The sequence below is a fragment of the Colossoma macropomum genome, unplaced genomic scaffold (genome assembly GCF_904425465.1).
Source record: "Colossoma macropomum unplaced genomic scaffold, Colossoma_macropomum, whole genome shotgun sequence".
In the NCBI taxonomy this organism is placed as follows: domain Eukaryota; kingdom Metazoa; phylum Chordata; class Actinopteri; order Characiformes; family Serrasalmidae; genus Colossoma; species Colossoma macropomum.
The window spans coordinates 18,405,124-18,670,069 of record NW_023494798.1 but is presented as its reverse complement, the minus strand read 5'-3'; the positions used below and the strand labels follow the sequence as shown (position 1 = coordinate 18,670,069).

Below are 264,946 nucleotides of genomic sequence, written 5' to 3'. Positions count from 1 at the left end.
AATTTATGCAGAATTATAGAAAGTTCTAAAGCGTTCACTTTCAAACTTTCAAGCACCACTGTAAGTAGAAACACTATATTTGAGATGCGATTGAGTTTGCAGGTTATTGTATTATTTATTGCATTCTATAGCATATTACATCCCTCAGTATTGTCGGTTTGACAGAATTCACAATTTTATATTGTTTTATATTGTTTATGGAAAAAAAATTAAACCAGCCTGTCCCCAAAAATCCACTTGTAGTTTTTCAAAAGTTTGTCCCACGTTTTTCCTACCTTCAAGAACAACAGCAGGGGGTTTTCTAGACTCTAAACTGGAAATTCTTACTCTAGAAACTATTGCGGCGCTGCTGTAGCATGCAAGTAAGCATATTTACAACAGATATAGCATTGGTTCAGTTTTTGCTTTTGGTCAAATTGTCCCATTAATGTAGCAAGATTTTAATTCCAAATAATTTTGGACCATTTTATTAGGGCATTTGTCACAAAATATTCATGCAATGTTAAAAGCAAATTATGTTTAAAAGTGTAGTTATGAGGTTTAGATGTGACAGGGATGACATAGAAGTATCATATGTTATATAATTACATATTTTATTACAATCTGACATGCTCTGTATTCATTCAATTGAACACTGTAAAAAATATGAAGAGAAATATAAAAAGAATTATGAGCTCATGATACACTACAGTCATGCATATGCCTTACTATTTACTTTTGCTGCTATTTTTACTGTTGCTGCTACTCCACTGTGTGTGTGTGCATGTGTATGCGTGTGTGCGTAGGGTTAAAATCTCATCTCAAGAAGATAGAAAATCCATTTTGAGATATTTGATTTTGGTTTGTGTTGGCAGCTTGGGGAGGCAAGTGCTGATCATAAGATGTTCTGCAAATCCTAAGCAATTTTAGACTTTCATACCCCTCTTTCCGTCCTAACCAGCTCCACATGTTTTAATAACAACCTCAAGTTGTTCGTCTTTTCTCCATAAGGATCTGAGCAAAGCAGTTGGTTAAATCGGCAAAGAAACGTCTTATTACTAAATATATACATTGCCTTTATTGGCTATGCTACGTTTCATCTGCTTAGTATGGGTATGAGTAAGAGGAAAAAGTGACTGTGTTGGTAAAAATGTTTTTTTTAATGTTCTTTAAATTTTAAAGTGGTTTAAACTGCCTTTGGAATCCATGCTCAAGACATCAAGTTCCAACCATATGCAGCCAGTCAAAGAGATATGCGTGGGCTGTAGAAGAGGTGTGTGGACAGCGTTTGTCCTTCATTTGACATCTGCAAAGCAGGAAGGCTTTCTAAATCCAGTAAAGTGGTATTAGCTCAGTAGGTGAGAATTGTGAAATGAAGCCTTGCTCCATCTGCTCTACACCTCTCCACGTCCTCACATGTTGGCTGAGATGACTCCATTGTCCTTTTCACAACCTCTCCATGTGCGCTATCCAAAACACTCTCTCCACTTGTTGTGCCTTTAAGGAAAATCAGATCATCAGAAGATTTGCTGTCTGGACAGAAAAGATAGAGTCCCCATATATTAAATATTAGAGAACAAGGAACATCACAATGAGAGCCAGACTGCTATTCCTTGAAGCCATTGTAACTAAGGCAATAGAGCACTGATGCAGAACTATTCAATTTTTCTCTTACTTTAACTGGAATCCAGTTTCCTTGCACAGAGAAACCTCTGTGTTACGTTTGTGGTTATGATACTGTGTGTTATGGCTACAAAAACAAAGTCTAATTTTAGCTCACAGACTGTCTGAGAAAGAGGCAGCATTTCTGTTTAATGGGGAGCAAACCTTCATACTGTTGAGTATGGCATGTGATGAAATGAAAAGTGAAAAATTAATGGGAAAATAGAGTTTTCGTCACTTTAGATAGAAAAAGTGGCTAGCTACCACCTTTTTCTGGAAATTGAGCTTCTCCTGTGATTCATAGTGCAAGCTGGTTTTTGTTTTTCTAACAAAAGTGTTTACATTCTCATTAAGTACCGATTTTTTTACAGAAAAAATGACCAAAACAATATGTAACTTAACAAAGAATGCACAAATGCATGTATGCAGGTCCAAAGTGTGTTTAGGCATATCCTACTCAAGAATGTTTTGTTACAGCACTCGACAGACAGCTAGCACGCTAATCCTCTGGTAATATTAGGCTTAGGTCAAATACTTAATGATTCACTGAAAACAGCATCAAACAAAGTAAATAACATGTTACATGCATGTCTTACAAGCCTCAAATGCCAGTGTTAAGCTACAAGTAGCCTTAAACCAGGCATTCTCCACCATTAGCTTAGCACTAACATAAAGGTTGTCAGAAATTAGCATTATTATAGCAGTGGTACTCTACATCTATATTTCTACATTGAATACTGCTATATAATGAAATGAACAGCAGCTGTGTGTTTATGTGAAATATGCAAGGTCTGTGAATTTACTGGAATATCTCATGCTTAATTTTATGTTGGAGCTTGTTGTGTAAGGTTGAGGTGACTACAGACAAAACAGCACTGGGGTAATGTTTTGAGTCACCTGACTTCTAATGTTTATAAAGTAATTTCAACAGGTGATTTATGAGCTAGTGACCTGTGATGGAAATATTAGTAACATATAAGCTACTCAGGATTCTTACTCTTATTATTACTTATTCTTTTATTCTTTAGCACTATGCTAGCAGACATACCTGTCAACCCTGAACACTTATTTTCTCTATTAGGTATATTTCTCATTTCTCAACAGCAAGCAAACAGTAAGAAGAACTTGAATGTTTTGAGCGGACGCAGGGCATGGTCATTATTAATGAAGCTGCTGATGATCAAGCAATCCAGATATTTCAATGTTTTGGAGTTTCTGTGGTATCCAATGACAGCACAGGTCAAATCTGAGCCAATAAAATTAGTTAGTTAATTAGTTAATACTGTATTATGTTGAAAATGTTCTGTATGTTAATTTTAGAGTATTAGTTCTGCAGCATTTATTTGCTAGGTTATGCCACAAGGACTCTTATTGTGACAGGCTAGTTTACTGGCTATGTTCTGTTAGATTAGGAAGCATTAGTCAGTGTAACTGACAGCAAGACAAAGCGAGGCTTAGAGCGAATTGTTAGACAAAACTCTCTTTGTGTACGGAGTGGCTGTGGCCCTCTGCAGCTTTTTGATAAAGCACAATGACTTGTGCATTGGCTGTGCCTTCTTTAGTAGTGGTGATTGTTACAATATTTTCTTGCTTTTACTGCTCATGCTAGTTAAATTATCGTGGGTACATAACAGATAACCTGCAAAAGTAAATAGTCAGATGTCATGGCAAAACCTATTGGAATTTCAAGAACCTCGTAGATTGTTGTGTCATGTCTGAACATGAAAAAGTTCTTTGGCACCCTTATGTATAAGAGGGTTCAGTAAGAGAAAAGGTAGCTTTATGTAAAAAACAGTAGTGGATGCAACACAGGTTAAAGAGTCAAAAATGTGCTGGCTTTGTTAATTGGAAAAAAGCTTTGACTTGTCTTGGGGAAATAAAATACACTGATGTTTCAGATTTTATTTATTTTGATTTATTCTGATCAAACACTAGATTTATGCTAGATCCAAGCACTAAATGCATGATTTACATGATACTCTTTTAACTTTTATTCAGAATTACTCATTGTACTTGTTTTCTGCGGGATGGAAAATGAGCGTCCAGCAGTGAAGGGAGTGAACATCTGTTGGAGGCTCGCCTCCCGTTGGGGATGTCTCGTTTTGCTGTGAGAGGAGGTGGTTGATCTCAGAAAATTATAGCTTCCATGGGACAGAGCAAATACCATCCAATTTCTCTCAAAGCCACAAGCCAACAAGCGAAAGAGAGCAAACACTGTCAATTTATAACTTTTTAATGAGAGCCTTCTAGTCCATATGCAGGCTGGATTAGCCAAGTATGAATTCTCTATCAGAACAGCAGGCTTGGACAAGTATGGTGATCTATAAGTCTTTGATATTCCTAATGCTACATATTAGGGAGATGTAAACAGCTATTTGGAGTGGTTTGATGCAAAATGGTGTATCTTCGAGAAGTATATCGACATTTTATGGTCTATGCAAAGTGAACTTGATAATTGTAAAATAGTGGCAAATGTGTAAAACATAAGTTTTCTTTGAGTACTATTTTGCCTTAAAACACCTGGCATGTACCTCTCCACCCTGCATGTATTTTAAAAAATACATCTTTTCTAAACTATCAAAGCGATGTCTCAGGCATTAGGCAACATATTTTGGGTAAAATTTTTCTGCAAGCTTTTAGAGTCATTAAACATTTTGGGCATTGAACATAAAAACACTTTGTGAATGACTTTACATCTTAAAGCTGCACTATGTAAGATGCTTCTGTTATAATTGAAAGAAGTAGGATTTTTGGGGCAGGAGTAAAGAAAAGTGCAAAATATTTGGTATTCGTGTGCTCCTCTGAGTCAGTCTGTAAAGCTTGAGGTAATCATTTTAAAGTCAGAGGTATCAGATCGGATTTTGCAGGAGTTTTTCAGACCATGTTATGCATCTTTATATATTAACATCACACACAGGCTAAAAAAGATGGTCCAGCTTGATTATTAGTTCTTTAATATGCAAAATCTACATATATATATATATATATATATATATATATATATATATATATATATATATATATATATACGATGAAAATAGTAGATAATTCACTTACATCCTTCACCAAGTTTTGACTGAGTTACAAGATGTTCTTCTGCAGAATACATGCAATTACACATTTTCACCAGAGAGGTCTCCAAATCCCCAAATCTTACATAGTGTATATTTAACAAGCTGAATCATGCAGAGATTTGGGAGAAAATGGTACAATTCACTTTATGTCATATGATGCATGATAAAGGTTTTTTTGTACCATCTTTTACCGTAGTCTTTAAGTGTATTTTGAAATAGGATTATGTGTGAAAAGCACCATGTAAGGCTAACAACAAGCAGTAATGTAAGCACAGCTCAAAACACAAAAAAGATAGGACTAGGTCTACCAGTCTTGAGTTGTGACTGCTTGCATTGATTAGCTGCTGTTTTTTTGTACAAAGGAGAGTTAATTGTTCATTCACACTGCTTTATATTGGAGATTATGCCAGCAGGGGTGGTTGGCATTTTAAAAAAATCGTTTGCTGCAAGCAATTCAAAGATTTAGATGGAAGTTGTTGTTTTAAGTAGAGAAGAAATCTACTCTGGGATAATGCAAACAACTTTAATTACAGTCCTATTAAACTCTCCTGTGGTGTGTTTTACTGAGACTATCCAGTGGAATAAAGGAATAACTCCCTGGGGCTCTGGCCAGCCTGGCACAGAGCGGCTCACTCACTCACAGGGGCTTTGTCTCTTACTTATTTGACATATTTTAACACAGTCTATTCCGGTAGTGTGGAGTAATGTTAGTCCAGGCCATTGCCGCTGTGATAAATCTGATGAAAGAGCCCTTGTTATCGAATAGGATGTGGTCTATCCGAAAGGGGAAACTGTTTCTTTTTGCCATCCTGTTTCCTCCCTCAAACTGACCATAGGGGTCATGCTGGCAAGAAAGAGTGCGTACTTCAGATTTCTAAAACTGTTCAAAGTGGGCACAACTCCCACCCCAGCATACAGAGCGACCTCGGAATTTCTGCCATCTCTGAGCTAATCTGCCCTTGCGCTCACTTTTCTCCTAATCCTTTCCCTTCTCTCTGTGTGTTGTTATGGAAACTGGACATTGCAGCTGTAAATATGTTTCTGACAGTGATTCATGGCAAAGGAAAATGAGAATGACACTTTGCCACAAAAATCCCAAGACTCGCGATCAAATCAAAAGGCCGGTGTTACGTCCGTTTTTTCTCCGCAATGAACACTATTATAGGTTTACACAGAATACCAAATATATGGTATTTATTACATTGTGGTTTACAGTCTGTTTCCCAAAAGCCATTAGGACCTGTACTATGTTTCTTATAAGATTTTAATGACCATATCTCACTCGCCATGATAGCTCAATATGGGTAGCAAGTACTGAGTGGTTATGTTCTTATTTCAGAAACTTTCCCACATTTGAAATACCCCTTTTTAATGTTCTATAATTTGTATTTAGAGTTAGCTTGATGCAGTCTGCCACCCTGTTTTGGTGACCTTTGTAGGATATTATAACACTCTGAGATATTTTTCTTCAGCAGTTCAGAAGATATGCATAGTATTAGTTATAAGACAACTTGCAGACAAAAACATGGGAATATAGCCTTTCTCAATAAGCGGTTCACCTCTGTGATAGAACTTGCAGCATATGAAAGTCTTGCAACTATCAGATGCTAAGCTGGGCCTGGTTTCTTTGAAGCTGAATGTAAGAAGTAGGAGTGTTAAATTATGGATTAAAAATTATGGATTTGTCTCTATATGGAATACTCCCTCAATGTCAGAGAGAGAGAGAGAGAGAGAGAGAGAGAGAGAGAGAGAGAGAGAGAGAGAGAGAGAGAGATTCTGTTGGTAGTCATGGAAATTATTCATACAGATCTGGGGCCCAAAAAGCCCAAGAGGTGACATGAGGTTTAACTTTGGAGGAATAGTTCAGGGTTTAAAGGAAGCTAGCATTCAAGATCTAAGAAACCCAAGGCTCTCTGTTACACTGTAGTGCAATGTTAGTCCACATGTCCATCATCAGCGGAATACGTTCATATCAAAATGCAATATTAGTATTGCTCCATTGCATGAGAGAGCGCTGCGAAATTTCAAACTGATAAAGGGACAGGAAGTCATGCAAGCGTACATATTCAGATCAAGATCAGTTCTTTCTGAGCTTTCTCTCATTAAAATATAATTTAAGGACAATTTTTTCCCCAAAACAGGCCGCAGGCTAATACATCATGAGACTGGAAGACGATTTTAAGATGCTGTAAGAAGGATGTATAGAAGGCATAGAAGAACACTAAAAGCTCTGATGTTATATGTATGTAAGTAATCAAGTTATAATTGCTTAATTTCTTGCTACTTAGCATGTGTTAGCACTTAATCCAGGCAAACTATTTGTACTATCTGGATCAAAATTCAAGTATGCTTATTTTTGGAGAAGAATAAACTGAATAAAGTAATTAGACAGTATGGAGCAGGGTAACCCAGAAGGTTTGTTGATTTGATTTGTTGGTTTATTAACTCTTATTTTTCTTTCTGAGCTTTTCTTTCTCACATAAACAACATTTTCCACACTTATATAGGTTATATAAAAGTCAGACACCACACTTCATTTATTCAAAGTTATTAATTTATCGGTGCAAGGGAAAAACACATTCATGAGAAAATCACCCAGAAGCCACAACAACTATATGGGACCATTTTTTCTGTATTTAGTGTTTCCACTTGGCCTTTATCACAGCTTTCATTCTTTTCAGGAGACGTGCTTTCAGATTTTCAAAGAAATCTGCAGGGATATTTTTCCCTGTTATCCCAAACACATTGAGTGATGTTGAGGTCTGGACTCTGTAGGTCAGTCTATTGTTCTGTGAACACCAGCAGCTTCTTTGCTTGATTTGCAAACTTTTTTTTTGTCTGTTTCCTTTTCTCAGTAACGGCTTCTTGACAGCTACACATCCTTTCAGACTCATAGTGTTGAGTTGTCTTCTCACAGTGCAAGGATGGACAGAAACACCTGTGAAGAGTGGAGCTTGATTTTTTCCTGCCTCTTAAAGATGAAAGCTTATCTGATAGTGAGGTTTGGTGGTCTACCCGGTCTTATATGGTTTTTAGAAGTCCCATTTTCTCTATATCTTTTAATAATTTTTGGAGCTCCAGTTATGGACTCTCATGTTTTTTTTATTTATTTTCTTTCGACTTTACCCTCACTTATAAAAGTGGATCATTTTATATTTAATATCCTCAGAAATATCTACTGATGAATGAATAACCTGTACTTAATGCCAATTTTAACTTGTAATTAAATTAATGACGGGTGGTCTCTGACTTTTACATAATAATGTCAACAGTCAAATTTGAGGCATATAGTAGTTACTCAGTAACACTTCATTTGGATGGTCCACTGTAGATGCTTTGTAGATGCTCAGTATACCTTTAAGTAACATTCAACTAAATATGTATTAAATGCAACTGAATTTGAAGTTGAATGTGTAAGATATTATGAAATCTATCTCTAACACTAAACCTAACCCTAACCTCAAGGCAAAACCTACACCTACTCCTAAACCTAACCCTAACCATAATGTTGTTGATAATCAACTGAATATAACCAGAAATGTTGTTAATGGTTTAAGTACCTATTGATCATCTATGGGGGACCATCTAAATAAAGTGTGACCAGTTACTCTAACTTGAAAATGAGTTTGAGTTATAACTACTTACACCTTGTCTGTTAAATTCAAAGGCTTGAAGTTATTGAATGTTAAATTTAAACAACTGAAAACTGACTTTCAAAATCATCAAAATAGTTTGAGTAAACTGAACTTAACATTTATACTGACCAAAAGAGAAGGAAAACATAGTGTAGTACCTTTCTCAAATGGCTTTTACTTGGCACACATTCAAAGTACAAACGTGTAAATGATCATCACACGTGTCAGTGAACTTCATGTGGTGTTTTGTTCTGCTTACATTGGACAAAGGTCTGAATATCAGACTGACAGACATGCACTCTTCCTTAACCTCACTCTGCAAGTGAAAGTCTTGTATTTGGAAATAAATACTCTCATACATCTAAGGTGTCTGAACCAAAAGACATTAGGGTAGCTTTAAGGTTTAAAGAAGGAATAGAACATAATGTTATGCAGTTTTCCCAAGAAATGGAAAAAGTAAAGCAAAGAACATTGTTACGAATGAGTGTTTTCAATATTGAAAGAACATACTTTCAGCAGTTGAGTACAGTGACTGTTGTTACTTAGCAACAGCTGGTCAGCAGAATGATACAGTTATGGTGAAAAAAGTTATATTATCAGATGTAACAATGCAACCAATTAGTTTGTGTATTGTATAAATAAGGTATTTATATTCACTTTTGTACAATTCTATGATATACATTTTCACCATACTTGACTAAATGAAGCACAAATCATCCTGGAAACCACTGAGCAGAAATTGCATGACGTGCAAAGCCATCAGAGAGCACGTACTGCACAGTGGTTCTTTCAGAATCATCTATATTTATCTCCACTCTCCAGTAACATGCACATTTCCCATTACTTTTCCACCACACTGACCAGGAACACAGTGCTGGAGTTTTCCACATTCTTGTTACCATCCCAGCTTCTTTGGTTGAAACCCACAAATATTCTCATTTCGCTCGGTTTCCTATTTCCGCTTGAAGTTCTAACTTGATCTTATAGTTTGATGGCTGCATTTTACCCTAGAGGAGATTGTGGCAGGAGACACAGTATTTGGTCATGTTTGATTTCTCAAATTAAATCCTTTGTGACTGCGTGTATATTGAGATGACGTGATGGTGATTTGTCAGGATGAAGTGTCATGTATTTGGTAGAAAAGGCAATGAAATGAAGAGCTTTATGATTGGGTGGGCTTTACATAATTGAAAACATATCACTCTGGCACACTTGAGGTTTAAGGCCCTTTTCAACAGTCATGTCTCTTTCCTTCTGTCCAGCTTAATGGTGAGGAATTCACCATTATCCTATATGTAGTATCTGCTAACCCTGCTCGCAACAAACTCAGTGCATAAGTATGGTTAGATGTCTCAGATAATACCTAATGCAGAACATTCAAATGTCAAATATTGTAAATAAAAGTGTCATATCATACGCATTTATGTCATATAAAACAGGGCTGTCGGGCACAGGGGCTGATTGACACAGTGTTAATCTCTGGGTCACTTTCACAAAAGTATAACAAAATGATTGTCCTCTTGACCAACTTTCATCAAAGTTCTGAACGTAACAATTTTTAAGGTGGAAATAACTTTTTGAAAAGTCTCCCTGAGTATAAACATCACAAAAAGTGTTTAAAGAGAGATGGTGAAAAAATTTTAGTGTGCAGCTACAGCAATCGGCTATTTTTTGATATATGCATTAAAAGCCAAGGATAAGTAACGCTAGATACATAACATGAAGAAAGTACTGATGCGGGTGGGGTTGGTTGGCACATTGATTTTGGGGTTGCTTGGCACATGTGTCAGCTTTCACACTTGTAGGGTTATTGTCACAAGCATATTTTATATATGGACACATACTACATAGCGTTCTAAACAACAGAACTAGAATGCTGTGTTTATATTAAATTTACATTAAATTTGTAACAAGTTGTTTTACTTCTAAGCTGTGGGCCATTGAATATAAGTGAGTCTGTCTCATGATGAAAATACCAGAACTTTAAACCCAAACTCTTTACGTATTGTTTCTGAATTTTTATACATGAAATATTAACAGCAGACTACTACTTTCACTCTTATAATATTTTGGTGTAGTGTTTTAGAAGGGTACTACTCATTCAAGCACAGGAGTTTTTTGTTCACCATTGTTCAGTTCAAGCCTGTGATAAAACATCTAATTTGACGCACCAGCATGTTTGTTGAACCCAGAGGGTTAACTGACACAAAAAACATTATTGGGTTGCCATTTAAGGAAGTTAAGAAATAGTCCTATGTCAGTCCTTTAACAGGCATAAGAAGAAGGGCTCCAGCCTTCTAGCTCCAAGCAGAATCCCCCCAGAACTCCATCCCAAGTACTCAAACTTCTCACCTCTCCTTCCATCATTCTTCCTTCATGCTTCCACCATAGGTAGAAGGAATGGTCTGAATTCACAAAATGTTTGGTTGTGGTTTGGTTTAAATTAAAAGCTCTGTTTATTTCTATTTGTTGTTTAATTGAAATAATATATTTTCAACATAATGCCAACCATCCCCATAACACAGTGTTAGTTGGCACAAGTGTACAACATGAATTTAGTCATGAATTCACAGGAAATTCCAGGAAATATTTTATGACATTGAATGTGTCTGTTTTTTAGCTAAGATATTTAGCTTTCATTTCCTGTTAGTCAGGCTATTTTAATGTGTGGTATTCCTGGGATATATAGCAGAGAGTGAAAACTATGCCAACCAATCCTGCTCTTCCCTACTGAACCCTCACAAATGCTGCAAAACTTAAATGCCAGTAAACCACACTCAATGGCATTTCATTTTATATACATACACTATATGAGCATTAATATGGAGTGTGGTCCATCACTCCAGAGACAAGAGACCAGTGGCAGCATGCTTTACACAACTCCAGCCAAAGCTTGGTATTGTATATAATGATCCTAGGCTTGTATGCAGCTGGTCATGGTCAAACCCACTTCATGAAGCTACTGTTCTCTTCAGCACTCAGTGGCCTCGCTCTGTGAGTTTGCATGGTCTTCTACTTTGTGGCTGAGCTGTTGTGGCTCCTATAGTAATTTCACAGTAATAGCAGGCCATAGATTTCACAAACTGACACATGACAAAGGTGGTTTTCTATGACAGTGCCACATTTTAAGCCACTGAGCTCTTCAGCACGACCCATTCTACTGCCAGTGTTTGTCTATGGAGACTACATGGCTATGCGCTTGATTTCATACATGTGTTAGTGTTAAGTGAGGCTGAAATGCCTAAATTTAAGAATTAGCAAAGGTGTCCCTATGCAGTGGCCATATAGTGTACTTTCCAATAGTTTTCAACAATACATGTCAAACAAGACCTCCAATATTATACTTACATTCTGATATATTTCATATTTTTAAATGCAGAATCTCTCTAAAATTGTTAAGCTGAATATACGCTGTTGGAAGACTGCTAACACTCTAATCCTCATTGCTAAGTAAATTGGCTAATTTGCTTTTCTTCACCACCACCATTCACTCTGAGACTCTCTCTCTCGTTGTATTGCCCATGTGGTTTCATTAGGAATTGTTTTCATGTATCCCCTTTAAGATGTTTAACCTTCAGCATCTTTTGATTAAAGTTATTTTTTAGGGTTCCTAATGTGTTAGCTTGTTTTTTTTAAATTGATAGCTATCTAAAATCATAATCCAGACAGCCATTTCATAGAGGTGTATAGTTGTAATAGCAACCTTATAGGCCAAACTCATCTAAACTTTTAAAGTTTGCAGGACTGTAGAAATAAACAGCCCTATCCTTAACTTACACAATACCCAACACTACTGAACCAAAACTATCTAGCTAATTTTTTCCTCTGTTGAACTGCTTAAAAAGCTTTCTACAAATATGAATGTATGCTAGACAGTTTCACAGTTTCAATATTTAATAATCATGTGAATGTTAGCTGGGTATAGCAGAGCACCAGAGCTGGAAAACACAGGCTTCACATATTCTTGTACTGCATGGCCTTGTCATATTCATGCACCTTAACTAACGATACATAGAGTTTCAAGGCTCAACCAAATCTATAGGAAATAAAAGCGGCAAAAGAAAAGATATGCCTGGATTGTTTCAGCCTATTTATTGCAGAGAGAAAATGTTTGGCTTCAGCTTAAAGGACATATTGAGCAGCTGTAGACTGCTCAAAACTGCTCAATGTCTCAGTCAAGGTCAAAAGTAAGGTTTTTGTGAAATTTATTTCAACAGTAAAACATGTATTTCAAAATACAAGCCACATCACCCAGCAGCATCTGCCTTTATAAAGCTCACAGATTCTTGGCTTTGTGCATCAAAAAGAACCTACTGCTTCAACTTGTGTGACCTTGGTTCTGTAATTCTACATTTGGTGTTGAACTTTTGTAACTGAGTGTGCTATGCGACTTTGACTTAAACAATAATTTCAAATCTTTCTCAGTTTTTGTAAAATTGAATTGTTGCTGCTGTTTTTGTTATTGTTTAGTTGTTGTTGTTGTTGTGGAAAGGGTGGTTTATAATAATTCCACACAGTGAACCGCCAGTCTCAGCACAGTCAGCATAATACACTCAAGTTTGACTACTACTCTCTTGCCGAATTAACCACATTACGCTCCCTCTTTGATTCCTATATTTTTCTCTTTAATGCAAAGTGAACTCAAACCAAGCCCATGTGTTATGAGTTAAGATGCCGTCCACATCTTGAGCACAGTAACCAAAAGATGAGAGGCTTTCGCATGGCTGAATTACCCACTCTGAAGTGTCTGTCTGCTGTGATAGATATACCTGGCACCAAACACTGCTTTGGATTAAGGGTTCAAAAGGCTCTCAGGCCGTTTTCAGAATTAAGGCCAGTGTAAATTTGTCAAATAGCAGCCTTGCATGGGGATTGGGCACAGTCAAAACACATTGTTTCCATGACAAGGTAACTGACAGAAAGCTTAGGCATGATAAATCTGAGCTGTGGAAACCTGGCTTGTGCCTTTCGACATGGCCTACTGTGCTGCCCTATTCAGTAAAGTCTGGTTCTAATATGATACAGTTGCAGCTTTGCATCACATGACATCTCAGAGCAGAGGAAGAATGTGAACTTGGATAAATAAATAGTACAGGTTCATTTTTCTTCAACTTGCATTCAACTAAATGGTGTATTCAGTGAAGCAGTAAACAAAATAATCTTCATATCATTATTTTTTATTATTACGGGCCCATAATCTAACAACCTTGGCTTTTGCTAAACTTCTTTTTTAATTTTGACCAAGATTCATCATTTTATGCAGGCAGCCTACACATCTGGTACGAATGGGAACGTAAAGGACCTGTTTACATCTTGCATCAACATGGGTTTCTGGTCACCAGTTCACATTTGGATTTCACTTGACCACACAAAAAGTCAGATGTAGGACATGTTGTGAGCGGATCATGATTGGATCGCTCAAATGGCTCACTGGTGGCGATCAGAGATGGATCTTGACCACATTTAACACAAGTGAATGAACTTTTATCATCCATATACAATGACTTGAATGGAAATCCATCTACCCAGCACTAACTAGCAGGTAAACAATGAAAAAGGAAGATTTAGGAAAGACGAAAGATACACGAGGCTGCAGTTCTTCTCAATCCAGTGATGAAAGTGTCAAAGCCATACATGTCAACTTGAATTGTAACAGGGAAAATAGTAAACAAAAGTAAGACAGAAACAGTGTACATGTTAGTATGCGTATATGAAAAAGTGAAATTGGATCTCATTTGGCCACATTCAGAATGCTTTTTAGTAAATAGTGTAAGTGGAATCTGGTCTAAGTATATCCAAATACAATCCTGCCATGAAATGTATGTTAATGCAAGGTGTAAACAGGCTCGAAGTTTGTTTTGAGCTTCTACCGTTTTTGAACATTTCAGTTGAAAGAGGCATGAATGGAATCTATAGCAGGCTGAGGATATAACTGGAACATTTGAAGACACAATTCATTTAAAACAGTTCTGTTTGGTTGGAGGCAAATGAGCTTTCCTTAAGGATAACTTAACTACAGAAAAATTTATATGACTTGTGAAAAGAGGCTGTATCCAATGCTGGCAAATGTATCTTTGACCACAAAGTAGAACAGCAAGTATAAGTACAATAAAATTGAAATATATTTCATTTATATGGGATCTATAGTCAGTGGTCAAATTGTAAAAAATGTTTAAAGGGGGTGGTGGGTTCAAACAAATGGGTCAGTAGGGAAGTACTCCCAGTACATCTAAGGCAATTTGGTATGTAACCCTCAAACATGGATGGAATTAAAATAAATAGAATAGTCTACTTAGGCAATGTCTCACAACGACCATCATCCAAAGGGAAATAGAAAGAGGGAAAAGTTTACAGTAATACAAGGTGACCAAAGCATGTTCTACTTGATACCATCAGCTGTGTCATATTTAACAGTGTTACATATGCAACATATAACAGTGTCACATTTTACCCTGTGTTACGTCGTGTGTTCCAATTATTTTTAGAAGCTCATTCGCAAATTATAAACACATAGAGCAGCAGTTCTTAAGCGTGGTCCTTAAGTAACAGTGTCCTGCATATGTAATGTTTTCTTCCTGAGTTGAAGTGGGTCTGTTAGGGCAGGGAACACATTAACATGCGCAGGACAGAGCTACCACTGTTTCAGTCAGAATCAAGTTGGTATTTTGTGGTTGTAAACGGTTAACTTATGAGTTTAAATATGCTATGCAACATGAAAGCTTTGTAGAATAAAGAAAGCCATATATATTTGCTGTGTCTAATGGAATGCAGGGGTAATGAGGCAGCTAGGACTCGGACTCTTTAAAGTTATCTGTGTGCTTATAGAGGACAGATGCTCCTGGAAAATTCATATTCTTCGGTGTTGTTCATGTTTAGATGTTTTAGAAGTTCCAAACAATGAAAATACCACATGGACTCTCTGTTTAGAGAAGCGTATTTCACAGACATTCACATAAACAGTACGCTAACCACAATTAGGTAAAATTATCTGATTGATTTATCCTATTAGCCAGCACTTATGTACTTAACCAGCAGAGGGATCTTTCCCTTGTTCGGAAAAAGGCCAACTGTTTGGTGCAACACTAGTCACCCTACATCCCACTGGTATGGCTGCTATATTTAAAAAGGTTTTATTTGAGTCCAACGTGCTGTGTGCAATGTCAGTGCTAAATGATTAGGACTTGATTGCATCTGGTGCGTCCAGCGGCTTTATGGTCACTGTGGCCATATGAGATTGATGATGTAGCCAGCATGTTCTGGGGTTTGAGGGGGACCATAAACGTGGATGGAACTTCCTCTTTCCCTTTCCTCCTTTAATTGAGACAGCTGGATTAAATTATCCATATGAAAGGCAGAGCTTTTTCAGCTGGACTATGTTTTGATTGTGACCTCACCGTGTGGAGTTCAGCGCACAATATAAAAGAAAGAAAATGTCTGCCAAACAGGTAACTTTGCTCGATTCCAGGGCATTGTTTGATCAGTGTAATTCTGATCCGTGCATAGAAGGTTTTAGATTAGTCCAGGAAACAAGTGATTGGAACAAAGGAAAAGATTTTGTCCAGTTAGTTGCCCTATGAAAACATTGTAATCAGTCACTGAAACTTGAAAATATAATTGGATGTTTTCCCTGTGACCCAGTGTGCATGTGGGTTTAAAGATGAGAATTCCACTAAAGAGTGCTAAAGAGCGGTGGTTCTGTTCCCCGTCTGTAGAAGGAGGAATGCAGTCTGACAAATGGCTCTGTTTCATTAATTTCCCTTCCTTCATCCCCATGTTTGCCCATCACACCCCCACTGTTTTCATCTTAACCCTCTTATAGTGGGCAATAAGAGAGCCAGGCCTCTGTTCATTGGAACGGTTGGCTTACAGCTGCTTCTAGGACAGACCACCAAGGAGCAATTACTAGGCCAAAAAAAAAGAAAGCCCCTCACACAACTAGTTTCCCATCCGTCTGTGCTACCCAGACATCAAACAATGCTATTAAGAGTCTCATGAAAGTTAGGATTCATGTGCCATTGGTAAGTATATATCTGCTGCTCTTTCCCATGAAAAGTTTTCTCAACTCCCGTGGGGAGTCTCGCGCGGGATATCCTGGGAGTTGGGCTCCAGAAATAGCACATGGTTCCCCTTTCTGAAAATGAGTGGGTTATACCAGCACAAGCCATTAGGATGAATAATGAGGCAGATATGACAGCTAGAGAGTTTGCCTCACCTACATTCATCTGGCCATTGCGGCCCAGACCTGAATCCCACTGGTTTCCTTACTCAGAAGCATATCTTAACTCCGGAACTGCATACACACATACCAGGGTTTCTCCATTACACAGAAGCTGCACAGTGTGTTACAAATATACAGTCTGAAAAATGATTAGAGTGTTAAGTCAATTATGGTGAGAATTACAAACTTCTCATTGCCGTCATATCAAAACCATTTTACCATAGATTTTACATTATTTCAGCACACCAGCTGTCCTTTATATTATGTGAATATTTAATGATCAATGGACCAATAGAAGTAGAAGTAGTAAGTTTTTATCACTTGGAATAAAATATTATATTATTATGTTAAATTAAGGTTTTGCCTTGTCGTAAAGTTGCGTTTTTGGTCATACATAGTTTTGTTTGCACAGCAACATAATGTTAATTTAGCAATAACAGCAATCTAGTTTCACAAACTCACTTAATGATATCACTGATTTTTTTTAAATGTCTGAATAAGTAAATAATTAAGCTGTAAAAATAGACATTCTGGGTGGTTTGATGTGAACAGAGTCGGAATTGTTCACAGTGGTGGTGATAGGCCAGTCATCCAAACAGTTTAATGCCTCTAAAAGATACTTCATAGAAGATTATTAAATAAAATGGTGAATAATTTGCTGCCTGATGCCTGAGACATTGTTTAACGATAGATTTGAGATATGATTTTGGTCCAAAACGAATCTATTCATGCAGGAGAGGAACATGCAGGGCATTTTAAGGCAAACATTTTTCTTAGATTTACCACTGTTTACAATTACATCTTACATATAAGAACTCCGTAAGAAGAAGATATATGTAGGTTCACATGTTGTTTGGAGACTAAATAAAATGGTAATATTTGTGTTGCAGAAACAATTGAATTATCTGACTTCCCCTTTAACCCCCACAGCAGTCAAGAGATACTTTTCTTTTTGCTAAACTATTCAAATGGAATTTTGCAATTACAGGTTTAATTGCATATTTAGTTACATAGCAGGTTATTCACTGAATTTTATTAACATTCACTATACATTCTGTATCAACAGGTTGGAGTAAAAAATGTAAAAGATGTTTTTTCTTTCCACAAACCAAGAAGGTGAACAAAACAATAACATTTCAGCAAATTGAAATCATAATGAAATGTGGTGTGAAATGCGATGTGATGTCAAATTGGACTTTTTTTCATTCAATGCGCTGAGTGAAAATCAAGTTGACTTACACCATGCTTTTGTTATCATGGGCTATAACTGTGACTTCTATACCACACGTTGGGAAACTTTGCTTCAACTGTTCTCATGTCCGAGTGTTACTGTGCAGCATGGTTAGACCACAATGGAATCACCTTCAGCAGTCCTACCGGCATTCCCTAAAGGTCTCTGTAGGGCTGGCCTGACTGTGCTCCCAGTGCCAGTCAGGCAAGAACACTCTTCCCCCAGACTATTGCCACAGCTGTTCCCTATTTCCTCCCTCTGGGCCCTGCCAGGCCTGCACTGCTTCATTCCCTGGTACCTCTGCTACCGGATTAGCCAACATGCTAATGCTTTCCAAAGTGATGGTGTTTGGCCATGCATACAAAATTCTAATCCATTTCAAACACCCGGTGGGGCTGCTGGAAAGCTAAGAAAGAAGGTGCTGCTGTTGGAGCGTCTCTGTTCTTCAGTGCTTCACACAGGAGCTGTAAATGTATTTAACACAAATTCACAGTCTTTTAAAAATGCTCACACAGCTAGAGGTGAATATTAAAGTACTCCAGCAAAACGCTCCAACATAGTCCTGCTACTTTATTTGACCATGTCGTTCTGCTCTCTCATTGGACTGTACTGTTATTGCCACAGAACCTCAGGCCTTTGTGCGTAGGTTGAACAGCTCATTAATCACTGGTGCATTCTGTGTGCCCTCTCTGATGACACATGCTGAGTAGATGGCCTTAGGTTGATGGACATTTGCCAGAAAATCAATTTGAGACTTTCTGATTCCTCAGTGAGGGAGAATAACTTTTCTTCAAGGTGTTTAACCCTCTGCTGGCTCTGTTTCCATTGGTGGCACTGAGGTGTAGTTGAGGGCTTCTCATGGTGAACCCTGAATGAAACAGATGGCCATTATTCAGTGAACATCTGTGTGTGCCAGGTCCTTCTGTAGAACACATCTCCTGGAGTGCTACAAGAGATGGCATTGTCTGCACCAAGTTTATACTGTGCTCACAGATCTGTAAAGGCCATCATGACATTGAATAGTTGTGAGGTTTTTAATTGGATGAGGAGGGGGAAGGGCTACATTTGAAGAAGAAGTTTTATTTTATCCTGGATTTAGGCATCTCACAATGTTTGATGATGATATATAAGTGTTTGAAGGTGTAAAGCTGATGTGGAAAGAAAAAATGAATACAAAATGCACAACAAATGTATAAAGTGTGTTTTTTTGAAACACTGTTTTGCGCTCTATTGCTCTTTAAAACCCTTATTAGGAAGCATTGATCAATTTCTAGTAAAGCAAGAATGGAGGCTTTTTTAATGTCCTAATATTATGACTGTTTACTATATGCTGAAATCATGACACACTTCCAGAAAGTTTATCTACTTTCATCTAATTTGACCTTGTTTGTCATGACTTTTGACAGTTACAGAAACAAACAGCAGAGCTGGGATGGAGCCATATTTGTAACTGAAGACACATTTGTTATTGTAATTTGTAATTTCTCCATCTGTATCCATCTTTGTATGTCAAACACCTCTAGAAGTCTAAATCAGAGATGACCAATCCAGAGCCCCCAGCTGCTGACAACTCTTTGGACACTGTGTGCCCAATGTAGTCTCGTAGTCCACATCTCCTCTGCTCTCAATGGTAGACTTTCTTATGAGTGTTTAGGATGAAGGTAATCAGATCCGCTCACTCTAGACACAGGTGTAAAATAAGGGAAGGACAAGGGGATATGTCTCCTTCACTTTTTGAAAACAAGCAAGATAAATTTTGGGGGATCAAGGATGATTATTACTGAAAGTATACAGCCTGTATTGTTGATGACATATTTTTCAGGCGTGACTTTTCCATAAAATCTGCCACACCAGTTTTGTCCCTCTGCAAAAACAGAGCAGCAGCAGGAATGGAGCAGAATGGAATTTGGAGCATTGGTTTGTCAGAAAAGGTTGCCACCTGAAGCAGAACATGTATTACTACATTATTGCCTTTAAAATAGACACTTTGCTTTGTTCAGAATGGTGTTGTCAAACAGCAGTCAGATTTTTAAAATGCTCCTAACAAAACTCAAAGTTAAACACAGATAGTTGTTTGTTTCTTCATAGTCATGTGCACTTGGAAGCTGCTGTATGTAATCATTGTTTTTCCAATGGAGTTTAGGGTTTTGCAAACCCCAAATTAGTCTTTTGGAGGGTCGAGACTCAAAATGTTTGAGAGCTGTGCAGCTCTACTGTCTACGGTTTCAATATCTACGTCAGCTGCTTTCTCTGAAGAATTCGAGTCTTGCCCGCAGTCATGAAGTTCATCAAATTTGCATTAAATATTTTCTGTAAACATGTAAATGCAACAGGATACAGAACTGAAGCACTGACCTGTCCTCCCTTTATAAATTAATGTTTGCAGAATTTATTTTCTATATTTTAATCAGTGGTTGACTGTACATTCATTTATCATCCTTTTTTCCTCTTGTTACATTTATCATTATAAACGTATTTTTCTAAAATATTTATCACAACATACAAATCAGACAAAGAACTGTAATTTAGTAATCTGTAATCACAAACAACAGAACAAAACCTTCCACTGTAAAGGGCAGGAAACTGATATAAAGTCATTTGCAAAAGTTGGAGCGCATTGGTAAAATCACATTTTGTAATTTTCTAAAGTGAAAATAAGTTACGCATCCTCTACAGAGAACACTATTCTCCACATTTTAATGCACAACTACTCTTTACCTGCTGAATTTAACATATTGGGAAGAAATAAAACATACACTGTAGCCTGTGTAAATGTTATAGCACGTCTTATATATTAAGTTTACTTTTTCCCAATATGTTAAAACTAGCAAATAAATAGAGACAGTGCACTATAATGTGCAGACAAATGCCATTTAAGTGTGTTGTCTGTAGAGGATGTGTTAACTTATTCTAAACAAAACTCTAATTTGACGAGGATGTCCAAACTTTTGCCTGTACTGATTCTGTGTCTTGAAATACATGCCATTATTCTTTTAATACCATGCCATAATATCATTAGATATATGAAAATATGGTAACTCTAACTGCAGGTGTACTGTTTTACTTACTTTTATGTTTGAACTGCTATCTATATTAAAAACATAAATACATTGGTTATCTGTATGGTTGTTTCACTTATATAGTGCATCGGTGGTGAATCATCATAGGAAAACTAGTAATAGTTTAAGACTAGACTTAATCTTCAAAACTATTGATTTATAATGTTTATAATGTTCTTAATGTTATATAAGCTTTATCAAGTTGAAAAATATCTTATGATTCGAAACAACAAAAAGAGCCAAATAAAAATATCTAATCACTTATAAACATGTTCATTAAGGAAACTCACAGCTAACAGTTTTAAAGAGGTCATCATCATGCACTGTGCAGCTCTTTCTCTTGGCCGCAAGCCAAAAAGCTAGCTTGAATTTACCTCTTAAAAGCCTCTGCTGAGGTCTTAATCCTACTCTGCACTTAAAGTTCTTATGACACAAACTGCAGTGTTTCTCTAATGGGCCTTGAAAGAGCTGAGAACCCATAGTCCATCCAGCTTCCCTTGAAATTCATCAAATTAAAGCAGTGTCCAGGAGGTCTCTGTACACAGGGATTACACACTATCCACAGCAATGTCGACCACCACTTATGAGATATCAAGTATGAAATGTAGATAGGAATCATACAAATGAGCATTGTTCATCACCCAAAGGGAATACAGGGCTCAAAGGAAACTGAGATGTTAGTTGGCCTAAAACTCTTCAGGAAGTGAAGGACACTTTTGTGATCTGTCTTCTGACACGCCTCCCACAAATCACGAGGAGAGCCGTTACACAGAGTATAAATCACACTGCACTATGAGACACTTTGCGAGCCTTTAACAAAAATACCCATAATTCATTTTAATTCACTTACGGAGATTGATGTGGCATGATAAAACATCCAGGTCCAGCCTGCAAGGGCCAATTAAAACCTGGGTGTCATGTGATATTTATGAAGTGGGCAACCAGGAGAGCAATAGCAGAAGGGCTCCTGGTCATAAGTCAGCCAAGATGAGAGGGTTTTGATCGAGGCAACACAGACCTGATACATCCCACGTGAGCTGTAGCTACAGCTTTAAGAATGAACTACAGAATTCCACATATATCAAGAGGGTAAGAAGGAGTCTAATGTTTCTGATGACAGACATGAGTATGAGAAAGTTTGTTGAGCATTTTTCACTGTGTTCTATCAAAATCAGTTACTGTACTCTCTACACTCTTAAAAATAAAGGTTCCTAAATGGTTCTTGGCTTGGATGTACCTTCCCGAGAATTATGTGGAAGTTCTTTAAAGTTTAAAGAGGCTCTTCAGAGCTAACTTATCACTTTACAGATATAAATCCTTAACCCTTTTCACAGTAGCCATACAAGTAATGCTGTTTCTACCTCTTTTAAAGCCCTTCAGTTGAACTGTGCATTTTTTTTCTTCAGTGACATTGAATATATTTGGATGGGAATATGTATATTCGCTGTTGTCGGAAGAAAACCTCGTATCTCCAAAATGATAACTTTATAGGAAAAGGAAAAAACATACTTCACTTTCAGTGTAAGTCAATGGAACCAGATGTTTTTTGAAGTCATTTTGTGTCATTTGTTTTCATCCATTCTTTATGAAATTTACAAACAATGTAAAGAGCAACATGCATTTTCAAATTATGTTAAACAACTGAAAAACGACAAAAATGGAGATACAAGGTTGTGTTTAAATGCTATTTTTTATGCAGCAGTTGTACAGCATTGTTTAACATGAAGAAAGCAGCAGTTGTGCTGTCCATTTTATCTTGCCATGGTTGTGTTTGTGGAGAGGTGTGAGCTGCTCCCACAGCAGAATTTTCACCCCTCATTGCTCGCTAGCAGCTCAACATTTCACACACAGAGAGACAACAGTGTCCTAGTTAGTCTGATAACAGAGTTACAGGAAAAAAAACATTGAATTTTATCATGATAATCAAAAATATGTGAGTCAGTTTCTGTTCCACCAGAGGAATGGCCACTAGGAGACATGCGAAAAGGAGTTAAAGAGCCATCCGTTCTTTAATGAATCTAGAGGTTCTTCTATGACACTGCTCCAAATAACTTTTGGCCGCTATATTTTTAAGAGTGTAGGATTTTTTCCTGAGTTACAATATTTTTTCCTTATATATTTTTTTGAGATTTTGTTTAATGCTTGAACCTTTGATCAGTTCAGCTTTTTGGGTTTTGGATCAACTTGGTTTCTTCTTCTTTATTAAATGAAAAGATGGCTGAAACCGTCTTCACCATCATAAGAAGGCTGAAACCACACTGAGAGATTTTAAAACAATGACCAGCTTTATGATGGTGCTGAGTAGAGTGCAATCTGAATCCCATGGAGGCCCCTGGAGAAAAAACTTGTTTTGAGAGAAGCCTGAATTCTGAACACCGCTTATTCATCACCTCATCACAACATCTAAAGCAGGCTTATTGACTAAATATATGCCTGTCAATCACCCAGTCAGTTTTACTATGGTTAAACTTTAAGTGACATCAGTTTTGAATCATAATACATCCCTGACAAGATTCAAAACCATCTCCTGAATATACAGTTTACCATATATTATATCAGATGACATTTAAAGAATAACTCTTGAAGTTAATATCAGTATGACAGTCCTTAGGGTAAATTAGATTTACTACAGCAAAGCTACAGTGTAGTATATCATCAATGGCATGTCATGAACATACAGATTTTCTTTGTTGAAGTATGAACAGAGTGGAGCTCTGTGGCTGCAGATCAGTGCCTCTGCTGCAGATGAGCAGGGAACGTAACTTATTTAGGCCATGCAGCAAGAATAAGCAGTAAGTGCCTGGGAAAGCATAACTCTCTAAGGAAGATGATTAATTGAACTTACATAGATGTGAACTTCTCTTCATTTTGCTTCCAAGTATAAATGGGCAGTGGAGCATGCGAGTTGCCATAAATGAAGTCTATGCTGACTCATTGAAGAGTAGATTTATGTTTGGATTAAGTGGGTAGGGCACATATATATCAAAAATAAAGTTATGCTTAAACAATTGAGTTCAGACAATATAAATGAGATGCAAAAAGAAAAACTGTATTTTTCCTTGCCAGTTTACATATAAGGTACTTGTAAACATCTACCATTCAAAAACAGTGAAATGTGAGAAAAACCTGTGATTCCACAGGTTGTCAGGATTTGCGTCTCGATGCTGCATAATATCAGACAATGACGCTTTCTTACTTTCACCATCGCTGCTGCTGTTTTCCATACAGTTGTCTTTGATGGACAGTACTGTGTAAAACAGCCATGTAATGTCACATATTGTAAACAATAGATTCTGTGTTAGTGACCATAATCTGTCCTCATATTCAGACAGAATTTGTGTTTAAATCTTTACTGAAGGGGTCAACATCTAAACTGTAACATCCAAAGTAAACATGTTTTACCTGAATGTGTGCTACTACCTTCAAATACACAAAGGCTGAGCTCTCCAACATGGCACAGTGACCCCACACCCTCTGTCCCACCTCCTTCTCTGAGACAGCCAATGCAAATAATGATGCAAAATCATCACCTAGAAAATGACCTTTTCTTAAAAAATTAAGGAGTTATTTCATGTTTTCTGTTTACAGTTGTGTTTTATAATGATAAATAAACTTTAAAAAATAAAAAATTAAATTTCTTTTAATCAAACTCATATGAATAGAAATATTACTATTGTGTCAGTTCTATGCTGTAGTTTTAAGTAAATATACATTGTCTATATATTATATTATCTATGTATGTGTGTGTACTGTATACTTACACTGGCATTTGTTCTTATGTCAAAGAAATAATTTCGCAGAGTGAGCACTGACCCCTGACCTGTCCACTGAGAGGAGATGGCACTGAAGCGTTTTGAAGGAGGAAATGAGCTCATAAGGGAAATGAATTCATGGTAGAGTAGAAGCCGGTCATGGGCTCCTGATTTTAATGGATATAGAGGCTGTGCTGGTCCTTTTGATAATTTGGACCAAGTGTTAGGCTCTAGCGTAAGATGTCACATAAAAGATGGTTGTTGATGGGATTAACAATGCAATGTATTATATTGTGTCATTATAGTGTGACTAGAATGTTAGCTTGTGGTCAATGGGGCTAACATATTAATTTGGGCTACAGTGTTAGATTGCAACATTATAAAGCATGGCTTTTGTTTCAAATACTCAACTTTATTATAATGCTGAATACTCTAATAAACTGAAAATGGAAACACTAACAAATGAACATAGGACACTTTGTTAGCCATAACTCACTTTTGCTTTATTTAAAAATGTGAGTGAGAGACCACTGTATCATGTCGAACTGAATCTGAATCATTGCCCCATTAATCAGGCTCTAGGATCACACTTTTAGTGAGGTGCATTTTGCAGAAAGTGGTGTGTATCACATTTTTGTATTGCACTAATTTCTCTTTTTTTTTTAAATAATACTTCCTTGGTTTACCTATTCGTAGTTGTTATGTACATTTTCTTTCCATTTGTTCATTTCTTGTCCCTCTATTCTTCCATAAACTGATTTGACTCCTGTTACCCTGCTTCATTTTAGTTTATTATTTTAATATTTATATTTACTTTTGTATTATCAGCCAAAATGTATTTTGAAGTCTATATATCATCGCTGCCAGGATAAAACCTTGTGTCTCTATTTTTATAGGTTTTTACTTTTTTTTAACATAAGTTGAAAATGACACCTAGACTTAACATTGTGCAAAAAAATGATGATGAATGGACCAATAGAAATGCTCTAAAGTCCTTGGAATAAAATGTTTTACACTAACTTCCATTAAAGGTAAAAAAAAAATGATTTTTCTTCTTGAGTAAAGTTGCCATTTTGGAGATACAAGGTCTTGTCCTGACAGTGGTGATGTACATAATCAGTTGATGGTTTTACATGTATTTTATTTCTCTCTCTCTCTCTCTCTCTCTCTCTCTCTCTCTCTCCCCTTGATGTCTTAATTATCATACATGATAATTTGCCATTAATATGCTATGTAACAGAACAACTTTCTCAGGCTCTTTGTAGTATGTTATGAGTAGTCAGCACAATACAACAACATTCAAATACCATTCATTTCTCATTTGATTACTAATGTAACCAACTAAGGAGCTTGTAATCTAAAATGAGTAGCTACTGGCACTAGGCCAAAGCATGCTGATTTAGCTAGCAATGTTACGAGTGGCCCCCCAAAACCAATTTGGGATTTGTATTTTACAAGCATAACCTGTTAATTACACTCTCTCTAATTAACGTCTCAGATTTATATAATAGCTATGTTGTAAGCCTGTAGTATGTGTGCTGCATACCTGCACATCTTAAGAAGTCAGTCACTCTGTGTAGCGTAGCTCCTATAGAGATAAACATAGTGAGCAGTTAAGTCTACGGTCAAACAACAGCTGTTCTGAGCTCTGCTGCAGGTTAATCTCATCACTGTTTTCACACTGAATCTATAAAACTCTTCCAAAGTTCTGTATCCTCATGTTAGTCACAGCCATGCTCCCAATGATCTCATATGTACTGATGTATTGATGAACCTTGTCATTAAATGCATAAATTAATGAATAGACTGCTTATGAAAAATGCTGAGTGTATGGATGTTGGTGATGATGTGACCTGCAGCTTCGGCATAGACTCTCAAATTAGCATTGACCTTCTCAGGTCTCCAAACCTAAAGAAGCCTAGAGCCACTGTCTGAGCCCAAATTAACATAGTTATTAAAGATTTCCTCTCGGGAAATAGTGAGATTAAAGGCAGGTATGTCATTCTTTTTAGCTCCTTGTAATTACTGTTCTAGTTTAATTATACCTCAAATCCCAGGAGTATCTTTTCTTCATTAAAATGCTAATTCATACAAACAAGTTTAAAGTAATTGTAGCAGTTAAAAAGGAACATGCTAGAGGGACGAGCATGTGACTTTCCTGTTTCTTGAGCATTTATATTTTGCAGTATAAACCGTAAATTACAGTGCGAAAGTGAGGCAGCACATGCCTGTTGGGAATATGTAAATGCAGTCTAAGCAAAGAAAGCCTCGTGGGTAAATATTGTCTTTTCAGCATGCTAAGAGGGCTTTTAAACTCACATAAATTATTCTTCACATTTACAATGGTAGATCTGGAATCTCTCGGAAATGACCGCACTAAATGTGCCATAGGACTTAAACCAACAGCCAATAACATCAGTGAATTCATCAAAGGGCACATTAACTGAGAGCACCCAAAACCCACAAATTTTGTTGGCAAAAGTGAAAGAGCAAAAACTCCAGATCAGGTTAGCACAGAAACGATGTTTGCATTCAAGGTCAGACCTACTGTTAGATTTGGCATTGAGGTCTGGAGCATCCATGAATACACGTCTTCTTACAGTGTAGAAGAGGCTTGTTATAACTGGCATTTGATGTGCTGAGCTAATGTATTTAGTTCACGGTCCAAATTAGGAAACATAAACAACGTGAAGAATAAAATGGAGCCCATTCACTGCTGAAGGGACTCTAACCACTGTAGACAGAGCCAATCATAGCATGTATCTCTATCTCAGCTTGACTGTTTGACCAATGTTATGGCAACTGGAAGCAATGGTTTTACTAACATAATTACTGTATAGACGGTTTATTGAATGGTGATTTTTCACCAGGGAGCTGAGTACTTTGTGCCGCACAAAGACACGGTAAGTGAAATCTGTCAGTGAGTCATTTGAATGTTTGATGACTTAAATCTGTCAGATAGAGTACATATACTGTATTGCATAGTAGCAAGTAAAATGCTAAAAGGAGTGTTAATTGTAATAGACATGAAGCTACAGATCAAAGATGGATGGATGGATGGATGGATGGATGGATGGATGGATGGGTGGATGGGTGGATGGATGGATGGATATTAACTCTTAATTAACTTTCATATGATGCATGAAATCACATATAGCTGTTTTGCACCATATAGCTCTATTGATTACATTGATTACATTGAGACCTGTTGTCCATTACAGTGGAAGTCACATTTGTCAAAATCCTTTGTTGAAAATGTAACATTTTGTGATATTGTGATGTGTCTAGCTAATATTCTCTGTCTTGTCCCATATATTCTCTCTACGAGTTATTAATTTTTCAGCATAAGGAGAAAAGTACAAAATAATACATACATATGAAGAGTTTTCTTCTAAAACCGCTTTAGGATTTTCTTTTTTTCCACAAGATACGTTGTTCCGAGAGATTTTCACATACAAGAAATATTGCTCCATTAAGATTAATACTATCTTTAGTAGAGGAATTAAAATGTGTTTTCCACTAAACATCAGCTGTTATTTTTTTTAAAACATATCAACCTTATATATTTAACACATATTTAGTATCTGCATATGTTTAAAACACATATTTAACAGAAATTTTCACAGAAGCCTTAACAACTAAATATACTTTTTTAAGTATTTAGTGTGTCCACTCTTTGCCTTTATTATAGCTTCCGTTCTTTTTGGAAGACTTGCTTTCAGTTTTTCAAAGAGAAATACCCTGCAGGATTATTTTTACACACATCTAAAGTTCAGTCTTAGAAGTTTGTTGCTTCTCATGATACAATTAATCCCAAACATGTTCAGTGATATTGAGGAACACCAACAGTTTCTTTGTCTGGTTTGATTTTCTTATTATTTATAAGGTTCCTTTTTTCAGAAACAGCCTACTTAGAAGTTATAATTGCAAAGATGCCTTCTATGGAGTCAAAAGAGGTCGAAAAGATTTTGAGCTTGTAAAATGATATTCACAAATGTACTGAAATTAATTTGCAGTTGTATTTGAGCAACTACATACATGTAAAATCCAGATTTACAAATAATTTAGAATCTGCAAATATGTAACAAAAAAAATGCATAAAAATATGTTTAATATATAGAAAGGATTTTTGAATGTGTAAAAAGATTGGCATTTGTAAATGGAATGTTGTGAATGTGTGAATTAATACCACTCAAATGATTTACATTGTGCCAGACCATAAAATCACATGAAAAGTTTGAAGTTCCAAGTGTGACAGTACAAATCCACAAACATGTCTGCCTGTGATGGCAAATTGATGGACCAATAGGAAAGCTTGAACTGGTCCAATCAGAAAGCAAGCTTGACTTATCCAATCACAACCCTGATTGGTTGCTGTCACTCAAAGCTTTGGTAAGCTGTTGGTACCCGCCTCTAATGGTGCTTTGACCGAGGGCATATGTGGACATATCAGTGTCTGATTCTAGCAGTACGTGTACATGTTAGACAAAAACTATGAACATTTGACTTTGCAGTCCGCTCCCGCAATGAGGCCACTTTAATTTGCCTCTCGTTCGACCCAGACGGCCGAGCTCGGGAGTTGCTTCCCGCCTTCGTGCCTCCAGGGCCTGGAGGATGGGTGCATGACAATATTATTATATTAACATAACTGACTGCAAAGTCAAATGTCCATAGTTTTTTGTTCTATTACCTAACGTATACATACTGCTAGAATCAGATACCGATATGTCAGTCAAACTCGCTTTCTGATTGGACAAGTTCAAGCTTTCCTATTGGTCCATCAATTTGCTGTCAAAACAGGGTCAAAAATCTATAGTTGTAAAAAGAATTTCACACAAACAGAAAGGAAGAGGCATGTTCACGGGTTTGTACTACCACACAGAAAAAGGCCAGCTGTCACACTTGGAACTTTTAATGTAATTTTATGGTCTGGCACAATGTAAATCGTTCGAGTAGTACTGATTCACACGTTCACCACATTTTATTTACAAATGCCAATCTTTTTTACACATTCAAAAAACCTTTCTATATATTCAAAATACTTTTACACATTTGTGAATTTGATTTATTATTATTATTTTTCACATATTTGCAGATTCCAAATTATTTGTGAATCTGGATTCTACATGTATGTAGTTGCTCAAACACAACTGCACATTTCAGTACATTTGTGAATATCGTTTTACAAGCTCAAAATCTTTTTGACCCTTTTTTGACTCCATAGCCTTTGTCTTCTTTCATTTAACTTCAAAGAAGAATTGCTTTAAAACAACTATGAGGGGTATAACACTTATGAACATCCAATCAAATACATTTTGCTCTTGTGTGGTGTTAAATGATGAAAATCTTAGAAAACAACACTCTTAAAAAGATGGTGCTTGAAGGGTTCTTAAGTAAAGAAAATGGTTCTATATAGAACTATGAACACTCAAACAACTCGTTGCATCATGAAAGTCTCCTCAGATTGGTGGTCAATTTGCTGTTGATGGTTCTATATAGAAACTTTTTGAAAATAGATAGATTCCCTTTTCAAAAAGTTCTATAAAGAACCATCTGTAGCACATTTATGCACATTTTCCATCAATCCAAAGAACTCTTCCATGATGTAAAGAACACTTTAATTATATAAAGGGTACTTTGAGTGTTCACAGTTCTCTATAGAACCATTTTCTTTACTAAAGAACACTTGAAGAACCATCTTTTTTGAGAGTGAACACACATGCATAGTGATGTCCATTGGAATGGACACAGGGTCAAAAAGACTTAATGATATTGTAAGATTACAGCAGTAACAAAAAAAGGACTGTACAAATCACAGGAATACTATATTCTTCAGAAACTGCTAAAGGTTTACAAGACACTAGACAAACACTAGAGTAAAAGCACTGGGTGTGAGTGTACAAATGTGTGCTCAAACTCAGGTGAAGATCTACACATCATATAACCTGAAGTGGTCCTTAAGGAGATTTAAAAATGTGCATATGAACACATGTATGAATTCTTCTAGCAGACGTAATGGCAGAATATGAACAGTAGAACTGTACAGTGTTCATAAAATGATCAGCTTTATGCATGATGGCAAAAGGATACAGCATATGTCTTCTTAACATGCACCCTACTGGCTAAGCTTGATGAATGAAGGCATTGTGTTGTGAATCTTGGGCTCATTCTGTGTTCTCTTATGCCACCCTGAATATAGAACACGCTCCCAGCACTGTCTGAGCAAACTCATTTGGAGTTTAAGGTGACAGTGACTGCTCTTGTAAGCATCCCTCATCTTAATAGGTGCTCCAGAGCAAGAGAAAGTAAACAAGCTACAGTGCGCCAGCACTGCATAACTGTGCCATTAATTGTAAGCTGCTGTGTGTACTTTGAGAAATAGCTGTAGGACAGAAACACACCATTCAGTGTGGGGAACTTAAAGGGGAATGTAACCTATTTCCATCTCTAAACATGGCATTACTCTACTTCTGGGCTTCTTAAAGGGCATTGCAGTCATTGTCCTCTTGTGTTTTGGTCTCATTCCTGTGCTTGTGCCTATAGGACATCTTTGTTCATGAAAAAAATGTCATTAAATATTCATAAAAGTACTAACTCATTCCTAGGATGCATACCAAAAAGGAGGACCTTTATGTCAGGCACCAGGAGAGTGATGCCTTTATCAAAGGCAGCAAAAACAAAGCACAAAGTACAATGCAATGGTGATGATAATTACAATGATCTCCAGTCATAAGAAGTGTTTGGTTGCAGTTGTTGTTCCTTCTGGCACAACCAGTTATGCTTGAGGGATCAATTACTTTTTCACATGGGTGATATAGGTGTCACAACACATTTTTCATTTAATGAATGAAATTATTATTGAAAAACTTTTTCCCTCATTTTCTTTTTATCTTATATTTTGTATGAGGATCTGAAACCACTGAGTGTGACAAATGCAAAAACAAAGGCAATCAGGAGGGGGCAAATAGTTTTACACCGCACTGTTAGATACAAAAAAAGGTTCAACCATAGAAAACTGGAATTATTGTTTTTGTTCTGCAATACTATTTAAATGCTATTATATAATTACATGATTAATCACAAAGCTAATTCTGTAACAAATTACATTTACATTCTATGTACATTGTGTATTAACAGGTTTATGTGATTTTCTGTCAGAAAAACAAAAATGTAAAACACATTTTTTAATTCTGCGAAACAAGGCTGTACACACAACAATAACCTTTCTTTATATTCATATTCCTGTATCTTGATGAAATGTCTCCTCTTCTACTTGTAAACTCAAATTTAATTATCAATTAGAAGTTCAGAATGCAAACTTTCCACCAGGGTTGGAGTGGGACTTGCTTTCAGACCTGAAGCCCACTCCAAACTTTCTTCTGCTACACACACACACACACACACACACACACACACACACACACACATACAGCAAAATAACCTTTTCTAAAATCTACATATTTTCATCTTCATTTCTTACTCTTATTTATTATTCATATGCCACACTGAGATAACTGACATGCCAAGCTAATGATTAAATGACAACTGGCAAAAGCGTTTATATGGAATGTGACATAATCATGACAGCCAACATGCTACAAACTAATGTAAGTTAAGGTCAGCATTTCTCTCTGCCCACTTGCTCGGATATGTCCTCATCCTCTTTAAGTAGCTTTTTCATTCTTGTCTTCTCAGTGCCATCTTGTTTTTTTGCTGTTTGCTATCCATCTTTACATGACTCATGTATTAAACTCCTATATTAGTAAAGAAAAGAACATCATGAACTTGTGTCAGCCAGTACCAGATTCTTACTGTCACACTGAATTTGATAATCTCTCAGGCTAATGTTAGTTTATTATTTGAATTCCAGGTCCACTTTAAAAGTGCAGCATTTGAACACTGGCACCCATACCTGTGACTGAATGTAACGGTCACGTCATTTAAGGTGGAATGGAAAATAAGAATAAGACGCTAACTTTAGCTATGTGCTCTGAATGAGACTCATATACACTTAGCAAAAGGCTGCTGGTTTGACCCCTAAAAAACAGATATACACTTAAATGTAACATTTACCGTTCATCTGAGCATTATCTGAGTTTATACATTAGCTTATACTAACCTGACCAAAACGCCCACTAGGAATTCACCTACTTGCTCTAAGTCTCCCAGTTACCCTAGTTTCTCTACTTTCTGCTTTCCACTTCTCCACTTTTCAGTTAGCTATGAGCAAAAAATACTATCAAATTACACCACTCATTTTATCACTGGCAATAAGTGCATGTTCTAAGGGTTACGGGGCACACCTCAAAAAAGCATGAGTGATTTTAGAGCAGTAACATTCTAGCAGCTGGTACCTTTATGCCATTACGTTTGTTGAAGGTTTTAGATGAATGACACTTTAGATGAAAGCCTCACCCAGATGTGGCACAAGAAAATGACTTCTGCACAATCCCAGACCACCATAAGTAAAAGGCTTGATTTTAAGGGCTATAATGCTGCGCATGGCTAAATCCACTAGGGATTGTTAGGCTTAGAGTTATGGAAAGCTAAACACTCTAAAAGGTCTTGGCTCTGCTTGTTTTGGACGGCATATGCTTTAATGAATGGTACTGATGTTTCACTGGTCTTTAACCACCCATGTACACTTACACATATTTGCCAAACCTTTCACACAGGGCACTTTCCAACATGATTAATTTAACATAATTTCCTGTATTTTCATTTCGTTTTTTATGTATAAAGTGGTAATTAACAGTGACACACGTTGCAGAAGTATGAGTTTCTTGTGCGTTTGCCTACCTGCAGGTTTTAAGAGTTTATTTACTCATTTCTGAATAGGAAACATTTCAAAATATGTTGTATTATAAGTTACAGAAGACGTTTTTGTAAAATCTGATGGTTTTGCTGATTCGTAACGAGTGGGACCCTTTCTGGTGCTATATTTAAAAGGATCTTTAAAAATCATATAAAACAGGTTTTCCATCATAAAGAACAACGATTTGACCATGAAAGAACAATTTATGCATTCAAATGGTTCTTTAACTGTTTATTGCTCTGTATAGAACCACTGCCTTTAGTAAAGAACCCTTTAAGAACCATTTGTCTATTTGAAAGAGTGTAACCTTTTTTGAAAAGAAGAACTTTTTTAAAGTGTAAAGAATCCCCACATAATTTAAAGGTATAAAGACGACCCCTTAAATTGTTAAAGGACCATTATGTAACATCGAGATTCAACAAGCTTTTAAAGGGTTATTCACTCTCATAAATTTCTTTATAGAACCAAAAGTGGTTCTTCAATGGCATCGCTCAAATAACCTTTATTTTTCAGAGTGTAGGGGAACTATTTTTGGGAGCCATTTCACCAAGGAATGGCATGATAATGCAATTAAAAACACTCATTGCAGAAAAATAACAACCTCGCAATAGAGCATTGCAGTTTGGTATTTTATCAGCTTTAGCACACATTGGTAAGCTAATTTTAAAGTCCTTCATGAATATACAAAGTTTTACAACTTATTTTAGAGTGAATGGAGGATGCAGAACTGCCTGGGGAAGCGCAGGGAGTAATTTAAAAAATAAAACAAAAACAACAGTGAAGAGGAACATTAAAATTGGTTCAAAGGTCCTTGTTTGTTGCACCACTGTGAGAAAAATACAGTGCTGCAGTTTTGTGGTATGTTGTTTTTCTTGTGTTTTCGAATCATGCCACGTACAGATTTCACAGTGTTAGTAATTATGAGTCAGTGTCCTTCGAGAGTCTTTATTGTGGGCTGCATTAATTATCTCACCACTGTGACTGAGGACAGCAGCTACATCTATAGTTTCATGGTCCATTCACCCAGCCAAGAGCCGCATTTGCTTTTCTGAGCTGAATTCTAATTTTGTATAGAGCATTTCTAAAAAGCAACACTGAACTTCAGTTCTTTAAGGGTATGCTTTAAAAACAAATATGAATGTTAGACATTCTTTTACAGTATATATTGACTTACTGCTGAGTTTGATTGCATAAGCGATTGAATTGCATATGTTAAATGAATGGATGAATGAATTAACGAACAAATGAATAAACAAGTCTTCCAGAAAGAAAAGGTCAGAGAGTGAACATAGAATAGATGTGGATATGAAAGTGATGCATTTAGTGATAGAACTATTAAAGTGAATGAAACCAGTCCATCATTTACTGTAACATTACACTTTTCATTTGATTTTGACTGTGAACGTATTTCTGTTTACATAAAGCAATAAGAAATGTTCAGCAAAATCCTCCCGGCTGATAAAGCTATCTCTTTTGGTGTTATAGCAGGAAAACATGTCTAAATGTTTGATCTGGCAGGGAACCATGGCAACACGGAGAGCGCTCTCCTGTGTGGGCTAAAAAGAGATTTCAACCTGCCACGTAACTTTAACTTTATGAAGGCCAAGAACTGCGTGGAAAAATCAGTGAAGTCTGACTACTGATCTGTTCTTACACTTGTTTAGGAACTCAAAAGAGTCCGTGCACCCATTCTAATTAGTGAATTCAGCTATTTTAAGGTGCACCCATTACTGACACAGGCATTCAGTTGCACACACATTGTATAATGTCTACAGAAAAGCATTGGCAATAGAATGGGACACTCTGGAGCAGCCGCAAATATGGCTCATCATGCCATGCCTAATGCCAAGAGCCAACTAGAGGGGTATAAAGGCCCCCAGCATGGAGCAACAGAACTGCTACGTAATGCTAGAGCTAAAGCTATAGCATTACGCAGAAGCAGATAGGAGCACACCAACTATGTGATGAAGGTGTTTTAGTGTTTCTGTAATAACTCTTTAGAGCACTTTAGCACTCAAGCATTTAACTTACACAGCAAGGTGAGTGAGTCTACTGGTGTCAGAGCTTTGACCAGCCATTGTGTCTTCTTTCCTCTGCTGACAGTAAATTTGCACAAAAGCTAATCTGCCAGCACATAGCTCTTAATGATTTAAATGTAGAAAGAATATGACAAAACAATGACATGCAAAAAGTAATTTTATTCAACTCACATTTGTCTACAATATTAAGCTTATCAGAAAAAAAAACAAAAAACAAAACAAAACAAAAAAAAGACAAAAAATAAGATAAAAATACTTGGTGTCCTCTTGTCTTAATAACAGCGTCAATCCTATCAGGTAGGGATTATTTCAGTCTGTTGAGAGCCACTCTAGTCCACTAACTAGGTGCACATTTTAGCCACAATTTATGTGTTCCTGTTTCACTGGCTGTTCCAAACTGAAAAGTGGGATTGAGATCTGGTGATTTTGCTGGTCAGTCAAACTGTCTCTTTGTTCCCTTATGTTTATTGAACCAGTCATTTACAGACATCCTTTAGTTGTCATCCTGGGATGTGGGAGTATCAGTGTTATATTCTGCTCAGACATGATGTATGTGAGTACTTTTTTTTCTGGGGAGCTTTCACTGAAAAAAACATGGAAAGGTTAAATTATGGCATTAAACCAGTGAAGAGACAGTAACTTGGTGTGGCGATTTACTCATGTAGTATTATGGGAAAGACTTAAGCATAATTGTGCCTTTGTAAATAAATAGGCCTATCTGTATTCTCTTCTGCTTCACATTATTATCCTTTATTTTCACTTAGATTTTACAGTACTTTACAGTATTTATTCTGATTTTATTTTAATATTTCTGTAAAGCATTTTGTAAACAGTTGTTCTATAAATAAATGGTAACACTTTATTTAAAGGCTACTTATATAGGGACTTCATAACATGTGCATAAGCATTAAATAACATATTTATAAATACTTGAATATTTATAAACAGTTTATACTAGTAATTGCAAGAAAACATGTTTTAAGAAGTAAATGACATGCATTTATATTTGAAAGTACTTACGTAAGGGGCTCCAAACTAAAGTGACAGATATATTCATTCCACATATCAAATTAAGACCATCAACAACTCTGTACATTTCTACTTGAGTTAAAGCACAAAAGTACTAAATTTCTATTTGTTATGAATGTATATTGTTGTACAGACCTTCTGTACTTTTGTTGTTTTTGTTGTTTAACACAAAAACAACAATAATAACAACAAAAGCATCCTTACTATTATTACTGCTGCCACTATTACTACTATTACTACTAATAATAATAACAGTTAAATTACATTACATGTTAAAGTACATGTCTTCTACAAAATTGCAGTGAACATTTTCTGTTTAGTTGCTGAGTTATATTGGAAACATATTGGAAAAAATAAAATAGAAAACAGAAAATGTGCCACAACTTTTGCTCAGGCCTCATTTTGTGTTTTTTTTTCTCCAGTATATCAAATTAATTAAAAACAGTAATTGTTCATTAAAATGTATGAAACTGTGACTGGGGCAGTACCCCTCTTGCCAGTGGGATGGTGCCCTCAAGGATACATCTCAGTACCTTTAGTCAGGGAACATAGTTGTACCATAATCCACACCCGGTCTCGTCTCCAGGCTTTTTATTTTATTGTTCTGCTTTAAAACATTAGATAATGAAAAGGCACAAATATGTACTTTTCCATTAGGAAAAACTTATACATAATTAGACCTTAAAACCACTGTTGTATCTTTGATGGTACATGTTCATTGTTTGTATCCTGATGAACGGAAAATGTACCTGCGCAGAACCTTTATTTCTAACAGTGTAAAGGGACTCAGAAATCAACAAAACGTGATTTGACCAGGGGTGCCCAAACTTTTGCAAATGACTATACATAGGGGCATCATAACTTTATAAATCCATAACTTAAAAGTACAAAATTACAATTTCTATTAAGGAGGTCTATGAAAGGATATAGTAGCAAATGCTGGGAGAGTTTTAGCTGACTGGATAGTTAACTAGAATTTTCTCATGAAAACAGACAAATACTGAAGTTAAGTGAGGAGAGTGTTTGTCTGGTTCATGTTAGGTATGGTTGTTCTCTAAAGTTCTAGCCGAATGATGAATGTATTTTTACACCAGACATTACTCCTGCTTTTCAGTGTTTTGAGAAACTGTGCTGGGCTTCTCTGCCACTTGAGGGTTTTAAATGATAAGCTGCATTAATTTCCAAACACTCCGCTCTGCTTGTGGTCTTTGTATCCTGTGCAGCTGTGCAGACAGGATGGTAAAAGCAGGCCTTTGTTTATGTAGGCATCCACAGCGTCTCCGCGTCTTTTTAATCCAAGGAATTATGACTCGTGAAAGTATCTGTCCAGAGACGGAAGGCAGTAAAAACAAAAAGCAGCCAGTGTTTTCACTTAAGCGACTAAAGGGGATCATTTCTGAAAACCAAGAGGACATTCCGTGTGAAGAGCGCACTCTTCTCAAGCTTTCATTTCAAACATATTTCAAGTCTATACTCTCACATGGTCCATCATTCATTCCTGAGAGGGGTAGACAAAACGTTTGATTGCATGTGAGATATTTTTTTACTGTGAGTATAATTACAGCTGGAATTTGAGACCCATTCATAGAGAACTACTCTATAATTAAGCAAGAACAAGAAGTTTAAGCCTTTCAATTCCCATCATTCTTCATTAGACTTTTTTCAGGCTGGTCACCCTTAAGTGGTAGAAGTGAGGAATGGAGGCCTGGACTTACTGGTGGGTTCTTCAAAGAAAAAGAATTCAAAGAATTTGTAAAAAGCAGTAAAAACTAAAGAAATGCATCCAGAACAATAAGCAGAGCCTCAGATGATTGAGAACATTGAGAATGAAGTTATAATAAAATTAACATCCAAAGTGGTAAATCACAAGTTACATACATTATATGCCAAAAGTATCTCACACCTATGAGCTTGTTGTACATGCCATTCCAAAACCACAAGAATTAATATGGAGTTGACCCCCCTTTGCAGTTATAATAGCCTCAATTCTTCTAGGAGGGACTTCTACAAGATTTTGGAAAGTGTCTGTGGGAATTTGTGCCCATGCACTCAACAAAGCATTTATGAGGTCAGGCACTGATTTTGGACAGGAAGTCCTGACTCACAATCAACATCCTGACTCACAACAAATTCATCTCAAAGGTGTTCAGTGGGGTTGAGGGCTCTGTGTGGGCCACTGGAGTTCCTTCACACCAAACTCATCACACCATGTCTTTATGGATCTCACTTTGTGCACAGGGGCACAGTCATGCTGGAACAGAAAAGGGTCTTCCCAAACTGTTGCCATTATGTTGGAAGCACGGTTGTCTAAAATGTCTTTGTATGCTGTAGCATTAACATTACCCTTCACTGGAACTAAGCCCAGACCATTAACCCTCCTCCACCAACTCCTCCACTCAAGCTGATGCTTGACATTGTGCTTAGTGATCTTAGACTCGGCCATGGAAACCCACTTCATGAAGCCCCTGGCACATAGTTGATGTTGCTCCCAAAGGCAGTTTGGAACTGATTTTTACATGCTACACACGTCAGCATTCAGTGGCCCCGACTTTGCGAGTGAGTTTGCCTGGTCTACCACTTTGTGGCAGAGCTGTTGTTGCTTCTAGACGCTTCCATTTCACAATAATAGCACTTACAGTTGACCTGGGCAGATCTAGCAGGGCAGAAACTTCTCCAGCTGACTTGTATTAAAGATGGCATTGCCACATTTAAAGAAACCGAGTTCTTCAGTACGACCCACTCTACTGCTAACGTTTGTCAATGGAGATTGCATGGCTATGTGCTTCATTTTATACATCTGTTAGCAATGACTGTGGCTGAAACACCCGAACTCAATAAAAAGGAGGGGTGTCCACATACTTTTGCCATACTGAGTATCAAGAAATGACTACAAATAGATAATAACATTACATTATTTATCATTTAATAACTTTTTATGTCATCAAGCTTGATATATTGAATAAAAATACATTTTGATTTCTACTTTATAGCATTTCAATCCACAATGTATGAGTTATTATCAAATAAAATAACAATAGTTCTTATAGTGAGTGATTCCACAGTTTTTAAATGTAGTGCAGTTCCATAGAACATGACACAAGCACTGTAGAACACGATTTAAGGCTGACGAATCTATCTGAATCCCAGCAGCAGCATCTTGATTTATTAGTCAAATATAACAAGTATTTGCAACAGGCAGAGTTTACGTCCTCTTGAGCTCAAACCAACAGAACATCACTCTGTTCTCAGTGCCCTACTTAAGATCATGCAGTTTCCGAAGCAGAACCCACTGCTTGGTTTATTTGCTGCTCAGACCACCAGCATGGCTGAAAATTACTCACAGTGAGTAAGAAACCTCAGGAGTCTGTACATTCACACCCTTCCTTCCTGTGGAATCATGCATACAGACTAGAAGCTACTCATGCCTTGAGGTTAGCTGTCGATTAATAAGAGATTCAGCATGCTAGGAGCTGCACATGTACTCATAAACATTTGACTCACCCCAAAGGTGAATCAAAGTCATTTGCAAATTAAACTGTTTTGTTTCTAAGACCCTGGGCATCTATCATGTGTGAATTATATACACAGTCTTACAAATACAGGACTTCCGGACCCTCCGTTTGACTTTCAGGCCATTGTCTGAAACAAATGGTACACACATGTTGGAGTGTGTTGACATTGTTGAATAAGCAAGGTGTCTCACACATGTGAGCTGCAGTTCTTTGGTCTAATGTGGAAGAACAGCCATTATAGGCCACAGATGTCCTTCTCATGGTTCATTTGGTGTTGATGTAGTATTAACTCCAGTGTTTAAGCTAACTCAATGATGATTTATGGTCAGTGCACATGATTGAGGGAAGCTTTTTTTTCTTCCTTAAACAAGCGCCCCCCCCCCAACACACACACACAAACACACACACACACACACACACACACACACACACACACACTCACACACATTAATGCTGCAAACTAGTATCTAGGTCAGTACACCCTTTAAAAAGAAGGTTCTTCAAAGGTTCTGTAGTGAATGCAATGATTACATACTGAACCATGTTTATGAACCATTTGGATGGTTAAACCTAATGAGAACCTGATGTACATTGTTTTAAAAATAGTTTTATAAAGCACCACAAAGGGTTCTATTATTGGGTAACTTCCAGTAGGGGACACTATAATGCCCTTTCAAAGCATTAATTAAGCCATAACAAACCAGCAGTTGGTAATCAGCATGCGGTTCATTGTGACATTATTAAGCAGTAACAATAGTGTGAAATAAGCATTTTTTTTATTAAGCTTTATCAAGCAAGGGAAAAAATATCTAAATAAAAATAAAGGTGGTCTTGCACTTGACTGGTCTCAAGAAAAAGTCTTCCTCATCCTTAGACCAAGACAAGGGCGAGACCATTAATTTGCAATAGTGAGACTCAAGTACTACAGTGTTATTTGTTACACTAAATAAAAGTGCTTCCATTCATTCTTCTAAAAATGCTACATTCTTTTTAGTAAATGCTTAATAAAGTAGTAATGTCAAGTCAAGTCAAGTCACCTTTACCGCTATAGCACATGTAAAAGACAAGTGTTGGCCAAAGTGCTGCATGATAAAATGAGTTAAAAATAACCACTAATGACTAGTCAAAACTTCACAACAAACTCAATAAGGAAAATAGTATGCATGTAAAATTCTTTTCTCTACTCACTCTGTATATATGTATATTATATTTATACCTGCAACATCTATATTATTTTACCACTTTACCTTGCTTAATTGTACATATTGTAACTGACAATTGTCCATTACTTTCTTGCACTTTGTATGTAAATAATACTGTATTTTACACTTCTGGTTAGATGCTAACTGCATTTCATTGACTCTGCACAATGACAGTAAGGTTTAATGGAATCTTATCAAATCTAATAAAAACAAATAAAAAACAGTATGAAAAAAAAACAATAAAACAAAGTAGAAGAGCTACTGATGGCAAGACAGAACAAACCAAGACAGAACAGACTACTGACTACATAATCTTTAAACAGACTCAAAGGCCTGACAGAATAAATAGGTTTTTGAATGTGACTTAAATATCTATGGTAAGGGGTTCCTATATGAATAGTGCAGGACTGTTCCAAAATCTTGGGGCAGCTACAGAAAAGGCCCGCACACTTTTGAAGCTCATCTGAGAGGGTGGAAAAGGCTAAGAGCAACTGGTTGGAAGATCATAGAACTTGTGAAGCGGAATGAAAGCAGAGGAGGTCAGAGATATGGCTCTGAGCCAAGCCATGCAAAGCTTTAAAAACAAATAATAAAACTTAAAATTCAACTCTATTTTACTGATAACCAGCGCAGTGATGCGAGTACAGAGGTAATGCTCTACTTTTCTTGGTACCAGTCAGGAGCCTTATGGCTGTCAAAGAACCTTTCTTACACTGTATATTGTATGAACCCATTTTGCTAAGAATTCACCTATTATGGCATTTTAATGAGTGAAAATAGACATATTTGTGTGTTTCTGTCCATTAGTATTTCATATCACATTTTTTCACTAAATATTCAATGCAGTGTGAAAGAGAGAGAAAGAGAAGATGTTTCAAATGTTAAATGTGAAACCGCATATCAAGGCGATGGCAGATTTGATTACTTACAGTGGTATAAGGGTTTATGTGTAGGTAAAGTTGTTCCTGCACTGACCTTTGAAGTCTTTGTACTTCACCTCTATGCAAGTTCACAGAAGGCAGAGGTCTTTGATGTAAAGATCAAACCTGTCTTTCATGTTCGTTTAATACTTCCTTCAGGTGTTGGAACTGTTGCTGCACAACACAAATCAAACAAACGATTTCCTTATGAAACAATAAATGATGATCAAGGCTAATGAACTGCTGTAATTATTGCTCTGAAATATGACCAGAGTAGGCATGAATAGAGTTTTATTTTTTAAATCATCAGTGCATTCCTGGTTTCAGCCAGGAGTCCTCATTAAATAAAATTGCATGGTTAGTTTGTGTTTCTCCACGGTAGAGAACCTGATGTATATTGTCACTGTCGGAACAAAACCTTATATCTCCACTTTTGTCATTTTTTATGTTTTCAAATAATCAGAAAATTCCAACTGTACTTTACTATGTTTCAAAATTAAACTACTACAATAGAAGGTAGAAAATGATACAAATTTGCTCTAAAGTACATTAACTTACATGAAAAGTTAAGATTTTTTTTTTCAGTTTCCTGTAAAATTACAATTTTGGAGACATAAGGTTATGTTCTGATGGCGATGATTTAAATATAGATAATGCCCCCAAAAGGGCATTATTGCTATTGTTACAGGTCATTTAATCTCTATTTGCTAAGAATGTAGTCTGTCACCAATGTAGTTCTAGCAAAACCTTATATTGGTTATTCATTTAAAAGTTAATTAGAAAAACCAAAAGTGGTTATACTGTGGTTCTATTACTCCAAAGAACCCTTTTTACACCTTTATTTTAAAAGTGTACTCTCCTTAGATTATTAAGAGGGCATGTGTCTGAATCCCAGTCTTCAGTTCAGGTCGAATGTCTAGACAGAGCATTTTCAGAGGACCATCTGCTTTGATTAAAACATGGTGCTGTGTCTCTGATGCTCGGTCACTGCACTGAATAAAATGAGTCCTGCTGTGCAGCTACACAAGAGCAAACTCTTAAACCCACAAGTGACTGAAACCTGTACAGAATTTATATGTACTGTAATTCAATTGTAGACATAAAACACAGCATACGATTTGCAGTTATTGAACTTTCAATGTCTTGTCTGTCTTGACTTTTGATACAGCTGCCAAGTAAAGTTAGAGAAGTTTCATAAGGCCACATGGTGTCTTGACAAGTCTGAGAGCACTAAAGCAGGACTGACCAGGAGAGGGGGTGGGGGGTGGAACATGACAACCACTTTATTTCCCCTTTCGTCCAATATATTAAGAATTCCAAATATGACCTTAGACCACTGTGAGAGTGTGACAGATTAAGCAGAAACCAATTTCACCAAAATATTTTGCATAAGTCAACAGGGACAGTCATTTTCCTTGTTTCTTCTTTTTTTATTCATTTTTTTATTTATTTTTTATTCATCCTGCTGCTTTTGTCAGCAGTCGCATCATCAATACATAAAAAGGAGCCTGTTTTCTTGGTAGTCATACATGCCTATGCCGTAATACTACCACCACCATGCTTTACAGATGAGATGGCTTTGGATCATGAGCAGTTCCTTCCCTCCTTCATACTCTTCTTACCCCATCATTCTGGTAGAAGTTGATTTTAGTCTCATCTGTTCATAAGATGTTGCTCCAGAACTTTACAAGTTTTTTCCTGCAATCTCTTCTTTTGGCATCCAATACAGTAGTATTCTGTGGTCTTCTGGGCCTTTAGGTGTTTCTGAGCTCACCAGTGCATACTTTCTTTTTAAGAATGTACCAGATAATTAATTTGTAAGTGAAATAATGAGGGAATAACACACACCTGGCCACTGAACAGCTGAACAGCCAACTATCCAACTACTTCTGAGCCCCTAAAAATGGGTGGGCCATGTATAAAAATGTGGATGTAAATGCCCTCAAATTAAAGCTGAAAGTCTGCACTTAAGTGCATATTCATTTTATATTCGTGTTCAACTCCAGTATGCTGTGGTAAGCAGCTAGAATAACAATAACTTTGTCAACATCCAAATATTTACAGGCCTGACTGTACATGGTATAAATATGGTTAAATATTTCTCCTATGAGGTGCATAGACTTTATACTAAATGACAAGAATGTCTGGTCTGGTGTATAGCAAAACTGTTGCATCCAGTTTCCATGACTCAGAGTATAAACTGATTTCAGAATGACAAAACAATAACCAGTTTTACTGTCTGCATAAAGAATACATTTTGCCTATAAAAAGGCGTTTTGGTATGCAATGTAACTTCACGTCAGACTTTTATGCCTTTCACAAATTTCACAGTATGATCGTATTGTCCTTTGAGTGGAGCCATTTATCTCAGCTGTTCATCCAAGCAGAGGCCTTCTCAATGCCAGCTAGCAAACATAGCTCTGATCTGAAGCAGCTCTGCACTTCTTCAGAGCTGCTGATGTTTTGAAACCTAAATGTTTTGCACATGCTCAGATCTCAATAGAAACTCAACCCGAGGGGCCTTAAAAGTTGGCTGTGCCAGCTGGAAAAATGTTAAGCCGAACTTTGATGAAAGCAGACTTGAGTTCACATCCAAATGGTACATTTGCCAAGCTTTGACTCAAATATAGTGGACATGACTGAGCACCTATCTATGGATACTTCAGCAGGATTAAGGATGTCAACAGGACGGGTGGCTCGTCCCAGCACACAGCAATCATCTCTATTATCCTTATTCCTCAAACTCAATGGGCTCTATGGCACGACTCAGGGAAAATATTACATTTCGCATGAATCTGAAATGCTCTGGACCATTTGGCTTCTCCAAATGATTGGTAGAGTTCCAAACCACAACTGCGGGTGAGTTTTATCAGAGTTCTTATCAAAGCATCGAAGGCCTCATAAGTATGCTGGTCCCAGACCCACTGAAACTTATTTTCAGATTAGCCCCCTTAAGAGAGTAACGGGTTGAATAACAGTGCTGGCCTGGCAGGCTGGAGACTACCTAGGTCAGCTACTGCTGAGGGCCAGGGTCTGCTGAGCCAAGCCACCACTGTCAAAAGCAGGTAAGAAAATCCTTTCTGATATAAGCTCTGTCGCACCAATGAACCCACCCATTGGTGTCACATTTCTAACACGTGTGTTTTTTCCCCAGCTCTGAGTGTCCATATCTATTAGTAACATTTTACGATCCCTTTCGACGTGACGGTGTGGTGCAGAAGCCAGAGGTCTTGCCGAAGGTGCAGGCTGCTTGACAGCGCCTCAGATTTGCATGATGGATGAATGCGGCGGCTGGCTGCGATGGCTCGTCTGGTCTAATGGTTCCCTCAGGACCCCAATCAGGCTCTACTGGAACTGCGTGCATGAATAACAAGCTGCATGGACACACTCTGGCGGTCCAATGGGGGAACCCGCAGCACCCTGTGCAAGTCACACACTGGGCCCCTTTCAGAAAGATAATATACATAATGGGCACTGAAAGGAAGAAAGAGCCAGGTGAGTATACATTGAGTTGGAGCTCTAAATTTGAAGTAGAGGCCAACCTGTCACTGTATATGCACCGAACAGGTAGCTAAATCCATAGTGAAGGGCAGCGTAAGGTGTGCTGGCTTTGGCTCAGGCTACACTTTTGAAACCATTGTGGTTTATCCAGAAATAGTTCCAGAAATACCTTCATACAGTACATACAGAAGCAGGCTTGTATACAGTGGGAAGAATATTTCTGTGGCTTGAAAAAATCTGTGCTCTAAAAGCTTGGCTGGATGGAGGTGCATAAAACAAGCATGGTGAGATTTTGATGGGTCTACAGTACAGCTGCAGAGTTGGAGATGATAAATTATGAACATTTGGAGTGAGCAGATTTTTGCGGTCATTTAGGTAAAGGGTCTGATCTTTTGCTTCCTGGCGGAGGACCCGCCGATTACACTTAACAGATGGCTGAGAAAACACAGGACCAACAAAGCAGACGATGATGCCAGCATCCACATGCCAGTATTCCTCTGAGCAGCATTTCTGAAATGGAGCATGAAAATCAACAGTATTTAGTATGAAAGTATGAAAAAACACCTAGCTTAGTAACTGACTTGGTGACATACAGAGAGGAGATAATTGCTAAGTGCTGAAAAGGAGATACTCTAATTTCATTATGTGCCATTATAACTTTGCAGATTCCAAAATAGAAAAGTTATGGGAGATGATTTTTTGTGTGGAGTCAAATGTTTTTATAATCTGTTAATTAGCAGGGATACATAATGGTGTTTCTGTCCACAGTTCATTCATTTGTCTCTTGAGAAGCAACATTAGCGAAAATATGCCCTACTGAATAAACGATTCACACATGATAATGAAATTCATAGTCATCAAGTTATCAGTCAGAGCAGTGGCTCACAAATTGCTCTTCTGGGTCCCTCAGACAGTCCATATTTCTGCTCTAATCTAACTCACAATGCATAGGTATAGAGCCAAAAGGTGGACGTTCTGGGGGACCCTGAGGACCAGCTGAGTTAAGGGCATATCTTTGTTTTACTGATAGTATCTTTGTCTCAAATATGATCAGCTGCTTATTCTGACAGTCAACTTCTGTTTCAGGAGGCACAGAAGTTCAGCATGTAATTCGAGCGGTTTTCAGTCCTTATTGAAGCTTTCAGTGGAGTAATTGCCACTCTGAGGCGTGCTGTCTAACATAATTAGAGGTAGGCGCTCATTTGGAAAAGGAAATATTTCATGGAAACATGTAACAACACAGTTCCTTTGACATCCAAAAACACAGACAAGCTGCCCTCTTAATAGGACACTGGGTACTAAAAGTGTAAGGGGCAGAAAGGGTTCCTCAGGGCAGTGCCATAGAATACCCACTGCTGCTTTCCTTAAAGAACCTTTCATATGAGAATTCTTTAAACAACCATTTTTGTAAATGAGATGAGATGAGTTCAAAATTTATAGAACCTCCACACAATGTGAAGATTCTATACCAATCCCAGAACCGTATGTACAAGCCCAGGACAACTCTGATCACCTGAATGATCACAAGTCAAGATTTTTTTAATTAAGCACATTAGGGTACTGAATGATTCTTCATGGTGGATAGATCAATAGGTACTGTAGTATTAATGTGCACTGGAGGGCACATGATCAGTCTATGGCCTAGCACTGACTGCATTATAATATAGCTTCTGAGAATGAGCTGTGTGTGTGAGAGAAAGAGAAAATATAACTGAAAAAAGATACATTTACAGTAACTGCAGCATGTTACGAGAAATGTTTACATTGACAGTGCTTTGTTATGAAACCAAAGCAGGGGGGTAAACATACAGTTATACAGTTTACGTACATTTTCCAGATTCAAGCCTCAATTACTGCAGTAACATCATGGGATTAAGCTTGAAGCACTTTAATTTAAAGACAAAGGCCCTGTTAAAGTAGGATTAGTTGTTTTTCTGGGAAGATACTGAAACTGAGGTCATTAAGATGAGATTTCAATCTGCAATGTCTGTAATATGTTTGACAAACTGAACATTTATTCTTAAACAAATGACCTATAATTTGCTGAAATCTCAGCTCGTTAATTTTTGGATTGATTTTAGAGTGATAACAATAACAGTACAGAAAAACAGACTAATATAATAACATAACAATAACAGTAGGCTACACGAAACAAAGTAATGTAATAACATAGTAATAGTACACAAAAAACAAAATAATGTACTAGCATGATAATAATAGTACACAAAAACACAGTAATGTAATGACATAATAACAGTAGGCTACACAAACCAAAGTAATGTAATAACATAAAAATAGTACACAAAAATCACAATAATATAATAACATGATATAAATAGAACCCAAAAAGCACAGTAGTGTAATAACAAAATAATAGGTGACACAAAACAAAGTAATGTAATGACATAATAATAGTATACAAAAAGACACAATAATGTAATAACATAACAATAATAGCACAAAAAGCACAGTAACATAATAACAACAATATTAGAACTCAGTAATGTAATAGCAACAAAAACAGCAATGCAAGAGCACAACCATGCGCCATGTTTTCATTGTTATTGAGAGTACCTGTCAACACTATATCTGGGCTATCTGTAGTGATTTAGGCAATTTTTATCCCAAATTAAATCCAGTCAAATCTTTTACAAATCATATTTCAGAACCTCCCCTGGTAAAACTAATCCAGCTCCAGTAGTGTTAAGCCCATCCTAAATTTCTAACAGAGTTAAAAGTTCATTTAGGAGTGAAATTACATTTTAACACATCAACAAAATTCATTTTGATCCATTTGATCTAGGATATATTTTAGCATTTCACTTGTGGTGCTATAATTGACTCCTATGATCGCATGTTCACGCACTATTGTGCATATTCCTCCATTATTATGTTTATGCGCTGGGAAAGCTCAGCCTCATCCCTCTCTGAGTGACCACAACTGTCCCCAGGGAGAGGAACAGGTGGTCAACCTCTCTGAAATCGTCCCCATCACTTAACATCAGCACAAATGCAGTTCAAAACACTCATTTTGAGCAGCTGAGTTTTTTTATGGGTAATAACAGCCACAAACTCAGGGGTGTGTCCCCTCTGGTCCTTTCTCCAGAATCCATTCAATCTCTCTCTGAATTGATGTCCAGCTGTCGGAGCAGCCAGAAGAGTGCAGCTTGTTTGGATGCCCGCCACCAATCAATCTCGACGCCTTACACTACACACGCGCGTCCAGAGCTCAGCAGCCCAGCTGCGACTGGAAGAGGGAGCAGAGAGAGAGAGAGAGAGAGAGAGAAAGAGAGCAGGCAGATTGCCGCTGGTGTTTTGTTCCAGTCAGAGTGGTGACGCAATAGGAGTGTGTGTGTGGAAGGAGGACAGAGATCTGGCTGAACAGCACACAAGTACTATGCAAAAGTCAGAAACCACGCATCATTTATTTCCAGTCAAAATGGCCATTAAGTACTAGTTATTCATTTTTCAGGAGATATTTTTAGAAGGTATTTTTATACAATAATACTTGCATAAGCAAGGGAAAAGTCAGGGAAAATAAGTGAAGAAAATGGAGTTTAAAAATGATTAAAAAAAAGACCCTTAACAACTGTGCAAGACCTGATAGACCATCAAAACCATCAGATAAACATACTTAAAGCTTTATTTCATTTGAGAGAGAGGAGAAAATCAAGCTCTACTCTTGCTTCAGATCTGAAAATCCACAAGTATTTCTGTCCATCCTTCCACTATGAGAGGACAACTCAATACTATGAGTCTGAAAGGATGTGTAGCTGTAAAGTAGCCATTACTCAGAAAAGAAAACAGACAAAAAAAAAAGAAAAGAAAAAAAAACACAAATGAAACAAAGATGCTGCTGGTGTTCTCGGAGCAACAGACTGACCACCCAAGAGCCCAGACCTGAATGTGTTTGGGATTACTTAGATTGTGAAAAGCAGAAAAGAAAACTCTACGACTGAACTTTGGATGCGTGTAAAATATCCCAGCAGATTTCTTTAAAAATATCTGAAAACAAGTCTCCTGAAAAGAATAGAAGCTGTAATAAAGGAAAAGAGTTGACACACTAAATACTGAAAATGTTTCTACTATAATTGTTATTATATTGACCATCTCTATGGAGAGAGAGAGAGAAACAGAGACAGAGAGAGAAGAAATTAAAGGGTAAGGGCTAGAATGAGGGGGAAGAGTGTCTGTGAGGAGAGAGAGAGTGATTTGGGGTGACAGGCCTGTCATTGCCATAGGTTTTGTTTTAGCATGGTATGTTCTCTGATTATACTATGTTTAGGACGCACTCTACACTTGGCAGGACCACTGTTCCCTATAATTCAGAGGAGACAAGCATTTTGGGACGACTTTTGTCTGGATTGTGTTTGTCACTTCTCATTTCGCACCCAGTCTGATTATACCCTGCAAAGGCACGCATGCAGCCAGACAGTGTGTGGCATTAAAAAAGGTGATTTAAGGTCATTTTGCCCTGCAGGATTATCTTTTGTTTCTTTAACAAGGTGATGTGTAGAGCAGATGGTAGAGCTTTGACATGGGTTAAACACTGCCTGTTCCTTTTATCTCTTTAACAGGGCACTTTTTGCCATAGTATTTATGTGTTCACCGCCATAAATCTACCACTTATTAGAGTTTAGAGTTCATGGACAAATATTAGGGTAGCGCAAGATTATCTCTGGTACTCAGTGTTTTAATCCTATGAGACAGTGTTAGGTAAGCCATCAAACAGCAGCTTTTAGGCCAGAGAATAGACTAACTACACTTAATGCGTAGAGTGGTCCCATGATGAGACATTCCCCTGCTTCTCATTCCCCAGTGCACAATGCACACAGACACAGTTTTCATCAGAATAATCAAACTCAGCTCCCCCTTATTACACTGTCACTTGGCACCACAAATTCTGTCCAAATTCCTGTCACAGCTGTGGCTTATGCGCTTTCCGCCTCAGATCCGTGGAAGAGTGGAGGGAATCATCAGTTCATCCAGCAAGGCATTTAGAGACTAAATGTTCTCTTTGAAAGGATAAGCATGCAATAAAAACAATTTTGCAGAAGCAGAAAGAATAGGATGCATTCCTTCACTCCTAAAAATAAAGCTTCCTAAATAGGCTTTGGCTTGAACATATGGCTCTAGGAAAAATCTCAAACTGGTACACAGACTTTACATTATATGGAGGTTCTTTAAACTTTAAAAAGGTTCCTCACACTTGCACATCTCATTGGATTATCCATTTATGGTACTTTATTGATCCAAAAGTGGTTCTTCTAGGTTCTCTGGACTGTAAAAATGTTCCTCACACTTGCACGTCATTGAATTATTCATTTTTGGCTCTTTATTGATCCAAATGTGGTTCTGCTACGTTCTTTAAACTTTAAAAAGGTTCCTCACATGTGAACATCTCATTGAATTATCCACTGATGGTACTTTATTGATCCAAAAGTGGTTCTACTATGACATCTCTCGAAAAGAACCCTCCAGAGAAGGGTAAAAATAAAACTTCCTAAATGGTCCTTGGCTTGAACATATGGGAAAATGGAAGTTCTTTAAATATAATAAAGGTTCCTCACAACATCTTATTTACAAAAAGTTTTTTTTAAGAATCATCCATTTAAAAGTTCTTTAGGAAACCAAAATGGTACTTCTAAGGGTACTTCTATGGCATCACTCCAAAGAACCCTCCAGAGAAGGGCATACACACTTAATAAATAAAAATAATAATTCCTAATTAGTTCTTGTCTTGAATGGCAGTTCTAGGAAAAATGTTTGATTGCTATAGAACATTTACATCATGTGGAGGTTCTTTACACTTGCACATCTAATTGAATTATGCCTTGATGTTTCTTTAGGGATCCACAAGTGGTTCATCTATGAGATTACTCCAAAAAAGCCTTCAGAGAAGGGGATATACTACTAAAAATATGGTTCTTGACTTGGATGTCAGTCCTTTCATTGGTATAGAACCTATACCTTATGTTGAGGGTCTTTAAATTTGAAGAGGGTTCCTTATAATCATACATCTCATTTACAAAAACAAATCTTTAAAGATCCATCCATTGAAACGTTCCTTAGGGCCGTTGTCCTCATGTCCCATGAAGGTCCACATTTTTCCTTTAATCCTATGTGTTGCGAATTGCAATCAAGCAAAAATGTGAACCGTCTGCAGTTCTCCAAGGAACGGTCCAAAAAACATTGCTTTGGGGAACCAAAAGTGGTTGTTCAATGGCATCACATCAAAGAACTGCCTTTGGTTCCATTTGGCACCTTTATTTATAAGAGTGTATATAATAATAGTGTTTGCTGTATCTGCTGTCCATATTGAACCCTGAGAAGTCTTTGTACTGTGAGTGGAGCTGATGGTTTCTCTTGGGGCTGAAGTGGCCCTAAGCTGCATTCTCATTATGACGTTCTTTCAGCAAATTGGGCCCAGGACACAATCTGTGTTTGATGCTCTCCTACATGTGCATGGCCACAACTTTAAACTCCAGGAAATGGTGGTGTCGTTCAGTAGTTTTTAATGAGGAAAGAGTGTGAAACATTTTGTAGTCCATTTTATGAAAACATAAATCATCACATAACAATGCCTGGGTAATACACTTCTCATGCATTTTAGCACTGAGACAGCATAATGGAATTCTTGCATGAATAATATTGTGAAGCGTTCATTATGTAGAGGCAGGGATATGGAACAAGGTGATAAAGTACAGAGGTGAGGTTTCATTACTGAAGTCATCTGAGAATATTGCACATTGCTAAGGAAAAAGCACTTGAACCAACTGTATCTGCTGTTTGAAACTGAGTTTTAAGCTTACGGCAGGTATTTCTAAGTAAGTTTAATTAAATTTTACATGATGAACCCCCTCTATGTTTAAGCATTGAATTATTTAGCACAACACAGGGCACACATAAATGTGATGGTGTGTTTAGGCAAATTATGCAAATATTCAAACATGTGGTCTTAGAGTCATATTTAGGTTGCCTACATGATTCATTCAAACCCACATTTCAGTGTATAAAAGCAAAACCTTGTAACTGCATTATTTTTTTTATTTAAATGCATCATTTTTACATAATTTGAAAACCTGCCCTTCACATTGTGTGAATATTTCATGATAAACAGACCACTAGACATGCTCCAATATTACTGGAATCAAAGCTTATTACATCAATATACATTAAGAAAATTTTTCCTTCTCTTATGAAGCTACAACAAAGGCTGCAATAGAATGTATTCCTTCACTCTTAAATATAAAGATTTCTAAATGGTCTTTGGATTGGATGTAACGTTCTAAGAAAAACTTCTTACTGTTATGGAACCTTTACATTATGTGGAGGCTCTTTTCATATTTGCACATCTCATTTACAAAAATAGTCTTTTAAAGAACCTCCACTGAAAGGTTCTTTAGGGACATGAAAGTAGTTTTTCTATGGCATCACCTCAGAGAACCCTATAGAAAAGGTATACATCCTTAAAAGTAAAAGTTTCTAAATAGTTCTTGGTTTGGATGTTGGTTCTAGTAAAAACGTTTACTTTTTTAAGATAATGTACACTCTCTGAAGGTTCTTTAAAACTTTAAAAATGTTTCTCAGTTTACATTATGTGGTGGCTCTTTTCAAACTTGCACATCTTTACAAACAAACAAAGAGTAAATAAATAAATAAATAAATAAATAAATAAATAGACAAACAAGCAAACATCCACTGATCTTTAGGAATCTTTAGGAAACCAAAATGTCATCACTATGGCATCACTCCAAAGTATGCTCCAGAGAAGGGTATACATTTTTAAAAGTAAAAGTTCCTAAATGGTTCTTGGTTTGGATGTTGTTTCTGAAAAGAACCTTCACCTTGTTTGGTGGTTGTTTAAACTTTGAAAGGTTCCTCACACACACAGACGTCTTATTTACAAGAATGGCTCTTGACGGAATCATACATTGAGAAGTTCTTTAGGAAACCAATATGGTACTTCTATGGTATCATTCCAATGGCCCTCCAGAGAAGGGTGCACAATTTTAAAAATAAAGGTTCCTAAATGGTTCTCAGCTTGGATGTTGGTTGTGAGAAAAAAATGTAAATTGGTATGGAATCTTTACATTGTTTGGAAGTTTTTTTAAACCTTTATAAGGTTCCTCACAGACACTCACAGACACTCACACACACATTTGTTTCTGTGAACTGTGGGGACAGTACCCAGATTTTCATTCATTTCCTGGAGAGATACCCAAACCTTAACTACTAGCCTAACCCTAACCCTTACCCTAAAACATGTCTTTACCTTAACATTTTATGATTTATATTGTGGGGACACACACATACACACATCTTAAAAATGGTACTTCAAATTACTATCCACTTTTCAAAAAAGCACAATGCAGGACAGCCAATCGGAACATAGATCGTTTACATCTGTCAGTCTTAAAGCCAAAGTTACAAAAACAGCCTGTGTAATTATAAGAGATGAACGGAGGGGAAAGTGGACTTTTGGAGAAAAATTAAATGTAAAATGTAGAATATGAGCCCTTAAATAACATTTTTTTCTTCTCACATAAAGCTGCAATTTCAAACATAAAAGACACAGTGATGATTAGTAAGAGCATGTTTTAGAAGCCATAATCCATGTTATTCAGTCACATCACACTTTCCATATCAGTCACATATTGAGGCTCTTCTAGCAGGTTCAGTCAGTCAGAACAGACACCGCTGGAGAAAGAAAACTCTATAATAGGAAGTAGCGGCTGAAAGAGGCTGATGCTTCATTGTTGGGTTAAGCATTCTGCATCCAATCCCTCTCCTAATACTACTTCTGTCATGCTATAACAACGGCTATTGGGTCCAGAGGGGAAGACTTCCAACAGTCACGCACCCAGCTTCCCTCAAAAGAGCCCGCATGGGTGCCTCGAGCTGCTGGACCTCGCTGGCCAGATCAAAGGCCCGATAGGTCCTTAGCACATTCCTAACAATATTTGCTTGATAACAGCAGGCAGATTTGCCATATAACAACATAATAAGAAAAAGACGCTCATAAGGAAATGGTAAGCTCCTCTCCTCCACTATAGAGTCCCCCTGAATGCAAAAGGCAATATTGGAATGATGAAGTGGGTCATGAAAATGCGAGACAGATGTGCTCGATTTCCTCCAGTGCTGGACACAGAGAATCCATGACTTAATGGCTAATGCCCAGATCACAATGTGCGTTTATTGATAGAGGTGCAGGAAATCAGATCGCCTCTGATGGAGGCTTTAATATCAAAAAATACTGAAAGACTGAAAACAAGGTAGCGTGATCTGATAACTCTCAGGTATACATGGGCTTTACTGCCTTGAACTGATGATTTCAATGTATACATCTGTTCCATTTAAATTAAACGGAAAACAGTAAATGAAAGACAATAACTGTGTTGGTGTGATATATTTAACTCGTATAGAACTGATGTATACATTTGAATTAAACAAATTCAAAGGTGTTTTTTTCTGTGATGAGCCCTTAGCACTGATGAGCAGCTGTTGCTGGTATGACTCCATCCATATTGCTCTAACCTATTGAAGATATTAGAAACAGCTTTGCCTAAACAGTAAAATAATCTGCAAGAGATACACAATATGACCAAAGGTATGTGGTCAGCAAAAGTATCTCTCCCAATGATTGAGTTTAGGCATTTCAGCCACACTCATTGCTAACAGGTGTATAAAATCAAGCAGATAGCCATGAATTCTCCATTGAGAAACACTGGCAGTAGAATGGGCCGTATGGAAGAGCTCAGTAAAACCATGCAAACTCAGAATCGCCTATCTTCTGTTGCATCACTCACTACGGAGCTCCAAACTACCTCTGGAAGCAACTTCAGCACAAGAACTGTGCATTGGATGTTCCATGAAATAAGTTACCAGGGCTGAGCAGCTGCACACAAGCCCAAGTTTACTATGAGCAACCTCATGCATGTCATGTCAATGAAACTTTTACCACTGTAAGTCATGTACAACATGATAATGTGTAGTTAAATTGGATCATCAAGAAGGCCCAACTGCAGAACAGATGAACGGCAGTTACAAAACCAGCTCTCCAGTTTCCAGGCCATTAATATTGGCATTTAATTTCCTACTTGCACCAACCTCATTTCATATAGGATGAAGGTTACAAGACAGTTGAGAAACTTAAGTCACCCAATGTACACACCACAGCAAATGCCACGGTGTAGATTGCAACGGTAACTTTATAGGAGGAACAAAATACACTCTTAACTTTAATGTATGTTAATGTAAGATTTTATTCCAAGTAATTTTGGACCATTTTTATTGGTCCATTGCATCATGAAATGTTCATTTCAGCTTTTAATAGTCAACTGGCATTTTCAAATGGTGTATAAAAAATCTTTTATTTACATTACATTTCTAGCATTTGGCAGACACTCTTATCCAGAGTGATTTAGAATTTGATCATTTTTAACATAGGAAGGTGAAGGCAGTGTTTGGAGTCTTGCCCAAGGACTCTTATTTGTATAGTGTAGGGTATTGGTATAGCTCTCAGACTGAGAATTACACCTTTTTAATTATGTTTTAAACTTGTTTTCAGATGAGCTTGACTGTCATCTGTAAAGCGCCTAGACTGTGTTTTGAAAACTAGATGAAACACATGCAGCAGATCAACAGACAAATGCCTCACACATTTTAAATCAACATGACCTCGTAGCATGATCAGTCATGAGAAAGAACAGAGAAGAACATGTGAGGAACATCACACGGCTCAGCCTCCAGCACTCAGAGAGGAGGGCTTCTGCTTTTCAGCAGGGTAGAGTGTGTACGTGTGTGTCGAGGAGGGGTGCAGCACATGTCCCAGATGTAGATGTTGAAAGCTATCCTTACATCTGGGAATATTTACATGACATACTTTGCAGCAAGACAAAAGCAGCAGATATCACTTTGAGCACAGTTTATGACACAATTTAACAAATTTGCAAGAAGGACTTTGACATCTAATAAAGACTGCTACTCTGAAAACACTGATACTATCACAGGGCTGACAAACGGAATCTTGGATAGTATATATTTTATACAATACTGTGCTAAAGTCAGAGAGCACCCTTCATTTATTTCATTTCTAATCAAAACAGCTATTTATGAGTATCTATTCATTTCGCAGTGTCAGGAAAAAATCAGGAAAGAGAAAATGGCACAGAAGCCTCAACAAGTAAATATAGTTTGTTTCAGTATTTAGTGTCTCCACACTTTGCCTTTACTGCAGCATCCATTCTTTTCTGGAGGTTTCCTTTAGTTTTTCAAAGAATACTGCAGGGATATTTTTCCACACCTCCGAAGTTCAGTCTTAGAAGTTGGTTGTATTTTCTGTTTCTCACAATCCAAGTGCTCCCAAACAAATTCAGTGAAGTTGAACTTGTTTCCAAAAGCTTCTTTGGTTGATTTGCAAATGTTCTTTCCTTTTCTTAGTAACAGCTTCTTAACAGCTACACATCCTTTCAGACTCATGGTGTTGAGTGTCTTCTCACAGTGGAAGGATGGACAGAAACTCCTGTGGATTTTTTCAGTTTTAAAGTAAGAGTGGAGCTTGATCTCAAAGACAAAAGTACTCTTTATCTGATGGTGACAGTTCTGGTGGTCTACCAGGTATATCTTCCTCTATATCTCTGAATAACTCCACTTTTAGAAACTTTTTCACTTGTTTTTCTTTGCTTTTCCCTTCCTTATGCAAGTGGATTGTGAAGGGTGGTCTCTGACTTTTGCACAGCACTGTATTTTGCTGCATGTTTCTGATAATATCTTGAATATTTCTGGCACACCCATTTCAAACGCACTGCACAGGAGACACTCCAGTTTCCATAGAAACCTTAAGGCAAACTCCCAAAGTTGTTTTAATGATTTATAGCTGTAAAAGCTGTTTGAAAGCTGTTTTTTTTTTTGGTACGATTCACATGACCCCAGCTAGTAATGTCTCAAACATTACTGATGCAATAGATTTCCTCGCCAATAACATAAAAACAAGGCACTGAATAAAAAGTAAAAGGCAACAGGGACCCTTCTAGAATTTTGTAGCTGAAATGATCAGTCTGGAGAAAGAAAAGCAAGACACCAGTACTTTATTATGGAAAAGCGTGACATCAGGAAAAGTCCAATCTGGCACATACTTCATTTGAATATTACAAAAAGGGAAGAAAGAAAGGTTACAAATCGATAATTTATACAAATACAACACCGTTTCAAAAAAATAAAACTTTCTTAATTTAGTAAACTCTCAGCGCTCAGCTCAGAGCACTGTTCTGCAATGACCCCACCGCTTGAAATCCCTGAGGAAAGACAAAACACGCAACACTCATGTCTAATGGTGCTCGCTTTGTGTCTGTCATTCTGCGCGGGTAAGGAGACATGCTAACAGAGGGGTGAGGGTTGGGGATGCACTGAATATTTCACACGGACACGCATGGTGAGTACAGCTACGCACGGCACGGTCTGGACACAGTCACAGCAATTAAACCTATCAAACTCACCTGGACACAACAGAGTGAGCACTGTGCTTTGTGGAGAAGAGCCATGGTCAGCAGAACTACAGGGACATCCATAAAGCTCTTAGTGAAGGAACTGTAGTTGTGCAGTAATATATATCTTACTCTGCTAAGTTTAAAACATGGACAAGTCAATTTTTTTCATTCAGAGATCCTGATATTTCTTCAAATCAATGCTTGATTTATAACAATATACCAATGTCAATATGACCTGTTTCATTACTCTAGAATATTTTTACTAAAACTTAGGTGTAGAATCTATGGAGGCATGATAAGAGCAGTTAGAATAGCCTATTCTGACACCTCTTTAGCAAAGAATTCACTGTGAAAAGTATGTTTCTCTCTCTTCAGTATTCCTCATCATAGCAACTGTAAGCTCTGATACAAAGAATGGATGAAATAGTCCGAAGTGCATGGTTGACATACAACACAGTGCCAGCTGGTTTATTTTTTTTTTTTTCCAAGACAACACAAACAGAAATAAATTAAGGAATTAAAATCAGCTAAACATCCAACAATAGGCCCTTCATATGTGAGAAATACTTCTCAAGAAAAAAAAAATATATATCAAAAAAAGAAAATAAAAAAAATCATCTAAATGTTCTTCATGACTTGAAATAATATAACGAATGTGAGTGGTAGGCTTGACTACAGTACATAAAAGTTAATTACATGTAATATATTCTCGCACAATATGTACAAATATGAAAACCTGAATCAAAAACCAAATAAAGACAAAAGATGAACAGATAGGAAGAGAAGACTGAACAAACGATGCCTTAGTACAGTTAAAATGTTGTGATTTCTGGCTCAACTTGTTTTGCAAATTTGCATTTGAGCAATACAACTAGTCTTTTGTACTATACGATACATCCCGTTTTATATATTAGGTTTCATTTATACACTTAAATTCTGTATAAGCAATACAAAAAACTGCTGTGAAAAAAACCCAAAATGACATTTAAACAATTCTTTACAAAACCTATGGCTGCGCATTGTTAGATGAGTGCAACGTGTTTTATTTTTGGTTAGGAGACTGTCAAAGCTTTGCATTTAAAGTGATAATTTACTAGTCATGATTCCAAAGTTGTCTAGATCAGCTACGGTTGTGCTATGGAACTTGGTGGAGGGCGTCAGGAAAAGCTGCAAATGTTCAGCAGAACAGACAGAGGAGAACAGTCACTGGGCATTTCATACAGTTCTCCCCAAAAGAGAACAGACGATGTCAGCTTTGTTATGCATGGGTTTTAGATGACGCCAGGGGTTTAAAACTCAAGACTTCTTCAAACTCTTAATCTCTCTAAACATCTTTACCCAATACAACATAAAAGCAGTGAAACTGTTGTACTGTAATAGTCTATTTTCTTTATTTTATTCTTTCAATTGAGGAAACTTCCTGGAATATTTAGACCTATTAATTCCCTAAAATCCACAAACTTCCTTGAATTCAGGAATACTGGAGTTTATCTCCACAAAGCACCAAAGACTGAATCATTCAGAAATCACTAAATAACAATAACATAAACAAAATACCAAATAACCTTTTAAAATCATGTCTAAGTCTTAGTAAGCAAATCAAAAGTTTCCACGTATTCCGAAATCCTTGATCACCCTAAACTGAGGTCATACCTCATGTTAATTACAGGGCACAGAAAAGCAGACTGCAAGCTTCAGTACATGTGTGGGTTCTATAAACCTTTGAGCTGAAATAGTAAAGTACCACTTTAATAACTTTCAAGGCCCATAAATAACAACTGGGTCTAAATCCGAACTATGAGCACAACATCCAGGTCATAAACAAATCAACAGATTTGTTAACATCCCTTCTATACCACTTCTACACAGTATGTGCAACTGCTAATACCTTCCTAAACAAAGAGATGTGAGAATGCTTTAGCTCTGGGTCAGTCACAGACCATATTCCTTAAATAAGCAAAGAAACCGTCTGAGTGTTTTTTTTTTTTTTTTTCCCCTTGTGCTACAGTACAAGTTTTGCATTTTGAGAAAGTAAGGCAAAAACAAATCTTACAAGTCATTCACCAAATTTCCTTCAAGCTACCTGTAGCTTATTGGACTTTCAAGATTTACATCTTTTTTTTTTGGCAAAATACTTCAACCACATCTGTTTTCAAGCTGAATACCATCCAAATAGTGAAAGCTACATTGGATCTAATATTGTGCCTTAGTTACATAGGTTGAGCATAAAATTGACTTGACTAAAATGCTATAAAAACAGCTTAACTTCATTATAAGAACTTTATTTAGCATAGTCTAGAAACCAATCCTTATCTGTTGACTTCAGAGCTAAGTCTTATACGTCATGAATTGAAAACAAAAAAAAACACTTTAAAAGTGATTAATCATTGTGTGAAATGACATCTGATGAATTTATGTGCTCTGTTAAAACTTGATCGGACATAAAAAAATGGCACATCTTTAGAGATGGCAATTTTTTCTTTTGTTCATTAGGTGAATGGAATCAAATGGACATGATTTCCTATATGTAAAGAAATCAAGAAGGCTTCCTTAAAGATCAATGAATCTAATCATGAAACAATTCACTGATGCTCCCATTCAGCTCTAGAACACAACTTTGCGGTATTCCTTGATACTTTCATTTCCTTCTAATTTCAGGACAAATATTGCCCTGCAAAGACCATTAAGCATCAATTGACTAATTAATATCTAAGGTATCAAGAGACTTCAAGTATGTACCGATGGTCCACTTCAAGTTGAGACCTTTGCGCAGGGCAAGTTCTTGAAGTTCTAAAGTTCTCAAAAAAGTTCTTAAATGTACCAAATGTGACTCCACACATGAGGTAAAAAGTCTCAAATTGTGACTATGGTGACATTAGCTCTTGGCGACCTGTCCAGCTATGGACTACCTCAGTGGTGAGGGCACTGCTTACTGTGAGCTCCATGTCCAGAAGCTCATCAGTGAGTTAGAGTGTGTTTGAGTCAGGGGGCCATGGTCCTCAGGCCCTGCTTCTCCATGATGTTCCACAGCTTGCGCAGGTTGGACTGGGTGATGGTGTCATCAGGTTTGAGTTGCAGAGCTCGCAGGTAATTGGCCTCAGCCTCCTGGAGCTTTCCATTCAGGTGAAGGATGGCTCCAAGGTTCATCAAGGCTGCAGGGTACTGAAGGAGAAACAAAAAAATAGAACTGTCTTAAAACCGACAGTGGATTGGTTCTAGGCCTTAGAAAGGACATCTGAGGACTAACTTCAAAGTTATCCTATTATTCTCTCGTTTATTGTTAAACACAACCACAGGCTTCCCACTGAGGTGGCTAATGTCATAAACATTTTGGTACATAAATTCTGCCTGAGACGCTCTGTTATTCCAGAGTCCATCTATGCGGACAAGCATGATCTGTTTTTCTTGTGTCAAGGTCCGATGAATGATGTCCACTGCGTGAAGATTTCAATGGGAACAATATGTTGAATGCAGTGATTCTTCCAGCAGAAAGGGATTTCAATAGATAAATAAATCAAATGTGGGTGACACAATCTCTGTGTACTGTAGAGGGCCTCTCAGGTCCCTATACGTACATAAGCAAGCACATTTGCAATGGTGGCTGAAGCCAAAGTAAAGGCAAGCCTGGCATGAGCAAAACTCCCCACTAACGGTGATTCCAATATGTTAAAAACATTTAATTGCAAACGTGTGATTGTGATTTAATTCTTAACTCCTTTCTGGAACCACTTCATACATCACTTAGTGACTCTGAGGGGAAAAAAACGGCTGTATATTCTCCAACACTCAGTAGAGTTAGACCTCAAAGCTTAGTCTAACGGACAATTTTAGGCCAGCTGCCAGGCCTCTGACATGGAAATACTGAGGAAGGTGGTCATTTTGGTGGTGCATTAAGTAATAAATTACACCGGTATGTGACCCTACACTAAGAGGTCAAACCTCAAAATGAGATCTAGGGACCAACTAACTGAAGCTGTGGCATTAACTACTCACAGGCCAAAGCAGCTCATATTAGAGCATATTCACAGAGAATGTGTATGACTGAGCAGTAGAATCAACAACTTGGGTGAAAATAGCCTTCCTGCTTCTCTCTCTGTGTGGGAGCAAATATCTCACCAAAAGCAGCGTGAGATGAAGTTATATCTGTTAATATAATCACAATTACCACTTCTGCAGTTACAGTACAGCCAGTACAGTACAGTGGAGTTGGCTATCAACGCTTAACTGACATACTTATGCTCCACCAACAAATGCATTCTTTTGTATCAAACTATTGTGAGGCTGGATAAGGTTTACAAAAAGCTGGCAAATCCCCCTTCAACCTAAGAGGACACTGAGATGTACTTTGTTTAGAGTCACATAATAATGAACCTCCAGTTTAAAATGCAAATGCTACCAAGTTGGGTATGTTGTTGTAGCTAATTTTGCCACTGTGCTGAGGCATGATTGCTTCGTTGCTACAAAGAAAACCTACATCCAATCTGTCCATACACTGTGACCTTTCACACGCATACACAATAAGTATGATTGGAAGCTGAAGCCAGACTTTAAATTTAAGTAATTTGAGTTCTGCACAGAAGTTTATATAAAGTGTAATGGGTTTAATGCCAAAATACTGAAAAAAGCTTGTCCAACATTGCAACAGTTGCTGTGAAATACGGATAGGTTAACTGTGCAAGATCATTTCTGTGTCAACTGAACCTTCAAGCTAAATTTTTTTGCTTTAAGTATCCCCTGAGACAAAGATTAATGTGAAATGAAACATTTTTTCATGAAATGGTCAAGTTTGCAGGTCTTTTCAAGAAAGCTGACTTTATGCTTTGATAAGAAAGCTGATTCAAACATAAACTGTCACACACAGGACGATTAAAAAGTTTTAGCCACAAAGAAAGATTTAGCGAGCTAGCTATTTATGATAATCTACATTAAATGGACACATGTTCACAGCGTTTACCATGTCATTATCCATTCAGCAAGTCAATTTTATACAGGAATAATCTCACTTTTTGTATTTATGAGGTCACAATATAGTGTTACATTTTGATGTTTTACTTGTAAATTAAATATATTTTAAATTATATTTGACAAGGACATTTTCATCATAGTCTCACACACATTTGCAATGCCATCACGCACATCTGTGGGTTGGGAAATCATGGTGCAAGGCTAGTTGCTTCTTCAGTCCAAACACAAGAATAAACTATGGTCTATAAAAATGGTACAATCCAGCCAACAGAGATGTAAACTGAAAGTAAGCTGGAGAAGATGTTAGAGAAGCGCTTAGATTTGTGCGGAGGAGGCAGTGACTTCAACAGCACAGCACCATAAAATATCATTAGCACAATTCTGGCCCATTCATCTACAGACAAGATACTGTCAGAAACAGAGAGATGGAGTGTACGACTGCACAGCAACATTTGAAAGAAAGAACCTCTGCCACAGCTTCAAACAGCCCTACTTTCTCCTCCTCCATCCCCCTCTCCACCCCTACTGCTCTCCCCGCCATTCTCCGTTCCTCCCTCCCTCTAGGCATGCAGCGGCAACAGCAGCTCCAGATGTGGTGAGGATCAGATGACCTCTGCAGAAACAGCTGCCGAAGAGACAAACTCAGCTGGAGAGTGGAGACGAGCAGGTAACCCAAGGCTATGAGATTCAACCGCTTAAATGGTATTCCATCTCTAACAAAAAGCCATGTATCCGCTGCTTGTGCAGGATTCATATAAAACAAATGCACATAAGCTGTGAGGAGATTTGTTTACAATCTTTGGATGTTTCTTTTTTCCCCACTTTCGTCTCCAAATCACATCATACAACATAAATCCTAAGGATTGACATTGAAGTTTCCTGAGATGACAAAACAGACACTTCAGAGTATCAACACACATAAGAACTCTTGGAAAAGACACATCAACTCAGCGAATGCAAACAATAAAGAACCTTGAGCGAGTCTGTATATTTCAAACAAATCAAACGGCCGTACATTCTGTACACCGCACTGCTCTTTCCATTGCTTTAACGTTTGTGAATGATGTCGAACAAACAGACTCTGAATTCAGCAAGACTGCCATCATTGTGACCACAGCTGGTCATTGATTAAGCTAATGGGGAGCAGTTGAGTCTCACAAATCACTTTAAAGTCAACCACCATATGTGTGAATGTGCAATGTCTCATATGTAGAACAGTAGGGAGCTATGTTTTGGTACTCACATTAGGTCTCAGGCTAGCTGCTTGCTCATAGTACTTCTCTGCAGCATCGTTCAGGCTGGCTTGTCTGAAAGAGCAAGAAAAACACCAATCGGTAGTTCAGTAAACATGAAACAAATGTATTACCCAGTTGTCATCATTAAACAGAGGGTCTTGGCTTCTGTTTGTGTACCAGGGCTTCGCATCACACTATCAGTAGCACTGTATTCACAATTGTTACAAGAACTTCAGTTGAAGAGAAAGGCAGGGGACAAAAACAAGTAACTCCAAAATGGTAACTTTATAGGTGAAGACAAAACTTTCTTCATGTTTAATGTGAGATAAAATAAATAGATTTTATTCCAAGTAATTTTGGAACATTTCTATTGGCCTGTTCATCAAAAAATGGTCACACAGTGTAAAAGGGCAGGTGCTGTGCACAGATGATGTAGAAAAACGAAAATCGAAATGGAGATGCATTGTTTTTTTGGACAACGACAAAATGTACCCTCAGCCATTTTTTAGGTTGTGCCTTATAATCTACCGCTAAGCTGGTGAGATCTTCTAGAACTAGCACTGAAACCTCACTCTACACTGTGATTTGCTAAGAGAAAAACAGTTCCGCTCGTCCCAGAAGACCTGCGCCTACAGATGCTACAATAAAAAGCCCAGCTGAGGCTGCAGTCTTTTCCATATGTTCACCACATATAAAACCTACTCCTCTCAGATCACCTTTCTCTTAGCTTGTGACCATCTTCGCTTTATCTGACATTTTCTTGCATGTATTAATTTTCAAATAAATCAGAACTAGTGTTATAGCTAACATCTGCATGTCCCCGCAGGTTATAACTGTCTCAAACTCACTGCAAACAGTTTATATCTGGCAGAGATATGACTAACACGGACTGGTGGCTGCAGCTGACCAAGGTATTATAATAAAAAAGAAATAAGTAGAAGGCCTGTAACTGCATTTTGGCTGCTTGGCCTTTTGCAAAATCAAAAGGTCTCTGACATTCCTGAAGTAATGCTTCACAAAGGAATACATGTAATAAATGTCTTTTTTGTGAGGGGAAAGCATGAAATTCTTGGCAAAAATAGAAAGAGACAAGCAGAAAATAGCAGACTTTAACATGACAAACACAAAAAGTTCACTTACAGTTTCTAAACACCTGTGAAAGCATTAAACATTAGTTAAATTAAGAGATGCCTGATACGGAACTGACTCATGTTCGGAGCTGATAGAACTCAGTAGACAATGTTTCAAAAGTTTCATAAAGTTAGGGCAAAAAAGTGCTTGGCAGCGCTTTATTTACGGGATGACACGTCACCTTTGCGTGCTAACTTTGGACCCTGTATTGTCCTTCATTCTCCCTCCGGCCAGTGAAGAGCTGCAAATATAGGTCACTATGTTTCAGCAGTTTACTTTGTGAAGAATCATCTGCAGTGTCCTCAAATTGGAACTTTACAAAACAATGAAATGTCCTGAAAATAACTGTCAATTTTCAAAAATTACAAAGCTGCATAATCTTAAAGACGTGAACAACCCTATAGTCTTGTGTCTCCATTATTACAGTGCTGTCCACTGCAATGGAATGACCGAAATGAGTGTCTGTGCTTACAAATCTGAACTGGTCTGACCTTTTCATATAATAGAGAAGTTAAGTCATAGCCTAAATTTTCTGTCAATTATAAGAGCTAAACAAACTTGAAATCTTCTGTGATTGCTAACGTGGGCTTAGTGTTTAACCATAACCATGTGTGTAATCCACAAAGCGCTTTTACAATTCCTTCAGCCTACATGATGAGTCTAATTCCATGTAATTTTCACATTTACATGCACACAATAAAATGTGGCTTTGGTCCTTTGCCACGCCATTGTTTGTGGGGACCCAGAGACCCCATTTTACCAACAGTGGGAAAGTGGTCTCTCTTGAAAGTGGGAACCATGTGAGTAAATATTTCTGACTGGGGACCAGGTTTATTCTCAAAACCACATAATTGGGATAAACATTACACTGAGAGCGATTAGAGGCAGAAGGACAGGAAAATGAAGACAGTGTGTGTGTACTTGCAGACCTCCATGAATTGGAATTAGCATGTGTAGATAAGTGGACCTCCGTGAATTGGGATTGTCATATTTACTCTCAGTCATAGCCAGAGGGGGCAGGGTTTGGCTGGATGCGTGTGCCTGGCTGGCCCTAGTGGTCAAACAGTATAAACCTTGCCTGGTGCTGGAAAGCATGTTTCTCCATAGACTTTGATTCAAAATTGCCTTCTATTCCTGACCAAATCAATTTTTTTCCAAATGACATTTCAGTCTCTATTTCTTTGTTTTTTATACAAATTCCTTTTCCAGTAATCACTTGTTTTGGGGAGAACTTAAAACATTAAAAAAGCAGCTTTTTTTCCTTCTCTCTTAGATTCTACAAGTGTAGAATGCAGCTTGGCTGGTGCAATGTCCACCAAGCTGAATGGTGCCATCAACATTGGCAACATTGTTCTCTGAATATTTAACATGGTGAGTCACTTACAACTTACAACACTGGCTCAAATTTTGGTGCTGGAGGAAATTCCCCATCATGCAAAGCTAGTGCTATCAAAGACACATACTTGTGGGAATCTGAGCAAATTCCATTTTAATGAGTAGCCACTAATGTTAATGGCTCCAAGTCCTGTACTACAGTATAATGCAATATACTATAACAGTGGTTTTCAACAGGTGGTCTGCTAGGGGGCATTGTTTTTTTTTTATTTATTTATTTTTTTTAAACCGCAAGACATCATTACAATATAGACATTTAACCAAACCAATGTTTTTAATGTGTAATTTTTTTTAATATGTAAATATGTAGGTTGAGCTTCACTTCATGGATAAAGAGCTACAAACTCTTTTTTTTAGGGTTTTTATGGATACATTTTTTAGGGTGTGTATTATGTTGCGTGATTATACAGTCCAGTGAAATTCTCTAGGCTGTATTATTACGGTCTTATATTTTGCATTTGAAACGATCGGGCTGGTTAAATCATGTGGGCTGCAGCTTTTGTGGTCACTTGTATGAGCAATGAGTTGTGAAAGGTTGGGAATCCCTGTACTATAACATAACACATTGTTGCTGTTGGAGCAAAAACGTATATTTCCATTTTTTTTCATTTTATCACGATTTAAAAATCCCAGTTGGCCTTTACACTGTGTCAAAATTTCAATATGAATGGGCCAATAGAAATTGACTTGGAATAAGATATTGTTCCACTGGAAGTTAAAGATGGTTTTTCCTTTTCCTGTAAAGCCATCTTTTAGGAGATATGAGGTTGTGTTCCAACAGTGACCATCTATACTACACAGGTACAACGTCATGGTCACAGCCTTTATTCTGCCACAATCCAGTGTAGAACTGCGCAATATATAATTCTTAATTGTTTTTATTGCAATACTGATATCACAAAATACTGCAATATGCAAATGAGACTCAGAAATCATTCATTTTTGTGCTTTGAACATCCTGACCAACATCAGATGGTTCTGTATTACTTTCTATGGTTGACTGGATCAATCACGGTATTTGTAATGTAGCAAACCAACAAGTCTGCTGAAAAATATGCAGTCTAATGCATTATCTATGTTACATCATGGGTTTGCCAAGGTGTTTTAACATAATGCAAGGTATGCTAATTTCTAGCAATAAGATGGCACTATGGAGGCCTAATATGCATCACATGATGTACTGCAAAAATCTGTAAATCACTGACCGAGCACACTGGGGCACCATATGGATTTTGGACTCATTAGCATAATTCAAAATAAAAAGAAAGCACACCCAGCACAGCATAAGGAAAAAAAACACAATCCTGTGCGATTCGACAGTCCAGCGTCTTTCCCTTAGCGTGCCACTAACGCCGCCTGGCAGAGGTCTCAAAATCTAGCCGTTGTTTGAAGAGGGCTAAGGAAACGGATAGTGAGGAAGCAAACTTGTCAGAAAAGGAGGGCCCCAGAGAGCAATAAGAAAAAGCTGCACATTTGAAGCCTCTTCCCTAGCTCCCCACCCCTCTCCTCTCCCAGACTCACCCCCCAGCTGAGATCCTTCCATGCGGCCTTCCAAGACAAACATCTAAAGAACATGAGCTCCAAATGAGCACGACCACATGCCAGCATGTCGGCGGGAGGCAGAGCCTGAGACTGCAATTAACAGCCCAGGGTCCAAAGCCGTGTACAGTACACCATTAACTGACAACCTACCACAGCACTTTATGATGGATGAAAAAGTTAAGTCAGAATGTATTTGGAGAAGAAAATGGAGTGACTAAAGGGTTGAGTGTACTCTGAAGTCAGTATTTTTGGAGACATATTGTTGTCATCATATCAAAACCATGAAACATTTTTCTGCTTTTTTCACCATTTGACCTTAAACCAGTCTTTAGAGAGACCATTAAGCTCACACTTACCCCTTGTTCACCTCCAGCACAAAATCATGGTAAAAATAAAAATATTTGAGAGAAAAAAAAACAAAAAAAACCCAAAAAACTTTATATTAACCCCTTAACCATTCAAGGGCTCCCACGTAGGTCATACCGGTAATTACAAACATGTACGCACTTCTACAACTTAAGAAAAAGTCAGTCATCTTGCATTGTAGTCCATGTAGATTTTAAGGGATTAAATTATATCTATACTATCGTTCATGAGAATTTTTAGCTTCTTAAAATTCATCAACATTGCTGACAAACTGTTCACATCAGTAGGACTCTACCGTATGACAGCTTTCTGTTCAGGAAACCGTTTTTGTGCTTGTGCAGCAGTGAAGAGATTATTATTACAGCAGAGCAGCAGGGGTACTGGTGCTGTTAGAGCACTAATGAGGGTCTTTGAGATGGCGTGTGTGTGATCTTCCAGGTAGGGGACAACACAGGATGCTGAGTTTTGCCTTGTGAACTGGTTCTCTGATGCCCAATATGTTATTCAGCTGCTTTGGATAGACAGATGAATAGATCACTATATTAGTCCCGGAGGGAAAGTCATCTATTACAGCAGCACAAAGTACAGTAAAGAGCAAAACAAGAGCAAAAGTATTGCTGTACGTTATTATACGGATGCATAAACAGAAAAGGTAAAGATATATAATATACTAAAACAATCATAAAAATATAACGTGTAGTACAAATAAGTAAGTAAAATCGCATAAATATTATGCAGGTGACAGTGCAGTGGTGCATGTCATATCCAGTGAATCATCAAGCAGAAGCACCTAAACCGAGTGACTATGCACTGTAAATGATAGCGCTTAAGAATGCTGGGGTTCCCTTGCTTATGTTTATGATTTCCACACATTCCCCCAGTACTGTGAGAGCCAGTCTGAGCTGAGGGTCTTACCGGAGCATATGAGCTGCACTGAAGACCACATCAAACTCCTCACTGTCCAACTGAGCGGCCTTCTCCGCCATCTCGGCGGCCTCCAACAGCCTGGACTCCTCCAGCAAAAACTGACCTGTGACAGACAGAGCATGAGAGAGACAGGGAGAGCATTAGAGAGAGCACATGAGACAGAGTGGGGGAGATGGTGAGAGAAAAACAGAAGAGAGAGAAGAGAAAGAGGGGGAGACAGTAGGAGGAAAAATGACAAAGTGAGGGAAAGAGAGAGAAGAGGAACGAAGGAGCAAGAGACAGCAAGAGAAAAAGAGATGCGAGTGTAAAAAAGAAAAAGAGCGAGCAAGCAAGAGAAAGCAAAAAGACCGAGAAAAAGAAAAAGCAAAAAAGAGCGAGAGACAGTGTGAGAAAAAGTGAAAAGTGAGAGAAATAAAGCATGAAAACGAGAGCTCGAGAAAAAGAGAAAGAGGGAGAGAGAGAGATTGAGAGAAAGAAAGATGAGCCAGAGCGAGACAGAGAGGGAGAGGGAGAGGGAGAGAGAGAAAAAGAGAAGAAGAAAATGAGACCGTGAGAGAAGGAGAAAACCAGAGAGAGAGAGAGGAAACAAAAGAGGAAGAGACAGTAAGAGGAAAAAAGTGAGGGTAAGGAGAGAAAGAGTAAGCAAGAAAATGAGAGAGGAGGAAAAGAAAGAAAAAGAGGAAGCAAAAGAGGAAGAGAGTGTGAGAAAACGAAAAGTGAGAGAAATAGAAGAGATATTGAGGAAGAATGGGAGAAAGAAAGCGAGAGAGCCACGAGAAAAAAAGGGAGCAGGTGAAAGTGAAAATTGAAAGACGGAGAAATAGAGAGGAAGAGATCAGTAAAGAGAGAGGAGAGAGATGGAAAATGTTGACAGTGATGTGATAAATTTATGCGTAATTCTAAAAATAGTGTGATCTTTAATGTGTATTCAAACAGCACACTGAGAATGTGTATTCAGTCGACTGAGAGCAGAATCTCTCTACTGAGTGTAAAACAAAGCTTCGTCATATAGGCCTACTGTATAGAGGGAGAGTTACATTCTACTTCATTCCTGTAAAACATTTCCTTTTGGCTCAGAGGGACGGGCAGTCTAGACTGGTCTGGCCGCTCCCTGGTGGTTACATGTAATATAAGACATTGTACTGCACTGGCCATCTGACAGTTGATTTGTCTGATTAAGATTTCCTGATAGGACTGATCGTCTGATGTGTGCTGGTTAGTACCGTAGAGCTGTGGGGAGTTAAGTGACTTGGCTCTGGAGAGACCGCAGCAACACTGCTGGGGGGGCAGCTGATCTGGGAAGCGCCCCACATGCTGAGAGCCAGGTTTGCACTGGAATAAATACTCTGTTGCTTTTGGTAAGCACCACACTCCCACACTGTCTCGCCAAACCAGGCATATTTTCCCCAAATAGTTAGGAATGAAACATGAACCTCTAGGAGTGCGAATGCAACAAGTCTATCTTCACTGTTTCTAGGATACCTCAAGGACAAACATGGCTTGAGACAGACGCCAATCTCTCAGATTCTATTCAGTTTTTTTGAATGTTGGCAAACATTGGTCAAATTGGTCAAGTTGAATTAACTTCCAAATGGAATGTCTCACTCAGCATGACATTCACATAAAATACCAGCAAGTTCTCTCAGCATAAAGTGCACCAGCAGAGGGAGAAACATGAGTCATGTTCTCTAGCGTGGTATACGCATTTTCAGAGAACAATGCAAGGAAATGCGTGATGTTCATTTATTGGTCTTTTGTTCGCTCCAAGTGATCCCTGATCGGACACGTACGAAGCTGCACTGTGCAGATGCTTTGGCAGCTAGAGAGTGGGAAAGCATGTCAGCGGGGTTAGCCAACAGTGCTGTGATAATAGTCTGGTCTATACCCAGAAAATGCTCCGTCTGGAGGCCAACCAGCTATGGAAAATGTGGGATTTGAAAGGAATCTGTGGAAAACGATGCACAGGTGTTGGCAAGAAAAGTACACTAGGAGCCTACTGATGAAAACTTGTGTTAGTTGTTAATATTGTATATTCTAATATATTTTTAACAGATGTTTAAACATACATTCAGGCTACACCCAAAGCTATCCCACCAGAATTGTGGTTCCAACATAAAAGCAATGCGAAGCAGATGATGCATTAAAGTTTCACGCAAATCTTCAGTCTATTGCCTTGATGATATCAGTGACATTCCTTCATTTAACCCTTAGCTTAGAGGGCATACGGTGAAGGGAATCATTGTAAATCCAAGCTAAGAGAGCCTTAAACTCCAACTGAGACAAAAAAATTTAAATGGCTACTGGGCATCATTTGGTTGACTCATGTTCATGCTACACACATGAGCACACAGTTGTCATTCCCCCTTAGAGAAACAAACCCTCATTATTCCCGTCTCTGTCTTCTCATGCATGGATTGTTTGGTTTTGCTAGAGAAATATTTAAACCCAGGTAATCTTTAGATATGGTGGAATATGGATGTACTACAGAGCACCATTCAACTACAGGACAGTCTACAAATCCGGCCTCAATTAGTAGAATTTTTACTTCAGACAAAGAGCTAAAGGCAAAGAATTACCATAATGTGGTGCTTTAAAGAGCAGCATGACATATTCAACAGTATTTCAGCTCTTCTATTAAGAAAATGAGCCTAAAGCGACAGAAAGATTATTCATTCTGCAAGAAACCAGTGGCTCTGTATGATCTCGCTATGCTATATTAACATTTTCAACTACCTACAAGACAGAGGAACAGAACGTAGTGTCGTGATAAAGTCAGAGACCACTGTTCATTTCTTTAAATTCCAGTCAAAGCAGCCATTAACTACATGCTATTCATTTTTTTCAGTTTTTTCATTGTTCCAGTATTTAGTTTGTCCACACTTTTGCCTTTATGACTTGCCGTCAGTCTTTTTTAAAGAAATCTGCAGGGATATTTTTCCACACCTCCAAAGTTCAGTCTAAGAAGTTGTTTGCATTTTCTGCTTCTCATGATCCCAGTAATCCCAAACATATTCAGTGATGCTGCGGTCTGGACTCTGGGGTGGTCAGTGCATTGTTTGAAGAATTCCAGCAACTTCTTTGTTTGATTTGTAAATGCTCTTTTTGTCCATTTCCTTTTCTCAGTAACAGCTTCCTGACAGCTACACATCCTTTCAGACTCATAGTGTTGGGCTGTCTTCTCACAGTGGAAAGACGGACAGAAACACCTGTGGATTTCTTTCAGGTCTGAATGAAGAGTGGAGCTTGATTTTCTCCTCTCTCTCAAAGATGAATGTACTGTTTATCTGAAAGGTTTGGTGGTCTACCAGGTCTTGCACAGTTGGTAAGAATCCCATTTTCTCTGTATCTTTAACTAATTTTTTTGAACTTCAGTTTTCACTGAAAACTTTTCCACTTGTTTTTCTTTGACTTTCCTCTTCCTTAAACAAGTGGATTTTGTATTTAATTTCCTGCAAAAACTGAATAACTTTTATTTAACCGCTATTTTGACTGGAAATTAAACAAAGAGCGGTCTCTGACTTTTGTACAGTTCTGTATCTAAAACAGAACTTTTTAGAATGAATCTTAAAGATAGACAGTTATGCTTACCATAATGCATGTAGCAGTTTCCTTTAGTGGGATCGAGCTGAATGGCCTTCAGGAAGTACTTTTCTGCTTCCGTTTTTTGACCCTGAAATATAAATAAATAAATAAATAAATAAATAAATACATACAAATATACATAATAGGATAATAATATAGAAATCTTACATTATTACTGGGGCCATGTGTTTCCACATTTGCCAAATGTTTGGATAAAATTGTACACATTTTGCACTTTACAATGTGTGAATGCAGTTCAAATGGTAATGGACTGATACTGCACTCCACATATCTACTGAAAAACTCTATCAGACAGTGGTATATTCATTTCACTACGAATATACTGCTATCTGATGGAGCTCCTCAGCACTATGACTATGAAAAATAAATATTGCAGTGAACTTTAGCTTTAGCTCATGCCGCATGTTCATGATCAACTAACTATCCAGATCTAAGAGCTTTGTTATGAATGGAAGTGTGAAATGGAATTTTTGACTTGAAGTGAGTGAATGTTTAATGCCCCTTTAGGCGTGAAAGAGATACTGGTTCCAGTCTCAGGGGCATTATCATAACATGCTTTCACGCTTTGGTTGATAAATAGAGCAAGGGTTCAGCTGTAGATCGGCTGCAAACGTGTGATATATTCATATTTATATTGTATGCACTATTTAAAATCCCCAAAACCAGCAATGTACAACACTAAATCAGTTTAATGCATTTCCATTATGTCCAAGCGGTACTGTTTATCGTTAGACATGGATGCTTGCCTCCTTACACCATGGTAAAATGAGGTGCAAATGAATGTAGTGTACATGGTGACCTCTGCTTTGCATTACAGCATTACATTTTTTCAGCGTCACAACCTTTAAATCAATGCTAGGTGATAATGTCTACACCAGTATACCGGCATCAGTGTTGCACAATGGTGTTCTTAGTTTTATCTATATTGAAAAATAACAAGCATTATATCTAGAACAACATTCTACTAAAGGGTCCATATCTTTTTTTTTTAAACAGGAGTGTTTTATGCAGTATAGAAATATTGCTAAAGTTTCAAAACATTGTTCACTCCCCAGTCCATTCAGTCAATATAAGAAACATAGCTGCAAAAATAGCCTTTTTTGTTTTTCTTGTTGCTGTGATGCCACAAAACAACAACACGTTTACACAGATCCACCTATTCAACCTAAAGCAGTTTATAAGTGTTTCTTCTGAAATCAAGGGTATTAATAGGAAGTTTGTCCCCAGTTGCTGCAGTAACGGTGTCTAATCTTCTGGGAAGGCTTTACACTAGATGTTGAAACACTGCTGTGAGGATCTGATTGCTTTCAGCCACAAGAGCATCAGTGAGATCAGCTATGTTGGATGATTAGTTCTGGGACAAAAACTTTTCTCCAACTCATCCCAAAGGTGTTGGATGGAGTTTCAAGAAAACAGTTTCTCTGCTCCATAGCTCAATTGTGGGATCTTTATAAACCCTCTAGCCGATGCTCGGCATTGGACATGGTGACCTTAGGCTCTTGTGCGGCTGCTCCAGAGCATCCCATTCTATTGGCAATGCTTTTTTATGGAGATTATACAAGCTGAGTGTGCCTATGTGGCAATGGGAGCACTATATAGGACATATATAATGATATATATATATAATGTGTATAATCAGAGTTTCAGGCCAGACTGCTTTTTGAATGAGGAACAGTACAGGGCAGCAAATCAGAATGGAGCTCATTTACATATATCAGTCACAACAACATAAATCAGCATGTTTCATTCTAAAGGATGAAGAGATGTCAGAAAATGGTCAAATTCATTTTAACTGTCTGATGCATCAACCCACACAAACATAAGCTGAAAAAAGTCAAAATGCAACAACAATGTAGAACAGGGGCGCTGAAGACTTGAAGAGAAGAAAAAAGGACAAAACAGACCAATCAAGTAATACTGTTCTAGATCTGTAAAACCTTCTTTTAACATATAGTAATGCAATGACAACGGGATATGAACACTGCCTAGTACAACTTAAACCCCATCAAACTGAGCATTTTGCCAGCAATCCACTCTACTAATCTGCAGACCCATTACCTTCATTGAGATCTGCCACCAGACAAGTTATTGCATGAGAATGTTCATGTTTGGCCACAGTAAAATACAACAGCATGAAGAATATGTACTTTCAGTGTGTTACTGTTCTTCTATCACTGTATAAAAGATCCATTAGTCTTCCTTAATTATTGGAAGCGCTCAGTTTTTCAAGCGAACAGGTGAGCTCATTTACCGGACAGTTCAGATCGGTAATCTTGTGTTACTGTTTTGTTTAATCAGAGTGGTGATAAAATGCAACTAAAGTGTGACACTTCTATTCATGCGCTTTCTTGTTCTAAGATGTAGTTTGTGAGACAAACAAAAAAAATCTCTTTTCATATTAAATAAATGCAACAACAGCACTGAGAAGTTGCATTACTGAAAGAGAAGAGCAAATTAAACGTCAGAAAGAGACACATTTTGGTATTTCACCTTTAAAGATTAAATGAAATCGCAGCCTTTACAAGCAAAAAAATAGTTTCATGTCATTCAATATGATGTCTTGACGCCAAGTGCTCATATTCATGTTATCACTCTAAAGCAATATCCTGCCCCACCTCCTCAATGCATACTCTGCTGACCCCCTAATCTGAGCGTGACATCAGACCACTAACAGACACACTGCTGTTCTGGCCTCTCTGAGGTGTTTATGAATAGAGTCTGAGTCTGATTAGCTGCGGAAATGACAGAATTCAATAACGTGCTCGAGAAGCTCTCTCACACCCCTGGGGCTGGGCTCCGTGACCCCCAGGGGTGGGTGTGCACAGGTCGAGGAGGGTCAGCTCAGCAGGGGAAAAGGCTGATTTTCATCCCGTCACCCTGCATCGCCCCCTGACCGCCCACATCTCCCCCTACCCCCCGCTTCCAGCTCAACCCTGGACACAAAGACACTGACAGAACAAACGCTTCCTCATCACTCAGCGGGTTTGCACGTGTGTGCATATTACAGGCTGGGGGGGCTTTTTGCTTCTCTAGTTCAAATAGTGAATGACAGTTAATATCGCTTGTGCACAGATGACCTGAAACACTGTTGTTTTAGCAGCCTTGATGTGCAATGTAGAAAATAATTAAAAAAAACATGGTCAGTCTCAGAAGACAACCTTCTGCTAAAGGCCCTCATAGCAGAATTATAAGCTTTCGAAGTGTTCAGTAATGGTTTCCATGCCTTATCCACTGTTTTACATGAAAACATATTGTAACAAGTAATATGTTTATTTTGGCCGTCATATTCACATTTGACAGTTTTCACCCAATAACTCAGTGTATGAGGAATGAAAATGAATACACAATTGCTTCAACCACGCTCAAGACAAACAATGAGCTTTGCCACTTTGATGCATGCCTCTCAATTATGAAAATACATCCATTTCCAATTATGGGAAAACAATAGTAAGCAAAAACGGATGGGAATTATGGAAAAACAATGGTAAGCAGAAATTACATCTAAAGACTCTCTCAAACAAAAAATGCTTCTCTAAGCTGAAACTGACTACACTTGCAAAAATATCGGTTCTGAAATGGTTCCCGACCTGGACATTTGGTTCAAGGAAAAACCTTCAACCTTTACAAGTGTTTGAAGGTTCTTCACACTTCTCACTTACCAAACTTACTGAAAAGTTCTTTAGCGAACCAAAAGTAGTTCTCCTATGGCGTCACCCCAAAGAACTCTTTATTTTTTCAGTGTAGAATCCACAATGCCCGAGCCGTGATCATTACACACCTGAACACACTTTCCAAAAACACATTAAACTTTTCTCTGTATCTTCTTGAGAGTTTTCAAGGTCAGTGAACACAGCTTGTTCAGATTGTTTCTCAGGTCTTTCCCTGGCTCTGAGGTGGCTTTGTTTACACCCAGAGGACAGTGGGCTTCAAGGTTGCCCCTCTCCACACTATTTCTGCAACAAACAGCCAACAGCAAATGGCTGAAGCTGCAAGCTTTGAACTCCATGCTTTCTTTCAAATCAATACTGAGCTTTGAAGCCGAGACAATGTCTCCTCACTTCACTGGATTTGTGCGGAACGGGAGGGAAATCGTCCTCTGAAGGAAGGAGCTGGTCTCGCTTTTGTATTCCCCAAAAGGCATCATTCAGAGAACTTGGTCACTATCTTTCATTAGCTCTGATATGCTGTATGTCTGAGAAATGTTATTTTGGGGACTGCTGCATCAGTCAACAAAAGACCTACATCTAGTATCAAATGGGAAAACATACACAGCTCAATGCAAAAGTGTTAGCCATCTAAAAAAACTCTTATCTGGCAGTAAGCATTATTTGGTCAGAAAAATATTAATATTAAACACAAACAAACAGTAACACATAAAACCACAACTTATTATATGGTAATGTGTTCACTTAATTTTCAATGGCTTCTTTGTGGAAGACCACTGTTAACTGTAATTATCATCTAATACTTGGTTTAGCCCAATCAATGCTTCATTAAATTAGGTGTGCTGGTGATGGAATTCAACAATCTATGTGATGGCAGTGGGCATCCTAAAGAAATCTGGAATGATATCTATATGCTTGTAATCAGCACACTTAATCTAAGCTACTTTTTTGAAAATGAGTTACTTTTAACTGCATTACGGTTTGTTTGCATTTATTCTGACGATGTATGTTATTTTACAGCAAAAATACACCTTTTCCCCCACACAAACGTTTTTAAAAAGGTTTGCTTAGGTGCTTAATTTTTGTACAGTACTTGACATGACCATAACCGACACTGACCTGACTACTGTTACAACCTTGTATAACTTTGTATTTATTAAACCGATGCTTTTATCCAAAGCATCTTACAGTAGAAGGAAGGCATATTTTTTTCCATTCTGTATATATGCTCCTTGAGAATCAAACCCATGACCTTAATCTACCAGTTGAGCTACAGAAAGGAAAAAAAGAACAAACATTTGAAGCAAAAATGTATGGCTTTTGTTTGGCTTTGAGCTGAAATGAAGGCTGGAGCAGTGTTACATGCAGATTGTCAATCATTTCTTCATCTCTGACTAAACCATATATCTTGTTTCCTTTTTAAGATGACTATTGTTTTGGAATCTGTTTCTCTTAAATTACTCAGTGCTAATGCTGCCCAGTTCAGAACAAAACCCTATTCAGAAAGCTCACTGCTCTTCTTGCACTGCTTGCTCCACTCTGGGAGATGGTAAACGAAGGTGACCATGATTTTCTTTCATTTACTGAAGGGGACAGCGGGACGGAGGGAGAGGCAGCTCAGAACAGGGCCACATGATTAAGTTAGAAATGAGAGGAGACAGGGGGCAGGAAAGCTAGAATATATCCTCCTCATGCCAGAGCAAGAACTTCCAGAATGAAAGATTCAGAGCCTCATCCTGTCTGAACACGTCTCCTATCATAACTGTCCACTCTGCTTTCTCTGAGGGATTTCAGACCTGCTGGCATGGCAGGCATACTTGTCACTTTTTCAGTAACTTCAGGAAAAAAAAATGTTACTCTTTCTGTCCTTAAGGAACCTGAGTGTGCACCTTCCACAGAGGTCACTCGGCCAAAAACAAAAGTTTCTGTCAGGGAGGTTGCTCTTACCGTCATAGCCAGAAGCTTGCCGTAGGTAAGGTGTGCTGGAATATGGTCTGGTTTGGCTCGGAGCGACTCCCTGTACCAGTGCTCGGCCTCCGACAGCTTGTTCAGCCTCATGTAGGCCTCTCCTGTGAGGGGCGAAGACAGAGGTCAGGTCAGCAGGTTAGAGGTTATGGAAGCACACATCCCCCCTTTGTTTTATTGTGAGATCCTATAACATGAGGGAGGCAGTCATCCGAAAGTGACCCTCAACAAGTCAGGATGACCGGGAAATGTGATCCAGCAGCATTCCGACCACTTAAACTGAATAGTCTTTGGAGTACAATCAGAATTCAGTCTAGTCACAGCCTTTTTTTTTTACTTACCAGTGTACATACAAAATCAACTCACATCAATCAACAGCACAATATTAAGAGAACTGGCCCATCTGGCTTCTCACGTCACCAACACTGACCCAGTTAGGTAATTTTCAATATTTAATCAGTACTTAACATGCAATTTGATTAGTATTTGAATAGTCGAACATTGTTTCAGTACAGTTAAAAGGCCACTAATGGCACATGAACACCATTAAAATTAAAAATGCACCGATACGGGAATCATATGTCGATGCTGAAAGCCAATATTATCAATCTACATTCAGTACTATGCAAAAGTGAGAGATCACATCATTTACTGAATTTACAGACAAAACATACAAAGAATAACTCCACTTTTGCTTCAGGTCTGAAAAAATGCACAGGTGCTTCTGTCCATCCCTCCCTCCATTCTGAGACGACAACTCAACACTTCTTTAAGAAAGTAAAAAAAGAAAAAGAAAAAAAAGAAACTGTGTGGTGTTCAGGTCTGTGGGATGCATTTTCAATGCTTAACAAAAGAAAAAATATGCAATTTATTATTATTGCAACCTCAGATTCCTTGGCCTTTGCTCATTTTCTGTGAGGAACATATAAAATAACACATTTTCAGTGACTTCACACTGTTCACCCCTACACCAAATGTGATACTTTAAACATTTTTTTTTTACATAAATTGTTCTGGCTGTACTGATTTAAAAAAAAAACAAAACAATAATGCGGTGGGTTCACCAGACCCACTAAGTAACAAAAACCTGAACACCACACAAGAGTTAATGGCCAGTCTCTCAAGGCTAAAGGGTGGTCTCTGACTTCTACAGATGATATAGCATAGTAGCCAAATGTCATGTAAACATTCTACATTTTCTGGAGTACAAACAGGTATTTAATCAATAAGTCAACAAACACTGATCTGAAATATTGGCCAAATCCTTACTCATCTCCAACGCTTATATGATTGCTCAACGATATCATCGCTTGTCCCAAATGTATACATAGCAAGATTATTTTTGGTTGTCAGTGTTTAAAATCAGCAAATAAATTAACTTTCTTGAGAACGCGTTCCTTTAGCATTCTCTTTTACACTAAATCCACTGTGACATTCTTCTCCAATCAAAATTCACTGCAACGTCACAACAGACAGCAATTATTATGCCGCGAAAATAACATCAAACAGCAACACTATTAAAACTCAAATATCTTTGACATCAACTCCACAACACTCGACTCACATGTCCGTTTTGACTTTCATGTCTACTGCTATAAATTAATTTAATCAACACATTCAAAACCAAAGACCACCACCTCTGCAAAACCTAAACCATCAATCAGCGAAAGAGAGTAGGAGAAAAAAAAGAACAGGAATTGAGCTGATGGGTGATTTCCATTGCAGCTTGATTTACAGTGACCTCAGTGTAACTGTCCACTGTGGGGCTGGAATGGAGGCAGGCCTGGCCCAGGGCTAACCCTGCTCTTAGAACACCAGACTTAAAGGCTTCTCTTTATGACATGACGAAAAACACGCGCTCTGATCCTTCACATATCATCTGACACCGGCCTCAAAGCTGGCCCAGCACCTGCAATAATAATACCCTGCTCTCACTTTCTGGATTATTATGGAGAACCTGATGGCACAGCTACTAAACTAGGACAACATGGCCAAAACAATGTTTTTAATGTAATTACTGCAAAAATAATAAAACGATAGGGTCTGCGACTAAGCTAAAGTTTCACTTAACCTTGTACCCTGGATCACAAGCCAATCCGCACCCCATGTTCCATTGAGCAGTACGAAAACGTGTAACCCAGACAAACAGACTGACGCTAAAATAACCAAGGGATTATTGTCTATTATTGCAAAGGGAAGAAACTAGAGATGCTGCAGATGGCTTGTTGATTACATCTTAACCTTCTTAGTCTTGACGTAATAAGACATTTCATCCAATTAAGATGAATTAATTTGCTCTGCAATACCCAAAGGTGAAGATTATATGTGCATGAATCACGCACTTACAAAAACATTAACAGCTGCATTCGATAACAGTTAAGCACATCATTTCCCCAAATAACGATGGATTTTTAATGATTTAATGGTCACTCATCTATCAAACCGTTCAAGAACTAGTCCTTTTCATTTTAAAAATGAGAACACTTATTATCACAGAAGAATGGCTGGCAATGTAATATGCTGAGAAATCTTTATATGTCCTATTTACTGAAATTACTGGAATCTACTGCAAGGACTAGTTAAACCTTACAGGAAAATGAAGTGACGGTACGATACTTATCCATCGTGTTTGGTCATCCGCACACACAGATATATTTTTTAATATGTGCACACAACATAAATGTGTATACACATCATATTTAAAGTGTTTAAAACTATTTAAGTTTTTTGCCACAAAAAATGTAATAGCATTAGATACACACAAATATATACACACATCAATGCAAATAAGCATAAACACAGTCATAAGTCACAAAACTTTCTTATTTTTAAAAGAGTTATTAATAAATTGGTTAGAACAATACACGTAAAAGAACACAGGTTTGGTTTCTCTCCAGCCATTGCATGGATTTGTTAAATTCTCATTTGGTGTTTAATTCTGATTTACATGTGCATGCACATTTATGGCATTTAGTGGACACTTATCAGGACTGACTTACAGTTTAATCATTTTACAGTGTTAGGTGAATGTAGTATTAGGAGTATTGCCCAAAATCACTTACTGGTATAATGTGGTTTGCTTGCCCAGGCAGGGAATTAAATCTGAGGAAACTCCTATTAATTTAATAAAGCTTTGATTAGCTGAACTATGTACTGGACGGTTTGCAGAGGTTTCAAAATGGTTAAGCTAATAGATACTGGCGGACATAAAATCGTAATGCTTGTTTATTTGTATTCATCCTAATGTTAGTATTTTTTCAAACAAATAATTGCTTACTGCCCAGCTTTGCACATCTTCAGAGATGGCCTTAAACTTTTATTATGTATTTTTTATTTATTTTATTATAAGATTATAAGACTCTTAATGCAACTTTCTCAATCATTCATAAATCATCCATTACTCTATTTATCATTATGGATCTACTGTCTATACGACCATCACATTATATACACATTCTGTAATTTTTTTTCTAAACCCTGATTTAACCTGAGCACTGATTGACAGCTCATTATTTTACACACTTTTTTCCTTATTACATTGTATGCAGTCACAATAGCAAATACTTTCTGTAAATTGTTTAACTGTAATCATATTTAACACCTCACAGTCACACATGAGTGTAGTTGGGTGGTTGCAAGGCAGCAGTTATTGGGGTGAGAGTAGAAATTCACCTCAGTGTGCTAACCTGAGCTCAGCCTTACAGCAGGAGAGTTATAACTCAGATTCAATTATTCAAATTCTATAGTGCTGAAAGGCACGTTTGCATGCAGTCAGAACTCATTCCCCTGCACAGCTCAGAGAGTGAAATTTTAAAAACAAACCTGAGTAACACTGAAATTCCACCCAGACCACTTGTGTGCACCCACAAGAACAATGCAATCAGGGAGTGGTTTGGACAGGAGAGGTAAAAGGATGAAAAATAATAGCATTTACTGGAAGACATATTTATCAAGTGAAGTAAGAGGACATCCATACAGAACCTCTTCAGTGAATTAGACCTTTTCAAATAAACAGAGAAGAATCATGTCTAAACACTAGACAGAGGAGTACAGAAGTGTGGTGGAAAATTTAAAGGCCTGATAAGCAGAATAGTCAACACTTTGGCATATTCTCAACAACATGTACTCTTTTCAGTGATATTTGGCGTAGAGTGTGTTGTTCTGGGTCTTTTGGGAATTCTGCCCAAGGAAGAGCGGAAAAAAGCATGAGGAGAAGAGCCAAAAGAACAGAGGGATCACACAGGAGAAAACACACACATAGATTGGAAAGAGGGGACGACTGATAGAAAGACAAAATAAAGACAAAACGGGCTCGCATCTGAACTAGAAGGAGATATTCCATATTTTGGAAGAAGTAATCAATAAAAGACCTACACAGGCTACTGCAGCGGACTGCAAAAGTGATTGCCAAAGTAAAAAAATCTAAAAGGAAAAAAGTTCTAATGAACTGCACTATCTGAAACTTTGAATCGAAATGCTCACACTAAGACCTGCTCTACACACATGCTAGTTTGGACAAGTCAATAATATAGATCCAGGAAAGTTCTCCAAACTCACTCTGTAAGGCAAACTTACCAGGTAACGATTTTATCACACGCAGACCTCAAGATAAAATGCCAAATACAAAACAATACCTCACCCTGACACAATATCCATATTCCTGGCAGACAGTACTCACCCATCATGTTGTAGAGGCTCTGAGGAGCAAACTGCCTGGGCATTTTCTGTATTGCTTCTTTATACACAGACAGGGCCTCCTGCAACAGCAACATGGAACAGTTCATTAACAGTACACACAACAAGAAGCCTCTATAAGCCAAGATCACTTATAACCCACTGTCTCTATGGAGAAAGACAGTGTATTGAATATTGGGTCCTTAGGGCATTTTCCACCACAGGAACCTTTCCAGGAACAAGGAACTTTTTTAGGAATTCCAGTTTCCATGGGAGTAACAAGGGCCCAGGACATATCGGACTGGAGCTCGCCAGACTGAATGCTTCTGATTCTCAAATACAAGCTCCACAAGCTGCTTTTCCTCCATTTTAATATGCATGAACCAGTTGTTGCAGATACCAGCAGAGCAAATGAGAGGATGTCCACATTAAAAATGTGATTAAAAAGAAAACACAGATTAATAAAGATGATTATTGAGAAGCATCTACTGCTGAAAGACATTCAAAAAGAGTGGGAATGGGGCTCATGAGTGTCACAAGTGCTGGCCCTATCGTCAGATCACAAGCTTGTTCGCTTGTGATGCCACAGCCAAGAGTCTAAGAGACCATCATTAGCCTTGCTCTCCTTGGGTAAATAAGGCCCCCCCATTACTCAGCACAATGCGAGCCAATGTGGACATCTGTTAGCTGGCATAATTTGGCAGTTAGTCTTCTCCTCCAAGCATGCTGAGCTGACCAAAGTTGCGTTAGCGGTAGTTTGAAAACATGCCGGCTGATTTTGTGTGTCTCAGAGGATGCATGCGCTAGCCTTCACCCTCCCAGCTTGGTAGTACCACAACCCAAAGACTACCTGAACAAAAGTGGCTCAAATAGGTGAACAAACAGGTGGTGATGTTACATAATGGCCATGGCTCTTGCACTGCAATTGCAAAGCAAGAACCCTTTCAATAACTATGTCGTTCTTGTTCAGAATAGATCCTTTAGTTTAGTGGAAATGCACCTGTTGTGATGATGACCTGGCTCTCAGCTCACCTCTTGATGGCCCTGTTCATGTAGCAGCTTGCCCAGGTTGTAGAGGCAGCTGGTGACTGAGCTCTTGTGTGCATGAGGATCTTTCAGGTTCTCGTCTGGGATGTCTGCACAGGTGAGGAAGGTGCGCTTAGCCTCGTCCAGACGGCCCTGGTTCATCAGGATGATCCCTGTGTTCAAGTAGGCAGCTGAGGGTGCGAGAGGGCGTGATGCAGAGGGAGAGAAACAGAGAGGGAGAGGAGCAAGGAGAGAGAGAATGAAGTGTAAAAGTCCATTAGCATACAGGGTTAGGGTAATTAGTCTCTTTGGGGCTCGGGGAAGGTCCCCTGCTGATTGCTGCAGATGAATTGGCAGCTTGGTCTGTGGGGCGCCAATACATATTCACCACTCAAGGGGCTGGAATCAAATGTGAAACCGCCGAGAAGTATTGACTCCACTGGCAGGATAGTATCTGACAGCCATGATGGACCACACAACCGCAATCCTGATTTACTATATTTGTTATTGGTCTCCTTCTGCAGAGGATTGGATAAATTAGTCACAGCCTATGCTCCTCGAGGCTACTCATCAATTCTGATCCCTCTTTACTTCTCTAATTCTCATGAGAGTGGAGTTTGGGAACTTTCAGTAGCACTGTTTGCAGTGTGGAAGGAGTGCTAAGCGTGTTTATATTCAGAGGTTTTTAAATGGACTGCATTTAAAATTATGGTACAGCAGGACTACAAGCACAAAAAAGAATTAAATAGAACACAGTATTAACCATAGCGTTGAAAATAAAATATACACTTCTTTTAAAGTTTTTTTTTCCCCCCCAATCTACGTTTACTTAGTTCCGAAAAAGTTTGGATAGTATGTGAAACGTTGATAAAATCAGAAAGCAGTGATCAGTAAATGCAGTTTGACCTGTATGAAACTGAAAACAGTACAGAAACACTATTTGTTGTTTTACCTCATGAATTTATGTATTTATTAATTTTTGTAAATATATGTTCATTCCACACATTCCAAACAACTTGAGACAGAAGAATGTTAAGTCTTCTTTCCTTTTAACAAAACTTAATAATCATTTGGAGACTGAAGACACCAATTGATCCAGTTCTGAAAGCTGAATTTTTTTTTTTGCTGTTCTTCTTGTATACAAGTCTTCAAGCTGGGCAACCATATAGAGTCTTCATTTTTATGTCTTGCGCTTCATAATGCACCATACGTTTTCAATGTGAGATAGGTCTGCTCTGATTACACAGCCTTACTGTTGTAACACATGCAGAATGTGGCTTGCTGTTGTCAGGTTGAGCGTATGTAGCTTCAAATTGTGTTATCTCTCATTCAGTGGTAATGGTGCCTTCACAGATGTGCAAGTTACCCATGCTATGGCCACTAATACACTCCCATAACATGACAACACCTGGCTTTGGAACTTGGTAACGCTGGTAACACTCTGGATGACACTTTTCTTCTTTGGTCTAGAGAACACAACATCCATTATTTCCATAAACACTCTGAAAGGTTGACCACAATACATGTTTCCACTGTGCATCAGTATTTCAGATGAGTTTAAGCCCAGAGAAGTCAGCAGTGTTTCTGGATGTTGTTGACATATGGCCTCTACTGTAAATAGTACAGTCTTAACTTGCATTCATGGATGCAGCAATGAGCCCATGTGAAGATATCACAATAGCATGCTAGATTTTAATGCAGTACCATCTGAGGGATTGCCAAACAGAAATTGCTCTAGATTCCACGCTTCTTTTGATGATGTTATGTACATGTTTTTTGGCAAAATGGCAAGCCTTGAAACATCCTTACTCATAAAGGATTAGGTCTTACCTAGATACTCCTTTTACACCCTTGTATAAAGCATGATTGTATTACCTTTTTAAGATGTTTTTGAACATAGTCCTTATTGGCCCTGTCTCAAGCTTCTTGGAACATGCTGCAGACATCAACACTTAAAATTGTTTTAAAAATGTTTATTAACAAATAACAATGAAGTTCATAAGGTAAAACAATAAATAACTTGTATTTTTACTATGTTTGTTTAAATTTAGGTCAACGTGGATTTACAAATCACTGCTTTCTGGTTTTATACGCATTTCATATACTGTTCCATCTTTTTGGAATCAAGATTTGTAACTTAGAATAATCTTTTTATAAGCCATACTGATAGTTCCCTCCTAATGCAGAGAACTTTAGGAGAACATTTGTGAGAATCCTATAATTGTCCTAAAATAGTACAAGGGTACTTTGTTTTAACACAGGCCTGCATGATGGCAACAGCATGTACAGCAAGCCAAACTAGTTAGACTTTTTGACCTGGATTCAACTGGAATCAAACATAATTTGTTTAAGTGTTGACATTGTGGGATTTGAGAGAGTATCCAGAAATCCAGGCAGAGTCATTTATTCAATAATGCTGGAATAGTGCCAAGCACACACACAAACTTTCACTTACTCACACACACACAAACACACGGTGCAATCTACAGTTGCCTGGACACAGTCACGATTGTGGGAGCTTGAAATTGTCAATAAAAAGAGACAGTGCACTTACAAGCGAGAGTTGGCCTGCTCCCAATGGCCAGCTTATAGTAGTGGAGAGCTTCAGAGAACTTGTTGTTCTCCTGTAGCAGCAGACCCCTGAGACAGAAAAGAATAATAACAGAAAGAAGCAACAGCTCAGAGCTAATCAAGTTGGCAGCATTCACATACATTGCAGGTCTTTTTACTGATCTAAAAATGGGGCTTTTTCAGTGCTGACAGATGTAGCAAGCCTGAGTTTGCTGGCTCTGTGCCATAAAACACACGTGCCTAATTCCAACGTTAATTAATAACCTACAGAGAGACTGTTTATTTATCCAACTTCCTTCATTCAAAATACAGGTGACCCAGGACTTTCTCAGCAGACGGCACAAAGAAATACTTGGGCCGAGGTACAAGCCAAACTACTAATTTATATCAAACTTAACAGCTGTAATTAGGTTCACGTTTATTATACACGTTACAGCCAAAAGTATGTGGATACTTAACCACCACACCTATATAAGCTTGCTGGACATCGTATTTCAAAACCATGTGCATTAATATGAACTTGGCTCCTCTTTGGCTATAACAGCCTCCCTTCCTCTAGAAAGGCTTTCCACAAGAATTTGAAGTGTGTCTGTGGGAATTTCTGCCCATTCAGCTGAAAAAGAATTTGTAAGGCCAGGCACTGATGTTAGACAAGATGGCCTGGCTTGCAATTAACGTTCCAATTAATCCCAAAGGTGTTCAATGAGGATGATGTGTGGGTTCTGTGCAGGCTGCTGCAGTTTCTCCACACCAAACACGTTGAATCATGTCTTTATGGACCTTGCTTCGTGCACAGGGGCACAGCCATGCTGGAACAGGAGAGGACCTTCTCTAAACTGTTGCCACAAAGTTTGATGCATATAATTGTCTAAAATGTCTCAGTATGTTGTAATGCATTAACATTACCCCTCACTGGAAGAAAGGGGCCTAGGCCAAACTCTGAAAAACAGCCCTAGATCATCAGCCCCTCTCCACCAAATCTGCCAAACACCAGATTGCCAGATAGGGATGCATGATTCATCACGCCAGAGAACACATTGCTCCAGAGTACAGGTGCTTTACACCACTTCAGCCGATGCCTGGCACTGTGTCTAGTGACCTCAGGTTTGTGTGCAGCTGTTCAGCCACAAAAACCCATTTTATGAAGCTCCTGATGCAGTTTTTGTGTTGATCTTGCTTCCAAAAGCAGTTTAGAACTCTGTAGAGAGTGATGCAATGGAGGATGGGCAATTTTTATGGGCCAAGTGTGTCAGCGGCTCCTGACTCTGAGTTTGCATGGTCTACCGCGTCATGGCTGAGCTGCTGTTGATCACAGATGCTTCCATTTCACAATAATAGCACTTACAGTTGACCAGGGCAGATAGCAATAGCTTTGACCACACATCTGACTGTTAGAAAAGAATTTCGCCAGTGTTGTTATTTCAGACAACAACTCATATTTTTAAAACTATATCTGTATTATTCTGATGACCACTATCTGCTGGTTAACAGAATCAAAAATGGGACTCTTTACTCAAAGCCACCTACGCTACTTCTTTGGAGAAGGAAACTACCAATATCAAAAAAATAATGTTATTTGCTTTACTTTTAGCATCGTGGATATGATTTGGTCACAAGGATGCATCAAAGGCTGAGGCCGTTATTTGCGGAAATACACCAACTCTCATGCTATATTGCTTAAATTCACAATCCACTGTATTTGGAATATCATGTATTTGGAAGAGGGGATTTGTCACCATTATCTCATGTGGTATAAAATCCTTACTACCTAGTTTCATTACAGCCCTGCAAATCAACACACAGAGCACGTTATGAATTCCGGGTATCGGTTCACTGACACTTGGGGTTAATGTGAATGCTGGAGGTCTCTGTAGTCCCCCTGCAGGAGACAGACAAATGATTAATGAGGGTACAGTTAGAGAGGGGCTTTCTCTGAGGATTTCTCTACAGTGCAGGGTTGCCTCTGCGGGACTGACCAACAGTGTCTGCTGCGTAAAGGATGTGTGCACTTACAGATTATACAGCATGTCAGCCATGTTCCTCCGGTAGTACAGAGCATTCCTGTAGGCTCTCTCAGCCTCCGCCATCTTCCCCTGGTTCTTCAAGACGTTTCCCAGGTTTCCCCAGGCTTTGGAAGGGGGAGAGAGAAAGTGTTTGAAATCTTCATGAAGAGAGAACGTGTCTGACATTTTTCACTAAGCACTTTTAAAGAAAACACAGAAATATCATCATGTCTTGCCCATCTGTCCAGGGTAATAACAACCTGATTTACTTTATATAGCAGAACCCAACCTATCACATTCCTCTTTGTTAGGCTAGAGCATATCTATTGGTCTGAAGAGATCAGGATATTAACAGGGATACATTTCAAGGGGAACCCTCAGAATCTTTAAGGCTTAATGATTTCCCTGAAATAAACATACATGGCTGTTCATTTAGTTCACTTTCACTTAATATAACTAGATAATTGTCGTATTTAAACTCTCCTTAATTCTTAAGGTTTGGTTGGAGACAGAAGATTTAAATTCTTGCAACACCCAACAGAAAATTGTGCAATCGTGCTTTTTGTCTCTGCGGTATCTGGATACAGCGAAGCTAGTACCTTTACTGATTAGGACAGGACGACCTGAACTGAAGGCCTAATGCATTAGATTAAACACTTACATTATTAGGAACTTATAGTGTGGAATGGACCAAGCAAAAACATCACTCTAGGTTTTCCAAATACATCACTGACATCACAAGTGGTAGCCTGACCAATGAACTTGCTAAGAGCTGTCAGAAGGCAGGACTCTTTTCAATCATTGTAACTGCTACAAGGTAAAATGTATGTTAATAAGTCTTTTACAAGTTTCTAATAAAAATGGAACGTCCCTTACAGGCTTCCAAAGTCCTCGTTTAATCTAGAACAGCCAAAAAAATGGTTATGTGAATTATGATTAGCTAGAATCTGATTCCCAAGGGATTAGCAGAAGTTAGCATTACTGTAGAGGTGCCTTTTCTCTCCGTCTTTTTTTCTATTTTGACTCAGACTGACACTTTTGGACTGAACAAAAGGCCTAGCTCACAGTGCACCATTGGTAAAATTGCTTTAATATTGATCCCTAGACAAGAGAGTGCAGCTCACCCAAGTACAGTACAATGAAAAGAAAGAGCAGTACAATGAATAGCATTATCTGTGAAACTGGATCATCAAGAAGTCATTTCTAAGCCAAACTGCGTTAGGTAAGTGATCAAATGAAGCTTTGATCAAATTGCAAAAATGTTTCAGATTCACTCGCAACATACATACACGCCAAAAAAGTGCATTATCATGCTCTCCCTCAGTGAACTCTAACACTCGCCCTGAAGCAGCTGTGGTCCTCTTTAGTCAATTCTTGACTCGGACTTTAACAGGTCTTATTAAAAATGCATGTCTTTGGTTTATAGCTAAAAGGTATTGCATTTAATGTTATGAATATTTTATGAGCTGACATGTTTCAGATACAAACTAGAGTGACAGAGAAGGAGAGAAGTTAGAGTGAGTGAGTGTGTGTGTGTGTATGTGTGTGGGTGGGTGTGTATGTGTGTGGGTGGGTGTGTATGTGTGTGAGAGTGTGTGTTAGAAGTGGAACTGAATATTCCATTTATTCCACATGACTGATTATGGGATAATTATTGAGTACATGTGAACAAGTTGATGGCCCTGATCCCCTTACAATCTGTCAAAAAGAGAGAACGGGAGGCCTGCTGGGAAATGTATAAAATAGCTATCATTCTCAGTGCATTTTGAACACTTCACAACAGGAGCTACTCTAAGAAGCTAACTTTGGCAATTAACCTTTGCAAAATTACACCTAGAAGAGAGTCTTGCTGAGACAGATCAAGTTGTGAAGATGTGATAATTGCAAATAATTTCAACTTATGTTATTTTTTGACAGAGAGAAGTGTGGAGTACAGCAAGGAAAGGGTAGAATTTCAGGAATTACACTGCTAAAATGACAGTTCTTATAAACGTTTTTTGGCAAAAGTCGACCAAGTGTCAGTCAATCCCGAGTCCACAAGAGAGCCTGAAATTGGTCTATTTTCTAAAAAACTAAAAATCACAAGCAAATGCCAACTTAAACAAAAAAGAAACACCACAAAAATAGCTTTAAATCCTCCAGCATGAAGGTTAACAAAAAGAAACAGATCTAAATCAGGTAGCAATGTACTTGCAATGAAATTCTGGGTCAATAATGATAATTAGCACCTTGTGGCGGCTGATACAAATGTTACTTTTTTACCTTTTAAAAGTTATAATTCATTCAGCACAATTCCAAAGTTTGGAATCATTGTTTTCAATAAAATAAAACCAATACTTTAGTACTCTACAACTTCATAAATCTCAGCTATTTTACATGAAACTGTAAAAAATGAAGAAATATTAGACACATCCAGAATGATACACAGAGCTGTAGATGATTTTGCTGTGACTGAGAAAGCTGTACAATATGAAATGTCATAAAATTATCATTCAGAATACCTTGCATTTGAGAAGCGGTGATGAAATCTTAGGCAGATAACATCAATAAATTACTATACATACATAACAACAGTATATTATTTACATATATTAATCATTTCATGGCGTTAGCAATAAACGTTTTGAATTTTGAATATTGAATTCATCTTAAAATATTCTGATGTCTAGCTTACTGTATTTAAATATACACTGCATAACTTAATACTGAATAAAATAACTGTTAGAAATAATGATGAGTGAATCCAAACTTTTGAATAGTAGTTTATATGAAGTGCAGTGAGCATAAAACTCATTTTACATATTTCATTTGACATATTTTGAATCAGAAATAACAGTTATTGTGAACATGTACATATTTAACAGACACTCTTATAGCAGTGATGTTCCAGCCTGGGTAGGGAAATGAACCTATGATCTTTAAAGTGTGGTTCGGTGGTATTCTCTATTTAAATGAGTTTGAATTTGTAATTATCAGCTGTGATTTCAATATTTAACCTATAAGAATAATTAAATTTTCCTATTTATCTGCATATATCAGCTAATTCACCACCACTATGCACTTGCAAAACCTTACAAAACCACAGAGGTAAAGAGGACAGTCTATTAAACTCACCTTTAGCAGGGTTTACAGTTATCCCTGACTTGTACAGCATCTCCTCACTGTGCCAGTCCTGGTTCCTCAGAACTGTCTTAACCCCAAAAAGAAGCACCAGAGCACCACTGCAGGCCAGCACCAGCGTCCTGGAGGAGCTCCTCCTTAGTCTGACCCACAGGGCTCTCACCCCAACTGCCACTAGCAGGCAGAAGCCCATGCTGGGGATGTAGAGGACCCGCTCTGCCACCACAAAGCCCACATAAAAGAAGAGGTTAGTGGCAGGGAGGAAAGGGATGGCCAGCAGGCCTAATGAGAAGACCACTACATTCTCAGTAGTGGGCAAAGAGGTCCTGGTTAAATAGTGCTTTTTGGTACCATTCCCATTTGTCTGCACAGAGTTTGAGTCTGGAATGGAGTGTTCATAGTCAGAGTGATAACTGTGTCCATTCGTACTGGACTTTCCATTTGCTACATGATGGGCCTTCCCATTGGTCTCTTTCTCCTTGCTTGGACGACTGCAAAGGCCAAACCATGCCAATGCCAGCAGTCCAGTGTAAAACGCCACAGTGTGGAGGTTCCTCCAATCAGTGAGGCTCCTCAGAAGAGGCAATGCATCCATGGACCAATCAAAGCTCAGCTTGTCCGGGCAGAGCAGGAGCCACAAATTCATGGCGGGCAGAAAGAAGAACGTTAGCACCCTGGTCAAGAAACAGGGGCAGTCTGCTGCAGGGTTGTCAGAGTTGGAGAAGTTTGGAGGTTTGTTGCCCATCCAGTAGAGGCGGCAGGCCAGCAGGAAGACCCCCCAGGATCCCAGCAGAAACACACTTAGCAGCAGGCGCAAGTTCTTTTTCTGAAAACACAGAGAGAAAGAAATCAATGGAGCCAAAAATCTCAAATTGACTAGCAAAATACAACAACAGCAAAGAGAAATATTTAGAGAAAGAGGGGCCAAAGTAGTTTTCTGGTTGGTTTGTGATTTTCTAACACTTGAGCTGACGTCTGCTTCAGGTTCTGTTCATAACCTGACCACTGCTGTGTTACTAATGTGAAACTGAAGGAAAATAAAGAACAACTTAATCATGCAATAATGAGTAAACTGAGAATGGAAAAACATAGGAGGGCAATTTGGAACACAGGTAGCCTTCATGCACAATTTGTGCAACTATGAGGCACACGCCATGTACCCTGCTTGTATCCTGATTTCACCATTACATCATTCAGCATATGATGATAACAAGAAGCAGTGCGTTTTATTTCTGGGAACGCTGAGGGCACAAGCAATAAGTGGCAAGGGTCTGACATTCTTGGCCAATTGCAGAGACCCATGTCCCATATCTTTTATTGGGGCCAAAATAATAAGCATAAAAATCAAGACATTGCTGGTAAGTAAATATTGTCTTACGTCATGAAAGACCATGGCACATTCATCTCAGCCTACCACACCTGATTTTCAGACTTTCAGACCAGTAAACATAAGACGGCTATAAATGTGCCTATCAATCATAATACAGTACAGAGCCAATATTAAACATTCTTCCTCTGCCAGAATGGGAATGATTATGGGGTATTTATGGGGTGTTTGAATATTTTACACTTTGAGCAGAACAAAAGGGCCAAGCTGTATTGTTCCCTGTGGAATGGCTTTGCTGATCAGTTGGCCTTCCTTACTGTTGACGTTGGAGACTAGACTCCTTCAAATGTTTTATGACTTCCTTTTTAGAATGTTACTAATTCGTAAAAGTGCCCTGAGCAAACATGTGCTGTAACAATGAGATTAATCCTCCATATATCTTCCATAGCTAACAGTTACTAAACCTAGAAAAAAATCTGGCATGGCATTAACAATGCAGAGCACTGTTAGCACTTAGGACCTGCTCAGAAGAACTTTGACTGTATGCCCATTTATTTACCTGCTTACTGTCTCAGCTGTTCTAGGAAAAATCAATCTAAACACACTACTTATTTTTTCTTTTCTTTTTTTTTTTCCATACCCAATATTAGTCATTGTCAATCTCCCTATAAACATACCTCCGCTAGTGCTACCAATTAGGGAGGATGAGGGCTGACGAGTGCTACCTCCAAGACATGTGAAGCTGGCCACTCAACATTGCATGATTCAGATCACTCTGAATTGACAGCCCATCAGCACTTCACCTTGAACTCATGCTAGTCTCTGTGTTTGGGTGGATGATGGCTGATGCCTGCATGGACTTACTAAAAAGTTCACTCCCTGAAATTGTACACTATATTGAGTCCCGGACCTCTTCATACTAACCTCCTTCATGATCACACATTAAATTCTCATGCTCAGTCTCCTTGGAAAACCTTAACTGAGTCATTGGTTAATTTGAATACTTCTGTCTAACTTTGTCTCTTTATTCATCATTTATTATTAAACTATTGTCATGCAAAAACCTTGTATCTCTGTTTTTGCTGTTTTTTTTCACTTTTTTACACAAACCTCCAGTTACCCTTTGCATAGTGTTAAATTTTCATAATAAACAGATCAATAGAAATGGTCCAAAATGACTTGTTCCTTGAAAAAATGTTATGAGAACTTCCCTTACAAGTGAAGAATGTTTTGTCCTTCACCTGTAAAGTTACCATTTTGGAGATATAAGGTGACAGTAACCATATGTTTATATCTCACTCATTTACTCATTCATTTTATATCTCTCATTGCTTTTTAAATTATTAGTGTGCTTTCCAGTGTCGACTAAAAGAGGCTGCGTTCTCCTTACGAGTCTTGGTTCCTCTAAGGGTTTCTTCCTCTTGCTCTTACTGAGATTTTCCTCATCACTGTTGCCTTTGGCTTTCTTACTTGGGGCCTGGACCTGGACTTCTGTTAAGCTGCATTGGGACAACGCCTGTTGTGAAAAAAGCTGAACAAATAAATTTTAACTGAACTGAACTGAATCAGCAGTTCTCTGCTCTAACCTATAGGGAAAGGCTTGATCATAAGTAATATTTGGAGGGGGATGAATTCCCCCTCAATCATTTTGTCTTAACACATCCAGACTTTGTTTTTTGTTGTAGCTTAAACAGCTATGGCTTAAACAGAGAGGATCTTCAGTGTAAATTCATATTTTAAATCACGTCTTCACATCCCTGCGCAGGCAAGACTCATGGGAAATGTAGTCCATATACTGTCAGCATCTTTCGTGTTGCTTTACTGTAGTAGACTGAACCACCTCCACTCTAATGTTCAAGACTGTCAAGTATGCTTAAAAGTGAGGTAAAGCAAGCAGGCTACCTGTGATAATGTAAGACACTGCCAGTTTATCTTCCACAGGCTGTAGCTCGCCTCTGGATTAAAAAGACTAATGCAAGACAAGTTTGTTAGTGACAGTTAGCAAGCTAGTTCTGTAGGTCCAGCAGATTTATTTGCTTTGTTAAAGCCAAAAGCTAGAAAAAAAGCTTCTACTTCTGTGTCTGTGTGCCATCTATGTATGTCTAACTAGGGTTGCCAGGAGTTCGTTTTATGCTAAAGAGTCCGGTTTTGAGCTCCGTTGTCCGGTGCCTGGTTAGTGTTGCCTCCCAGCTCTTTAAAATGTTCTCACAGCAAAGACATTCAATTTGCTGAAGTAAATCAAGTTATCACAGTGTCTGGATAGATTGGGTGTAGTTTTTTTTTTCCTTCCACCATGTTTACCCCATGAGCCAATTTTAACATGAGGGGCAAATCCCAACCTGCATGATTTTTACTAGCTACAACAACAGAGTTCAGCTCAGTAGCATAGCGTTTTAAACTGGAAACTCAATGTCATGCAGCTAATAAAACGCCAACCTATATTTATTTGTTTGAAGGGATTTGTCTTATGCAACGTAGCGACAGTTGCTGAGAACTGTTATACAAAGAATGCACTAATGGGAGCAGCATGGATAGATCAATTACGCTTTTGTAGACAACAGATGGCTGTGGCATCGCTGGGAACCAAACTCAAGTCCCAGCAATAGGAAGCAAAATTCTCAGCCACTTGCCCAAAACACACACAGCTCCTTCCAGCTGAGCCTACTTCCTGTGTGATGAGTCTCTCAGCCACAGAGCAGGAGTGAGAGAGGATATTCCCTTTTATTGCCCAGTAGCAGTGTACAGCAGGGTATTGATTTTCTCCTGTCCGTTGTCATCTGTTATATCCAGAGAGAAAAGGGAAGCGCTCTCGAGGGAAATCTCTTAAAGACGCCACTTTCTCCTCATCTAATCATACTATCTAGCCTTGCACTGATATAGTGAACATCTGCCCCATAAATGCTTCCTGTCCTGACATAGTTGTAACACTGTATAACAGACGTGACAGTAGAGAAAGGGGCACATAATCCTATTGCTGCTAAATAAATAATAGGATAATGAAGTGCATAGAATGCAGTGCAAATCCAGCCAGAACATGAGAGGCGCTAACGAATCAAAACCCAAATGTCATTTCCAGAATCTTTGCTCAGCAACCACAGAACGCTCAGCTGTTTTGATTTCCAATGCTTGGCAGTCACTTGGCAGCAAGCAGCCACAAGTACAAAGAAGTTTCCACATGCGTGAGGCATATCAATCCATCACTAAAGTCTAGCTCAAACTCAACTAAACTGCCTGTGCCTGTCAGTTCTTGTGACATCTGTTAAAGTTCATTGTGCAAAGACAGGACGCAAGCTAAGAGGCATTCGCTACAGGCACTGATGATGACATGAATTACAGTAATGACACATCTTCAAACATCAAGCAGTTTATGGCCAGAATGTCAACTCTGAATAACCTGATTCATTGATCTGCTCAAAGAATGCAAACTGAAGGAGGACAGAGATCAGAGATGAATGTGTTTTAAACTTGTCCCTGAGTTTAGCTTTAGGTGGACTGCGCAGGCCCTGGAGGATTGAAGTGCGGGCTGAAGGGAAGAGGATGTAAAGGGCCTGTCCCACTGGAGTTTTTAGCAGCAGGCTACAGAGGCCAAGCGGAACAGCCTGACTGAAGAGAAATGCAGAGCCACTCCAAGCCTGCCTATCTCTCCAAGGTACATACATACATACAAACATATATACAGAACAGCAGAGTGAAAGCTGGAGTAAGTAGGGGTGCACAATCTGAATCGGACAGAATTGGAATTGGCTGATATTCGCTCAATATTCGCTCCTCTATTTTGGCCGATGTGTGTTATAACTGAGGTCACAAACCGTGGTCATGTAGATCCACCTTCCTGTAAAGTCTAGTTCCAACTGCAATCTCCAGCTAACGAACTTCCTCAGGAGTATTCGATTAGCTGGACATTCGTGTTCACCAATGTATAAACAAATGTAAATTTACTTAAAAGGTACAATAATGGTCCAAATGATAGACCAATTAAGGTCTAGTGGTGTACCTTAAATAAGTTTTGTCCAAGAGGAAACATGTATATTTGTACCTTTTCATAAAGTAACATTTTAAAATAGAAAAAAAAAATTAAATAAAGCCTGGAGTCTAGATAGGGTAAATGGAGTTAAAGCAACTTAAATATAATGGCAACAGAAAATGCTACAATTATGTTTCCCAACTGAAGACGTGCCATTTGGGATACGACCACACACTGTTAGAAATAAAGGTTCTGTGCAGGAACATTTTTTGTTTATCAAAGTATAAACAATGTAAATGTACCCTTAAAGGTACGACAGTGATTTTTAGGCCCAGTTGTGTACATTAAATAAGCTGTAAAAAATTAAGAAAATTTTAGCCGCATCAAATGATGAACAGAAGATTTCATAATAACTGAGAAAGCTGTATAACATACAGAGTGAAGTTAGGTATCCATGCATGCACGCAATACAATTACATCAACAATGTTTTGTACTTGAAACATGGCAGATACTGTATAAAAGATACCAGGACATGATTACAGTGTGTTATTTATTATTTAATTCCTTTGTAGTGTTCCAATACACTTGAAATATGGAATAAACCATCTTAAAATCTATTCTGGTTTCAAGATTCTAGCATTTCAATCTACACTGTATGAGTGTATCATATGGCAAGCAATTCCAAAATTTTAAACCCTATTTTTATGATGACTAAAAAATAGCCAAAGTCAAAAATCTGCCATTTTTGACTGTCAGGAAATCTGAATCAGAATCGTGTTTGGAACCCTATAGTGTAAATATGAGAAAGGATAAAGAGCATGGACAGAAGACACTATGGTGTGAGGCACTCTGAACATTGACAGCAAACAGAAATCACTGTCCAGCGATGTTGAGGGATGTAGCATATAGCCTTTCACTGACCAATGTAGAATTAGCACCTATGCCCCAATTTAGGACATACCATGTTTACTGCTCAAATAAACAAAGGTCGACCTGACCAGAGGGCACTGTGTTAGTACTAATGAGAAGATGATTATCCCCTTAATAGTCTACAGGCCTTATAACAAAAGGATGATTAGATAGGACATGGGCATGCCAAGGCAGCTCAAAGTTCCCTGGACAAAGGATTTGTATTAGCACAGGACTTCTATGAACATCACTTCACTTCTGTTAAACAGAAGCGCTTTCCTCCAATGTGTCAGCTGCAGCAGACATTAGCAAATCTTACCCCAGGTTAGTTAACCTCACACCCAGAATGCTACAGGAGTTTTTCCACAATGTGTATTTTTACCTCAAAACATATCAGCATGTCTGCAGCTGCGTTCGGAATGGTCCGCTCAGTAACTCATTCGGTCAGTCATATAGTGAACAGACTGAGGAACAAGCATGGAACAACCAAAAAGACTGACTGCAAGAGACCTGGTGGTATCCCGTGGTAGTATCCGTAGAAACTGAACCAATCAAAATTGTTTACTGATCATACAATTGGCCAATTGTAATTATACTCACATGATGTTTTTCACCTTGTAAGGTGTCTTGGAACAAAAAATATGTGCAAAAACACATTTTTAGAAGTATATGGAAACAGCCCAGTAGAAAAGTCAACATACAGCGGCGTACACATGCGTAAAAGCCTGACTACACCACTGGTTTCTGTCAGTGTCAGTGTAGTGTGGTCAGTGTATCTCTAGAAACCTAAAAAGTGATGCATCTGTGCTGTACTTTTGCCTTGCTACACACTGATCTCCCACAAACGACTGCGATCTGAACCTCTCATGAACCTGTCAGCTGGCCCTGCTAAAACTCCACAAATCTGCTCAGGCTTTTCACGCAGAAAATCCACCTCAGCCCAGATTACTGGTGGTCTCAGTGAGTGTGAGAGGCAGGGAGAGGGAGCGCGTTCTGAGGGGCTGTGTTGGAGCCTGTGGATGTGCCAGCGGGGTCATGAGGCTGTGTTAATACTCACACACGCCGCGCTGGATCCTCAGCGGATTTATGAGGAGGCTGTCGGTCCGGGATCGCGTCGGCTCATGGGCCCCAGCAGGGATTTAACACACAGCGCTCATAATGTTTAGCCAAAGCACACAGACGAGGGGATTTGTAAGAGTGTGTGTGCACTTGTGTGTGGGAAAAAGAGAGCGTGCTTCAGTGTTTCATCAAACCGAAGCGACACATAACTGAGAACAATCCCAAGGTTTGACAGGTGAGTCACTGAGAACCATCCCACCAGATGTGGGGATTTTTTTTTTTGGTGTGAAGCTGACAGAGCAGTGCAGGGCACTTGGCCAGACACACTGAGTATGGCTGCTCGTGCCAGAAAGATTTATCTCTACTGATGGGGCCACCCTTCGATGGGGCTGGGGGTGTGTGTGTGTGTATGCTTGTATGTGTGCATCTCTCATTACAATCATCTTACTAGTCTTAGAGAGTCCATAGCAGTTTCCAATTATATTAGTACTTACATCATACCATTATTCCATCTGGAACAACACATACACGTGTGCGAGAAGTTGTTGATGACTTCAAGTAACATCATCTGTACATATTCACTTGCATTCAAGCTACTACTTGTGAACCCACATCCTCCTGTAAACACTGTGTAAATTAAGCTATTTTTTTGCTAATGTATATTAGAGTGGTAGTAATGGATGCATCAGTGAATCTAAATGATTCATTTTCATAAAGAAAAGCTATAGGACAATATGAAGATCACTCATTAAAATGAAATATTTTATACTTTATAACTGTTTGGAAATCACTTCAATTGTTAAAAATAACTTTATAGGTGCTTAAAATGGGAATTATAGAACCTGTAGCAAGAACTACCAAACCATACCAGGAATACCTGCAGTGTTGAAACAAATTATTGGAGAAATCTGCGCATTCTGAAAATCATGAGCATAGATGGCAGGGATGACATCTGATAGTGTGATATGACTATATTAACCAAATGATCATTCTTTCATTCTATTTGAAGTTCTATATAATATTTTTTAATTACTTAGCCGTTATTTAACCATGTTCTTTGTACAATCATTCAAATTCAAACAACAGAAAAGCTTACACATAGTTATAGGCAAATAATGCTGGGTTACATGCAGACAAAACAAAGACACTCCGGGACACGAGGTCTACTCTAGAGGGTAAAATGGATTAGCTTGTCCAGAAGAAGGGTGCCAAAAATATTGCCGGTGTAGCAATATTTTAGTTTTAAACCGAGCAAATGTGGAGAACCACTGGATGTTATGAAATAATTATATTATATTTAAAAATTAGCCAAATTGGTAATTATATAGTAATTATATGGTAATTATCTTACCATCAAGCAAAACGCAAGTTATAGGGTAAGGCTCTGTAGCACCATAATGTGGTACTCTCTAACTGAACTTGGATCATGATACTATTGTGATAATTCCACACATGATAATTGTTTGTCTAAATTTAAATCATTATTATCCAGTCTTAATAAACTGTCTATGAATGCAGTTGATGACACTGACAACTTGCAGCAGCTCTATATCTCTGTTTTTTAGCCATCTAAATATCTACCTGTCTGTCTGTACACCTGTACCTACATTTATCTACCTACCTATCTATCTACCTGTCTGTCCATCTGTCTACCTATTTCACTGCTAACAAGTGTATTTGATTTGCACAGTTCTTCTTCTTGTTGCAGTTGCAACCTTGCATTTTCCTTTGGGGTTCGTAAAGTTTATAGCTATCGACTTGTTGATCTGCCTGTCTGATCATCAACCCGTCTTTCTGTCTCTTTAACAACTAATATGTGCATTTGATTTGCACAGTTATTTATTTATTTATTCATTTTTTGCCATTGCAACCTTGAATTTTCCTGTGGGTTCAAAAAAAATTACAGCTATTTGTATCTACCTGTATGTCTCTCTCACTGTTCGCCCATCAATGGACTTGTCTGTCTGTCCGTCTGTCTATCTAGCCACTCTTCTGTCTAAAGGTAGGCATGAGGTGGTAGAAAACTAGAAGTTTACGTAAAACTTGGCACCTGGCCCACACACACACTCATACACACCGTCACTACCTGGCCATAGGACAAACAAGTGTGTCATTTCCAGTCTGCTTGGTCTCTGGCACTGGAAGCAACTCAGCACTGCTAACCACATCCATATGCCGCTGAGGACTAGCTGGTTACATGTCTGCGCTAAGCCGTGTCACCGTAAAGGAATGGACTCATGCCTCTGAACAGTATCACACACAAACACAGCGTCTTTAATAACAGCTCTGCATGCAACGTCCCACCGCACGCTTAAACACTCTCTTTCCAAAAGAGAAGATGGAAAAAAACAAGAAGATGCAAAGCAAAATTCTAAAGCGAAAAGACGAAATCCGATAACCCCTAATACTTTCCGGAGCATGTCCACTGGCCAAGGATGGGGTTTGGAGTTCACATCTCAGCCAGCATCATCTTTCACATAAAAACATTTGGTGTATCTGCATAATAAGGCCAATGTTTCTCAATGACAGGCTCTTGAAAACATGAGTTCAATTATAGCCACACCGAGGGGTGCGGAGGAGGGGTGCCACCACGGCCTTCTGGAGCACACTGAGGAATTCAGGCTCTGTCTCTTTTGTCTATAATCCAGTTTAGCTTGAAATAAGTGGTTTAGCACAACCCAGTAGGAGGGAGAGAGGCTTGTTTATCCCCCTATTCTCTCTTTTTGTAATTCACTCTCAATCAGTTTAAAAATGAAACAATTTAGCCTTTACGAAGCAGGCATGTGAGGATAATATCCTTGGAGATGAAGTGCAAAACAGACTAATTAGAAGAGGGGAAAAATACCCTTTTTTCCATTCAGAGACTCCTTTTCTTTTGAATAGTGGGGGTGGAAAGTGGTTGGCTGAAAATTCAATAAAAAGCAGAACTAAGCACAGCTGGCAAGTTAGTGGTGGAACTGATTTGGAAAGATAGTTCAATGACAAAGAGAAGCCATGTTTAAATAAAGAACTTATCAATCAGTACCACAGCAGCAGTCCATCTCCACAGAGACGTTCATTCAGAGGAAATATCAGAAACGACTATGTCAAGCCATGTTATGTAAGTAAATTGAGCATAAACTCCAAACATATGAACAATAACAGAGACAGTTACAATTTACTGAAAATGCATCACTCTCATTCCACATCAGTAGATAGCAGAGCTTTTCGAATTCGACTGTGCTTCAGAGAGCAGAATACAAAAGTGATTTCTGGCACAGCACAGTCAGCCAATCTGTCTTTGGATACACACTTAAAGATTAACTTTACACTAAATCTTTCGCTCCTCTTGTCTGTGAGTAAATTGGATATAAACTCAAGGGATTCAAGAGAAACCGTGTGATGGACATGAAGCCTGAGTCTGCGTTTATTAAAAGCCTGACTTTTAATGGGACTTCTCAAATGAACAAGCAGCTTCAGAGGAGCTGAGAGACAGCTGAATTATTTTCACCCACTGCTCTGGACTACAGCAGCATCCGCAGCACAAAGTGATGAAGAGGCATTTCGAAAACAGATTTAGGCGCATGTGCCACAGTGCGCAAAACACTTGAAAAATGAAAATCCTCTAGAGGGAAAAATAACAAAAGTAGACCAAAATGCCTCTACATCTGACAACAAGTACAGATTTCGAGCATGAGTTAGATCTCAGAATTTAGTCTCATAAGCAGGGGTGCAACATCACACTGAGCTCACTATTTATTTCACAACACTGGGCTCACAGTATGATATTCTGACCAAAATTGGTACATCAGTAGCACTGTATTGTCTACTTATTGGCATCACACGACAATACTGATTTTCCTGTTTTAGCAGGATTATTATTAACCAAATCTTACTTAATTACACTGTATGTTATGTGATGGTTGCTTTAGATTGTTGTGGCATAGCAATACACATTTATACACACTTATTTTCAGATTTGATGTTATTTTTGGTTCTGAGGTCAAGACTAGCTTTGATTTCTGATATTTAATGTGTTAAAAAAGCCTTGAGTTCTAATGATATACTACATATCACTGCTGTCAGAACAAAACCTTCTATCTTCAAAATAATAACTTTACAGGAGAAGGAAAAAACGTACTTTGCTTTTAACGTAAATCAATGGAACCAGACTATTTCCAAGTATATTTTGGCCATTTCTGTTGGTCCATTCTTCATGGAATTTACACACAATGCAAAAGCCTACAGGTATTTTCAAATTATGTCAAAAACTGAAAACCAGCAAAAATGGAGATACAAGGTTTTGTTCCGACAGAAGCAATATACTGTTACATACTATATACTAGATGGGTTTGGCTCGGATAAATAAAAGTTCCCAAATAAAACTTTCAATCTTTGCCATGCCAGCACTCAACTAAAACAGCAAATCCTAGAATTTAAGTGACTTCAGAAAAATACACAGTCTCTTGAGCATGGCTTAACTACATGAAACCGATGAGCCTGGAAATGAGCCAAAAAAACAAGAAGAAAGCCGCACATTTATTCTGCCACCAGAGGAGTTACGCCACGTGCACATCCTCGTTGGCAACAGTAAAATCATTATCAATTTCAGAGTGTAGAAGTGGGGCTTTCGGTGTGCTAATAGGTTTTACAGAACTATATAAAAGCTTCTTTTCTTGTTGGATGCATCACTGAGAGGGTGTGTTGGCTTTAGACTGCAGTTCAGATCAGCACTTACAGCTGTTTTGTCTAATGAGAGTAACAAAAGATGACTGATGTGTGAACTACATTCTAATTCATGTGTTTTCTTGATTTAAAATGTTTGTGACAAACTGAATAAACATAGAATTTTTAACTTTGATAGATCATGTTAAAAAAATGCAACAACAGCACTGAGAAATTGTGTGATTAATATGAAACAGCAGACTAAACAGCAGAAATGTCAACATTTTTGCATTGGCCTTAAAGAGAGCTAATGAAAAACCTTGATATCAGAAGTCTGTTCTGATACATTGTTTGATACACCCAGTGGGAATTCAACTTACAATCCCCTGACAATAGAGGCACTTACAGTTGCACTACTGTATCAAAATTATTATATCTTTAACTGTTTACACTCCTACTCATCAGATCATACCTGAGCTAGTACAGGAGAACATCCAGTCTACCATCAACAGTTGCAAAAGAGTTCAGTACGGATTAAACGAAAAAATTCCAGAAGGTGTTAGCAATTAAAGGTGTCCCACCTCTACTTAAATATGCTCCATATAAACACTGTGCCTAGAGTCTAACTCTCTTGATAGCAGAGGAGCAGCCAGGATTAGAGTATTTAACCCACAGAACCCAAGAACTCAAACTTATCTCTCGGCCTCAAATCCCTCAGTGTGAGGGCCTTCTGGAAGAACAGCAGCAGGAGCAGAAGCAGCACCTCAGCAGAGCTTTCTGCCAAGAGCCAAAACACAAACGAGCCAGACAGAGAGCAGAGATGGCCAGGAATTAGTCTCCGATAAACAGTGACATTTACTGGAGCGAAGGCTGAGATAAGTTAAATAAAACAAATCCCCGAGCTTCCAGTGTCTCAACTCAGATGAGCTTAGGCAGAATGAACACATTTTCTGACACTTTGGAAGCTGGTTTTAAGTCATTTGGAACAACACCTATGCATATTATATATATAATAATATATAAATACTGTGCAAAAGGCAGAGACCACCTTTTTAGCCACATAACTTCCAGTTAAAATGGCTATTACATTCAAGCTCATGTTTCAGCATCAGGAAAAAAATTGATGAATGGGAGGAAAAAATGGCCTTGGTCTTTCAGAGAGAGCAAGAGCGAGTGAGAGAGAGAGAGCGCAAGCGAATCTGCCCAGTCTTTAATATAACCAGGCAAATTCTCCATGAACCATAATAACAAAATCAACAGAGGCTCCTGTGCAGAACTGCATACCAGCGTTTTCCTCACCCTGAAATACAACCGATTAGGCACGGTTTTATTAGGTGGCTCCATCAAATTACTTTATGCTGGCTCTGCTCATAGCCCAGACCGCGTTCACACTGAACAAGCCAATGGGGGCTATGATGCAGTTCCCTCACCTAAGGGGAACCTACCTAGAGGCCTCCAGAAGTTCTATCAGAGCCAGCAGTGGATTACAGAACTCATCCAACTGGTACATCTTCTTATCTGAGCCTTGTCCTGGCGCCACTACTGTAAGAGTAACACCCATAAACAATGCAGAGAACTACCTAAATAAGGTTGGACTAAATCCCTTTAACCCAAGAATATCTCCAGTGCTTGAGCTAGCTTAGACAGTCTTGAATAAAGAGGTAATCCTCAAGATTCAAAGTCAAATAGCTGAACTTGGCCAGCCCTACACTCCTTGGTCCTGCCCTGGGCCAAGTTCAATAACCAGCAAAAGCAATGGCAAAAATCCTGCACAGTGTTTGAATATTCAAGGCCGCAATTCGATTCCAGTTCTCAACAGTCTTGAGCTGATCAGCATGGAAGAAATGCCATACTTGTAAAACAAACAGCAAAGAATGTATAATGAGGATAAGAAATGGTTTCATAAGGCAGCAATGCATCTCTTTGAAAGCATTGTAACAATTCACAGGCCTTTGCTCTAAACTATGTGCATGGAATTTTATATTCAATAAATAAAGCGGAACATTCATCATTAAGCAAGGTGGTATGTAAAGCAGATCAAAAAGACAAAAATGAAGCCACTGCTTATTCTCAAAACTATCCCGGCCAGGTCGGGAGTCTGCTGCCATCACAGGGTCTTTTCTCTACCAATGCACAAACACGTGATACTGGTTCCCAAAGTGGCCAAAAGAAACACCAGCCCTCATACATCATCATTAAGCAGAAAATCTGCAGCTTAAACCACAGTGGGGGAAAAACTACAAATACAAATAAATTGATGAGAAGAAGGAACCTCAAACTCAAAATCATTAGCGGCAGAAATTTATCGAGGGCGACCATGGAAAGGCCTTCTTGCGTAAACACCTGCTCTCTAAGCCCTGTTTCCTTTGTTGGCATTTATTTAGCCAGAACGGTTCGGCTAGGCTGCGCGAGCCCGCAGTTGGGGCCGATGAAAAGAGACGCTGATTCATGCTTTCAGGGGGCAAAAGTAGAGAGGAAAGCCGTGTCTGCAGTTTTGATGGTGATTTCATCATCTTATCCAGCAGAACGGCTTGAATATAGGGGTTTAAAAAGCAGCCCGTGCCCAATCCACTATTGGCAGAGCTGCGTCAAAGCGATTTAGCTTTTGACTGGGTCATAACTCATTACCCAGAGCGCTCCTATTACGCAAGATTAAGCAACACATCACTAAACAATATGAAATGAGAGTGTGTGTAGGCAGAGGAGAGAAGCTGAGGATACGCTCCTGTCATGAACTCTACTTAGATGTCAGCTGGGCTCTCAGAAACGTAACGATTGGAAATTGCCGTCGCTTTTCTGAGAGAGAGGCTGATTCCGCTGTGTGGTTTATGACATGTTTAGACTTCTTCCATTTCCACCACATTACTGTGACAGTGTACAGTAACTGCAGGGCTGTTTGTGTTGGCTGCTCTGGACCAAAGAAAACACAGTGGATGTAAGTGAGTGTGATGTGATGAGTTGTGGTATATAGTGGCTTGCTGCTTCACGGAACAGGGCTGTGGTCATCTTAGGCTTATAATAAAATCAGTAGTGGGCATTGTTTCCAGGATTAGCTCACCAAAAGCTTACACCACATTACAGTTGTGTAAAAAATATTAGAAACATTGCCCTCAGCAAGTTCAAACCTCTAAAACATTTCACTTTTGTTTCTAACAGATTAATCTGCTGTGGTACTGAATACATCAGCTACGCTACAGATACATTGGTGAACAAATTAAGGTGTTTTTGAGACTAACATAGAAACTCCCATTCAGCCAGTTATGGCCTTTAAATTGTATGCTTTTAAGTATCTGAACGAACACTTGAATGTTGAATTAGATTGTTTTAGTTTGTTTTTATTATAATTGTTCAGTAATGATGTAAATAACCAAGTGTTTAAGAAAAGCTGAGACAAATCCATGCAAGCAAAGCACAGTTAAAAAGCAGACCACATAGTATATTTCAGACTAATACACTTACCAGCCTAGGATCACACTGAGGGCACAGCTAGTGCAATTATGGTTGCCAAATTTCAGTGGAGGCAAAATTGCACATGCCAGGGATAGGGACATGTACATCACACACCATTCTGTGTTTTTAATACAGTCTGATTATTGTCTTTGGTTTAAATAATTTGTTTTTATGTTTTTCTTAAAATTCAAAGACTTCTGCTTCGATTTTCTAAAGGCACCATACAAAGTTTTTACATTTTCTAGCCTACTATTTTTCCTGCCATTCAGTAACACCAATAAAACCATGAGAAAACAACCTATTCTCTATTCACTGTGTCTTTTGTAGGCTAACCAATGCATAAAACGTATGAAAATGCATACTGAATTGCTTTTTTGTAAGCAGCTGTGGTTAAGAAATAATGGCTTTACCTATCTTTTTATCCTAAACTCCAACATACTATGGCTATGCGACACTGAGGCTGTGTATCAAGCCACAGAGAGTTTTAACATCCAGCTGACAGTACCAACCAGACAGTGGCGCTGGTCTGGACTGTTTGGTCCAAAACTGGACACCTCGCAACCCTAGGCACAATTTTCTACACTAAGCCTGACCATTGGTGGACAGATGTAATAGCTCTGCACCCAGAGAGGCCAAACTAATATGAAAATGCATGCAAAGAGCCAAAAGTGTCGCATTAAAAATAACATGTTTTGGATTAATATGCAATTCATATCTACATCTCTACTAATCTCTTTCTGCCAGCTGCTAAGCTACATTTGCTAAATAATGTATTTTCAAAAGAAATGTTTCAATCACACAAATGCAGGGTGGTCGTTTTATGAAATCAGCTTTTCTCTCTATGAAGATTCACTGCACCACTACAGTGAGGGTCAACACAAAAGAGTGATGTAAATGTGAATTCAGCTGATTGTACTGCTGCAAGTGTAGTAATACATTTTAATGTTTACTCTATTAATCAGTCACAATCAAGAAATACGCAAAAACTACTATACTGGAAATGCCTTTTAATCCTTTTCACCTTGGATATTGCCTTTGGAGAGAAGTAATACTACCTTATCTAAAATGACTCATATCAGTTACCATTTCCACACAAAACAAAACTCTTGAAGGAAATACAAAGCATTTATTACTAGAGTATTATCACACAGTTAAAACCTGATATGATGGAGGAAGAGAAGACGAATGAAGTCTGAACAAGAAAACACTTATGTCTGCTGAATATTACTGATACTCTCTTAGACACTGATATAACAAAAAAAGAAAATATAGAGAATGTCTCATGAAACAAAAACACTAACTGAAACTGAAAAGCATTCATTGTAAAATCTCTGTCCAAAATAGGAGGGAAGAGTAGATAAAAGAGCACCTCCTGCCTTTGAGGACATTCTGCCAAAAAATACGAGAAAAAAAAAGGAAAGTAAAAACAAAACGAGAGAGGAGGGAGGGATAGAATGAATATTTTAATCTTAACTGCTTTCTCCTTGGCTTGCATCTTGGATGCTGCCTTGCTCATTTGTCCCTGTAGCTTTGGCCTCTACTTGCAGCATGATAGCTTGTTACAGGCTCTGCCGAGCAGCATTCTTCCACATTACAAACCAATTAAGAGAGAGCGGAGAAATTCCCAGATGTGCTAGCTGAACTTTCCAGCGTTGGCACAAGCATGATATGTGGTCGGCTTGATGCATCTCTGAGCTCTATTGTTTTGAAGGCACATGGTATCATGGTCTGAACTGTTTTATTGCTTATGAGAAATATGCGGCCATATAAAACATCATAGTCCAGCCGGGTAAACTGATGGAAGTCGCAGATTTCCAAGCTTTATGCAACTCAGCTATTATTTCTATGATCTATGAAAAACTTATTTGAATCAGTTTTAATGGAGTAAAATCCAAAGACTGTATCAGCATTTCAAAGAGACAAGATCCATTTAGGCTTCTGTCTCGTCTTTGCTTGCAATGTATTTACTTTCCAACAGCAAATTAGCTGGTGTCACAGTGCCAGACATGATCTTATAACAAGAATACACATCTGGAGACAACAGTGAGGGAATCTGTCTTAAATGTATGTGGGAGCATAGACTGATTAGGGTGGGAATGTGTGTGGGTGCACAGACTCATTAGGGTGGGAACAGACTCCTTAGGGTGAGTTTGAGGCTGTTTTCACAGCTAGTTTGTTCGCCGAAGTCCACAACAGATTTTGGGTTTTTGTGGCATTGTATTTTTTCATTCGGTTTGGTTGGATTCAAATTGCAAAGGCTATGTGAGTGTTTGTTTGGTGTGGATAGTGTTCAGTTAATTTCACGTTTGCCTCCATTAGTGTCATATAATAAAATCCAGATCTATACCCCAAATATATTACTGATAAAATGTATAATCCTAATCATTGCGTAGTATGACATGCCAAATCAGTCACATTTGCAGTCCTGTCAACACGAGAATTGTCATCTTGGAATACAGGGATAGGAATTTTAAGTTTCTCACTAAGATGATGAGCAAAAGCCAAAACCTGGTTGTCCAGCAGCTCAATGTAGGCACTGTGGTCCAAATTTACTGTCACCATATGTTTTGGTATACAGTTCCCTGTGGAGTGTTCTTTCAGAAATTGGATGTTTTTGCCTGGAAGCAAAGCGACTTTTATTCACAAGTTGTGAAACGCCAGCAGTCCCTGTCCATCGGTTTTGTCTTTTGGCCACAATTCTGAAAAGAATTTTCTGTAGAATGGGATTTTTGCCACTGCTGGTAGACCCATATTACCATATGCTTTGATACACCCGCAAATTCAGCTACTTCCTTCACACTATGGCTTTTGGCACGCCCTAATGCAATTACTCCTTTTTGCCAAACATTAACATCCACTTTGCGACCTCGAAATGGCGAAGACGATTTTTAGGGGCGGACTTGTATACAGACATGTATTTTTGTAGAGAGAATGTGCCTGGCCCCATGAGATTACAAATTAGCATGATGTCCTGCACACTGCAATGGTACAGCAATAGAATTCTAACTCAATCACAAAGATCAATTTATTGCACTGTGCCACCTCTTCTCAATCTATGAATCCCTGTCGCACACCCCGCAGGTATTTATAGCCCGAACATCCTCGTGCAGCGGCATCTGCAGGAGCCATCTTAAACACGCAAGGTACTAATTTTTTGTCCATGGAGCTTACGTTTTGCATATGCTCAGCAATACACCTATCATCAGAGTGAGATATAGACCTAGTTGTTAAACCAGAAAGCATTCATTCATGATATCCCATTTTAAGAAGCTATTTCTGAATTGTGTTTAAAGCACCGGTAGCAAGTAAACAAGATATCCACATGTGTTCCAAGTATGTTTAATAGAAGTTCGTTTTTGTTGCACAGGCCATATTAAATGAGATCTGAGATTGGGTGTTCTGCATGTCAGTCAAACAGCCCTGCCCTATGGCAGTTCTTGAAACCTACCCGGTCTGGTTTATGAGCCTGAATTTCAGCACTGGGGGTCTTTTTAGGGGAGGACTTACCAAACATGTATTTTTGTAGCGAGACTGTGCCTGGCCCCAAGAGATTACAAATTAGCATGATGTTCTGCATTGCAATGATAGAGCAATAGAATTATAACTCAATTACAAAGATGGATTAACATTAGGCTAGTATAATATCGCTGAACCAGCAACTCATGTTTTTCCACCTCTCACAGGGTTAAAAGCAGAGCTTTCCCACACTGAACAATATTAGCATTCATGTTTGAGTTGATGCTCCAGTGGGCTGTTCTACACCGCTGTGATAATTATTCCAATGTGGCATGACTGAGAGATGAGGGCTGAGAGAAAAGGCCACAGACAGAGCTCACACAAACGATATTAAGGATGCAACTTGTAATTCAGCAAATGTTCTTAAAGCGAAAGGGAGGAGGGATTCTGTGGGAGAAAGCAGCTGCAAAATATCAGTCCATCCTTCACGTGTCCATCAGCATAAACGGCGCCATTTTCACATGCATAATCAGAGAAGGTTAGAAGGAGAGTACGGCCAATTATCCGATAACCCACACAGTCGTCGTTAATCATGCCTAAACTGCCATGCTTGTTAGGGTAGCACAGATAAGTGTGCATTTAGAAATGTATACAGGTCTAGGTTAGAGACAAGGGCTAAAAAGGGCTACTTATTTTGTCTCTCCAGATTTTTTTTCCTACTCTTTTAACTGAAACTGCATTAACCACTGAATTGTTCAACGAGCTTGAGTAAGCAGTCACATCCAGCCTTAACTCTCAATGCATATTGTATAAGTGACAACAGGTGAGTGAGTATGTGTGTGTGGGTATATACATGATGTGCATGCCTGTGTGTATCTGTGGTGGGGAAAGCGAACATGGGAGGTAAGATTTGGTTATTTGATCGGGTTAGGAATATGATTATAATGGAGATTTTGTTGTGAAGTTTTTTATTAGGGCTGCACAACATAGAAAAATACATTAGCATTGCAATTATACTGCTACATATTGCTATTGTGATATGCCTTGCAATATATTAAAAAAGCACTGCCGAATCAATAATGTAAGACCGATCACATTATTTTGACCAAAAATAATGAACTTTTGTTGGATTACATGAATGTTGATTCCTCAAATCTCACAGAAGCACTCAGGAACTGTGACTGGTCAGGATGCTCACAGCACAGAACAAACCGCTGTAATTAGTCAAAGACTCCTTTGCATATTCCAGCCTTCTGTGATATCAGTATTACAAAGGAAAATATTGCTATAATAAACAAAATACTGTGCAGTCATATTTTGCATTGCCTTTCTGTTGTATTTAGAATGTATTAAGGCATGTTTTTGTACTCATTTTAGGTTTACCTGCCCAGGGACTTAAATGAGTCAGTATCTAACTTCTTCTCACTTTCTTTTTGTGAGTTATGAAAGTTGTGGTAGATGCATCTCTCATATTTCTTGCTTTAAACTGGAATCCACAACATGTTTGATTGATTCATTTTGATTATCATTATTATTCATAAGTTTTGAGAGACTGAAAGAGAGAGAGAGAGAGAGAGAGAGAGAGAGAGAGAGAGAGAGAGAGAGAGAGAGAGAGAGAGAGAGAGAGAAATACAGCAAAAAGAAGAAGAAAGCAAGAAATAGGGAGAAATAAAGCTTTAGAGAGATAGAAAGAAAGAAAGAAAGAAAGCATGAAAGAATAGCAGAAAGAAAGCAAGACAGCAAGATATTAAGACTGAAAAAGAAAGAAAAAGAAACTAACAAAGAGACAAGAAAGAAATAAAGAAGAAAGAAAGAAAAAGAAACAGAAAAGAAAGAAAAAAAAAGGTAGCAAGAAAGACAAGAAGGAAAATAAGACAAAAGAAAGAAAGAAAGATAGACAAGAATAAGAAAGCAAGAAAGAAAAAAGGGAACAAGACAACAGAAAGACAAAGCAGCAAAAGAGTAAAAGTATGATAGCAAGAAACCAAAACAGCAGACAAAGAAGGACAAAAAAGAAAAAGAAATAATGAAAATGTTGGAAGTGATTTATATACAATCCTAAAAAAGCTTTAGACTTTAAAATGTGGTCGACCTGACTGAGAGCAGAGCTTCCACTGAATGTGAAACAAATTTGTCATATAAGCTCAAAGAAAATAAATAAACCGTTTCATGGAGAAATTAAGGCCAGAAACTTGAAAATCTTGAAACTCAAATGTACAATAAGTTTGTTCTTTAAATAGGTGACAGGGTTCATGGTTCAGATATCAGGCTGTGGTAGATGAGACGAGAGCTCTGCCCTTTGAGAACGTTCTGGAATGTTCTCAGCATCTTTAGGAGCCTGGGGAGAGTGTGTGGGTGCTGACCTTTCTGCTCGCATTTGGATTAGCATTAGAAAAAGCTTGTTACAACCCTAAACATCCTACAGCAAACACTCGACCCACACTGCCGCACTTCATCATGTGGGCTGTCAAATATATAAGCTCAGTGTAAACTCTGCCCACTCTTTACATGCAGGGGAAAATAAGCGAGTCGGCGAGCCAGCGGCTAAATGTTAAACAGTGAGTTAATTACAGAATCAGGGGGTACAGTAGCACCATCAGAACTCTCTGTTTGGATAACCAGAGAGACATCTCTGCTTGTATTAGGTTAGCAAGCCGCTTTTTAGACCAGCAGACAAAAAACACCTCAGTCTGAATTAACCAATTAACATTTGCAAGCCATGTTTTCACTTCTGATAATCTGGTGACTCTGCTCTGCTACAGGGGAACAAAATGAGCCATGCAAGAAGCACATATTCTAATTAACCTCCAATACACTTCAGATTCAAAGATATTCATTCTTAAATTCTGTATTTTACACCAAGTAAGTTATTTGTGCAATTTTGGTCAATATTGGATATGAATTTTGATATTTTATGTACTAAAAATATTCCATTCTACAGAGCTATAATTATAGACAACACAGACTAGCTTGGCTCAGATGAATATATCTTTTTCAAGGCCTGCTGTGCCAGCCCTCAGGCAAAATTAGCCCCAAAAATCCCAACCCTACACTTCATTAACGACTTCAGAAAAAAGGCCAGCCATTCAAACATGATGCCCCCCTCTGCTCCCACTTTACTCTGATATGGTGCACCCAGAGGCCTAGTTTGGATTATTAACAGTAGTTTCCATGAAAGATGGCAAATGAGAGACCCTTACATTGTGTCGAGCATCCAAATGTAGTTTTGTATTCCGTCACAAAGTCTTCAGGATGTCTACACTGAAAACGTCAAGTACACACATCAAGTCAGAACACAGAGATCCCACAGACCTATTAGAAATGAGCTGCCTTACTACCGGAGCTGTGCAGCTGTGGTTTTGCAACATTGATTCAATAAGTTAAAATACCATAGCATCCTTGTGTTGGGCAGCTCAGTTTTAACTGCTAATTTGTATCTGCTAAGTATCCTTAACAATCAGTGATATAAATCAAACAGTATTCACCACCAGCTTCCAGCACTCTGGCAGTTTCTCTGCAAACTGATCACTGTAAGGGACGTAGAGATCCATGAGATTCTACTCTTTCATTTTGAGTTGCACTGTTAGAAATGAAGGATCTGTGCAGGTACATTTTTCGTTCATCAAGGTACAAACAATGTAAATGTTCCCTCAAAGGTACAACAGTGGTTCAGGTCCAGTTGTGCAGCTTAAATAAGTTTTTCCCAGGTAGAAAGTAAATATTTGTATCTTTTCATAACCAAATGTTTTAAAACGGAACAGTAAAATAAAAAGCCTGAAGACGAGACGGGGTGTGTACTTCAATATAATTTCAATTGATTATGGAACAATTATGTTCCCTGACTAAAGGTACTGAGATGTACCCTTGAGGGTACCACCCCAGTGACAAGAGGGGTTCTGCCCCAGTGACAGTTTCAGACCTTTTTTCTGAGAGTGTGGAATGGCTCAGCAATGTAACGCATCAACAAATAGAGGAGGGATGTCCGTCAAAAATCGCACTGCAACATGCTCTGCTGCTCGCAGCTGGCGTAGACAGGCTCATTGATTACAGCAGGAGCACTCTGATTTTGTCACTGTCGCTTACTCACATTGCTTACTGTAAGGTGTTGGAAGAGAGCAAGGGGAATATCGGCGATACATTTCTATAAACATTCATTTTTTTTATTTTTGGTCCTGGTTTGAAATCGTTACACGTTATTTGTGTGATTCACTAATCAAATTGTGTTCACATCGCTCTCGTTAATGTGTTTGTAGAGCTTTCTACTGAATTTAAAGTAAGCTTTGTCATACTGGGCTACTGAAATTCTACAGAAAATAAATGAAATATTTCATGGAGAAATTAAGCCCATAAACAAGAAACTCCTGAAACTAAAATGTAAAATAAATTTCTTCCATAAATAACTGACAGGGTTTATAGTTCAGATACCACAGAAGACAGGAACATGAGCTGAGATTTCTTCACTGTGAGAAAGTTCTGTGAAGTTCTGGGATTCTTTAGGACAGTGGTGCCCACGCATTTTGTTTTTGGTGTGCAAAGTAAAATGTTTGTGCTGGGCTGGGAGACAAAGGACAAAACAAAATACAAATAAAGAAGGTTCAATATATTTCAACTATATTTTGTTAAAAAAAAATTCAATTTGAAGAAAAAAAAACTTTCGACACAATTTGAAAAATTAGAAAAATAAAAAGAATAAGAACTGAAGAAGTTAAATATCACAAATTACATACATATTGGGTAAGGAAATGGGGTTAGGGGGAACTTTCTGGTGGGCCAAATTCTTATAAACCAGCTTTGGCATCCCTGCTTTAGAATATAGAGTCACGTGCAAAAGTTTGGGCACTCCTGGTCAAATTACCTGTTTTACTGATTTTCTGAACACATCCTCTACGAAGGACACTCTCCTGCACATTTTAATATACCATTACTGTTTATTTGCTGTATTTTGTATGTTCAAAAAATAAAACATAAAATGCGGCCTGTGCAATAGTTATGGCACATTGTTTTTTTTCCCCCAAAATGTTAAACTCAGCTAATAACTAGACTATTGGCTCTAAAATCTGCAGAACAATGTCATGTTTAAGGTTGTTCCCTATAGAGGATGTGTTAATTTTTTTACTTAGAAAATCAACTAAACATGTAGTTTGCCTACACATGTACCTCTATATACCTTTTTGTTTACCTCTGCGTGAGGCTATGACAGAGTAACAGAGACCTGGGTTGCCCACAAAACCAACAGAGCCCACATGACTGCCATGAGCATGCTTGCCATGCATCACTAGAAAGGAGGAACTATTGAGAGCATCAGCTGAGCATTATCAGAGCAGGAGTGTGTAATGGTGTTTTAGCAGGGGGATGGGGGGATGTGAGCCCCTGTTTCCATGCTGGATGAACACAGAGCAGAGAGCAGACAGGAGAAGAGCAGTGCTCACAGACACACTAACCACACAGCACTATATATAGAGCAGCCGTGACACATCACTGGCACCACTGCAACCTGCACTTTCTACTGCAGAACTCTGGGAAAAATAAACACTCAGTTCGAGCAACAGTTCTCATACAGCACTCCAAATCTAGCAGAGATGGTGGGTGATGAATAAAAAACAGGGAAAATTTTGCAAGCAGATTGAAAGAAAGAGAGAGCGAGAGAGACAGAAAAAGAGATGCCGAACAACAAAAGAAACTCACTTTCAGTCAAACACAAGAAAACAAAAGAGAAGAGAACTGAATTGTGTCTGAAAAACCTGCTGCTGAGGTCCAGAAACTTTCTGCTTTTCAAATGTCATGGATGTTTTTATGCTGCCTAGTGGAGAAGAAAGGAAGGAGAAGAAATTGTGTGTGTGTGTGTGTGTGTGTGTGTGTGTGTGTGTGCGCACAGAGGCTGTCCAAAACTGTGTGTCAAGTTTTCTATTCCATGAGAAATGCTAGTGGAAAGGGCAGCATCTGAACATCTGCCACAATGTAAAAATAGCATGTACTGCAAAAATGAGTCTTCAGAAAAAGGGTTACTAGCTATTGAACAGGGTGAAAGGGGGCTAATAATGTATCCAGAAACAGATGACAAAGCACACCTATATGGTAAGTGAATAAAACGGACAAATATGTAGATACAAGATAGGTGTACTTAATAAAATGGATGGTTGGTGTAGAAAAATTTGCCAATGCATTCCTGCTGTCATGAATAATGAGAAGAATAAACTGATGCCATTAAATGGAGGATAAAATGCTGCTTAAGTTCACTTTCAGGTGTTAAAATGTAGCTATATAGCCAGAGCAACTTCATTTAGGGGTGGCAACACAGGTTTACATGGATCTGATGATCAATAAAGACTTGCATGTACACACTAAGACAAAATGCAGAAATGTGGACCGACAAACGCTCTCAGGTTTACTGTTCATGCCGCGGTGCGCCAGTTTAAAACAGTTTAAAGATTTGCTCATTGCTCATGTGATCTCACAATGATATTACAATCAACACATGACTGATTTTTTCTTCTATTTGAACAGCGAACACCGTGGCCAGTACCAAATTTCCTTTGCTTTGTATACATATATTGATAATTAAGGTGCTCGTTATGTTGGGATTTATTTCTCTATTTACTATTCAGAAGCTCTGTCTTTTTTTAAGCCACAAAAATTGCAGCCAAAAATACATTTAATAAGCAAAGGTCTTGAGACAGAACAGTTATTGTTAACATATGGAAAAGGTAAAATAAATAAATTATAGCTGGTTTAGTTGAATGCATTATAAATTCATTCCAGGCATCCACATCACCTCGCCTCAGAACACAAAACAGCAGCACTTTCCATGCATCCACTGAAGCTACAATAGCAAAAATGCCTCGAAATGAAATCCAATGGTGGCGATCTTTTAATTACTGTGTGATAGTGTAGAATTTGCTATAACATGGAGAAACAAGTCTCAAATTATTTTAAGTAAGTATAGTGAAAATACAGAAATCTGTCCAAGCCTCTGAGTCAGCTTTGTCACAGTTCAGGTGGAAAAAACGTTTTTTGTTTCTAATTAAACTGATTTAAAGAAGGTTTGAACATTGGCAGCACAAACAGCAGATCTGTTCACAGCAAGGAAATCAAAATCACATCTTTCTTCCTCTTTTTCAGAGAAGAGTAGCCTCCACACACTGTTAGTACAGCGCAGGAGCTGCAGGACAAAAAGATCATTAAAAATTTGAATAAGTTATGTTTTTAAATACAGTTTCATGACAGAAAAGTTGATGGACATAAGACAATCTAGTGTAACTGCTCTGGACTAAACATCAAAATGCTAAGACAAAGTAACACTGCATTAATGTTTATTAGTACTTTAATGTGATTTTTTTTTGAGTATAATATTTTTGAGAGTAAAAAATATACAAGACATTATCCAGCATGATCTAGTTTTCCTTATAATATACATTTTGAAATGAATACAGGAGCACAGAATACACAAGGGATCTGCTGCTATGCACTGTTATTGCTATAGAAACATGAAAGTCTGCATGCAGGTACCATGTATGTGTGTGTGTGTGTGTGTGTGTATGTGTTTTAGCCCAGCTGGTGGGCAGGTGTTTCAGAGCAGGGGTATTGCCTTCATAGAGCATCACTTCATCACACACTGACAGAAGCCTACAGAGCATAGAGAAGCCATCTGTGAGCATGTGCTCATACGTGTCTCCATGTGTGTGTGTATATTTATGCCACAGGGCAAGGACATGCATTACGTCCACACCTGCCCCCATAAACACAACCACACGCGTCCAAAGTGAGGTCCAACACAACCTTCACAGACATACCAAGGCTGCATCCCAAATGAATTCTCCTGTAGCCACCCACTCAGTACAGCTACCTTATATAATATGACATTGCTTGAGGATGTGGAGAATATATAGACAGACTGCTAAAAAGAGACAAGACAGCAGACAGGAACCAAAGAGAGACATACCGGGGTGGTCAAAGTGGTAAAAATATCTCAGTACCTGAGGGCATTTTCATAATACTCTATATGATTTGCTACACCTAATTTTTTAAAGCCTTGATGATTTAGAACAGACACAATGCACCACCACTGCCATATTTAAAATGTGCCCATGATACACATGTGCAAAAATATGAATAATTCTAGTCAAATTACACATTTTGCTGACTTTCTAAGTGAAAATAGGTACACATAAATATGGCATTTTCTGCTAATTTTAGTGCACAACTTCTATTTATGTGCAAAGTTTAACATAATGGGAAAAAGAAACACATTAAAATGGATGATAACCTTTGTACAAGCAACATTTTATGCTTTGTTTTTATTTAGTTTATATATTCAGTTCAGCAAATAAACAGTAATTGTGCAATAAAATGTTCAAACGTGGTTCTCTGTAGAGGATGTGCACTTTTTTCACTTAAAAAAAAAAAAGTAAAAAAAATAAATAAATTAAAAAAATGTAAAAAAAAAACCATCATTTGACCAGAGTGCCCAAACTTTTGCATATGGCTTTACATTTTACAGCTACAGCCAATTAAAGAGGACCAATTATGCCCTCATGGACTCTTGACAAAGTCATGATCTCCAGAACTACATGTCTTGGGTTTGCCATCTAAATCTCTTTAAATACTGATGATATCCACAGTGTGCTTCCGTGACACAATTTATCGTGATATCATTTCGTCCACCCCTGAACACACCCTCCATAAAAGAATTACTGTTAAGTATATTCCTTACAGATCTGTGCTTTGTAAATGAATGCAATTTTCAGTAAAGTAACTGAAAGCTTCCCTCTTTTCAACTGTAAGTTGTCGTTTTAAAAGGCTGAAAAGTTTTAAAAGTGCAGCTTTCTAACAATGCTTCCTAAATCACAATACAATAAACAAGCTTCTCTTCTACAAAATATTTACTCAAACAATAACGATAAACGACTCCCTTTTGGGTTGAAATCCTTGAGCAACATTTCTTGTCATAGCACTCCTCAAACTTTCACTTTAATAGCTAACCAACAATGTAATTTGCAATGTGGAAAAACAGAGGAAATGCCAAGTCCTTAGGAAAGCCATTTTACTGCATACTGCTAATGAACACTCATTGTGAGCTCATATTGAAAAGCAATGGTGTGCTCGCCAAACTAGGTGTGTTAATGGTATCTGACTTCAGTATCTGTTATTGAAAATGAGCCTATTAACCAGTTCCACACACAAAATGAGCTAATAAAAGGCATTTTTCCACATAAAGATAAGCTGACTACACCACAAATACATAATAACTGCCAGCCACGCTACATTTGGGTGACGTAAAGACTATAGTAGTAACCCAAGGAAAACAGCAACAGTGGCATAAAACTATTAGATCAGGCATATTAATGCTTTTTATGTCTACTTCTATGATCAGCTGACCTCTTATGTTGTTCAGAGAAAAAAATAAAAGGAAAATGGACAGAGAGGGAATTAGCAACATTTTCTTTAGGTATAAATCAGACTCAAAAAAAAACACTGGTTTTAATTATGGGAATAGGCATAGTTAACACAGACAAATGAATCATGAGGCAAAATGATAGAACATTACAATAATTGGAGGTTATCTTGGGAGGATATGAAAATGAGAATGCTACTCAAGCTGACAGATAATTGTCCATATAATGGATCATTTTATAGGAAAATGATAATCACTATACGAGTGTAAGAAAAAAATAATTATGAGGTAAAATTATATACAAGGACAAGAAGTTGACAGCTAATTATACAAGAAGTCTAGCATAGCTGACTGCTAATTATCTAATTAGTTAATATATACACCCATCGGCCACTTCATTAAGTATACCTCCTTGCATCTACACTCTTTATCCATTGGATCAGCTCTGCTCCACTTATCATATATGAGCAATTCGTAGTTCTACAATTACAGACAGTAGTGCATCTGTCCATTTGTTAGCCCCCTTTTAGTTTGTTTTTCTATGGTCAGGATCCCCACAGTGCATCTATATGTATTCATTTCAGTGAATACACGTTAAAATGTATTAATCCAAATCGTATCAGCAAGCACAACAAAAATGGACTCAGGCTGGTTCAGAGTGTAGGGGTTTTTAATGGGTGAGAAATGACCAAAAGCATCCTAGAGCTCTACCGAAGCTCTCAATAAAAACACCCTAGAGCTTTGGAGATGTCGGCTGCCAGAAAAGTACACAGACCACAACTCTCTGTTAACTCGACACGTGCTAATGCATTTAACTCTCTCTTTCTTGCTCATGTTTGTGCATACATGTACATGTGAACAGCAAACTATGACGCATTTCCTTTACTGAAATCAAACACTGATATTGTCTTTTTAATCTAAGGCAAGAATTTATAACATATCGGAGCACCAGAAAGGATGCTAAACTATATATTACACCTACACGTTATATTCTCACTGAGCACAATGGAACAAAAACACTTCAATCTATGCATTACAGCCCAGCACACACAAGTGACTTGTTAGTGGTGGGAGAGGTAGTGAAGCATAGCCAATCTAAGGGAAAGAAAAACAACAGTAACTTGCTTTGACACTAGGCACGGCTGTCAGGCTATCATTATCATGGTGAGAGAGCAGAGGTGTGAAGAATAGGGGGATTGGCCATTAGACGCCAGCACACACAAGAAGTATTAGCATCTGAATGCCTGCATGGACAAATTGGCCACAACCAGCAGTAGGTTTAGTACAGAGAGTGTGGGTGGGGGTGACTAGAATAGCACCACCACTAACAAACTAATAATCCGATGAAATGTAGCGGATTTTCGCAGAAAAGTGAGAGTGACTGCAAAACACTATACTGCCTGTTTTCTTTTCCCACTCTCTCAGTTAAAGCAAGCTGGCAGAATACGGCAAAATATAATACTGTGATACTTGAACACATTTTCACATTGGATAATACAGTCATATGCAAAAGTTTTGGCGTCCTTGGTCAAATGACATGTTTTTGTGAAAGTAAGCACACCTCCTCTACAGAGAAGACACTTCTTTACATTTTTAATGCACAATGACCTTTTATTTTCTGAATGCTACATAACACAAAACATAACATAAAATGCAGCTTGTGCAAAAGTTTCATATTTTATATTTTACTTTATGTTAAAATGATGTTAAATTTAGCAAATAAAGAGAGATTTGGCACTAAAATTCACAGAAAAAAGCCATATATTAAGTGTGCTCCCTGTACTGGGGGTATAATATATGTAATACATACAGTCAGCTATCATCAGCTGACCACTTATGTTGTTTTGAGGAAATTGGCAATTTTTCGGTATAAATCTATGATTGACAAATGAATAATGAGATAAAATGATGGAAAATGACAATCATATTATATTGGAAGATATTGGACTAAAATTCTACTTTGCTGGTCTAAATTTCTACATTTTGTATGTAGAACCAGTACTAGAAATACTGACAACACTGGTGATGTGCTTAGTAAACCGTATAACAGTATCATGTATCATAATGATAACAGTCAAATCACCCACTTCTACATACACACACAAAACACTGAGGGTCTACTTCATGTAATATCCTTCTCCATCTAGCCATCTGTCCTTGACTAAAAATAGGTATAACATGTAAAATGTAGCTGGACACAGTGTTAGAAAAAAAATGGACTCAATCACCAGGTGTACCCATTCACATCAGAGGCTGGCTAGCTTGGCCATACTTGGCTGAGTGGCATTTAGCTAATCCCTTAGAAGCACTGGGATGCATTGCTTAGCTCACAATGACTCTGAGGAAATGGACACAGAAGCTTTTAGTGTGATTAATCCCCCTGTGGTGTTTAGCTAGACAGCAAATGAGGAATGGCTATATCCTGAATATGGCCTATTAATGGCCTAATAAACACTTTACAAGGAAGGGATAATAATTACATTGCTTAAACAAGTACTCTGTATGTCTACTGCAGCACACACCACATATAATATATACACAGTTACAATGCATTTAAAAGCACTCTACTTTCCTTCAATTAAAGTTGAAATATTTGAGTCACATAACACTGTGTGCTGAACTATAAATGTCATTTTAAAAGACTAGAACTCAAACATTAATAAATTACTGGACATTATATGGCCAAAAAGGAGAAAAGTATGAGCCACAAAGTAAAAGACCACATAGAGCGAGGCTGCTGAGTGTAAAAGCATGTAGAGCACAAAAAATTGCCTATCCTTTGTTGCATCACTCACTACTACAGGGGTGTGGGCCATATTAAAAAATTTCAGTCCCAGTCTGTCCTGAGGAGGGAGGTCTTCTAAACCTGCCTATGTGCTTGATCTAAACATGGCATCTTTACTTTGCTGCAAGTTTTTTAATTTTGGGGTCAGTTTCTGAGCTGCTGAGTGTTTACAGTGTTTATAGTGTATATAATGGTTGAACTGTAGCTGAAACGCAGTTAGTGTGTTTGGTGTTATGACTGGTGTGGTAGAATTGTGGTATAATCGCTGTCCCTTAGATCGCTGTTGGTGGGGAACGGTGGGAGCACACATTACGTTGAAGTGCATGCTGGGGACTGAAGTGCAGGGCATTGTGAAACGGGCTAATATTAATAGAAAATCAAAATAACTTTTGATAGGATTGTGTCATGGACCTGATTTGGCCCACTGGCCTTGTGTTTGACAAGTCCACAGTTCTAAACTGCCTCTAGAAGCAACATTAGCACATGAACTGTGCATCAGAAGCTTCATGAAATGGGTTTCCATGGCCCAGCAGCTGCACACAGACCTAAGATCACTATGTGCAATGCCAAGCATTTATGCAAAGCACTGCTTTACAATAGTGGAGTGGTGTAAAGCACACTCGCACTGGACTCTGGAGCAGCCAAAACGTGTTCTCTGGAGTGATGAATCACGCTTCACTATCTGGCAGTCTGATAATTCTGGGTTCAGTGGATGCCAGGAGAACACTACCTGTTTTTCAGGGTTTGGATTCAGCCCCTTAGAAAGACATGTTTTGATGAGTTTAGTGTGGAGGAACTCCGATGGCCTGCACAGAGCCCAGACCTCACCCTGACTGAACACCTCTGGGATGAATTAGAATGTCTGCAAACCAGGCCTTCACCAACATCAATGCCTGACCTCACAAATGCTCTTTTGACTAAATGGGCACAAAATCCCCCAGACACACTGCAATATCTTGTGGAAAGCATTCACAAAAGAGTGGAGGCTGTTATGGCTGCAACAGAGGAGCAACTCCATTTTAATGCCCATGGTTTTGGAATGGGATGACCAACAAGCTTATATAGGTGCAATGGTCAGGTGTTCACATACTTTTGGTCATGAAGTGTATATGCTTTGCAGGCTCCATCTCAGTAAGTGATATTACCCTGGGCAGAAGCCACACGCATTCACTTACAGCAGACATTAGAACATTGTTTCACAGTAAATACGCCACTCCAGCATAATGTAATAGACTTCAAACCATAACTGAATAAGTGGTTCCTTGTATAATCAATCACAGATCCATGTATGCATGCCAGTCCACTGCTTTGACAGGGGAACATTAACATGGCCCTCAGCTACTGAGTCTATTCACACATCTATGCTGTTAGACATACTGCCTTGTAAGTGCGGTGCAGAGAGAAATATAAACGTGTTTATTATGAGCCGTTGACAGCTGCGCCTTAACACCTCAATGCTTTGTTTTTTGCTTTAATCACAACACATTTAGTCTGTTTCCTCGCTGCACTGAAGGAGCCCTCATACACTGAGCTGCAGGAAGTAATTTGTCTCTCTGACCAACCCACCCAGCTTTCAATACAGCACTTATCATAAAAAGTGCAGTGTGGAAGACAACATAATTGTCCCTTGGATTGAGGATCAGACATTTCATAAAGCTTAAACGTTTACATGGTAATTCTGCTTTCCCCCACATCCCCTTTATGCACTGTCTTTATGAGTCAGGGTGACACAGTCTCTCCTCGACCACGAAAATCTGGAATTATTTCCCTCTGACTAAGTGCTAATCCCACTGAACGCTCCACAGGGTGACAGCAATGAAGCAGTGAAGACTTGGGCGGACCCTTGGGTAGAGTACGCATGTGAAGAAAGTGGGTCTAGAGAAGAAAGTGCACAAGCATATAGCCTCTGGCGTGAAGCCTCATACATTAACAATGCGAGTCTGGATTGACAGGAAATGCTGATGGCTACATATCCATCTCAGGGCAAGGTTATCAGTTGAGAGGGACCATGTCCTTCAGATGCCTGTAGCAGACATCTGCGTGTTCAAGCATTAATCGACAATGCTGGAAAGACAGAACTGCAGTCTATGGGTGAAGATAACTTCTACAGACAGTCTCCACAGACAGCAGGGATTAGAAATGGTTAACATGAGATGAAAACAAAAACAGAACAAAGAATATTTTTCACAGAATGTAATTCTATATTTTTCATTCACATATCTGCCGAAGCTGATGCAGACGCACACATTAAAAAAATACAGACAGGAGAGATGCACTGAAATTTCAACCAAGAGAAATATTTATTTAAAATGCTGTCCGTTTTCTTTGCTCTCCTGCACCGATAAGGGCAGATGTGCTTAAACAGTCAGAGCAACAGTAGATCAACAGCGGAAATATCCGCCAGGCAGAACAATGACCTTTAGACAAGAGATTTGTAATCACTGTTCATGCAGAGTATCAAGAGGTCAAGAGGGGATGCAACACCCAAGATGACCTAAACACTAATTTTATTACAGTAAGATTATTTTATGTAAACTATTTATTTATTGGCAGTTTTTCTCAGTTTTCAATGTAGATATCTGCCTCAGTGTTCTTGAGTTTTAGTTTCAGTGAGGAATTTCCATTTTGTGCATCACTAACAGACCCTGAGATAGATTTTCCTATATTAGCATTACAAAAAAGCCTACCATGTATTTGTATGAGGTAAAAACAGCGGTTAAATGAAGTTGCTTAAATGTTCTTTTGGAACACAATAAATGCTTCAAATATCGGTTTGAATTATTGGTCAAATCTAATCTGTCTGGTTATCAGTAAAAAACAAATTCTAGACTGAAAATTATATTTAAAAATGCAGTTAAACTGTGAAATGTTAACATTTCCTTCCTTCAATTAAATAAGTGATTTATTTACTTAATGGTGTCACTTATTTTAACACAATGTTACATTAACAGTCCTTTGATTATATTCTAAATGAATACCAAATGAAGAGGTAGCATGAAATGCTGAAACAAAAATATGGTTTCTGTTCAGAACAAACCAAAATGACAAAAAAAAGCTGCTAATAGTTGATTTCTATGTAAATTAACAATAAAATAATAACCTTTTGACCCAGGCAGATGGATAAAATAACTTATCTAACAATATGTTATCTAAATAATAATCTTATGAACTTATACTTAAAACAAAAGTTTTCACTCCATTTTGGACCTGTTTTCAATCATGCTATGTCAAAATAATCCAAACAATTTCAACAATCATTTTTCATGATGCACTTTCATTATCAACCGTTTCTAATTCCTGGTACAAGTACATGTACATTTACATGAACATGTGCACACACTCACCCTAGTCTCTATACGTGGGGGTTAAACTGCATCACTGGGTCCCAAAGCCCTCTCTAACCTCTAGTCACAGTTGTGCACATGTCATGTTTAATTCTGCAGACTGACTGGGGGTCAGTAAAGTCACAGAGTCTTGACAGTGGACGTTAAATGCTCCTGACAAGTCACAGCTAAGCAAAAGCTACCCTGATGGTCTGATGCTCAGAAAAGAGGTTTGTTCCAAAAAAGAACTGCATTCCTATGTGAAATCCATTTATTTTCATTGATTTCAGTGAGTGTGGACCTCTCTCTCTCTCTCTCTCCACACACTGCTGACTTTGTCTCTGCCTATGATTGATCACTGCACTAATTACATTTTCATGTAAACAAAATACATCAACATCATTATTTGTCATTAGAGCACCATTCATCTCAAGTGTTTTGTAATGCAGTTAAACAATTTCGGAACATTAGCAAGCTATTCTCAAGTTTATTAGTTTGACTACTGTAGACATTTTGCAATTATCATGGGTTCGTTAAAGGAGATGTTTACAGAATAAAGACTACAGTCATGACAAGGCATGAATAAACAGAGGTTTTACTTGTGCCCAAGGGCAGAATGGGTACAGAGTGGGCATTCACAGTATTCTGAATATTCCTACTGTGAATGGATAAAGAAAGTAAAACCTTTATTGGGGTCTATATTAAGATCCTTATGCAATTATACTCACCCGCTCTTATGAGAAAACACAAATAGCATTGGCCAGTTGCACGTAAACAAGCCCTGCTCAAAATTTTCCCTTTGCTTGCCCTCTGCTCTTGTATATTTTTGTAGCAGTTAGAGGAAAAAACTCCAGTTCACACAGGATCACCCAGCTGAACATACACAGAGGAACTGTTTTCCAAATTTCATCCTAATGAAAAGCAAACACACACACATACACACCCACCAGGTCTACAAAGATATCAGCTTTCCATTTATGGGTGATTGAGCACTCATGAGACGATGGGTGTGCAGGAAATGACAACATGGGTTTTAAAAACAAGACGAGAAAAAGCTTTCCGTTAGGGTTGCAACTGATGATTTCCACAAATATGAAAAGTTCAATTAATAATTTAAAAAATATTTTTTGTGATTTGGTGCAAGAAAGCAATAGAAGCTACCAATGCTTCCTGTAGTGTACTGCAATCTGGCAGAATGACCATTTTGTCATATAAATATTATCACAGACATTATAAAGGAGGAGGAGACAGTTTGCTGGTTAAGGAATGAATGGAAAAGCTCACAATGCTCAGCATGGCATCTGTTTATGGGGAAAGTCTCACCCTTCAATAAAAGTAGCCAACAGCTTGCTGGTGAAACCGCAAGCTGGAAAAGCCGAACCTCACAGTGGAGATATGCACATGCATAGTAACCATAACAAGCTGAAAAAAACATGTTTTTGCATTATTTGAGCCAAATGCTACAAACTATTGATGTGTTTTTGTCAGATTTTGCCAGTTATGTCAAATATGTTTTTGAAACCTTAATGTGGCTTTTAGTTTTACACATCTATTCCCATTCAAGAAGCTAGGAGCATGGCCTTGTATGACTGAAAATAAAAGCCAGAGGGCATTACCAAGATGGCTGCCAATTTGAAGACTTTCCTATAAAGACTTATGCTTTTAAGCATTATATAGTGCTTTAAGTAAAGAATGAGTCAACAACAAAACTACACTTGGTATTTCTTCATAAGCATCATCATGGGCTCATTGGACTCATAGATACATTATACTCCATGAAGATCTACTTACCAGTAAATTTAAGGATGAAATGAAATGGGGGAGGAAACAAAAAAATAGCTGTTTACCTTATAGAAGATTCCTGGCAGCTGCCTAAGACTCATCCTGTGGAAGACAAACACGTCGTACACAGCCGCCACAGCCAGCACCGTGACGCCCTGCTCCTTCCACAGCATGCTGCAGGCAGAGCATGCTAGACTGCCCAGGAACCATGCCCAGGACTGGCCATGGGCCCCCTCAGCCCGCAGGGTGCAGTGGCCTATGTAGCAGTGCAGTGCCAGCAGGAAGAAAAGCGCAGCCCCCACATCTGCCCTACCCACAATCCCTGCCACTGCCTCCGTGTGGACAGGGTGGGAGGCGAAGAGCAGGCCAGCCAGCAGCCTCCAGCAGCCCCGGCCCAGCATCAGGCCTGCCAGGCTAGAGAAAAGCGCCGTCACGATGCAGTGCAGCCCAACGTTCACCAGGTGATAGCCCCATGGCTCCATGCCGCCCAGAGCATAGTTGAGGCGGAAGGAGAGAGTGCAGAGCGGCCGGTAAGACTTGTGGCTGCCACTGTGGGTGAGCAGTGTGCCCCAGAAGTCATCATAGAAGACGTTGATCCAGGGGGTCTCGGGGAGCAGGTCCTGGTTGGTTTTGATGGCACGGCTGTGAAAGAAAAAGAAAAAAAAAGGTTACACTTCGGTAAGGATGTACAACTGAACTGAAAGATTGCCAATTAAGACATATCTGAATGGACTGGTGTCAGTTTTACTATGACGTAATGTGAACAACCAGAGTTGGCATTCACAGTATTCTGGAATTCACATATGCTGTGAATGGATGAAGCAAGCAAAACCTTTATTGTGAACCACATTAAAACCCATTTGCAAACATACACAGCTGTTCTTCTAAGGAAAACACAAAATATTATCTGCTAGTATCTGATCAATGCGCTCCTCTTATGCCACTGTCACACATAAATGGACATTATCCACAACTTGCAGCAGTGTGGCAAGTTAAATGCTCTCAACGTGGAACTATTTTAAAGTGGAAAATAAAAAACAGCAAAACAGTCAGTTTCAATTTCTGTATTGACCATGTCTCAATTGTTATTTAGCTATTTGTCAAAGCACAGCTGAATCAGCCACAAGTAAATCTAGGTATGACCCAGTATAGTTACAGACTAGTATATAGTTATAGTTACTAGAACCAAACCTAGAATTATCTGTACCCCAGTGGAGCCCTTGTATCAGTTTCCCTTTGCATAACAGAACTGTGCAAGTTGGTGGGGTTCTCTGGAGGTTGTGCGATGGTCACATGATTTCTTACAGGATGATAGTGGTAATAGTAAACACAAACAGTAGCAACAATAAAGGAGCTTTAAGTTCTGAACCTTTTAGTAGAGTCACAGATGGCATCTCACCCGACTCAAGTGATGACAAGTGATGATTGTGTGATAACTGTGTTGGACTCATCAGGGGTCTGCACTATTTATAGCTCTACTCATATGTAGAAGTCTATGCATAGCACCCTAGCAAGAAAGTTCACCTAATTCAACATGGCTCAGGTACAGCATAGTTCACTAGGTAGTTGAAATTCCAGAAAAAAAAGTGTGATTACAGATTTGTAAACATACCGTACTACCCAGAGGAAAAATGTCATAACAGCACATACAAGGTACCAGTTGATACCAAGTATCAGTTTATTGTCACACTATGCACATTCTAAACATGGAGTAATATCATTGAAGCCTTTTAAAATAAACAGCAGCCTAGCATATCTAATTAAAATTGGATTTGTTTTTACTAACTTTAATGTGTTTAAAGTATGCACTGTACAGTTGTATTATCTATGAAAACAAATATTAGACTGGGACATTAATTGACTTTGGATTGATTTAGTTCATGAGTAAAAACCTTCACAAAAACATTCCTACTCTTTAATGACTGTTTTGTTGAAAGTAATATGAGCTGACAATCTGAAGATGTGTTTAAATCCTCCCTGTGACTTAATGAATTCAGCCTGACGGTCAGTTCAAAGGTGCTGATAGGAAAGCTCTCTGAGCACTGAGAAAGTGAAATTGAATGGGAGCTCTCTGTGCACTGACATTGCTTTGGGCAGTGAAAGGCATGGCCGCTCTCATATCATGGCACTTGCTCAGTTATTGTGCGAGGGGCCCAGAGTGGGCAGCCATAGACATTCATCACCGTGGAAAGCTCTTAGAGCTGACAAGCCAGCCTTGACAGATCACTGAAAGGACAGGGCTGAACTCACATTCCTACCGGGAGAGTGTGAAGTGCAGCATGAGGGTGGGTGTGTGTGTGTCTGTGGAATGGGGGGGCAAAGAGAGGATGAAAGTGTATGACAGAGTTATCCAGCTTTCTGAAGATTATTCATCTTTGACAAGACCTGGCTCTCACCTTCAAGCATGACCAGCACCTAAAGCCAAAGTCTGTCCTTGAACCAGAGTGATGGATAGTACTGGAATACAGCAATGCCGTATTGATCTTTTGGTCAGAGCACACAGACCAAACATTCTGCAAAAAGCACAGCTGTCTTGTAGATTATAGGGGACAAAAATTGTGCGCCACTGTCAAGTTTATCAAAATGGCCAAATCTACACTGTGTCCTACGTGTTTATTTGCCTTCTTTACAGATAATGATACTTTACACATTAACAATTCACACTGATCATTTGAAAAACTAAAAAAGAAAGAAACTATACATGTGAAAAACCCACATGTATAGTTACCCAACTTACCACTCACGGGTCTGTGCTTTCTTTTCGCGTTTCAGAACCGTTACTTATTATCAGCGCAACTCAGAATTAAAATCTGGCCAGTTTACATTTGCACAAGTTTTATTTATAACTAGTTAAACTGTACAATTTAACACAGCTACAAACAAGAATACAGTCATTTTTCTTCAGATTAGTTTGCTGCAGTACAAGCTGGCGATGTGTAAAACCAGATTTTCTTTGTGAAAACACTGCAGATCTATTGCCAATCAAAATAAAATACTAAAATTCTATAGATTGGCTGAGTCAAAGTCTGTGAACTGCTGCCGGGGAGGGGGATTCTTCTATAATCTATAACACTTAAGTTGACATATTGTGACATATTAAAAAATTAAAACTGCAGATTTTTACCAAAGACAACAAATTTGCATGTGTGTAGATTTGAATGTAATGCTGCTGGTGATCATCCTTTTTCCATAAGGTACTTGTAATCTGATTGTATCTTTTTTTACTGGAACTGTGACAGATACGCTTTTTTTGATAGCCTGATCATGTTAACACAGTTACATGTATTCCATTACCACCCAACCCTGCACACAAGTATGGCACACCAAGCAAATACTGGTTTATTTCTGGTTGTTGGTATTTTGTCTGGCCTATATAAGACATGTTTATTTCAGCAGTCCTATTTCGACCGCTAATATATTCATCACTAAATGGAGAAAAGTAATTATGATCAGTCTGATATGGAGCCTGATGATATGAAAATTTTGTGGCTGATTCTAATTTTACGGGGCTGAGGATTGTGATAACTGATAATAGCAGATATAGCTTCCGATTTTATATTTTAATTTTACACTCCAACTGTTACACTTTGTAAAATAAATAGCAGAAATGCACAAACCTAGCAGTACAAGCAAGACTTCTTTTGCTCCAGTGTCTCATATTTTTTCATTAGTTCTCCTCTGCCCTATTGTCAGAAGTTTGCATGTTTGATTCCTGGCGACGCAGCAACCAAAATAAGTAGGAATGTTTTTGCCATTACAGATAAAACCATGTGTTGCCAATATTCTCAATATTATCGAGCTCTAATGTTTAATAATTTGGTCAGGTTCTGGGCTGATATTAGAATTATAGCTGATTCAGTTTCTGCTCCATTGTAGCTTGTGCACGTGCTGAGCCACAAAGTCACACTCTGATGACGCAACAAAAATGTCAGTGGTGTGGAAGTTTCACGGTTTCACAGTTTCACAGAGGACAACACAGTAGTTTGCAAGACGTGAGGGGGAAACACGTCAAGTCTTTAAGGAACTCATCACTGCAGTGATCTCACAGCCTAAAGAATATGAGACAGCTCGCATTAGCAATTAGCATCTTGATCGTTTATAAAGCACTTTGTCTATGTGGATTGTAGTGTGAACTTTTTAAAATGCAAAAAAGAGTAAACATCTCTGATTATTGGTAGTGGTACTGTCCACAAATGCGGTCTGTTATCAGTTAACTTTATTGGCCCAGAAAACCCATGCTGGCCCATTCTTGATTTCAGCTATAGAAAATTAGAGCGCTATGAAAGATTAGATCCAGAAAAGCTAAGTGACCTCATAATTTCAGAAGTTCGAATTGAAAAGAAAATCAGTGAATGAATTCTAAAGCCAAGGACTATAAAAGCAACACTGTGCTCATGCTGTGCTCTTTCATCTTAAATTCATGACATTCTGCCTTGGAATAATGTGTAATTTACTAAATAACTTAACATTCCTGGAACAAAGAGCCTAGGAGAGCATGTCTGTGAGGCACTGACTAAACCACAAACAGGAAGAGAAGGGAAAAAAAAAGAGTGAGAGAGCGCGCGCAAGAGAAAGAGGCAGAACATGGATTCAGCCTCCTCTTGCGGATGCGGCCATTGAGGACATGCGCCACACCCTTGAGCAAAAACAAACAGAGGCGCAAGAAGAGAGGCATCTCCATGTTGGCATAACGAAGCGTGGAGAGAGCAGGACCAAAGCCCCGTCAATCAAACCGCACAGCCTGTGCCAACGGCTGAATACTGGCCATCCCAGAGGGAGGAGGTAGGGTGGAAGAGAAAAAGGAGCGAGAGACGGAACAAAGGGAGGAGATTAGGAAGGAGCGGAGAAAGGGGGTGAGGGACATAAAGAGAGACCAGCCCGTCTTCCCCAGTGGCTTGAGTGACGTGGGGAATATCTAAACATGTTTGCAGAGGGGCTAATAAAAGCACGGATCTGCACAGCAGAACAAGGAGAGGCAGTGGCGGATATGCTCTGGAGGCCACAGACCCCCACCGAGTTCCCACTGTCTGCTGTGGTCCTGACAACAATACAGAAAAGCGTTATTACTATGTGTAATTTATCAGGCATCTACGCCAAGTCCTCAAGATGCCCTCTGATGTGGTGTCTTACTGTGAGTCACACACTCCCCCTCTGCCCTCAAGAAGTGAGAATGTCTGTAGACAGGCTGGAGAATCAGCAAGCATCATTAGGCTCCTTTTGAGGTGCGTGTGGAAACATACAGGCCTGTAATTAAAACCTGTGATGGATAGAACAAGACACGTGCGATAGCACGCTCGCCGCGCCCCGCGGTAATCAGTCCCCACGGCACTCGTAATTACCACAGGCAATTAACACAGGGCAGAAAAACAACAGATGCACACAGAAACGGGCAGCCTGTGACAAAAACACCCACGACTAGGGGATGGGCATAAAAATTGCTATTGGAGTTTTATTATTATTTGCAAAATAGATAGATTTGCAAAACGCTTGGCTCCACCCTCTTACACAAGGTTTTTTTTTTTAATTTAATGTTTACAGCAGCAGACTAATAACACTAAATCTCTAACTTTGAACAGTCATAATGGAATATAAACCATCCATTCCACATGCCTATTTTCATAACAGTATATAGCCTTTTACTTTCAAGCTAAGGAACATTTCAATAAAGTGAACTTCACAATACTTTTCTATAAAGGGGAACTCCACCAATGTGGCAAAATATCTGAATTATTAAATCATGGAGATATAAACAAAGACATTCAGAGTGGCCTGATACGAAAATGGTGCACTACAGAGAAGCCTGAGGTACTGATTCGGATTTCTTTACAGTGGTGGTGATCGGAATCAAAAGTTGCAATGTCTATAACTCCACTTCAGCTATTTTATTGACTATCCAAAGCAACCAGTTAACCTGGACGTAACTGAGTTGTGTCAATAATGTACAAGCAATGGTGATTTAAACAAAAAATGACATTTTATTTCTTTCTCAGACATCAGTGTATTCATAACCGTTTCATTTGATAACCTTTTGTGAGGTAGCTTATTGAAACATTAAACACTTCAGATTTTTGGTTCTTTTCACCACCACTGTGAATAATTCTGACTGAGTTTTGCTAGAATGGAGCATTTCACATCAAACCACTCTGAATGACTTTGTTATCATCTTATTGATTTAATAATGAAGAATTTTTTGAAAAATCTATTAAATACACCTTTGAAACGTTGACATGCTCCGGATGTTGCAGATTTCGAATGAGTACCACTTTCTCTGAGGCATTAATGAACAAGCTTTTGCATAATGTTATAATATATAATGAGAGCAATCCACTTAGCTGATTATCAAATAGCTTAACTTTACTCAAGATCACCATCGGAATGTAAAACGAGTGAGGATACTGTGAGACTGTTCGACATTCTGCTGGAATCTGTATGATGTGTGAAGCTAAACAAGCTCATCTCTTGCTGCGGCGAGTGGCTGGACCTTTGATCATCTGTTTATAGCAGGCATGCTACCTTGCATGGTTGCCAGTAGTGACCGTATCCACCTGCCACCTCAGAGAACAGATGGAGACTGGGGGAGGAATGCAGAGATTTCAGCATACTGTTCAACACACCTCCAAAGAAAACCATACTACTAAAGCGTCTCCAGGCCAAGGTGAAAGAAACACATTCTTTGCCCAGTCTGCACAATATCAAACGGTATAGCAAGCGGCCCACCTCAGTAAGCTAAGAGCTCATGAAAAAGAATGATCTATCATCAAACACATCATTAAAATTCTTTGTGCAATGTAAAAATCGTTCCACTCTTCCTTTGGCAGGCTTCTCCTAGTCTTTGTTTATTCAGGTATGCCCATTTTATTCTCTCTAAACCATTTGTCAAATTAGATCTTCATAATGCTGTGTAAAGGGCTAGTATACGAGTCCTTCAGTTCAGCTCTACGACCATTCCACTGTGCTTTATTCTGGGCCAGGAAAAACTAACAGCTCTCACTGCCCCAGGGCTGAAACTGAAGCATCTGCCACACTTAGTAGCCAGAGGTCTCTATGAGGAGTTCTCTCAAATAAGGTGCTGTAAATTAATAAGCTGGGGGAGGAACTCTCCTGATTCATACATACTTCAAGTGCCAATTTGGCAAACAATTAAATTTACACAGTTTTCCCCTTCCCCCTAATGTAGCTAATCAGCCAAGATTGCCGAAGTTTGCTTTAGTTTTGCAGTGGATCCACAAGTCTAATGTAGTCAACAACTAAATAAAGCTTATCAGCAACAACTTGTAATCTATTTTTATCCATTCTTGCTCACAATCCTAAGCTAAAACTTGCATCCAGAAGCTTAAAATTTGTCCGTACATTTTCTCATTTTTATTGATAACATACATTATGATAAACAACATTGGTAAGTCTATTTGAAATTACTTGACATGGTTTAAGGAACGCGAGAGATGATGCAGGCATGCAGTTTATACACTAAGTGTGCAGTTACTTGCAGCGACTTCACAATTAGACGCACCAAAATATGTGTCATATGATACAATAACACACAAAATGTACAACAGATTTTTACTATATTTTTTTCAGCTTAATGAATGACTGTAAACATTGAATTTTGTATGTCATTTTGTTAAATGCTTAACTTTAAATTTGCTTACAAAAATTACAATAATGTATAAATAAGATAAGTTTTCTGTGAATGTTTACCATAACATCTCATTTCTATAACTTAAGAATAATTTGGCCAGTTTGCATTGTTTTCCATGTAACTAGCGAATAATAAGCTTTAGGATATAGTAAAAGTATCAGGGTTAAAAGTTTGTTTATAGTAACGAATCAAACAAATAAATATTATTGAGGATTCTTCTCAGGAATGTGTTGTGTGGTTCACTCTGAGGTGAAGAGTATACCATCTTTTTTTAGTCACAAAGCCGTTTTACCATGTAAAGAAGCATTTAAGCATGCAAAGCGTTAAAGAACCACCTTTTAAGAAGCGTATACTACCAATACTATATCACTGTATCGATACTTTGAATACAGCCTTACTTGTTGGCTACATTAGCCTTACAGCACCAGTACAAAATTACACAAGCAGATTTTGGCCTTGGCTAATTTGCAATTTGGAGTATGAGGGAAAACTATAAAAACTTCCACTTGAAAGTTAAGTACAAAAGAAAGAGAGGTGCAAAGAAGATGTTTCAAACAATTCAACGTGTTAGTGCAGCATTTAATCAATTAAGTTATTCCAGTGTCAGACTGGCGTTTTGAGAGGCAGGGGAAGAAAAAGAAGAAAAAGAGGGAACTGAGAGTTCAGGGTTCTGGTGATACCTTTTCCAGTCAGGAGAACATTCCTTGTGCGACCGCACGCCTGTGGCCTCTCGGGGGACCACAGGGATCATGTGACTGCAAACCCCAGGAAGTCTATAGTGCCTTGTCTAGGGCCCAATCAACATGCTGGCTATAGTGTGACTGAGCCTGTCAGAACCTGTTTGCTTATCTCGCTCTCCCTACCGTGACTGGCACATACTTAGACACTAGGGCTAGATTTGCGCTAATGAAAAGTGATGTCCGAATGGAGCTGCTGTAACCTAGAGCCCAGTTTGCTCAGACTTAAGGCAGGACTCAGTAAGCTCTGTGGCTGCGAGAGAAACCCACAGTGGTGTCAATGGCAGCCGGCGACCTCAGTATTTTCAGACAAGTACATCCAAAACAAAGGCGTATGATTCTAGCTGAAAGCAAAACAAACCGCACTAAGTGTCTGGTCCTCATAATCAAAGTTCACCATCGCTCTCTACATCACTGCAATGTGGATCACTTTGGAGTACAGACACAGGCACCAATACAAAATGTAGACTAACTGGACACATTAATAAGAAAATGTGGAAGGAATTTCTGCAAGGCGTGCATTTCTTAAAATATTTTTTTAACAAGAAAGCAATGTCAATTAGGTTCTATTGAGTTAAAAACACAGATTAGATGTAAACGTACAATTCACAGACTGATTTTTCTGCAAAAAGTGAAATGAACCAGGCCAGAAATGCACTCTGAACAAAACAATGATATTCTATTTGTGCCAGCACAAGAAAAAAATGGAGTGGAACACTGGCAGTTAGGGAAAGTGTTTTTCTTGTTGCCAAGTATGTGTCATCACCCAGCTTCAATGTCTGAAAGGGCCACAGTCATATTTTGAGAATGCCTATGGGGAGGCCCTCTGGTCTGGCCACTCAGCTTTCCTGCCCAAGCCTTTGTCTACAGTTTCTTCCCATGAGAATGCCTGTGGGTCAATAATAGAATACCTTCTCCTCCCCAATGGTACTTATGAGGAATTCTCAAGGACTGCTGCTTTGTTCTGTGAAAAATAATTAGTGTTATTTAGAAAGAAATGTTGCAGACTTGATAAAAGGCCTCGAAAATTAATGGAATCTAACATTCAGGCACTCCGCTGCTATTTGTGTAAGAAAAATGTCAACCACTGCAGCCTGACTAACAATGAACACAAGTAGAGCATCGTCCTTACAGTCCCTGAGCATTGAGCATCACCACATCTCCTCAGCACTCAAGACTTTCTTTTTCATGATTAGAATGCAACAGCTATTATGTTCTGTCTTGCACAAAGAGGCTCCATTAGGACAGAGCTGTCCTTGAGAATTCCACTCCGAGCTCTGGAACACAAACATATTGAAAGTAACGGGGAGGATACACACTCGTCGATGAGACTTCAAACACCAACTCCATTTAAAAAGGAGGGCGTAGAGATAAAGAACTACTCTGAAGAGTCCATTTCTACAGCTACAAAGCCTTCGATTCCTGAAGGCTGAGCCTATAAAACAGGCTCCCTCAGGATGAGGACATTACCATATGCAGATCAGGTGAGATGTCATTCCTCATCATGTGGTCTTTCAAATTGAGGAAACAAAAGCAATTTGCATACATACATTATTCATACATGAGAATATCAGGGAAATGAAAAGCAAGTTAGAGGTGCAATTTTGCAAACTGCAACATTTCAAATCAGTTCATCAGCAGAAAAAGTCGATCCTAACGATTAAGACTACTTAATCAAAATGAGTTTCGTCATAAGCAAGTCATAAGAGACTAATACTGTAACAAGCGTCAGCATAGAAATGAATAGAGAAGATTTCTCCCCAAAAAATCCACACTTGAAAATGCTCTCAATGGTTTTTCCTGGTTCAAGAGTTCAAAATCTATTCTACGACATACTAAGTCAATTTGTTTCTTGCTGCAAATCTAACGTATCGGTCTGGCAGATGATTAGTCAAAATGTCAGCCAATGGCTGTAATTGAATTGGAGAAAAGAAAGAGCGAGAGGGAAGTCACCCAGCCTACAGGCCAATACAAATACACACTCAGACACACACACAAAGAGCGGGTCAGGAGCTTTGTAGCCAGCACAAACCAACTCAGGCCACCATGAAATTCACATTGTCATGGGTACATGCTGTTCATCTCAATGCAATAAAGGCAACATTAGTAAACGTAGAGATACCACAAGTGTGAAAGCTCGATTCTAACTATCAGAACAATTATTTCACAGGGAAAAATGTTCTAGGGCTCGCCTGAACAGCACTTTACAAGCTTCAAATACTTATTTCCAAACAACTTCAGCATTAAAAACAATATTTACCCATCATAATTAACCATATTCTCATCACTGCAGTTGAAAATATATTCAGTGGACGGCAAAAACTCACTGTCAGGCTGAGATTGTAGACGTCTCATGCAAATACAGCTTTTCAGTCACGTAGACACTAATGGTACAACAAATTAGAGTCATACTTTTTTTTTATCACCATAATGGTTTTTGCCTTAGTTAGCTGCTTATATTAATTTTACCAAGTTATTTATTTATTTTTTTGGCTAGTCTGCAATAAGTCAACGCAGGCTGAGTTGAACTACAGATAGTGGAGCGGAGGACTGGAGGAGCTTTTGGAGATACAGCACCATCTGAATGTGAGGTGGACCACCCTGGAAGAGGCAGCAATGGCGACAGCAACAGCTCCTCATCCACTTCCAGAACTTACCACAAAAAACAGGTTTGAGGCTTTGAGCACCGTGAGTCACGCTCACCAGAGACCAGCGGTTCTCAGATAAATATCATTATACTTGCACATCTGAGATGATACATCAAACGTGTCATGCCTCTGCGGTTTACCGACCCTTTATCGCAAATCTTACACTGGGTTTTTTCTTATTGTCCCATAATTTAAAGTGGTCCCACATGTGATCTCAGACATTTATCCTCTTTTGATTTCAGTGGACAAGTGAGGAGCGGTGCAGTGTGTTGCACTCTGAGGTGAGGTAACTGGATGCACATAGCTATAATTCTTTTTTAAAGACCTCTGCTGATGAAATGTGTTGTAATTTAAACTACAGAATCAAATACCAATGTTACAGACAAATACTTATTCAAGACACCCCTAAAGTGTTCACATCATACATTTCTATTCCATGCATTCTATCGTCATCACTTTCTTCTAATTCTCCTCACACACACACACACACACACACACACACACACACCCTTTCTCCTTGCTTTGCAATTTCTTCAGCACAGACATCACTTATCAGCACCTGTCTTAAGCTTTTCATACACAGCTATGAATCAATCTCCTTTTAATGGCAAAATCAATGAAAGAGCAGACCCTATTTAAGCGATATCGACAAAAAGCCAGAACAAAAATATATCAGCACACTCAGTGGATCTCTGAGCCTACAATAAATTAGTCTAAGGCAGAAGAGATCACCTCGTTTCATTTTAGCATGCCACAGCTCCTGGGAAAAATAGAGCCTTTGGGTCATTACCCCAATCCTGTTACTCTATGGAAAAATCATCAGCTTTGAACAATGAAGCCACAGAAGCTTTGAAAAGGAAAGCTACGGTATCTCTCTGACAAGAACTGGTGGTGTTAATACATTCAGCGGTCCAGCGCAGTAGGTTAGTTGTCATGCTACGTGAGTACAATTCCAGAGAGCTCACTTCATTTCACGCCACAATAGACAAAGAAAGACATGGGCACTGAGACCACTATTGAAACACACTATCACTTAGCGCTCGATTCAATGGACATTTCCCATTTCCTCCTCAGTGCAACTTAGGATCAGGCCTTTGAAGCAAGACTGTGTGAATTTCAAATGTTTGTGCTTAAGGTATGCTGCTCCCTGTGCTTTGTGACTGTACTCTCACTTCACTTACAGATTCTAATAGTAGAATATGTATCGTACAGCCTCAAGTGTTTTCAGAGAACAGCAGGAAATAAAACAGTATGATAAAGTTTGCATCATGCTCAACTTCTTGTTGTAACTGTAATAAATCACTGTAATGCATAGCTTCAAGCGGCTTACTGCTTTTATAAAACTGCAATGAAACAATGATGAATACACCAGTGTTCAACAAATAATTTCTTCTATTAATAACAACCAAAATAAACAATTCATCTGCATAATAATGTAGTTTGTAAAGACCACTGTTAAGAGTTTCCAAGCAACATAATGGTGCAAGGTTATTCCATGAACAGAATAATGATTTCTTGTAATAACTTGGTACATTAATAGACAATAAAGCATGGTACAATATCCCTTTCTCTTTTCTGAGAAACAGACAGTATTAATATTGGTATTTCTCATATTTCCTCTTTAAAAACTACTAAGCTTCAAAATGAGCTGTTTTTAATTGAAGCACTTCAGTTAAGATGAGCATCTAAACATAGACCATCATGCTGAAAAACCTCAAATACACAGCCAGTAAAATGACACATAGTGGCTGTTACACAACTACCTCCCTATGATTCAAAACAGTTTACTGAATAGAATAGAAGCTTATATACTGCTATATTATCACTCAGGCAGCCAGTACTATAAAAAATAAACACACTACATAATCATTTCACTCTACCACCTAGAAAAAAGGCTACATTTTGTCCATTTCACATTTTATTCTTTTCAATCGGTGTAATTTTAACACTATATAGCTGCATGACCTCTAGCCTGCTGAGTACTATTGTTTAATTGGTTCATTAACAAAACATCTGCATGAGTTAGGTTATGTTTCATGTAACTAATATGTATATGAGGGTAAAGTCAAGCATTCCCATTACAAATTAAACGTAAATAAGGTACTTCGCTCCTCAGTGGAGCGAATTCATCAACTGACCTAAATCACTGCTTGTTTTGTTGTTGTAGGACAGGTTCCCGAGTCAGACACAGAGTAGCTTGTACATCATTCAGGATGGTCAATCAGCACCCGCTTCTATGCAACCGCACTGGTCCAGTGTGTATTTACCAGATGTGGTATTTTTAGGCTAGATTTGTTGCAGGATTGGATGTGGTTCATTCTTTGTTCCCCCTCCGATACTCAATCCAAAAGTTTATGCTGATATCAGCCCCACACTGACACCCATTGTTACCGATATGCCAAATTCACTGATGTATGTATGCACACAAGCAGTACTTTACAGCGGCTTTGAGCAGCTCAGCCAATCAGTTTGTAGAAGTGTAACTACCCATTACACACATTCCATTCTTGCAGATCTGGAGTTCTTACCCCTCAAAACTGTAATGCGAGTTATGTACACTATGGAGGCACGTTGCTGCAGGACGCTGCTCTGTTGCATCATTAACATTTCAGTAGAGAGCACACAGCTGTGATTGATGACTGTCTCGCTCTCCTCCTCTGCTTCAGTCTGGTCTGTCTGCTAGCCACTGTACATAGACAGAGACAGAGACAGCCTGTGAAAACAGCACTAATTATGGCGCATAGACAGCAAAGGCAGGAACAATCATGAGATGGCCTTTAAATCCTCTGAAGAAATTCACAGCCTCTGGTTAACAGTCAGTGTGAGCAGAATGTAATGTTAATTCTCCAGGGGTGAACTCTATCTGTGGATAGGCTATTACCAATAGCAGGTGTGAGGGCCAATTAAATGACCTGCCTGAGCAAGACAGGCTGAGTGATATGCACCCACATTACAGCATCCCATAAATCACTACAAGCAAAAGCAGACTACTGTTTTACAGCATAAATACAGCAGCATGTATTGCAGCCTTTCCCAATTCTTCCTCACTGGTGTGTCTCATCTTCAAGCAGATTTAACTGACCTTCCAAAAGACACACCAGTCTATTAGGACGCTATGGTGGAAGTAGTGGAAAGTGTAATAAAAGCAAGAAAGGGTCTATGTGCAACTGCTGACAATGTAACTCAGGGACTCTATGGCAAAGGACATTTTTTCCCCACACTATCTATATTAGTTCTGATGAAAATTAGATACAGGGTAAGGCTGGTGGGAATAAAGGCAAAAATCAGCAAATAATGAGCCAATAAAAAGGGCTGAATGTGCAGAAATTCCACTAATCTGATTTGAAGAACAATAACAGGCTTTGGAGATGATTTGGTTTTTAAGGAGGATGAAGAGAGCACTTGGTGGGTCAGCCAGCGCTAGCACTTACTTTAATGTTCTCTCTGCTGTATCACCATTTATTCCTGGAGTTTACTTATTATAGGTAAAGAACTTTTGCACTAGTCACTAAAGCCACCAAGCCAGGGAGGCTTATGTTCAAAATTAAGAATTTTGGCCACAATAACAGAAACGTACTTGTATTGTACGTGTATAGTACTTGTATAGTACTTGTATAGTACTTGTATAGTACTTGCAAATTACCTTAATAAGCTTCAGTACCAAAGCCAGTTAAGTGTTGCTTTAAAAAATAAAACTCATAAAACTTTACACATTGCTGCTGCGGTAACAGAGGTGGTTCCCCTTGGTGATCTGGCCTGCTTTGATGTCTAAATCTTCAATAAATATATCAAAAAGGTACTTAACTACTGCAGCAATAGCTTCTCAGTGTGACATGTGAGTTATTTGACATCTTATTTTATTTAAGCCCTTATTTCATAGAGTGATATTAGCAAACTTTAGCCTATGGAACAGGAGCTATGACATCAGCTATGACCAGCTCTGCAGGGGGGGCCACTACGGTGTTTCACTTTTTTCCTTTTAACGCATCAGATAAATAGGTAAAAATGCCACCTATATGCATATTGCAGTTATAGTTTGATAAAGCATTGAGACTAGAGTGAGACATATAAACAGCAGCAAGGCCTTCATTCATACAAGCCTATTATCAGCTTTAAAGGCACTTCACAAATAAGCCTCATCAACTGCTGCTTATCCTTTGCTTCAGCAAGCAGACGTGATCCATCCTTCTAATTAGCTTAATCAGCCAAATAGTTCATGCACTGCGAGTCCTCTTCAGAGGAAAAAGAAGCTTTTTTTTTCCCTAAACCAGGGTCTGACCTAGGTCTCAAAGCACAGCCCACTCACTAGCCCCTGCACATAGGCCTCACAACAGGAGGTGTTTTGTCATACTGCAGCCCGCTCTGGCCAGGGTGCAATAAATTAGCTAGACTTTGTTCCTGCGTGTGTAGAGCGTCTTCGCTTCCTGTGGAGAGACAGAGAGGGCCGTGAGGGCGTCCTGCTTGCGTGAGAGGCCCATCCTGGCCACCAACAGGTTGCTTTATCATTCGGGCAGGGTCTTGTTGACCTGGCAGCGCACAAGCGGAGAGAAATGAGGAGACAGACAGCAGATGAATGAGAACAGACCTGAAGAATGCAGGGATCTGGCTGAGAGGAACATGTGGCACTGGGATGAGAATGCACAGCCTGAGATCCAGAACAACTAGGGAGAACTTCTGCTTTTTAGATAAACACAGATGAGACGCAATCTGTTGTGCCCTCAAACTGAGGCTGTTGTTTTTCAGAGAAAACTGCCTTTCAGTTTTGAGGCTGGTATGTCATTGACAATCTTGGTTGTTTTCTTAATGGTGGGGTTCTTGGCTTTTGGAGACAGTGATGTGCAATAGTCTGGAAGGATTTCTGTTAGACTACTTCACAATAAGGCTCTGCCCTTAATGTTTTTTGGTGTTGTTCAGTTGGAGTCTGCTGAACATCTTTTTAGTTGGCTGTGCTCTTGCCACTGGAGCGCAGTCTCCAGCTGAAGCCACGTGGCGGATGTTCTGCAGTTGTGGGTTGGAGTGCCTGCATGAGGCACAGGGCTTATTTATGAGGCATACCAGCAAACAGGATGGGCCAGGCTGTAGCATGCCACCACTCAGCCAAGACTAACCATAGTTAGGAGCACAGCATTCAGTTGAGTGAATACCACTGGATCAATGGACCACAGCAGACCATCTTCACTGAAAAGTTACTGATGCAAAACTACAACCAACCTACATACCAATACTGCTAGCTGCACTTAAAGGAGATGATATTGCAGCGGTTCCCAACCCTGAACCTTGAGGTCCCCTGCCATGCATATTTTGGTTTTTATCCCGACAGAACACACCTGATTCTACAAATCAGCTAATTAACAAGCCCATCCTTAGTTGAAGTGGGTGTGTTAGAGCGGGAAAACAACAAATGCAGGTCAGGGGTGCTCCACGAACCACCGATATATTGGAACATGCTTACTTGCATTGTCTAGTGCTTCCAAAGCCAATAAAAACAGGGTCTTCTCATGCATACTGGCACATACACTATTGCTTATCATGAGATGGATCCTCTAGATAGGATTCTGATTAGCCAGCCCTATCTCAAGGCACCATGCAATCTATCACCCCCAGAGCCAAGCTAGCAAATCTATCTAGGGAATGAGATCCCTCCTGAATGACTACGTGATATGGGATAAAATTCATTCTTGCACTGTCACTCAGGTATGAATTCATGTCTGGACAATGATATTGCATTCCAGGTGGAAACGTGTGAAGGCTGGGGAAAAAAAATTGAAGAAGAATGAATCTACAAGACTGATTTCCTCCCACTCTAGTCATGTATCTAACATATTTAACAGTCATTCTCATATCCTCACTTCCTTTTACTTTTTTGGCTCCATGCATACAAGAACTTTTAAAATAAACTGGGTAAACACATATTCTGAAGCTTTCGGCAAACATCATACATTTCCTCCTCTACTGAGGTTGCTACTGTGCAACACTTCCTCTTCATTAATGAGCTAGCTGGAGCACAAAGCACACTTCCATGTGCGATTCCACATGTGCTCACATTAATTATGAAAGTTCACGGGGGATCTTTCACAGCACTGCACAGTGTGATCTCATTAGATAGACACACCAGAGCTGCTATCGCATATGCCTTTCTCTCTCAAGCACACAAATTATTAGTTTCCCATTAGGAGTCTGGTTCCTAATTGAATTTGCATATGTTGCCAGCCCTGCTCTGGTGCCCTGTGAATGAGACCACAGCTGACCCTCAATGGAATGTAAACGCGAAGACCCTAACTCTCTCCATGTGAGCGTGCGCGAGCGCGCGCACACACACACACACACACACACACACACACACACACACACACACACACACACACACACACACACACACACAGACCTCACTGCCTGTCAAACAATGCATTCAACATAATGAAAAAAAAAAAACAACAGGAAAACTTAATAATTGAGCACTGGAAGATTTATAAAGCTTTAATCTGATCTCAGAACACTACAGTTGTTTACAAAACGGGATTTGGAAAACACTAAAGAACATTAAACTGGGTCAAAGTCTGGTAATCATATCACACATGGGACATCTTTCTAATTACAGTTAATTCTAGTAAACACAAACTAGACTTCTGTGTGGACTAATAGGTGTTTATAAAGACCTGGTACCTTATATATTTTGACAGTCACAGGTTTTTAATAAAGTCTCATCTTACATGACTAAACAGACAAACTTCTAAACAACAAGTTATATACACATTCCAAAGGAAATAACTGCTTAATTAATTAACTAAAAATGAAAACAATAGTCCAAATTCTAATTTATTATATACATATATTGTGGCGAAGACCTGATAAGATGGCCATTTGGCATCAAGATGTTTTAGATCGGGGTGCCCATACGTTGTGTCTTGGGCTACCAAAGTAAAATGTGGTGGGCTGAGGGCCAAAAAAATAAAACAATATGTAAATAAAGGAAGGTAGGTAGGTTTTAAATAGAGTTTTTAAAAATGTATTTTAAAACACTGCACTATACACTATACAGCCAAAACATTCTCAGTGGGTGAGAGGGTGGGGTTTGGCTAATTTTCTGGTGGGTCTAATCAAACACCCTAACGGGCCGATGTCGGTCCATGAGCTACGCTTTGGGCAGTCCTGACTTAGATCACTTAGAAAAAAGCTGGCAGAAATAAACTAAGGGTTTTCTTTTACAGTGACTTGAATGAAATGGTGAAAAAAGCTACAGTAAAATCGGTTTCATCTACTAGTCCTGGCATGACGTGAACTCAAAAGATACAAAAATATATTTAGTGTTGCGATTGCGTGAGATGAGGGAGCAGGGTAAAGCCATAAACATGGCTAAAAAGAACCCAAACAGCCACTTAAATGTTTTTAAATGCTTTGTCTTCCACATGGTGTCGATTTGAATGGTTGCAAAGGAGCTCATTTACGCATTTTAGACTTTATAGTCGCCAACTCACAGAAACCACACGACCATCCGAGTAAGCAGTTGCGTTTTATAGCCTTTTGATTTCGCAACTGATTTTTTTCCAGCGCTGGAAGAGCACAGACTCACTTTTCTTTTATGTCTCAGAGCATTCTTACAGCAGTTTACAGTATGAATGAATGATTCACCACATAAATAGCACATATTTACTCAAAGAAACAAAGACTTTAAACTTCCTTTTCCCTAAAAATTTCTTTAAAAAAAAAAAATCATACAGTTTCAGTAATTCAGTTTCCTGCATGCATATGTGCATACTTGCAGCTGGCCATATGTAGGGGAAGCCCATCAACCACAGGCTCAACTCTCCTACTCCCAGCCCTCTTCCTCCACATGGCCTCAGATGGATACAACCACTCCAGGCCAAATCTCTGCAATCTCCACTGCCTGCATAATAAGCTCCAAGCAGCCAGCCCACACTGAATACCTCAGGACAGATGGGCTCAGTGGCACACCTCACAGGAGGATACTCATCAAATCCTCATCAGCAAAATTATATATTTCTGCACTAAATGTGGAAACAGTCACAATATTAATACACGGCACATTGCTGATCTATGAGGAGAAAAACCCACAGTTGCAGCCCCACTAATGTGGAGGTCTGACTGTTGAAAAGGAGATGATAAAAATCATTTGTTAGAAAAACATTTGTTAGAAAAAACCTTTAAGGAATAGGGCTGGAGGTTTGGACGAGGACAAGAAATCTTTACCATTTATTCCCCCATTTTCCCCTAAGAAAAAGCATTTCTTCCTATAGAAAGTCTACAACCATGGACGTCAGGCCCATACTATTCTCAAATGCCCCTAAAGGAGAAGAAAAGCATGCCTGAAGGATTTTATTTTTTTCTTAGACGTGAGCTTTGCTCCACCATTAGCTTCCCATTTCCCCCATTGTCAAATATGGTCCTTTGAAGATTTTCCTCCCTCCTTTCTTCACAGCACATTTCCTGTTTAGCAAGAACCACATGCTTAAGGCAAGCTCTTTTAGCACTTTTTCTAAGACAGTCCTTACCTCTACTCAGCTTACACCACAAGTCCTGATAACGTGGGTGAAAAACTGCCAAGAACTTCCTCAGGTACTTTAATATCGCCCCTGTATTGCCAGGCATTAAGGTTAGTCAACATCTATAGGAGTGAACAAGTAATAAAACATTTCACAAGGTCTGAAAACTCAACCTCGTTTAACCTCTTCTACATGTTTACTGAGAAATACACCAACTCACATCTGTGGTTCGCATAAAGGTTACATCACAGTTTTACAAACACGATTCATAGGAATTTAACAGAGTGGGCAAAGTGGCTCGGCCCCACAGCAGTTTAAGAAATTACTCTGGCCCCCCGGTGTCACCAGACACGACAAGGGGGAGAAAACTTCTCCAGCATATGGGTGACACATCAAACGCAGTCTCGCTTTAACCAGAAAGTCCCAATTATAAGCCTTTCACGTAGAGCAGGATTTATGTGCGCAACCTAACCCATGTTAAGAGAATGAAACTGAGGCGTGTACATATTATACTATAAGAGAGCAGGCGTGCTTACGCCGGAGGAGACTGTGCTCTATTTTGTCCATGTGGAACTGTAAATACAGTTCCAGATTTTAGCTCTATGTATATAATTATGCACTTCTGTGGTGGATTAAAGAAATATGTCAAGCCCAGTGCCACAGCTGTACCATCTTTTGCACCAGTGCCACAGCTGCAGCATCTTTTGCACCAGTGCTACAGCTGCAGCGTCTTTTGCACCAGTGCAACAGCTGCCCCAACTCATTATTAGAGCTTGGCCATGAGCACTGCTTTCAAACAGTATTTTCTTGAAAATTTGTGAGAACTAGGGATAGTCAGGAAACCTGAAATGGAATCATATCGGTAGATAACTGCTTACAAATAAATAATAATATTGATATGGGACATGTTTAAATTTGACCAATATTTCAAATTTGATGTTTGAATGTATATTTATTGAACTCCAGAAGAGCAGAATGTTTAGGTGATGCTGTGTTTATAGGCTGAAATGTTTGCTTTTTATTTACTTTGCTGCATTTGTAACCCTGAAAAATGAGCATTATATCTCTTCATAATGCTAATCCAGGTAGACTAAGTCCTAGTTTTTAGACTTAAACGTTCGTGTATCAACACCAGCAGATATTCACATGAAAAATATTGGACGTCAGCATCGGCCCACAATTCCCATATCTGCGCACTTTGTGAGAAATGTCAAAATATTTAAGCACCAGTAAAATGCCTACTGAGTATCTACTGCTGACAAAAGATTAAATTAAATGAATCAACTGTAAAACAGAAAACATTTTGGGGGTTGAAGAGCAGGTGGCTTTAACGGAGGACGGTGCTCTCAGGTTAAGCTAACGAAGGACTTTGGGTTTTGGTATTTTTCAGCCTCCCTTTTTTGCCCTAGTTTGTCCATCTTTATGTCCGTCTGTATTCTCCCATGTACATAAGGCTTTATATTGTTGCTGCTCAAAAAAGGGGAAGAAGGCAGAAAACATAACTTTTAATGCAAACTAATATAAAGATATTTCATTTAAAAGCAGTTTTAGAGCACTTCTGTCTGCCCATTCATCATGAAATGTTCAGCCAATGTAAAAAGGTGGCTGCTGTCCTTAAATGAAAATAATCTATGATATACATATAGTCTTTTTTTCCAATATGGGCTTGTGAGGTGATCATTTCCACTACTCCTTTCTGATTTCCTAAATCTTAATTTAAAAAAGACATCAATTATTTTGTCTCTAGTTTAAATGCATCCATCAGAGCACTCTAGGATAAAAAACAAAAAAAAACAAAAAAACAACTAAATCTCAAAAGCAAAGTTTTCTTTCTTTTATTGCTCTATTTAAAGCAGCATTCATGGCACGTCTGAGATGCTGACTGGTCACATATTGTCACGCATTGTGGGTGGAGAGCACAAAGGCGAGGGGAGGGGGCTAACGAAGGCTCTCCCCCTTGTGCTGGGGACAAAGAAAAAGGCCCAAACGACGTGCTTTGTGAATGGACGACACAAAGAAACAACTGTGGTCCACCAGCCGCAGAGAGGGAAAGAGAGAGGGAGAGGCAGAGAGAGGGAGGGAGGAGAGGGAGAGGTGGTTTTTTTGGGCCCACGCGATAGAAGGCCAGAGAGGCATAGCCATGTGTGGTCCATTACCGCAGCGGCTAGCAGTGCAGACACACCCTCTTGCCCCTCTAAAAGAGGAGTAGGCCCTGTAGCTCAGAAAAAAGTCTGCTTATAAACAGCAAAGCCCATTCATTACCAGTGAGAGGGCTATTGAGTGCAGAGCATGAGAGCTGAAGTACATGGCCACTTAAACTCCATCACAGAAGGGACAATAATGCTGACAGGTGCTATGTGGAAGGAGAGAGAAAAACAGAGAGAGAGAGAGAGAGAGAGAATATAGATGCATCTCTCGCTGAGTGTAGAGAAAATGTGAGGCCTTTTGCTTCTTTCTTGCTGCAGAGGAAGGTTGTGGTGGACGGTATGATGTGATTTTATCATTATCATGATAAACTACTCACAATGTTGGCCACAGTACACGTTTTGGAGGGTATCATGGGTCAACGGTAATTGAAGAACACTAAACAATTGCATGTTTCATGAAAAAATAGATAAGACATTTAGTTCAACTAAAAACAGTCTGTAAACAACAATCAGAGTAAAGTAGCTTTATATACAGCAAAGTGAAAAGTAGCTGATTGGATGTTAGGCCATAATGCCATCATCCTAGTTTCCTAAACTGTTTTAGCTGATTTTTGGACCTTTTTAGATTATTAGATTATTTTTGTAAACTCTACTCATTGTGCTTACATAGCCTATTTTTGCAAGCGTACACGTTGTATTCATTCATGACGCAATCCTGCCATGCTGGTCCAAAGTCTAGGGAGGCACTGACATTTTGACTACTGAAAACATTCGGCCAAGAATGGTCAAAAATGGCACATGGTTTTCAGACAAGAGAGAAAAACAGGTGAAGTCTGAACTGAAAAAACAAAAAAATAAGATAAAAACAAATAAATAAATAACTAGGCCTGCAACAGAATACGGCAAAACAGAAGCAAAAGGCAAGTTCCTGCTTGCACATCATCTGTAGCCACAATTTACAGTTTCTGAGTTGAAGTGAGAAGTATAACTAAAAAAATAAATAAATAATAACGGAATTCATTGCCTTGAAAGACCAATCATTCTCTGATATTGAGCATGTAGGATTTCATAGCAAATACTGTGGTACAGTAATGACTTTACTAAGTTTATTTTCTGTAAACTGTTTTTATTTATTGTCGGCCCAGTGTGTCCTGAATTTGGACATCACTAATTGTATCTGTTTCATCTTTAAGCCTCACAAAGATAAAACATGACACGTTTCATAGGAAAACCCTCCCCCAGTATCAAGATATTCTTGCAATATTGGCCAACCCTTGACAAAGGCTGCTCTCAGCATACTGTTGAGCTTAATTTTTACAAGGCAAAACCAAAACAGAGAGAGGAATTTGACAGACAAAGGACAAAAAGACCCACATGAACATTGTTAAGGCCACAAATCTCTCATTGGGTTTTCATGACGTTTATTGTCTGTGGCTGCACGTCTCATAATTCTACTCCATCAAAAATCAAAGGGTGTCTGATGGGTAGTTTGATCATTAAAAGACATACAAAAACACTAAGTATTTCATTTGAACTACTTCATTTCATCTTGAGTCCTTGTGAAAAAGGGTCTCTGATAAAGAAAAATAACGCAGAACAAGTTTCTGTAGCTGCTCCTTGGTCCCAAATCCCAAGGCAAGAGGGGAACAGACAAGAACTCATCTCCCCCACATCAAAAGCTCAAAGCTGTCCATGTTTTCCGAGACCATCCCAACAGCTGAACCAACATGCGTCATCCCAGTTCTTCCCCCTATCCGGGTCCTCTGCAGAGCCAGGTCACAGAGCACAGGGCAGGAAGCCTTCTCTTAAAGAATTAGGGCCAGCATGTGTGCGCACACGCGTGTGTGAGCAGCGGGAGAGGAGAGATCATGCAGACAGGAAGGTGAACAGGGCAGTGACATCACGCTAAGTCTTGCACAACGGACTTACCGAGCTTAAACTAACAGACTACGGCAGATTACTGGACACTAACGCTCACTGAACACTGGCTCTGCCTGCACAATCAGCAAATTCTTATTTTGCCTTTCATTCATAAAGAAACTGCAGATTCAGTTGCTCTGAGACAGTCACTCACTTCCTTCTGCTCTGTTAGTAGTTTTCTGTATATGTGGCAGGCTGAACTATACACTTCAGCCACACACACATGCATGTCATCAGCCTGTTACCAGTGCTGACAGATGTGCGTGTGTCTGGGAAGTGTAAGTGCACAGATCAGTGCGAGGACACTGCAGCTCCATGTGGAGAATGCATACAGCTCATGCAGGCAACTGCTGGTTCAAGCGAGTGAGCCAACAGAAAGAAACAAATCTTTAATCACTTTTCTTTGAAAGACCAAGTTTTCCTAACACAGCAAAACTTCCATTACATGCAAAAAAGGGTGGCAAAAGGGTTTTTTGGAGAGAGGCCATAGAAGCACCACCTTTGTTTCCCTGAAGAATGGATGGATTCAATGGATGGTTCTTTTGTTTTCCAGCCTAATCCCAATCTGCTGCATCAGTCTCATATGGACGCTTACCTTGGACAACGATGTAGATGTTTTTCCTCTGAACTTAGGAAATGAAAAAACTCGATGACTCAAAAGACACGATAGAAGCCGATGTGTTTTAAATGAGTTTTTCTAAATACAGTGAGCATCTAAATTATTGTTCAATGCAAATTACCATAAGATACAAATGCAATAGATCAAGATTGGATTTAAAAATGCTGGATTGTTTCTTTATTTATATTAAGTATTCTTTTAAAAGGTGCACTACGCAAGATTTTGGGTTATAATTGAAAGAAGTAGCATTACTGAGCCTGAAATTGGGGGTGGGGTTGGAGGGGGTATCCGTGCCCAGCTGTGAGTCTCCCTGTAGCATCCATTTGAACTTTGTGAGAGCTTTTCGGACCAAGTCATGTGTCTTTACATCACACAGAAGCTCAAAAAGACGGTCTGGCACAATGATTTTGCAATTGAGACCTAAACAACATTATGCTGTAAAGATATGATGAAAATAGTACATAATTGACTTACATCCTCAGAAGACATGTCCATCACCAAGTTTTGACTAAGTTAGCTTTCCATTTTCAATGTGCTCACAAACATCAGATTCATCTGCTCCAAATCCCCAAATCTTATATAGGGTACCTTTAAAGAACCATTTAGAAAAAGCTTCCTTAGGAAACAAAAGTTGGTTCTTCTATGCACCAAAGAACCTTTCTGGCACCTTTATTTTTAAGAATGTATAAAAAAAAATAGCAATTTGTGGTCTACATACTTTGTCTCGGATCAGAGGAATGTTACTGCACCTTGGCACAGGGGTGAGCTCTATGGAGGAACTTCATTTCAAGACATTTTGCCTTGATAGTGCTAATAGACTTACATTTCAACTGCAGTGACGGCATAAAGCACCATAACCTTAGTTGCAAAGTCTTGGTCAAAAACCTTTGTCACTTCCCTCAAATTTTCTCTCAGTGCAAAGATGGCTTTCAATTTGTTGGTGTTTTTATTACCAGTTTAAAACCAGATATCATCATGAATTAAATGTGGAATACACATTGTGTATTTACTGTACAACCCAACATGCAAAATCACTGCACAGAAACCTATCCAAAAAAAGAGCTTATAGCTCACTGGAAATAAAGTGTTCCATGCTTAGAGAATCAGTGTTGACAGTGATATTCAACTGCTGTGCATTTCACTTCTAAAACTGTCTAAACATTAGATTATCTTATCAGACAGCCCAGGCGAAGAAGCAGTGGGGTTGGATTACTCTGAGCCAAGCAACAATGAAACATGATGAAACATTACCTCTTCCTATTAGAGAGAGCCTAAAACACTTGGACAAGGCTATTGGAGTGGCCCATTTGATCTCTACAGCACTTGATAAGTTCAGCAAGACTTTGCATTAGCAGAGGTTGAAGATACTCAGCATAAACAAATCTCGGATTAGAGGAATGTTACTGCACCTTGGCACAGGGGCGAGCTCTACAGAGGAACTTGTTCACTTCAAGACATTCTGCCTGATAACTGTTAATTATTCAGAACCTCCCACAGGCATGTGTTGAGGAGTGAAGAAAAGGTCATGAGAAACGGCAGATCTGTGTTTGTTAGGAATTTTGTGTGAACTTCAGCAGAGACGTCAGAAATAAACAGCAAAGATTACATTAAGTGTCAACTACTGCCTGCTAATAACTGGGATAAAGGCTACATGGTTGTATCCTTAATCTGTATAAAGTCTACATTAAACAGAGGTTCTTCATACTTAAAAAAGGTTCTTCACACTTCAACATCACATTTACAAATGATGTCCTTTAAAGAACCATCCACTGAAAGGTCCTACAGACAGCCCAAAGTGGTTCTTGAATGGCATCGCTCCAAAAGAACCCATTTTGGCACCCATTTTTTACGTTTGTACAACAAAACCAGACAAAAATAACATCCTATAATCCTGTGTGCTTCCATGGATCAAGGATAGCTGAGTACCAATGTCAATAGCAGGGGAAATGATCTAAATCATGTCATTCTTTCAGACAGATTATTTTTTTTTGCTGCATCTAATCCCTTGAAGACTGGAACAGAAGTGCAATATGGGTCAAGCTCAGGCCAAGGGGGAGGGCTCTTGGGGAATGGGAGGGTTTGACAAGACAACAGGACAAGTCATTCTGCCCTGCCTGCCCTTCCCCCCACTTAACACTTATGCTGTTAGAAACATGAAGAGAGAAAGACGAAAATGGCACAGTGACCTATAAACCCAGGCAGAAATTATTCAATAGCTTTCAGAAGTGATTGCATCTCTAAGTCTTCCACTGGAGGAGCCTGACAAAGAGATATTGTAGTGTAGGGAAGAGTTCTCCAGCACAAATAGCCCGCTTACACTCTTATTGCAGCACCACACCGCAGTCTTTCATCTTTACCAGCCTGTCCAGGAGCAGGTAAAACATGTTAAAAAAAATGACCTCACAATAGAAAAGAGGGAGGGAAAAAAAGGAATAGAAATCCTCAGTAAATGAGTAGAGGAACATAACAAGGGCAGATTCTTCTAGACAAGTGTACTGCATGATACAATTAAGCAATTAATGTCCTTCCATGCTCTGTGGCATGAAGAAAAATGCTGAGCAGATCAGGCTGACTTTGATTTTGGATCAGCATGATCAACATAGCGAGAGGCAAAGATCTAAGTGAGTCTGAAGGATGGCTCATAATTGGAGCACGCATGGCAGGAGATTCAGTCACAAATACTGCTCAACTCACTAGCGATTCAACCGGAATAGTGACTACAGTGACATCCGTATTTAGATCTATGAGAAAGACATCAGTAAACTGGGTTGGAAACTGCAGTCAAAAGAGCACATTCATTGATGTCTGTGCATTAGTGCGATACGTTGGGGAAAACAGCAGAACATCTGTTCCTTAGATGACTGAAAATGTCAATGCAAGATGTGATCAGACGATCTGCAAGAACAGGCCGTCCACAACTACATAGAGAGGGATATTATAGCAGAACCGCAGTGCATAAAACCCTCATTAGAAAGACAAATATACATTCAGTTCAGATCTACAGAAATGTGCAAAAAACTGATACAGTCAGATGACTCATCCTCCACCAGTGGGCGAGTACATGTTGCATACACCATGAGAACAAAACAGGGATGAATGTTTGACCTCTACAATGAGGGGGTCTGGTGGCTCTTCTTGCTGCTGGGGTCATTCTGCTGACATGGTTTGGGTCCACTTGTCCCCATAGAGGGAAGGGTCACTTCAAATCAATAGTTATTCTGACTGATCACCTTTATCCTATGATGAAATGTCGCTATCCTGATGAGAGTTGTCTCTTCCAGGATGACAGTGGCCGTGTTTACATGCAAAGATTTTTGCCAATCCAAATGAACACATTCTGATTATAGATTGAGACTGAGGCATTTATATGTTCACTCTACTCAACAATCTGATGCAAAATCTCTGTTTAAATGCACACTACAAATAACCTGAGCCAAAATTACGCACATGCATAGAGTATCACTTAGCCTAGACGTTACCATGACAACGAGCATCATGTGGGTCCAGCCAGAGTGAGACGAGCAGCAGTAAGCGGTGCTTCTGTTTTTAAATACTTTAAAATGATGTCAGACTCAGGGAAACATACTTCACATGTACTTATTGAAGAAGTGATGCAAACACACATGCGTGGAACATACTTAAACTTTCCGATTGGGAATGCAATCAGATACAGGCGTTTACACAGTTATTATTCGTCTATTTAACTGATTACTTACAGGATTACCCACCGCGTTCAATCGGATAGAAATTGCATTCCAAATGGCCTCAATCGGACTAGTCTATTTCGATTGTGGTGTATACACAGATGTATTCTATTCCGATTGAGCTGTTAGTCGGATTATTATTGGATTATCAGGCTGCATGTAAACATGGCTAGTGCCCCATAAACAGGACACAAGGGGTCACTGAATGTTTTGATGAGTGTGTAAATGAACTAAATGCTATGGCCTTCACAGTCAACAGATCTCAACCCAGATGAACGCTTTTGGGAGATTGTGTGACGTGTTACACAGCGCCCCCTATCACCATCATCAACATACCAGTTGAAGAATACATTTCGGAAGAGTGGTGTTTCATTTCTCCAGGACAGTTCCAGAGACGTGAAGAATCTATGCCGATCTGCACGGTTGCTGTTCTGGCAGCTTGTGGGGGCCCAACATCTTGCTAAGACATGTAATCTGTTGTCCTTTAAATGCGTCACCCACCTGTACATATTCACACTCACACTTTACGTCAATGAATGATTCCACGAGGAAAGAAATCCACTTCCACTTGACTTCACTGCCCGAAAGCTTCAAAACCAAGTCAGCCGTCCAATCATTTCTCTCATTCTCATTCTCTCGCTCCATCTCTCTGTGCACTGCACAGCAATAAGGAAGCCTCTCTGCCCATTAATCATGTGAAAGACTTCACTTACATTGGTAAAACATTTATCAGCAGTTTGGTCTACTGTAATTCATCAGTTTGAGGTCTGGCCTGATGATTTTGCATTCATGAGGGCACGAACAGAATGATAATGTAATCTCTTACCCTAAAGAGTGAACCACACTGGAGCTTTAGAGTTCAGTGTGCACTTTATCAATGTCACTGAAATATCGCTTTTGGAGCGTTTGCTCTCAAGTATGCATATAAGAAAACGGAGGTTAGAGAACAGTTGTGGTTTCTCTTTCTTGTGCCCTATTTGTCTATAATATATTCAATCTTTAACAGAATATTCTGGTTTAATAATCAGAAATTGCACAAAAAAGCAAACTTTGCAATAACATTGAGGCATTGAGTATACCTACAAGCTGATGAATTTAGAGTGACTTATCATATGCTTTCTGAAGGACAACTGACAGATGTGTAAACCAAAATCTCTTTCATGTGGACACGTTTACCACACTTTAAATCAAATTGACAAGAGAGGCCAGCATTAAAGTGCAAGGGGCACAGGAGTGTTTTTGCTGCAGAGGGGCTGGCACCACATCAAGGCAGGGTGCAGCCTAGACCTTTACTCTTCCTTTCAGTGCAAATGGAACCATGCCTTCTAAAGTAATTACGCTACTTTAGCTATTACTACTATGGGATACACACTAAGCTTTTTCCAGACTACGCTAAACCTGAAGTTAAAGGTACAAAGGAATGCAGAAGTAGCACAGAGTGATTTCACTTGAATTAGTATGAAGTTGAAGAAAGGGCTTGGAGGCTTGTTATCCACCTTTAACTGTAATTATAAAGCAATTAGATGTAAGAACATTAGATATAAAAACAAAACAACAGTTAACTGAAGAAATTTGCTTGTATATATTGACTCAGGATGGGCTGACAAAGTTATAGAGGCAATAAGCAGAAATGTGTATGTGCACAAAAGTGGCCTTCAAACAACTACAAAAAAATTGAGCCTTTGAAACTACTGATGCAGAGGTATCAGCTAATAAATGGCAACGACAAACCAACCAATCAAGCACAGTCAGTCACCTGCCAACTATTTAAAATATACTGATTCAGCACCGATTTCAATAAAAGAAAAGAAAAAAAAGAAAAAGGAAAAACTGGGACAGTATTATTCATTAAGTGATAGACTTCATCATGATTTTAGGGCAAGGACACTGGCTTTCAGTGACTAATAGGGCACCTCATTACATGTTGCAGAGCATTATTACTAAGAATGAGTTTGTCTACTGGATATGTGCAACATCGTTTTTCAACCACGTTCCTTGAACTACTTGACACGTTTTCAGTTTAAAAGTGTACTTAAAGTTGAAGTTGAACAGGCGCAGAGAAAAAAATTCCTCATAATAACAAAGTTGTCTGTGATCACTGAGGAGTAATATCCGATGCACATACAGTAGATTAATCAATTTAAGGGAATATTTCCCCTTAAACTGATTAATCTACTGTATCTGCATAGATTGACAGTAATGCATGAGCATGGTCAGTTTAATGTTTACAGAGGAAACATTTATTTTGTGTTTTTTCTGTATTCATTTACCTTACTTTTCTTTTAATTCCATGCAGCTGAAAGTGCATCCTCCAAGTAAAAATCAGAAAAATAAAGTTCACTCCTGATGTATTCACAATCTTGAAACATGCAGTAAATGAACACAGAAAAAAATAAAACCCAAAAAAAAAAAAAAGTTTCCTCTGTAAACATTACATTGACAATTTTCATATTCATGCATTACTCTTTGAAACAAACAAAAAAAAGTCATTTTTAAGGCAAATTCCAGGATATGTTATGTAAAATGAGCTGGGGTGGAAAGGCGTTACACCTTTCTTATACCAGACACTATTTCACTGAGCAATGCCATGAATGCAGAGAACACAGAGCCGAGAGGAGCTGGACGGGGAACTACTGGAAGCAATTAATAGCTTTTTATGGCAGTTCTCCTTCCAGCTGTGCTGTAGCCATAAGCCCACTGTAATACAGGAATGCAAAACAAATGCTTTGCCCAGGAACAGACCATACATATGCAGCTAAAGCAAACAGCTTGATTCTGGAGAGGGCTGAGCATCTATTACTAGACTTTTTTGTGAAGTGTTACCGAATACTAGGAGTCTCATGCGAACCAAACGAAGCATGGTCATGTCTGTCGGTAGGTGGTGAGGGTAGGCTCATAAAACGAACTGAAGAGCGAGGTTCGCACAGTAAGGCCACTGAGTAAACACACAACAGGACAATAAAGCAGATCTCTTACATGTGTTTGTGTCCCTGTGTCCACAGGACCACCTGTTTACAGCAGATCTGTTAAAGACAGGCTGGGAGGTCTTGAGCAAGACTCATCTCACAGGAATCCACAGCAGTAAATTCGCTCTAGGACATTACAGATGCAAGCTTGTTAAATAACAGCACGGATTACATGCTGAGGAGGCTTTCAACACCAGCATAAGCAATGAATCTTACATGTCGCTGCCGTCATAAAAAAAGCAACTTTTTTCAGTTTTAACCAGCTGAAACTTACACTGTGTGAACATGTCATGATTAACAACATAAATATTACTCAGAACCAAGAAATCTTTTAGACTGTTTGAGGATGTTTTTGCATTCTATGAAAAGTTACTATTAAGGAGACAGGAAATGATAGGAATGCTAATACTTTATCTCAATCATATCGCACACTTTAGGAGTTACAGAAGAACAATCCTAGATTTGTCTCATCACTTTACATAGACCCCATTAAGTGCTTACCATAATATTATATCATTTCTAAACACATTCACTTAAACTGTATATAACTGATTTAGGGCTGCAAAGATTATGTGTGTGTGTGTGTGTGTGTGTGTGTGCGCGCACGCAGCAATACACATTGAGGCAATACAGCTTGTTTTCCTGCATCACAATAAAATGGCAGCAGCAAAAAAGAGATAAACCCAACCACAAAAGTCTCAGAGACGGCGTTTCACAGCAGCACGACAATGATGAACAAACAAAACACTAAACTAAAGCACTCACTGTCTTTTTTTTTTGCTCCTATAGTAGGAAAGTGCTTTAACTAACTAGCATAATTGGCTGATGTCTGCCCAGTAAAGGTAATGCTAGGCTACATCTTAGAAAACAATGTCTTGTGAAAAAGAGGAAAATTACAGTGATGTTAAACACTGAAGAAGCAGTTCTATAATGAAATGAAGGCTGCAGTCTAACGCCATCCACTCAAAGATAAAATAAGTGCATGTGGTGATGCTAAATCTGTTTTAGGATGCTTTCAGTGTGAACTTACAAGCGTTAACTCTTAAAATATACAGTCATAAAATGTCAAATGTGGCGGTTGTTTATGCCAGCCATAAACACAGTAATGTGTAATGCAGACATGCCCGGCTCAGTATATCAACTGTGACAAAAATGGGAACAGATAAATGATTAAATGTGTTAGATTTGAGAAAACTGTTACCTGTTTTGAGACTTCAAACTTACTTTTTCTCTAATTCCATAATTAATTTAAATAATAAATTTCCATAATTGTATTCAATCAATCAATCATACTTTGATTCAGCAGATATTGCTGTGTGACATTTTACATGTTTGGAATTCTACAGTATATAAGTACAAGTATTTCGAGTAAGAAATAAATGCAACAGTAATGTAAACAAAGGCAATTTAAAATTTGGGATGATCAGTTTTCTTGTGCTAATACTTAAAAGAATTTCTTACTTAAACAGGAACAAAATAGTTGTTTTGAATTGGAAGAACAGACAAAAGAACGAAAGAAAGAAAAAAAAAGTACGAAAGAACAAAAAAAAATCTTGACTGCTGATATGAAATAACTATGCACAGCAATGAGTCAGATTCAGCACACAAGAACACAGCCTATTGTGAGTATGGAGTCCTCTACATGATTCAGGATTACAGCTCTGAGGCCTTTCCAGAGGAGCTTGTGGCATAAATTTCTCTCTGCTCATGATAATTACAAACATCCTCCTCTCATTAAAGACACAGGATCTGGTGCTCACATATGCTGCATGCCAACATATCAATAATCTCCCCGTATTTTCACTGCTGGTTTGAGAGAGCTAATTAGACCACTCTTGATTTAATTAAAGTATATGATTCAAAGTCAATCACACATGGAGTTAAACTAATGTAAAGAAAATGGAAATGAGATCAAATTTAATGAAATGCTCACTCAAAGCAAGGAGACTTCAGTCTGAAGCCTAAACTGTTTTAAGGAACCCAAAACTGACATTTTTCAAATATTGTGAATTATTTTTTATATTTCTTTAGTACAGGGAGATTCACTCGAAAGAGGCCCTGAATATTCTGTAATAACTCTCTAGGACGAAGCAATCTGACTGAAACAACATACAATGTGCACCTCAGTATATAGAGCTTCGAACAAGCCAGGCTGCCCCTGCGTTGGAGCAATGAGGTAGGTGCCGGGCTGCCGTTGCGATGTTGCGATGCAACTTCTGGGTGCATACCCCCGTACCCCTTCATGTGTCTGGCAGAAAACGGAGATCACTTCCAGCATCGCATGTAATGCAATCAATTACACATAAGTCAAGTATGTAGCGTATTTTTTGGTTCAGATTGCTTCATCCTAACGGGAGTTACAACTGAGCATTCAGGGCCTCTTTCGAGTGAATCTCCCTGTATTATCAAAGTATCAAAGTCCACCGTAGTAAACTGTGACGTTTTGTTTCTCTATATACTTAGAAATAAATAAATGTGTGACTGTGGCTCAAAAATGATTTATTTAATGTATATACATGTACATAGAGCCAAAGTGCAGAAATTCCCTCCTGCACTAACAGTAACTCATGTATTATGGAAGACAGCCCTGCTACATATGAGGCCAAGGGCAAGATGAAACATTATTAACTATTAAGGTTTCATAATGTTGAAGTTTATTCTTTGTAATGAATCACAGTGTCAACCCAATTTCTTTAGCAAAAGGAAGGTTTTCACTGAGGTCTACACATTTTGACCTTCATTACTGTTAACAATACCTTTTGAGCCCAAACTTAACACACAAATACAGGCTCAAACCCAGACGCAAGAGCAGCGAGGCCTATGATGAAATGTCTTTGATATTATAGTACAGAAACCTCAGCAAAGTTAAGATTTCTTTGAAGAAAAAAAAAAAGCAGTCGATTCTCATCTTCTCTGAAATTCTTGTGGCGCCAAACCAACATAAGCTGTGTCCACTAGTGTGGCTAATACCAGAGCCAACTAGCATTTCGCTGCTGTCAGAAGAAAACCCCCATATCTCCATTTGTGTCATATTTCAGTTTTTTACATAATTTGAAAATGCCTGTTGTCCAAACGAAACGGCCCAGGTTACTTGGAAAAAAAGTCTGGTTCCATTGACTTACATTAAAAGAAAAGTAAGTTTTTTCCATCTCTTGCAAAGTTATCATTTTGGAGATATGAGGTTTTGTTCCAACAACAGCGATTCATTACTGGAACAATCTCTTTCGTATGATACACTCAGCTGCAAGAAGAATCTCTCAGTCATCCTCATCAGAGCTAATGAGGTTTCTGCTCAGGAGCAACAGAGACGATGGGCTACAGAAGTCATTGAAGCCAAAAACCACTGCTATGTAGATGATGAAAGAAACTGCACTGGCTGAATGAGGAATTAACCTGACAGAAACTACTGCACATGCTACAAATGGTAAAATGTGATTATAGAGGCCAAGCAATCTGTGCAGAATTTACCAGGACAAGATCTTGAGAGATCTCCCACACGTCAGAGAGGTCCACTGAGTAGAAGCAGTGCCACAATACAGTATATATACACACCTCTCTCATAGCTTGGACTGGCCCAGATGTCATCTTGACATTCAAAATATGATATGACTAGAAGATCACTCAGAAGGGGGCAGACGTCCAAAGCTTGGCCGTTTTACAGAGTTTACTCAAGGTTACTTTCCACGCAGGAGCTAAGCCTCTTTTGCCAGGATATGAAGGGACTTCCTCGGTGCGTGCTTCGTTTCCTGCCAAGGTTATTCTGGCTGATCTGACGGGGTAGCTTACTCACTGCTAATCATTATGCTGATTACAAACACAGTTACGGTACAGCGCAAGATGAGTGGTGAACACAGATTTATTATTAAGATCTACTGGTCTAAATAATAAGACTGTTCTAAAGATAACACTATTGCTATTGTAGCTAAGTGACTTGAAACTACATTTGTTTGCTAAACTTCTTTGCTGCTAAACTCACCTGAAGCCCTGGTATCATTTCAGGACTTTCAAATGTCCCCCAAAAGACATTGGTGTTTTCAGCCGTTTGAGAATCAAATATGCAGGCAGCTACTTCTAGGCCTACACTACTGAGCAAAAATGTCTTAGATGCCTAAGCACATTATATAAAGCCATTTATCTTGGCAATATGAGCTCTCATGCTTGGAAAAACACCATATATCACTCAAATTAATGCAAATAAACATAAATACAGCAATATGTAATGAGAGTGTGTGTGTGTGTGTGTGTGTGTGTGTGTGTGTGTGTGTGTGTGTGTGTTCAAAAAGTAGTTTATATTTTGCGAGCTAGTTTGAAAAGCAAAGTTTGGTTCTGAATGTCTCCTGGATGCTCCCAGCCATCACATGGATTTATTTAATTACATCACCAGCACACCAGATTTAACATAATGAAGCGGTGATTAGCCAAACCAGGTACTGGATAATAAAAACAATTTATACTGGCTTGCCACACTGAGAGGTTTGGAAACGGTAAAACAAACACATTACCACGTAAAATCACTACATTTTGTAATCATATTATGTGTATTTATTGTAATATTAGTGTTTTACTCTCCAGATAAATAGCTTTTCTTTTGCATACTACTGTATATTTTATTAGTTTTCTGAATTGACTTGTAACTAACAAGTCAAAAAAAAATAAATAAAATAAATCAGCATATAATCAACTTCAACTATATAGATCATTCTACCAAGACTGGTTCAAAGTCAGAGTTCAAAACACATTTCAGACTTTAAACTGACCTGGACTTCAGACAAAAATCCTTTTGCAAGGTGTGACCCTTTACCTTTATTCTTTATATTATTAGTCCAAATGATTAAACATTCCATTTTATTACTACCAAAACTTCACCAAAATGTTTTAGTAGTGACTAAACTTTGAAGATAGCCACAGAAATGGCAGAAAGTGTGTGTTTTGGCGGTGATAATTCTTAACGTTATACACTGATTTTTATACTTTACTTCAAAACAGTGGTATCCAACTGCCCACCATGTGGCCATGAGGGACAGGGATGCAGTCAAACTTCCTGCTCTAAAATGCAGGGGTGTGGCTAAAATAAGGCTCTGCCCATGAAATAAAACATGAAAATGTGGGAAAGCATTCTTTTATTTTAAAATGAATGTTAAATTAACTTTAGCAGAAAAAAAATTCACAAGTTGAAATCTAGGGGTTAGAGTTTGGGACAGCAACCTTCCAACAGAAAGCACAATTCTGCATATATTTAGCTTATTTTTATCTTAATTAATGCCTTGGGCTTCTATAGGTAATAACAATACTGGTCTGAATACTTTTAATTGTAATAGTTTTTAATACTGTGGTACTGCAGTTTACACTAATTGGTTAGAATGCCCCTTATAGCTGATTTCCTATATAGTTGTGCACTGTGGTGTATTGACTGTTTTATAGTTGGTATTGTATCACATTGTCCTGTTTGCATTATATGTAGTTTCTGTCTCTGTCATTTGGTGCAGTCCTGTAAACACAGGCCGTGTATTAAGCCCTGCAGGAACAACATTTCATTCCACTGTATACATGCACACATATACATACATACATATACATACACATATATACATATGGTTGGAATGATGTTCTTCTTGATCTATATACAGTACCACCAAAAAACATTTACTACAACAATAAGGATTCACCATAGCAAAAAGACTGAAAGCATAAATGTGAGCATGCTGCTCTTATTCTGCATTCAACTGCTACTCACCCTTTAGAATTTGAATTATTTTCAAAAGGGAAAATCTGTTCTGACAGCTCATGTGTTTTATTTCTTTTGTATTCGCGGTGAATCTAATCACCACTTCTGCATCAGTGGGTCGTCTCCCCGAGCCTCTGCTGAATAATTAAATCAGAGGAGAAAGGGAGCGAGAGGGAGTGAGAGAGTGCAAGAGTGAAAGAGAAAGAGAAAGAGAAAGAGAGAGAGAGAGAGAGAGAGAGAGAGAGAGAGAGAGAGAGAGAGAGAGAGAGAGGGTTTACCCCTCATCCAGCTCTGCCGAGTACATTCCTGAAGCTTCACTCTTATTAAAAATTCAAGTCACGCAAAGTGGGTTAAAACCTCACACAGTAGGCATATTCAGCCCGGCCAGGCGGCCGCAGGCGCGGACCAACTTCTGGGATTTGTCGCCGAATGTGGATAATCTCGGCACACAATGTACTGCATCTCGCTGTTCAAGTGGTGCCAAAGCCGTGCCATGGAAACCAACAGAGGCCAAAAGGACCAAAGTCTTCCACAGCCTCTCCACCCCTCTGCTCCGACATTTGTAAGGCAACCCAGTGTTCAAGCAGGATCAATAAAGCTGTGAAAACCAAAGTGTAGGCAGAGCAAAAGCTTCAGATAAGAACCTCACGCTATCGTACGCAGGCTACGGGAGGCAGGGGCCGGGTCTTTATCTGTAGTGATGAGGAGATAAAAGTGCAAGAAAGATTTGTGCGGCCGGCTTGTTCCAGACCACTTCAGAAAAACACTCGGAGAGGATGAGTGGGCTAAAGCTTTGGATAAACCTCCTTCACACGTTAGCTCTGCTCTTTACGAGGTGCAAAGTGGGGCTTTCTTTTTTCGCTCTCCTCCTTTCTACCTCCTTCGCTTTAGTTAGGAATTCTTAAAACCAAAGAAAATACATGCATTTGGGTTTTATGGTTTGAAAAGTGTCAGTGCAATTGACCAAGCACTGTGTTGGCTGGATGGCTTATTGCTGAGAAGCAAGGCTGCCAGGTATGGTGAGCCTCAGTGCATGAAAACAGAAGATTTGGATCGCTTACACTCCAGCAAAGCAGCTGGCTTTAAACTTCCTTTTTTAGCACAGCGAACTCCAACAGTACACAAAGTTCAAAGTTGCCATTCATCCTGCTTGCTCCATACTTGAAACATAGAATATTCTGTCCTAAGAGACATATGGTTTCCATAGTAACATATAAAGGCAATTATAAAAAGCAAGGAACTACATGCAAGTAATCAGTGCTTTGCTTTAGATGCTAAAGTCTAAACATCATGTAAGCTCCCCAAATGACTTAACAGCAAATGATGCATCAATGCTGTCAGGACTAAACAGTAACTTTACAGACAACAAAAACTTTAAATGAAGTTAAAGCTGCACTATAAGATATGATTTTTTTTTTTGTTAAATTTGAAAAAAGTAGCATTTTCAAGAGAAGAAAAAAAAAAAGCTAAACTAGAAAAAGAAAGTTCGTCAGCGAACTTCAATTTGGCTTGAAAAAGCCAGTTAATTACTTTAAAGCGCTAAAATGGTGGAAGACTGTTGATGGTTGCTATAGTGTTGCTTAGATGTTGTTATGCGGTTGTTATTGTATCCAAGGTGGTTGTTAAGGTGTTGCTCCCTTAAATCTGACGCCTCCTTAATTCTATGCCCACCTTAAATTTACTGATACCTTAATTACAATGCCACCTTAAATTCACTGCAAACCTAAATTTATCGCCACCTTAAGTTTACTGATGCCCTAAATTTACTGCCACCTTAAATACGACGCTACCTTAAATTCACTGCCACCTTAAATTTACTGATACCTTAAATACAATGCCACATTAAATTCTCATGCCCACAAACATCAGATTCATCTGCGCATGGAAAGTGTCTCCGAAACAACCAAAATTACAAAAGCCTCTTTCTGCACATTGCGCACAATTTCACATTTCCGCCAGAGAAATTTCCAAATCTTATGGACCATTTCAAATATTCTGGACCATTTCTATCCATCAATTCATCCTGTAATTTGGACACTGTAAAAGGCAACTGGAGTTTTCAAAAGCTGTGAAACAAACAACAAAAACAGAGATGCACTGTTTTGTCCTGACAGCGATGATATGATATATGACATTTTATATAAATTTAACAGGCCACTGTCACAGGTCACATCATTTTTTAGCCCTGTCAGTCCTGTGTGAAAATCCTTTATGATCTAAGACTTTGTCTGTGACAGATCCTTACTAGTAATGTGCTACGTATGGGTGAACTATTTAGTTTACTAAACAGCAGTAAAAACACATGACTCAGTAAATGAATTTGGACATTATCATCAACCTGCGTCAGTACTCACCAGTCAAATAAACAAACCAAGATTAGTTGCTTGTATGAGGCTAAAGTTGGCTTCTTATTCATAGCTCTGTGGGCATAATGTTTTGAAAAGTGCAGTGGACACACAGTACAAAAACTTGACAAGGCTACATACTACGTCTTTGGCCCATGACTGCAGTAACCTACAACAGTTTCTTTTCAGGGATTTGTTATATGATGATTGACAGGCAGTAAACACGTTAGGGTTTTAGATTTTAACGGTGCTGAATTTCTTGCCAGAGAAGTCAAAAGAGTTTTCTAAGTTTTGTTTTCATTGGCTTAGCAGCCACTGCTAACATTAGCTAATGTTCCTCTGCCTGTCGGTTAGTGACAAGAGGTTTGCAATGTAAAGTATGCATTCAGCTGATGTGGTATCTACGGTGTTCACTAGAAATGAGTAGCGCATTTGTGAGTGATTTTAGTGCCTCAAAATCACTCTGGAATTCTATTTTATGATTTGGACACCAAGAGAAAAATTGACGATATACTTAATAGAACCCTAAGACACAAATAGGGATCCATTTTGGTCACAGCCTTCATCTGAAGCATACTGTTCTCATTAGGAGTTACTGCAGAACAACCCTAAAATGGTCTCATCATGGTCATCATATCAGAGACGAAACGAGGTGCTCATTACAATGGCATTTTTACTGCATTGAACTGCATTCAATAAACCAATATGAATAATTTAACATCTTCACTTTGCGTAATTGAGTTATATGTAAGTCTGCTTGCACCAATCTTCTAGTTTTTATCGCCTTAATTACTGATATCATTGGCATTAAAGGAGAATTCCACCAGTTTTTTTCTAAATTTCAGCATAATTAAATTGTTAAGATGTAAAAGCCCTCCAGAGTGGCTTAATGTGAAATGCTCTGTTCTGGAGAAACCTACTGAGTCAGAATGGTTCACAGTAGCTGTGATGAGAACCAGACGTCTGAGGAGTTTAATGCCTCTGAAAGCTCCCTCACAGCAAGTTATCACACAGTTATAGTTATAAATACACTACCTGATGCCTGATACATTGTTTTGTGGTAGTTCTGAGATCAGGCTTTTACCTAAAACACTGTAAAATCAATTCAGGGTGGAGATGCAGGGTGGTGTTAGGCAAAATAGTCTTCGCTATAAATGCCAATGTCTTAATACTGTGTATGATGCCTAACTGACGTAATACTAGCAAATGATATCAGATAATCTTTTAATGCAATTAAGCTAATCATCAGTCCTCTTGCAACATGCATGACACTCCATTATACAGACAAAGATAAAAAATAAAAGCACTTTTAATGGCTTTAATATCACTGATATAAGAAAAACAGTTGGTGACAACCTATTAGACCAAAGATATACACATTATCTTTCATTCAAACCATTTTTTGAAGTATTCTTTGCTGTTACATTGCTTATCGGAGGTCTAACAGGTTGTGTTACTTGCTGTTCATCATTCTTCCTACTTAACAAGTGAACAAATGTACAGCTGAATTTGACAATTGAATTTGGGGTTGAGGGTAATTTTTTGGAAATTATTCTTTGAAAATCCACATGTTGAAAGATGACAGCAATATTCTCCAGATGTAGACGGTCACACGTAAAATGTACTCTTGACATTTTGTTGGTTTTAACTGTTAGTGATGCAATGACCAAGCAAGTCATTTGTGCAATTACTTATGGTACCCTGAAATGAGAGGGATGTATAAAAAGGGCTGGAATTCCTGTATACCTCACTCAGTAGTGATGTGCCACGGCCATTGTTCCATTTCAATTCTAATGCGCTGATTTGCAGAGCCAATAAAGCAAAATGGTGCCACTGTCCAGTTACTTATGCAGCATATAACATGAAATGACAGAATATTAAAAGAAACATGGAGCACATTTCTGTTCTGGAACAGAACAAATGCATGCCATAGTCTTGTGTATGACTATAAAACCAAACAAGCTGTGCAGAACAATGGGCTCTTTAGTGGTGCCAATGTGTATAACACTCGCCACAGTGCATCAATGGGTCCACTCTATGCTGCCTTTATCAGTTTAATTGATCGTTTTCAGCCTCTGAAATCTTCTAAACTGTAGTTGTCATCCCCACCTTATCTGCAGAGTGAAGCTCCATTAAATCAATTATCAGAGCCAGGCCACGGCCAGCCCAGATGGAATTATACTTCATTAAGGGCCGCAAACCGCCTAAGCTTGCTTTTTCCAAAGAGGATCAAAGGGATGACTGGAATCATTTGGTTTGCATTTGGGCAGCACAGCAAAAGACAATGGTTTTGCCCATGTAATTGTTTTGCTACTACTCTTAAAACACTTTTTCCACATGTCATTACACATAAGTGTAAATCTATATTTCTTTTGGTCAACCACACAAATTGTACTGCCTCAAATGACAAACAGATCCTCTAATTAAAAGAAATACCCCAGTAAGAGGAGAGGCCACTTACTTCAGCATAAAGTTAGGCATAGGCCATACCTTCATATCACATGAGTATTTCAGCGAGTTGTCAATGGCAAAAAAACACAATACCAATGTTTTAGTAAAAATGGGCTTCACCAGGGCAAAAGACAAGGACACCAAAACATGTCATAGAAATTAGGAACGCCTCATTACCTGTCATGAAGACACACGATGCAATAATGGACAGGACAGCATCGAAGAACATGAAAGGAAAAATGAGAAAAGAACACAATTAGAAAAATACTATGCAAGACCCTGTACATAGTATAGCATATGGTCACTGTGCAGACAAAATCTCAATTCCTGATGCATTTTTTCATCATTTAAAAACAGCTGCCCTTTACATTATGTGAACATTTCATGATAAAGAGACCAGAGATGGTCTGAAATTACTATTTCTGAATTAACTTCCATAATAAGTTAGGAATGTTTTTTTCCTTCTCCTGAAAAGTCACTTGACCAGACAGTGACCATGCCTTCAATATTCAATAGCTGTAGGTAATCCACATTGAGACTGCCTAGCTTTGCTATTATAAACTCAATTGGATCCTGTACAGGAATCATTCCTAATTACCACCCTGTCCTTGATATGGCTGTTGGCGTGTTGGACAAACAGGGCTGTTGTCCTCCATCATATATCTCAATGTGCTTTTGTGTGTTTGAGGAACGCTGTGTGAAGGCAGGCCAGAAGACCACTAGCCCCAGGCAGGCCAATCTCCATTAAACTGGGTTAGAGCCCAGACAGTGCTTCAATTCTTCAGCCCTGTTGACGGCCTCTGGATCAGTCACCCCGAACACAACCAGAGCCAACGTGAGAAGACCGGACAGGAACAAATCGGCCCGATTTCAGCCCTGTTGCTATTGATTCATCGCTTACAATTAGGAGATTGAGGACAATGGATTAAAAGCCTGGACCAAAGAGTTTATTGAGGTCAGGAGCGTTGATTACCTCTTTTGATCAATACAAAGCAAAAAAAGAAAAAGCAGATAAATCACTGGCCACAAGCCAGGTTAACAGTTAATGGATCTGCCCTTCAACATCCTCCAGTGACCACTTCGGCAGTGGCCAGAGCACACCATCCGGCCACATTAATCAGCCTAACCAAAGCGTACAGGGAGCAGAAACAATACGCACTTTCTCTACTGATGCTCCACAGTTCTAAAGAAACCCAAACGTCCAAGTATTAACAAAAACAAACTGGGCTCCATACCCCCTCAGCAGACGGGAACACAAAACTGGCAGTTGTCTCAACAGTGACTCAAGTCAAAATAAACCCAATTCAACACAGAGAAAACACAGTCTGGGGACAAAGAGACAATTGCACTGAGCCATGTGGTGAATGCTAAAAGCTGAGTCAATGCTAATGCGAAGAAACACAAGAAGGACACAAAACGTCAGTCAATACTGAGCACTAGTTTTGGGAGCTTTAAACATGTTAACCTTTCCGATCTGGCCTAAGGGGCCCATGTCTTCTTGTTATTTTTCCTGTGAATTCCACTTACAACATCCGTGTGGTTTTATGTACCAAAAATGGTCCTAATTTTTTTTTATATGATCACTTCCCAACCTCTTATCTCCTAAACAGACTGTTTAATTTAAGACCTTAAAGACTGATATAAACAATGAGCTCTGTCCTGATTGGCTGCCCTGTATTATGCCTCACTCAGAGATGAAACACTCCCAAAAAACTCAACGTGAACAGGCGGGGATAAACTGGATAGGTGGGATTATGTAAATGAGTTTGTTCTCATGACATCACAGAAACAATAATTCAAAACAGGCTGTTTTTGCAGCATGGCTTCCATATATGGACCATATGGACTGGGTAGTGAATGGTTTTGAAATGTTTACATATTATTTCCAGCTCCTTTATTTCAAATAAGCAAGGGAAATTTGGTTTTCCATGATATGCACCCTTTAAAGCAAACAGCAACAGATTCCAGCGCACAGTGACCTGTTTAGTCTACAGCAAATTCAGCAGGTAATCACATTATTGCCCCTTTTGTAAAACATGAGCCAGCCTGACGTTTAAAGAAACAGCTGACCGTCCATTCCAAAAAAGAAAAAAGCTGAGAAGAAGTTTTGCTGGAGACTACACTCCTTCAAGTGTCTTTGCTGGAATGTTTGGTTCCATTTTTATGACATAATTCAATATTCAAGCAATGCAGGCTCAAATAATGCACTTGACTGATTCATTTATATTTATAATTCAGTAGTTTATCAAACTTGGTGAGGTATTTGTGGAGGAGACACTGCAATAGTATGTGTGAAGACAGATCAAGTATAATAACTACAATAAAGTGCACAGTTAGCAGCCAACAGTCCACAAAGCTGTCCTGAGGTCAAATCACTGCTGTCAGGATTTACACTGCAATCTCTGCAGCTTCCTTAATGAGAGAAGAACTACAAATAGACTGACTTTGCCACATCACAGCGTCTTTGCCCTCTGTATGCCAAACGCATAATAATGAACAAGAAATTCAGTCGATGTAAGTCTGAAAGTACAACGCGGCTACTGAAAGCAATTCTTAAGCTGCAGAAGTATTTGTGCATGCTATTTAAATGAGAACTACACGCTAAAGTATGTCCCATAAATGCTTACCACTGGAAGAAGTATTAGTTGAGAGCGAAAAAAAAAAAATAACATATCAAAAAATGTTTTTCCTTCAAGTCTAATAAGATTTTCTTTTCAAATTGAAGGACTGTGGGTGAAGCACTCTGACAGTGACTGGGGAAATCATAAGAGGCTGTAAGGCCTTCATGGAAGGGCCCTGTCAGTTCACGTTCAGCTTCCACAGCTGGAATTGCTTGAGCAGGGTCTTAATAAATTCACTCGTTCTCCCCAAACAACCCCCAGAGAGAGAGTCAGCATTGCCCTTTACAAGACCTGTCAGAAAGCCTCGTTTTTCTCACTAAGGCCAGTCAGTTATGCCTTCTAAAATACTGACCTCCGACACTCAGGATTTCAGAAATTTCTTTTATTCCAGACTTCTTTTATCAACAGGGCTTCCATCGCAATGGATGCAACTGCCAAACTCAAAGGAGCTCATCATCAAAACACCAGATGAGTTACAATGAAGAAAAGCTATGTGGTTTTACTAAGTTCAGCCCGAACCTTGTAAATCTACCATGTTATATCTACCATGTTTTCATGTCATACTGCTGCTGTTTGGCAACATGACTGCACAACAGGTTGGGCTGCATCTGGGCTTGTTCCATTCTTATGAGTTCCAAGCCTGTAGCAATGATAATAAGAATGCTTCTCGTCTTGTTTGGGTTCTTTTCTAAATGCAATTATACTGTTTCGGAAATGTAAGCCCTCAGGCGAGCAGGGATGTAAATCACAGCAGGGGTTTAGGGTTTTCCATGACCCCTCTACAGGGGCTCAATTCATAATCTAGTTCACTCACAGCCCCAGTCTACAACAGCTACTGCCTCCCTACAGTGAGTCAACCAGGCTTAGCTTTTGTAGATGTAAGAAAATAAAGCAATAAGCAACTCAAGGCCATGCATTACAGTGACTTTACCATGGTTTAGTGTGTTATCCACAGCACAAAATGAAGTAAATAAAATTGCAATAAACAATTCTTTTGCAAGCTGTGTAGATCGTTAACAGTAGGATATCACTAAGCAGCATATCAGGCAAATATGCTTTGCCTAATATACTGCTGGGTGTCACAGTGGTGCACTGGGTAGCACTGTCGCCTCGCAGCAAGAAGGGCCTGGGCTCGATTCTCCGGCCGGGTGACCAGGGTCCTTTCTGTGTGGAGTCTGCATGTTCTCCCCTTGTCTGTGTGGTTTTCCTCCAGGTACTCCGGAGTCCAAAGACATGCAGTCAGGCCAATTGGACATGCTAAATTGCCCCTAGGTGAGTGAGTGTGTGTGTGGATGTTCGCCTGCCCTGCGATGGACTGGCAACCTGTCCAGGGTGTATCCTGCCTCCAGCTCAATGACCAGAATGAAAGGTATTGTGTTAGCAGCATAACTTGTGCAAACAGCAGTACATCAGCAATGGACAGTAGGGCTGTAACTGAAATAGATCTCTTTTCCCTAATTACAATTGTGCTATATAGGAGTGGACTATTTAGTTAAAGCACATGAATCTTCCTGCATCAGCACTCACCAGTTGCATGAACAGACCATCAGCAGCTGCCAAAGCAATGCTGAAGTTCTTTATTCACAGTCACTAGAAAAACATTTTGAAAAAGTGCGGGGGACGAGAACTGGGGGAAAAAAGAAAAAAAACAATTCTGACTACATGTTTAGTTCCTGGCTAATGATTGCAATGACTTGCAAGAGTTTAGAGTATTTTTGCTGCATGAAGAGCAGAAAAGAGTACACGTTTTATGGTTTATGTTTTTAACTACAGTCGCTCACAGAACAAAAATACGTATCCCCATTTTTGTCATCAGAAATTGTCCAAAATGACTTGGGGTAAGATCCTGGTCCATTAACTTCCATTCAAATGAACTGAATAATGTTTTTCCTTTTCCTGTAATGTCACTAAGAGATATGAAGTTTTATTCAGACAGTGATGCTAGGCTGCTGCCAGAGAGTCAAGAGAGGTTTCGTTTTCAGAGGTTCAAAACCCACTTTTAACGTGAGCTAATGATTATTTATCCACTGTTTAGTAAAAAGAGGCTCACACTGCAACTTGGTATATATACAGCTGAAGTAGTGATCTATGATGATTACTAGAAATTAAGTGTGCCCTCAAAATGACTTTGGAATTCCATTTTACGATTTGGACGCTACGCGAAAAACAGCTGACCTACATAACAGTGCCCTAAAATGCAAATAGGGATCCACAGCCCAAGATTAGGGTATTAGGAACTAGTGTAATATTAGTGCCAGGTCCTTGATTAGTACAAAACCAGTATAGCAATCAGCTATCAGGAGTGTTACAAGTGGTTATGTCTTGAGTTCTTTTTATTACACACAGGCTATGACTAATTGCAGGAGTGGCTTATAGTTATACACTTCAAAGTTTGGGTACATGTCTACAGAACTGAACATTTATTTCTATTTACTTTGTGATTTATGTATGTCGAGGTTGCATTGTCGGGCACTCAAACGGTACTCTATGACGATTCTTCTAATCCATAATTAAAAAAGGTATACAACCAGTGATCATTTTATCAAAACGTTAAATATTTGCACACAACACAAATCGAACAAATTATTTTCATGTCTTTCTCCCCTCCACAAAATTACAGAACACAATACTGTATAAAAGTATCAATTATTAGCACCTATAAGCAGTACAAATAGTATAAGAATATCGTTGTGTATGTTTTTTTCCTACAATGCTGACATGCAAGTATAACTATTCCGCAACTAATTATTCCTTCTGGACATATAGAGTAGCTTAGCTCTAAAGCATTCAACCTAGCCTTTCTATGGCAGGTCAGGTTACCTTGTACAGCTGACTAGCCCCTTCTAGCAAGTCCCAGGTGAAAGACAATCTCAGCTAAGCGGATGATTAAAGCACTTTGAATGGAGCTGAACTTCCGATATTAACCATTGACAACCATCCCACGATCTGGAAACACAAAGCTGTGAAAAGCCATGGGCCCCTGAGGCTGCTGAGGATATGGATTTCAGAGAAAACTGTTATTTCAAACAGCCGTTTCTGCTATAATTCAGATTCAGTCTAAGTAAGACAAATCTCTCTCAGTCTCTTGACGCAACACAGAAGCCATCTAGGACATAAGACATTTTAAAGTCCCTAGAACATCACCCTAAATGTACCTACACGGAAGAAGACAAGCCAGGATTTGGTATGGAAAAGTCTACAGCAAGGCACAAAAACATTTAGCACAGTTAAACAGTCACACATACATGGTCACAAAACAAGGGTGTGAGATTTGTCTGACTGTCTTAAAAATAAAAATGTCTCATTCAAACGAAAAGGCTGGATCCAGATGGTGTTAAATTTCACAGCAAAAGGCAGCACGTCTCTTCTGCGCAACAGCTTTTTTTTAGCATAACACATCCACTGCACATGGCTAATTAGTTGCATTCTTCATTTAAAATGGTGATGCTGATGTATGCCTGGATAACAAATCAGTCACAATGACCTCCAATGTTGTCATTTTGTAGTTCAACATTAGCATCCAGAGGAGCCCTGGTTCTTGTTTTTCTGTATGGATAATGTTTTTGAAAAAGTGACCTAATCGACCCTGTATGTTTTGTTCTATGTAAATTTTCCCCCATTTATCACTGTGTGTCTAAGCGATCAAATTAAGAATTTTGCATAAATGTAAGTAACACTGCTACACATTTAATTGACATTAGACCGGCAACCTTACAAAAACAGCTTGTGTAAACCAGCAAGCTTTCTTGCTGTTTATCTGTTTAGTCGAAAGAAGAAAGCCTAGAAAGACTACTGCAGCTGTCTAAAGGCTACTACATCCTAGAGGAGAAGCTCCATGCTGCACCTCCAGAAGGTCTCTGACACCAGGTAGCAGATAATACAAAATGCAGCTATAACACCTAGGAAATGTTGCAGTAAAGTGGCAATAAACAAGAAGCTCAAGCTCATTTCACACTGTACTCATATAGAATTAAATGATAGTTATATTCCATTTATCACATTTGGTATCATCTAACTGTTCACAAACTTGCTGTTTTCAAACTAAAAGGTGAGGGTGAACTATGATGTGACTAGGCTAGCACTGTTAGCTGAAGTAACAGACAATTAGCATGTGTGTTAAAAACTTTAGATTGACACCTTTCTGGGTGCAAATTTCAAGCTAAATACTTACTATGAATTTGTACAGTAATACAGTATAGCAACAGTAAGATGCTGTCACTAGTGTCTCTACTATGATTTGTCCAGGTCCAATGTTGGTGTCCAGTTTGTGCTAGCCCGTAACCTTATACGTCCTATACTCTGTATTATATTTTTCTAATAATGCCTTACAAGTTCAAATATCAAATTTGATTGAAATGCCCAATTGTAGCTTTGGAACATATTTATTTACCACAGGACAAGATGGGGTTGATTTGCAAAAACTCAATTCATTTTTCCAATAGAAAAATCAGCTCAGACCTTACTCAGGCATTTGGCTGACTACAACCTGAAAGGTCCATTGATCGATCAGTAGCTCTTTAATCAAAGAGCATGAAACCATGCAATGCTGATACCCCAAAGGTCAGATCTACCAAGAGACAAGGCCAAAAATAAGGTAGGAGGGACAGCTCTGACGATGACAAATGCAACTTCAAGTGATGTGGTTTCTAGTGTGAGAGGCATGGTAATTTGCAATTGAGACAGTCTAATTCTAAGGCCTTTGTGTTTACTCCTACAGGCATCTCAATGGTGGTGCTTTAAGACGTGAATGCCTTTCTCCACTCTGCACCAAAGCTGGCACTTTCACAGAGATGACCTCAACAGAGGAACCCGAGGATGCAACTGGGACAAGCTGAAGAATTCAAGGTCACCGCACTCTGCCTGGAAAGAGCGTTGCTTTCTCTTGGGGTCTTTTTAAGCTTGCACATCGCTACGCAACTTGTGATGGAAACATGTCCTCTGGGTCCGGTGGGATCACAATGCTCTCTCTTTTCCTGACAAAGCCTCCCGTTTTTGGCGCACTGCCTGCTGAAACTGAACGCGAGATTTGATTACATTTCCTCCAAAAGCTCGTGATTGCCTGAGATCTCAGTCTTTGCTCATGTCAGGCCATTACGATGCAATTAAAGACACATTTAGAAGGCAAACATTTGAAAGTGGGAGCCTACCGCCTGCCAATTCATCTGCTCCTGCTGACATCCAGTATCAATCACAGAGGCAATTTACACACACACTCTCACACACACGTTTACACAGCCTTTCCAACTCAAAGCGTGGGTGAGAGGCATCTTTTCCCATAAAGCTCCATCTATGTGAAATTAAAAATTATGAAAAATTATTCCTACAGAGCAACTAGGCTACTAACGCCATTTCACCAGGACATCATGTCAATCAAAATCTGTTACATCTGCTTTAATCTACAAACATAGATGTCAATAAGTAACAAAAGCTATCAATCATTTATCTACTTAACACAGATGCTCAAAATCCTCCAGTCACAATTATTAACCCAAATAACTGGTCAAAATTTGTTGATTCCAGTAGTGAACGTGAGAACAGTGCAGCACGATGAACAACGGGGTTCAAGGAGTTCAGCTCTCGTGCAGCAGCTGCACAGCTTTTTCTATCAAACAAAGCCACAGAGAGCTAGCGGGACCCTCCAAACTCTCCAAAAGCCCCAGAACGAGTCTCAACTGCCACGTCTGCTATAATCAACCTAGTCGATCAAAGAAAGTGGCAGGCGACCCTCATTAGAGACCCCAGAAAGGTCTCCTAAACGAGCCCTGGTGAGGGGGTATGAGCACAGTATTGGAAATTTCTAAATGACTCTTTGTTTTAAAAGAATTCCGTGTCTGATGAGAACTGCTCACAACAACTGTGAGGGCCTCAATCATGTTCTAGCAGTTGCTTGAACTATTCAAAATGCTTCGCAGTAGAGCTGCTTCATTTGAACTGTTTCTAATTAGGCAGGATGATGTTTTCACCACAGAATAGCAGAGCTGGTGTGCTACTATTTGCCAAGACTCAAACATATATCATGTGAAGATACTGAAGATATCTGCCATCTCTTCAGTCATACACAAGTCTCCAGATCTTTAGGAGTAAACATTTGGGGATTCACATTAAATGCATAGTTTGGTGAGAATGTATTACGTTTTCCCCCTTTACCCAAAGCCTTTCTAACCCAAAATGCAGTCTAAATCTAAAAACATGGTCAAAAGCATGTTCCATTGCTGAAAACAATGCAGCCACCTTGAAACCTGAGTTCTGTCTCTATTTTTTTTCCCAGATATCAGTACATCATATTAGAAATAAAAAAGCACATGTATTCAAAATCGCTTACGTGTGTGTTGATTACAGATGCAGTTTGCATGCAGAGCTGTACAGAGCTGTACTGTTTTACATGAATTCAGTAACATGCTCTTAGCACATAGCAAACTTTGAAATCTTTTACAACACATCAAAGCATGTGGTTGACAGTTTTCTTCATGGCTCTTCCATGTCCATTCTACATTTTTTCTTGGATTTGCTTATCGTTAGGATGAAGTTCAAATTGTTTTTTAATTGAAGGCTTCAATTGCAGTCCACTCTTGCTCCCACAATCCCTAAGCACAAGTCCAGTAGAACACTGATGCCAAGTTTGTCCACTACTGCATAACCTGTTCAGTTTGATCATCTCTCTCAAAAAAAAACATTAATGCTGAGATAAATAACTGGCTCCTCACACTGATTTATCAGTCTACTCAGGCTTTAGCAGAAACTTCAGTCTTGCAAAGAAGCCATTTGCGAAACACAAGACGCCAATTTTAAAAGTCAATAAACAAGTATTGATGATGTTCATCAAAAGACATAGTTTTTTTCTTTTATATAGTTGGTATGTATTGTAAATGATTCCGCTACGTTGAGCACGCTGAGCAAGGCCTTGTGCTGAAACACATCTGTGCTTAACCTGTAAGCTTAATAAACATCCTGTGAATTATAGGAGTGGCGTTCAATCTTTTTCTACTTTAACTCTCTTTTTTGGGATTCCGTACTTTATAAGGAGGGTATTCTGTTTGCTTTTTTGGCAAATGATTCTTCTAAAAATGTAAGCATGTTTCTGTATTTGGAAGACTACCTGTTTTTAAAATTAACATGCACTAAATAAATAAATAAAAAATAGATGCTTTATTTCTATTTTCTGAATACATATTCCGAATACTTGTGTTCAGTTACATCTCAACCCTGTGCGTGATATAAAGTGGGGTATAAGTGGCCACAACTTGTTATATTACCTACATCAGTCTTGTAGCTCCAGTGCAAAACTAAAGAAGCAAGCTTCAGACACAGATGTCTTGGCTAATTGTCAAGATTTGGAATAAGGGCAGAGTTGAGCAAATTAAATTGCCTTTACAACTTCCATGAGTGGAGAGACCAGACAAATGTAGTTCTTTCTGCCAGCGTAATGCTGACCAAGTCTCCATAAAAAGAAATCCCTTCTTTTGATCGAAATGTGTTTGGTTTTACTTCTCAGACTGTCACGAAGAGGAAATGCAATTAGTCTGTTACATTAACTGACATGTTCTGGTCTACTGAGCATAATATGAAAAAAACATACATCTACACTCTCAAAACCCAAACTTCCAATGAGGCATAACACACTCAGTCGCATTCACATCCCCTTCAACCTGGAGAGGAAGACGCTATTCGGTGTGATATTCCACAGCTCAAACCCAGAAACCTCAAATGCGCATGAGTTCAAGGGTGAAGACAAAAACTCCCTCCAGGTGGCTTCAGTCAGGGTCAAGGCTCTATGAAAAATAAGTCAGGAGATGAGAAATAAGCATCTCCATATTGCACAGACATAGCTGGAGTTCTTGAGTCAAGGCTGTGTCCATCACTCACTGGACAAGGCTAGCGAGCCCCTACGGGTATGAAACCTTTCTGAAGCTCTGACAGAGAAAGATCTGGCCGAGAGCAAGAAACACAATATAGCACGATTCCTTCTCCATCTGGAGCCATGTTAGCTTGGACGTCTCCTCGAAGGCAGACGTGCTGGACGCAGGACAAGCCTGTTGTGGGTTCAACTTCATCACCCCTGACACAAGGCGTGTCAATCATGCCATGCTGTAGGCATCTCTATCTGAGGTAAGCATCAACACAGGGTAGCAGAGCTAGCTTAGCATGCAGGCTGCCCAGCAGCTGCTCTCCAATATGTCCTTCATATCTGCTGCACCCAGGGAAGCGAAAGAGAAAACAGGGATGGAGTTGAGAGCAATGACTTAGCCTACAGGCATCTCTGGTTTCATTCCTTCATATTCCACATAACCGCCGAGAGCGTGCTCTAGTACAGTGAACGAGCTACAGTTTGGACCATTTTTTACTATAGCTTCAGCCAGAGAACACGAGATGTCCGACCCCCCCATGATGAAAGACAGCAGGGTCGTGCAACTGGGTGAGGGTTCTCGCATTCCTGTCAGACTGATACACTGCCAACAGGTCTATCCACTGAAGGTAAATTAAAATTGGTGGTATGGGGAACGTGGGATGTTGGGAAAGGGTAAATTGATGTCAAGAACCATCATGGGGGCAAAAGGTTGTGTGCCAAAGTCCAGTATGAGTAAGCATAAGTAAGGGCTAAATTCCTGACCACAACAATTCTGAGTGATTCTTTGTATTTTTTGTTATTCAGAGCATCACTCAATTTCACAAAAATTCAATTCAATTTGTTTATTTTGGTATGACTACACAGTAGTGGAAAATAGAAAACAAAAATAAAACTTACATTTACATGAAAATTGCCCAAGGCCAAAAAAATCACCACTTTCAAATAAAACACTCACATGCATTTTTACTAATTAGAAACAAAAGGTCTGGTCCCTAAAAGAGAGCCGTCCACTGAAAGCAGAAAAGAAAATTCCAGTGGAAAATCAAATGTCCATAGCTTTCCTCTTAGCCCAAATGTAGACAACCAGACAGGGCATCACTGATGCCTGAAGCTAACAAGTAATGAAAGCTTACATCCCAACTGGATTACTTTAATGCATTGTATCTTGGGGTTGATGAGATGTTTCTCATGCTTGTTTACAACTAGCTCAACATGTCTGATTGTTAACTGGTACAAAGAAAAGAGATCATTCCAGTCTTAGAACCTCTTCATTGGCTCCTAGTGCATTAAAGAATCTACATAAAATGGCTTTGTTTTTGTTTTTTTTTGTTGCATGGTCTTGTATCTACAAATATTATAGACATGCTCTGCCTGTAAGCTCCTTTAACTAAAGCCTGTTTCTCGATTTCTTCTGACTGTTCAATGGTCTTGGCTTAAACTATAAAAAGACTTTGAAACTTCGGAACTGTGACTTTGGAACAGCCCATCAATCGACACTAGACAGGCATCCTCGGTGACCGTTTCTTAATCCATGCTCAAAAACACACTTTTATTGATTGCATTTTAGTACCTGCTGAATGTTTTGTGATGGATTAGAGGGTCGAGTGTGGCAGCATTTGTGTGCTTATGTGTGTAAATGAAACTGACAGAGGTGAAGGAAGGACAGATTTTTCCATTCCTAGTATAGCACTTTGTGCTATATAAATAAAATGTACTTACTTACACCTACAATTATCACTGTGCAAACTGCATGCCTAAAAGTCAAGCCAGATAAACAGCGATACAAATTGACTTAAGTTGCATAGCCTTACTTTGTCTGTGTGTCTATCCATGTTGTAAACAAACAACTGGGTTCAACAAAGGCTCAACACACAAAACAGGACCAAAAAAGTCCAACAACCATGACACTTGGAGCAAGCCATGCCTGGAACTGCAGGGTCCAGTGCTAATCTCCTCATACGTCCATCCATAGATAGGCTAGATCATCTTCTAAAGCCTTTATTAGTAAACACCAGGCCGTCATCCTCTTATTCTCTGATCACATAATGCTCCACTTGTATGACCTCAAATAGTCAACAGATATGGAGCTGATGTGGATGTGGAAATGTAAGCAATCCAGGAAATATGCCCTGGTTTGCTTATATTAGGGTGCGTAGCAGCTTTCCAACCCAGCAAAACCTAAAGGCCCTTGATATGATTATTTGAAAATATAAGACTGAAGACAAACAGTAATACAAGCTTAATTAACTCTTTTTCCCAACAGGGCTACTCCAAATGTTTTGCTTTTGCCAGATCTTTAGCTATTTTATTTGTTTACTTTACATAAATACATAACAAGACTTGTACAAACAAGTAATAGACACATGAAAGGAAAGTTTCCTGGTTTTGCTTTTCACTGGGCCAAATTTTGTAGAAGCTTGTAGAGAGGTTATGTATTACATTTTACACATATTTTATGGTTATTACTAAACAAGAAGCAGTGTTTATGGCAAACCACTTCAAAGACAATGCTTACAGCGCCAAAATTCAGGTATCAGACAATAACAAGCACGGGAAAACACCAGAGCTCAGGATATTGTGGGTCCCGGGCTGGCTGTTTTCAGAGCCAACACAGCTGGCGTTAAGAAAACAAATAAAACAGAAGCAAAAGCAGGTGAGACACATGTGCAAACGCTCTTTGGTTACTGGAGAGAACTCTTTAGCTCTTCAAGTGCTCCAAAGGAGACCCGATCATTGCGAAAAGGCGCATTAACGAGGCATGAGCCAGGATAAAGAACAAAAGTGCATTTGAATATGCAGGTGCAAAAACAGACTCATCTCAGTCCCTGGCAAAACATGAGAGAACAGGTTTTTTTTGGGATTCAGATTATGGATCAGTGATAAACACATTTAAAACAGCTAGAGCTGTACCAAGTAATATAAATGGGATTTGTTTTCTTTCTTTTTTTTTTCTTAAGAAAACAGAAAATCTCTCTGTAATGCCACCACTAATACTGCTGTAGGGTTGACAGAGGCCATCACATACTGTTGTCCTCAAAACATTCATCTACTTAAGTACTGAAAATCAGCTGTTTGCTTAAATCTTGTCCTCCTATCATGGATTTTTCTTTTGCAGGATTTCATTATGCAAAAAATAAGCACATATTTAGTTTAATATCTTTAAAATCCACTACAATCAATTCAAAGATACATTATCCACATATATACAGTACTGTACAAAAGATCTGAAGCAAGAGTGGAGCCTGATTTTTGTTGACAGTTAGGGGTCCCATTTTCCCTCTGTCTTTTAATAATTTTGGTACCTCCAATTTTGGACACCCCTGTCACCCCCCTCTCACTTTCCTTTGACTTCCCCATTCCTTAAATCCTTATATCTGATCTCCTCAGAAATATGAACAACTTGTACTTACTGGCTGTTTGTGACTCCATCACATAAAAGAGTGGTGGTCAGACTTTTGCACAGTATTTATATATAAATATCAGGTGATGTATGCCCTTTCACCCACACAGCAGGCCGTAAAGTGAGCTCATGTCTCTCGCCTGCAGAGGAAATGCATCCAGGCACGTCCCCTCACACAGCACTGATCAGATGGGTTCTGACAGGTTGGTACACACAAGCGCTGCATCTTCCTCCGGCTCAAAAACAGAAACACTTCTGCCATTGTTCTGCTTAGCGATAAGCTAACAAAGCGGCAGGGATTATTTCCCACCAGTGAGCACTTATGGAGCACATGGGCAGTAGAAATGAATGGAGGGACCACACAGGACTGAACAAAGCACAAAAGTGAGTGTGCTGACCAGATCACGTCCCAGCATCCGCAGAGACAGCGACACAGCCAGCAAGGCTGAATAAGCAACTATCCTTGTTATCCTTGATACTGGTAACGGGGGAGTTTTTGTTTAAAATGGATTGGGCTCTCTCCTTACACTACCCCCTTCCCCCCCCACATCATCCTCAGCCTCTGCTAATCCCATTAAAAGGAAGGCAAGACAGAGCCAGAGTGGAGCACAGCATTAGATCCATCAGCATACATTAGCCCCAAATCAAAGCCCTTGTCTAGAGCCATTAACCACCTACTGAAACGAAAGAAAATGATTTGAGGCCCGTGTCTAATGATAAGGGCTGAAATGTTACACCAAAACTCCTACTGCAAGGCCTCCTTCCAGACATCGCCTTGAAAGCTTGCTCACAGTCCACTGTGCCAATAAAATCAATCTGTCTGTCAGCACTGCCAAGTTTTATTGTCTTTTTCCTCGACAAACAGACTGTTTAATTTCATTGAAACTGTAATCCTGATGAGCCACAAGTTCTTGTTCCGGTGCTCCTGCTAAACACCACCGCCACAATTGCCTGACTGTGCGTAGGATGAGCGTGAGGTTAGCAGCGGAGCGATCCGCACAGAAGGATTTGGCTTAATTATTAAGCACCTAACGTGATTAGCTTTAATATGTTGAAGTGAGGACAGGCGGGTGCCCAAAAATAATGAATTTGGACAGATAAGCTGTTGGTTTTAATTAAATAACATTTACAGAGATAAAAGAAGATGGGGGCAATGTTCTCCTGCTGTGTCCACTAAAGTTAATCCCTTCTGCTGTCCACTACTGTGCAAGTCTGCCATACATATGGTCATTTCACTGAGCTCTTTGACAGGCAACATCACTGCCTGTCCAGCCATGTCTGATCTTGAGGCTCTGAATGACCACATTTGTGAACAAGAGCTCCTTTCAGAGCCCATCAGACAGTGAGGGGTCAACCCAACCCAGCCTGAACACCACAGACGACAATCAAATGCCCCAGCAATCACAGAACCCATTTACTCTCTGTGAAAAGCTAGGTGGAATGGGACAAGAGCCATCCAATCTTGCCATGTTCTGACAGTGCTGCACTTCAGTAATGAAGCCTGGGCCAGCCTGCAGAGAGCCCCCCCACCTCCTCCACCAAGTAGATTGAGCGAGGAGAGGGGGAAAAAAACCCAGGCTTGCTCCCAATCCTCAGATTTTAGTCTAGACACCATCTGGACAATGGTTATGGCACTTCTCAAACAGCTCAGATGAGATCCTTAGATAATACTTTGATATTAGAGCTAAAGATTGTGAGTTTGTTCGTGTTGTGCTGCATTACATACATTTTTCAAGAGGCTCTCCTGAGGTTTTCATAAGACACTATTTTATTCCCATAAACCTTCTACATTAATGTATTTACTCTAAGTTCATACAGTAAGGCCATGATGCCATGAGAACTTGTCTCATCCTATCAAGCATGTTTTCCTTCAGAAAGATAAGTAATATAACTCATAAGTAAATATAATTCTTACACTGATATATTAGAAAACTTCTACAAATGAAAGCCAAAGTGAGTTCCCTGAAGCAATGACACTTTTGGTTCCCTAAAGAACATTTCAATGGATGGTTCTCTGAATAAATGAGATGTTTGAGTGTGAAGATCCTTTTTAAAGTGTAATGTAAAGGTTTGACCCCATTTATTATTATTATTATTTTAAGAGGAAACAAGTTTATACGAGGAAAAAAAGACAAGAATGCTTGTAGCATCACATAACTGACATTTATTGTTTGCTGCATTTCTCCTAACCTGGTCATCAAATCTGAGAACATCTTGCTTTTTTCAAAATTAGGTGATTAATATTTTGTTTCAGCTTTTGGTAAGCAAGAAAAAAAAAGTTAACATCAAACAGCTTATGAATTTTGCAATACATGGTTATTTTTCAACACCCATATTTAAGTATTTTCCTTGGTTTGAAGAGTACAAAGTTTTCGGCTAAATAATGACTTGCCAGTTTTCTTTTCTAAACTATTGTTAAAAGCACAAAAATACCTGTGAGGTAGTTTAACTCATTTCACAGCATCCATAAAAAGACAAAATTAACCTTCAGTTAAGCCTTGAATTTTAATGTTTTTAATTCCATTAGAATGTAAGATTTTAATTATATTTTGAACTATTTTATTAATAGAAATATCCAATTAGAGTAAGCAGAACGGCCACTAGGAGGTTTGCAGACAGTGGTTCAACACCTAAAATGTTTGAGTGCTGATTAGTGCAGTTTTTTTCTCAAAATAAACCCTGCCTTTTACTGATACAAATACCAATTTGTACAAAAACTGCTGAAAAACATTGGCACCCCCAAACTTCTGGCAGAAGAGAATTGGATTTGAGATATTTATATAATATTTAGACATCACTTTATATCTCTTACACCAATAACGATGCACTGATATGGTAATCGCTGCTCAAAGACAATTTCTGATATTGTTCATGTACGTATGTGTCCATGCAGAAACTGGGACTGGATACACCGAGATTAGCATTACATAGAACTATTACACTTATTTCTGTACAGTGGATAACACATAATTTAGCACAGCAGCCGTGTGTCGCCTAATATCATGCATCCACTACATACACTATATTGGCTGGGAAGTTCACCCCATGAGGTTAAGATTAGTTAAGCCAGCACTGTGTTTGCTTCTCTCACACCCTCACTACCCTAGGAGTATGTTTAACAGTGTTTATGGTTTCTGCAGGGACCACTGACCCAGAAGCGAGAGGAGAATTTGTCAATGGACGGCAGCAGGTCAGACAGCCCCCTCTCAGGGGCAACAAATGAACTAAGAGGCTCTAATAAATACACCATTTTCAACACTGATCAAAATCTGGTAGGGATGTAACAACACACATATTTCAGGATATGATATGCACTGTGGTTTCAGCATCACAATACATTTTCTTGTACAGAAGTAAAAACAAATGGCAACATTTGCCAAAACAAGACCACAGTGAAAACAATTACCACATACTAGAAAATATCATAGAAGACAAATTTTCATGTGCAACACAAGACTTTTGTTTTCATGCTTTTTGGGGGTTTATTTATTTATTTTTTAACAAAGCAATGGCAACTATTCCAATTTACGCTAGCGTGTCTGATAAAAAACCCAACTGTATTTCATTCACAGCCCACAACATGTAAAAGAGTATGTATCTTACCTCTAGAGCCAGGCTGTCAGATCTCCTACAGCACTTTTACATGTTAAGCTGTTACTATTCAATCCCAACAAGTTAAATGAAGCAATTTCAAATAAATTAAATTAGTGCTGATGTATATTAATCTTCTCCAAATCCACTGTGGTTAATACTTTTGAAAGAAGACGCAAGTTCTCACTTTTCTCTAAATAAGAAATGTGAAGGGTTTAGCCCAAAGGACTGAGGTGTTCTAGAAAACAAGGGTATGTACACAGCAATGCATCACACAAACTGTTGCAGCATGTCATTAATATTATTTTTAGCAGCAAACAAGCTCGTGTGCCTCGTCCATCATACTTTTGTGGTCAGAAGGGAAGGAATCTGGGCTCCCACTCGTGTAGAAAAACATTTAAGAGAAGTGAAAGCGTCTATTTGTGGTCAGACCTATGGACATCTCTCTGAGATATACATAGAGCTGAGAATTCCACACTGTTCAGCACATACAGCAGTCAATCCTGCCCTGTACAGCTGTTCATTTACTCCTATTCTGATGATACTAATTGACAACCCTTAACAAACTGTGATTGGGCAATTACTGCATTTTTTCTGGCAAAATCACTGCCATGATAAAGCAAAGTGAAAAAGGTGCTAAATTAGAATTGCTTTATCATCACATGAAAAAAAAAGCACAACCGTCACTTCTACATACATAATTCAATCGCTGACATGTAAACAAAAGCCATTCTGAGGGGTTTAATGTTAAATGGTTAGTTGAAGGGAAATTACCAGCTCAAATGTCTTTACAGAAGTGGTAATAAAAAACTAAGACTGACCATGTCTACAACACAAACATAGCCATTTTATTTACTATCCAAAACAACCAGTGAACCTATATGTGTCTTTGGAGTTTTATACATAAAAAGATACTAGTAAAATAGTGGAAAATCTGAAAAATAAATTAAGTATTTTTTATTGGTTTTACCTTACAACACCCTGCATGAACCCACCCTACCATGAAATGCACTGTAGCCCAAAAGCTTCTCAAAACTATTGTAAAACAGTGTCTCAGGCATCAGGCAACGGTTTCATTACCATTTCATGTAATAACTTTGTGAGTGTCCAGTCCTGGTCCTGGAGATCTACTGCCCTGCAGAGTTTAGATCCAAACCCAATCAAAAACACATGATACAGGTAATGAAGGTCTCCAGATATATCAGAATATTAGAACCGAGTATGTTAGATCTGAACTTTCCAGAACCAGGATTGGGCACCCCTGTGTAAGAGGCACTAAACTCTTTGGATGTCTGGTTTCTATCACCACCCCGTGAACAATTCTGAGCTGGTAATTGTCTCTAGAACAGAGCATTTCACATCAAACCACTGTGAATGACTGTTTACATCTTATCCATTTAATTATGGAGAACTTTATTTTTAAAAAGTGCAATTCCATTTTAAAGCCTCTAAAATGTTATCTTACAGAAAGATATCACATGAAATGGTTATAAATAATGTTTCCTAAACATATTTATACTGTATTAGACACTGTATTATGATACGCTTATGGCCTAAACCAGCTTAATTTTTCACAATGCATTCATGGCAGAGAGGTATGCGCAGGATGCTTAAGGCAAAATAATATTAACATTAACATTATATATTGTTTATAGTGTCCATTACAAGTTGAGCAAAAATGGTCTTAACTTAAGGTGTTTATGTATTTTAATTTAAATAAAGAAGCATTTCTACTGTCCATTTGTCATAAAATTTTACACAATGTAATGAACACCTGCCATGTTCATACCTGCCATGCACAAAAAAATGAGTTTTTACAGAAACTCAAAGGACACAGGTGACAGTAAATAAAATGGCTTTACAGCAACATTTATTACAACACTGCAACTCAACATCACTGAGTTTCACTAGAATAGAACATTTCACATCAAAGCACTCTGAATGACTTTGTTTATATCTCAATGATTGAACTATGCAGAAATTTTGAAAAATTAGTGGAATTCCCCTTTTATCCTAGCTTTCAACAACAGCGCAAAATGCCAGCACTGAGTCACAACTGACTGGCACACTATTACTTGGCTAATCTCAAGCACTGACTGACGCACACTGCTTACAAATATTTACACACAAAAGCAAACACACTCGACAAAAATAAATAAAAAAAAACATTGTGAGCTGGCGGGCATGAACCAGCCTCCATGATATCAGTCTGAAAGCAGAACAGACGCAAGTGGAGCAAAACGTGTGAACCTCCCTGCTGCCCACCCGGCCCACACACGTAACTGCTAGACAGCCGGTCTTCTGAAACACTGATGCCTGTTTCACAACTTCAGAACTCATTCACTTTATTATTCTGCCTCAAACAAAAATACAGAGGATGGGTTTTTTTGAAAGTCAGTGGCTTGCAAAGCATTGTGGGTTCATTTTTTTAGGGAAAAAGGGAACCCACAATGCTTTGCAAAGATGACCATCTGGATGCAGCCATTGGGGATTAGAGGATGGCTCTCAGAGCGAGTGTGAGCCTGGGAGTCAGAGAGGGGGATAATTACAGGGCGCTCGAGGTAGAGAGAGAGAGAGAGAGAGAGAGAGAGAAGAGAGAGAGAGAGAGAGAGAGAGAGAGAGAGAGAGAGAGAGAGAGAGAGAGAGAGAGAGAAGAGAGAGAGAGAGAGAGAGAAGAGAGAGAGAGAGAGAGAGAGAAGAGAGAGAGAGAGAAAGAGAGGGGGAGAGAAAGAGAGAGATGTTCTGAGTTTGGGGTTACCGCCCTTGGTTCTCGCCACAGCCATGGACTCATGGAGCATGTGGACAGTGCAGCAGGGTGGACACTACAGCAGTGCCTGAGAAGGGCAGCTCCAGACACACCACACCAGCCACAGCATCAGCACTAGCCTATTTCCAGCACCCACGCACACACCAGTTCATCCCTGAGGCCCCAGCATTCAGGCCCTGGAAACCCAACCACACGCTGACCACTCTGAAACAAAATAAATGCAGTGAGGCTAAGCCTGCAGAAACACAACACTGAGCATACTCTACGTGAAATGCTAAAACTGTGACCTTTTTCCTTAAGACGTTAAAGGCACTGAACACAGACCTACAGCACACACAGACAAACCATACATTCACATTAGGAGGCAAGTCACTAATGTCACTGTGTAGACTGTAAAGCTTCTCACAAGAAAATGTTAAAATAAATAAATAAATAAAAAAAGAAAAAAAAACCAAAAAAAAAAAAACAACAACAATCTACTACATACATATCGCTGTTTATAAGTTTTGAAATTGGTTGTGGGCCTCGGACCTCCGTGTTTGCGAGGAATTTGTTTGAGCCAATCATTTAGATTGTTGCTGTGCTGCGTCTCAGCTAATTTGCATAAAGTTCAGAAAATATCAACTCAATCTTAACTGCCAGTGTGTCCTCTGTTCCCTGTCGCTAAATCATGGCAAAAAGTTGCCAACTTCCACAGGAAATAACTGCTCTGTTACCTGCTAACGTAAACGTACAGTAAGAGAAGAATCTGAACTTCAGATGTTGCATGAATTTTGTACTTACTGTTAGTTTCACAGTCTGTTTTATTTAATCCTGTGCAAAGTTTAATAAAGATAACGTTGATTCTCACTCAGTTTTACTTCAATTTTGATGAAAACCTCAGTTCCTGTGATTTGCATTTTAGCGCAGTGTATCTTATCTACAAATAACCAAACTGTTAAACTAGTGAAACAGATACTGATCGTCAACAATGTTAGGGTAACTGTTAGGATTAGGACCAGGGGCGTATTCTGCAAAGCAGGATTTCTTTTCTTAGCCAGAAAACTTTACCAAGAATGTTCCCTGAGCTCTTTTCCTACTGGACACGCTTGACTTTGGCCTTAAGTTATCTGGCTAAACTGAGAAATTCTGCTTTGTGATATACCCCCCAAGTTTAGTGTTAGAATTGTTGAATATGGATGAACCACAATTCCCAATTTTTTAAGCAGTCATGAAAGTTTAAAAGTAATGAATTGCAATTTTTTGATAAGCAGTTAAGACCAGAAACATACTCAACTAAAGTACACAAATGCAAATGACAATGCCCGGTCAATGCATCGCAAACACTTGGTCCTTCCGTACAGACGTGCATGCTTACATTACTGTGGCGGTTAAAACACTCAATGGTAAACACTCAGTACTCCTGGGGCAATTAAGAACAAATCAAAATGGGATTTACTGTCATTCCAACAGCCACAACAACTAAACATGTGGGCAGCAGAGCAGTGTGAGCGGCTTTCCCAGCTCTATCAGAGTGAAGAAGCAACGATGTACCATATACATGTTTAACTCGAGAGACTCGTCCAACAGCTCGTCAGCTTCGACAGCTGACCACACTGGTGGTACAGGATAGTTTGACCAGGCTTGGCTCTTGTAATACCGCACCGTGCTGTAACTCTCAAAATGCAGTTTGCGCTTGTGTTGCGTTATGAATTATTTTACGACACATTTTATAACACAGCGATAAACCGAGTTTCAGCATAGTTTAAATTGTCTGCATTTGTGTACCTGCGGGACGTATGTTTCTGGCCTTAGCCCTTCTCTAATGTTATACATTTCAGCACTATGACACGTCTGAGCTCCATACTCCTCCAGAGAGCCGTGAAGAGCCTTTCTTTTTAGTCCAAAGACACGAACAGAGAAAATCCGTCTAAAGACTACCGCACACAGGACGTGAAGTACCGCACCACATAGCTAACACAGGAAGTGTTGCAGAAAGCACAGACAAACAATAGACAATATTTTACATCACTCACACACACACACACACACACACACACACTTTCAAAGCTGCTTATCCTTCTGGGTCGCAGGGGGAGCTGGAGCCTATCCCAGCAGTCATTGGGCGGAAGGCAGGAAACATCCTGGACAGGTCGCCAGTCCATCGCAGGGCAGACACACAGATATGTACATTCACACACACTCACACCTTGCAGGCAATTTAGCATGTCACCACTAATATAGATATAATAAAATAGATTTTCCACATTATCTTATTGCCACATTTGAGATCAGTTTGTAAACTAACTTCACAAACTCACTGTTTTCAAGCTAAAAGTTATGAGGTGAAGTAAGTCATAATATGACTAGGCTAGTCATATTATGCCTTTTCGTTTTAAAGACTTTACATTGCCATGTGCCATTCATGCCTTGTCAAATGGATTTGTGGTCCATGTCTTAGCTTAATCTGAAATGCGCATGCCTAATGTTGAAAAGAGAGGCTAGTTAGATGAATTTCATAGTTATTCAGTTCCATAAGCTAAAGACCAGGTGATTATCTGAGTGTTACCTCAAATACTAGCTGCCAAAATGTAACTAAGCTCTGTACTGTATAAACTAAACACTGACACTGCAATTACATTGCTACATATTGCACTTGTGATGCACTTGATGAACACAGTGGTGAATCAATAATGTGACATGAATAAATGGCCGAAAAATTCTGACCTCAAAAATTTACTTTTGTTGGATTACATAAACACTGTGAATTGAAACATCCACAGAAACACTTACCTGGAACTGTGATTGGTCAAGATGCTCACAGCAGGGGGCACATTTGCATATTGCAGCTTCTTTCAAAAGGGAAACATTGCTATAGAAATTAACTAATGATATATTGTGCAGCCCTAAACTCAGCCATTGCCAACATGGCGAAGAAGAAGCAGTGATCAGCTGCTCTCTCCACTCTAACCTTCACCACTATTCCGGCAAGCAATACTGCTCAGATGAGCTCATCTGTCAGGATTGTGGATAGATTCATGGCAGGTAGCAGAAACCAGGCATAATTCATATCTGGCATTTATCCATTTAGCCGCTCATCTGTCCATCTCTGGCCTCAGCGTGAGCTTACAGCACCAGAGATATGAACCCTGTGAGTTATGACTCACACTCCCCAGCACAGGTGTCAGGCTCCAGTGCAATGGAGGACACAGAGCAAAGGCAGAGCCCCCTACAGAAGACTACAACACAATGCTAAAGAGATGCTTATTTAAAGGAATAAGCAACCAAATCTCAATCTGCTTCACTTGTATCATACAGTTGATTACCACAGACTATAATTTCAACACGAAACCTGCTGACTCAAAATACAGGTATAAGAGAAGCCAATGAGTAGATGCTACAGCATCTGCTCACTAGCTTTTATTACACATATGTAGCAAATAAGCACGGACATGAGTGAGGATGCCAACAGCGTGCTCGCCGTCCACCAAGAACACTGATAGCCTATGGGAAAGAATGCTTTCCTTTATAAGTGATAGGAATAAATAACAAGGATTTATGCTTTTGCAGCTCTATAGCACTGGCTGCACAACAAGGCGATACAGAATTGGCTCTGCGATGACTTAATACAAGTGAAAAATTACTACTATAAAAGGCTTGCATAAATGAGAGAGAGAGAGAGAGAGAGAGAGAGAGAGAGAGAGAGAGAGAGAGAGAGATTCATAATGTATATTCTTTGGCATTGCTCAGTACTGATGTCTCCAAGACGGTCTCCATAGACTTTAGCAGAGCTCTGCATCACATTTCAACATTTAACCATTAGCTAGGAGGAGAGTTCTCTTATGGTTCATAAAGCCCATTTACCTTTCTCCATTTCTCTAACAGACAGGCTTTATACAAATTCCAGTACTGTATACTGCATTTAGCTCTATTTGGGTGGGTGGGGGGGTGGGAATGGTACTATGTGAGAGAATTCACATTTGGAAAAAATGAAAAGGGTGACATTAAGGTCATGGTCATACCTACTATATTAGGTGAGGACACCTATAAATAAATAAATTAATTAATTAATTAATAAATAAATACACCTTGAAAGAGTAAAACGCACATATCTTCTAAGCCGCTTATCCTTCTGGGTCGCGGGGGGAGCCGGAGCCTATCCCAGCAGTCAGTGGGTGGAAAGTAAAATGCAATCATCCATTATTTATTCTGACTTTCTGCATTTCAACCCAATCTTACCTATATCATCTTTTACAAGCTCTGTGTGAGCGTTTTATATCATGTATGTTTTGTACATTACTCTGATCACAATATCAGTGCAGGTCCAACATTCTGAAAAGTGCCATGCTTTCTGTATGAATGTTAAAAGCCATAACCTGCCTTCTATAGCACACTTACAATGCTCCAAGCTCTTATAATGGCCTCAATAAAGCAGCTACGTGGCTTAGGTTATCTGATAGCGTTCTGTTCAGTTAAATATTACCTCCGCAGTGGAAGAAAAGGCAGCCCTCTTGAGCCTGTGGTGCTCTAAAGGTTGTACAGTGGGTCTGAACATGCTTCCTATTCACATACACATGATATCAGGCATCTCTTTTCCTACCCACAACGCATCTGCTCCTTCTCAACCCGAATGAACAAATAACTCGCCGGAGCCACGTTACACTGGCCAGGACCAGCCTGACGAGGTTACTTTCAACTCCCTCGCCCCTCACTTCACTCCAGGTGATGCTGGGAGACCAATTGTGATTCTGCTTTTAAACGAAGGTCACTAAATGCAAGCCTACATACACAACCGTCTAAAACAACAGTACAGATTTCACACAATGCTGATCAAACATGAGCGGAAAAAATCACTTCAAGAGTGAATCTTCGCATCGATACTTGACAAGCCTGCAGTTTCTGTGGCGTGGGAGGAAAATGTGTAATCCTTTATAGGTGCTCCAGATATAACACTAAAACCATTTCATTGTCAAGTATCACTAAAGCAACAGTAGATCCTTACGTGTGTTCCAGGAGCAGCCTGCTATCATTAAGCTCTGAGCATTCATTTCACTGTTCTCCGGCACCCACCTACTAGTGAATGATGTCTCTATGAGTCGCCTTTCAGCCTCACACCACAGAATCGCTCTTGCTGCACTTACAGCAGCAAAAAAGCAGTGATGTACGGTTGGTATACCACCGTCTACCTGTACTAGACACGTGATTGACTCTGTGTGTCTGGTAGGTTATATACAGACAAGCAGCAAACACAGCAGGGCATGGACTAATATCTAATATAATCTCTGATTTTGCTATACAGTATTACTCTGTAAATCCTGAGGCTTACTGTAATACCCAATGAGCACACTGTGACTGAAGCAAATAAAAGATAACGCCAGAATTCTATCAAGAAGAGATGGCACAAGACCACTTTTTTCTTTCTGATAACAATATTAAAACCTCGATTAACAAGCCTATATTTCTTCTTTAAAAACTACTACGCTTTAAAGTGAGCTATTATTAATTGAAGCACTTAAGATGCTCAAAACATTGTCCATTTATTAGTTTTTGACATGCCTGTTTTGTGTACATTACATGATGAATGGCCCAAAAGAAATGGCCCAAAATGACATGGAAAAACGTAAGGTGTTTTTTTGTGTCCATCTTGTGTAAAATTACCATTTTGGAAATACGAGGTTTTTCTTCTGACGGAAGGATACAGAAATGAACAGCGCACCTTAAATTGCCTTCTTTTTGCAATCTCTTTTGCTATAAATCTTCATGTTCAAGGTTGCACACTTAAGTCAAGCATAAAAATTAAATGCATCTTCAACAGCAAAAGCTTTAATATAGTTTTCAATATCAATACTTAGGTGATTCAGAGTTTCAATAAATGATTTAGGTGTTAAATGGCTGTTATCTGGCTGTTGTCATCACATCAGCACCCCGTTTACAGGTTCGTCTTTTTTTCCTTTTTTACTCCAGCAGCCTGTTGTACACAGCAGGTCCTCCAACAGGCAAGAAGCGCCTGTAACATGCATTAACACTCCGTACATTAACACAGATTACAGCAGGCCAGCTGAGCGGAGAGGACGCTTTCCCAGTTTACTGATGTGGTGACAGACATTTTAATCAAAAACTGATAACTACACCGCTACGCGCATTTTCAATGATAACTCTCCATCGCTTGCCTCTGTGTGAATAAATTCGCGATCTGCGGAGGCTGAAAGTCATCCAGCATTAAAAGTCCCTCATAAAACCCGCAGGGCTCCCTCACAGCCTGACTGGAAATGTGCCTTAAACAGGTCTAATAGGCTCCAGGTTACTGAGACTGAGCTTGAACACGGCTCTAAAAGGGTGACGAGATGATTAAATGAAGGTCTAGAAATTAATACTAAACCCTTTTAGGCTAAACAGGCTAATTCGCGTCCACGTGCGGGGGCTAACAGGGTCTTTAATCCGTTCAAGTCACAACAACACGGCTTTATTTCTGTCTTATTTGGCTAAATATGTGAAAGTCCCTCTTCACTGATGATCAGCACCGGTACTGTTGCTGAACTGATGGAAAACAAATAGATCAAATGAGTTTAATTGACCTACATTCAGCTTATTCAACGAACAAGCTCGAAGTAAACAAGGTAAACAAGGCTTGTTTTGTTTTTTCCTTCATGTGAGCGCCGCGTGGCTCTACCATAAATCAGGGGTGACTAGCGGTGGCTGTTCTTACTGAAATAATCGATTTCGCTAAGGCTATTTCGCTTCAGTAATTGAAACATTTTTAATTAATTTGTAGTAGTCCCTTAAGCACTGCTGAAACTTGCCCAGCTCCAGCCGTGTACTGTACCGTGCTGTGCCCTGTTTGCGTTCGCAGCTTCTCGCTAATATCGCAGTAAATCACTGAGAAGTCATGCTCCATCCGCCATGCTCACACTAACTGTGTTTACTCCCAAACACGTACAAAAGCCGAAGCCACAGCTCTCAGTTCAGCTAGCTTATTTTCCACCTAAATCAGTGGGCACTAGCCTGCCCACAACAGGGGAGCTTGTACTATCGAGGGCTACTGTAGCCCCCTCTGTGTACCTGTCATCGTAGCAGAAATCGGCGCCCAGCGTGTTCACGTACAGGACCAGAGCCACGGCGCTGCACACCAGATCTGCAATCATCTCTCACAAAGAGATAGAGAGCAAACGGAGGAAAGGAAAACGAAAGAAAGCGGGTGATTTTGAACCCTCTCTCTATTTGCTCTCTCCGTCTTCGTCAGGACGTCTCTTGCCAAAAGCAGAAAAAATCCGAGTCCCCATCCTCGAGCGCAGAGTCCGTCAGTGCCGCGGCCCTTTAACCCATACTGAGCGCGGAGAGAGCGGTCTTGATCCACAGCGAGAGCCGGTGGTAGGGACAGGAGGTGCGGTGAGACAGCCTGCGTTTGCTCGGCCTTCCACCGGGACTGTTTGGCTGCTGCATGGTGGACGCGGAATAAACGGCGAGACGGAGCCGCGTGTGGTCGCTGCGCGCAACGCGCATGCGCCGAACCCCTCCTCCGCCTCAGCTCCCTCAGCCGGGATGAAAGATGAAAAAGGTCACGTGGTGCGGCGGCGAGGATCCCGACCAATCATCAACAGACTGCCTCATTTCCACAACTCAGTCATTCTATTATTTCTAAATGACACGCACGACAAGAGGCGCAGTGACATCAGCACCCAGCCCATACAGGATATTTGTGGGTGTCTGAATTATGATCACATTAAGTTGATAATGTGTGTTTATCTGAAATGAGACTGGAAATAAAACTGGACTTCGTTATAACAAGTGGAATCAGGGGAATGTGATTAAAAATAAACCAGGCTTATTTAGAAGCGCTAAGAAAGATACGTTCTAGAGCAGCACGTTGTTTTTCTGTTTCGTATATTAAATTATATTGTAAGAAGAGGTCTTCTGCTGTATACAGTCGTGTGCAAAAGTTTGGGCACCCCAGCAAATCATGTTTGACCTCTACTTTGACGTTCTCCACAGGGGGCAAATGTAAATATGGCATTTTTCTGGTAATTTTAGTGTGCAATTTCTACATATTTGAAGACTTTAACATATTGGGAACAAAGAAAACATAAAATATGGCCTGTGTAAAAGTTATGGTACATTTTATATTGTATGTTTTATTTTTTCCAATGTGTTAAACTCAAATAATTAGAAATTGTGCATTAAAAATGTATTTACATTTGTTCCCTGTAAATAATGTATTTTCACCTTGAAAATCAACACATATAATTTGACCTGGGATATTTAAACTTTTGCATATGACTATGATAATATCTCTTTTATAGTCTGACCAGAAAAAAAATTATACATTTGTAAGTGTCTCTGAACTCTAACCGACATAGTAACATAATTCGACAGGGCAAATATTTTGTTGTAATACTGTTTTTTATTTGTTTGTTTGCTTTTGCTTTTCTTCCAAGGTACAACACCATTTCCAAAAAAGTTGGGACGCTGTGCAAAAATGTAAATAAAAACAACTTGCTATGATGTGCTAATCATTTTTACCCTATATTTAATTGAAAATAGTACAAAGACAACATATCAAATGTTGAAACTTTTATTGTTTATTGAAAAATATTTCCATTTTGAATTTGATGCCAACAACATGTTCCAAAAAAGTTGGGACGGGGGCAACAAAAGACTGATAAAGTTGTGTAATGCTTATAAAACACCTGGTGGTTAATGGGCAACAGGTCAGTAACATGATTGGGTATAAAAAAAAACGCCAGAGAGGCTGAGACTTTCAGAAGTAAAGATGGGGAGGAGTTCACCACTCTGTGAAAGACTGCACGATTAAATAATGCCACAATTCAAGAATAATGTTTCTCAATGTAAAATAGCAAAGAACTTTTGTTTTTCATCATTTACGGTACATAATAACATTAAAAGATTCAGAGAATCTGGAGAAATCTCTGTATGCAAGGGACAAGGCCAAAAAACAGTATTTGCTGGCCTTGATCTTTGGGCTCTCAGGCGGCAGTGCATTAAAAAATAGACATGATTTTGTAGTGGAAATCACTGCATGGGCTCAGAAACACTTCTGAAAACCACTGTCTGTGAAAACAGTTCATTGCTGCATCCAGAAATGCAAGTCAAAACTCTAAAATGCAAAGAAGAATCCATATATAAACAGGATCCAGAAATGCTACCACCTTCTCCAGGCCTGAGCTCATTTAAAATGGACTGAGGGGAAGTGGAAAAGTCTTCTATGGTCCGACAAAATCAACATTTGAAATTCTTTTTGGAAATCATGGACACTGTGACTGAGTCCGGGTGCTAAACTGACCTGTCTGCAGTCCAGATCTGTCACCACTGAAAACATTTGGTGCATTATGAAATGAAAAATAGGACAAATGAGACCCTGAACTGTTGAGCAGCTGAAATCCTATATCAAACAAGAATAGGAAAGCATTTCACTTTCAAAGCTACAGCAGTTGGTCTCCTCAGTTCCCAAACGCTTACAGAGTGTTGTTAAAAGAAGAGGTGATGAAACACGGTAGTAATCGTGACCCCATCCCAACTCTTTTGTAACGTGTTGTTGGCATCAAATTCAAAATGGGCACACAGCATCACAACTTTTTTGAAAATGTTGTACATAGTCCTAGACTGGGCTTAATAGTAGACAACATGGGTCCAGACTACTAAATTCTGATGCAACAGAGAGCATTTTCAGGTGGTTGTAAACTATCTGACAGTGGGCAGGGGACCATAGCAGAATTCACAAACACACTGCATTGGTTGTTTGGTATGAGTCTCACAAATCAGGTCCTTTTAAATAAAGCAGAGACCAGAACTCTCACCTTGGGTGACAGGAGTGCCATCTGTGGAGAAAACAGAAAGCTAGTTATTCTGCTTGGGTTATGTCTCTGTTGATCAAGTCAAAAGGACAAACAACTTTGTTTATGAAACTGTAGCCTATAAAATAATGCAATTACATGATCTGAAAGGCATAACAATATATTTTTGGGCCAGTTTCCTAGACCCAGATTAAGCCTAAACCTAGACAAAATAGGATTTGTAATGGCAAATCATCTATGACATTGCAGTTTAGTGCAGGACTAGGCTAAATCCATGTCCACAAAACAGGCCCTAAGTGTTTTAAATGTAATTTGCCTAATGCTTCCAATATTCATGTTTGTCTTACAGCAGATGACTAAAGACTTCCAGGCCTTTCATTTGACATCCAAATAGTATTATGTATTTGCAAAGTATTTATTTCAAATGCAAATAAATATTCTAAACTACTACTGTGTTTTTGGAACTTTAGTATTCAGAAACAAACTATTTGGATCAGCCTGGCCCAAACTTTTGTCGAGTAAGCATGATCAGTGTCAGTGTAGAGCTGAATTTGAAAACCTCCAGTAGAGGGCCCACAGAAAAGATCATGGCTTTGTCTCTGCAAGGTTCCAGTTATGTGCCGAGAAAGCACATTTGCTGGCAAGTGAGGGCAGAACATTTTTTAAAGCCCATCACTGCAAAACTTTATAGCATATAACGAGCTGTAACATCTACTATTTCTCTTATACCTTTACTAATGAAGTAAAGTAACCAGCAAATGTTGCCTTTTCTGCTCATGATTCAAGCTCAGCCATAAAAAGTAGAGAAATCAAGAGAGTGTTAGAAGCAAATAAAGAGAGGGAGGAGAGAAAGTGGGGAGGAGAAAGAAAGAAAGCAAAAGAGAGAGAATCAATCTTGGAGTTGCTACAGAGACAAAGAATGCAGTATGGTCCAGTGAATATTGATGCAATTCTATTTCAATAGCAGGGCCCAGTCCAGCGAAGCAGGCCTCAATGTAGCCATTCACAGGGCAGCGGGACACTATGATGTAATCCATTAGAGGAATTAATTAAAGTGATCACAGTAACAGAGCTGTAGTCCCTGTTTCACTGTAAACCATCCATTTGTAGATGCCTCATACAGTGAAACACATTTAAATTGTGTCCTCAAGGCATGAGTGTGCTGTAAGGAAAGTGGTTGTTTATTTTGAGTTGCTAAGTACCATGTGTGGATTGCTGCTCTGCAACTGCATGGCTTAATCTAAAATAATTCCATGTACATAGCCCAAAGGGCAGCCCAAATTCAGATTTTTTACATAAACAACAGTGCTTTTGCCTTAAACTGTCCCTACAAAAAGTTTCTGCTGGTGTATTTGTTTCTTGAAACAGTCTTTCTGGATTGTGCATGTGAATATTTAATATTGAATATAAAAAATAAACAATAGACTGAAAAAATGTCATGCAAGGTTAAATAGAGCGTCTGTTTACAGCTGTACAGTGTTCATTACTGAATGAAATCTGGACTGTTTAGATCCAGAAGTACTCTTTTAGGAAATGAACGGGTTTGTAAAATTATAGAGAAGATACCAAATTTGCATTTACAGTGTGCAAGATTCCATTTGACAGGCCATGCTGTATTTTCTCAAGTAAACATAAAATTAAACAAACATAGGTGTGCAGCAAGTTCATACAATTTTATCATGCATAAAACACATAGTAAATATGCATAGCTTACTACAGCCCACGCAGTATATGACTACATGCTAATTTACAGCCTACATATGATTTCCATAAAAATGATCTAAATGCAAATAAATGCAAATAGGGGATTGTCAAGGTTAAATACCTCTGAAATTTGCTATAGAAACAAGGAATATAGTCAGACATACACCGATCGGGCATAACATTATGACCACCCAAAATCACCCAAATAGTACCTGCTCTGTGAGGGTCCATGGGGGGTCCAGACCACTGAAGAACAGGGTAAAAGGGGGCTAACAATGTATGCAGAGAAACAGATGAACTACAGTCTGTAATTGTAGAAGTACAAAGTGCACCTATATAGTAAGTGGAGCTGATAAAATGGACAATGAGCGTAGAAACAAGGAGGTGGTCATAATGTTATGCCTGATCGTTGTATGTCCATATGCAACTCTGTATTAGTGCTTATACTCACAACGCAAATTATTGTTTTATTATTATAATGATTCTTTTTTTTTACTTTTTTCAAGCAAAAAGTAGGGTTTGCTTGTGTCTATGAATGTAGTAATGTTGTCAGGTATGTGGCCTATACACTACATGGCTTTATGCAATTCTATATTACTATATTTATAATTACAAAGCAAAGTCTTTATTATTTTTCCTCTGTTTCCAAAATAAATGGCCTGTGTACATGCTTATGTAGGCCTCTTAGGGTAGAACAGTAGAATTTGCTTCATGATGATAAATGTAATAATATAGGCTCAGTCAGGCACATGGCCTTTAAAAGTGTTGCCCAAAGCATGGCCCGCAGGCCAATGTCAGCCTCTAAGGACAGTTGATCTAGCTCGCCAGAAAGTTACCCTCACGCAAAGAGAGAACAAAAATATCTTTATACTATATATAATTTATGCAGTTTTGAAATTACATTTATAAGTGATTTAGTACAAATCATAGTATAATGTTATAAAATACATTTCCAAAACCCAATCTACCTACCAGCTGTATCTGCATACTATTTTGTCTTTTTGGCCCATGGCCCACCACAAACATTGCGCTTTGACCTCCCAAGACAAAAAGTGTAGAAACCCCCTGGCCTATCTAGATCTAGTATATGTCTGTATGCCAGCCTATAACACTATGTTTATAGTCATTAAATAAATTCTTTAATAGTTTCCATAGAGTTGGCCTGTGTAAATGCTTCTGTAGGTTTTGTCAAGGTGTTATATATCTGTAAAATGTGTTATACAAACTTGGTAAACTGTACAATTTGCTTTATGACTGTACATGTGGTAATATTCAGGCCTTTGGCCTATAGATTATATGACAATATGCAAGTCTATATTACTATTTTTTAAATTATTTTCATCCATTTCCATAGAAGTAGGCTCTGTAAATGATTATGCAGGGCTTGCCAAGGTGTTTAGTAATTTAGTCAAGCATATGGCCTGTACAGTATATGTCCTTAAGCAAAGTCTTTATTACTGTACTTATAGTCATGAAGCAAATTCCGCTGTTTCCTTAGGAATGGCTTATGTAAATGCTTATGCAGGGCTTATCAAGGTGTTAAATGCCTCTGAAATATGTTTTACAGACAGAGCAAACAGTAGGGCCCTTCGGCTGAGGTGTTACTGTGCCCTCCTAAGTCGGGCTCTGCTTTAGCTTCACTCCACTTACAGTTTCTGAATTATGACATTGTTTCCTGCCCCACATTTCCCTGGGTGCTGTGGCTGTGGCCTGCTCTCTCCCAGCTTCACACTCATGCGGTTCCAGCACTGAGTGAAAGCATGTGTACAGTCAGGGAAATCCAGTATGACATCTAGTGTTTCATACGAGGGCCTTCATCTCTTCTATCTAGGGGGCAGTGGTGTGTGTGTGTGTGTGTCCCTGTGAGTTAGGTAATTACGGATGCAGGTCCATGGCTTGAGGCTTGAGTGACTGCTGTCTGGAAGTGAAGCTGGAGAACCACAAACATGACAGAAATGAACTAGCGCCGAGGTTGCATTTTTGTGGCCATTCCACTCCATGATAGATTTAACATAAACAGTACACCAAATAGAACCTAAGGCTGTGTCAAAACCAGAGTGCGAACTACAAAGGGGTTTGGCAGGGTTTGACCCTTTCGTTAAGACTTTAACCACCCCCCCCCATGCAAAAAGTTATTAAAAATTCCAATAATAATTAAAATAATTTAAAATATTTAAAATAAGTATGTATATATATATATACATACATACTTATATATAAACATGTTCATATATATAGTTCACACTGTGAAATGTATGAACTGCCCTATAAATTCATTTGCCACACCACTTGATGTAGTATGGTTTGTGTAGAGCAGTGATTCTCAAAGAGGACCAATGTGGAACACTGGGGAGTCCCTAAGGACCAGTTTGAGAACCACTGGTGTAGAGTGTAGCTTCAGTATATGATGCTGGCTACACACCAGTGAAAGACATTTCTTCTGAAAGGGTATTAGTAGAAAGTTTGTCCCCCTTTTGTAGGGGTTACAGCCTCTACTCTACTGGGAGGGTTTTATGCTACATGTTGGAACATCTATGTTGGAACATGTTGTGAGGATTTGATTGCACTCAGCCACAGGAGCTTTAGTGAGGTGAGCTCAGGTACTGATGTTGATTGATTAAATTTGGATCACAAACAGCACTTAAAACTCATATAAAAGGTGTTGGATGGAGCTCCATCATTGCAGAGAATGTAATCTAACCAACACTTGGTACTGGACATGGTGAGTCCAATTGACAATGTGAATATATATATATATATATATATATACACATATATATATATATATATATATATATGTATCTTGCTAGCTAGTTACTTGCTATTCCCACTCCTACCAGGGTAGCTCTACCACAATCGCCCTCTTATTTGTAGAGTTGAAATAATTTTAAAAAATCATCTGTAGAGAACACACTTCTGCACATTTTAACACACAGTTATTGTTTATTTGCTAAATTTAACTAATTGGGGAAAACATAAAACACAAAATGCGGCCTGTGCTGAAGTTATGGCACATTTTATATTTTATGTTTTTTACCCCAACGCATTAAATTCAGCAAATAATTAGAAATTGTGCACTAAAATGTACAGAAAATGTTTTCTAGAGGTTCTGTACAGGATGTGTTAACATTTTTCCACTAAGAAAATAAACAAAACATGTAATTTGACCTGAGGGTGTTCAGACGTTTGCATACAACTGCAGCTATGCTACATTTTGCCTCTGCTATTGCCACTAATAATAAAAATACAACAAGTTCTCAGTTATTAGAATTTTTAATTACTATCTAAGAGCTGACTGGCCAAAACTAGAAAACTAAAAAGAATAAGAGTCTGGCACACTGAAACTCATTTCTGTAGCGTTATGGAAATAAAGAAACTGTATTGAACATATCTGGGGCAGTAAACAATCTGATGCACTGTGTGCTGTTGCACAGAAGCTTACAATGAGACTAAAATACAGCCTTATGTTTTTTTAGGCTTTCATGCTTTTTAAGCAACTTTCAGAATGCATCAGTCCTCCACACAGTTAGCTTGCTTGTCTCACTAGCAAGCTAGCTACCTTAGCCAGCAACCTACGAGTTCCATATTGTTTATATTTTGCTTTCTGGCTTGAATCTTAAAGTTTATCTAATCGAATCTTATCTAATCTTCCTTTTTTTGGGATGGGCAATATGATGATATTTTATCATTATTGTGATAAATGATTTTACAATATGCATTTCTGAGCATATTTTGGGTATCAACAGTACATAAAGAACACCGACCAACTGCATGTGTCAAGGAAAGCATAATTAGTCTTGTTTAATTGGACTTAGTGCCATATGCAATATGTGAAACAATGAATATATATAAAAATGTTATTGTATTCACAGTTTTTGACAGTATTTTTTAAATATAGCACCCCTGGGGCTTGTTTTCTATTCTAACTTATAAGACTTATCTTTTCCACTTCTCAAAAACCTAATATTATGATACGTATTGTGTATTGTGAAATTTTTAAAGTATCATGATTTTGTATGTTTGCCACATAACCCACCCTTAGGTGAGGCAGATTTTCGTGCAAACCATCATGCGATGCGGTAGAGCTCTCCATTCAAATAAAAGGAATGCAGCGAAGCATAGCTGCTAGTAGACACAGACCGTAAAATAAGAAAAATATTTTATAATTCAAGCTCTGGGCAATATCATTTGAAACCTGTAAGAACCAGGATGATTAGGTTCGTTCTCTTAGGCAGAATGACCAACATCAGCTCCACAGTGTTGTTCAGTGTGAGACTGTAAATGAGAGAAAATGGTGCGAGTAATTTAGCCAAAAATGTTTCATTATTTTCAAGTCTGGCACGCACAAAACATATGTTTGTCTCCTAGCGTCTCCCTCAGTGCTGTTGTGGGCTATATCTCATCTGCGCCTCAGCTAGTGATTGTTATTTCTAATGGTGAACAGCCACAAGGGAGACCATTAACTCATTTGTCTCATGCATGCAGTTGAAAACAGCCTCGTCAGCAGGGCTGTAGCAGGTGAACGGTATTAAATCATGTTCTCACTTAGGTTTGAAGTGGTAATGGAGAAGGACTGGTCACTGATGGATAGATGGAGTGGATAGTAAGACCAGTGCATCCATCATCATGAGAGTGGAAGTGGCGACATGGTCATTAATAACATTCCCTCGCTTTCTGTTTCTGTCAAGTGTGGTTGGGTTTCGGTGGAGCTGAGCTGCTAAAAAGGTAAAGATGGAGTGTGGGTGGCTCAGTCCAGTCATATTGGCCTCTATCATGCTGAACAGATTTGCAGACTGCATATTGCATCTTACTACTGTTTCTTTATATGCTGATAAGCAATAAACGCTCCTCTACAGTGCACCCCAAAGCAAGGGCCTGAGAAGAGAATTAGAGAACATGACGTATAGGAACCTTGTTTTTTTCTGGACTGGAGAAATGCCAGCATTAGCTGTGTGCCTGGCCACCTGCAGAAGGGCTTTGAGTGGTTCATAGACTTTCAAAGCTGAAGGGAGAGTATTGAAATTGTCTGGCAGTAAAAAATGAGGTGACCTTTGAAGAGAAGACTTTTAGAACTGTGATGTACATTCCAGCAGAGAGGAAATTAAAGATGCAGTTTTACAGACACGTCCATTTAGAGAGCAAGACGCTTTCTATTTAATTAAAAAGCACCATTAAAAGGTGGCATTTATGCGAGTATAGTAATTCAACCCAAGGCGGCCGTTCAGACAGTGGGGTGCCGACATTTATTTCTCAGTGGGAAATGTACTGTCCTTCACACCTTGAAATGCTTACCGTGTAGAAAAGAAACTTGAGCTCATCTCTGAATCTCAGTTTCACTGTGTGCTCCTTTAAAACTTGCTGAAGCGCTTCAGACGAAACTTACAGTATAATATTATCCTTCCTCAAGGCCTACATAGGGCTCAGCTCATCTGAAGAGAAAAAAAAATCTGCTGAAAAACATGCTGGAAATCTTTTGGGGGGCTGGCAGTGTTGTAATAAATTCCCAATTCAAACCCAAGATGGAATTTGACAAATGTGGACTGGATGAGTCACGGATAAATAACTTTCACATTTCCAGCCGTGCGTCCATGTCCATGATTTTGGCCTCCGTAACCTTATCCAGAGAGGACCAGAAGGTTCATAAGCCCCCGTCGAGCTTCCTTAGCCATGCAGCCATCTGGGTCTGTAATGCAGACACAGGGTTAGTTCCCTGTTTGGGCAATATCCACTCGAGTCATTCTCCATTATGTGAGCCGAGCCAATGTGTTTCATGCCCATAAAGCTCAAAGAATCAGTATTTTCCGCTTCAGTACCTGCACCTGCACACATTTGCCATGCATCAGGAGAGGTCAAGGTTGTTTCCAGAAAAGGTGGAAGGCCCTGGAAGGCCCGATTATCCACACAGGAGAGATGATGAAAAGTAGCACATGGAGGAAGGAAGCAACAACACAACAGTGAAATGGGATCTTTTACACACTCTGCATCAGAATGATAAAAAAATATGTTTTTCTCTCTGTAATGCTGAGGTGGTGTGGGACGCATTATGAAGTGAGATGGAAACAAAAACAAGATACAGAGCTTAAACTATATGAAATGATAAGCAGGTTTTGATATACAAAAATGGAATACCTTACTCTTTTTGGAAAGCGTTCTTAAAGTATTTTATTTATTGTCCTCGGGAGTCTGTATGCAGCTTTCACACATGAAAAATCCTTTTGCATCTTGAATGATTCCTCAGATATCTCTGCAGTCTGAAGATCCATGCAAACACAGCAATGATAACAAGAATCCTGGAACCTGTTGTATTAGCTTTGGCGCTGGAAAACTGCTCCATTAATATCCACGCAGTCAGTAATATTCTTGCCCTTCCAATGCTTATGCTTTATGAATAAAGTGTGGCACTAAATTAAATTATAATGAAAATTCAAACTTTCTGTGTTGGATCTGCAAAAGCTTTTATAGAAAGTCAGTAAAGGGCTTCAATATGGCCTGAAAAGGGTTCACATATAGAAACAAGAGCCTCAAAATGGTCCAAGTTGTCTTTTAAACCTTTAGGAGTTATTTTTGTTGTTCTGCTGTACCATAACTCTAATTAGGTACCTACATATATAATAACATAATAGTTACATAGTTACACAACAAATTATACATTTACATTCTGTATCAGTAGATTTGAGTCTACATTTCTTTGTTTTGATGTTAAGAAATAATAATAAAATAGTAAAAATGTAAAAGACTGTTTTTCTTTCGGCAAAACAAGACTGTACACAAAAGAAATCATAAGTAGTGATCATAAGAAGTAAAATATCTCCTACTAATAAACATGAATATGTGATTGACAGAATCTGGAGTTTAGAATCTTTCTGCTCATTGTAATGAGCTACAAATGAAAAACAATGAATATGAAATGATGCCATGATTTTATTTATTATTTTATCATCACCACCAATAACTGTGACATCTAAAGGCTAAGAATATTAAAGCTAAGTTGCTAGATTGCTAGGTTCGATGAACCAGACTGTCATGAATCTGAACTACCTCTTCCCTCAATATTTTATGCCTTTGTTGGTTAGTTTATTCGTTTATTCATTCTTACCTCAAAGTATCATGGAAAGAACTGAACATTACCTCTTTCTCCTGAATATCTTAATCCTTCCATCTGTTTATGTTATTTCAATGCAGGAATGTAAGGATTTTTGTGGCTTTTCTAGACAGGAGGGGGTCGACGACTGTCATTAAGAGGTTTGGATAGAAGCCTGCTCCTCACAACCGGCCTGTTTGTCCTGACTCAGCCAGACCCAATCTCACTACAGCCACATTCCCCGTCACGTCCAGCCACCTCTCCTTACCTGATTTACATAATAAAATTACCTCGCTCCACTATTTTTCCATGCTCAGGGCAACCTCGCTGCATTGCGTGCATATAAAGAAACTCTGCTGATGTCAATGTTTTAGTCTCATATGGGTAAATGTTAACACGGAGCACATATTCACCGCTATACGAGTGTCTTCAATCCATCTTCCTTTGAATTGTTTCAGCAGGCACCTAAATGTAATTTGGCCTGCAGTAAATTTGATTTCTTTTATTCTTTTATCACAGAGTTTCTTCTCCCTTGCGAAAAAAGGCATTCTGATGCTTATCCATCTGGCTCCAACTGGCATTTCTCAGTGCTGGAGAATGCCTCAGGCCAGACCTCAGCCTGGTACATCATATAAAGTGGGTCAACAGACTGTCTCGTAGTGACCTTTCGCTCCAAGACTGACAGACACGATAGCAGGAACACTCCATTAAAGGAAAACTCACTTTTCAGAGGCTGAAGTAAAAGGATGGGGAAGTGGCGGGGCCATTTGCTTGAGGAAAGGCTGATAACAATCAAGTGTTTAGTAAAACAAACCAACACACGTCTCTTGAGACAGCCAAACACTCTCTCAGTGTTCAGCCCTTTGATGTAGCCTCAATTTGACCCTTTGGTGTGGGTAATTGTCCGAAACCCCAGTTTACTTTTTTATCTGTAGAATGTAGTTGCTCAAAAACACAACCATGGACTGTCCTGAAAGCCAGTGGCAAACCAGAGCTGGGCCTTCATTTCATCCCATAAATGTCCAAACTCAAGGGAAAAAACTCTATGATAATGCTAATTTCCGATACTATGTCTGCTACTATGCTAATAGAGATTCACAAGAACACTTTTGGCCAGTCTGGGCTAAACAGAGACATTTGAAGCTTGTAAAATCCCTTTTTTTATTTAAAGTTATAAACAGATATATTAACATATATGGTACCTTGTATGTAGCAGTCTATGCAACAGCCTTTAGTTAAGAGCTCTGGCATAGAACTACCGCCACCATTTTCCATTTCTAACGGCTGACTCTAACACCTTGTTCAGGCAATTCACCTCTTATTCACAGTCAGTGACGTATCCAGGACGTCAAGAAGTGCAAGAATAATGTTTTTCTCATTAAGTTGTTTCCACCCATAATAAATCAAAACTCGATTGGTTGATTTTACTGTCATTTTTTAACTTAATCTGATCCATTAGGCCTTTAGTTCAGCTCCTGAAGTCCTATCCAATTGGATAATTCACTAAATATCATGGGGGGGGAAATTTGGTTGGGTTTCAAGATTTTTGTCCCTTTTAAGTTAAAATGTAAAAATGAAATGGGAGTATCGCTACAGCACTTGCAGAGTTACAGACCTTTTTTTATTTCACAGAAAAGCCCTGAGGGCTCCCCTCTGGAAAACTTTACTGACTATACCTTTTAAAGCCTCTTGTAATGTCAATCAAATTGCTCCTGTTTTTCACACTAATGTGCCCTCTTGAGTCATCTATTACTTTTGTACAATAGCTTTGCAAAGTAAAGATGACAAAAAGTAAAGTGAAGAGGTTCTAAACATTATTTCAAAAGTCTTTTTATGAATACCATGTCTATGAGCATCTATAAATACATTCATTACATGTTCTATAGCATTCATAAGGCTTTATAAACATGGCTATAAATACTTATGAAAATGAATCACACTATATAGCCATTATAAGTAGTGTTTATATCATGTTGTATGGTCAGTGCCAAAGAACTCAGTGTATTTACACCATGGCATTTCCAAAATTGTATGTCTCACCACAAGTCTTATTAGGGTTGCACCTTTGGGGCCCTAAACAAGCTGTCCAACTCAGAATTAGTACTAAAATGCACTATTCTTAACCACTGCTTTCACTTGAAAAATTACATCACAGCACATCAAGTAGCCATCGGGCCCCTCCCCTGAAACCACCTCTGACATCATACTGTGCATGAAGTTACTGTGGAGTGAAGGCATGGAGAGGGAGAGGCAAGTTAGTAGAGTGCAATCATTGTCATTTGTTCCCTCACTGGTTCTTACATTGACCACTACAAACCTTCCACTTTGTAACATCACTACACTACACTATAGTGATGCGAATTTCTGCTAGTATTCTATTGGGTAGCATAAGCTAACAGTGGTGTACATTATCTTTGGGTGAAATACTACAGATGACACCACTAGTTTAAAATCTGACATCTGAAGCTTGTAATGTGCTTTACTTTGTGTGTTGCAGTGTTTCAGTAAATCTTTCAGTAAATACTCACTCTTAATATTGGAGGAGCCTTTAGTACAGCATGGCTCACTCTTAATATTGGAGTAGCCCTTCGTACAGCATGGCTCACTCTTAATATTGGAGGAGCCTTTAGTACAGCATGGCTCACTCTTAATATTGGAGGAGCCTTTGGTACAGCATGGCTCACTCTTAATATTGGAGGAGCCTTTGGTACAGCATGGCTCACTCTTAATATTGGAGGAGCCTTTGGTACAGCATACCTCACTCTTAATATTGGAGGAGCCTTTAGTACAGCATGGCTCACTCTTAATATTGGAGGAGCCTTTGGTACAGCATCCCTCACTCTTAATATTGGAGGAGCCTTTGGTACAGCATCCCTCACTCTTAATATTGGAGGAGCCTTTAGTACAGCATCCCTCACTCTTAATATTGGAGGAGCCTTTAGTACAGCATCCCTCACTCTTAATATTGGAGGAGGCTTTGGTACAGCATGGCTCACTCTTAATATTGGAGGAGCCTTTGGTACAGCATCCCTCACTCTTAATATTGGAGGAGCCTTTGGTACAGCATCCCTCACTCTTAATATTGGAGGAGCCTTTAGTACAGCATCCCTCACTCTTAATATTGGAGGAGCCTTTAGTACAGCATCCCTCACTCTTAATATTGGAGGAGCCTTTAGTATAGCATGGCTTACACGTAATATTGGAGGAGTCTTTGGTACAGCATGGCTTACTCTTAATGTTGGAGGAGCCTTTGGTACTGCATGCTTCACTTTACTTAGAGCTGACAAATACAACTTACAAGCTCCTATAATATGTTATAAACACTGCTTATAATGCATTGTGCTAACAATTGGTAATGCATAAGGACTGTCAAACTGGTTTCATGAACATGACAATGAGTTTAGTGTTCTTCTGTGGCCTTTCCATTCACCAGATCTTAACATGTACACACACAAACACACACACACACACACACACACACACACACACACACACACACACACACACACACACAAACACACACACATATGATCTTACTTTCACATTTCCACATTTCATAGTTTTTCTTGTGCCTCTGCATACCAGCCAGCCAATGAAGCATTAGTCATGAAACGTAGCAGCTAACCCAGTGAATGTTTGCATTATTGGTGCTGCCAAGTCCTGAAACAGAAATACAGTAGAGGCAGAGGTTTTTGGCTCCAGCTTTCTAATGAGGGTTAGTGCAGATAAAGATGCAGTGGCGCAGTGCCGTTAAGAGTATCGTGCCATCCTGATGCTGAGAAGCATGTGATGGGAATCCCAGCTGATCTGCGCTAATGCGTCTGCCAGAAAACTGAATCATCCCTTAAAACCCTACTCGGCCAGGCCTGCTGCTCCATCACTACTCAGTGTCCGCTTGCAGCAGACAGCATGTAGGACAGGCGCGTAACCATCATAAAACAATAGCGGTGCATTCTGTCTGGAAATAAAGTACTCTCTGAGAGTTTGGTGGGGTAGAGACACAGCTGTGTAAGAATTTAGTGAAGTAGGAATATATTGCTCCTGTCAGATCAAAACTTTTTTTTTCCACCATTTCAAAATGGCTTACATTTTGTAAATATAATGAAGCTGAAGTTGGTGCATAAGACAACAGCTTCAGTTTCATTAGACAGTGTGTTGTTGTGCACTTTATGTGTGTAGGGGTGTTTATTATTTTATTTTAGAACCATTGACCATACAGAGGAATTAGACCTCCATGTTTACCCATCCATGCAGTGAAACACCCACATACATACATGCATATTAGTGTACACACACACCAGGGGGCAGTGAGCACACTTGCCCAGAGCAGTGGGCAGCCCTATCCACAGTGCCCAGGGAGCAGTTGGGGGTTAGGTGCCTTCATTTATGTCCTGTCAGCTCAGGGGATTGAAATAGTGACCTTCCGGTCACAAGGCTGGTTCCCTAGCGTCCAGCCCACGACTACCCCACATAAATAAATGAGAGCATTATTCTGATTTCTTTCACCCCGGGACCCAGAGGGATAAGTGGTTTAGAAAATGTGTGTGTGTGTGTGATTTCTTTCACCGTTATCCACCATCCTATTAAAACACAGTCTTTTACAAATTTGTCACAACTAAGTAATGTTTTAACATAAGCTTCAGGAACACTAAACGACTTTTAAAGTCTTAACAGATCATAAAACGACTGGGCATCTTACACTATCTGACTGTTTTCTGCAGATTTTTTTGGGCGGCTAAAATATTGGAGCTCACACACTAAATGATTAGCAGTCTCCCGTTACTAGGAGATGTAAATAAACATAGGTGGAGCTGCTCAATGCTGCTGCTATTTTCTTAGTCGTTTGTGCTGACACAGTGAAGAAGCAGCAGGTAAACATGTGCAAGTGAGGGTCATGGATTTAAAAATGTGATTAGTGTGGTATTTTTTAGTTTTAAGTGTACATAAACTCAATTGTGCTCATGCTTTTGCTCCATATGTGAGTGACGTTTTGCCATTTGTCTTTATTTACTTGCTGTATTTTCTTCTTTTGCGCTCTCAGTTTTCATTGGCTGTTGTAGGAATCTATTCAGATTAAGTCGTTGACCAGTTAAAATGACTAGATTACGCCCAGAGTTGGGTTGAAAAAATCAGACATGTTTGATATACTCTGACTGGTCTGTAACATGATCGGGAGGCCAAAAACCTGAGTCTCACACTACTCGATTCTCTCTCCAACAGTCGACTCTGGCTGACCCAATAATCTGCAGACTAGAGCCAATCACCACAGACTCAGCCAGACAGAGGAATCGGGGCTAAAATTGGGATAAAAGTCATGTAGCGTATCCCCAGGTTTGGTTAAAAATGTGAGCAAACTGAGGAGCCTAGCTAGCTAGCTGCTACTAAAAGTTAGCCAATTTGTAAATACAGGTCTTTGTAAATTAAGTTTGTCAAATATTTTGCAAATGTTTATCAGAACTGAGAACAAGAGGAGTTTTTTAATTTCATAGCTGTGTGCGCTGTGTGTGCAAGAGTATATTTGTGCATGTAAGTGCATGATGAGGCTAGAAGAAGAGAAAAAGGTTGGCTTCTTATTAAAATTCTGTGTTCCGCCTTAAATGGTACAACAGTTACATTGCTTCTCATTCTTATTGCTGTAAAGGCACCAGATTGTACCATTTAAGAAAATTTGAATAAGACGTTGGTGCATAAGATGCCAACTTCAGCTTCAGAATAGGGAAAACACTGCATGGCATTACTTTGAATATAACTTCTTTAAACAACACTGAGCGCATCATTAATTTATTCATGACTATTCATTTTTTTAGCCACATTCATATTGATGTAGTGGATGTACGTGATAGAGTCCAAGCTAGTGACCTGCTGAAATAGGGAGGCCATGCAGAAAACACTAAAACCAGGGTAAATTTTTGCAAAACTTACTTTTCCTTCACTCCGCTGGAGTCAAACTGTGCATAACATCATGCACTGAACTACTTTCTTCCATGAGTGGGTAGAAGCATTCTAATCAGCCAGTTACATGAAAGAATGTTTGGGTGGGCACTCAGGGTGGCCAGTCTGATTTCAGGGGTAGACAGTGCCACCCTGACTTCTGGCTTCGTCACTGCATTTGGCTTTGTGCTGTGTTGATGAAGCACATTTTATTCATGCACAACTGACGACACATTTCAATCAAGTAAGTTCAAAACACCATTTATTTCAGTACAGTTGTAATATGACAGTGAGACACCACTGACTTTGGCTCTTCACATGTGGTTTGATGTCTATTTTTATGAAGCAAGCTCAGAACACCTGCAACATGCTCAGTATTATATTCCTGTGAAAATGATAACGCATCACATACCATCCACCCCATATATTTCAGATTGCACTACACTTGATAAAAGTTATTTTAGTTCCGCGTGAATCTATAAATCTATCAAATCAGGTGAAATGCTACATTTCACACCTCAGAAAGCGGCGTGCTGAATCGTCCCCACAGCTGGTGACTTATAAACTGCCCTCCTGAGACCCATTCCACTAGGAGAATTATGGGTGTGAAGAAAAAAAGTCCTAAACCATGCAAATATACAAACATCTCTGGCGTATGAAGAAGAGTCTCGTTCTTAATTGTTAACATCATTTCAATATTCTATTTTGACTCTAATCCATTTTGTTTGCATGGACATCAGAATGCAGCCAGTGTATCCAGAGTATCTGTAACTGCTGTGCGTATATTTGCTTGTGTGTGAGAGAGTGAGAGAGTGCGTGTGCTGTGTGTAATAAGTGTGATGTGTGATAATGTGGCGTGTTTGGTGAGTTGTAGAGTCAGTAATTTATTTCTAGTGTGCAGGCAGCAGCGTAGAGGCCAGTTCTACTGTCTGAATTCTAATGGGACAGAACCATGCCCTGAATATTAACAAGGCTTTCTTTCTCTCTATGTCTCTCTCTCTCACTCTCTCTCTCTCTCTCTCTCTCTCTCTCTCTCTCTCTCTCTCTCTCTCTTTCTCTCTCTCTCTTTCTCTCTCTCCCTTTCTCTCTCACTCTCTCTCTCTCTACATCTCTCTCTCTCCCTCCCTGAGTAGTGAGGGAGCAGTGGTAACAATGACAGTGGGCCATTCTACCCATAGCTGCAATGAAAGGTTCTCACTGAACTCTCGACTTGAACATAAGGGGTTCTAGGAAAAGCCTTTTATTATTAGGAACCTTTACATTAGATGGAAGTTCCTAACACTTACACATCTCATTTACAAAATGGTTCTTCTTAATTAGAAAAATCAATTTTAAGCCTTTTATTTAAATGGCTCTGTTTAGTGCCATTTTGGTGTCTGTTAATAAAGAAAGGATAATTTATACTCATGTGATTTACTTCTCTCGTTATAAATTGTATTTGATGTTACTGTTTTATTTGTGGGCAGTACGGTGAAGGGCCTGGGTTTGATTCCCAGCCGGGCGACCAGGGTACTTTTTGTGTGGAGCTTGCATGTTCTCCCCGTGTCTGCGTGGGTTTCCTCCGGGTACTCCGGTTTCCTCCCACAGTCCAAAAACATGCAGTCAGGCCAATTGGATATGCTAAATTGCCCCTAGGTGTGAATGTGTGTGTGAATGTGTATGTCTGTCTGTCTGCCCTGCGATGGACTGGCGACCTGTCCAGGGTGTTTCCTGCCTTCCGCCCAATGACTGCTGGGATAGGCTCCAGCAACCCCCGTGACCCAGAAGGATAAGCGGTTTCAGAAAATGTGTGTGTTGTATTTGTGTAATTTCTTGAATTATGACTTTTTAATGATTATTTTCTTGATAATATATATGCAAAAATTTCATCTGTAATTGATAGTTTTCAGTCATGTGACTCTTTGTGATTTCGTTATGTCACTATCTGGCCCCTATATGGACTTGGTGTTTTACCTGATGAAGTAGTGTTTTGCCTGATGGTTTGCCTGTAGTGGTCGAAATGTTGTTCTAATAAATTCAGGGAGCTTTGTCTGTACAGTGTGCAGATATTCTTCTTTAGTTTTTAAAGAACCAAACATCGTAAGGTTCTTTTGGGAATCAAACATAGCTCTTCTGTTGCACCCCTCCAGTTATCTCTTTCTGACATCTTTATTAACCCCTTAAAATCCCAGGCTTATTACATACTAAGGCTTATTATTTAGTAACTGTAAGTTAAGTGTGTAATAAAACTTTGGGCCTGCCAGTGAGCCCTGGCCATTTAAGGGGTAAGAATATGAGCTCCTAATTTAGCTAACTAATAGAGTCATCAAATGTGTTGCGCGCAACTTTCATTATTTTTGAAAGTGTGTTACTGTCAAGTTGCACAGAAATTATATTGCAGGCAACTCACAACATGCAACTAGTTGCATGAAAGCTTCACCATGTAAAGACAGTCTAAGAATGTACTTGGCATTTATGTACATTGAGTAGTTAGCCATGTGGGTCTTTTAATTCTGGCAATGAATTAAAAGACCCACATCATGGAAAAGCCAACTTTATCCTCTTACAGAAATAAATATTTTGATGAAGTATGTGAAAACCCTTAATAATAACCTTAGTAATAACCCTTAATTATTTTTTTATGCATGTCATGTGTACGGAAATTAAGCTTCAAACACAGCCCATTTGGAGTACACTGTTGTTGTGATGTTGTATGTATCCACCTTTTCAGCCTTTCAACTCCACCCATACATAATGAAGTTATAAGGAGAGTGTCAGCCTGGAATTCTCTTTGAATGAGACACAATGCAAGGCAGCCGATCAGAACAGAGGTCATTTACATATATCAGTCTTGAAGGCACAGTAACAAAGCAGCTTGTATAATTGTAAGAGATAAAGAGAGGTTGGAAAATTGTCATTCTCCAGGAATGAGGTGTAACTGTTTTTGCTACATAAAAACACACAAATGTCATGAGTGGACCTCAAGGATAAACATTAATTATAAGAAAGAAGGGGTATATAGTATATTTTCCTACAAAAATCAATGTGAAATTTAGTGGAGTAAATCTAATTGATAGGTGTAAAGTCTAAAATACTTTGCACACCAATCATGATGTTGTAGCTGTAACTTACAGCAGTGAATTCTGACCTTGTCATGCTTCTGTTGTTATATAATGGAAGAAAATGACTGACTGGTCCACACTTTCGGGAATGAAAGAACAGATTCTGGGCTATAAATTGTCACAGGAGAATCAAGGCCAGTTTTATGCCATTATCGTGACTAGATTTTTCAGGGTATGGTTACTAATGTCAAAAGTTGAACTTGCATATGTTGCTCCAAGGGTAAGGTTGGTCTCTACTCACTGAGGAATATGGTTTTTAGCTCAGTTGCACTTAACACCAAACCTTGCTTTAGAACACTGACATGGATTGATGGACTATTTGGGGAAACTTGTCCAAGTCCTGAGATAGAATTCCCATTTGTTGCGTACATACATTGCTGCACTACACTGAAATGGCTTTGACTTAATTAGCACTTGAGGCATAGCCACTGACAGGCACTCTCATAGTGCACAGTAACTGTCAAATAAAATAAAATATTACATCTCACACTTTTTTGGACCACTGTAAGTGTAACCACAAGCAGGGGTCAAAGCCAACAGTGAATTGGATATCGCATATTTATTCTTTTCAGTGTTAAACTGCAGCGGCCAAACTATACAGACAACGCTGTTTAATTCTACCGTGTGAAGCTGTTACAAATAGAGGCAATCACTTGAAGCTTAATTGCACTCAGCATTCTTACTGTGTGCTTTTAGGCTACTGGTGAGCTTTGCTAAGTAGTATTTTTGTCAGAGCGTCATTTAGAATTTAGAAATGCTAACAAATCCATACACACCTATGATTACTATTTGCATACAGGGTTAAAATGATGCCTTTCTTCTTTAGTCACCAACTGACCTAGCCAAGGTCCACCCACAAATGCATTCTTTCATTGTAATTGTAATTTCATTGTAGTTCAACCTAATAAGAAACTACAGTGCACAAATCAGTTTTTGTCTTAATATCTAAATATAGAATGTGTTATTGATTTCAGATAATACTTTGTATGAGTGTGAAAGGTCACATTGTTAGGATCAAATGTAGATAAGCTGCCTAATTTACCTAATTTAGATAAGCTATAACAACTTATCCAGTCCATGTGGTCCTCAAGCAGCTCAGTAGCATACTATTCCAAAGTGGCAACTCAACATTATGTAACTACTTTAAACAAATACTGTAGTAGTCTAATATATGTCTGAATAATGAATAAAAGTAATGAATAGTTTACATATTTTGACAATGGCTGAGTTGCATGCTATGTTTTCTAATCAGGCTGAATATGAGTTTTGCCAACCTTGCAGCAGTTGCTAGAAAGCATCCCATTTATGGACATGGACAGGTTGATTAAGCTTCTGATTCTCAAAAAGACCACTTCCATAGACCTCTGAAGTCGTGTGTCATTCAGCAGTGGGCGTCATGCCCATATTATGAACCCTATGCTTGATTAGTTTTTCTCCACTGACGGAATTAATGGCCTTTTAGAGAATCACAGCTGTGATAAACAACAAACTTGTAACGTTTTGTCCTACGCAAAAGTCAGAAACCACCCTTCATTTATTTTATTTCCAGTGATAACAGTCATTAAGTACAAGTTATGCCTTTTTTAATGTTGGGGAAAAAAGCAGAAAACATATTCAATAAATAGTTACACAGAATCCAGAACAAACTAAATATAATATCTTTTTTCAGTGTTTACTGTGTCCACGCTTTGCCTTTATTATAGCTCCATTCTTTTCAGAAGACTGACTGTCAGCAATATTTTTCCCTACCTCCAAAGCGCTTCATACAACCCAAATAATTCGAAATACATTCAATGTTGTTGAGTTCTGGACTCTGGGGTGGACAGTCCATTGTTTTGAGAACACCAGCAGCTTCTCTTTTTGAGTGGACTGTTTTCTTCTTTTGTCCGTTTCCATTCTCACTAACGGCTTCTTGACAGCTGCACAGATGGACAGAAACACCTGTGGATTTTTTAAAATTTAAAGCAAGACTGGAGCTTGATTTTCTCCTCTCTCTTAAAGATGAAAGCTTTAAGTGCTGTTTATATGATGATAGGTTTCACATGGCTGTTAGCAATTGAGTTTTGTCTATATGTTTTAATCATTTTTGTGAATTTGTGAGTTTTGAAAAGTCCTGTTTTTTCACTTATTTTTCATAGACTTTACCCTTATTTATTATTGCTGTTGAAAAAAAAAATTGTACTTCCAAAATAGTAACTTTACAGGAGAGGGTAAAAATGTTTATGTTCATACAATGTAATGCATAGCTGCCATGTTCAAATGATGTAGAAAAAAAGATACAGGAGACAGATGATTATATAACAAAGCCATCTACTCAAACTGTAGTCTACTACTGCCAAACCCACTTAACTACCACACTTGATAAAGCTTGCTGGTTTGCATAGGGTATTTTGATGAGGTTTCCAGTTTCATGATGTCTGTTCAATGCAAGCAGTGTTAGCTTGCAAGTAACAATATTTATATTTAAACTCTTTAACCACCTCGCAGTTCAGAGGATCCTGTGACATTCAGGGAAAAATGTTTGTACAGCAAATTGTATCAGCTTTGGGACATGGTTGTTTACCACAGGGCATGACATGAAAATGCCATTAATTTTTCTCATAGATCGCAATGTTTTCAGACCTAGAGTTCCTAATATGGACATGGCGCTGACTACAGAATGGCACAACTTCAGAGGTCTATTACACCATTGCATTGAAAGTGATAGGCTAAAAAGAAGAAAGTGCTGGAATTACACATCTCATGTATGTACATACTGATATAAACTAATTCCACTCATGCTGTCATTACATGAGAGTCAGCTGTTAGTACCCTGAAGGCATACACAGACATGTGAATTCAAACTAATGGAGTCAATGTAATCATTCATTCAATAAAGAACCTCTGATACTGTGAAAGGTTCTTGTGCAACACGGTAGAAGGGGATTCAATATATGAGAAGATTTACCTCCAAGGCAATATGATTAAATCTCAGGAAATCTCTTGATAGCCAGGCAATCTATCAAAAATAATGGCCACCACAAAGGCTATGTCCACAGACACTGAGGAACTGGGCTATACTCAAAGCAGTTCAAAAATGTTAGCTGGTAATAATGCTGTCTGGGGTTAAACCGTCTCCTTGGATCACTACGTGTAAGTGTAAGCTGTGATCTATTTGTCCATTTGGAATGGGCTTTTATCTGGACAGCGGTTCAGCACAGTAGGCATATCAGCCAACAGACATAAAAGACGAATGGAGAATGTGCGGAAAAATATTTGCATTGGTCAAATTGATTGATAATATTTTGACAGCCTTCCACAACATAATCTCTTTTTCCATAACCCAGACCCATGGCTGCTTCCACTCAGCTCAAGCAAAACATAAAGACCACACTGAATTCTATATGGTAAATATAGCTGAAATATGCTTTTTAGCCTCACTTCTTGCTTTCGTTGTCAATGTCAAATCCTAGAAAATTAGGAAAAATACACCTCTATGATAATGTTAATTTTCTGCTAGCTTACTTATGGGATTCTAGTAGTATCTTAGCACAAAGCTAACTGCGATTCACATAAACATTTTTTGGCTATTCTGGGTTAAACGTGGATATCTGAAACTTGTAAAACACATTCCATGTTTTATTTGAAGCTGGCAACAGGCACTAAATGGGAATTCCACTAATTTTTCAAGATTTCTGCACAGTTAAAGGCTTAAGATGTGTACAAGCTCATTCAGAGTGACTTGATGTAAAATGTGCTGTTCCAGAGAAACTTCCTGAGTCAGAGTTCTTCACAGTGGTGGTGTTTTGATTTGAAACAGATGTCTGAACAGTTTAAGACCTCAGAAAGATGCCTCACAGAAACCTATTGCATGAAATGGTTACGAATATACCATCTGATGCCTGAGACATTAGTTTACAATAAGATTTTGGTCTCAAAAGTATTTTTGAAAAACCATTTATGGCGGGGACGTACAAGAAGGGCGTTGTAAGCATGACATATACAAGTCTAAAAACTCAGAAGGCACATGTAGGTCCACTGGGCATTTTAGACAGTAAATAAAGTGCATATATTTGAGTTGTAGACATTGTGACCCTGGTTCCTGTCACCACCACTATAAACAAAATCGGAGCCAGCCAGTAAGTTTCTCTATAGTGAACCATTTCACATCAAACCAGTCCGACTTTGTTTACTTTGTTTTGAACTATGGAGACAGTTTGAAAAACCAGTGCAATTCAGTGTTGTATTTTACATTGTATGTAGCAACTTAACAGTGACTCTTCCAGAAAAGAGCCCTGGCATAGGGCTGTTTTCAATTTCTAACGTCTTCCTGAAACTCATTGGTTAGACAACCACTCACACTCACTGTCAGTGACATATGTTGGACTTTCTTGGAAGGCCAGGAGTGACTATTTTCTCACAAAATTGTTCCCACCAATAGGAAATCTAAATGTGATTGGCTGATTCCATTGTCGGTCCCTAATTATGTTAGTGATTAAGCTAATATGTTCTTCAATTTTGCTCATGAAGCCCCAACGAATGGGAGAGCTAGCTTGGCTGTGTCTAGATACCACAAAGAAAAAATTTAACCCTTTTGTTTCCAGCCACAAATTGACAATGAAACAAGAGCATTCTTAAAATACAGTGCAGCCCTTGAGTTTAAATACAAGCACGATTATTTTATTAAATACAAATGAGCTAAAAATGAAGAACATTTTTTTTTTTTTATGTCATAGAAATCATTAGACCTTCTCTGAAGACCTAGTAGGCCCTGAGTTTTCTCAGCTGATTTGTACCATTCTGATCCTGAACAACCTGAACTGAACTGCTCAAACTTTGGTCACTGTAAACACAGACATGGTTCTGTCTATCACGCTACCAAACTTGACACTGTGCTCATACAAACACCAAATAAACTGCCAGCAAATGTTGTTTCTGTCTCATTTTGGAGACAGGAAAGTGCCAGCAATAGAAACAGGATGGCCAGAGATTGTTTTCAGATGGAAGCAATGACATGGCAGTGGTGGCGTGCGTGAGCATGGCTAATAACAGCCTCTGTGATTTCTAATGGCTTTTCCACAGCAAAGCCATCCTGTCTGGCCATGGGTCAAAGCCATGCTTAATGAGGAGATAAAATGGCAGCAAGTGTGTTTGCCTTCTTTACTTCCTCATCAAAACAGTGGACACTGATAAGACTGGTCGTACGGCTCCAACAGCGGCAGGGCACGTGCCCTGAGCTGAGGGGTCCGAGGAGAGACTGTTGCTACTGTGTTCATAAGCTTGAAAGAGCCCTATATGATGGATTATTGATGGATTAATATTATGGAATTTTTATCTGTATTTTAAATAGTTCAAAATGTAGCATTCATTCCTTAATTCGTATGGTCCATAAATGAAAACTAAGCTACACAAACAACCTATTTTAAAGTCATTGTTTCTGTGATGTCACACAACACATTTACATATAACTGCCTGCTTTTTCCCACAGCATTCAAATAAAAATTATTAGGAGTGTTTCAGCCTGGAATGTTTTGGCACAATATAGGACAATCATGACAGATATAATTTACGTATTTTTCTTAACATAAACAGTCTGTTGAATTCTAAAGGAAAAAAAAGTGTTGGAAACTGGTAATGTGAAAATGTATGAACCTACACAAGCATCATAAGAAAACAAGGAAAAAAGAAATAAAATACAAGAAAAAATAGGACATTACATTAATCAAATTACATTGCATTTATATTACATTACATTAGCAATGTAGAAAGCAGAAATATATGACAGAAATGATAACATAGATGACATATGACATGACTACAAGTTCTTTATAGAAATAGCTTGAACAGTCTTTTAGTAATTAAAATGCCACACATGTATATGATGTAATTATGTAAATTTTATTGCATATTACTGCTGAGAAATGGACACAAGAACAAGGTAAGGTGAAAAGGGTTAAATGCATTTCAGCAGTGTCTGGAGGTGTGGAAGGTATAATTTCAGTGACGGATGCAGAGCTGTAATCTCATGTGTCCACATTGAGATGGTAATTGTACCAGGATTCTGGAAGCAGCCGGTGTGTTATCAGTATGGCGCTGTCCCGGCCCACTTGCCTCCGAGACTGGAGCTGCAGACTGAATTCTGAAAGCAAATAATAAAAAATGCACAGAGGGGTGAATATATGAACACACATACACATACAGACAGCAGTGTGTAGAAATCAGATCACCCTCATTTTTTTTCAGTCAAAATCGCCATTAAGTACATTTATTCTTTAAATTCATTTTTCAGGAGAGATTTCTGAGATGACTGGATGTAGGATAATTCACTTGCATCAGGGTTTTTATAGACTATTATAGACTAAAACAAAAAAATCTGCTCGTTAACTATAATAAATATGAAAATGACACATTTCTAAAACACAAAAATGAAATCAAAACTACAATATCCACTGCAAAACTAACTAAAACAAAAATAGAATTACTTTAGTCTGAATGAAAGTTTAGAAGTGGATCCCTTCTGCGTTTGGTCGTCCTCAAGGAAAGTTGGAACCAAGCCGAGCTCAGTCTATTGCTGTGTTAATTTTATTCTCTTATCAAATACCTGCCATCACAGTGTTCATCATAACACTAAAAACTGAAACTACATAAAAAATAAACCAAAACTGTTAAGTAAATAAAAAGCAAAAACAGAAAAAACAGGAGTTCAAAAAATTATGAAAAGACACATAGAAAATGGGGGTCCTAACTACTATACAAGACTTGTTACACCACCAAAACTGTCACCATGAGACAAACAGCACTTTCATCTTTGAGAGAGAGGAGAAAATCAAGCTCCTCTCTTATTTTAGATCTGAAAATAATCCACAGCTGTTTCTGTCCATCCTTCCACTGTGAGAACACAACTCAACACTATGAGTCTGAAATGATGTGTAGCTGTCAAGAAGCTGTTATAGAGAAAAGAAAACAGACAGAAAAGAAGAGAATTGGCACTAGAACACTAAAACTGCACATCTGAGGTGTGGAGTAAGGTTATACAGACTGATGAGTCTGTTTATAAGTTTGTAAGTCTCGTATTTAGTTATTGAAGCTTCTGGGAAATTTGCTGTTAAATATTATATAAATGTCTTTATTTCCTGATGCTGAAAAGTGAATAATTTGAACTTAATGAAATAGTGCACTTAATTACATACATATAGGGTGATCTCTGACTTTTGCACGGTACTATATGTCCATGTAAAAATATTCTTAACTCCTTCTTATTCAGGAAACATACACATGTACCCAACATTTTAAAGATGCATAGATATTTTTTAATCCATTAAGTTTCAGGCAGGTATTTTTTTATCTTTATAAGGCTTATTTATTTACTAAATTTAATGAATTGTGCAGTATTCACTATGGAACTATTACAAATGACGTGTTTCTAAAAGAATAAGGAATCTAAGTGTGAACATGCTGACAGATTCTGAGAGTTTAAGGGGTTAAATGGGACTCAGAAGAAAAAAATGCTAAATCTGTGAAAGACAGGGCTATATTCTAAAGCTGTAATGGCTTGGAATTCAGGACCTTTGGCTTTCTGCCAGAGGAACAATAGTTGAGTGTGCAAGTGCATTCAACTAAAATTAATTTTAGGCCCTGTTTAGAAGTTTACATTTGGATCAGGGTCATATGTCCTGCGATGTTTTGGCTTTCGAAGTGGAAACTTTCTCTTCTTTTTTTCATTTCTCCCCTTTTTTGACCGTAGTGTGTGAAATGTGTGAAAGGATCGTTGGCTGAGACAGAACGCATTCTCCGGGTTGTTCTGCTTGAGCTTTCCATTCTCTGTGTTCTGCCAACAAGCAGGTTCACCAAGAACGCAGCAGAGAGCATTGTTCCCCATCAAAGCTCTATTTTTGGCCTGTAAACGTCTTTGCAGACCATCTTTCACAATATCCTGGGCCGTTTGCTTTTTCCGACACTCCTTGGCTTTACAGGAAATCGTTCGGTATGTTTACTGCAGCGTGGCACACAAGACAACAAAGGAAATGGTAGAGCTCTGTTTACTGTGGATGGCACACAAATGCGGTTGTGTGCTTTGTGACTGTGTGTGAGCGGGGTGCACGTAAGTACAAAACAAAAAGGAGGTGGGGGGGACACAGGGAGGGGAACGGAACAGGCTCTGTCTCTGTTTGCCTTAAATGAACACGCACACATCTTGAATTGCTTAATCTCATCAGTGCAGTGTTATTTGTGTTGCCATGTGCTCTGAAGTGGTGGGCTGGCTGGCTGGCTCCTGCCTGCTCCACCCATACATCATAAAGGCCTGGCTGATGAGGAACAAGCCTGCCAGAGTTCAATTAGCCTGCTGCTCACTCCTCTCATTACGGCTGTGCTGGGCTCACACTGCACTTAAACTACTGATTAAACACCTGCCCGGCCTACTCTCAGTAACAGAGTCACCCTATACCATCTACACACAGCATACCGCACACAGAGCGCAGCACAGCACAGCACAACACACAGGGGAATGGGAAGGAAGAACGACAGACTGTACAAAAGGAACCAGACCAGGGTTTTTTCAATTAGTGAAAACTATTACCAAGAAGAAAGCAAGCAGTGAAACAATGTACTCGTTAACTGTAATAAAAATAAAAATGACAGTTTTCAAAACCATGAAACCCAAACGAAAACTATAAAATTCACTGCAATACAAATACTAAATGGTATTGCATAGAAAAAAGGAAACATCAGTTTTTTCATGGTTTTAGTTATAACCATGGTCAAGAAGTGGATTCCTTCTATGTCAAATCTTAAACAAACAGGACGTGGTGATAGTATTGCGTACTGCAATGGTGGTGTCTTTGGGTGGAACATACTGCAGTTGAGTTAAGTTAGCTTAGTATCTTAGTATTTAATTAGTATTTATATTATGATCTCAAAATTATGGTCTTTTTCTCAATTTTTTTGACCTAATATCACAACTTTATTTTTATTTATATTTTATTTTTTTTATTTTGTATCTCAAAATAATCACTTGTTTTTTCAAGACTTAAGACAAAAAATTCCAACATAGCAACCATTTCAACATTGTAAGTCTTGATATCCAAATGACAAGTCATTATTTTGAGATATTAAGTCACTATTTTGAAAATAAATAAATAACTCTTCTGACAAAACTCATTATTTTAAGACACTAAATAAAAAATTGACATATTGCTGCCATTCATCTCTTTAAAGATCAAACTGCGCCTATTCAACTTCATTGTGATACCAATGGCGACCTACACCAGCGACACATGGAAGGCATCAGCAAACATCAACAATAAGCTGGACATTTTCCAACAGAGATCTACGGTGAATCCTCAAGATCCGATTCTACGATCACATCACTAGTGAAGAGATACTCAGACTGGCTGACCTTGTCCTTTGAATGGAGAACCATCAAGTCCCAAAAACAGCAATGAGATGGATACCTCCTCTAGCGCCAAATGTCAACGAGGATGCCCACAAAACATGTGGAGACAAACATTCATCCAAGACCTGAAGGCACTTAACACCACATAGGATGATACTGAAGCCCACGCCAGAGACAGGAAAAGCTGGAGAAACCATGCTGTCCGATATGCTATGAAGCATGGGAGGTTCTAAGTCTGAATAAGCTGCCAGAAACAAAGAAAGAGAAAAAAAAAGAACAAAAGTGGTGCTAAGCAGAACATGTGAGTCTTTCAGTAAAAGGGTTACTGAACTGTGTAGTTAGCTTCAGTCTTAAAGTTTCCCTTTATTAATACCACAGCCTGTGATTGACATGTACACTGATCATCAATAAATTTAAGGACAAAAGTCTTACTTTTATAATGACCTATGATGCATATTTTATCCCCTTGTTGTGATATCAGCGCTCATTAGCTCATAATCTTCCAGGTATTTGAACCACCTTATTGGCACATGATTTTCAATATGTGCTTTTAACAATGACTTGGAATAGAATTCTGTCAAAATTTATAGCTGTTTGCCAGCAAAGATGCTTTTTCTCAAAAATAACAGTGAAAATCAATCATTACCCAGAAGATTTTTACAGGAAACATGTAAGACTCACTTAACAGACAGTGACTGTATCCTTCTGGTAATTAGTAGAATAGGACACTAATGGAACACCCATATATTTAAAGTTTGAAAGTTTTTAAATCCTGTCTTGACTTTTTTCTAATTAAAAAAAATGATAATAAAAAAGGTACAAATATGCACTTTATCCCCTGGAAAAGTGAACATAGTGTAACTTTTAAAACTCATTTAAACTGCACAGTTAGACTATGTTGGACCAGCTGTACTTTTGAGGATACATTTACGTTGTAGTTCAGGGAACAAATCTACCAATGTAACATTCTTTCTGACAGCTTTAGGGCACATTCCCATACTGAGACATTCACAGCCCCCACTGCAAATTTACAACGAACCTCTTTACCATATTACCAGAGGTCTAATATTTTTTAATATTTTTTTTCTGGTGAAAAGACTCCCTTAATTCAAATACCATTGATCAGACTGTGAATCAGAACAAAAGCTGTGAAAAAGAAGACCAAAGAGCATTCTAAGGAGATTAAAGATATAGTTCTAGACAGGAGAAGGCTTCAAAATAATTTCCAAGTGTTTGGATATCTCAGAGAACACTGCTGGATCAACTGTGAGGAAATGGAAGCTGAATCATGCCATCCTTCAAAATTCAGAGCAAGAAGGGGAGTTGTGAGGGAAACCACAGAGAGGCCAACAATCACTCTGTAGGAGCTACAGAGATCAGTAGCTGAAACTGGAGTGAAGGTGCACCAGCCACTGACATCAAGAGCTCTGTATACAACAGGCCTGTGTGGGAGGTGGCTAGAAAGAAGCCATCATTGAAGAAAAACCACATCAACGCACTCCTGGACTTTACCAGAAAGTATCAGAGTGCAACAGCTAAAATGTGGGACAAGGTTTTGTGGTAAGATGAGAGAAAAAAAAATGCTATATGGGGTGAATGTTTGACAATGGCCAAGTCAAAGTCCAGATTTTAATCCAATCTAGAATCTGTGGCGCTAAATTGTGGTCCACAAGCGTCATCTAACCAACCTAAACAACCTGTAGCAAATCTGCCAAGAAGAATGCTTGAAAATTATTCCCATACAGTGTGCAAAGATGGTAGAACTTACCCAGTAGACTTAAAACTGTTATCATAGCAAAAGAAGTTCTAGTCTGAAGGGGTTGAATACTTATATATACAGTAGTTTTATGTTTTTTTTTTGTTTGTTTTTTTTAAGATTTGCTGATAAACAATGAATTTTGTATATTTGTGTATTCAATAAAAACATTATCGGGAACAATCTGTATAATTTTGTGATTTATTTGTAATTCAGATGAATCTGATTGCTTTTATGGGGGTTGAACACCTTTGCAAAGTATGTAATTAATATTTAGTTGCATGGTGAATTATGCAATTAATTACATTTGCGTCCAGTTTATATTCCATACTGACTTAAGACTCTCTCTGTTCTATCGTCAAACAATTACAAAACAGAAGAAATCAGATTTTTTTTTCTTTCTGCAAAACAAGCCTATTCACTCGACAATAACTTTTCAACAGATTCAAATTATAATAAAATTTCTCCTCCAGTTTCAAGTGAAAGTTTAAAATCTGCACTGTCAACAGAATTTCTCCACTGTTCCAATGAGCTAAGAGTGAGAAATTATTAATATCAAATTACATCATGCGTTTGTTAACACTGGTGACAACTATGACTTTAGAGGGTATCTCTCCATTTTAAGCTGTTGACTGCTTTTCCTCATCGTTTTGCTGAGATGTGGTGCAGGGACTACCTCCAGTGTAGCACACCTGATGTTCTGCAGCCGGCCTCTTTATTAGCGCAGCTTCAACAGCCAGCAGCACATCCTCCCACCCAGAGAGCTTAAAGCAGGTCTTCAGACCACGCATGGAGAAGGCAATTACCATGAGGCCCAGGCACGCAGCCTGCCGCTCATGTCAGGAGAAGAGACACGGCCCTCTCCCAGAGAGCTCTCATCCCACACGTCCACTTTACAAAGCCACTGCTGAGCGGCTATAGATCTCTCTCTCTCTCAGCATCTGGAGTCCATCTCAGCGCACTGACACAGGAACTCCTCTCAGGCCCTGACCTGACCAGCAGCAGCCATGTACTCTGTCTTTTTGTGCCTTATATCACTCCCAGTGTTTAGGAGAAAAGATTTAGCCTGGGGTGAGATCTTAGAGGGGGGCTCATTCAGAGATAAGAGACCCCCTCCCCCCCTCCCAGCGGGAGTGATTTTGTACCTTAATGAACCACTGAGCTCAAACATGTCAAAGCTGAGTTATGGAGCTTTAAGGAAGCAAGGGGACCAGGTCTTTAGACTTTCAGCCATGGCCACAAGGCACGGCTTCTGTGCAGCCTCATCATGACAGAACTTAAAACTCATTCTGGATATGTACAGACAGCCCAGACAATCTGATTTACTGAAACCTGGGAGGAAAACACAGTAATAACATAAAGAGCTATATCACTGCCATACATACAGCACTGAGTAAAAATTAAAAACCACCCTTCATTTATTTGTTTTCCAGGTAAAACAGCCATTAAGCACAAGTTGTTCGTTTATTGCCATCAGGAAAAATCAGAAAACATATATTTAACAGACAATTACACAGAAGCCTCAACAACTAGGCCTGAATATAACATTTATATTGTTTAGTATTAACTGTGTTCGCCTTTGTCTTCACTACAGCTTTCAATGTTTTCAGAAGACGTGCTTTCAGTTTTTCAAAGAAATCTGCAGGGATATTTTTCCACACCTCTGAAGTTCAGTCTTAGAAGTTGGTTGCATTTTCTGCTTCTTATGATCTAAATCATCTTAAACACATTCTGTAATGTAGAGGTCTGGGGTGAAAGGATAGAGAGAAAAACTGGTGTTTTTTGGGATCAGAATGAAGAGTGGAGCTTGTTTTTCTCCTCTCTTTCAAAGATGAAAGCTTTAAATACTGTTTTTCTGATGAGACGGTGTTGGTGGTCTGCCAGGTCTTGCTCGGTTATTAGGAGTCCCATTTTCTTTGTGTCTTTTAATAACTTTTGAACACATGTAGAAATTTCTGTTTTTTCCATATATTTTCCTTTGATGTTCTGCTTCCTTATGTGGAAAGATTGTATTATATCTAATCTCCTCAGAAATCTATTTATAAGATGATCAACTTTGATCAGAGGTGGGTAGTAACAAGTGACATATACTCAGTTGCATGTGCTCAAGTAACTCTTTAATACATTTGTATTTTGATCATTTTTGATTATTGATGCTTTCATTTATACTAGCATTTTTGTGAGAAATGTACGACTTTTACAGTGAGTTATTAATTCTCTTTTTGTGTTTGATTTCATTATATTACATTCGTGACAACAGCTGTACTGTTTTACTATTACTGTTACTATTTGTATAGGACCAAAAGGACACTAAAAGAAGAAGAATAGCACCAAACTTCTGCTTCTAGGCTGTGTGTGCTCAGAAGTTTCATTGCAGTTCTGTAAGTTATTCAATACTTTTTGACCTGATATTTTCCTATCACAGCTATTTTACATAATTTAATTAGAGTAAAAATACTTTTACATGGATATGGATTTGGGACACTCTACCAACCTCTGATTACAATCAGATCTGGTGATTTCTGTTGAAAGGTTGTTGAAGCATTTTTTTTTTTGTTTTGCCCCTGAAGTGATCTTTTTAGCTCTTTCCAGACTAATACTATGGCAACAAAGCAAAATAGCACCAAAAGTCATGCTATAAAGAACAGTGAGTGGTGTGGTGAGGGCAGGGTGGTGATTGTGCTATAGCAGTGCTATAGTGTTATGCCAGTGTCATGCCAATAACTAATGAAAGTCCTCCATGTCATGCACAAAAAGGTTAACCTCTTAAATTCAAGGGTGCATTACATCTTCAGGCCTATTATATAGTCATTACAATGAAAATAATCCAAATTGACCATGTTATTATTAAGTTATATGTAAGAGTGAGGAATGGAGGCCTAAACTCACTGGTAGGTCGGGGGCATTTAAGCTGTGGTTGGAGTAAAATATACCTGGAAAAAAAGCAAATGCACTTAAATGGGAACAGATATGAGAATGCAAAAAGAGAATTTACTTCCAATATCGATAAATTTTATTCCAAGCCAGATTCATCGAGGTGAATGCATGAAGCATGAGCCCAAAGAAAACAAGGCAGTGAGCTGCAGTTTCTTCTTTCTGTAAAAAAAACTAAATGGAGAAACTGCTCCTCAGTCAAAATGATGTCAATTGTCATTCACAGCGGCAAAAAAACAAACTGTCAAGCTCTCGCTGTTCACTGAACTATAGGTTCCCTCCAAAACCACATCACATTAGGGCCGCCCATACTCGCCTGATGTTTGCTCAACTCCAGCAAAGAAAACAGCAAGGAGACAGCCTGGTGACCATGCCTTTAGAATACATCATTTTCTAAATCCCCAACTCCTTCTCTGTCAACATACTGAGCACTTAAAGCACTGGTCAGCTAGGATTGTTCAACCTGCCTACATTTACAGGACAATGAATCAGAAGAATTATGGATCACAGTGAAGAAATTACATTTGTTCACTGTAAGGAAACTGCCAGGTTGACTTTTATGGAACGTGAATTCTGGCTGCTGTTCACATGTGACCCTGACCTGGCAATTTAACACCCTATTACTGGGTGAACATGCATCGTGGGTTCGTTCCTGTTCATGCTATGTGAGTATTTCTATTCTTGTTGAGGAAAAATGAGCACTTTTCAATCCCTGCTGAACTACACAGTGTGACTTTGATAGCGTCTCAGCATTTTGCGTTTGTGCAAAGTCCATCTTTCACACTTTGTTCTCTCTCTTCCTCTCTCTCTGTGCCCCTCTCTCTCCCCACCCTCCTTCACTACAGCCTTCCTGCACCAGCGAGTCTGGGAAAAATGCCCTAACAGACAACCTGGGCTGTGCAGCCCGTGATAAATGAATGCGATGATGAAGGGAATAAAGGAAGAGCTCTACGTGCTGCTTGAAAACAGCAAGCTGCTGTTCAGTGGAAAGTGGCCCCTTCGCCTGATTCATTCTCAAAGTGGGTGCTAATGCTAAACTGCCAGATCCATCCCCTCTCACCTCTTTCTGCTTTCCATTTAACCTGCACAGACTTGCACCCAGGCCTAGGAAATAGCACTGATGTGGACCAGTGTACAAATTGGGTACTTGAAAGGAAACACTGTCTGGGCAACATTTGTGATTGATTTCGCTGCTCACCTCCACAAAAGGTCCATTAAGATCTGAAGGCTGATAATTAGCTGCAGAGCATATTGCTCTATTTGAAGTACAAGGTGGTTTCTGGGCCATCATTGTGTAAGCCTAATGAGAACTGGCCTTCTGGCAAGGCAAATTGCAGTAATTGTGAAGGAAGATATCACCTTTAAATGGGGGAAATCTGCAAGGTAAGGCCCTGCAGTAAAGCACTCCTCTCTTCATGTAACAAATCAGCTGGTATTGTGCTCTAATTCCTTATGCTACAATGAATCAAGCACGGGCGTGCACCAACAAGCACAATGAGCAGAAATAAATAAGTCACTCAGTTAGCAAGTCCATTGTCAAAACTCAAGCTTGCGTTACTCTTAAATGGCCAGGGCCCACCGGTGGGCCCAAAGTTTTATTACACATTTCTTTAACTGAAGAATAGCTCAACTAGTTTGCACTGAAGTCCCTGTAGTTAGTAAATAATAAGCCTTAGTATCTACCAAGCCTGAGATTTTAAGGTTATTTAACAACTACTGATTTTGCTTCCTGAGACCATGGCTAATATTTTAAACAATCCTCCATTTGGGTTCTGAACTATTAATGGAAATGGATATTGTGCTCAGAAACAGCACTTGTGTATTTGTGTGGGCTAGTCAAGTTGCCACAGGGTTGATATGTTCTATGTACCATACCAAATTGGTAGCAGAAACATAACCATTATTGTACCTTTGTTTGAGTATCTGTTGTATGTGTCAACAAAGCATGTCCATGCTAGTGGCACCATTTGAAATGTGCTGACAGAATATAATATAGAGATGGCAGGTACACACTAGAAAGAGAAACTGACAAATTCCTTTCTATGAAAAAAACAAGCCCAGAAAGTATGTAGAAAAATAGAGAAAAGGGCAACATGGTGCTACACACACTCTGCCCATAAATGCCTGTTTTCATAGCGTCTATAGGTTGGACAAGGTTTCTTCTGATTGAAGCTTTCTAACAAACATTAAGATATATGGCAGCAGAAAAGCAGTGAATATTTTGGATTTGTCTTGCAGTTGTTCCATGAAGCTACACAATGTTTGGTGAGGATCTAATCCAAAACACCTTTAAATTATTGGCAGGATCCAACCTTGGTTCATTTGGTTTAATCAAAGTCTTTGTCTCCCAACACTTAAAAAAGTCTCTTTTAACTTAATCAGAAACTAATATATATATATATATATATATATATATATATATATATATATATATATATATATATAATATTTAAATATGTATATAATCTATCCTAACAGTATACATATATACATTGCATAGTGACACCAAACAAAGTGCGCTACAGTTTTAAATTAGGTTGAACAGGATTTTTGCCAACGTTCTCTAAAGCTTGTCCAAGCTCTCAACAGTAGCTACAAAAGAAAATTTTTGTGTGTGGAGTGTGGATCAGTCGACTAAGAAGCACTCTAGTGGTCAATGTTCACCTCTAAATTGAGCTACAAACAGGCTGTCCAAATTACGCGAAAGCCCAGGATTTGATTTGACAAAAATGAGCAACATGCAAACAGTTGAAAACACAGATGGGGTGAATAATCCAGCTCATGGTTCACAGCCAAAAGCTGTGTTTTCTCACAAAACAGCCACCTTTCACCACAATAAAAAGGCACTCGGTCTACGAAATAATTGTTTTTTGCTTTCCAAAACCTGTATGAGGAAAAGAAGGGACGACTGACAGATGAAAAGCCCTGTGGGACCCCCAGCCTGGGTGTGATTTGAGGGTGCTCCATCACGATGAGAGACTCTCGGATCATTTCCCTTGCCCCGGCCCAGCGGTGTGCCTGTCTCCTCTCGGGGCAGCGCAAGAATATATGAACAGCATTAATAAGCCGAGGGGCCTCTATTTTTCTCCCAGCAGGATTGAGCAAACCAGAGGCTCAGGTAGTAAGTGTTTATGAACTGCATGTAAGGACGTGGAAACTCCCCCAGTCTCATAAAGGATAGTCAACCAGAGGCCAGGGCTGATATAAAGTTTTGGCAGGGAAGATTAAGGGTGGAAAAGAGAGCTGCTAAATCATGACACGCACGGGAGTACACAAACATGAGGCCAGGCCTTACACCGCACTCCAGATCAGTGTCTCGGGACGTTAGCTAGAATTGACTCCAGCCTATGACCTCTACCCATCTGTGATCAAAACAAAAGATATGCTGTGTAGGAGATTGGCAGAGAAAAATGAAGTGTGAACAAATATGAACATATAAATATATAAATAAGTACGCTCTTGGAAAAAGATCTTTTTTTCAGCAGTTCTTTAGTAAAGGCAATGGGTGTAAATAGAACCATGGCAACTCAGAGAACCATCTGAATGCTTAAATGGTTCTTTTTATGTATGTCATTGTAGTACAGTGTGCCACAAAGTAGCAATGGTCAGTTATTCTCTCTTTATTTATTTATTTATTTATTTATTATAATCTCATTGAAAACATACATGTATATACTTCTTTGAAAAAAAATGCTATTTTTACAAATCATTGAACCTTGTTTTTTTATACTATGTAGAACCTATTTTGCTATAAGTCAGATTCAGTCAATCTAAATCAGAAGAAATAGGAATTAGATGAAGATTCAAATGAAAAGAAATATTATTTATACAAATAAAGCAATGTGTCTATATTCTAAGTAAAAAAGTGGTGCTTACTGTGTTCCATTACACTGTCTTTTGTTCGAGTGGGCATGAGTACTCTGGGTTGATGAAAGTCACGATTCAGCTAGAAAAAAAAAAAAGTCATGATTAAACAACACATCCTTAAGGGTAAACACACCACAGTGTTCATATTGCACATATTATGTGTTTTTAGCTTTGGGCCTCATAACAAATGTGACATCAGACTTTCAAAGAGTGCCGGAGATAAACACATTTTGGACCCTTTGCTTTGAATCTTGGTCTTTCTTGGATCAGGTCTGGATTAAGTGCAGCCTACAGGAAAAAAGTTTCTGGATTTAATATACAGCATGAGTGATCCCCCCGTGTAGCAACATCTGTGAAAATCTCACAAGCGAAACACACTTCTCTGCAACCCGACCAAGAGCGGCTTCCAAATATCTTTCTTTACATGGGGGAATCATAAAAGCCATCTTGACATTTCCACACATTCTCTTTTTAATTTAAGAAATACATAACATAAATGTCCAGTGTAATAGAAAACAATAAACAGAACAACCACATTACTCTTCAAAGGTCCTTAGAAAACTACAAAACCATCAGAAGCAGGCAAATAGATAAAAATAAGTGAGTAAATAAATAAATATGACATATTGTTGTGACAGATCTCTTCCAAGCCTACACAATGAATAGAAGTCTAAAGCTGCCTGTATTCCCATTTTGAAATCAATGAAGTTTCCATTTCAGTGTTTGCTCTAAGGTTGTTTTATCACTGCACATTCAAAAATAAGAACTGACCAAAACAGTGACCGTGGAACTTACAGTTTAGTTATAGTTCATCTTCATGTCATCAGTTCATGTAAAAGTGCTTGTTGACTTTATCTTCTCCTGAAACAGTAAAGAATTCTCTAAATTCAGTGGCTTCAAGTGTTACTAAAGACAGAGGAGAACACCCACAGGTAACTGTTGATACCAATCTTGAGCGAATACCAAAACCATGAAGCTGGAACCTTCAGTAGATTATCATCAGACCAGTGATCAATGGACAAAAACATAGTTCCCAATTTAGTCATATCCAATTCCATCCACTAGTTAGGACTCCCCAAATCACATGATACCAGCAGCGCTAGGGGGGCGAGGGCTAGCAGACTTCACCTGTACTGACTAACAGCACAGTGAGTGATGGGGAGCCATCCTATCCAACCAGAGAGCGAGGCCAAATGTGCTCTCTTGGACTCCCAGTCAAGGATGGCTGTGCTTTCATGCCAACTTAAGCTTTCTGGTAGAAGCATATGTCCATGCTAAGAACCATGTAAGAAAAATGTTAATTTGAGTGTGATTTATCAAAACTCACTCGTATCTTGCCCACAGTCATTGTCCACTTCTGTCCACTTTCTATTACTTTGTCTTCAATTTACTGATCCTCACTTATTTATTTTTTATTTATTTATTCTAATTATGGAAGGTAATGAGGGTCTGCTTCTGCAAATGCTGTGAAGAGCCAATGATCAGTGTCTGAATATGATCCATGTGGAGGTTCTACACTACATTTCAAGTGCAACAGTCTTTAAAAGCCTTGTGTAGCATGGCAATCAGCAAGGAATTGTTACAAATCGACATAACAATGACCAAGTAATGGCGATATGGTTAAGGTTACGACTGCACTGTGTTGTACTGTATGATGAATGAACCTTATTCAAGATCATCTGCTTTCTGTAGATTCGTGTGATATAAAAGACAAAACGAACAGTCTGAAAGTTTTGTCAAGCGTGTGAATAATGCGACTACATGGCAGCACAAGTCATTACATGGATATGATGGAGAAGAAAAACACTCTGCGGGAATTAAGCTGTGATACAAACCATATGGCTCAAAGATGCCCCTGTTACTGTAAGGATGATCTTATTCATTACACTGTAAGTGAAGAGGCTGCTTTTCCAAGACTTGTTCTCCAGATTCCACTTTTATCCATGAAAAAAGGGTACTTTGGTGAAGGCTGATGCTTCGGTGCTTTTGCCACAATCAGCTAAAGCTAGCTTCTGCGGTCAACAACTACTCTGGCCTCACATTATAAAGTGCATCAACCAAATCGCTCAAACAATTTGCAGTCTATAGGCCCTTGAGCTCAGCTTTCGGACTGTAGCACAAACAGGGATTGGGAGCAGTCAAACCGTCTGCCTGGATTTCTATGAGCCAAGTGTGCTTGTGTGTCTTTCATCATAACAGTTTAACAAGTCTGAAAGTCATGTCAGGCTAAAGGGGAAAAGAAATGTGGAAAAATACACAATTAAGTTAAATTACATACATTCACTGGTTTGGGAGCAGATGACCGTGAAGTCAACTGAATCAGACTTCACCATGAAAGATCTCTGTGGAGCACAAAGAGTTGTTTTCCATGAAATGCGATGTGAATGACCAGTGAATGCACTGCCAGGGAGCAGAATGGTAGAGAATTTTAATGGACAATACGCCACAGTACAAAACCGCCTGAAATATCAAGCCATTTTCTGATTAATAATGCAATTCTGTGAATTATTAACAGTCTCTTGCTTGACATACTCACGCACAAAGTCCCTTGAGCTTGTAGGTCACAGATCAGAGACGAAATTTCGTCTGCATGTCCACTCAACCTTTTCAGACGAAATGAAATCAATCACGTACCAGCTATAATGAATAAAACAGGGCAAAAGGCCGATGAGTGGAAAGTGGTCCAAACACCACTTTATCTTCCCTGACAGACGGACATTACGCACAAACCAAACAAACTCTAACAAATACACAATGAATCTCTGCAGCCCTTTGAAGGCAGCTTTAAGGGAGGTCTTTGAACACATTTAGCTGACATTCGGCGCTCTGCTTAGAAATGTGGTGCTATCTGGCAACAAAGAAATAAACTTACTGACTTTCCAAAGGGGTCTGCTGGTACTTTAGTCATCTGTGTTTGGGAACTGACTACAGACACTGGTAATTATAGCCCAGAAATTAGAGGCATCAGGTTTTCTGTTTGTGGCTTCAGCATTTGAAACCACACATGTGTGCAACATGTGCTTTAGAAAGAAAGATGATTGTATCTTGCCCATCTCTGAGGTCAAGTGGTCCAGCAAGCCTTACTAAAGCTGTCATGAAATATATACCAACTAGAGGTCAATTAGCAAAACAATAGCATGTGGCATAGCCTGTCCTGACATCAAACATCATGACAATTGCCCATAATGACATTGTTATATTAATGCTGATGGCGACTCATAACAACATGACATCTGTCATGGCATGTTTATGGCATGGTTAAGTCAATGTTATGTAGGAGTGTTCAAGCGTTCAAGTGTTACTGGAAATTCTCCCCAAATTCCATTAACTGGATTGGAGGCAAGATAAGGGAATGATATAGCTTTTAAATTTGGACCAATACTAAAATAATGTAGCACCAATGGAAGAGGTCTGTTGAAAAGATGGATTGGAATCTGATCCAGGACAATCCACAAGAATATATAATGCTCAACATACCGTAAACGGTATATAGTATAATACACAGGCCATGAAGCCCTGCATTTCCAAGCATCTGATTGCAGTTTACATTCAGCTAACTGAATTATAACCATGCATGGAACACTGAGATCAAATCCCTCAGTGACAAGGATGATTAAACACACATAAATGGAGCCAAGAATTTAAAAACTTCCCCCTTTCTCAGCACCTCCTGTAGCTTGCAGAAAGCAGGCTGATGTTCCTGACAAACTCTAAATGGCTGTGTGGAAAACCGTGGCAGTGGTGAATAAATCAGAGAGGAGATCATACTGCATTTACATTGCGGCCAGAGTGTGTGCTGAGCGGAGTGATGACACAGCCAGAGCTTGACTGATGCAGTTCCATAGCAGTCCCAGACCGTTTGTAGCTCTACCTATCGCTTCAGTTTTATCTGGACTTATCTAGCTTTATCTGGCTGGGTGTATATGAAGCTAGCCTCCCAGTGAGCACGCTGCTGCATGAGGAAGGAGCAGCTGATAGATCTCTTCCATGGGATTAGAGGCTCTGAGGAGCAAACACTGGAGCTTTCCAGCAGTACAGTGCTGATGTAAGGCAGATTCATCCTCTGTGCTAATCCCTATATTTACCCAACCTGCTCCTGTAACCATAAACACTGGCCAGAAAACACAGGGACATAGATGTGTGCAATCCATCAGCTCAAAAGCACTGGAGAGGCCAGTTAATTGCTGACAGGTACAAACAAAGTGGAACACCCATATTCTATAAGGGCACATAAGAGTTGACTGTGTGAATCAGAATTATTCAGCTCATCAAATGCAGTAACCTCATCTCAACATCACGGCCTGGCCAGGAAAAAGTCCCAAACATCTTATCCTTTTAGATCTTGTCACACATGATGGCTCTTTTGTCATGTTAGTAGGACTTATGTGAGAACTTTCCATGCGATAATTTAGGGAGTAGTGGAAAAATGGTCTGAGACTCAGCCCTCCTTCAGCTTTTCATCAAGCAATATGACCATACCTCACTAAAACTGCCTAAAAGCACAGTCCATCCTAAGCGAAAGAAAGCCTAGGTCTTGACATTTTCTATGCGAAACAAACAACAGTACAGTGCATCATATGAGAAAATATAACACTGTTTCACAAATGTATAATATCCTTTACTTTTTTGCCCATGAATCTATTTTAACAGCCTAGATTTGTGTAATTAATAGCCTAACTGAGAATCCTCATTTAAATTATTTTGTTTCTCTCAAGCTTTTTTGATAGGAAGAATCTATCCATTGTCTAAACATCCTTTATAATACCATCAGCATAATGGGGTTTTCCTGTGATTCATATGGGGCAAAACAGGTTCCTCTTACTCATGATGGTGCCTCATCTCCTCTCATCTACTTATGAGCGCAGCTGAAAGGAACTTGGAAAGGAAATTTGTCCATGATTTCTAAAACAAAACAAGAGAAGAAATACACTAACAATTCTCTTTATTAGAAACCTACCTCATACCTCTATGTCCACTTTATGATGTCCACCAGTCTTATAGGGGCACAATTACAGACTGTAGATTATCTGTTTTCATGCACAGTTTGGAACTCTTGCTTTACCACATTCATCATTGGTCAGTTTCTAACTATAAAACCACTGTTGACCAGGTCTTGGGTGGTGGACCAGTTTCAAAAAGCAGTAACACTGATATGGTAGTGTGTGTAGAAATGCTACAAGTTTATGCTGGGATTTCTACACACCTCACCTCAGCCCTACTGGTAGGATAAGAGTCACTTACCATCCAAAAAATATCCACCCAAGGATGGCTGTATGGTCAGAAACTGATTACTGATAAAGGGATAGAGGATAGCTAACACAAACTGTGTATCAGCAGATATGCTACAGTCTCTAACCTCACTCTATCAAGATAACCCCTTTAGTTCTCAGGCTTATTATTCTTTAGTTATAGGACAGAGGGATATACCCAGGTTGGCAGGTCCTATTAAAGGAGTTCAGGTTGTTCCTAAATGCAGCAACATTATTTGAAGAGGCACAAATAATGTAAATGGGTTTTAACTAACTTACTTACTACATTTGCATGAGTATGATGTTTACCCTACTGTTTACTAACTGATTGTTGCTAATTGTACTCAAAGGCACATATTTGCACCTAGCTAGCTAACTAACAGTGTTTGTAGTTATTGCTAATCAGAGTTAAATTGGTTAGTTATGTTAGGTAGGAAGGCTGGAGTTCTCTGTAGTTTGAAAAGCATGTTTTCAAATCTGATTGAATGGCACTGAACACTTGGCAGTAAAGTGTTGCACAGGTGAATCATTTCTCAAGCTTTGTAGAAAAACTGCATTTTCTCCATCAGCAGTTTCTTACAAAAAGGACAGGAAGGTTATTGATGTCATTTAAGCAGCATCATTCATTTAGCTAGTTTAAATGCTTTGATTTGACATATCTTTGTCAGGAAATCATGCCATTAGTTTGATTCAGGGCAGCACAGTGGAGCAGTGTGCAGCACTGTCGCCTCACAGCAAGAAGGGTCTGGGGTTGATTCTCAGCTGGATGACCAGGGTCCTTTCTGTGTGGAGTTGTATGTTCTCCCCGTGTCTGGAAGGGTTTCCTCCGGGTACTCCAGTTTCCTCCCACAGTCCAAAGACACACAGTCAGGCTAATTAGATATGCTAAATAGCCCCTAGGTGTGAGTGTTTGTGAATATGTATGTCTGTCTGTCTGCCCTGCGATGGACTGGTGACCTGTCCAGGGTGTTTCCTGCCTTCTGCCCAATGACAGCTGGGATAGGCTCCAGCTCCCCCTGTGACCCAGAAGGATAAGCGGCTTAGAAAATATGTGTGTGTGTGTGTGTGTGTGTGTGTGTGTGTGTGTGTGTGTGTGTGTGTGTGATTGGATTCATTCAGAGCAGACATTAGTTGGATTGATTCAGAGTGGACACTGGTTGGATTCATTAAGGACAGGCATTTGTTGGATTCATTTAGGACAGGCATTGGTTAGATTCATTTAGAGCAGGCATTCTTTGAATTCATTAAGTCCGAGCACTGACTGGATTCATTTAGCGCAGGCATCGGTTGGATTCATCTGGAGCAGATATCGAATGCAAAGAAGCTTTCAATCCATATGACATTTGTGTTTGTAAGTAGAAGAGGAGGAATTTTTGTATTTTTGCATTTTTCCAGCAATTTGTCGTGGAAGTAGATAAAGATTAATGAAGTGGTCTCGAAGAGGCCTCGATTGTTTGGGTTTTGGTCTTCACCCAGTTTTACTTTCCTTTGGGCTTGGTCTTGAATTGGTCTTGCTTTTATTTGGACTCGGCCTTGACTTGATCTCTACTAGTCATGGTCTTGGACTCAACAAAGGTGGTCTTGACTATAGCTCTAATTATAACCCATCCCATCGCAGTCAGTCATGACATTGCCAGAATTTTTTAATATGAATGTATGAAACTAGCATACTGTAATGATGAGGGAGACAAAGAGGAAGCATGCAAGAGTAAGTCCATAGTTTTATTGAAATCCACAACAAAAAGAATCCACAAAAGTAACAATAAAGAACACTACAGACCAAAATACTTATATAGAAAGAAAACAAAAGAGTAAGGGGCATAAAGGAAATCAATATACAGCAAGAAAAACCCAAAACAGGGCCTGTGAAACCAAAACACCAAGCAAACACAAGACAAACAACCAGGGGTATGAATACACAGAGAGCAAACAAGAAACACTGGGGGCTAATGAGAGGGCGGAGCCAGTCCACAGGAAGGTAGATCTCCAGGACCACTGAGATAGAATATTTAACCTTCATTAATATGAGTGCTAACAAAGCTATGATTCAGATGTGAAAATATTACTGTCTTAATTTAGAATCAGATTTTGTTACAGAAACCAACTCGCATTGGTCTCCCATACAAATAGCAGTGTCTCTGAACACCCCTACTCTAACAACACTACGATTAGTAGTTAAAGGTTTCATCTAATCTATCTTTGTTACAATGGGTCTCATTTAACAGCCGTTCTTAAGAAGAAAGTTTTTTTCTTAAAACCCACTTACGCAGTTTTCACGAAGATTCTGACATTTACCAATGTTTTCTTATTTGGGATTTGTTCTTAGGTAGGAACAGAATCTGCACACACCAATGAGCATAAAGGTGTGAACAGTTCTACAGGTCAAGTTGTAAGTCTGACATAGACCTTTTCTTAGGACTTTTTTCAAAACTAAATTTAAGAAAAAACTTTGGAAGATATTGGTGAATGAGGCCCAATGTTCTGAACTTAGCTGCAGCCATATTACAGACTGAATGCTAGCATGTTGTTGAAGACTTTTACTTTTGTAAGATTAGTCAAACATAATTTTACAGGTTAATAGGTTTTGTCGTTTACCCAAATCCATGTCCATTGTGAGAAAAGTCAGACTCTGTTGCCAGGAAAAAGAAATGAAATTTAGAAAACATGATCCATCCGGTATGTTATGGTGGGCTAAAAGGAAGACAACAACGTGATGGCAAAGGCTCATGTGTGGATGAAGTCCAGCCTAAACAGGCCTGGCACTGGAGACAACAGGAAAAACCACAGGATCCAGCACTGCTGTGTAAACCCCTCAGCACAGGCTGGGGAAGTTTCCATTCTGTCATTGCACTGTGAGGTCAAAGTTTCAGTAATTGAATTCTGACATCTGATTGCATAACAGTTTATTCTAGTGTTATCAAAAACTTACTGTAACCTAAATCTAAAACCATTGGTAAAAATGAGCAGAAAAATACTTAATAAAAAGGTAAGATCTAGTGCAAATATATTCAGGTTCAGTTTCATAACCATAATTAACTATTTTGCTGAAGAAAAGAAGTTTTAGAAGAAAAAAAGCTACCCTCTTCCCTTTTCTATTCACTGCTCTCATGCAAATCTGGGATCAGTCATAACTTAAAGACAGTTAGCAAATAACAAATAAAGACTCTGGCCCTGCAGGTTGAACATGGGTCATGATGACCATTTATGTAATAAGACACAACAGCTGCTGTGTTTTGATGTACGCTTTCAGCACTTGTTCATCGCACCTCTCTGGGATCATTCCTACTCCATCTTTAGGACTTACTGCTGGACTGCACACTGCTCTGTGTGCAAAAAAAAAAACAAAAAAAAACAAAACAAAACTGAAATTCCGTAGGTCAGGAGTCAGGCAAGTGCATTCCATCCCCTCTGCTGTAATAAAGCTGCTGATGGATGTGTACAGTTTGGCACTGTTTCAGCATTTACTCATTTTACAGCAGACAAATAGTCCAGCAGAACCCACACATAGCATAGGCTTCAAATCAAATCAAATTGTGTAATTATGCAATAATGCAACATTTTCTCCTGGGTCTAAAATAGGCGAGTTCAACGTTTGACCATTTAGGAGCAAAACTAGGCCTGGGGGTACATTGAGGGTTATGATAAAAGTTTTCACATGAGTGTTGATGGACTAAAACACGGACACATTGAGGCTATCTGCTTCACAGTTAGTCTCCCTCAGTTATGTAGGTCATTTCTGAAACACCAGTATACAATTTTGTTTTGTAATATATGTAACATGAAAATAATCCTACAAGATACCTAATATGATAAAGACAGATGGTCAGAGGTTTTAAACATCTTTACTGAAGATCTTCCTGTTCTGTTGTAACCTCTGGTATTCTCAACCCCTTTTCCAAAAAAGTTGGGATGCTTTGCAAAAGTTTAATAAAAACAGATTACAATGATGCAAATTATTTAAAACCTATATTTAACTGAAAATAGTACAAAGACAACATGTCAAATGTTGAGAATGTTTGAAAGTTTTTTGAAAAATAGGCGCTCAGTTTGAATTTAATGCCAGCAACACGTTTCAAAAAAGCTGGGACACAGGCATGTTTACCACTGTGTTGCATCACCTCTTCTTTTAACAACACTCTGTAAGCATTTGGAAACTGAGGAGACCAATTGCAGTAGTTTTGAAAGCCCATTCTTGCTTGATAAAGGATTTCAGATGCTCAACAGTTCAGGGTCTCCTTTGTAATATTCTTTGTAATTTTCATTTCATAATGTGCCAAATGCTTTCAATGGGTGACAGGTCTGGACCACAGGCAGGCCAATTTAGCACCTGAACTCTTTTATTATGGGGCCACGCTGTTATAATCCATGCAGAATGTGGTTTGACATTGTCTTGCTAAAGTAAAGTAGGCCTTCCCTGAAAACGACATCATCTGGATGACAACATTTGTTGCTCCAGAACCTGTATATATCGTTCAGCATTAATGGTGCCTTCACAGATGTGTCAAGTCACCCTGTTATGTGTAGTAATGCGCCCCATACCATCATGGATGTTGAGCTCATGAGCTCGATAGTCCCTTTCCTCTTTAGCCCAGAGGACATGCCGTCGACGATTTCCAAAAAGAATTTTGATTCGTCAGACCACAAGATATTTTTCCATTTTGCCTCAGTCCATCTTAAATGAGCTTAGGCACAGAGCAGGTGGCAGTGTTTCTGGATCCTGTTAACATATGGTTTCTTCTTTGCATAGTGGAGTTTTAACTTGCATTTGTGGATGCAGCGACAAACTGTGTTCATAGACAATGGTTTTTGGAAGTGTTCCTGAGCCCATGCAGTGATTGTGTCATATTTTCTTTTAAAAGACTGACCTAAAAACAAATTAATTAAAAGTGATATTGGTTTTGTGCAAGAAAAATTTTCTGTGACAAAAATGACTAACTGCTAAATGCTACCTGCGTAACTATTCAATCCCTTGTGCTCTAGAGGTTTCAAGTTTACACAGATGAAAGATATTGCCTGAATGAGGACACAATTGGCTTACAACTGGCTCTGCCTGTTTCAAAAGTACCACAGATCAGACTGTGAATCTGAAAGAAAAGCTGTGAAAATGAAGACCAGAGAGGAAATTTTTGATAAAGTTATGGACATGCTTAAGATAGGAAAAGGCTACAAATTAATATCTATGTGTCTGGATATCCCAGTGAACACTGTTGGATCAACTGTATGGAAATGGAAGCTGCATAATAGCACCCAGACATCAAATACACAAGGCCAACCCTCAAAACCCAGCATCAGAACAAGAACGAGCTTGTGAGGGAAACCAAGGAGAGGCCAACTATCACTTTGAAGGAGCTACATACTGGTGCATGAGGCAACAATATCAATAGCTCTGTATACAACCGGCCTGTGTAGAAGGATGCTTCTCTCATGGGATCATTCATAATTTAAAGACCAAAACATGTCTGGACTCTACCAGAAAGCACCAGAGTGACGCAACTAAAATGTGGGATAAGGTTTTGTTGTCAGATGAGACAAAAATGGAGCTTGTGTGACGCAAACCTAACACTGTCCTTTCCTCAACAAACTCCATCCCAACAGTGAAGCATGGGAGTAGTAGCATCAGGTTGTGGGGACGCTTTTTTTTCAACAAAAAAGATGAATGTTCTATAATGGCCAAGTCAAAGTCTAGATCTAAATTCAGTTGAGAAACTATGGCAGTGTTTGAGAATTGCAGTCCCCAAGCATCATCAAACCAACCTGAACAACCTGGAGAAAATCTACCTGGAAGACTGGGTGAAAATCACTCCCATGCAATAAGCAGAGTTGGTAGAACTCACTAAAGCCTTAAAGCTGTTATTGCAGAAAAAAGTGGTTCTACAAAGTCTAGAAGGAGTTGAATACTCACACAAACAGCTTTTTTTGGGTTTACTTTTTTCTACTAACAAATAACGAATTATGACTTTGAAAATTTGCTGTGAGAGCTTATGGGTTTGCAATAAAAATACTGTCTGGAATAATCTGTGTGAGACAAATCTGATGACTTTCAAGGGGGTAAAATAATTTTACAAACCACTGTATGTTTTCTGTCTTTATTCCTTCTGCTGATGAAGAAGTTATACTTAATGGTCATTTTGAATGGAAATTAAATAAATGAAGGGTGGTTTGCACAGCACTGTACATCCAAGCCAAGAACCACTGAGGAACCTTTATTATTAACAGTGTGACCTCTTGAGCAATGAGTGTAAAACAGATAAGCAATCTGTACCTTCTGACCTTCACACAAAAGTGCATTAATATGGCATAATGCTCCGTGTGATATTGCTCCTCATCACCAAATGGCACACATCAGTTTACTGAAGTTTCTGAATTGAATCACTGTTCTCCAAGTTGTCTTTATGGTCCAAGAGTTAAATGCTGAGATGCCCTAGATCACTATAAAAGGAGTGGCTAGTGACATTAGTCATAGGTTTTTCCTTAGTCTCATACTTTGTGTGTGCAATGTGTAGACTTCTATTATACGTCCCTTAAATCATTTTATCTCTAAGTAGATAAGTACATATTTCCAAAAAAGATAATTAATATTTGCGTATCTCTCTATGGTTACATGATATTATCATTTTGGTTTGTTTTGTAGTACACCATGTTCAAAACATTTATTTCCATGCCTCTTCCAAAACATGATGATTAATGGCAAACAAAATTAGAATGTACAATGAATAATTCAAAACCACAAGTTCTAAGTCTGTAATGTTGTCACCACAAGGCACACGTCCAGAATCTTCTGTGCTAATTAACTGGCCCATGTGGGTTGGCCTGTAAAATGGGAACAGTTGTGGAATCTTTCTTATGCAGCTTATTAACTATCACAGGAAATTCAGATACAGTAATTCAAGCCTCTTGATTAATTTTTCCTCATGTTATCCAGAATTCCATTTAAAAATCTGGTTTGGTCCCATTCTATATTTACTCTAACATACAGTGTTTTAGGGAGATAACCCTTTCTTCTACATTCCTTGGTTCAGAGAGAGAGAGAGAGAGAGGGAGAGGGAGAGAATGGAAAGATAGATAGGAGGGGTGTAGGATCTATGTCCTCAGCCAGGTAGTGGAGAATTTATCGCGCATGTGGTGAACACATGTCTACCTTCTACAGACCAGCGCTTTTATTCTTCTTCACTCAATCTGACAGCATCTTATCTCTTTTGACAGGATTTGTTTTTGCATTTAGATATGAAAAAAAGCTTTGAAACCATATGAAGAAACTGGAAGGTACTCAATATGGCCTGATGTGCCCCAAGATTCTTGTGTAAATGTGCAGACATTCTACTTAATCCAATCAGTGGAGCAACTATCACTCAGTGCATTGGTTCAGTGAATGAAAATGGTGGTAATGAAGGAAATATGAGTCCAGCAAAGCCTTGTGCCATGACCACTACCACCCATAGACTGTTTTAAAGGTGAGGTGACTTCATCCACACTAAAGACCTGCAGAAAGCTGTTCCAACTGCAAGCAGTTAGCGGGTAACTGCTTGAACATGCTGATGCTGCCTACATGAGAGCTAGAAGTACAGCCCACACGAGAGCTAGAGGTACAGACCACACATCTGTTTGCCATATTACCATCCGCACTTGTAGTGCAGGGTGAGATTATAATCAAGGGAAAGCAGGTTGGAGTGTTGTGCTTCAATTTGCTTCTGATACCAGACGTTGATCTTCTGCATACTTCAGTAGTTTCACAGAACAGAATAGCAACTGCCTTTGGTTAATGTGATTTAGCACCTCCTTCTGAAATTTCCTACTTTGGCAGCCTTTGAGATGTCACTGTTGTAATTTTATGGGAGGAGAAAAAATTCTTAACTTTAATGCCATTTTGGATGACTTCTATTGATCCATTCATCATGAAATGGTCACACAGTGTACAAAGAAGCTGGGATTTTCAAATAGTGAGCATGGTGTTGATATAGCAATGACAGTATTTCTTGTGGTTTCATTCCTGTTTAATCAATGCACAAGTAAATAGGACAGAAGCTAATATGTTCCTCTAGTTGTAGTTTGGCAGGGTCAGATGTAATACTGTAATGAGAACGTCTGGGGCAACACTGAGAAATTTTGGGCTAAATGTGGGTAGAAATGTAGACTTATTAGGAGCCAACTTAGTGTAAAATTATGGTTTGTGAAGGCGGAGCTCAATATGTGCTCGTCAACATTGTCCAATGGGCAGCGAGCCTGTTGTTTAAGATGAACAGATTTCTGAACTGAATTTCCATTTCGGAAATTCCATTTCCAGTTTGGCGGTCAATATAGTATTAAAATGTACAATGTTTTTATCTATGAAAAAAAGGGAGGACCATTCCAATTTCATGTATTTTGACCATGGTAGCTGTTGCACTTTAACTACAGCAAAGGTCAACTGATAAAATTGGGTACTAACTAAGTAACTTTGTGAACCATGTCAGAAAATCATACAGTAGCCTGCCATGGGAATGAAGCTACTGTAAACTGAAACATTTAAAAAGAAAATGGTCAAACTACAGAAGAAAGACCCATGGCTGTAGTCCAGTAGCCAGACCCTAAACACACCCCTGGGCTAGCACCAATTCTGGAGAGACAGAGGCGGCCGCTATCAACAAATGCCATATGTCACATATCAATGGCTGAAAATATGTGGCAGAACAAAGGACGCTCAACAAGCTGTTAGCCATCTTGGATAACACCTCACATCCCCTGCATGCTACCCTGGATAAACAGAGAAGCACATTCAGTGGCCGATTTTTACAGCTGCGCTGTGTCAAAGAATGCCATGTGAGATCTTTCTTACCCACTGCTATACGGCTCTACACTGCAGAGACGGTACTGATCTCCTGCTGTCTGAACTGTGCTAAACCACATCACTATATCACCTCTATCTATCTATATATCTATATATCTATCTATCTATCTATCTACCTATATTTGTAAAAAAAAATGGTAGTACGATTCAAACCCTGAAACTCCACCCCAGCTTTTAAACCCTGGGTTACCTCGTATCTTGAAAGGATGTTTGTGGTGATGTTGTGGACTGACTTGATACTTGCTAGCTTCTGGTCAAGTTTTACCCAGCAGTATTCTCTGAAAACTAGATAAGCAAGTAATAGACATGGCTAGTAGATAGCAGCAGCAGCCCCCTCTGTTGGCCAAAACAAGCACAACATAACACATTTGCCTGTCTGCTCTGTTGCCAGATGTTTTGTAGGACTTTCTGATGTGTTTTTAACTCATAGTTAAGAATGAAGACATTGCTGGGGACAGCTCCAGCCAGAGACAGGCCACCAAAAACAGGGACTGTTTCCTGAGAAAGAAAAGCATGTAGATGTGTGTCATGTGTGCAGAGAACACATTGCACTCAGTAAAAACAAACATTATCTCTTGGGAAACAGATGGAAAACAGTTCTATTAGCTAAGGATATCATTTCTCTAGCTAGCTTGTTTTGCTTGTGTTATAAGTTGTATTCTGCATGTACATCCTCTGCATATTTAATCCTGGCTGTGTTGATATACACTGTGCAGTTTTCTAACTTAGATTGTATAGTTTTTTTTACTTTAAAACATAATTAAACATTTTCCACAGATTTATAAAAAGATATTAAATCTCAGCAAACTCAGCAAAGCAGTGCTCAATAGCTTGACATATAATATATAATTTATATAATGTGATTTGTATACACTCACTAGCCACTTTATTAGGTACCTTGCATTTACACTTAACCATATTATCAGCTCTACTTACCATATAGGTTCTCTTTGTAGTTCCTCATTTACAGGTTGTGGTCTATCTGCTTCTCTGTTCATCAAGGACTCAGAGGACCATCATAGAGTAGATCATTTGGATGGTGGATCATTCCCAGCACTGCAGTGACACTGACGAGGTGGTGGTGTGTTAGTATGTGTTGTGCTGGTACGAGTGGATGAGACACAGCAGTGCAGCTGGAGTTTCTAAACACTGTGTTCACTCATTTTAGACACTCTTACCTTGTTGATTCACCTTGTAGAAGTAAAGTTAGGCACAATCGCTCATCTCTTGCTGTACAGTTTGTATTAGTTATCAGTGGTTAGTTTCTGGCAACAGGACGCTTCTGGCTGGATATTTTTGGTTGGTGGACTATTCTTAGTCCAGCAGTGACACTGAGCTGTTTAAAAACTCCAGCAGCACTGCTGTGTGTGATCCACTCTGTGCAGCACACACATTAACATTTCACTACTATGTCTGTGTTACCGCAGTGCTGAGAACAATCCACCACCCAAATATTTAGTCAGTGGTGGTCTTGTAGTGGTTCTGACCACTGATGAGCAGGGTAAAAAGACTGACAAACTGTACAGAAAAACAGATGGACCACAATTTGCAATTGTAGAACTAAAACCTGCATCTATTTTGTAAGTGCAATGGCAAAATGTAACTATAGAGCTATGTCTTAAATTTGGACTACAAATGTTAAAACTCAGCAGTACATGAGGAAAAAACACACCGACCGACGATTATGCCAAATTCCCTATAGGATTCCTGTAGTTTTTAGTGCTAAGTCTAGGGGTGCCCAATACTAGAGTCTAGGCCCACCCCAATCTAACACACTTGATCCAGTTGATGAAGGCCTTCGGGAGCATCTGAATATTAGAGCCAGGCGTTATGGATCTCTCCACGATCTCGCCAGGCGCTGTGGGACCCTCCATGGTGGTAGATCTCCAGGACCAGGATTAAGTGACCCTGACAAGCAAATTATTTGAATTTGTTTGTTGATTAGGTTCATGCTAGTACAGTGACATATCTAGGACCAGAAGCCCTAGAGTGAATTTTTTTTTAATATGAAAATGGCCCCACCTACTGGAAATCAAAATGTGATTGATTGATACTCTGTCACTTCATAATTATACATAATTAGACTTCTCTTAAGCTCTTGAAGCCCTAACCAAAAGGAAAGCTTGCTTAGATATGTCTACCTAGATACCGCTGTGAAAAACAATTACTGATTGGTCAATTTCTCACTCTCTGTTTTAAAGAATTTAACCCTTTTGCTTCCATCCTATAATTAGCAATGAGACAAGAGTAGTACTGTAATATTTGCAGCTTAAATATCGGCATGAGTCTATTGAGTAAAAATTAAATAAAAATTACAAACTTGCTTTTTTTTGTTCCCAAAAATCATTAGGTCTTCTTTGAAGGTCTAGAAGGCCCTGACAGTTCCCTTCTGGTTAAGCGGATCTTATAAAATGGACAATGAATGTACATACAAGGCAGGTGTACCTGATAAAGTGGCCAGTCAGTATATTGTTTGGTTTTATGTACAGCCTTGAAAATACTATAACTTGGAAGGTATTCTTATGTCTTAGAATTTCACTCCTGTTTACTCAGCATGCAAGTGTGTAGCTCAATAACACACTAGAGCTTGAAGGTTGGATGCATTTATGTGAATGAAGTTTGGCTGTCTGTTTAACTGTTTACAGTAACATGAGGAGAATGGTACAAAACCACTGAATGGAAGAGCTCACCTTGTTTGGATATGAAACACCACTGACAATGCGCTATCTCAGAGTTATGACTGATAATCTTCATTGATAGGTGCTTGACATGCTGCCAGCACTTCATTAAAAGTGAAATAGTGTAATGTGTCATCTACCCACATGCTTATGTGTTCACACGCTGGTGGTTCGTATCGTTTCTGGCACTGCCGAAGTGAGATATAAACAAGCAGTTGATACGGCTGTGGTCCAAGGCAAGTCCCCCACCAAGCCCAATAAAGGATCTCAGCTCGAGATTTATTTCCTAAAGGAGTATTTATGCGTCGGCTGCCAGAATGTGTGCGTTTCCAAAATATTCAGCTGTCTCTGGCCTCCCTTAGAACTCCTCAGTATCTTAGGCTAGTCTACGCTGTTGCCTGACCTTATTCTGCCCGTGATGAACACAGACAGACTGATCACTGTTCTTAGCTTTAACATGGCTGGACAGGAGTGTTGCTTTAAACCACATTATCTATCACAGCTTAAATCCAGTAATATGAACGGCCCTGAACTTTGACTTGAAAGCATTATATATTATACATGTCTGGCACTGTGCACATTTACAGTACATATCATGACACTGTATTAATTCTAATTCACTTTGGCAGTTTTCAGTGTCAAACTCTTATTTTCATAACCAGGCTGGAGCATTTTTGCCTCAACTGACCACTGATGATATAAGGGCTCCCTCTTACTTCTATTGTTTGAAATTGTGAACATGCTGGAGACCCCCAAGCAGGGGAGGGTAGAGTAGCCAAATCCCATTCTCAAGTATAAGTACTGTTACTTCAATGACATAAAACTGAAGTAGAAGTAAAAGTAGCATAACAAAAACAGCTTGAGTAAAAAAGTCAGGTTAAAAAATAAACAATTAAACAAATTAAACAAATAAACAATTAAAAAACTCATCTCATTGCTTAACTTACAGGACTGTAGTGGAACTCTTTAGTACATCCAGCATTTATCTGGAACTGGTGTTTTGATTGCTGTTCTCTTTTTTGGGATCATTTTGGTTCAAAATAAAACACTAAAGCTTGAAAGTGAGAGGTTTGAGCAACAGCAAAGCAGTCTAGGTTCTGAACCAGCATAGGATTGTTACTTAAAAAGTAACCCATTGCAAAAATTACTCAAACTGTAAATGAATTACTTATTGAATTCTGTAAAAAGTATCTCATTACACATTGTTACTATATTACTTATTACTGTGTGTTAATCACTAAAAACTACACAAACCTGTACCACCTGGAAAGTAGAAAATCTAATGGTCCTAGTAAAGATCATTTAAAAGGCCTGTCACTATTCCTGTCTTTGACCAAGACACAGCCAGTTAGGCTTAATAAAATTATGGCTAATAGTGTTTTAAACTTACAGAGCTGTTTCTGAACATGAATCAGGTCTGGCCTGTGTAGGTAAATTTAAGTTTCTCTCTTCTTCAGCAGAGGGATCTTTATCCTTCAGTTTCAACATGATTAGATGCTTCAACAGATTTTTTGATGAGTCTATGGTGCTTCCCACACTTGTGCTGCACTGCTCATTATCCCAATCAAAGCTGCGCATTCAGCTGTCACAAGTAGCACATGCAAGTGCAAATTATGTAGGCAAGGCACCAATAATATGTACAAGAGAAATTTAAGTTCATATGAGTAATGCAAGTAATGCAATTCTTATTAAATCAGTAACTAATAATGTGATTATGAGAATGTACACTCACCAAGCACTGTACTAATACTGGACCTCCATTTGCTCTCAAAACAGCTTCAATTCACTGTGGCATAAGTTCCACAAGATGTTGGAAACATTCCTTTCAGATTCTGGTCCATGTTGACATGATTGCATCACACAATTCCTGCAGATCCAGGCACATTTTAATGCTGCGAGTCTCCCATTCTACCACATCCCAAAAGTGTTCTATTGGATTCTGATCCGGTGACTGTGAAGACCATTGAACTTATTGTCATGTTCATGAAACCAGTGTGAGATGACTTTTGCTTCATGACATGGTGCATTATAATTTTGGAAGTAGCCATTAAAAGATGGGTAAATTGTGGCCATGAAGAGATGCACATGGTCTGCAGCAATGCTCAAATAGACTGTGGCATTCAAGCGACGATTGAATGGAATTAATGGGCCCAAAGTGGGCCAAGTAAGCATTCCCCACCCCATTACACCACCTCCACCAGCCTGGACTGTTGACACAAGTCAGTGTAGGTCCATGGATTCATGCTGTTTGTGTCAAATTCTGACACTTCCGTCTGTGTGTCCCAGCAGATGTCAATATTGATCATATCAGGCTACAGTTTTTCCAGTCTTCAACTGTCCAGTTTTAGTGAGTCTATGCCAAATGCAGCATCAGCTTTCTGTTCTTGGCTGAGAGAAGTGAAACCTGACATGATCTTGTGCTGTTGTGGCACATCTACCTCAAGGTTTGATGTTTTGGGCATTCTGAGATGCTTTTCTGTTCACCACAATTGTAAAGATAGTTATCTGAGCTCCCATAGTAAACTTTTAGAGACTATTGTGCATGAAAATCCAGGAGATCAACAGTTATAGAAATACTCAAACCAGCCAGTCTGGCACCAACAATCATGCCAGGGTCAAAATCACTGACATCACGTTTTTTTTTCTCTTTCCTGATGGTTGATGTGAACATTACCTGAAGCTGCCGGCCTGTATCTGCATGATTTTATGCACTGCAGTGCTGCTACATGATTGGCTGATTAGATAATTGCATGAATGACTAGGTGTTCAGGTGTTCCTCAAAGTGCTTAGTGAGTGTATGTTGTAATGCATTACATGACTTATTTACAGAAAAAAGGTTATGTGGCACGTTACTTTGTACTGTCTACCCCCAAAACTGAACATAGCTGAGTAAAAAGTAGGTTTCTTCCTCATAAATATACTTGAGAAGATCATTTGAATATACTCTGGAAACATACAAATCCATCAAGATTTTCCTTGTGTGCAAGTAACTGAGTTACTATCCACCTCTGCACCTGAGATAAACCTACAATATAAAACATTGTGTCAGCAAGTGTGAGTAAAAAGATACTGTGAAGAAAGTGGACAGTATGATTGTGTATGTCCAACAGAGGCATATTGGTGGGCTGTTTCGAGCCAAATGAAATCGCCTTCTCTCTAAAGCCCCAGAGTGCAGGGCTCAACATGAGTTGCAGTATCCACTGGAGCATGGGAAGCTAAGCATGAGCTGCCAAGACACTGATTTGTGTTTACTTTTTCACTGGTGGACTCCATGCTTGTGCTTCTCGTAAAGAACTCAAGTATTAAATCAGAGAAAATTAAATCCGTTTGGCCAAGACAGAAGAAAAGTTCTATTGTTTCACTAATTGGTAAATATGATCATTTAAAGTAGTCTACTCGTCACTGTTGAGTGCATCTCCCCTTCTATGACTTATCATCAGAGCAAATCTTCATCAATTAAATGCTGTAAAAAGGTGGTGAGTTATTGAAGACGATTGTGCTATCTACTGAATAAACAAACTACAGTGCTTGGTGGGAGAATTGACAGTTTGACTCCTTTACAGTTGCTATGTCTGTAAAACTTTCAGTTCAAGCCACCTGGTAGGATCTGCACTTGTGCTACCAGAATAAAAGGAAATTGTACATGAAGAGTACATTTTTCATCATTATTTAACTATAAATTAGCTTTACAGGATGTTCAGTGCAGACATAAATATGTGAGCGCTGAGGACGCAGTATGTTTACATTAAATAAACCGGTAAAAATTTGAGCTTACAGTTAAAATAGAAGGTTTTGTCATGTCCAATAAGGAGGAGATTTGAACAACAGACCCTTTCAGATGAGTTAATGCTAACCTATCAGAGATAAGATATAGATATATAAAAACACAAGCATCTTTTCAGGAGAGGGCAAAACCTTCTCTACTTCTGATGTAAATTAATGCAAATTCCAAGTAATTTTGGAGGATTTCTATTGGTCCATTCATCATGAAATTTTCATATGCCTGCTGAGCTGAAATGATACAGAAAAATGAAAATAGAAACAAATGGAAATATATGTTTTTCTTTGGACAGCAAAGATATGCTGAGGAGGACTCTTGTACACAAAGTACTTTTAGAAAACTTTAATTAAACAATACAAATCGCTCCATGCAAACCAGTACATTAATATTTCATCGCTGTCCAAAAATTAAAATATATAAATCAGGATCTACAATTTTTTCTACACTGTTTGAAGTCTGTCCTTTACATCATGTAAGAATTTCATGAGGAATGGACTAATAGACATGCTCCAAAATCTCTACATTAATTTATTATTACTATTATTATTATCATTATTATTATTTATTATTTATTATTATTATTATTATTATTGTATTTATTTTTTCCTCAGACCCGTTACACAAGAGACAGACTGAGGCAAGTTTCTTTGCCTCATAATCCTTTTCTACACATCTCTCTTTGTAAGAGCTGAAAAGTGCCACCATTTCTTTTGAAAACATATTTTTGTAAAAGGCCTGTGAGGGAAATTTGTCACATGACACTAAATTTGTGTGTAAATGCATTCTTTTCTTTAAAAAAAAATCTGTGCAGGTTTTCACAACATTTGCCAAAATTAATTTGGATAGAAACACAGCTACCGATGTGTCTATAACCCAGAAACGTCTCTGTGCCTGACACAGTCGTAGTAGTGTCAGTGACAGTGTAGAGAGTGGTCTACTCTGAGTGTGTTTTACTCAACAGTAGCACTGTCCACTCTGAAAACCCTCTAAGGATATCATATAAATAGAAACTTTCTCTCAGAGCTTGCACAAGAGGAGCCTGTAAACCATTCCACAAACTAAGGGCTCAGACAAAAAAGATATTTTGTTTAAAACATTGAAGCAAAACAGAAAAATAGGCCAAAGAATTATAAAGGCAAGCCTTCCAGACATGAATGGAATGAAGGGTGTAACAGAAACAGTCTTTTTTTCTTGGCTAAATGCAGACTGGGACATTTAAAGTGATGCTAAAGCTGCAGCTGAATCACAGGTTTTAGACACGGTGCTCAGCTTTTTTTCCGTGCCCTTCCCTGACATTGCGGTAAAGGGCAGCAGAGGCAGTGAGCAAACACTTAGGACTACCCAGGGGAAGGACCAGGACAAGCATCTCTCTGCTTCAGCGCAGGATGTGCAGTCACAGCAGATATCACAGAAGAACTGCTGAAAGACACACAAAGCTGGACTGGGCCCAAGATAAGTCCATTATGACTGTCGTTACAATGTCTTTTTCCTTTCACTTTACAAGTCAGATGCACTCTTAAAAATGAAGGTATCAAAAAAGATTATTAGAGATGCCATTAAAGAACCACTTTTGGTTCCCTAAAGAACCATTCAACTCCTCTTTAAATAACTATTTTTGTGAATGAGAAGTGTGAGTGTGAAGAATCTTTTCTACATAATATGAAGGTTCTATACCAATTAAAAGTTTTCCGTAGAACTGTATGTCCAAGCCAAGAACCTTTTAGGAACCTTTAAGAGGGCAGCCAGTATGAAATTCATCTGTTTTCAGAATGATCTCTGCATGCTCATATAATAGAAGTTAATTTTCTGTATTGGCTTGCAGGTTTCCTGCAGAGTTGCCTAGTCCTGCCACATAAACTTCACAGCCAGATCTCTAAATATCAACTTTGCATAAAACATGATGGGATGAATGGGATTCAGGCTCATCTAGCAAACCAAGAATTTCCAATAACAACAATATTCTGTACTACTGTTTGTAATAAGTGCATCAAGCTCATTAAACCTCTTTACACTGTTAAATTTCTAATAAAGTACCACCTACTTTAGTTATTGTTGGTACAGTCAGTCTTTCAGTTCAGCATCTGTAAAGCTAAAAAGTTCAGCAGCACAAAGGAAACTCTTTGCAGACATACATGCTTGAGAACCAACAAAACATGAATTTAAAGCAAACAAAAAATATATTCTAGAAACCATGTTTACATCAGTCAAAGCAGGGAAATCATTTAGCCACTTAGCATTGAAGTGGTAGATGTTCATGTCGAATACGAAGGAGCTTTTAAGGACTAAAGCTGCCTCTTCAGATAGACCAGCATGGCCGGTCACCAGCAAAACCAGCACATGTTGTCTTTTGGATGCTGGTATGCTGGTCAGCAGACATGGAAGTTGATAAATTGATCACGAGCAAAACTAGCATATTGTAGTGTCCTGCTACAGGCTCACTCAGCCATTAATGTGCGAGAGACGTGCCCACACAGAGCGGCGAACACAAAGCACCAGCAGTGATGAGAGACTTTATTCTTGTAAATAAGTTGCTGGTGTTAAGTTTAAGAGGTGCAGCAGTGCTGTGTGTACTGTATTGTGCTGGGTTGTGGCGAAGTCAGGTGGGTCTGCATGTCTACCATGGACTAGAGTTGTATGACTGTTGGTCACTTGCCTGCTTCCCCACCGTATCAGTTAGCATTGGCAGTGGGATTCCCCTGCTGCATGTTCAGTAAAAGAGCACTCATTTGAACTACTTTGTCTGTGTGTGTTCTTACATATCTTTGCTGTGTTTTTGATGCTGGTCAGCAACAATGGATGTTGATATGGTGATTACTGGCAAAACCAGCATATGTTATGTTTTGGATGCTGAGTGACCAGCTAAACAAGGACCAGGCCAGTAACAGACCAGCATAAAGCAGTGTAGACCAGTTTAGACGAGCATGGAAAATAACATGGTTTAATCCAAAACCTTTTCAGTTTCAAAAATGAAATAAAAACATCACTATCCTACACATGATCAGGATAACTTGTGTCAGGTATCATACATTCCTCAGCAACACCTTTGCACCATCTCTTATCCTAATAATTCAAACAAATTTACTGCCATTCTTGCTGCAGGTTTGTTATGAGAAATTCTGTTGTTTTCTTTCACGTGATGGAGGACGTTGCACTTAGAGACGATTGTTTTTGGCTGAGAGGCGTGTCAATCATAATATTTCCACCCAGTCAATTACGTGTATTTTCTGAAAATACAATTGGCTACGTATATTAGAATAGTTGGCCCTCTTCTGGTATTAAGATAATTTAAATTTATCATGCCGCTTTGATGCATAGGATAGGACACGCTTCGATATTACAGAGCACACAAAGGCTTTAGTGTCTACAGCATAAATTTATAGCACTGATACCTGATAAAGCTGCTGTTGCAGAGCTGGAGGGAGCATTTCAGTCCTTAGTGGGTGCTCGAGTTTCAAACAGTGTTCTGAATGTTAAGCATGCGATGCATTTTCATATCATGTTTGATTACAGTAAAATGGCTTTACAGTCCCTGTGCATGCCAAATGACTGAAGTTGACTCTAAGGATGTGAACCCATGTATGAATTAAACCATAAAAGAAACTTAACTTCCACTTTCGCTTACTTTGACTCTTGAACCAATCCTAATATTTTTAGACTTTCACAGCATCACAGCATCAGACTGCAGGCACTGGAAAAAAATCACAACTGTCTGCTCTATAAACTTCATATGCTCTCTCAAACTCCATCCAGAACTCTCAGTGAGTTACAGCCTGTGACCTGACATTTACAGAGTCATCATGCAGAGCCAAAAGTTAATAGGTCCAATTGTTTTAAATTATCTTTAAAATTCTCCATTGAACAAAGGGCCAATAACCTAAATCAAGACTGGCATGAATAGCAGAAAAGTCTCGGAGAAGGAAAAGGTTCTGTCGGAAAGGTGATGTCATGGTCCGTGGCTGATGCATTTATTTATATATTTTTGTGTCTATTAATACAAGAAATCTTGAAAAAAATCACACTTTATATAGACTTTCGTAATATACAATGCACTAATGCTCTTAAAAATAAATGTGCCAGAAAGGGGTCTTTGGGGTGATGCTATAAAGGAACTGCTTCTTATGTCCTTTAGAACCTTTCAGTTGCTGGTTCTTTAAAAAGGTGAGATGTGTGAGTGTAAAGAACCTTTATCAAATTTAAACAACTGGCACATAATCTGAGAGTTCCACATGAATTAACCTTTTTTCCTAGAACCATATGTTTAAGCCAAGAACTATTATTTTTAAGAGTGAACCGTTAACATAAATACTATTAGTCTTGGCTGAAGTGCCCTGTTTCACTATTTTGTATTCAAAGGCAGAATAGGAAATCAAATAATGCAGGACTAAACCCAAACCTATTATCACTACTGCTGACTATTTGCCGAACTGTTGTAGGCTGTATGCTGTGAGTCAACATTTCCACTTCCAATACACCTGTTTATAGAAACATACCGCAGAGTCTTTTCCCAGAGCTGGCAATGTGATGAAAGCAGTGTGTCTGTGGTGTCTGTGCTAATACCGCACTGTGTTACAGTACACCAGCGATAATCCTCCCAAACTCGAACACGGTCTCCTGCATGTCTGCCGGGCTCTAAATTACAAGGAGGCTTTTCCACTCCTGCGTGCGTGAGTGATGGCTTGGCCGTGACCACCTTTAAAGCCAAACAGGGCTTTGGGCTGGATCCTGGTGTCTGCCTGTCTGTGAATGCAGGGGGATTTACTCGCTCTGCCACCCAGACGGCCAGCAATGCCCACTCAGCACATCCATGGGTGGTCCCATCCACGCGTCAAGGGGAGCTGGAGCTGGGGAGAGAGCAACATGTAGGACACCCATAGTTAAATCAGGCCACTCTGTTCATCAGACAGAACATCTTTCCTGGTTTTATGAAGTATACATATTAGGTACACGTACCTTGTATTTACACTGGCCATTTTATCTGAAACACTTACCGACTAGGTGCAGTTTGTAGGTTTTATGATATGATTGTAGCAAATCTGTTGCTTTACAGTTTATCAGCCCCCTGTACCCTGTCCATCACTGGAAAGAGACCACCGTAGGACCAATGCTGACCAAATATTAATTAGGTGATGGACTATTTTCAGCACAGCAGTGATAACAACATGGCAGTGGGTGCTGTGCTGTTGCACGTGTACCAAGTACAGCAGTATTGCTTGAATTTCTAAACACTGTGTACATTTACATGACACATTTAGTGGCACGTGCCTTGTTGGTGGACTTTGCAGGTATACAGCTATAGGTCATCTTTTTCCATGCACAATGTGTGTTGGTCATCCAGTCCAGTCATCTCCAAGCCTTTTTCCGGAGAGATACTTTCCTGTGCACTTCGTCAGATCCAGTCCAGTCAATGACTGAAGAATTAGCTGGAACAGATTGGCAGATTGTGGTCCATTGCTCTAGCTTTTCATCAATGGTCAGTCCCTGACCTCAGGACCACTGTACATATGGGAAACTGCCCCACAGTGATTCCATGGTTGAAAAAGCATTGTTAAAGTTCCCTCTAAAGTGGCAAAAACAAGAGGACGTGCCCTATTAGCTGCCATTCATATAGGGAAAACATGATGAGCCCCGTTCATGAAATAAATTATGATACTGTGCCCTTTTAGTGGAGAAAACATGATGCAGTACCCTATAAGGTGCCCTTACAATGGTCTAAACTTGACGTTCCCTATAGGTGCCTTTCTGATGGAAAAGAGTGCTGTTATGAAGTGCCCTCTCTACGCTGCCCCTACATTACAGTGTCCCAAAGGGTGCCCTCTCCAGTAGAAAAAATGGGATGGAGTACTGTACAGAATATACCTACAGGAGAGAAAACACAATGACATGCCCAATTTAGTGCTTTTCTAATGGAGATCTGCCCCTCCAGTGGATAAAGTATGGTGCAATGCTGTAAAGGGTGTCCTTACATGTGTAAGAATGTAGCATTTTTAATGGATGCCCCACTGGTGTAGAAAATGTCACATAGGTGCCTTCACAATGGTGTTCCCTACAGGTGCCTTTCTGATGAAAAAAACCCATGAAGTGCCCTCTTAGATGCCCTTTCAAGTAAGAAAACACAATGAAGTGTCCTTGCAATGGCAAGAAAAAAATCCCAGTGAAGAAAACTAGATACAGTGCTCTACAGTCTCCCCTACAACTTGTGGGTGCTGTGACGACAGTCTAGGGGTGCCACCAAATACTTTGAGAAGATTTTGAAATTACCTCTCAAGCCCTGTTTACATTCAAAAACCAAATCTCTGCTAACAAAGCTTCTCTGCATGTTTGCAAGGGGCAGATAAGTTCAAATATCTAGTTAGCATTCTGATAGGTATTTGATGTGCAATGCAAAGTAAATTGTTGCCAACGATGACACAAAGTTATTCAAAAAATACTCATTCAATTATTAAAAACTTCTATTCCATCCATGTAAGTTTTGAGTTTTAGCCACACCCCCTCTAGAATGGTCAGATATCAGATGGGGCTTAATACAGTCTGAGCTGTAACTCTGACATTCTACTACAGTGTGTGGGAGGTAATACAGCAACCTTTCTTTGAAATTGCAAAGATGGAGTTTTACCATTGATGCATAATTAAATACTAATGTACGCAAGATGCAAGTGCTCTTATAGAAAGCTGTATCACATTTTCGCCTGGATGCCTAGCTGAGGAGCAAGGCATCTAAGGTACCTTGCCTAGCAGATTCTACGTTAACCTGTGGACTCAATTTGGAAATCAAGCAGGAGTGTAAAAATCCTTTCCTAAGGCAATGAGTTGAGTGTAATTTGCAGAAAATGCCCAAAGGACTTTAAACTTTGGTGCGAATTGCTTTTTCAATTAGCATAAGACTGACTGCTTCTGACTACTAAGTTCCAAAATCATAGCTTTTGCCTTAACATTATCATGTCTGTGTGTGTGTGTGTGTGTGTGTGTGTGTGTGTGTGTGGTGTGTGTGTGTGAGTGTGTGAAATAGATGTTAATAGTTCCCTTTGTGTTTTACTTCGGATCTGTTTGTGAAATAAACGGTTTATATTTTCCTGTGTAATCTGAATTGCCTGATAACAATGTTAATCTTAATCAAGTATGAAGACTCTTTCATTATTCATGATGCATCATAGCATTTTTGCACACTGGTGGGGCCTCACGCCCCCTTTTCATTTTTTCACCCCGCCCTTCAAACAGCCTGAATCCATCACTGGCGGTGGTGAATGACAGGTAGAGGAGGGCTGACAAAATGCCCAGCAACAGATGGGTTGCTGTCAGAAATGAACCTAAAAAGTGAACCTATATCTGAGCCTGTCAGATCGCATGTCAGACTTCTCCCTAGAAAGTCTAGTGCTTTTTACCACATAATGTGGCCACGAACCGCCTACCTGTCCAGGAAGAGGCTGTTTAACTGACATGCAAAAAACTAGCAATCGCAGCTTTCTGTTTTGCTGCTGTTTTGATGTATGGAGAGGTGTTTATAAATCTTGCTCTTAAAGGCTTATTTTTCTGTCATGATGTCTAGTGCAGGCAGCTGTTCACTACTAATTAGAATTTAGCTGGAACAACAAAACTTTGTTCCCCGTCTGAATGATCATACAAATGAAAAAAACACTGCACAGAAGTTTGCATACAAAAATGCACAGATAGCAAAACAGTGTAATGGGCAAAATTCTGAAACTTGCGGCCAGCTTTGTGTGCAAAACATATCAGACGCTCTTTTTCTGGGTGGGAAGAGTGTCTGAGGCTGAGGCTAAGACATTGCTAACTACCAATCCCTCTATGACATTGGCTAGTGTTTTGCTGAGTAATGGAAGGAGAGGGAGGTCCATCCAGTCCACTCAGACAGAGAAATGCCAATTACACTCTCTTGAACCCTGGTTCTTTTTCTTCTTATTCCTCTCCTTCTCCTTTTTCTTCGTCATATTATTATCCCTGTATTATTATTGTTAACAGCACTCTTACAGGGTAAATTTGAAATGTCACTTTCAATCACACCACAGATTGTCCCTGCGATTACACATATGTGGCCTCACGCTTACATGCTTGTGTAATGAGCATTTCTTCATTGTTTTCTGTGTAGCTGTCTGTGCCTCCTACTTTATGTGAATTAGAATCAGATATTTTGGCACTGGTATGCATATAAAACTCTGGAATGGAAAGAATGACTTCAAATCAGGCAGACGAGAAAGAGAAAGAGGGGGCATAGCTCTCAAACACATACCTCCTCCCATCCTCTGGGGAAAGATGCTTCTTAACACTCTCATACTCTGTTAGGCTTCAGAAAGGTACTAAAGTTTCTGTGACTTAGAAGAATCTAGCTAAATTTAACAGCTGCAGGATTTACTACACTTGGCACAAAAAAGAAGCACACTGAGGCAGCACACAAGAACAAGCTGTGCACTGGCCGACAGGTAGTGCCTTAATGAAAAATGTAATAACAATAAAGTATGCAAAAAAGATCAGAAAGAGTGGGAGAGGACTGAACTGGTGGCCTGCATTCCACAGCCCTGTATGTATAAAAGTGTAATTTACTTTCCCCAAAGAAAAGGAAGAAATACTGGTGCAGTCTGGCGCTCGAACACAAGCAATAAATCCTGCTGTATATACAGTTATTTCAATGTCAGAAGCAATATTTACAAATGTGAGAAACAACGAGTTTGATGTTGAATGTAGCCCCTCAGAATCAAAGTGAAAGGAAAAAATCTCAATCCCAGACTAAATAAAGAAATATAACATCAAATGATTTGTTTATTCATGCTTTTCTTGATGATGTTTATGGTACAGTCTTCTCATCAAGTCTTCTGGCAGCTCATCATTTCAAGCATCGATTTTCAAA

At 38.9% G+C, this 264,946-nt stretch overlaps 1 protein-coding gene across 1 annotated transcript; it reads right to left on the bottom strand.

Moving 5' to 3' along the window:
• Positions 1-60,479: 60,479 nt before the first annotated feature.
• tmtc2b (transmembrane O-mannosyltransferase targeting cadherins 2b) lies at positions 60,480-197,459 on the bottom strand. Its single transcript, XM_036584743.1, has 12 exons — positions 197,061-197,459; positions 128,461-129,037; positions 92,299-93,130; positions 89,195-89,309; positions 87,165-87,250; positions 84,617-84,801; positions 83,589-83,667; positions 78,893-79,014; positions 73,266-73,347; positions 69,666-69,780; positions 64,325-64,388; positions 60,480-61,278 (listed from the first exon to the last, which is right to left on the bottom strand). Exons 1-12 carry the CDS (start codon positions 197,141-197,143, stop codon positions 61,099-61,101), a joined length of 2,520 nt encoding a protein of 839 aa, XP_036440636.1. The 5' UTR covers positions 197,144-197,459; the 3' UTR covers positions 60,480-61,098.
• Positions 197,460-264,946: the final 67,487 nt, after the last annotated feature.

Coding starts and splice junctions, on each gene's coding strand:
- tmtc2b (XM_036584743.1), bottom strand. CDS start 197,143: ATGATTGCAGATCTGGTGTGCAGCGCCGTGGCTCTGGTCCTGTACGTG. Junction 129,038..197,060: donor GATTTCTGCTACGATGACAG/GTACACAGAGGG, acceptor TTTCTTTCACAG/CCGTGCCATCAAAACCAACC. Junction 93,131..128,460: donor TGCCAGGAATCTTCTATAAG/GTAAACAGCTAT, acceptor CTGTGTTTTCAG/AAAAAGAACTTGCGCCTGCT.